Source organism: Antechinus flavipes, chromosome 4 (genome assembly GCF_016432865.1).
Source record: "Antechinus flavipes isolate AdamAnt ecotype Samford, QLD, Australia chromosome 4, AdamAnt_v2, whole genome shotgun sequence".
NCBI classification, from domain to species: Eukaryota; Metazoa; Chordata; class Mammalia; order Dasyuromorphia; family Dasyuridae; genus Antechinus; species Antechinus flavipes.
The window spans coordinates 100,495,254-100,783,611 of record NC_067401.1 but is presented as its reverse complement, the minus strand read 5'-3'; the positions used below and the strand labels follow the sequence as shown (position 1 = coordinate 100,783,611).

At 34.9% G+C, this 288,358-nt stretch overlaps 1 protein-coding gene across 1 annotated transcript; it reads left to right on the top strand.

Moving 5' to 3' along the window:
* Positions 1 to 80,819: 80,819 nt before the first annotated feature.
* On the top strand, positions 80,820 to 263,883 carry LOC127561285 (disrupted in schizophrenia 1 protein-like). The gene is made up of 9 exons (XM_051996572.1): positions 80,820 to 81,021; positions 118,611 to 119,605; positions 129,561 to 129,630; positions 180,890 to 181,037; positions 186,605 to 186,734; positions 190,168 to 190,403; positions 228,116 to 228,170; positions 231,083 to 231,185; positions 263,687 to 263,883. Exons 1-9 carry the CDS (start codon positions 80,820 to 80,822, stop codon positions 263,881 to 263,883), a joined length of 2,136 nt encoding a protein of 711 aa, XP_051852532.1.
* The last annotated feature ends 24,475 nt before the right edge of the window (positions 263,884 to 288,358 follow it).

The window sequence follows — 288,358 nt, the reverse complement described above, 5'->3', positions numbered from 1 at the left end:
GGAGGGAGAGAGGAGGGAAAGAAGGAAAGAAAGAAAGGAAGGAAAGAAAAACCACAGCTATGTTGTGTGGTCCTCAGTGGGACAGCTCCTGCTCACAGATGTCGTTGTTGTCCTTCATTCTAGAAGATGATCATTACATCAGGGAGATGATGCCATGGCATGCAAGTGAATTGATTTGAGTGAGGGAGTGCTGTACAAAGGATTTGAATTCAGGTCCTCTGATTCCAAAATAAAAAAGCTTTCAACTGTACTAGGATCTTCAAGTTCATCACTATGATGAAGACATTGCTATTATAATTATGATCATCATTGTTATCTCTTCTTTCAATGAACTCCAGGGAGTCCTGACCTCCATAGACTCCTGTGGAACCTCAGAGGTAGCAAGTTCTTGATTCTTTTCCTTAAATAGGATGGTAACTTTCATAAGAGCAGATTGCCTTCCTATTGCGGTAGAGTCAAATTAGATTTTCTCTCAGCATCCCTTGTAATTTCATGATTCTCATTAAAGAATACCATGACTACTACCATATCCTTGTTGCCAACCACTTTGAATCCTAATTAGTTACTTGAGTTGAAAGCATTTGTACATATATACAAAGAACCCACCAAAGGGAAAGAATAGAATTTCAAAGCAAGAGGTCTCCCATATTCATCTTTAGCTTCCAACTTTCCTTTACAGAGCTCACAACTCTAGATCTCTGAGAGGAGAGTTTCCAGAATTTTTTTCCTTTCATTATTTTGGTTTCTTATTCTTTCTTAGAATGTAAGCTCCTTGAACGGGAAGAAAGCCATTTAATTTTTGTTTTCCAATCAAAAAACTTTTCTTTTAATCTTCTATTACTTTTGTTTGTGGTTGTTCAGTCATTTCAATGATTTCTGACTCTTCCTGATCCAATTTAGGATTTTCTTGGGAAAGAAACTAAGTGGTTTGTTATTTCCTTCTCCAGGTCATTTTACAATGAGGAAACTGAGACAAACAGGTTAAAGTGACATATCCAGTCATACATTTAGTAAGTGTCTGAGACTGGATTTGAACTTAGTTCTTCCTGATTTCAATCCTGGCACTCTGACTATCCACTGCATCACCTAGTTGATCTTTCCAGTAGTATAGGACCTGATAATTAATCAATGCTTATTGACTGAATGAATATTGGAGAAGCACAGATAGTGTGTTAGACTTGGACTTAGGAGGATCTAGTTTGGTAGTTCCATTTGAAACCAAAGCCTGGATTTTCAGAGCGATATTTCAAGAAATCATAAATGAAAACCATATGAGATAAAATACTTAATTGTCCCAGTTTAAAACAAATGAACAACAACAACCAAAAAAAACCCAAAAACCAAAAAACCAAAACTGAAAGTCTGTAGAGAAACACTGAGTGAGATTAAAGTACAAGTATGGGATCAGGGAACTGTCTAAATGGTAGTCCAGGTGAAAAAATCCTTGCAGTGGGTTGGGATTTAGTGAGCTACAACTCAAAATAAGTCAACAATATGATGGGGCAGCTGAAAAATCCAGAATGGTAGTCTTACTGTATCCAGCTTTAGAAAAAATATTGACCTTAGTTCTGGGTGTTGCATTTTAAAAAGGACAATGACAAATGGGAACGCTCCAGAGAAGGGAGATGCATAATGAGGAGAATGGAAATTATGACATTGAAGATTCAATGAAAAGGAAATTAGTTTAGTCTAAAGAAAAAGATTAGAGTAGGAGATGGAGTACATTAATTGTCTTCAAGAATTTGAAGGGCATTTATTAAGCATTTACTGTATGCTAGGCACTGTGCACCTATATTCCCTGCATATGCAATATGCAAAGAAATATATATACATATAAGGCATATACAGTATAAATAGAAGGTAAATTCAGATGGAAAAGGTGGATAGAGCAGAGGAGAGAAGATAAGACTTTTCTGCTTGGTTCCAAAAGAAATAGGAGCAATTTGAAAATTTCACAGAGATATATTTCAGCTCAGTCAATGTAAGAAAAAAATTAAATGGCCTTCCCAGAAGGTAGGGATTCCTCATAACTGAAAGTGTTTAAGCATAACCTGAGTGATCACTTGTTGGGAATGTTGTAAGATCAGATTGTTATTCTACTACCTCTGATATCTCTTGATTCCCAAGATTCTATAATTCTCTAGTGTTCTGTTAATATAGGACCTAAAAATATTAGTCGAAGCCAAATACTACCCACTGTCTGTTTTTTGTATGATCAGCTGGTTTAGAATTGTTTACATTTTAAAATAAAGTTTTATTGCATTTAATTTTGTATTTTAAAATAAAGTTTTATTGTATTCAAAAATATAAAAAAAATTCTTAGCTTCTAGGCTGTATAAAAACAAAATAGCAGACTAGATTTGGCCCTCAAGTGGTAGTTTGCTGGGTTCTGATCCAGTCCAATTTCCTCATTTCAGAGATGAAGATATTAGGACCCAGGAAAGAGACTTGATGCATATGAGTCACAAAGCTAGTCTGTGGACTATCAGTGATCTCCAAGTCCCTTTTTTCCCCCTAACTCTGTAGCAGCATGGTATAGTGAGATGAAAGCAAGAGGGAAAATGATAATATTGTTAAACCTAGTGAGCCTAATGTGATTTAAAAAACCTAGTCCTCAAAGGATTTTTACAACCATGGCATTTTGGGACATCTTTTGTAAATATGCATTGAAGTATATTCTAGATGTGACAAAAAGATACTTACATTGGTGAACTTCTGCTAAGATGGTACCAACTTAAATTTCACACCAGTAGGAATTCCAGACATACTTAGAAGATGCACAAAAAGTAAAATTTAACCTATAATACTATTGGAGAGTTCATGTTAAAAAATTATGCTTTCCAAATTTTTTTTAAATTACCCCTTCCTCCCATTGACAAAATCCTTTCACCTGATTTATTAGAACTTCTGCCAAGCTAACCCATCTTTAATTGGGATATATAAATATATAAAATCCACACCCATACATCCAGTAAGCTCCAACATCTGTTTTTTATCTCAAGTATATCCCTTTGTCTTGTCACTACGGAAAAAAAAATCCAGGAAAAGCCTTGAAAACTAATTAGCTCCAAATTTACTTTAAGAAAGAAGGGCCAAAAAATCTTGATGATTTTTGTTTTGTTTTGTTTTCACTGCCAACTCAGCTTTTGACCATAATATTTAGTATGGAGTAATTATTTATTTACATATAGGTTCTTTGTCTTTTCAATACAGAAAACTCAATTTCAGGTCAAATACCTGGCTTCTAATTATCTTTTCAAAGAAAATGTCATATCAAGAAACAATTAAGTTCTAGATCTTCATATCCTTGTAAAAGACCAATGAATTATTATTTATTAATTTTTTAATTGCTCCAATTCAATAATTCTTTATGGGGTGCCTGATATTAAATCATTTGTATATGGCCTTTTTATGGATTGATACTTCTTATATATCAGAGCAATATTGATGATGAAGATGTTGATAACAACAGGTAGCATTTACAAAGCTCTTCAAGGTTCAAAAAGTGCTTTATAAATATTATCTCATTTTAAACTCACAACAACCTTGGGAAATAGGTGCCATTATTCTCCCAATTGTACAGATGAGGAAACTGAGGCAGACAGTGGTTCAATGGTTAAGTGGTTACTTGTCCATTTCTAGTAAGTGTCTAAGGCTTGATTTACTCTGATTTATTTTGTGAACTTTTGACTGGAAAGAGATAAAGTGTAGTTGACTGGATAGAGGGCCAACCTTAGATCCAGAAAGAGCTGGACATTTAAGGTAAGCCTTGAAGGGAATTAGTTAGTTCTAAAAGTCATAAGTAAATAAGGAAAGTATGATAGACAAAGGGATCCAGCCTGCAAAAAGGGTCTGGGGGTGGGCAGAGCACTCCACACTAATAATGTGGAGTAAGTAGAACTTTATTTCAGGTTATGCTCAATTTATAGGCAGCCAAATTGGCCCCACAGGTATAGAGGCTAAGGGAGGGATTATAGGTATATATATTGGAGATTGAAGGTAGGAAGATTAAGACCATCAGAACTTTCACTCTTTCAACAAATCCAGGCCAGCAAAATCTGCTTACATATGGTATTGGAGTCTAGCATCAGATCCAAACATCAGATCCAAACATCAGTTCTTTTCCAGAGGGCTTAATTGCGTCCAGGGCTATCTCCATTGTTCTGATCTCTATCTGGCCACTGGATCAGAGGAGAAAGTGAGGCAACTTCCCTCGCACAGCCCTCCCTCAGGGCATCATCTCCCTGTGACAAACAAACTTCCCTCCCTCCCACCCTCTCTCCCTTCCTTCCTTCTTTTTCCTCCTTCCTTCTTTTTCTTCCTCTCTTCCTTCCTTCTCCTTTCCTTTCCTCTCTCCTTTCCTTTCTCCCTTCCTCCCTTCCTCCCTTCCTCCCTTCCTCCCTTCCACCCTTCCTCCCTTCCTCCTTCCTTCCTTCCTTCCTTTTTTCCTTCTTCTGTTTCTTTTTTCCTTCCTGCTTCTGGTTCTTTCTTCCTTCCTCCCTCCCTCCCTTTGCTTTCCCACCTTTCTACAGTCCCTCCCTCCTTCCTCCCTCCCTTCTTCAGTCCCTCCTTGCCTCCTTTTACCCTCTGTCCAGATAGAGTGTTACATCCTTACCTACATATGCTCTTAAAAGCACTTTCCCCTCTCTTTTGCACCTCTAACCTCCCCCCAAGATATCTTGGGGTTACTGGCTAGATTTCTTTCTTAAGGATCAGACTTTAAACCCAAACCAATCTGATTCTAATTGGCCACTAGTAGTTCTCAGGGCAAGCCCCATTTGGCCATTGTTTGGGTCCTGATTGATTGATTGAATGGAAATATGTTACTTCTGCTTTTGCCAGAAACCCTGAAGGTCTTCCCCTCCCAGATTTATTTATATAGATTGGTGGTAGCAGGTCAAAGAGGTGATTGTTTGCCTCAATTGCTACGTACCTTAATCCCTGAATGGGTGTGGCCTTTTAAAAAGAGCCAAGGTGTCTTTCTGCATCCAGGGCCTGATCTACATCTGACCACTGGACCCGGATGACTCTGGAGGGAAAGTGAGGCTGGTGACCTTGCACAGCCCTCCCCCACTCAAATCTAACTCACTTGCATGTCCTAACATCACATCCCTAATGTCATGGTCCTCCTCTTGATTCTGCCATTGTTATTTTGCTTCTGATTGATGAACATTTTTTTTTTTCATTCAATCAGTAATACTCTTCTAAAATTAGGAAACCTCAAAAGATATAATTCCTATCCCAGGAGAGAGCCTCTTTTATATTTTCAGGGGGAAAGGATGTAGGAAAGGGGGCGATTCACAATCCAGGAGCTCATCCTAGCAGTGTGCATTTCAACTGAGTCTCTGGGCTTCTAGGGAAGAGGAAAAGGGAACATCTCTTCCTTCTCCTGCCTCTTCGTTCAAATGAACCAAATCCAAACAAGGCCTTGCCCTTTCCTCCCCCAGCTGGGGAAGACTGCCTCTCACATATAGATGCCCTTGTGTGACTGAGGAGGAGGAATTTGGTTACTGAGCACAGGCACATGCAATGTCAGGAAGCAGAGCTGTACTTGCTATCCTTAATCAACCTCTGCTGTCTCTTGGTTTGTGTGGAGGTCCTGGGATTTCACTTTTTGGATTCATACCAAGGAAGCACAGTTTTCCTGCCAAAAATCTGTGAATGAAAATAAGGAGGGGGTTACTTCACTCTTTTAGCAAAATGTATCAGAATTAGGGCTAAGACTAATGTTCCCATGCTTTTATTTGCATTGATAGCTTATCTTGCTCTATGCTTTTACATTTTCCACATCTGCTTTTTACTAAATCCTAGATTTAAAGTTGAAAGGACTGCAAGCCAGCCAGCACCCCCCTCCTCATTCACAGAGGAGAAAGCTGAGGCATAGAATGTTTGTGACTTGCTCAATACCACACAATCAAAAAACAACAGGCTAGGATTAAATCTAAATCTTGTGATTAAGTCCTTGCTTGTGTTTCATTAAACCTCATACTGACTCTGAAAAAAAATGTTTTAGATGACTGCTAATTTTAAAAGAAAATCATTAAGATTTCTTGTCCCCAGACAGAGAAATGATAGATTCAAGATATAGAATGAGACATAATATTTTTGGACACAGCCAATGAATAAATTGGTTTTGTTTTGATTATCCCATGTTACAAGGACTTTTATTCTTTTATTCTTTTTTTCCACTAGGAAGGAATCTGGAGGGTGGAGGGGGATAAAGGATATCAAGAAAAGAAAGAAGAAAAAAAGATGAAAAGAAAGGAAAGAAAAAGGAAGGTAAGGAAGGAAGGAAGGGTCATTGAGGCACTTAACAGAAATTCAGGGAAAAGTAAAAAGGAAAACTAGAACTAAGGCCATATAAGTAGAATAGCTTTAAAAGCTCTAGTTTATTTTTATATGCTTAAAAAAGAAAAGCAAGTTATCTCATGGACAATCATTTTCTTTTCTGTTATGTATGAACAAATGCCCATTCTGCTTGGTTTTTAAGTTCAGAATAAAAATTAAAATCAAAAAATGAAAAAAAAAAGTAAGCTCCTTGAAGAAGAGATTATCTCTGTTTTTCTCTTATACTTTAGCACCTACCATAGTGCCTAGGTAAATTCTTAATAAATGTTTTTTCATTCTAATAAAAGCAAATAACTAAAATTTAAAGTTTCTAGAATTATTATTTTTATAATGATGCTATCAGTAAATAACAGGCACTCTCATATAATGGTTGTTCTCTAGATATGGTTTGATGACCACTAATAACACTTGGACATCCCAGTGGTTTGTGGCTTGGTTCAATACACTACCCCACACACATATTATTTATGATATCTCTCTCTAGAGTATTACAAAAGCAACACAACACTATTTTTATTTATTAATAAGTATTTTGGTTTTTTTCATTGAGAAGGGCACTCAATCAGTGAATTATGTTGAATTTAATGGGAGTAAATGGAGTAAGTGGACCACACTCCACAGAGGACCAATATTGTTCTCATTGATGTTCACCTAAGCCATCTACCACATCTAATTATGTTTATTCCCTGGTCATCTCACCAGCAAACAGCATAATGATTACTCCATTGTTGGTCATTTCTATATTCTCACTTTTCCAAGTTTTGGAAATATAAATCAATTCTATCATAGCTTCTGGATATGTCTAAGCAGCCTCCATCGCTATAGCTTTTCTTTTTAAAAAATTATTATTATTATTATTTTTGCTGAGGCAATTGGGGTTAAGTGACTTGGCAGGGACACTTTTTGTTAAGTGTCTGAGGTCACATTTGAACTCAGGTTCTCTTGACTTCAGGGCTGGTGCTCGATCCATTGTACCAACTGGCTGCCCCATCATCCCTATAGCTTTTCAAAGCAACTTCTCTTAAGTATCTCGTCTTCCCCATTAGAATATAAGCTTCTTGAGAGAAGAAATTGTCTTGCTTTTATATTTGTTTCCCTTTTTCTTAGCACGATATTTAGTACATAGTTAACTTGATAAATATTTTTACTAACTTATTCATTCATCAAAAAAGCTTGAGAATTACTGCTCTAGTGGGAAAAAAGTTACTCGTCTAAAGTTTGGGCAATATGATTTCGAAACTAAATCAAATTAGCAAATATTCATTGAAGGCTTACTTTCTTCAAGGTCTTGCATCAAATACCAGCCTGAAAAAGATATTTTCCCAGATTTGGACTGGAGCCAGGGAGGGTTAAGGAATTGTCCTAAAGGGCAAACAATTTGTTCTCTCCTTATCAACACAAGTAGAACCATTGTTTAGTTTTTTTTTTTTTTTTTTTTTTCTCCTTTCCTTAGACCTGGATTGCATCATCGGTTGAAAGGGATATTGTCCCAATAATTCATTAAGCCTGAGTGAGGCAGCTGTATCTTATCCAGGTTATCTGTAGGGAAGACCAAATTATCCTAAGAGATTAAAAAAGGAATTAGCCTTTCATTTGTCCATTCATTCCCCAGGATGGGAAATTGTATCCTAGTCTGATTGCAAGTTAGTTCATCAGATTGTGTAATTTGGTACAACTAGAAAGCACGTGAAGAACAGGAACTTGGAGTTAGAGCAGCTAAAATAATATCAGCATATTGGATATATCAATAGTATACACTAGAGAACCCATATTTTCCCATGATGTATTTCTGAACTAGAGGGGAAAAAAATTATATCCTAACTACCAATGTTCTATTTGAGATGTTGTTAGAGTCTGCCACCTAGTGGCCAGTTTTGAGTAGGCTCACAGTCCCTTTTTTGTTTAGCCTTAAAATGTTGAGATTGTTTTCTTTGTCAATCCCTATAGTCTACTCTCCAACTAATAATGTAATTTAAAAATTTTTGTTGTGTGGGGACAAGAATAATATCAATGCAGTTTCTATTATGTACAATTGGCTATTCCTTTTAAATACACAACAAAGTTATCATATAAATATATTTCCCCCCTTTTTCTCTTCCTTCTGGCCTAGAAATGGCTACCATTAGACACAAATATGTGTATAAATGTAAATATATATAATATATATATATATAAAACATACACCATTCTATACATACTCCTGTTTATTAATTTTTTCCTAGTATTTTCCTTCATATGTTTTTTGTTGCTAATTTGGGTATTAATAAAGGTTAAATGATTTATTTGCCCAAAGTTGTTCTTAAGTTAATATTGTTGTTAACTATATACAATATTCTCGTTTCATTCTTCATTTTTTCATATAATTTTATCCATATTTTTCTAAAATCATTTAGCTCATAATTTCTTATAACACAATAGTATTCCATCACAATCATATAACACAATTTATTGAACCATTCCCCAATTGATGGTCATCTCCTCAATTTTCAGGGTTTTTTTGTCCCAACAAAGAGATTTATTATAAACATTTTAGAACATATAGGTTCTTTTTCTTTTGATCTAATCATCTTTGGAAATAGACCTATAAGTGGTGTTGATGGATCAAAAGACATAGGTAGTTTAATAATTCTTTGGACATAATTTCAGATTGTTCTCTAAAATAGTTAAATCAGCTCACAACTCTAACAATGTATTGGTGTCCCATTTTTTCCACATCCCTTCTAACATTTGTCACTCTCCCCTTCAATCATTTTAGCCTATCTGATAGGTGTAAAATATTTTTTCAAGTTTTTTTGAATTTGCATTTCTCTAATCAATAATGATTTAGAACATTTTTATAATACAATAAATTGTTTTAATTTCTTTATTTAAAAACTGCATATTTATATTCTTTAACCATTTATCAATTGGGGACTGATTTTTATTTTTAGTGATTTTACAAAGTTCTTTACATATTTGAGATATGAGACCTTTGAGAAACTATCAATCCCCCTCCCCCCAAATTTCTGCTTTCTTTTTGATCTTGTCTACATATTTAGACAAAATATTTTTAAATTTAGTATAATCAAAATATCCATTTTACACCTAACTCTCTTCTTTATCTCTTATTTGTTCAGAAATTGTTCACCTCACTAATCCTAAGTATAATAAATGATATGTTCCATATTCTTCAAGTTTTCTTGTAATCTATTTTTTAAATCTAGATTAAGTATACATTTTGAATTTATCTTGGTAAATGGTTTAAGATATTGGTCTGTGCCCAGTTTCTGCCATATTGCTTTCCAGTGTTCCCAACAACTTTTTTTTTTTTTTTTTTTTTACCAAATAATGTATTATTTATTACTCTAAAATCTTAAGTCTTTAGACTATTGAAAGTACCATTCTTTTCCTTGTAATCCAGAGTGATAGCTTCAGTCATGGTCCTTACCTTATTCCCAATAACTCTAGATATTCAGTGCATTATTAAGTCTCGTTATTTCTGCCTGCACAACATATTTTTTCTATGTCCCCTTTTCTTCGCTCATATAGCCACAACTCAAATTCTAGCCCTTATTACTTTCTGTAGGAGGAAATAAGAACTAATTCCTTCTAACTCATCTATCTGCATCATCTCTCACTTTTCAAATTCAACCTTCACTAAGTTGACATCCTTATTTTTCTAATGTTTATGTTTGACCATGTCACTATCATGCTCAAAGAACTCCACTGATTCTAAACTAACATTGACATTTAAACCTCTTCATAATTTTCTTTCTTCCTACCTTTTCAGTCTCCCCTCCATACTCTGTGATATAGCTGTATTTAACTTACATGCCTCAAACATGATACTCCATTTCTAGTCGCTCTGCCTTTGCATTAACTATACCATATGTCTTCAGTAAAAATCTCATCTTCTGTGGGAAGCTTTTCTAATAAGCTGAAAAGAATTATAAAATGTAAAATATAAATATAATACATAATATAAAAATTATAAAATTTTATACTTGACTTAAAAATCAGTTTCACAAGCACAAAATGATGTCGGTTTAACTAGGTAATAGTTTAAAAAAAAGAGAGATTGGGCAGTTTTGTGGATAGCAGGCTCAATATGAATCAACAATGTGATGTGGCAGCCAAAAAAGCTAATGGTATCTTAGTCTGAATTAGGAAAAGCCAGATTCATGACAGATTTGCTGCGCTTTGCTCTGGCCAGGTCATATCTGGATTATTGTGTGCAGTTTTGAGTTCAGTAAACTGTATCAAGTGAAGAGTGATCAGGATGGTGAAAGGCTATCTGCACGTTATCTGAGGCTTACTTAAAGGAATTTGGATGTTTAGCCAGGAAAAGAGAAGATTTGGGGACTGAAAGTCAAGAGGGACATGAAAACTGATTCCAAGTATTTGACAGTCTGCCACAGTTATTGTGAAGCTCAAATGAGATATTTGTAAAAAGCTTTGTAAATCCCAAAGTGCTATATAAATGCTACTGCCACCATCATCACCACCATCATCATCAAACATTAGACTTGTGTTTGGCTCCAAATGAATAATAATTAGATATTATAAAGAAGTAAATTTAAATTTAAAGGAAACTTTCTCACAATTAGAGCTATCTAAAAGTATAATGGATTGCTTTGGGAAATAATGGATTCCCCCTCAATGGAAACCTTCATACAGGTTGGATGATTATCCAAAAGAGGTGTTTTAGAGGAGCTCCTTAAACAGGTATTGATTGGATCAGATGGCCTTCAAGGCTCCTTCTGACTATAAGATTCTATACGATTCTGTGACATATCACAGGAACCCTTGCATAGTTTATCAGATGGCATGAAGTTCATCTGTGAAAACAAGCGTGTTGCAGCCACTTAGATGGGCGCTAATTGATGGTAGTATATACTTCCTTTTTTCCTTCCATGTGTCTCTTTCACATCCTATCTATGCTCTTAAGTATAGACCACGAAGAGAAATGAGGAAGGAGTTGGTTCACTTGGGAATGGTTTAATGTGGGTATTTCATTGTATTTCCCAAGTCAATATCTTACAGAGTCATGGTAGTTATGAAGAATGGAAGAATATTTTTTGATTTTTATATATGTAAATATGTAGCTATAGATGTATGAATACAACAGGTAACATCCATTAAAAATGTCACACTTTATTAATTTATATTCACTAGAAATGTCTTATGGAATAGAAGAAGGTTCTATTGGCCATAATGATGACACTGACTCCTGATCTCAAGGGGTCTATTTTCTTTTTCTATCCTATTGATTTACTTGCCTATGCATTTGTAAGTTTGGAAACTAGAAATAAATTTAGAACTGTTTTTGATATATAAATTTAAAAAAATAATGAGATTTGCCTCACAACAATGACAATTGGCAAAGGTGATAAAAAATGGAAAGTTAATGATAGAGATGCTATGGGAAGAAAGATGTACTAATACATTATTGGTGAAGCTGTTATTTGGTTCATTTATTCCAGAAAACAATTTGGAATTATGAAAGAAATGTTGCTAAGTTATTCATATCCTTTGATTCGTCATTCTTACCACTATAGGTTTACTTTAGAGAAATCAACATCAGAAAGTCTAACATGGAAAATAAAATATTCAGAGTATTAATCACTGTGACAGTGAAAAAATTAGAACAGGAATAACTATACAACTTGTAGACTATGAAATATTGACAGAATAAAGTTAGCATTGTAAAAAAGGGAGTAAATATGAGACATTCATAGAAATGTGAGAAAACATATATGAAGTAATGGACTAAAAAAGAAGGACGAGAGCAAGGGACAGTCAGTCAATAAACATTTATTAAGTACCTACTATGTGTCAAGCCCCTGACACATATTATGTCAAATTTGATCCTCACAACAACCCTAAGAGGCAAAAAATACTGAGGCGACAAAGGACTTAAAAGAACAATATGTACAAGTACAATAGTGTAATGATAACACTAAAATGCACTCAAACTAATGAATGTAATGAATTACTTTGGTCCTAGAGAACTGTTAATGAAGCACTTAATAGCTATGTGGTCTCTCTATGTGGAATGTGGTACAAATGCTTTGAGTTACAGTGACTTTTTCTTTGTTATAAAAAAGGATTAATTGTAATTAATTGGTAGTGGAGGTTAAGAGGAAATAACAAGAAAACAAAAGACAACAACAAAACTTTAAAATGCAAATTGTTAAAAAAATTTTTTATGTTTTTATATTCAAAATCTGGACTTTAATATACCTGAAATTTATTTTTTTTTTGGGGGTAACTTATTTCCTTCATTCTCACAAATGTTTGTAGTTTTGCCTTTAACACTCTATAATTGAAAAAAATCTAATATATTAAAAAAAATTACTATCATAATTGCTTTCCAATTGGAAAGCAATTTCCTCCCTCTAGACTACTTTTTCTTTTCCATAGCTGATAAATAATCTTCCTAAAGCACATGTCTAAATATCTCAATCTCTTAATCAAAAACTTTCAAGGGACTTGCAGGGTCATAGAGTCTCAGATCTGGAAGAGACCTCAGTAACCATCTAGTCTAATCCACATAGAAAAACATTATATGAATATGTTATTTTATAACTCATCTATTCATCTTCTGCTGGAAGATTTCCAAGGAGGGAGGATCTCTAAGGAGTAATAAAACCATAAACCTGGGTCTTTGTTTCCCTCAAATACACAAACCATCCCTAAGAAAAGTGAATGAAGGGCACTTTTGTAGGGAGCAGGGTCCTTTCTAGAGTACTTAGCCTTTCCCCTTTCTCTCTTTTAAAGATTCAGTCATTGGATTAAATAAAGGGGAAGGAAGGAGACTCCTCTAAGGAATGGTAAGTTTTTTTACAGCCTTGGCTAGGAAGATTTTTTTTTGTCCTTCCTGGAGAGTCCTTGTTGTGGGCATCAAACTCTGGACCACCTGGCTGAACTGATTCTAAGTATAATTTCTATTTTTTCCAACATGATTTCCTGGTCATTGGATTTGCTTGCCTCTCCTTTAGATATTTCACTCTATACTAGGAATTCCTTTTATTTCTTTGCTTATCTTCCAGTAGTTTAATTTCTTATCTAGCATCCAGTATAAATGCTGCCTTTCTGACAAACTGCTAAGAACAGAGGACATCTCCAATGGTTGGTACAGTATAAGAAGTATAGAGTCTGGGTCTCTACCTACTACTTGTGTTATTTTGGACAACATCTCTTAATCTCTCTGGGACTTAATTTCCTTATAAATAAAATTAAGAGGAGAGGGGAGTGGACTAGAGTAGATGACCTCTAAGGTCCCTTTACAGTCTTAGGTCCATAAGTATTTGATTCTACAATTTTCACTTGTAAGGAGGTGAAAGAGATGGGGAAGAGAAAAAAATACAGAGCCCAAGGGCAAGGTGGTTATGCTCTTCCAGGCTAACCAACCACATTCCTTTCTTTTCTTGTATGTATTCTCCTCAAAATCTTTTTTTTTTTTTTTTAAACTTTGGATTTTTCTTAGAAGTTTACTTCTCTCTGTACTTTCCAGTCTCCCTTCCCCATTTGAATGTAAGCTCCTTGAGGACGATTTTTTCTTTTAAAAAAATCTTTACATCTTCAATGTTTATTGCAACTCTGAACACCTAACAGGGACTTATTTAAAGTTAAATTTCTAGCACTTAGCATATGCTGCTTTATATTCTTATGTCTTATGTTTTACCTACTTGTCTTTTCTAGACTGGAATGTCCCCCAAGGCTTTCAGTGTGGCTCTTATCTCATATCCAAGCATTTGTACTCTGCCCCCCAGAGAGTTTCCACTGAGGTCATCTTGTTTAACCGCTCACTTTCCAAAGGAGAAAACTGAGAGAAAAACTGAGAGGCTTGGAGAAATTAAATGACTTGCTTATGGTCACACAGTTGAGAATAAGAAGCAGAATTTGAACTCAGGTCTTCTTGATTCCTAAGTTGAATAGTCTAGTTATTACAATGCCCAACTCATTTTCTCAAATGATTATTAAATGTATTATGTGCAAGTCTTTATACTAGGGAATAGGAATACAAAGACAAAATAGAGCTTCACTCAAGATGTTTACATTGTATTGACAGAGGTGGGGGAGCAAAATGTTTTAAAATATGAGATAACAGATAGGTAGTTGTTCGATTCTTTGTAACCCTATCTGGGTTTTCTTAGCAAAGTACTGGAGTGGTTTACCATTTTCTTCTCCAGCTCATTTTATAGATGAGGAAGCTGAGGCATATAGGAGTCTTCTACAAGGAGACTTTCCCAAGTCCTCTTAATGTTAGTGCCTGCCCTCTGCTCATGTCCTATTTATCCTATACACCTGTTTGTATTTGTACCCTCAGCTTTTAGCACAGCATCACAGAATGAATCTCTAAAGGAGAAAAAGGGGAAAGGCTAAGTACTCTAGAAAGGACCCTGTTCCCTACAAAAGTGCCCTTCATTCACTTTTCTTAGGGATGGTTTGTGTATTTGAGTGTCTGAGTAAGTGTCTGAGTCCAGTTCAAATCTGAGTTGATATGTAGATAGGTAAATAAAACACATATTAAGTATTGCTATTAGAAAGCAATTTCCTCCCTCTAGACTACTTTTTCTTTTTCATAGCTGATAAATAATCTTCCTAAAGCACATGTCTAAATATGTCAATCTCTTAATCAAAAACTTTCAGGGGACTTGCGGGGTCATAGAATCTCAGATCTGGAAGAGACTTCAGTAATCATCTAGTCTAATACACATAGAAAAACATTATATGGATGTGTTATTTTATAACACGTCTATTCATCTTCTGCTGGAATATTTCCAAGAAGGGAGGATCTCTAAGGAGTAATAAAACCATAAACCTGGGTCATTGTTTCCCTCAAATACACAAACCATCCCTAAGAAAAGTGAATGAAGGGCACTTTTGTAGGGAACAGGGTCCTTTCTAGAATACTTAGCCTTTCCCCTTTCTCTCCTTTAGAGATTCACTCTGTGATGCTGTGCTAAAAGCTGAGGGTACAAATACAAACAGGTGTATAGGATAAATAGGACATGAGCAGAGGGCAGGCACTAACATTAAGAGGACTTGGGAAAGTCTCCTTGTAGAAGATGGGACTTTATTTGGGACTTGAAGCAAAGCAGGGAAGTTAGGAAGCAGAGATAAGATAGGAGAACATTCCCGACATAAAAGCGAGCCAGGGAAAATGCCTAGAGCTGAGAGATGAAGTATCTTGCTTGTTTGTGAAACAGAAACAAGGCTGTTATTACTGGATTGAAGAGTATGTGGAAGAGAGTAAGACTGGAAAGGTGGGAGATGGAGCTAGATTATGCAGGGTTTTGAACACCAGAGAGAATTTTCAATTTAATCCTGCAAGCTTGAAGATCCACTGGAGTTTATTGAGTAGGGGGTGTGTGATAGAGTAAGATGTGCTCTTTAGGGAAATCGATTTGGTAACTGGATGGGAGATGGATCGGACTAGGGAGAGATTGGAGTCAGGGGTACCCACTGGTAGACTATTGCAGTTGTCTAATATGAGGTAATAAGGGCTTGAACTAGGGTGGTCACAATATGAGAGGAGAGAAGGGGATGAATTCCTTAATTTGAGAGATGCTTGCCAAGGTGAAATCCACAGGCTTTATCAACATATTGCATATAGGGGTGCTGATGAGAGACAGTGAGGAAACACAGATGACGTAGTTTGTGAACCTAGGGGACTAGGAGGAGGAGGATGTAATATGGAACTTTAGAGGAATGGAGTGGGGGCTAGGAGAAAAATAATGAGTTGGGTTTTGGATATGTGAAGTTTAAGATATCTACTGGATATCCAGTTTTAGATGTCTCAAAGGCAGTAGGAAATATGAAATTGGAGGTGAGTAGAGAGGCAGGATGGGTAGATTTGAGAATCATCAGCATTAATTAAATCCATGGAAGCTGGTGAGTTCACTAAGGGAAACAATACAAATGAGAAGATAAAATACCCAGGACAGAACCTGGTTGGACATCTATTGTTAGAGTATGTGACCTGAATGGGGATCTGATGAGGAAGCTTAAGAAGGAAAGGTCTCATAGGTAGGAGGAGATCCAGGAAAGAGTGTTGTCCTAGAAATCCAGAGAAAAGAGAGTATCAGAGAGAAGAGGTTGATTAACCATGTCAAAGTTTGCAAAGAGGTCCAGGACCATGAGGATTGAGAAAAGCCATTGGATTTAGCAGGTAAGATATGAGTGGTAATTTTGGAGATAGCTATTTCAGTGAAATGTTGAGGTCAGAAGGCAGATTATAAGGGGGTAAAAAGAGAACGGGAGGAAAAAAAGTGGAAGCACCTAGTGTAGGTTGCTTTTTTAAGGATTTTAGTCACAAGGGGAAGATATAGGATGATAATAGTCAAGAATGGAAGGACCAAGTGAGGATTTTTAAGGATGGGGAAAATATAAGCATTTTTGTAGTTAGTAAGAAAGGAGTAAGTAGATGGGGAGAGATGGAAGTAAGTGATAGAGTGGGGATAACAGATGGAGTAATCTCCTGAAGGAGATGAGATGGAATGAGATCGCGTGTGCAAATGGAGGGGTTTGTTTTTGTAAGGAATAAGGCTATTTCTGCATGTGAGATAAGGCAAAGAAAAGATGCTGAAGGCATGTAAGTAATATGAGTAGAAGAAGAGGGGAAAAGAGAGCTCATGTCAAATGACCTTATTTTTTTTCCCTGTAAAATATAAAGCCTGGATTGCTAAAGCAAAGGTGAATCCTTTTACAGAAGACTTTGGGAGAAGGAAGAGAGAGAAAAGGAGAGAGATTTAGTGGGTGGACTTCCTGGAGAGAAAGGGTTGGGGCAGGGGCGAATATCCTGAGGAGTGGAAGGATATTCACTAATGATTAGGTTGTCACCTTCTAGATACTTAATACACATTGATTAAGGGATTGATTACAGTGACAGAAAGCTTCAGTTGAAACTGCCCCTTTTGCCCTCTATATTGATATACTGTTCTAAGTTGGGGGGGGAGTGTGAGAGGGACCTATGGAGAAATAGATACAGTGGATAACATGATGTGAAACCATGATTTTCTGCCAGTGGAGTAATTTTTTTTAAATTAAAGAACAAGCCTTTTACAAATAGCAGTAAGTGAGAATTAGACTAAAGTCACTTAAGTAGATACTGTGCTTTGACTAGCATCTGTGAGCCCTGTAATATAAACTTGGTGTGCTTTTTGCTTTTCCAAGGGACAAATAAGTAGCCCTCAGAAAATGAGCCAGATGTGTGCCTGGCAAGGAATCCTAAGATGGGGCAGCTGGAGCTGTCACTGAGCCTGCACTTCCAGCAAGCACTTTAGCAAGTGCAGATGGAACCCCAGGAGTCAGCTTCAGACATGGGCTGCCAGAGGGATAGGGAGCCCTCTGATAGGAGGAAAAAGCAGAAATCTGGGAGCTGCCTCCAATTAGCAAAAGGTTTTATGGAATCACTTCACTAGTTGGCAAGATGGGCGAAAGGAAAGAAAAGAGGAAACAAGTTTGATTTTGGAAGAAAAAAAAAGAATCCTCTAAAGAGTGAACAGATGGGGTTTTCTCACTGCTCTTGTGGGAAAATTGCTAGCTGAGCATCAAGCAGCATTAATTTTCCACCATCTTGCCTTTTAATTGAGGTAAGGTTAAGGTCCTGGCAGGGAAATAACTTCTTTGTTATCTGCATGAGTGGAAGAGTCATTTGCAAAGATAAAAAACAAACAAACAAAACACAAACCCCAATCATTTCTCTTTTACATCGAAATTAATTTGTTGCTTTTTAAGGGAATGTAACAAATTTATGCTTCTAATTAAGGCATATCTAGGATGCTAGCATATCATCATCTTTTCCTGAATATGCACTAACTAATAGCAGAGGGAGGTCATCACTCAAAAGTAGGTCCGTTCCAAAGAAAATTGTGAAGTTTGTGAGATATTCCTTAAAGAAGGCAGGAGAGGCAGAGCAGGATGATGTCCGGGGAAAAGGGCTAGACTTGCAACCAGGAGACCTGAATGTGAATCCTAACCTTGCTAGACTTAACCATTTTATAATCTTCACAAATCATCTCCTGAACCTCAATTTTCTTATCTTTAAAATGAGTATATTAATTTTAAAAGTTTTATTTATTTTTTTATCCAGAACTAAAGAATCACCAACTGTAGTGAAGATTTCTATATACAAAGCACAATAGAAAGAGAGGATTTACTTGAAACTGGCAATAAATGTCAAAGTTTGCTTTTCTTTTAAGCATGTAATGAATTAAACATGTTATTTTCAAAGCTATCCAGTTTGTGTTTCCTTTTGACTTTTCTTTTCTTTGAATAAAAATGTTTCAATGACTAAGCTTTATCTTTTCTTTTTCCTTTTTTTATGGGGTGGGGAGGGAAACTTTCTTCCTGGGTTCCCTTTTCCTCCCACTTGTATCTCAAAATTAAAAACAATAGCACTAGGATCTTTTAAGAAATATGCAAAGTCAAGCAAAACAAATTCCTACATTGGCCATGTCTAAAAATGTATAACTGCTATGACATGATTTAGACCAACTCTAATGATCTTATGGTGAAGAGAGCCATCTACACCCAGAGAAAGGACTGTGGGGACTGAGTGTGGTTTACAACATAGCATTTTCATTCTTTTTGTTGTTGTGTGCTTGCATTTTATTTTCTTTCTCATTTTTCTCCTTTTTCATCTGATTTTTCTTGTGCAGCAAGATAATTGTATAAATATGTATGCATATATTGGATTTAACATATATTTCTACCATGTTTAACATATATTGGATTACTTGCCATTTGGGGAAGGGGAGGGAGAATAGGGGAGAAAATTAGAACACAAAATTTTGCAAAGGTTAATGTTGAAAAATCATCCATGCACATGTTTTGAAAATTAAAAGCTTTAATAAAAAAAATAGAGGACAAAAATAACTAACTTCTGAAAAGCCTTCTCCCATTTTAACCACAGTACCCATCCTCCACAATAATGGCAAATATCTTTGATTGGTATTCATTTCTCTGGGTGTTTTTTGCCTATTATAACGTCGATCAGGGTCATATACAACTATTTCATTGCTTGCATACTGAAAAAATATATGTATCTCCGTTTGTACCTTGAATCTATCTTATCTTTGTCAGGATGAGGGGGTAGCTTGCTTTTTCATTGATCCTCTAGAAACAATGGTTGGTCATTTAATTGATTGGATTTTTAAAGTTTTTTTGGAAAGTTTTTCCCCCATCGCCCCCAATGTTATTGTATAAATTGCCCTCCTGGTTCTATTCACTTCACTCTGCATCAGTTCAAACATATCTTCCCAGCTTTCTCTGAAACTGTTCCTTTTACTGTTTCATCATTTCTTATAGCATAATGATATCCCATTCTAGTCATATTCCATAATTTATTTTTCCAGTTGATGAAAGTCATCTTTTTTAATCACCAATAATCTCCCAGAAAGGTATCTGAGAGAGGGAGAGTTAACCTTGGAGTGGGAAAGAAAGATCTGAGTACTGCCCCTCACACATGCTGGCTAAATGACCCTTTGAAGTCACTGAGCCTTAGAGTGGTGTGTCCCAGGTGACTCAGAGAATGTGGTGATTTGCACTGGTAGAGAAAATCCCTTACAAGAGATTTCTCCACTATTGAAACCCCTTTCTTTCTTCTCCACTTTGAAAATTGTTCCTGATGGGGACATCTAGGTGATGTGGTGTATAGAGCACCAGCTCTGAAGTCAGGAGGACCAAATCTGGTCGCAGATACTTAACACTTCCTAGCTGTGTGACCCTAGGCAAGTCACTTAACCCCAATTGCCTCAGGAAAAAAAAAAAGAAAAAAGAAAAAAGAAAAAAAATTCTCCCAATGATGCTTTATGGTGGCAAATCATGAGACATTTACCATCTCCCAACATCAAAATTATAGATGATCCAAAGTTCAATGGCAGGTTGCTACAAATTATTGACATGCCTTAAAGGATATAATCAAGGATATATAGACATAAGAAGAGGAATTTTTCAATAATGAGGTACAATATGTGCTGATAGAAATGACACATTCAAAGACTTGGAGCAGGAGTTCTTAATCTGGGCTCCATAGATAGATTTCAAAGGATTTATGAATTTGAATGCAAAAAAAAATTACAGTATTATTTTCACTAAATTTCAAACTGAAATTTATTATGTCCTACACGTTTAAAAAAAAAACAAACCTTAGAAAGAGTCAACAACACTTTGAGAGGGACCCATGGCACAAAAAAATGATTAAAATCTCCTGATTTAGAAGAAGACTCCTGATGTATTGGAATATAGCCTCTGTGGAGAATTTATGAGAGGACACCAACAAGAGTAACACAATAACAAAACACAATAAGAATAGATTCTTCCTGTGAGAGAAAGAACCTATACCAATGAGTTCACAAATCCAATGATCATAAGTATAATTTTAAAAAAATCCAAACATTTTAGAGAATCTGTCTTAATATATAATAATAATAATAAAATATTAATATAATACTGAATATATACACTTATTTTGAGGAATAAATTATTTAAACTTTTTATTATTTTTATCCTATGTCTGCATTGTGAAAATTTTTAAACAAGTATTTTAGACTCTTATACATCAGATCACCATGAGAAATATAAAATACTAGATTAAATAAGCAGATAAATTTTGAGGTCTTTTTTTCCTATTTAACAACACACTTTATAGATTCATCATGCTCACCTTTTTTTTTTTTTAAGTAAAAGGTGAAAGATTTATTTGATCTGAAGAAAAACCATAGTATGCTCACCATTTCTTAGGGCATAATAATATCCTATTACATTTGCATATCACTGTTTAACCATTTCCATAATTGATGGGTATCTGAGTTTCCAAACATGTTTTCTGTAAGTCAAGTCCAGTATGCTATAGCCATGTTGCTTATAAGAAAGCATTTCTATTCTAGGACTCCTCTGAATTGTCTTTGGAACTGGATTTATTATATTGTTGGGTGGAAATTTTAGCCTACAAGTATATTAAATGACTAAGGCATAAGGATCTTCTTCTTGGGTTAGTCTTCTTCATTACATTTTGGAGTATTTCAATCAGCCCTGGACAGTACAATCAGTGCTTAGTCCAAAGAACCAGATACAAATGAGAGTCAGCAAACAGACTTTATACTTCTGGCTTTCCAATTTAAAAGTGATTCATATAAACAAAAACGAAACCCCCAAAACAACAACAATATTATCCAACACACACATGCACACATTTTGCATTGACTTTTTGCCTTACATATTGTTTCTATCCAAAAATTATAAGCTCCTTGACATCAGGGAGTGTTTTGTTTTTAAATTCGTATCCCTAGGTCCTAATAAAGCTCCTAGCATATAGTAAATATTTAATAAATACTTGATTAAATGAACTGAATAGATTTAAAACTAATGATGGGGAGGAATATGAGTGAGTCTGTCTTTGGAGGGTGTGTTTGTTGATCTTTCTAGCCCAGGAACTTTGAATATATTAGTGAAGGAAAATAAAAGGCAAAGATTGTTGTGAGTGGGTTTTGTAGGTAAATCTAGATGAGTAGAAACTAAGAGAATATCAGAGGGAATGATTGGATTAAGTGCAGCTGAGAACTTGAATAATTACAGTTATTCTGTTTGGAGAGAGGTTGGTATGAAACAAGGAAAATGAGAGCACTAGGATCTAGTTGCTGATATCAATATATAGGGAATAATAATGAAAAGGGGGGAAGTTAGGTGGCGCAGTGGATAGAGAACCAGCCCTCAAGTCAGGAGGACCTGAGTTCAAATCTGGTTTCAGATACTCAATACTTTCTGGCTGTGTGACCCTGGGCAAGTCACTTAACCCCAATTGCCTCAGCAAGAAAAAAAAAAAAGAATAATAATGAAAAGGCTGCTAACTGATCCCTAAGGAACAGTGAGTCATTATGTGACATGATAAACCGGGCTTAATAATTGCTAAGATTTATGTAATGCTTTAAAGTTAGCAATGTGTTTTCTATAAGTTCCACTTGATTCTTACAACAACAGAGTAAGGAAAGTACTACTATTATTATTCCCATTTTACAGATGAGGAGATTGAAGTGGAGAGAGAGTTAGTGACTTTACTACAGTCATTCTAGTGTCATAGATAGGACTCGAACTCATCATTCTGTATTTAGTAATGGATTAGATATTTAAAATTACTCTGCTGAAAGAGATGGAGGAGTCGAGGTTGAGTGAGGTTTTAAGCCTGGAGTCTAGGAGAATTATGATATTATTAAAAGAAATAAAGAAGTCATGAATAAGAAATGGTTTGGGGGAGAATTTGCTATCTCATTGCTATGTGGTAAAGCCATAAATATTTCAAGGACCATTCGTAAGAATGACAGAGGAAATGAATCACACCTTATACATGATTGAAGATGAAGATTGAAAATTTTGATGGACCAGAACCTGAAAATCTCTGGCTAAATTCCCAAATAACTATACAGGAAAATAAATTAAATCTTACACAATAGAAATTTATATAAATAATTCTGAACTTTGCAAATGGGAATTGGTAAGGTTGGCCTTTAAAAAGTTAGAGGGCAGCAGGCAATAACAGACTTTCAATCTGAAGACCTCAAAGGAAATTACTATTTGTCTTCATTTATATTTGGAAGTAAACATATACCTCTCTTCTCTCCAACCTCTAGATTATACTACCTAATATTCCCATTTTCAAGATCATTAATAATAATGAAGTTTTAAAATTTGGAAACAAGGTTCATTATATCTTTCAAGATCAAGAAAATTCAGGAATATAGTTATCAATAATTGTCTGAAGGAAGAAAGTCCTAAGAAGTACTTAGTAAGTACTAAGTAAGTATGGGAACCAGAAGCAAACCCAGATCTTCTGACCCAAGTCTTCTTTTCACTACAATAGATCAAACAGGGAAAAAAAAAACTATCCTGATTCAGAGTCTGGGAAGTAAAGTGATGTCATTTTTTTAATCACTATGGAACTAGGAGAAATTAAAAGTCAAAATAGATATTTTGAGACTTCATTGCTCCCAGTTTTATTGTTTTTTTAAATTGTTTTTTATTCTGTTTTATTGTTATTCACTTAATGGAATATGAGTTGCATGTTATCTATACAGTAAAGCAGGAAATATATCTATAACTATATGCTATATATAATTTTTATATGTGTATGTATGTGTTTCTGAGAGTATATGTGTGTGAATATACTAGTCTGAGTTAGTATTTTATATATGCATAGACTAGTCATCTGGTAGCTCAAAATTGATCATTCAACAGTTAACAAAAAGATTTATGTAGCCTAAGAAGAGGATATTGTACAAAGATAGGCATTGAAAACAACTTGAATTGATTCTGATGAGTAAAGTTTCCTTGCCTGAGTTGACCATTGTCTCTCACTAGCCAAGCATAGGAGAACCTTGTGGATACTTTATATTCAGACAACCAGAAAGTGAAAAGTTAGCCTAACTTGAATGAGGTTAGAGATTATGATATTGCTCTTATCCCCCAAACTATATCTCTTTTAAGGTAACCAAAAATCTCACTAACTTTTGTGATTGAAATATCAAAGTGTTGATTCATGTTTTGCTTAAAATCCACTAGAATGCTAATTAATTGTTTAATCATGTCTTTGCCATTTTATACATGTGAAATTGATCTTTTCAATCAAAGTCTAAGACTTTACATTATTCTTTCTTTTTTAATTTAAACATTATTTTATTTTCACTCAATAACATATAAAATGATTTTTAACATTTTAAAAAAAGTTTTGAATTCCAAATTCTATCCTTCTTTCCCTCCCTTTTCTCTCCCATCCCTATGATAGTAAGTAATCTGATGTAGCTTATACATGTGTAGTCATATAGAATATTTCCACATTAGTCATTTTGTGCAAGAAAACAACAAAAAAAGAAATAAAGTAAACCATGATATGCTTCACACTGTTATTCTATTAAAAACCAAGGCTGATTATTTACATGAGACCACTATGATGAGTTCTGTGTACAACATCTTTAAACTTCTGTGAAAATATAAGAACATAATGACAAGAAAGGAGTTAATAGATAATGTGGACTCTCAGTCCTTTTTGTATTACTATACAGTTTTGAGTCTCTGAATACTGGAGTGTTATGTATACAATTTTTTTTTTATATTTCTCTTTCATAAGTATAGTCAGAAAGTAACTTTTGATTAAGGGTTATGATTAAAAGTTCTATGACTTTAAGAATTAAAATAATTTTTCTTATGACAACTCTGTGAAGTAAATAGTGTTAAAGATTATTTCCTCATTTTATAGAGAAGAGAACTGAGGTTTAGTGAATTTAAGCGACTTATCTACTCAAATGCTGTTAAAGTTTCAGAAATGTTATGATTAGGACCCATGTCTCTTACACCACACTAAAAAGATACAGGGATGAATTCTCATTTAGGAATAAAATCCCTATATAATATTATAGCCAATTTCATATAAACCGTGCTATTCATAAGGGACCTTGCATTTTGCAAATTAAGTATGAAAAGGATGGATAATTGGGAGAAAGATAAAAATGTACCACATGTTAATCCTGTGATTAAACTGGGAATCTATGGCCTAATTGGCAAATGTCCATGTATGACCTCACAATACTTGCTTATAGACAATTTGTACTGAAGAAGGAAGGTTATTTATATTATATGTTTAGCTTAAAAGTGTAATAACATCCTTTGGCTTTGGCATTATCTGATGATGTTTGAAACTGATCCCGCTTCCTATTTCCAGGCATTAACAAATAACAATCTTCATGTTGTCTGTTGTTATTTCCTGAGTTTAAGACTAGATTTTTTTCTTCCAGTTCATTCAGTTTATTATTTTGAAGAAAATGTCTCCTTTAGACAATTAAATTTCCCAGAATTGTTTAAGCTTTGTTATTTCCACTAACAAGAATATTTCCTACTTAACACTAACTCTGTAAGGGCCCAATTTATGATATAACTGGAAGAGGATTTCTCAAATTCCCATTAGTGCAATATTTAAAGGATTTCCAAAGAGGCAAGATCAAAGAGTCAATAAACAATTCAATTCAATTCAATTTGATGTAGTTCAATTTAACATACATTTATTTTGTGAGACACTGGATTGGGCCCTAGGGAGAGAAAGATTTAATTTGATATTGTATTTGCCTGCACCATGCTTATAATATAAATAAAACATAAATAAAATCAAGCAGGATATAACACAGAGTGTGATAAGTGCAAAAAAAAAAAAAGAAATCCAGGAAAAGTGGCATGAGAACATTTGAGGAGGGAGATAGCATTTTATTAGAGGTAGACCAAGAAAGGCTTATGGAGGAAGCAGCAGTTGAGCAGGCCCTCAAAGAGTAAGAAGGATTCCAGGAGGTAAAAATACAGAAGTATACTCTAGGCCTGGAAGAACTCTAAGTTAATGTGTAGAAGAAAGAAAATGTGAAAGGAGATCAGGAAAAATTAATTTGATTAGAAGGTAGTATATGATGAAGAGTAATATGAAATAAGGTTGGAAAAAGTTGGTTAGAGCCATGGTGAAAGGCATGAAATATTAGGCTAAGAAGGTTATATTTGTTCTAATACAGGCAACAAAGAGAACTTGAATATGTTTGAGCAGGGAAAACACAAGGTTAGACTATTGTATTAGAAAGATTAATTGGGCAACTGTATGAAGAGTGGATTAGACTGAGGAGATGCTAAATGTAGGGAAATTTTTTTTAGGAGGCTAGTGGTCTGTGTAAGAGTTAATGAGCCTTAAAGTAAAATACTGGCAGTGAGAGTGCAAAAGAGGAAACAGATGCAAGAGATATGACTGAGATAGAATTGACCTTACTTGGCAACTGATTAAATGTAGAAGATAGAAAGGACATACTGAATTTATGGTGTTAGCAGGATATTGAGGTGAAGATATCCAAAAGGTATTTTGAAAAGGAAAATTGGAGCCCAGGAAAAAGATCAGGAATTGTTTCTTTCCCTTTTCCTCTCCCATTCTCTTTTTATCTGTAGTTTTATCTTTCTATCATTATTTCCATCTCCATCTCTAACTTCCTTCCTTAGAATGTGGGGCCCCTATACAGGCTCCCTCAGTATAAAAGTCCACCATGGAGTCTTACCCATTTAAGCAAACAAAAATATAGCCTCTAGGTTCCAACAAATGCATTTACTTCTGCTTTTTAATTGGTGGACGTTGGAGAGCCCTGGCCTTTTAGATTTTTTTCCTTCTACTCTACACAGAGACCCTGCTTCTCCTAGATGACACTGAATCCCCAGCCAGCTGTCCAAAACCAGCTGTACTTTTTCTCAGAGCCCTCTCTCCACACCATGTACTGGTCAAGGATAAGGAGTCAATAAAAATTCTTGTTCTCTGCTGCCTGTTCAGATTCTCCTCTGCGAGCACTTAGCAACCTCTCTTCCTTTGAAGTTCCCCCCATATAAATTTATCATCTTATCAAGATCTAATTGTAGTTAACTAACCCAAGATATTCTTTCTCTTTTCTCAGGAAGTATTAAGTATCAGGTTCAAGGTCTTTATCTTCACGCCAACTCCTATTTATCCTAAGGGGCTTTAACATAAATGCTGATGTCCTTTCAAACACCCCAACTTTCAAATTCCCCAATCCCTTACTCCTTCACTTTACCTCAGTCACATGTTGGAAAGGTCATAATCATTCACAAGGGTTCTACTTTAAGAATCCAAAGTTCTCCAAATCTTTTATCAGATCATTCCATCTTCCTCTATCCATGCTTTACTCCTTGTAAACCTATTTCCAGTATCTCTGATCTCTCCATCCTTCAAGATTCTCTTAAGCCATTACCCCTAACTGCTTTAATCTCACTTTTAAGATTCTCAGATTATAGCGATATCCTGCTGGTTGGTCTATCTGCTCCAAGTCTCTCTCCATTGCAGTCTGATCTTTATTCAGTGGTCAGATTCTTCTTTCTTATTAACAAGTCCCACCATGTCACTCCTCTCTCACCCCACACCCCATTTAATCAAATCAAGTAGGCTCCTTATTGTTTCTAGTATCAAACATAAAGTCCTCTGTTTGGCTTTTAAAGCCCTCCTACACCTTATTATCTGTTTGTTACACCTATTGTTACATTATCTTTGCTCTTAGTGATCCTTAAAATTATACCACACTCTATCTTCAACTTTAAGAATTTTACCTTCTTTCCTCTATTCCTGAAACTTTTCCCCTCCTCATTATTTGTATTTTTCTAGATTCTTTGGCTTCTTTCCTTTTTTTTTTTTTTTTTTTTTTTGGAGTGCCCAAATCTTTGTGACCCCATTGTGTATTTTCTTGGCAAAGATACTGCACTGATATGGTTAAGTTCTTCTCCAGCTCATTTTATAGAAAAGGAAACTGAGATAAATGGGGTTAGATAAATTGCCAAAGGTAACACAGCACGTAAGTGTCTGAGGCCAGATTTGAACTTAAGAACTCCCTGACTTCAGGACCAGAACTCTAACCACTCCAATACCTAGCTGCTGGTGGACTGATGGACAGTCCTGAGATAAACTAGATCCATAAAATGGCACAAACTCTAAAGAAGGTCCCTAGAAGAAGATTTAGAGGGTTATAGAGAATAGGAAGTTATAGATAGCATGCCCCACACTAATAAGACCACAGATTTAAAATCTCCAGGATAGAATGTAGGCTTTACTTTGAAAGAAAATTGTCTTGGTGTGTATTTATTATTATTTTTTGGTAGGTGTGTTATCTCATCTATATATAGATGCATGGGAATTGGTCCTGACTAGTTAATTTTTGCTTCCTTTTAAAAAAACATTTTTTTTAAAAACTTCTGTTCACTTGATGAAATCTTAGGAGGGGGAACAAAGAGATGAAGTGTTAGTGTGCTATATAAAGTGTGGAAAGACATGAATAAGCCTTTTTTTTATTCCTTTATGTAGTGTGAATAATTTTTCCTGAAGGAATTAGGGGGCAGGTTGCTATTGCTTAGCTGATAATTATCTCTGCTCCTAGGAGCTCTTAAAAAGCACTATTGTTTGAATCTATAATGCTCAAAATACCTTGAGGTTTTGGTGGGAGAAAAGTGGATTTATGTATGTACAAACAAATGCTCTAGCAGGAAAATAAAGGTCTTGGGTGAGCAGCAGGTAATAGCCATTTCTTTCCCTACTTGCTAGAATGTCCTAATACTTGTGAAATGTGGACTTCAGGTGCTTCATTAAGCCTTTATAGTAAACATTCTTTTAATTAATACTCTCAAATAAAATAAGAAGTTATGACCCTAACCCTCACCCTGTAATATTCTACCATTCATGAACAATAGGATGCTCACCATGAATTATCTCCATACATTTCCCCCCTCCCTTGCTTTCCTTACTCCCTTCTCCTTTCCCCCCAGTTTTCATTCATTGGTAAGTTTTTCCAGAAGCTTCTATTTTGTGAAGGGGTATAGACCATTCTGAATCCCTTCATTCCTGTCCCAGCCTTTTTTTTTCTGGACTTCAAAATCATATTCCTAAACTAGATACTTTCCTTTCCTTCTCTCCTCCCCTTACCCCTTCTTTCTAATTCTCTTTTCTTTGTTGTCTTCCCTCTTTAAAATGTAAGCTCCTTGAAGGCAGGGACTATCTTTTTGTTGTAATTATATTCTCAGTGCTTTACACAGTGTCTGGCTTGTCATAAGCACTTGTTTATTTCCTTTTTGCTTCCCTCTTTCCCTCTTTCTTTCTCTCCCTCCTTCCCACCCTCCCTTCCTTCCTCCCTCCCTCCTCCCTCCCTTCCTTCCTTCCTTCCTTCCTTCCTTCCTTCCTTCCTTCCTTCCTTCCTTCCTTCCTTCCTTCCTTCTTCCTTCCTTCCTTCCTCCCTCCCTCCCTCTTTGCTGTTTCCCTCCCTCTTTATTCCCTCTCTCTTTATTCTTTCCTTCCTTCCTTCCTTCCTTCTTTCCTTCCTTCCTTCCTTCCTTCCTTCCTCCTTCCTTCCTTCTTTCCTTCCTTCCTTCCTTCCTTCCTTCCTTCCTTCCTTCCTTCTGTCCTTCCTTCCTTCCTTCCTTCCTCCCTCCATCCTTCCCTCCTTCTACCTTCTTTTTTTCCTCTTTTCTTTTTTTTAAAAATTTTATTTTATTTAATAATAACTTTATATTGACAGAATCCATGCCAGGGTAATTTTTTTACAACATTATCCCTTGCACTCGCTTCTGTTTCGATTTTTCCCCTTCCTCCCACCACCCTCTCCCCTAGATGGCAGGCAGTCCTATATATGTTAGATATGTTGCAGTATATCCTAGATACAATATATGTTTGCAGAACCAAACAGTTCTCTTGTTGCACAGGGAGAATTGGATTCAGAAGGTAAAAATAACTCGGGAAGAAAATAAAAAATGCAAATAGTTCATATTCGTTTCCCAGTGTTCTTTCTTTGGATGTAGCTGCTTCTGTCCATCATTTATCAATTGAAACTGTTAGGTCTCTTTGTCAAAGAAATCCACTTCCATCAGAATACATCCTCATACAATATCGTTGTCGAAGTGTATAATGATCTCCTGGTTCTGCTCATTTCACTTAGCATCAGTTCATGTAGGTCTCTCCAAGCCTCTCTGTATGCATCCTGCTGGTCATTCCTTACAGAACAATAATATTCCATAACATTCATATACCACAATTTATCCAGCCATTCTCCAATTAATGGGCATCCATTCAATTTCCAGTTTCTAGCCACTACAAACAGGGCTGCCACAAACATTTTGGCACATACAGGTCCCTTTCCCTTCTTTAGTATCTCTTTGGGGTATAAGCCCAGTAGTAGCATTGCTGGATCAAAGGGTATGCACAATTTGATAACTTTTTGGGCATAATTCCAGATTGCTCTCCAGAATGGTTGGATTCGTTCACAACTCCACCAACAATGCATCAGTGTCCCAGTTTTCCCGCATCCCTTCCAACATTCATTATTATTTTTTCCTGTCATCTTAGCCAATCTGACAGGTGTGTAGTGGTATCTCAGAGTTGTCTTAATTTGCATTTCTCTGATCAATAGTGATTTGGAACACTCTTTCATGTGAGTGGTAATAGTTTCAATTTCATCATCTGAAAATTGTCTGTTCATATCCTTTGACCGTTTATCAATTGGAGAATGACTTGGTTTCTTATAAATTAGGGTCAGTTCTCTATATATTTTGGAAATGAAGCCTTTATCAGAACCTTTAACTGTAAAGATGTTTTCCCAGTTTGTTGCTTCCCTTCTAATCTTGTTTGCATTAGTTCTGTTTGTACAAAGGCTTTTTAATTTTTCCCTCTTTTCAAAAGATAGATTAATGATCCCTAGATTGCATTGTCACTTTCCTTTAGGAAAAGGAAATGCCTATCTTGGGATAAGAGTCCACAGGAGATCAATAGACTTGCCTTTGGTTTGAAGGAAAAAATCCTGCATGAGTTTGATATAAACTGAGATCTTGTCCCCCAAAAGATCTCAGTTTATATCAAGTTTAATTATCTCAAAGAATGTTGGCATCTGAGGTAGTGAGAAATTTCCCATAGAAGCAGACATGCATGCATTCACTCCATTGGGGAGGTAAGTTCTATTCTTTGAATAGAACCTTGTGCCTTGCCCTGTTTGTAGTGGCTAGAAACTGGAAATTGAATGGATGCCCATCAATTGGAGAATGGCTGGGTAAATTGTAGTATATGAATGTTATGGAATATTATTGCTCTGTAAGGAATGACCAGCAGGATGAAAACAGAGAGGCTTGGAGAGACTTACATGAACTGATGCTAAGTGAGATGAGCAGAACCAGGAGATCATTATACACTTCGACAACGATACTGTATGAGGATGTATTCTGATGGAAGTGGATTTCTTTGACAAAGACTCAGTTTCAATTGATAAATGATGGACAGAAGCAGCACCCAAAGAAAGAACACTGGGAAACGAATGTGAACTATCTACATTTTTGTTTTTCTTCCCGGGTTATTTATACCTTCTGAATCCAATTCTCCCTGTGCAACAAGAGAACTGCTCGGTTCTGCAAACATATATTGTATCTAGGATATACTGCAACATATCTAACATATATAGGACTGCTTGCCATCTAGGGGAGGGGATAGAGGGAGGGAGGGGAAAAATCGGAACAGAAGCGAGTGCAAGGGATAATGTTGTAAAAAAATTACCCTGGCATGGATTCTGTCAACATAAAGTTATTATAAAATAAAATATTAAAAAAAAGAACCTTGTGCCTTACCTTAAGTTTGAGGTTTTGGGAATCAGAACATTTAGGGAGAAAAGAGGATATCCTAATACTTTCTTACAGAAAGAAAGGGACTGACCATAAACTGATTACCCTTTGACTCCCCACCTCAAACATATTCTTATACTTGCTAGCAAAAATATACCCTGAAGTTCTAATCAACACAGAATCTAGAATAGACATGTGTGTTCCTTCCAGGTCCTGGCAGTTAAGTGTAACTCTAGCAAAAACAAGCACCACCTTCAATAGCCTCACCATTCGAGGGAGACTCTGTTAGCAAGTAAAAAACCCAGCACAATGGATTCTCTGTTCTGTATCACTCTCTGATCTCACCAGAATCAGGGATCTTTCCCCTAATTTCCATTTCTTCTCTTTAGCTGTGTGTACTGCAAGTATTAGGAGGTCAAAGAACAAGAATTATATTCTAGAACCCTCTCTACTCCTTGGGTTCTTAAACAATTTCAGGCAAATTTCCTCTACTCTCTGTGTGCCTCAGGTTCCTCATGCATAAAATGAGGCAGAGGAATTAGGCGATCTCTAACATTCTACTGCCTTTATTCCTGTACAGGGTCTTTCCTGACTGTTCTGGAGGGGGCTTGGTACAAGTTGGTCACAGCCTTGGGGAAGGAGCAGTTTCAAGATTTTCATTTTGTGACCATCTGAGCATATCTCTTTGAAAGTGTCCTATTCATCCTAGGCTCTTCCCTTGGTGCAGCTAATTTTAGCAGCCTGACTCTCATCTGAGCCTCTGGTATCACTGCTCATCTTTCAAGGTATTAAGAATACATCCTAGTTTTCATTGTCCAGTAAGAACTGCATTTGAGACTTAACCTCAGGCTTTTTTAAGTAGGTCAAGCACAACAGAATTTTGTGATGACAGTAACAATGATTTCTAGTTATATAGGATTTTAAAGTTTGAAAATCCCTTTATTTAGGATCTTACCTTATTTGAGCCTCATAATAATTATGGAAAGTATATCTCACAGCTGCAGATGGCACAATACTAAGGTTATTGAAGAATTGATTTTTGAGCTATTAGGCCATCTAATCTAATTCTCTCATTTTAGAATAAGGAAATTGATGCTCACAGGGGTTAAATGACTTGTCTAAGTGCAAACAGTAAATGACAATCACGGACAAGGTTTAAATCAAGGTCCTCTAATAGCAAAAACCCACGCTCTTTTCATTATACTATGGAGAACCCATCTAAAAAACAATGACTTTATTATAACCATAAAAAAGGGACTTAGGGAAGATCAATAACTTCTGATCCCTATGTCCACTTTTTCAGTTGTAAATAATTTTTATGAGGATAATTTTAAAGAAATCGTTTTATTGATGCTTTGTTTTTACATTACAAATACTCTAATGAAGTTTTAAATCTATCTGGGGCTGACAAATTGTACATATTTAGAGTATATGAAAATGGTTACAAAGTGGATAAGATGATTTTTTTTTTTTTTGTGGAGAGGATGTGGAGAGACAGAGATGTTAGCATCTGAGGGAATCAGGATAATCTCCATGTCAAAAATAATGTTTGGGTTTAACCTTGAAGTAAACTAGAGGTTCTTTTTTTATTATAGATTTTTATTTACAAGTTATATGCATGTGCAATTTTACAGCATTGACAATTGCCAAACCTTTTGTTCCAATTTTTCCCCTACTTTCTCCCACCCCCTCCCCCAGATGGCAGGTTGACCATACATGGTAAATATGTTAAAGTATAAATTAAATACAATATAAGTATACATGTCCAAACAGTTATTTTGCTGTACAAAAAGAATCAGACTTTGAAATAGTGTACAGTTAGCCTGTGAAGGAACTCAAAAATGCAGGTGAGCAAAAATAGAGGGATTGGGAATTCTATGTAGTGGTTCGTAGTCATTTCCCAGAGTTCTTTCGCTGGGTGTAACTGGTTCAATTCATTACTGCTCTATTGGAACAGATTTGGTTCATCTCATTGCTGAAAAGGGCCACGTCCATCAGAATTGATCATCATATAGTATTGTTGTTGAAATATATAATGATCTCCTGGTTCTGCTCATTTCACTCAGCATCAGTTCATGTAAGTCTCTCCAAGCCTTTCTGAAATCATCCTGCTGTTAATTTCTTACAAAGCAATAATATTCCATAATATTCATGTACCACAATTTATTCAGCCATTCTCCAATTGATGGGCATCTACTCAGTTTCCAGTTTCTGGCCACTATAAAGAGGTCTGCCACAAACATTCTTTCACATATAGGTCTTTTTCCTTTCTTTAAAATTTCTTTGGGATATAAGCCCAGGAGTAATACTGCTGGGTCAAAGGGCATGCACAGTTTGATAACTTCTTGAGCATAGCTCCAAATTGCTCTCCAGAATGGCTGGATGTGTTCACAATTCCACCAACAATGTATCAGCATCCCAGTTTTCCCATATCCCTTCCAACATTGCACATTATCTTTCCCTGTCATTCTAGCCAGTCTAACAGGTGTGTAGTGGTATCTCAGAGTTGTCTTAATTTGCATTTCTCTGATTAATAATGACTTGGAGCATCTTTTCCTATGGCTAGAAATAGTTTTAATTTCTTTGTCTGAGAATTGTCTGTTCATATCCTTTGACCATTTATCAATTGGAGAATGGCTTGATTTCTTATAAATTAGAGTCAATTCTCTATATATTTTGGAAATGAGGCCTTTATCAGAACCTTTGACTGTACAAATGTTTTCCCAGTTTATTGCTTCCCTTCTAATCTTGTCTGCATTATAAACTAGAGGTTCTAATGTCAAAAAGGAGGTAGTAATATATCCCAAGTATGGACGATGGTCATTGCTAGATAAGAGCTATATGTAAGAAACAGTTAAAAAGGTCAACTTGACTTGACTCTAATATGTGTGAATGGGTATTAGTGTATAATAAAGCTGGAAAGATAGATGATAGCCAGTGAAGAGTTTAATATGCCAAATAGAAGATTTGCATTTGATTTTAGTGGAAATAAGGAATCATTGGGCAGCTAGATGGTATAGTAAATAGAGTGCTTGACCTGGAATCAGGAAGATGAGTCTTCCTGAGTTCATATCTGTCTTCAGGCACATTATCCTGGGCAAGTAATTTCACTGTGTTTGCCTTAGTTTTCTCATCTATAAAATGAACTGGAGAAGGAAATAGCAAATCACTATGGTATTTTTGCCAAGAAAACACCAAATGGATCCATGAAGAGTCAGACAGGGCTGACAGTGACTGAACAACTATTATAACAAAGAAAGCCACTGAAGTTTCTAAAATAAAGAAATCAAATGATCAGATAATTGTATTTAGAAAAAATATTTTGGCAAATGTTCAGAGAATGGAGTAGAAGGTGGAAAGACTTCAAGTAGGGAGACCAATTAGGAGACCATTATTATAGTCCAGATCATAAGGACCTGAAATAGATCGGTGGCTGTGAGAGTCGTGAGAATGAGTCAAATATGAAAGATGCTAAGGATGTAGAAATGGTGAGATTTGGTAACTGAGTGGATATTTGAGGTATGAGAGGGGAAGGAGATAGTTATTATACAAGATTGGGTTATTGAGATAGTGGTGGTGCTCTTAGCAGAAACAGTGAAGTTTGGAAGAGGGCAACATTTGAGACTATGTTCTGTATATGTTCAATTTTTGATCATTATAAGGCATATACCAATATAGTCACTTGATAAATCAGGACTGGGGTTGAGGACACATAGATTAGATTCTATGTCAAAGAATTCATTTTGTACTCATGTAGCTTCAGAAGATTTCTCTTTTCTTCAAAAAGTAATTAAACAAACACCATTTTCTATATGATGTATGCTTCTCTTGATTCTCCCAAACCATTAGGATTTTACTTCCCTAAACTACCTTGTATTTATTCTCTCTCTCTCTCTCTATATATATATTGTTTCCTCTGACAGAATGTGTTTCTCTTTCTTCAGTTCCTATCACAATAGTGCATAGCACCTAGTAGATGTTTAATACATACTGTTTGGTTGAGCAAACCAATTGTAGAGCCTATTAAAAAAGATCTAAAGGATTAAAAAAGTTCAGCTTTACTCTCTCCCCTTTATGCTCCTTAAATTTTATAATATTTTATTTTTAATCCCCAATTATGTATATAAGCAATTTTAACATTTATCTTTTAAAATTTTGAATTCCAATTCTCTCTCCTTTCCTCCCTTCCCTATTCTCCCTGAGACAGTAAGCAATTTGATATAGGTTATGCATAGACAATCATGCAAAACATATTTCCATATCAATAATGTGAAAGAAATACAGACAAAGAAAAAAAAACATGAAAAAAATTAAGTGAAAAATAGTATAGTTTAGTCTGCATTCAGATTCTAGCTGTTCTTTCTCTAGAGGTGGATAGAATTTTTCATAAAGAGTCCTTTGGGATTGTATTGGATCATTGTATTGATGAAAATAGTTAACTCATTCACAATCATTATACAATATTACTTTTGCTGTGTGTAATGTTCTCCTGGTTCTGTTCATTTCACTTTGCATCAGTTCATGGAAGTCTTGCTAGGTTTTTCTGAAAGCATCCTGTTCATTTCTTATAGCACAACAGTATTCCATTACAATCATATATCATAACACATACAAATATATATCATAACAATTCCATTATAATCATATATCATAACATATACAAACATATACACACACACAAACACACACACATACGTATATATCATAATATAGCCATTCTCCAGTTCATGGGCTTCCCCTCAATTTCTACTTTTTTGCCACCACAAAAAGAACTACTATAAATAATCTCACTTTTGACATAGGAAAAAACAAATAAATGAAGAATGCCTATTGTCTAGGCAGTGATATGGAGCAGGGTGGATAACCTATAGAGTTTGTCTTATCAATATATGAATCTCAGACAGACTCAGGAAACAGATAATGAAATCAGGCCAGAAATGAACAGAAGAAGGAGAGCAGGATGGATTATCTTCAGGAAACTGGAAAGTTCTTTTAATGACCCAAGGCTTCTCCTTGAAACAAAGACCTGCCTTTTGAAATACTAACATCCTTCTAGTATTGTTGTATAATGCAAGTGACAGAGCAATGCAGTGTCCAAAGAAATTGAGGGTGATACACAGGCAAGATACATTGTGAGTGTGAGTAAGTTAGAACAGACTACAAACAAGGAATTATTATTAATAAATATATAAAATATCATTAGAGATGTTTAACCAAAAAATTGAACTTCTACATGGCAGGTACACTTGGAAATTCATTAATAAATGTTTATTGATTAATTGATTATATTCCATTATGTTGTCAAGAGATAGTTAGGAAGACCCTAGCTGGGTCTTCTGGGCAGACCTACTGTCTGGGTAGATTCTCTTAAGAGGCAATTAGATAGAGTATTGAACCTGGAGTTAGGAAAACTGAGTCCAAATATGGTCTCAGATATTTATTAGCTTTGTGACTATTGGTTTTTTCTCTTTTTTTCAAATAGTATTTTTTTCCCAAATACATGTAAAGGTAATTTTCAAGATTAATTTTTATGAGATTTTGTGTTTTTGCCCCATTCAAATTTTCTCCCTTCTTCTTGAGAAAGAGAAAAAACCCAAGCAAGCAAGCAAACAAGCAACAATAATAAAAAGTGAAAATAGTTCTATTGGGATTGTTGAATCACTTCATTGGTTTTTTAAAAATAATAATAATAACTTTTCATTTTTCAACATACATATAAAGATAGTTTTCAACATTCACCCCTTGCAAAACCTTGTGTTCCAAATTATTTTCCTTCCCTCCCCATTTCCCCCCTCCCCTAGACAACAAGTAATCCAATGTAGGTTAAACATGTACAATTCTTCTAAACATATTTCCACATTTATCATGCTGCACAAGAAAAATCAGATCAAAAATGAGAAAGGAAAAAATAAGCAAACAAGCAAGCAAGCAACAACAAAAGTGAAAAGAGAATGTTGTGATCTACATTCAGTCTCCATAATTCTCTCTCTGGATGCGGATGTTTCTCTCCATCACAAGTGTTTAGGAACTGGCCTGAATTAGCTTATTGAAAGCTAAGTCCATCACAGTTGATCATCACATAATCTTCTTCTTGTTATATACAATGTTCTTTTGGTTCTACTCACTTAACTTAGCATCAGTTCATGTAAGTCTCTCCAGGTCTTTCTGAAATCATCCTGCTCATTGTTTCTTATAGAACAATAATATTCCATAATATTCATATGCCATAATTTATTCAGCCATTCTTCAATTGATGGGCTTCCATTCAGTTTTCAGTGTCTTGTCACTACTAAAAGGGCTGCCACAAACATTTTTGCACATGTGGATCCTTTTCCCTTTTATATCATCTTTTTGAGATACAGACTCAGTAGAGATTTTGCTGGATCAAAGGGCATGCACATTTTGATAGGCCTTTGAGTATAGTTCCAAATTGCCCTCTCTAGAATGGTTGGATCAGTTCACAACTCCACCAACAATGTATTAGTGTCTCAGTTTTCTCACATCCCCTTCAGTATTTATCATTACCTTTTCCTTTCATCTCAGCCTATCTGAGAAGTTTGACATTACTTTTTTTTTTTAATTGAGTTCTAAATTCTCTCCTTCCCTCTAGTCTCTTCCTCACTCCCTAAAAAGGCAAATAATACATTGATTATACATGTGAAATTATGCAAAACACATTCCCATGTTATTTATGTTGCAAAAGAAAACATACTAAGAAAAATAAAATGAAAAAAAAAAAGCTTCAATCTGCACCCAGAATTTATCAGTTCTTTCTCTGGAAGTGGATAGCATTCTTCATCATGAGTCTTTTCATTGTTTTTGTGACTTCTCAGACAAAAAATCTTGCCTATATAGGACTATGACTCCCCTATGTATTGCACTCCATCATTATAAAGTATGTTTTTTGGGGGTAGAGAGAGAGAGCTACTTTTGTATGGAAATCACCAGTATCTAGCATCTAAGGATGAGGATGAGACCTCTAGTGAGAAAGGTGAGGAAAAGTTCTACCAATGCAAGTCAACACCTTTTCCTCCCACTTGCTGTCTTAGTTGCCTAAAATACTGAAAGATTGTGATTTGCCCAGGTCTCCCAGTCCCCAACCCTGAATTAGTTTTCCTGTCTTCTGGTCCAGGAATTCAGCACTGTTCAGTCCTGTCAGTTCTTTGTTGACCCCATTTGGAGTTTTTTTAAATTTTATTTTATTTATTTTATTTATTTAGTAAAGATACTGGAGTGGTGTGCCATTTCCTTCTCCAGTTGAATTTACAGATGAGTAAATGAGGCAAATAGGGTTATTTGATTTGCCCTGGGTCACACAGTTAACAAGTGTTGGAGGCTGGACTTGAATTCAGGAAGGTGAATCGACTTTAGACCTAGCGGTCTATCACTTTGATACCTTCCACTATTCGACAATACCTTTCTACGCCATCATTGGTGCATTGAGGGTGCTTAATCTAAATTTTTTTCCCCCACCCCATTCAATTATTCTTTTCCCCGAAATTTCTTCCCTTTCTATTTCATCTTACACACCAATGTTTTTAACCTTCTCCAAATTTGGAAACAGAAGGATTTCCTTTTATTCTCCATGCCATAGACTCTTCATAATCCTTCATCCTTGAATTCTACATCTTAGTTCTGTTATCCAACTTCTTCTCTTCCTAGCTTCAAAGCGCAGAGACTGAGTGAAAGCAGAAACCAAACTTTCAGAAGCCCAGAAGGAAGGACTGTGCCCCACCCCCACTACCCAGTTGGGGAAGACTCCAGAGGGGCACGGAAATCGTGGACCTGGGAGAAGGAGAAGGAAAAAGTCTCCTCACTATCTATCCCGCATCCCTTTCTTTTCACCACTTCCTCCTAGCTCTGGTTTCATGCTTCCCAGGCTGAAGGGCCAGGCCTGGGTCTCCCTACCGGAGTAAACTATGTAGATAGAGCGCCGGAGCAACAGAAAGAGAGAAGAGGAGGAGGAGCCCGGCGCGGCAGGACCCCCGCCCCCCTCTCTTCTCAGTCCAGGAGCTCGGGCGGGGGTGGAGAGGAAACAGCGCGGGTAGCAGAGCTGGAAGGGAGGATCGATGCTGGGCAAGGGGCAGCGGGGTGCCCCGGACTCCTGGGGTGAGCTCCCCGAGCAACTGAGGGGCAGCAGCAGAAGCAACAGCGGGGGTCATAGCCCTGGTAAGAGATTCCATAGTCACTCACGACAGAGCTTCGAACAGGGTCCCTGGAGCTTCTCCCGCCCCCCTCCTCTCCTCCTACGGCGGAGGCGAGGGGTGTCGGGATAGAGACTTTCACCACCCCTCTTCTGGGAGGGATTCGAGCGGAGCAAGGAACTGAAACTGGCTAATAGGTTTGGGGGCTAAGGTGGGTGTGGAGAAATCGTTGATGTCCAGGAAATAGCAAAGATTAACAAACGCAACTCAAATTACCCCATTACAGTGGGGAGAAACTGAGGCATAGAGCGGGTGGGAGTTGTGCCTAAAGACAAGTAGGGTCAAAACCGAGAGTGCCTCATCTGTCTGTCCCCTGGACCAAAGCTCCTTTCTCTGACTGGTACGTGTTTATTTATTTATTTGGATTAGGAACAAGAGAAGGAGGGAACTCTCAGCCTGCGCTCTGGTAGGCTATTTTGTAAATCAGCGTGGTTTGGGATCCGGACTGGACGGAGTCCCTGCCCACTACGCTCGAAGTCATCGAGTGGGTGTGTGTGGCTTTTCTTTTTAACCCAGGAACCGCTTCTGGGTTTGTTTTGGTTTAGTTCAATTGCAGGAAACTGACGGGACAAGAGCCCTTCTCTGTGCAGTGAACCGCCCCCCCTTTTCCCCCTCCCCAACTTCCCAAAGTCAGCAGCAGCTGTGAGAACAGGGCACTCTGGACTGAAGTACTAGGAAGGAGGTAGGGGATTCTCAAGTTCTGTCCCATCAGCAAGAACAGTTCTTAATCATGGATTTCTGGGGACCATCTTTACTGACTGATCATAAAGTCAAGCTAAGGAAATGAGAGAATGGGAGAGGGAAGGCTAGGATAGAGGGTGATGAGAAGATGGAGAGAATGTAGTCCTGACACCGACCCCAGTCCAGAGCAATGTAAACGATTAACCTTGGGGCCACATCGGATATAATAGTACTACTTATTGCTGGCAGGATTCTCGGCAAGAATCCCCCACAGGTGGTAAGAATGATACTCTTGACAGTTGACAATTGTTAACACAATTGGTGATAAAAGGCATTAAAGTAGCCCATTAGTTCTGAAGAATTCTATTAACTCACTTCAGGTCTTCTGAAAGTGTCTGCAAAAGGAATACAAAACGGAACTAAAATGGTTCTGGTTATATTACATTACAACAAACCCTTCATTTTCGACGCTGAATGTTTTTCTCTGGCTGTTCCACATACCTGGAATGCTCCCACTGCTCACCTCCGGCTTCTCTAGTTTCTTTTACATTTCCTCTTTTGCAAGAAGCCCTTTCCAGTGATTTCCTTAATCTCAGTGATCAACTATTCCCGCTTTATCATACACAACGCGTGTGCCTCTCTCTATCCGTCTAGCTATCTTTTTTTTTTTTTTTTTTTTTTTTTTTTGCACACTGCTGTATGCATATTGTCTTTGTCATTAGAGTGTGAGCTCCTTGAGAGCAGGGACTGATTTTTGCTTTCCTTTTTATCCTCAGAGTTTAACTTAGTGCCTGGCACATTAATAGGAACGTAATGAATGCTAGTTGATTGACATATGATAAACGATGCAAGGTTAATTCAATTTATTGAAAAACCTAGATCATAAAATATTGGAAATAACAATCTTTTTAAAATTTGCTAAACATTTCACCTATATTTTCTCATTTGACTCTTCACAAAAATCCTATGAAGATAGTGCCAGCCATTTTATTTTCATAAATCTCGATCTTGAGATTCAGAAAAATGACTTGATAGTATTTGCATTCAGAACAGTTTACTTGTCCAATTATGCCTCTAAACTAAGAGATATCTAAATCTTAGTCACAGAAGATAATTAGGAACCTGATCTTAATGATTACTATAGATTAAATAAGTTAATGGCAAAAGTTGTGCAATGTATTACAGGCTGTAAAAATCTATGGCTTAGTGAATAATTAGAAACTGATAGGACAGTAAGATACTACAATTATGACTGTGCTTATGACAGAGAGGAAATGACAGTTCCTGGTTTGGTTTGGAGAAGCAATTCTCAAAAGACAAATTTAGAAAAGAAAGAAACAAGTTAACTGTAATCTTTTAGGTTGTTTTCCTCCATTATGCTTGAGATAATTTAGTAGACGTTTGTTTTGTTTGACAAATAGATGAAATTTGATCCATTCCAGAATTTTATTTTATGACTTTTGGGTCAAAAGCTTACAAGGGAGAAGCTACATACAATATGATCTTTAAAATATTACAAACATCAAACAGAATAAAGTTTGAATTTCTGAGTGCAAAAATAGCTATTATTTCAGAGTTGCTTTCATGAAAGGATGCATCAGACCATTATTTTTGTTGTGATTATAAGCTGACAATTTGCATTCTGGGTTCCTAAGCAAAACTTTGGTGAGGACCTGCTCTGATGCCAGAAGTGGCCTCAGCTGACCAATAGTCAGTGTGACACAGTGAAACCATACTAGATTTAGAGTCAGAGGAATTAAATCACTTACTACTTGTGTGATTTGAACAAGTCTCCTAAATTTTGAATCTCAGTGAGTTCATCATTTGTAACATGATAATATTAGACTTGATCTTTAAGGTCTCTTTTATCTCTAAATCTATGCTTCATGCTCTATTCCTTCTTCTCTTACCCTCTTCATCACATACAATCCTCTCTTCCCCTAAATGCAGATGGCAAAAAATATTTGAGTGGAAGTAATAAATACTGCCTTGACAGGACTCACAGAATGAATCTAGTTCAACTTATCTAATTCATCAAAGGTGATAGCAATAATATTCTTCATGTTGGTATTATTACCATTTATATATTAATAATCAACTAGTTAATCTTAATATCTTCATGAAGACAAATGATTGATTATGGAGCCTCTCCTTAAAATGTGTGAAAAGAAATACAATATTCAGACATTTACTAGCTGTGATCCTGGCCAGGTCATTTAATCATCTTTGAGCACTGGCCCTGAAGTCAAGAGGACCTGAGTTGAAATCCGGCCTCAGATACTTAATACTTCCCAGCTGTGTGACCCTGGGCAAGTCACTTAACCCCAATTGCCTCAGCAAAAAAAAAAAAAAAAAAAAAAAAAAAGGGAAGAAATCCTAAATGGGGTCACAAAGAGTAGAACGCCACTCAAATGACTGAACAACAACAAAATATAAAACTTTCACATGATATCAAAAAGATTATACTGTCACAAATACGTTGTATACTATGCCATATATATTCTATGTATACAATTATTCTTCACTAAAGCAAACCCTCATTAATTTGGGTAATAAAGAATGGCAAATAGGTTTAGTGAAAATTTGAATTGAGATCTTTTTGAATAACAGATTTAGTATGATTTTGGAGTTGTATTATTTCCCTTTTCTTTACTTCAATTTCTTTATTAGTTGACTTAATACAAACTAAGTGCATTGAGCTATAACTAGGATTGAGACTTGAGTTTTGCCTCAGGATATTGATTTGAAAGTTTTTTTTTTCCCTTTCTTTTCTTTGTCTGGTGTATTTATGTAAAAGGCTTGGCATTCTCCTGATTGTACTCCATGTACAACCAGGATCTCTCATCTAGCCTCATATTTAGGACTTCCTTGCTGTGGTGTACCTCTCTTGGGAAATGCCTCCTTTCAGTAGACCTGGGGAAATGGTTGCTTCATCTCTTAGAGAATATATTTGCAGTCAGACTTCCCTTTTTATGCCTGTAGTTTCAAACTCAAATAGAAACAGATCCTTGTGGGCTGCACGTTGATTTAGAAAACCGCAATTTGACACTATTTATGTGCACATTTCTTATTACTTTGTTAAATATTTCTCAATTATACATATATATTTTTTTGATTTGAGTCACACGAGTTTTGCAGGCTGCCTGCTGTCCCTTGAGTTTGATACTTCTCATCTAGCCCACTTCCATTCAAGCTCTTCTACTAGGTAAAAGAATTCCTAGCTAGACTATACTTTTACTTCAGCCTTACAGGATTTTTCTGGGAAAAGCATCTTGTAAGCCTCAAAGCACTATAGATATAGGAGATATTGTTATTATTAGCCATACTAGGTCAGAATCTCTTGGTAACGGTTTTCTTTTCTTCCTTTCTTTTCCTCCCTCCCTCCCTCTCTCCCTCCCTTCCTCCTTTCTTTCCTTCCTTCCTTCCTTGTTTCCTTCCTTCCTTCCTTCTTCCTTCCCTTCTCCTTCCTTCCTTTTTCTTTTCCCTTCCCTTCCCTTCCCTTCCCTTCCTTTCTCCCTTTTTTTCCTTTCCCATTCCTCTTTCCTTCCTTTTCCTTTCCCTTCCATTCTCTTCTCTTTCCTTCCCTTCCCTTCCATTTCCCTTTTCTTTTTCCTTTTCCTTTTCCATTCTCTTTCATTTCCTTTTCCTTTCCTTTTCCTTTCCCTTCCCTTCCCTTCCCCCTTTGCATTTCCCTTATCTTCCCTTCAATTTCCCTTTCCTTCCCGTTCCTTTTCCCTTCCCTTCCCTTCCCTTTCCCTTTCCCTTTCCCTTTCCTTTTCCTTTCCTTTCCTTCCTTCTTCCCTTCCCTTCCTTTTTCTTTTCCCTTCCCTTCCCTTCCCTTCCCTTCCCATTTCCTTCCCCATTCCCTTTCCCTTCCCTTCCCATCCCCCTTTCTTTCCCTTCCTTTCTTTTCCATTCCCCATTCCCTTCCCTTCTTCATTCCCTTTCCTTTCCTTTTGTTTCCCTTCCCATTTCCCTTTCCTTCCCTTTCCCTTCCTTTCTCTTCCTCCTTCCCTTTCTTTTCTCCTTCCCTTCCTTTTCCACTTCCCTTCCCTTCCTTTTTCTTTCTTTCTCCTCTTTCCTCTCTGTTTCTCTCCCCTGTTCCCCCTCATTCCCTTTTTCCCTCTTCTTCCCCTCTTTTTCTTACTCTAGGTTAAAGTATTTTAAAAACAATTATCTGTATATAGTTTACCCAAATTTCAGCAAGGCATTTCATCATTTGTTAAAATATATAAATAGTTAATATAGTGCCTGTAGTAATCACATAGTAATCACATTTAATAAACACTTTCCCCTTCATTCATCCTTATGGATAGGATAGCAGGATGTTGGTTACAGCAGTGGTGTCAAGTTTAAATTGATTTAAAAAATCATATTTTAAAATTACATAAGTTCTATTGTGTTATTTTTTTTTAAATTCCCAACTATATTGTAATCTGGTTCTTTCTTACTTTATTTGATCCAGAGTTTTGCTGTAATTGCTTTAGTTTGATACCCTTAGAACAGAGGCTGGTACAATTAAGGATTTGTAGCTAACATTACCTTAGTCTGATACATTAATAGAAACCAGGTGTCCACAAAAATAGTAGTGATAGAGCTACAGTACCAGATCTGTTCAGGTCAATCCAAATCTTGGTTTTTATAGTCAGTTTAGGTCGCCATATTTTAGAAAGGGTATTGAAATATTGGAAAATATTCAGAGGTATGGGTGGAATAACAATCAATCAATCATCACTTATTAAATGCCTACTATAGTAGATACAGTATTGTTTCAGGTGGGTATAGTTTTTTTTTTTTTCTGCGTTTTTACTATGGTGCCACATAAATTAGAAGAGTTCATCAAACTTGGATTCTTGACATCTTGTGTACTTGCTTTTTTTTACTTAGTCTACTAGGAAACTTTATTAATAATTCAAACACTGGAAAAATTAAGTCTCAAGGGTCATTTTTCTATCTTTTAAGAAAAAACTAACCTAACTTATATGGGATAGGGTTTTAAGAAAAACCAGCCCAGACTATGTGACAGAGACTTTAGTAGACATTGTTCCTGTCATAGGATGTTTTCGCCAATGAGAAGGATATAGTCTCCTTAACAATTAGAAATGTCTGAAAGTAGGGAAGACTCCCTTTAAGGGAGTAGTGAATTTCCTATCAATTGCAGACCCTCAAATGGAGACCTGATGATCACTTGTGAAGAATGTTTTAGGAGCATTTTTGTTCGAGGATGAGTTGAACTAGATGAATTTTGAGATCTCTTCTAATTTTGAGATTAGTAATTAGTTATTATAAGGGTAAGTGAAAATTAAGTGGTAACAGCACAGTTTTAGGGAGTGGGCTTCTATAATTCCTTAGTTCTTGCCAAGAACAGGTTAATGGAATGGAATCTAAACAGATTGTGCCAATGTTAAGCCAACGTTATTGAAGCACTTCAGTCATGAAAAATTAACCAGTGAAGAAATAATGGAATGGTAATTCTGAGAAAGTTATATTGAAGTAACATAGAAATATAGAAAATAGTTACATTGAAATAAGCTTTGATAGTTTTGAATATTTTAATATTTAAATCAATATTTAGATAAATACATAAATATTTTTAATACATGATAAACAATAATTTAAGCTATTTAAAGTTATGTTGTAATAGATAATAAATATTTATTTTTAGATACCTATAGAAACTACTGCTCTTTTAGCTATATAAAAAATTGTTGTTGTGGATTTTTCATGTGGTCTCTTTTGCAGGCTACCTATATATATGAATGTAGTTCAGGAGGCTCCTATTTTCTTTTTTTCAATAAGCTCTCTATTGTATTCAATAATTATCTCCACATAGGTTCACTTCAGTTTCATATTGCTCAATACCTATATGAATTTGGGCAAGTCAACCATTTCACTTTTTTTATTTTTATTTTTTTAATCTGTTAAATGAAAAGGTCAGACTAGTTAATCTCTGAGGTTCCTTACAACTCTAATTTTATAATCTCTGATTTCCTATGAAATCAATAACACTGAATTGGTGTCTGCCACATTTGTGAAATGATGGCTTATTTGGTAAAATAATAGAATCATAGAGTTGCAAGAGATCTTAGAGATCACCTAGCCCAATCTTTGACCAGATTTCCTCTGCTTATTCTCACCTGTAAAAACTGCTAGATAAGTTCTGTCTGATTTCTTGTATGTGTCCTTACAATTTATTCATGGCTATGTCATAGCTATGTTTCTCCCCATGGTCTACATGGGTTTACAGGAATTAAAGAATTGTGGGATTAACTTGAATCTCCTTGGTTTAGAAAACTTATTAGGTCATCTTTTATCTTGAGCAAAGTTGATAGTTTCTTATTCATCCTATATTTCTGCTACCATCTTAAAAGGGTCAAGTACCCTTATTCCTGATGTTCTGATTGCTCAGATAACCCCAATGGATGCCTGAAACTACCTTGTCCCTTCTCTCTATATACCTCTATCAAAACTTATATGTCCTGTGTCTGATTCAGTTAGATTTTTCTCATGTCGAAATGATGGTGGGTGCTATTTAGTTACCTGTATTAACTACTTAACCTATCACTACATTTTGCTGGCTACTAGGCTGATCTAAATTAACTGTGAAGACCAGGAACTAGACAATCCCATGCTCAATTGAGCAATTATGTGTTCTACTCAACATAAGAGATCCTTTGAGGGAAAATACCAAGTTGTCTATGATTCCCAGAGATTTGACAACCTAGATTCCCCAGCTTCTTTTATTTTTGCAGAAATAGTGCTGGTATCTATCACTAGTCTAGATTTATGGGCTATATGGCTCAAAGTAGGAAACATTTCCCTTGCCTCTTTATGCTGCATTTCAGTGGGCCCCAATAATATGAACATGGTATATGAGGAAGCTGGAGATGTTTAAGTGATAAAATTCTGGGACTGGACATCATATGATATCAGAGGGTTACTGTGTGGCCCTGAGTAAGTCACAATTTCTGTTTGCCTTTGTCCATTGGAGAAGGAAAGGGCAAACTCAAATCACCCTAGTATCTTTATCAAGAAAACCCCATGAACAATATGGGTTCATGAGGTTATAAAGTGTGGATATGACTGAACAACAACAACAAATGATGAAAGTGACTGCATAAACATTATTGACTCTAATTTTTACTTATCTACAAAAATGTATTGACACAAAATATGTCTCTATCTTTGTATACACACACACACATATCTATATGTATAACTATTATGCCAAACTTAGGGTGCTAAAATAAGTCTGTATTCCAAAACCAAGAATTCCAGAAATAAACATTAGCTTCTTAGACGAAAACTTTTCTATCAACAAACTTCCCTATTGAAGGAACTAGGATATTTATCTCATCTGCTTTTTCAATTTTGGCCATAAGATATCCAAGCAGTGGGATCTGGGATGTTTATTTACCTGCCCATTATTTCTATTCTTATTCCTCATCACTTAATAGGTTCTCTGATTTGATTTTCCAACTAGATCTCACTTATAAAATGAATGGAATTGATCTGCATGATTTTTTTTAGGTCCATTTCAGCTTGAAATTTATATACACATGACTTTGTGAATGATTTGGGATTTCACTAATGTGAGTACTCCTTCAGTGATACAGATCGTAGCTTCTCCGTGCCTTTCCATCCTCCAAGAATTTTGCTTATATATTGAACCCTCCATAGAGGATCAGTTGAGCACCCTGTAAGCTGTCTTCTTATTCTTTTTGTATCGCCTTTTGTGTCACTTTGGTTTTCTATTTGTTTGTCCTTTATTGCTACAAGATACTTTCCTCACAATGCTTGTTTCCCACTCCCTCCAGCTTTTGTGTTATACATGCCTTCTGTGGTGACTTTTTCCATCTTCTTGAACTGTTGCTAATGTGAGTCCAAATTTTTATTTGCATGTTATACTTTGGACACTTCTCTTTCATTTGCTTTGTTTTCCTATATGTGTGATTATACCAACCTTCACATTAATGTATAATTTACTTAGGAGACTGTATAGTGTTCTAGAAGTTAGGGGAGCATTTAGAGAATCTTATCTTTAAAAGAAAATCCTTTCATTTGGACATTATGGAGGATATGTTCTATATTACTAGTGTTACATTTGGCAAACACATATCTCCCTTTTTAATACCTCATCTGATATCAAAATGACTCACTGGTTGAACTAAGGAATTTATAAAGATATCTATCACAGATTCTTAGGCAATTTTTGGTATTTGCATGGGTCAAAACTTGTCTTCAGAGAAACTACAAGGATGTATTTTGCTGTGCTGTGTCAAATATATTATTAAAATCAGTAAAATAAGATCTTATGTTACCTATAATTCTTACAGCCATAAAGAAAGTGAGATCTTATATTCTCTATGATACTTGCAGCCATGTGACTATAAGATGTGATCTTTTTATGTTTTCAAGGAAGCCCTCAGTTTCATACATACTCTATTCTCAGGGGAGATGTGAAATGGAATGAAGAGAATTGAGACAAATTAGGAACAGAAAGGCAAAGGAGACATTTGTAAAAAGAATACATTCTGTTTCTAGTGGACTAATATGATTTTTGGATTGTTAATTCATGTTGTGTTCTTTCTCTGCTCCAGTTTCCTACCTGGAATGTACTATGAGACATGTTTTCTTTAAACTCTCCTGACATGTTTGAATTCTCCAGAGTAATATAAATTTGAGAGGAAGTGCTACATTTTATCAGGTCATAGATAAGAGCATTGGCTCTAGAATAAAATCAGGCTTCTTTTTGCCTTTGATGCTTACTACTTGTATAAATACTGGCAAATTACTTCAGTCTCAGTTTCTTCATCTGTAAAGCCAGGATATTAGAATAAATGGTCTTCTGTTCCAGCTTTAAATCTATGACTCTAGGATTTTAAATATAAGAACTATGTGATATTAGAATCATAGAATGATATAACTAAAAAGGCCCTTAAATATTGTCTAATTGAATCTTTTCATCTCACAGATGAGAACAGGTTACAAAGTTAGTGTGAAGCTAGAACCAGAGCCCAGGTCACTTGATTATTAGTGCGTTCTATAGTGACTAATTTAGCTTAATGCACATCATTAATTGAATTTAGTCAGTTTTTAATTTTTAAGCTGTAAGTTTTAGGCTGTTGGGAACATGAGAGATTGAACAATTGTCCTATTAGACCAGAGGTTTTTTACCTTAAGTTGTACTTATCAGATTCAACGTAGTTTTTATTTTATTTTAGCAATTATAGTAGCATTGAATCTATAGGTACCATATGAACAATAGTTTTTAAAAAATGGATACTTTAAAATATTATTCTCATTTCCTGATTTTTCCCATTGAATCTTCCCTTTTAATCAAGGAAAACAAGATTGATAAAAATGATAGATACATTTTTTTCCTCTGTCAGCATTTCTACTCTTAGTCTTTCTTTACAAAGATTAATGAAATATGATTGTTTTGTAATCTATTCTATAAGTATTGATTTTTTTTTTACTATTAATCTGAATTTAGGGGGAAGCTAGGTGATATAGAGTAGTTGATAGAGTAGTTGACCCTGAAGTCATTAGGAGCTAAGTTCAAATCCAGCCTCAGATACTTAACACTTACTAGCTGTGTAATCTTAGGCAAGTCATTTTGCCCCAGTTGCTTTACCAAAAAAGAATCTGAGTTCAATGGCCTTTTAGAATTTTTTCATTTATATTATTCTAGATATCATATATATTTTTCTCTTGATTCTGCTTACTTTGCTCTGTACAAATTTTCTTATTTTTTGAATTTGTTATGTCATTTCTTATTGCACAATGATATTTTATCATATTCATATGTCACATTTAAAAATATATTCTTCAGTATTCTAGACATTCACTTTGTTATTGTTTTTTTTGTGACTACATAAAGCACCACCATAAAATTTTGGATATATACCAGGACTTTTTATTCTATATTCTTTATTTCTTTTTATATTTGATCTTGTGGAGATATGTGTCCTGATAGTGGAATCACTAGGTCAAAGGATATGAAACAGTTGAATGACTTTTCTGAAATAATTCCAAATTGTTTTCCACAGTGGATGAATTAATTTCCAGCTCCAATGACCTCTCTTCCCCTAACCTCTCATCTCTTGTGATTGTTGTTCAGCTTCAGTTGTGTTTGAATCTTTATGACCCCATCTGAGGTTTTTTTATTTGGAGAGAAACTAGAGTGGTTTGCCATTTCCTTCTTCAGCTCATTTTACAAATGAAGAAACTGAGGCAAACAGGGTTAAGACTTAATCAGGGTCACATAGCTGGTAGGTATCTGAAACAAGATTTAAATTCAGCAAGATGAGTCTTTCTTACTACAGCCCAATACTCGATCCACTGCACCACCTAGATGCCAGTAGACTATTTCTACTTTTTATCAACTTTGTCAATTTGATGCATATGAAGTAAGATCTCAGAATTATTATAATGTACATTTTCTTCCCTCCTCACTTAGTATTATTTTATTTTTTCCATGTAAAGATAATTTTCAAAATTCACTTTTGTAAGCTTTTGAGTTCCATTTTTTCTCCCTTCCTTTCCTTCTCCTTCCCCAAGACATCACTTGATAGTTTAATGTATGTATAATGATTTAAAAATATTTCCATAATAATCATGTTGTGAAAGAAAAATCAAAATAAATGAAAGAAATTTTCACAAAAAAGGTGAAAATTGTATGCATCAATCTGCATTCAGTCTCCATTATTCTTTTTCTGAATGCAGATGGCATTTTCCATCCCAAGTTTGTTGGAATTGTCTTGGATCATTATATTTCTGCTAAGTCTATCATAGTAACTCATCACATTATTTTGCTGTTACCATGTACAGTGTTCTTGGTTCTGCTTATTTCATTCAGCATCAGTTCATGTAGGTTAAGGTTTTCTGAAATCAGCCTGATCATCATTTTTTTATAGTAATGAAATGTATAGGAATATAATTCATTCAGTTACCTCAACTTGTTCAGCTATTCCCCAGATGATAAGCTGCTACATTTTTGCATATTTAGGTCCTTTTGCCTCTTTTATGATCTCTTTGGGATACAGATCCAGTAGAGATATTGCTGGATCAAAGGCTATGCACAGCCTTATAGCCCTTTGGACATAGTTCCAAATTGCTCTCCAAAATGGCTGGATCAGTTTACAACTCTATGAACATGCAATTTCTTATTATAAACAATTTGGAACAATCTTTCACATCACATTATTGATATCAATTATATTATTGATAATTTACTTTTCTTCTGAAACCATTCCTATCTTTTGACCATTTACCTGTTGGGGAATAGGCTTTGAAAGTATTTTAAAAAATATATTGTAACTATTAGATATTCATTGCAGTCTTTTTAGGAATTTTTTTCCCCTCTGATGGATTATTCTACACTAGTTTCAAACTATTGTATAAAGTTCCCTTGACCTGTTAATAGAGCTGTCACATTTTCCCTGAGCAGGTGGCTGGTCTTTAGGTGTGTCTGGATTTCTTTCTCAGTTAGTTGATGGAATCTAGTAGGTACTTTCAATTCCCTATGGCTACATGTATTTCAGATTGATTTTAATCATGAAAATGATCATGTTCACCCATTCATAGAATTATAACAGAAATAGAAAAATGCACATTTGACAGGTGGCACTGCATGAAAACTAATTGCTTTCACAGGTTGGAAGGTGGAATATCCAAAGTTGTCTAGGAAATTAATGAGCACATTGTGTCTTGAATAGTGTGTGTGTGTGTGTGTGTGTGTGTGTGTGTGTGTTTAAATCTAAAGTCTTATGACATGCATCAACAACTTGGCTTTTTCCCCTTTTGTTATTTGTCACTTATTGATATGTGAGTTGATGGATGATTTGATATAATTATTGTGCTTTATTTTTAACACAGAGGAATGTATGTGATTTACATATATTATAAACATTTCCCTTATAACTCAAATCTTAAGCTGTCAGTTGAAAAAGGAGGGAATTTTTTTTATAGTGGTCAAATTGGAGAAAAATAATAAGTAGATTAAAAAGAAGCTACTTGGTTCTGATAAATTAGAAACCTACAATAAACACTCCTTGTGAAAGTTCCATAATGACCACAAAATTCCAAATTCTATGAAGAAAAAGTATATTTACTTTTCAGCATAATTTGAAATGTTGCTGTCTCTCATTATACTTATAGGCCATCAAAGTGAAAGTGAGGTTTTGAATAATTGTTCTGTCAGACCAGGGGTTCTTAGCCTGGAGTTCCTGAGCTTATTTAAGAAAAATATTTTGATAACTATTTCAATATAATTATTTCCTTTGTTAAATGCTTTTTATGCATTTAAAAACATTTCTCTAGAAGAGATCTATTAGTTTCCCTGAATTGCCAAGAATTCATGAACTAGATAAAAGATTCAGAATCCTTGTATTAGACAGTGTAGGATGAGAATGTGTTTCGAAAAATACAAAGGTATATAACATAAAGCTTCAGATCTCTAGTAGTATTGTGTATGTATTTTGGAGGAAAATACTAATGGATTTTTTTTTACTCCTTTGAGTTGGAGTTAGTGTTTTATTTCTTTGGTATTTTAGAATCCCTGTATTAGACAGTGTAGGAAGAGAATTAGGATCAGTTACATTTTAAAAAGTAAATAATATAGACATACCAGATTTAGAGCATATGTCTAAAAAAACCAAGTTAATCAATTAATTATCCAACTTCCCTTGTCATGTTGTATTTCATAAACTTAGTATATATTCGTTCATTCAAGTAATAGTTATTAACTATCAAAAGAGTTTGAAATACTATGCCATGTGTTTTGAAGAATACAAAGGTATATAACAAAGCTTCAGCTCTTTAGTAGTATTATGTAAGTATATTGGAGGAAAATGCTTGTGGATTTCTTTTTACTCATTTGCGGTTATTGTTTTATTTCTTTTGTGTTTTATTATTTATGACAGGCAACATGGTGTAGTAGATAAAAGGTTAGTAGAAATACCTGTGTTCACGTTCTGAGTTTGCAAACCTTGAAGTGCCTGATATTTAATAGATGAAAAATACCACCTCTACACCACCACCACCATCATCACCTAACCTCTCACTACACAGAAAGCTTTATAAAACATTAAGGTAAGAGATGAGTTGAAAATCTTCATTTGTAGAGGAAGTTTTCATCAAAGAGTTCTCTACACTGATGAAATTATAGGTTCCAACTATATATATACATATATATATATATATATATATATTTAATTAATAAAGAGACTAGTTAATGAAAGTCTAATTGTATCTTGCCTGTTGGTTGATGCAATGCCTTTTGCATTAATGAGAATAACTTATTAAAGCTGGAAAACTGCATGCACCATAATTCCTCTTTCAATGACACTAGAAAGGAATTAAATATTCCTTCCATTCTTGAACCTGAGCAGATCCTGGGCCACTTTGGAATTTCCTGAGGAATTTGATGGCAGCTATCCTATCTCCTATGAGGCAGCTAAGTGGTACAGTGTATAGGATGCTGGGCTTCAAGTCAGGAAGACTATTCTTTTTTAGTTCAAATCTGGGTCAGTACTTAATAGCTGTGTGATCATAGGCAAGTCATTTAATCCTGTTTGCCTCAGTTACCTCATCTATAAAAAGATCTGGAGAAGGAAATAGCAAACTATTTTAATATCTTTGCCAAGAAAAGCCTAAATGGGGTTATGAAGAATCAAAATGTGAGCAAAAAAACCCAAACTGAACAACAACATTATTCAAATAGTATTCTTTTGGACAAGACAGAATGTTATGGATTATTTGATAATACAGTTTGTATAGGTTCATAATCATTTGAATTAAAGAGTAACAAGCCTTTGAATCTGATCTGGTAAACATTTTTGCCAGTGATGTGGATGAATATGCAGTACCCAGCACTTGTGTATGGTATGCGAAGCAGTTACATGGTACAAGGAAAAGAGTAATGAATTTGGAGAAAGGAAGACCTGAATTTAAATTCTGCATCTAACACTAGCTATATGACTCTGGGCAATGTGATATATAAAAAAAATTGAGACTTAGTTCCTGATATTAATCATTTTATTAATTATACTAGTGGATAATTAATAAAAGGGGTCAGGGGCATTCTGGAATGCTAAAGACCCCTCATGGAACCCAATCAGTGGCTTATATGTCTTTGGAAAAGTGGATGTTCCTGAGGGTAAAAATCATCTTTGATCAGTTTACAATTAATAAGAGAATGAATATTACAATGACAGACGGGCTTATTCTAATGGGAGGAGGGAGTGACTGATCACTCATTCTTAACACAGATACTTATATTTTATCTAGTCTTCCCAGTCTAGGGTAATCTAAACAAAAGGGGGGCCATCTCTTCTTAGGCATAGCTGACTAAAAGACAATGGGCCAGATTTCACCAGATTTCTTTACCTTTTGAGCAGATCTAAATTTCCCAGAGGGGTGTATCTGCCCAAGATTTCATCTCTTTAAAAGTCCTGCCCATCAAAGGCTGACTGAATAGCTTAACAGATATGAGAAAACAGAAGAGGGGAAAGTTTTAGTTCTAATTCAATAATTGATTATTAATACAAGAGAAATAATAATATCTCTCAGCAAGTGATTTAACCTCTATTTCTTTATCTGCAAAATGGGGATAATAATAATACCTCAGGGTTATTATGAGAATAAGATGAGAGAATGTTTGCAGAGTGTTCTGCAAACCTTAAAGCACTTATATGAATATTATAATTGTCATTATTGTGATTAATATTTTTATTTCATAATGGGTACTTAGCAAAGTTGAATTGAATTCTTGAGTTGCATTTAATTAGGATATAGATGGCATGCTTTTCAAATGTCTCTTGACCTGAGCCATTTGCTCATAACATGAAGGGGAAGGAAAGGGAAGAATACTTAATATGTTGATTGATAGAATTTAGATGAAGAAACTTGACAAATTCTATTCTTTATTCCAGGATGATAGTTTAAAAAATACTCAATTCTTTAGGATTACCAAAGTCCATTTTTTTTCAAGAGGTAACACTTGACAGAGCTTTGAAAAGTATTAAGTATTAACAAATGTTGGATATCATGAGTATTCTACTTTTTCTTTCAGGCAGAATATTGTTTCATATAAAGTAAAGTGGATCAAGGTGGTTGATTAACTGAGAAGGCTAATCTCCAGGAGATCTTGTTTTCAAATGCTTATTGATATTGTCACCTGTTCTACTTAATTAACTTGTTTATATATAGAAGAGCAGTTGTTTATTCTGTAGGGATTAGAGAAAAGACTACATGAGCCAAAGAGGAAGAGCTATTCTATAGGTCTGGTAGAGGGGCACTGTGATAAAATGTTAGTATTTTTATTTCTCTGAATTCCTATTAGTTTTTTTTTTTGGATATCTTAGGTATATGCTGCAATGATTTTTTTAAGGTGGGATTTTCAAGCAATAAATAATCTATGTTTTACCAATCGCTGTTCTTCATACTGGATATTTCATCTCTCCTCCCTCTACATTCTGACTGGTAAACCTTATTACTTTCAGGATCAACTATAAAATCCTCTCTTTAGCTTTTAAAGCCCTTTACAACCTGACCCCTTTCTACTTACCTTTCTAATTATCTTATATATTATTGCCCTCTCTGTTCTTCATGATCCAGTTACACTGAATTCCTTGCCATTTTTCCTCCTTGAAACTCCATATCCTGACTGGAGCATTTTCACTGGTTGTTTCTATTTGCTGAATGCTTTCTCTCCTTATTTCTTTCCATTGACTTTCTTCAAGTCTAACCTAAAACTTCTCTTCTACAAGAAGCATTTCCCAGTCTTTAAACTAAGTGCCTTCCCTCTGAGATTAAGTACAATTTATGTAGCCTTAATATACCTCAATGTATTTTGTTTGTCTGTGTTTGCATGTTGCTTCCTTTATAAAATTGTGAGCCTCTTGAGAGTAGATACTAGTTTTTGTTGTTGTTTGTTTTGTCTTTGTTTTTGTGGTAGAGAAAAATCCAACTATTTGGAAAAGATTTTTGTATTAGGTGGGAATGTGGTGCTATTTTATTTTATTTTATTTTTTTTAACTGTTTATTGTCATGATTTCCTCATGATCCTTTCCCTTACTATCCCTTCTAAAGAGGCATCCTATATAACAAATAATTAGAAAAGGAAAAAAAAAACAGTATTACTGATTAATTCATCAGGAAAATCTGAAAAAAATTGTGGCCCTCCCACCTTTGCAAAGGGATGGAATGATACTATCTTCTCATATCTTTTCTCTTAATCTATTTTTGCTCTTACTAATTTTTGCACCAGTCACTTTTGATTTTTTTGGTAATTCTTTCACTTTTGGAGTCATTTATTTTGGAATTCTTCTTACTTTATTCTGCATCAGTTCATATAGATCTTTCCATGCTTCTCTGTATTCAGCATATTTGTCACTTATTATAGCATGGCAATATTCCATTACATTCATGTACCACAATTTCTTTGCCATTTCCCCAGTCAATGTGCTTCTACTTTGTTTCTAATTCTTTGCTATCACAAAAAGTGCTGCTATAACTATTTATATACATATAACCCCCTCCTCTTTTTTTTTTTTTTTTTTTACATCAACAGCCTTCTTAGGGTATAACCTTAGTAATGGAAACTTCAAGTCAAAAGGTAGGAACAGTGTAGCATTTTATTTGCATAATTCCAAATTGCTTTCTCAAATGATTTTATTGATCCATAGTTCTACCAACATGTACCAGTGTACCTATCTTCCTACAATCACTCCAACATGGACTCTTTTTGTGAACTTTATCAATTTACAAGATGGAGGTGAAACCTCAGGTGTCTTGATTACATTTCTATTTATTGTTATTGATTTGATATATTCTTGTGATTGTAAATAGCTTGTAATTCTTTTTAAGAAATATTTGTTTTCATCCTTCATCTTCTTGTCTTTTGGGTAGTACCATTTAACTTTGGATAATATTGTCATTTTTGTAATATTGACAAGGCCTTTCTGTTGTTCATTTATTTCAGTCATGACTGACTCTTTGTAACCCCATTTGGGGTTTTCTTAACAAAAATAGAGGAGTGGTGTATCATTTCCTTCTCTAGTTCATTTTACAGATGAGGTAACTGAGGGAAACAAGGTTAAGTGCCTTGCTCAGGTAATAAGTGTCTGATGTTGGATATGTATTCAGGTCTTTTTGACTTCAGGCCTAAAATGCTACCTACTGCACCACTCCCTGTTTTGAGTACTGAATATTTTCTCAGCTATTTAAATTGTTTTTAATTTTAAAATTCTTAAAGAAGCATTTTATAATGAAATCTATTCTTGTATACTTTGGTAGAGTGATCTTAATGTATATATTTTGCAATTATTTTAATTAGATTTCCATTTATAGTATTGTAGATTTTGTTACTATTATATAGAAATACTGTTAATTTTGAAGATTTATTTTGTTGAATGAAATTTGGGAGCTATTAGTATCTCATTTAGAATGTTTGTTGATTCCTTGGAATTTTTAAAGTAAACCATCATGTAATTAGCAAATAGGGATGTTTTACTTTTATTTTCCTATCTTTATGTTTTTGATTTTGTTTCCCACCTTACTGCTTCTGTTAGAATTTCCAGATTTATATAAAAAATGAGTGAACATTCTTGGTTTATTTATTAGGTATTATTAGGTATTTATTAGAAAGATTTTAGTCTTTCCTAATTGCATATGATTGTTTCTGTTTAATTTTAGATAAATGATTTTATAATCTTATAAAAATGTTCCTCTGTGTTTATATTTGTATGTTTTTTTTTTTTTTAGCATAAATGAATGTTGTACTTTACCAAAACCTTTCTTGACATCGTTTATATTCACCAAGGAGGCAAAATTGAGGGAGAAGGCTGGATGGGGAAGCCAAGTAGTTTCCATCATCTCCTAAATCAGATATGCATAGAATGGTCTCACTATTTAGTTAATATATTGTGAATTCCTAGAATATTAGGTAAACTTAATAGTAAGCATAGGGATATATTTCAAAGCAAAATAGAAATGATTTTTGTCAAATTTTCCATGAATTTTTGGCTATTAGTCATATGAGTAAATTGTAGTTTACTCTGTATTAATGTGGATAGAAGACGGTGGAAGATAATTTTAAAAATTAAAAAAATCCCAGATATTGTTTGTAATACATATCAAATTAATCCTGAATATGATTAAATTGATATTGAAGATTGCCAATGACATCTTTCTTGTGATTTAGTAAGATTATAGAAGACATCTTTAGTCTAGCCCTCTTTTATAATCTCATTTTATCAGTAATCTAATATAGCCTACAGTTTTATGGATGAGAAAACAGACCAACAGGGGTAAAGTGATTTATCCTAGGTCATACCACAGGGTTCTTCACTCATATCTTTTAACTTTTACTTCCTCAAATGGCCTTTGTTTTATCTGATAACCAAGGAGCAGTGTGATCTTTGGCAAATCTCATATAGTTTCTCTGGACCTCCATTTCCTCATCTGTAAAAAAAAACCAGTGGTGGTATGGCTTCTAAATTTATGTTCATAATTCTTTTGTTTATTTCTGATGCTTAAGAGTTCTTAATTTTCTTGATTTTTAAAATGTTATTGATATGGTTTGCTTTGGTATATTCATTCATTCATTCAGCAAGCAAGGGCTAAGTCACTGTTGTGCTAATTACTTGAGAAATATATCTCTGAGTAAGGTACTATAATTGCCTTCAGGAAATTTATAGTTTAATAGAAGGGATAGGATAGGTGCACAAATAATCATGATACTATAGTAAAAGATATAATGCAGAGACTTTATAATAATGGTAGAAAACTGTGAGATTGCAGAAGAGAAAGAAACATTTTCAGTTGATGTCATCATGGAGGAGTTGACATTTCCATGCTACGTTGTTTAGCAATCAACTATAGGATCAGGAAATATTGAAAAGAAAAGAACACAAAGATAACATTAAAAGATACATAGTAGTTCCCATCTAGAGCATCAGTGAGTAGCTCTAATACAGGAGTCCCTTTGGTGGTCTGGTTAAGCCTAGGGGACTTCACAGAATAATGTTTTAAAAAATAAAATACAAAGAAAAATTATATTGAAATAGTTATCTTAATATTTAAAAACAAACAAACTCATAGATTCCAGTTTAATCACCCTTGCCTTATGGGATACAGGTTGAAAATATAAAGTCTTGTATGTGGATACAAGAAAATTAACTTTACAAGCATATAATGGAAGAGTTCTTGATAGAAATTGTTTAAAAATAGGTTATTTTTAAGTAAATTTTAAGCTCATAATGAGTCAACCATGTAATGAGGAAGCAAAAAAAAACAACCTAAGATGATCTTGGCCTATACATAAGAAGGTATAGAATAAGATGCTCTCTATATAGCATCTAGCCATAGGAATATGATAGAAATAGGTACTCTTCCCTATTCAGATCTCATCTAGACTATTGTATTGATTTATGAGCAAAATAACTTAAGGATAGTGATAAACTATAGTGTGTAGAGAAGATCAATCAGAGTCCCAAGGAGGATCTTGAGTCTATGACATGTGACAATGAGTTGGAGGAACTGGACATATTTAACGCAAAGAAGAGAAGATTTAGGGGAATGAGGGACATTATAGTTATTTCCAAATATTTGAATGACTGTCATGTGGAGGACTTTTTTTGTTTGATCCCAGAGATTAGAACCAGGAATAATCAATGGAAATTGTAAATGGGCTAATTTAAGGCTCAATATTAGGAATAACTTCCTAACAATCAGAGCTGCCCAAAAGTAGAATAGACTACTTTGAGTGGTAGTGAGTTCCCTTTCCATGGAGGAAGTTTTTCAAGTAGAGGCTGGTTAACCACTTGGTGGGTATGTCTTAGTGGAGATAACTTTCATGTATGAGTTAGACTCAGTGAACACAAAGGTCCCTTCTAACTCTTAAATTCTACAATTCTTTAAAACATGAAGAGTTATTATTATTGTTATAAGGACTGGTAGTCAAAGTAAGGAGACTCCTCCAAAGACTTATTACTTCAGTATCTACTTTTTAATGGAGAATATGAACAAATGAATAATTTGTGGAAGAATAATTAAGCTTAACAGGGGAAATGAGAGTTCCCATAACTTTCCTAGTCAGTAATAGAATAAGCTGAATCTTTATAGTTTTTTTTTGTCATTTCAACATTTCCCTGGATTGTAGACTTTATTTTTGTGAAATAAGTACGGTCTAAAATTCTCCATTGTGCCCAGTTTGGATTTTTTTCCTTCTCCTTATTTTCATGGCAATTTATCTCTGGCTTCTTAGAGAAATCATTGCTAGTATAATTTTGTACCCAAAGAGGGCATTCTAACCTTAAAATATCTCTAACTGGACAGAGTTATTCCTAATCCCTTTCCCTTTGGAACCGATAGCTTTTCATCTCTCTTGAGTTCTCAGGTGTTTTAACTCAGGAAACTAGCACAGTTAAAATATGTTTAATAAAACCATTATGAATGAGGATTTAACCAATAAAAATAGCCCAGATCTAAGGTAGGATTTTGCTGCTGTTTTCCCAGTGAAGTTAGGAAACTTATAGGTCCCCTTTAAAACATTTTCAAGATGTTCCCAGCAAGCCATTCTCACTGAGCAAGGAATTTGGTAAGCAGTAGGGCCTTGGCGGAAGACTTCATTATTCCTTTGGGTGTTCTCTTTTCAGCATTGTTCGCAGAAAAACGTAGGCGTCAAAGAACTTTCAGTCTAAAGATAATGCTCATGTTGTTTCATTTGGAATTAAAGAAGCCAGAGTCAATAGAGCTTTTTGTTTCAGTAGGAAAAAAAAAACACAGGAAATCCCAGATTCAAATATCCTCATTTAGTCTCATTGTCTAATCAGATTCTAACTGAATCTGTACAGTATCTCGAGCATCTGGTGGACATGATGGAAGCAAAATCTATATCTGCAGGGGAAAGAGGGATGCTTTTGCTAGGGGCTTTAAGACTTTTCCTAGCCTGCATGCTGTATAAAGGTCTTGAGCTACATAGGCTAGGGTGTTGCAATAGCATAGAAAAAGCAAGCCTAGTGAAAAAAAAAAGGGAAGTCTTAGAAAAATGGAAATTTCCAAGTCAGCATTCTACAGGAGGCAAGAGTAGGAGTGCTAGTGAGAATGGGGGACAATGAAGAGAGAGACAAAGAAAAAGGGATTCATGGCCTACATTTTCCACCAAGTTGAGAATTGTTTTATATCGGGCCAGGACAAATACAAGTGAATCAGATGCATGTTGGTTATGGTACTTGACAGCTTCTACTTGGGAGATAACAGTCAGGAGAGAATAATTAATATGATGAGAAGTATATAAAGCACAGGATATAACATGGTACCAAAGAAGAATTTTATTTTAGAAGTGGTATAGAGCAGGGCTTCTTAAACTTTTTCCACTTGTGACCCATTTTCACTCAAGAAATGTTTATGCAACCCTAGATATATAAGTATGTAAAATAGGTATACAAATCAAACATTTACTGATAATAAATCATAAAGAAATTTATTTTAAAACAATTCTTTTTTATTTACCATTTATAATAATAATAATTTTGCCATTTATAAAAAATGGAAGCAAACTTGCATACTAATATGATGGACATTTTTACATAAAGAATTAACTCTTGGTGGAATATTTAATACTTCAGGATGTAGAACATTCAGAAAGCTTTTACTGTAGCCAAATTTTTTATGAATCCTATATTCATCACAGTTTAAGAAGCTTTGCTGTAAAGGATGTCATCAACTAGTTATGTGACTAGAAATAGAGGTGAGCTGCTTATGTCACAAAAGTGAGATATAACTGATGGCAGCTCCTGTGCTCCTGTAGTATCTGTAAAATATCAAGAGATTAGATGGATACCCTATACATATTGTCCTTCTCTCTGGAGGACACATGGGAGGGATGAGAAAAAGTTTATACATAATGAAATGATATAGATAGGTTGTTGTTGGTGGGGGAGAGGAGGAGTACTTACATTAGCCAGAAATTACAAACATATTCAAAGATCAGAGCATCATTTTTATGATTTTATATAATTTTCATCGTTAACAAAGCACATTTCTTGTTATATGGGGCAAAGTTGTTAGAGTGCTATGATAGTTACCATTCATTTGATGGGGCCTAATTTGGGATTTCTTTGACCCTTTCTATGATGTAAATGAGGATAAATTTTCTTCCTAGTACCTTGTAAGTTCCTCTCTGTTATTATAAATGATAATACACACACACACACACACACACGCACACAATACATAACAAATAATACATAGCATTCATAAGCTCTTTGAAGTTTATAAAAAGGACAGCTAGTTGATCTAGTGGACAGATGGTTGCATCTGAAGTTAGGAAGACTGAACTGAATATTTACTAGCCATGTGACCTGGACAAGTCATTTATCTGTTTGCTCTGGTTTCCTTATCTTTAAAATGAGTTGGAGAATGAAATGGGGATCTACTTGAGTATCTTTGCCATGAAAACCCCAAATGGGGTCCCAGAGAATTGGACATAATTGAAAAACAACTGAAGAACAATCAGCCATTTGTAGAATACTTTACAGATGTCTTATTTTATCTTTACAATTCTGGGAGGTTGATCCTATTATTATTCCCATTTCATATTTGAAGAAACTAAGGGAGAAAGTTGTTAAACAGCTTTTCTAAAATCACACATTTAGGAAGTTGTGGAGATAGCAAGTGAACTCAGGTCTTCCTTATTTTAGGTCCAGTGTTCTTTCTGTGGCTCTAATCACACCTAGCTCTTTAAATAAATGAATGCTGCATACTACAGAATAACTATATGCATATACATATTTATAAAAAGCTATATTAATAATTAAACCTGCTTCCTCTGTTTATTCCTCCTCCACAATAGACTATGAGTTAGTATTGCTGGGTAGAATTTCTGAAAAGAATTCATCATTTGAGAATATAACCTAGAGTCATTTTCCCCAGAATTGGCCAAGCATACTTCGCTGGGAAGTACCATGTCTGTATTAATTGACTATTCTATATACCTCTTTATTCACCTCTTGTTAGTTACTTATGACTTTTTTTTTCTTTCATCTTGGAAAGCAGTTTAGAAAGTCTTCCTTCCTCAATGAAAATCACATGGGATTTCATGGTAAAGATACTAAAGTAGATCCCCATTTCATTCTCCAATTCATTTTAAGGATAAGGAAATCTGGGCAAACAGGATAAATTACTTGTCCAGGTCACATGGCTAGGCCCAAACAGACACACAGCACATGGGATTATAGATAATATCCTCCAAATTCCTTTTGTTTGTTAACCTTCAGTGAATTGGGAAACATTCCAGTCCTATACAGTCTTATATTCTTGTTCCCCTCAATTGTTGTGCTCAAAGAAACCAAGGCAGATTTAGAAGTGGAGATTTCATATAACACTTTATTCTCCATAATTTCTGTTTTAGAATGCATCCCCCCAAAGAGGGGGGAAACACCAATAATATATTCAAAGATGAGACTTTTCCAGGGAAAGCTGGAAGCTGTTTTGGAAAGAACTGCTATTTCATCACATATCACAGAATACCTTAATTTTCTTACCTCAATCTCTAGCTGACTATAAGGAAGTAACAGATTTCATTTAAACATTTATATGTCTGTCCTGGTTTAGATGCTGAATTTGTACATAATCATGTATTTGGAGGGAGTATTTGCTATCAAATTAGTAATTGAATTTGGTACAAGGAACTGACAAATTTTCATTAAAGTGTTTTTTATTTAATTTGTTCAATTAATGAAAATCCACCTTCTCTCCCACCCACCTTCCTACTGCCACACTTGAAAGAGAAAGAAAACAAAATAATTGGAACAAATATGCATAGTCAAACAAAACAAATTCTTGCATTGGTTATGTATGTCTACCAAAAAATGTCTTATGTCTATCCTGAGTTCATTGCTTCTCTCAAGAGAAAGGTAACATATTTCATTATGAATCTTCTGAATCAAGTTTGGTCATTGTGTTGGACCATTGTGTCGAGAGATTGTGTTAAACCTCTCAAAGTTGTTTGTATTTATGATATTGTTGGTATTATATAAATCGTTTGCCAAGTTCTGCTCACTTTACTTTGTATCAGTTTATATTTTTTCCCAGGTGCTTCTAAAACTATCACTTTTCTCCTTTCTTAGAGCACAACAGTACTCCATCACATTCATGTGCCATAATTTGTTTAGCCATTCTCCAATTATCTAGCACCTTCCTTAGCTTACAACTCTTTAGTACCCTAAGTCCTTCATATTTGGAAACTTCCTCAGATTCACATGGAGCTTTTGGTTTCCCAGCTATGGTCAGTGACTCTAATGAGGGAATAAGCTCAGAAGAGTTAAGTGACTTTTATTTATATGGCTTCCAAATAGTGAGACAAAGACTCTGGAGTAAGAGGATCTGGTTTCCAATATTGCTTTTAATGCTTACTTACCTGTGTTGCCATGAGCTTTTCCCCTGTGATTTTACACTGTGATTAATACTCATATTCTTTAGTGGAGGGGGAATAAACAGTCCCAACTTTTCCAGACCTCAATTAAAGAGTTTGCACAAGATGATTTCTGAGATCTCTTGCAACTTTAGATCTATAAGATACCCAGGTTTTCCAATTTCAGATCCAATTTCAGATTCTATTATTATATGTCACAGCAGAGCCGAAGGGATACTTGATTTTGGTAGAGAATATGAATCAAGGGGGTTCATGGAGAAACCCAGTAGGGATGAAATGATTGTCCTTTTAATATTCATATATTTATATTGAAAATAATGGTTATGGCTAGGAAATGTATGTCTGGGTTAGGTGACCTATCTGTTCTTAGAGCATGTGTTAACCTTGCCGATGATACAGGTCTTTTTATGACAGATGGATAGTGGAATTTGCTGAATTGGGGTTTAGGCAGTTTTTGAGAGAACTTGAATACAGATAGAAAGATTTTAATTTCTCAGGAACCAAGAGAAGTAGGTCTGAAACTGGAATTAGGGAAAGGACAATGATCAAAGAAGAAACAGAGTAAGGCAAACTTTTGAGGGCCCCAAAGGAAGGCCAGCCTGGAGATGATAATAGAAAGTGAACTAGAAAAGATCGTGAAAAACTTGTTTTGTTAACATGCACTGAGCTAAAGTATAGATTGAGGCTATACCTTTTATTTATTATTATACATGATTTATTACCCAGAAATTTACACATACAGCACAGAAATGACTTTGTGCTCTAACTGGGTGACAGTGGATGGGTTATATTGCAGAAGATGTGGTGGAAGTGGGGTACTGCAGAATGGTTACAGCAATCTTATCATGGATAAAAGGACTGAATGCTCAAAGGAACCTTAGTCAAAACCTCTCATTTTATAGAAAGAAAGGGAGGCCCAGAGAAATGAAGTGACTTTTATTTAGTCGTACAACTCATTAGTTGGCAGAAAAGCTAGAATTTGAATTTGTACTCTTTCTGCCATTTCATACTGTCTTGAGGAAGTGAACTGCAAATATTCTCTATATACCAAACATCAGTTATAGACTGGGTCACTCCTAACCCACAGGCATTTCTTTCCTTCTTTTTCCTTCTCTCAATCTATCTATAGGTTTTATTTCTTCTCATAATTTCATTGTATCTAGATTTCTAAAGTCCTTCTATCTCTAATTATTAAGGGTTCATCTTAGGTATGCAGGAGATGCTGTTCTAGTAATGTAGGATGTTTCATACAAATTTGGGAGAAAATGCTCCCTTTGGCAGCACATATGCAGATTTTGGGGGAAACTATGTATCTCACAATTCCCTTGGGCAGTAGCTTCAGAAAAGAGGCTCTTTTGAAGCTGCTATTATTGTTACAACACTTAACATCAACAAGTTTTTATTAGTTCTTAAGTTGCTCTATTTTAGAAGCCTTTTGATGTCAGCCCTAGTCCATCTATTTTATTTTGTTTTTGAAAATAAAATTTTATTGATATCTTCTGTTTCTTTTCCCTCCCTTGGTCCATTTAAACAGGTCCCCCTGCCTTTTCCCTTTCCTTTCTCTCCTGAGAAAACACTTCTCTGTGAGTGGAGGATATTGGGCTTTGTGATCTCCAATTCATATCCTAGTGAAGGTCCAAACATGGGTTGATCTTGGACAGGAATGAAAAAGAAGAGATAAACTAGTATCTAATTACTTGCACAAATCCCAATAAAATCATAATCCCAATAGCTAACATTTACTTAATGCTTACTATGTGTTAAGAACTGTTCTAAGCACTTTACAATCATTATCTCTTTTGACTTTAAAACAACTCTAGGAGGTAGGTGCTATTTGTTATCTTCATTTTAGAGATAAAGGCAAACTGAGATTAAGTAATTTATTCAGGGTCACACTGCTAGCACATCACTAGTATCTGTGGCTAAATTTGAATTCAGGTCTTCCTGACTATTGACCTGCTCCAAATCAAACCAGTTTTGCAGATGGCATCTCCTGCATACCTAAGATGAATCCTTGATGATTGGAGCTAGAGGGACATTAGAAATCTCATCTACATTGATTTATTTCAGCTCAGTCAAGTAGGGGTGTGATTATGGAGGCTGTGGAGGACGTTTGTTCTCTATGAGAACACTTCTGGATGAGGGAAAATCCCAACAGTGGTATGATTGCAAGGCTAGGTAATTTACCACCCAAAACTACAAGAATTACTTTCAGAGAGTCAAATCATTGTGGGTTTTTTTTTTTACTATTATTTCTATGCTAAGTCTAGTACCATTAAACTGCCACATTTAGACACTTGGAGTTCATGGTTGATAGGACCTGTAATTTAATTGGTATAAGAGAAAACCCTCTCTTTCAGCCTAGGTCAAGACTTACTTGGCAGTTTATAGTCTTAAAGAAATGGCAGTACTCCTGAGTGACCAGAACTAGATTAAAATGTTCATTGGGAGGGGCAACTAGGGGATAAAGTGAATAGAGTTCTGACCCTAAAGTCAGGAGGATCTTAATTCATATCCTGCGTCAGATACCTGTTTAGCTAGGCAAATCATTTAATCCTGATTGCTTTCCCCAAACCCTTCAAGTAATTTGGAAATATTGAACAAAAATAAAAAATGATACAATAGAATATCATTTGATATTCAATCATTTCAGTCATGTCTGACTCTTCATGATTCCATTTGGAGTTTTCTTGATAATGATACTGGATTGGTTTGCCATTTCCTTCTCCAGCTAATTTTATAGATGAAGAAACTGAGGCAAATAGGGCTAAATGATTTGCCTAGTATCACATAGTATCTGAGGCCACATTTGAACAGAAATTGAGCCTTATTGATTCCAGGTTTGGTGCTCTATTCACTGTGTCACAAATGAGCATATATAATGTGAATATGTGGCTTTCCAAGTCTATACAATCCACAAATGTTCATATGTATGGTTTAGTGGTCCATTTCTATATAGTTTGACACCACTGATTTAGATCATTGAGATGTAAGTGCATCTCCCAGAGTCTCATAGCTAGCTCTCTATGTATCATGCTACACTGTCTCTTAATTGTCTGTTACAGATACTAAAATAGCCTAGAGTACTTCTTTAATGAAGAATTATAGATTCAAAGTTATGGTATATGAATATAATGGAATGTTATTGTTCTATAAGAAACAATCAGCAGGCTGATTTCAGAAAGGCCTGGGGAGATTTACATGAACTGATGTTAAATGAAGTGAGTAGAACCAAGAGAACTTTGTACACAACAACAACATGATTATGTGATGATTAACTGTGATGAACTTGGCTCTCTTTAACAATGAGATGATTCAGGCCATTTTCAATAGACTTGTGATGCATCCAGAGAGAGAACTATGGGAACTGAATATAGAGCACAACATATTGTTTTCACTTTTTGTTGTTTGCTTGTTTTTTTTTCCTTTCTCATTTATCCCCCCTTTTGATTTGATTTCTCTTGTGCAGCATAGTAAATGTGGAAATATGTTTAGAAGAATTGTACGTGTTTATTAACCTATATCACTTGCTGTGTAAGGGAAGGGGTAGGTGAGGAAGGAGGAATAAAAATTTAGAACATAAAAGTTTTACAAACCTGGATGTTGAAAACTATCTTTGCATGTATTTTGAAAAATAAAAAACCTATTATTATAAAAAAGATTTTGATTCAGTTGTACCAAAAAAATGCCCAAACCTCATGAGATCTTCATAGAAAAGCCTGTAAAAGTACACAATACCTACGTGATTCATGCTATGTAACTAAATGCCAATTAATTTTTTTTTTACAAAAATACTTAAATCTGTTATGAACTTGATCACAAATAAACTTTATTAAACATGAAAGGAAATTAGTGAAACATAAAACCTAAGCTTACAAAATTATGTTGCATTTTAGTCTTTAAGGTCAAAAAACCGTAACTTTTAGGATGTCTCTCCATTGACTTACCAGATTCCTATTAGAACATTTACCACTGGCAGAGGCTAGTCAGGGGCAGAAATCAAGTCTAAATGATAGATAGAGAAGAAAGGAAGTAATGGGAGAGTAATGGGAGAGGGGAGCTGACTTAAATTTGAACCAACCTACCTGAACTAAGAGTCAGTAAGTGGCACATCAAGGCTTCATTTGATTCAATTGAAAATGAATGCCCCTCTGTTGGGGAATGGCTGAATAAGTTATGATATATGAACATGATAGCATATGTAATACTATATGTGTTTGGCAAGACATTCATTAGAGCTATACTGTTGATTTTCAGGAACTAGAATGGCACAATGTAAGGAGTACTGGCCTTAGAAGTAGAAGTTCTGTACTCGGATCCTAGGTCTGTCACTTTTTTTGATGAGTGACCTTGGGGGTTTTCCTTCTCTAGCAATCAATTTTCTTATCTGCAAAATGAAGAAGCTAGACTCTAACCACTTCTAGTATATACACAGTCAAGTGTATGACATTATACACACACACACACATATTTATAAATATATATATATATATAAATATATGTCAATAATGTCAATAATGAATATAAATATATACAGAATTTCTAATAATTAGAAATACCTAAAGAAATCTCTTCCTTAGGAAAATAGAAACTGGAAAACAATTTTTCCAGCCAGTGGTTTAAAAAAATTTTTTTTATTAAAGCTTTTATTCACAAAGCATATGCATGGGTAATTTTTTCAACATTGACCCCTGCATAACTCCCTGCCACAAATTTTCCCCTTTTTACCTCCCCCACCTGGCAGGCAGTCCAATACATGCCAAATAAGCCAAAATACATGTTAGATCCAATATGTGTATACATATTCACACAGCCATCCGATTGTGCAAGAAAAATCAGGTCGAGAAGGAAGAAAAAGAAAAACTGAGAAAAAAGAAACAAAATGCAAGCAATTAACAACAGAGAGAGTGAGAATGCTGTGCTGTGTTCCACCCTCTGTTCCCATGGTTCTCTCTCTGGGTGTAGATGGTTCTCTTTATCACTGCACAAGTGGAACTGGTCCAAATCATCTTAATGTTGAAGAGAGCCACATGTGTCAGAATTAATCATCATATAGTCTTGTTGTTGCTGTGTATAATGATCTCCTGGTTCTGCTCATTTCACTTTGCATCAGTTCCTGCAGGACTCTCCAAGCCTCTCTGAACTCATCCTGCTGGTCGTTTCTTACAGAACAATAACATTCATATACCACAACTTATTCAGCCATTCTTCAATTAATGGGCATCCATTCAGTTTCCAGTTTCTAGTTACTACAAAAAGGGCTGCCACAAAGAGTTTTGCACATGTGAGTCCCTTTTCCTTCTTTAGTATCTCTTTGGGATATAAGCCCAGAAGTAACATTGCTGGATCAAAGGGTAGGCACGGTTTGATAACTTTTTAGGCATAATTCCAGATTGCTCTCCAGAATGGTTGGATTCGTTCACAACTCCACCAACAATGCAGTTTTCCTGCATCCCCTCCAACATTCATCATTATCTTTTCCTGTCATCTTAGCTAATCTGACAGATGTGTAGTGATATCTCAGAATTGTCTTGATTTGCATTTCTCTTATCAATAGTGATTTAGAACATCTTTTCATGTGGCTACAAATAGTTTCAATTTCTTCATCTGAAAATTGTCTGTTCTTATCCTTTGACCATTTATCAACTGGAAAATGGCTTGAACTATTATAAATTTGAGCAAATTCTCTATATATTTTAGAAATGAGGTCTTTAGATCCTTTGGATGTAAAAATGTTTTCCCAGTTTATTGCTTCCCTTTTAATCTTGTCTGCATTAATTTTGTTTGTACAAAAAGCTTTTTAACTTAATAATCAAAATTATCTATTTTTATGATCAATAATGATCTCTGGTTTTTTCTTTGGTCACAAATTTCTTCCTCCTCCACAAATCTGAGAGGTAAACTATCCTCTGTTCTTCTAATTTGTTTATAGTATCATTCTTTATATCTAGATCATGAATTCATTTTGACCTTATCTTGTTATACAGTGTTAGGTGTGGCTCTATGCTTACTTTCTGCCATAATAGTTTCCAGTTTTCCCAGCAGTTTTTGTCAAATAGTGAATTCTTATTCCAAAAGGTGGGGCTTTTTGGTTTGTCTAATATTAGATTATTATAGTTATTGGCTATTTTGTCCTGTGAGCCTAAACTATTCCGCTGATCAACTAGTCTATTTCTTAGCCAGTACAAAATGGTTTTGATGATGTCTGCTTTATAATATAGTTTTAGATCTGATACAGCTAGACCACCTTCATTTACTTTTCTCTTCATTAATTCCTTTGAAATTCTTGACCTTTTTTTCTTCCAGATGAATTTTGTTGTTATTTTTTTTTTTCTAGTTCAGTAAAATAGTTTCTTGGGAGTTTGATTGGAATAGCACTAAATAAATAGATTAGTTTAGGGAGTATTGTCATCTTTGCTTGACCTATCCATGAGCACTTGACATTTTTCCAATTTGCTTAGATCTGACTTTATTTGTGTGGAAAGTGTTTTGTAGTTTTTTCCAGCTAGTGTTTTTGATAAAGGGCCTCATTTCTAAAATACATAGAGAATTGAATCAAATGTACAAAAATTCAAGTCATTTCCCAATTGATAATTATTCAAAGAACACTAGCAGATAATTTTCAGATGAAGAAATTGAAGCCATTCATAATCATATGAAAAAATGCTCTAAATCACTATTGATTAGAGAAATGCAAATTAAGACAACTTTGAGGTACTACTTTACATTTCTCATATTGGCTAAGATGGCAAGAAAAAGTAATGATAAATGTTGGAAGGGATGTGGGAAAACTGGGACACTAATGTATTGTAGGTGGAGTTGTGAACTGATCCAACCATTCTAGAGAGCATTTTTGAACTATGCCCAAAGGGCTATACAACTGTGCAAACCCTTTGATCCAGTAGTGTCACCACTGGGTCTGTATCCCAAACAAAAGAGAGAAAATGATTCACATGTGCAAAAATGTTTGTAGCAACTCTTTTTGTGGTGGCAAGTAATTAGAAATTGAATGGATGCTCACCTGTTGGGGAATGGCTGAATAAGTTATGGTATATGAATGTAATAGAATATTGTTCTATACAAATGATGAACATGCACTGATGCTGAGTGAAATGAACAGAATCAGGAAAACATTGTACATAGCAGCAGCAAGATTGTGTTATGATCAACTATGATAGACTTAGCTCTTATCAGCAATGTTATCCAAGACAATTCCAATAAATATGGGATGGAAAATGCCATCTGCATCCAGAGAGAAAACTATGAAAACAGAATGTGAATTGAAGCATAGTATTTTCATCTTTTTTGTTGTTGTTCTTTGCTTTTTCTTTCTTGTAGTTTTCCCCTTTTGGTTTGATTTTTCTTGCATGACATGATAAATATGGAAATATGTTTAGAAGTATGGTACATGTTTCACTTATATAAAATTACTTCCTGTCTTAGGGAAGAGGAAATTGGGGGAGGCAGGGAGAAAAATTTTGGAACATAAAATCTTATAGAAATGAATTTTGAAAACTATCTTTATGTGTATTTGGAAAAATAAAATAATATTGTTAAACAAAAGAGATATCTCTTCCTTATCTATACTTTCTTGGATGGCTAAATTTGGAGGCAGAATTTCTTTTTCTGAAGGTTAGGTAAGGATAGTGTTGCTTCCCTAGTGGTTTCTTAAATTTAAATAAATTCATTATTAACTGTTACTCATGTCTGTTACCTTGTATCATGTCTCTTTGGCTCATATGTCTAACTTCTTAGCAAGAAGCAGAGAAAAAAAAAACTGTGCCATATTCATCTCTTCAGGGAAAGATTTAAAGATCAGGCTAATGGGGAAGGCAGTTGGAATTCTGAGAAAGAGATGGCAAATTCCATAGCTAATCTAATTAAAGGGCTATAGAAATATGTTATAGGTATATGAATCCAATCTTATTCCTAGAACAGTAGAGTATTATATATATAGCAAAATTCGATTGTTAAAATACAACTGAAATAATGAGAGGGAAAGATGGAGGAACAGAAAGGAGAGGGAGGAGAGAAAGGCAGAAAGAGATATAAAGGGAGAGAGAGAAAGAGGAGAGAAGGACAGGAGAGTGAATGTGCATATATATACATATAATTTTCCACATAATTATATATGTGTATATAATTATAATATTCATGTCATAAATTTATTATATTTTGCATATTTATTATGTATGTATGTATACATATGCAACTCTTATTAGGTTGCTTGGTTTTTCTCAACCTTTGCCTATTAGGAACATCCATAAGCTTGTTAGTCTGAAGGATGGAAACGGAAATTTCTTCTAAGAATTCAACAAAGGCAAGGGGAAGAGTATTTCTACCTTTTGTGGTAAAAATCTTCATGTATTACAGTGAAAGATAGGAAATAAAGAGGATCTGAGAGAGAGAGGATGTTCTTAAGATTAGCTCATTAGTTCTCTGGTCCTTTATTAATTGGTTTGGTTAAGACAACTGTGGTTTTCCAAAGATGGATTAATTATTTTTAAATTTCACATATACTTTTTATAAGCTTCTTTTAAAATTAAGAATTACAGGTATTCTGGCAATATTTTTAGAATCTTATTAACAGCTTCTCTCTCTCCCTCTCCCTCTCCCTCTCCCTCTCCCTCTCCCTCTCCCTCTCCTTTTCCCTCCCTCCCTCTCTTCCTCCCTTTCTCCCTCCTTCCCTCCCTTCCTCCCTCTCTCTCCATTTCTCACACACATATACACACACACAATAGCACCTGGTGGGATTTTTACAACTATATATATCACTTTTTCACTTACCATTATCCATTTGGGCAAATTTAAAAATGGAAACACAAAATATTTTCTATATTTTCAAATTCTAAGAAATAATTTCTAAGATGATAGATATTGTTTTGCTCTCTGATATCAATGAGAAAAAGCCCAATGTGTTTTCTTTAAGGTATGAAAGAACCTGTTTGATCCTTTAATAATATTTCAATATTAGAGTGAAGAGGAAGAGCAGCTGCTTTATGGCTACCATAAAAAATGTTCTTTAGGGCAGGGAAGTCCTATAAGATAAATCAATTTTTAAATAATATTCTTTCCTCTGTAGGTAAATTATTCTGACAAATTCTGTACTAATTTCACTGTTTTTTCCCTCTTTCTTTCCAGGACCCATTAGATTTGGTAGTTTGACATACTTTGGTTTTACCTACTCTGACCTCTGATTTATTTTATGTGGCAACTACTTGGACCACATCATCTTTCCCTTTGGGTATTGTCTTTGAACTTCCATCTCCAGACCTGTTGTCAGGGTCCTTGATCTTTTGAGTGTAGTAAGATCTGGGATCATTGGAAAGACTCTAAGACATATGTGAAAAAATTTTGTACTTAAGTTTTTTGCACTCTCTTTGACCTCTTTGATATTTGGCTCTTTTTAAATTATAAGAGTTATGGCTTAAATATCTCCTCAACCTGGGTGATATTTCATGAGCCTTTCTTATATCTGTGATGAGTGGCAGAGAAGTTATTCTGCCTGTGTGATATATTGGCTTATTAATTCACATGGCTCAATTGCTATTTTATTTCACATGGACTTTTGCTTGATTTTGGTTCAGTTGTTAAGATCAAATTGCATTTTGCTTCAGTAAATCCAATTCGGAATCCTTATTGACCCTGGGCCAAGTTTTTAATTTGAAACCCTTTTCCTTGGAAAAATTAGCAATTTAAATGGCAGTGGTTTTGGAACTGTCTAGATTTCATAGAATCATAGATGCTTGGAGTAGAAAGGAAATTTCAAGGTTACTTAGTCCAGGTGGGAATCTACTTTACAGTAAGTATTCTGACAAATAATCTTTGCTCAAAGATTTGAACTCCTGTGGTTCTCACTACTTTACAAGGCTGCTTTTTCCATTGTTAGACAACTTCAATTATTAGAAAATTCCTTTTATATTGAGCTGACATCTGCTTATTTCTGGAGACAGATCAACCACAGCAAGGATTACCAATAGTGACATTGCTATATTGTTTTAAGACTTGCAAAGGGCATTCCTAATGACAGCTCTTTGATATAGGCAGGGCAAATGTGGACTCTCTTCTAGGTAATTATCTTTGAAATATATGAAAACTGCTACTATGATTTCCCCCAAATTTCTTCTAGATCACACATTGCCATTTCCTTTAATTGTTTCTCACAACACAGTTTCCAGAACCACGTGATTCTGTTCACACTTTTTTTTTTTTTTGGTTCATTCTGTTTTGTCAATGTGTCTTTTAAAACATTGATTCCCAACAATTAAAAAAAATTTGTGATGGAAAGTGCCATCTGCATCCAAAGAGAGAACTATGGAGACTGAATGTGGATCAAAGCAGAGTATTTTCACCTTTTGTTGCTGTTTGTTTTCTTTCTCATGTTTTTCCCCCTTTGATATGATTTTTTGTGCAGTATGATAGTATGGAAATATGTTTAGAAAAATTACAATGTTTAATGGATTGCTTGCTGTCATGGAAAAGGGGAAGGAAGGAGAGAGAAAAATTGGAGCACAAGGTTTTGTAAAGATTAATGCTGAAAACTACCTTTGCATGTATTTGGAAAAACAGAAAACTATTTAAAATTCTAAATAAAATAAAATGCCTTACACTATAAAAAAGTGTGATGCTCAGGAAAGAGCACTATCTCAGATGTAGTTTGACCAGTAAAGGAAAGAAAGAAGGAATTAAACATTTATTAAGGACCTACCATATACCAGCAACTCTGTTAAATGTTTTTCAAATATCATCTTATTTGATCCTCATAAAAACTGGGAAGATTTTGTGTGAAATTATTTTTCAGTCATGTCTGACTTGTTATGACTCATTTTGGGGTTTTCTTGGCAAGGATACTGAAGTATTTAGCTATTTCCTTCTCTAATTCATTTTACAGATAAGGAAACTGAGGCAAACAAGGTTAAGTGACTTGGCCAGCTAGTAACTGCATGAGGCCACATTTGAATTCCTGACTTTAGACCTGGTGTTCTATTGAGCCACCTAGCTGACATCTACAGGCTACAGTCTTTCCCTAAATTCTTGACATTCTTTAGTGTCATAAGCAGGGATGTTGTACTAATAGGGGTGGTATGATGTATTGGCAATGTGATATTTTATCAGATCGTTGAAAATATTGTTATCCTTAAATGAGCAGATTTGAGTTTGAAGCCAACATTTATGACCATGTGACTGGGGAAGTCACTTTGTGTCTCAATTTCTTTGCACTATCAAATGATTCTTTACTACCAAACTCACAGTACTGTGTACAAAGTGGCCAATCCTGTAATATTACATAGACTTGGACTATTCTTAGTGAAGTTTCAGAAATATTTATGGGACACAAAAATAGCCATGGGGAAAGGAAAAACATCCCCCATGTCCTATTGTAGTTACATCCTTGGGCTTAGATTTTTGTTACTCATCTAGGTTCATCTTTGGATGTGTTTATCTTCTTTAAATTTTGTTCTTTAAAAATCTGAGCCTTGTGTAACTACATTGATTTCCTTCAATGTTTTCTTTATTACTAGGATTTGTTGTGATGTAGTGGAGATCATGTACTACAGTGCTGTCAAACTGAAATAGAAACAGGAGTCTCTAATCTGAACATAAGGATCCCTGTGGGCTACATATTGACATAGTTTTAAAATGTAATATTATCTATGTTTTATTGAATTTTAAAAATCTGGTTTAGGCAGCCCCTGAAAGTATTGAGGATTGTTTCATACTGGACTCAGAATCAGGAAACTTGGGTTTGTTTCCTACCTCTGGTCTATGTCTTTCTGTCTCTGTCTCTCTCTCTCTGTCTGTGTGTGTCTGTCTCTTTCTCTCTGTTTTTCCTCTCCTTTTTTCTCTTTCTTTGTCTTATTAAATCATCCTTCTCATTTGATCAAGTCTTTGGGATGTTGATTTTATAAACATTTGCTTCTGAAAAAAATTGTGGATATCTAAAATGTATTACTTTAATTTTAGGTTTAGTGTGGTGTAATGAAAAGAAACCTAAATTTGGAGTTACAAGGCATGACTCTGTATTGTCTCTGCTGGTCACTAGCTGTGTGACCTTGGAAAAGTCATTTAACCCTTTCTGGCTTTCAGTTTTCTTATCAGTAAAAGGAGATGGTCAAATGAGGTGTGCCTTTCAAGGCCCTTCCATGTTTGGTCCTGGTCCTATTTTTACTTATACTTTGGATACTATTTTATATATATCTAAAGTTATGTCTTCTTTCTTGATATTTTTTCAAGAAAACTACTGGGAGGGTTCTTCCCTGTGATTCTGTTTTGTATGTTACATTTTTGCTTTCTATAGCAAATATAGTTTATTACCTATATGGATGAGAGTCTAGCAGAGGGATCAGATCTGGCCTTAGGACAAAGCTGAGCATTGAGATGTCTTCTTTGTGTAATATGATGAGTATCTGATAAAATTTTCTTCTCCCATATCTGACTTTGGTGCCATACATATGACCATCAGAGATTTTGTTGTTTTATTGTTCATTTGTTTTCAGGTGTGTCTGATGCTTTGTGAACCCATTCGGGAGTTTCTTGGTGGAGATGCTGGAATGATTTACCATTTCCTTCTCTAGCTAATGTTTATAAATGACAAAACTGAGGCAGACAGGATTAAGTGACTTGTCCATGATCACATAGCTGGTAAGTGAGTAAGGTTGGATTTGAACTCAGGAAAACTCATCTTCCCGACTCCAGTCTATCCACTGTGTTACTTATCAGTGAATTTAGGGGTCTTTTAATGAAACTGCTAAAACTAGCTTTGGATACTTTTTTACAATTTACAAAAATTGGACAATTTTTTACAATTTTTATAAATACAATTTCTAAAATGTGAAGTGGAAAATTTCCTGGACCAAACAAGGTCTTGTGTTTGAATGCTCACATTACTATTTATTCTCTGTATGATCTAGGATCATTGCTGTCTTCAATGATTTATTTTATATGTAAAATAAAAACACTGTTCTATTCCTTTCCACTTTAAAATCTATGATCTGTAATGGTCTGGCAGTATCTAGCATCTGTAACTGGAACCTCGAAAAAATGACAGTCTGTGTCAGGGGGCAATTTGTAATATGTTGATTGCTAGGGGCAATCTCAGTTGGTGAAAGGATAATAATTATTTATAGATGAGTGTATGCATAGAAAGAGCAAACTAGAATTAGTTTCTTTAAAAAGGAAAAAAAGAGAGAAACTAGAAAAGATATAGGACCATATATTCTTAGGAAGGGTTTTAACTTAGTTTTTGGAAAGCAATATTTCTAGGAAATTGCTAGTGTAAGGATGTAAGGAAGAAGAAACATATTTATTGATGAATTAATTGAATCACTATCTTTGGCAAAGAGACCAAATCAAATTTTAGGATTCAGAAATTTAGATCAGGAAAGGTCTTCAGAGGCTATTTATTCTAACCTCCTCTTATGGGAATTAAGGCCCAGAGAGATTAGGTGATTTGTTTATGTGAATAAGAGAATAGAACTGGGATTTGAATCCAGGTTCCCTGACTCTAGATTCAATACTCTTTCTACTATATCACTTTTCATTTGACCTGGGCCTATGTATCCAGGAAAAGATTGTTTGTATTATCAAAAAAAGTTACAGAAACATATTTGACTATATCCATACTGGATTTGTGAGGGTTGCATAGACCCCTTGAGTTGATAGTTGGAATTGCTCTTTCCTCAGTGGCTAATAGGAGATTGATCTCTTAAAGACACTTGCTTCTAAATCTGAAAATTCATCTAAAAGATAAGTAATTAAATATGTCAGCCAAGATGGTATTTTTTTGCAGTGTCATATTGACTTATCTGATTTTTGGTATTGTGTTTACTCTGAAGATTTGGAATATTTCTTAGACAGTGAATACTATTGGGTGGATGTATTTCAGGAAGCAATATGTGGTGCTAACAAAAGATTAAAGCCAGACTACTATGATTGCTTAGGAAAGTAGCTGAAGGTTTATATTGGGACTCTATGACAGAATCCTATATTCTAGAGCAGAGTTTCTTAAACTTTTTTTACTTGTGACACCTTTTCCCCTGAAAATTTTTTACATGACCCCAGGTATATAGGTACATAAAATAGGCATGCAAATCAAACATTTACTGATGATAAATCATAATTTGATGAATTCCACATTCAGCCATACCATCCCTTATGGGGTTGTGATTCACAGTTTAAGAAGCTTTGTTCTAGATTCTTTTGTGTGATATTAATATCTGATCTCTGTTTTCCATGTCTGGAAAAAATAGGTCTGCTGTGGACTTATTTTTCAATTTTTTTCTAATTTAATAGTGTTTTGTTTTGTTTTGTTTTCTATTACATGTAAAGATTGATTCTAACATTCACTTTTTATAAGATTTTGGGTTCCCAAATTTTTTTTTTAATTTTTTATTTAATAATTACATTATATTGACACTCGTTTCTATTCCGATTTTTTTCCCCCTCCCTCCCTCCACCCCCTCCCCTAGATGGCAAGCAGTCCTTTATATGTTGGATATGTTGCAGTATATCCTAGATACAATATATGTTTGCAGAACCGAACAGTTCTCTTGTTGCGTAGGGAGAATTGGATTCAGAAGGTATAAATAATCCGGGAAGAAAAACAAAAATGCAGATAGTTTACATTCGTTTCCCAGTGTTCTTTCTTTGGGTGTAGCTGCTTTTGTCCGTCATTTATCAATTGAAACTCAGGTCTCTTTGTCAGAGAAATCCACTTCCATCAAAATATGTCCTCATACAATATCGTTGTCGAAGTGTATAATGATCTCCTGGTTCTGCTCATTTCACTTAGCATCAGTTCATGTAAGTCTCGCCAGTCCTCTCTGTATTCATCCTGCTGGTCATTTCTTACAGAACAATAATATTCCATAACATTCATATACCACAATTTACCCAGCCTTCTCCAATTGATGGGCATCCATTCATTTTCCAGTTTCTAGCCACTACAAACAGGGCTGCTACAAACATTTTGGCACATACAGGTCCCTTTCCCTTCTTTAGTATTTCTTTGGGATATAAGCCCAATAGAAACACTGCTGGATCAAAGGGTATGCACAATTTGATAATTTTTTGGGCATAATTCCAGATTGCTCTCCAGAATGGTTGGATTCGTTCACAACTCCACCAACAATGCATTAGTGTCCCAGTTTTCCCGCATCCCCTCCAACATTCATCATTATTTTTTCCTGTCATCTTAGCCAATCTGACAGGTGTGTAGTGGTATCTCAGAGTTGTCTTAATTTGCATTTCTCTGATCAATAATGATTTGGAACACTCTTTCATATGAGTGGTAATAATTTCAATCTCATCCTCTGAAAATTGTCTGTTCATATCCTTTGACCATTTATCAATTGGAGAATGGCTTGATTTCTTATAAATTTGAGTCAGTTCTCTATATATTTTGGAAATGAGGCCTTTATCAGAACCTTTAACTGTGAAAATGTTTTCCCAGTTTGTTGCTTCCCTTCTAATCTTGTTTGCATTAGTTTTATTTGTACAAAAGCTTTTTAATTTGATGTAATCGAAATTTTCTATTCTGTGATCAGTAATGGTCTCTAGTTCATCTTTGGTCACAAATTTCTTTCTCCTCCACAAGTCTGAGAGATAAACTATTCTATGTTCCTCTAATTTATTTATAGTCTCGTTCTTTATGCCTAGGTCATAGACCCATTTTGATCTTATCTTGGTATATGGTGTTAAGTGTGGGTCCATGCAAGGCAAATATTTTCCCTTTCTACTGCTGCATTGTGGTAAGGAAGCTCCTCCTCATGTAAAAAGCCAAATCTGTCAGTAACTTTGTAAACAAGGTAATCAGCATCTTCCCAAGGTTCAATTTCTGCACCTTCACGACCTCGATCATATTTAGCAACTATTTCAGCCCGTTCTTGAGCAAGTTTAAGTGCTGCATCTTGCTCCGAATTCATGACTGGAATTATCTCTTTATATCATTTAAGTCATGTATTAAACTAAGATCTTCTGTCCAAAATTTCTCAGAGGAATACATGTCCTCGGGACGGTCCCATCTGCGGAGGAGGCAGGCGGCGAGGTCTCCAGGCCGCGGTCGCTGCGAGGGCTACTGCAGCCTCCTCCGCCCCATTGTTCCCCTTCCCAGTGGATCTCCGGCGGAGCGGCGGTGGCTGGGAGCAAGCCCGGGAACCAGGAAGTTCCCCGGCGCGACACCTCCTGCGGCCGCTATGGAAACCGGTTCCCAAATTTTTTTATCCATTCCTTTCTTCTCTTCTCTCTCCCTAAGACAGCAGGTAATGTTGTGGACCTTTCAATGACTATTGCTTAGTGACTTTCTGCTGTGACTGGAACCATTCTTTTGTAGAGCTGGTCCTACATGAAGCATCAGCTCTTGTTATTCCTGTTTTGCTTTCTTGCGTTTTGTCTTGTTCTGGGCTGGACATGACTTAGCCAGTCCTATCATAGTTTAAGTTCAAATTGGAATGAGACAAGATACTCATAGGTCATTCAACAATTACTAAAAAGAGATTTACCTAGCTGTAGAAGGAGAAGAATATTCAGCAAAGATAGATGCTGGAGACACTTTGAGTTGATTCAGATGAGCTTTACTTAAATAGTCTAATTTATTTAGATCATCCGGTAAAGGTATCATAGAGCACCTGGAGCTCCTTGTAGCTGCTATGTGATAAGATAACAGGGAAGTGATATCAACAGAATAAACCTTTGGACCCCTGAGCCAAACTACTCTCAAGGATGGTTAAAGTAACTTTATAGAAAAACTAACCCAATTTGAATGAAGGTGGTTGGGGGAAGGGATAGCATATTATTCCTACGACATGTATCTCTGTTATGTCTAGGGTGGTTTTATTAGCTACTATGAAAAATAATCTCAGAAAATCATCATTTAAAAAATATACATCACATTCAGCTTAGATAGTTGTTTATTTTCAATTAACAGACACACCTCAGGGATCATATTTGCTACAGTATATTCTCAAGGGTTGTCCAAATTCTCTTATTTAATTAATTTAAATTTATTTTACTGCCTAATATTTGAAACACATGAATTAAGTAGACTGATTGTCTTAGAAATGCTTTTTCTCTACAGGGATTTTGTTTTTTAATTTATGTTGTAATAATTTAATGTTAAAATAGTATTTGAACCCCATTCCATGATCCTCATTAAAAAACTAAGTAGTATAGCTGAAGCACAGAATAACATGGAATATTATTCACTTCCATTTTAAGTTTGGATCTGACATAAGGACCTTTGGTCTCAGATATGTCCTCTGTGACTATAAGAATTTGTATTTTTCTCATTCTGCTCAATATATTCACTAAGTATTTACTGAGTGTTTACCATATGCCCAGAATTTTGCTAGACCTCTGGAAGGTAATAGCTTTAATTAGAATCTTTTGTATCTGGGATAAATACCAAGAACCTTGATTGGAGTTCCCTCATTTTAGGAGGAGATGTGGTTAGGCATTTCTCTGTTAGAAGAGAGAGACCTATCGGACAGTGGTTCAAAGATGTCACTAGAAGGTGTGTCAAGTGGGAAGGAATCATCTTGTAACTCCCTCTTTTAACTAATTTTTGTAACTTGGTCCCTGAGAACAGGTCCATCTTTCTTTACCCTACCCTTCCTTGACAAGGCAAGCAATTTGATAGAGATTATACATATGCAATCATGCAAAACAACACTTTTAAAAGTTGTGCTCAGTTTGCACCTTTCTGTCCTTTCACATCAACAGATGTGTGTGTGTGTGTGTGTGTGTGTGTGTGTGTGTGTGTGTGTGTGTGTATGTGTATGTATTTCCCCTCCACAGGGCATTCTTGCTTGGATCTCTTGGTGTCTTGTTATGTCCAAGTGACCCCAGAGAAAGAATGTATCTTCTTCTGGTAGACTGATGATACCCTCAGTCTTTCTTTTTATTCACACTCACCTCACTCTATCTTCTAAATAATCCAGGCTCCAGGCTTTTTTGATCATTGCCTCATTCTAAAGCTTTGTGGATGGGACAGGGACAGTATAGCTAAATTTAGTGCCTCATGAGTAATGCACCAGTCATCCAGCCCTACTTTTCATTTAAGTGAGCATGAAAGAAAACTGAAAGTGGTAAGGGTCTCTTTATAATTAATGTAAATAGATCTCTAAATTAAGAATTGAAATTAATTCTTAATATTTTCTAGCAAATGGAAAGAAACCTCTCAAAGATCTATTTGGAAATCCATCTCTTAACTAGTGCTTCATTCAAACGGAGCAAAGGTTTGTCCAATATCTTTCCATAGAGAAAATGCCAAGCCCTGTGCTGACTTGTTTGCAGGGCATGCTGGCAGGCATCCGCTTCCCTCTGGCTCTCTCCTGAGATTAGTTGGATAATTGAAAATGTGCCCACAAGCAAAACCACTGAACTGATGGATTTAAAATAAAGCTGATTAGGGCTTTCCAGCTGAGAATGTGCAGAAATGATATCTCTTTTCCTTTTAGGTACTGCTGATCATGAAAAGCTAAGAACCTGGATACTTTGCAAGTGATATGTGTTTGTGTACTGTATGCAGATTCATGCAGACTGTACTGTTCCAAATATATGGGCTTAACTCATATATGGGTCACAGTCCTTAAATGAAATCTCTTTGAAGGAAAACAAATATAGGAGCATACAATGAAAATTAATAACACAATTTCAAAGTAGAAACATGTGCCTAATATATTTTTTCTAAAAAACAAATACCTTCTGTCACAAATATGATGATAAATAGTAAAATAAGGGAACCCTTTAAAATGGAAAAATTTAAGATGGCAAACACACACTAGAAGTTGTACTTTTTGGAAGGGCTAAGAAGACTTACAGATGAGTTCTCTTCTAATACTGAATGTAATTTTTTGTAAACATATAGGAGAAAGTGTGGAGAGATCAGGCTTTGGATACAAGAAGGGAATCCAAGCCTCTCCTCAAGCCCATACTGTCTCTTATGACTCTGGGCCAAGCCATTTAACATTTTTCAGTCTTAGGATCATCCTCTCTAAAACAGCATCTGTTTTATAAGATTGTTGTGAGAATCAAGTGATATATGTAAAATCCTTTGCAAACTATAAAGTAATATAAAATACTTTTTTTTCTCCTCCTTGTCCTCCTCATCCTCCTCTTCCTTTTTTTCTTCTCCTTTTTGTCATTCTTCTTCTCTTCCTTCTTCTCCTCCTTCTTTTTGTCATTCTTCTCCTTCTCTTCCTTCTCCTTTTCCTTCTCCTTCTCCTCCCTTTCCTCTTTCTTTTTCTTCTCCTCTTCCTCTTCTCCTTCCTTCTCCTCATTCAGTGAGGGAGGGAGGAAGGAAAGAATGGAGAAGAGTTGAGAGACTTTGCATTGAGATCCTTATTTCAGAGCTTACAGGACTTATAGAAGTTAGACAGATAGCAAATATCTATCTTACTTACCTTGTAAGGGTGGGAAACACATGTTTCCTCTGCTTATATCCAGGCTGGAAGGGAATACTACTGATTCTATTGCTTCTGGGGAAACCAATGAAATTTAGGCTGCTAGAATGCCAGGTGCCTTGACTGCAGATGCTCTTAAGTTTTTATACAAGACAATTTTTTTTTGAAGAGAAAATCAATGTTTTCTATAGTTAATTAATATAGTATATACATACATTTTACCCTTTGGTCCTAATTCTAGGATATTTTATTATCTAAGATTTTGAGAACATAAGAAAAAAACTATTTATATCACAGATTTAGTGCTTGGAAAAACTTTGTAGGTACCATTTAGACCAATAGTATTAAATTCAAATAAAAATGGGTAACACTAAGCCATATATAAGGATCCCTATGGGCTGTTTATTGATTTAGAAAACCACTATATTATATGGTATTTTTATTGATTTTGTTAGATCTTCCTCCTTATATTTTAATCTGGCTTGGGCCTCACTTGGGAATTGTGGGTTACATGTGTTGCATGTTTGATACTTCTAGAACAAGCTCCTCATTCAACAGATGAGGAACTGAGATTCAAAGGAGTTAATTGACTGGCTTAAGGTCAGTTGGTAGAATTGTGATCAAAACCCATTGATCTACTGGTTTTTGTTTTGTATCAAGAGAAAGTAAGAAAGGCCCTAGTAGTTTGGTGGGCCCCTGGGGGCAAATCTATGGGAGAATATCAACCCAAAGTTGCATAGAAGAAGCATAAATGAAGAGGTTAGCTTCTGCATTATTGGAGGGAATAGTGTCACTGATAACATCATAGATCCAATAATAGATCAAAGAAGCATAGATTTTAATCTGGACAGACCCTCAGATGTTATTTAATTCAATTCCACTATTCAACAAATGAACAACTGAAGTAAATGTAAATAATCTCTCCAAGGTTATACAACTAATAAGAAGCAGAACTGTAATTTATACTCCAGGGTAATTTATCCATCCACCAAATTCTTGGTTTATCTTGGAAAAAGTCATGGGCCATATAAGGTTTTTTTTCTTTGCCATATAAGTTTTTATAGATTTTCCTGAAACCAATTTTTAAAATCATTTCTTATGGCACAATAATATCCTGTCATGTTTGCACATCATAATTTGTTCAGCCATTCCTAATTGATGGATGCTTCTTTAATTTTTAGTTCTTTACCATAACAAATAGAGTTGCTGAGAGAAAATTCCTTTAATTTAATTTTTTTAAAGTAGTTGCTCAGTACCCCTTGGACAGCCACTAAAACTTAGAGATGGCCTTTCTTTATGACCCAACTATGAGGCAATAAGTTAATGTATAGGATAATTCTCTGGAAATTGAACCTACAAGTTGCATCATGAGACAATTGAATTGAATGAATTGAGACACAAATTCACATTTAGCTGCCTACTCCCAGTAACAAATGCATCATCTCTTTACAAATTTTTATAAATCTGTTTTTTCTCATAACTTTTATTCAAAATCTTTTCAGCTAGGTGTCTTGGGGCTACTGAAAATTTTCTTAAGGCATATTCACATATTATGTAACCACATAAGACTATTATCTGGTTTTATCTCGTTTAACCAATACTTGAGTAATAATCTCTCTTTCATATTTAACAGGTTCATCTAGGCTTTATTTAAGAGCTATGTACCTAAAGTTTTTTTCCTGATATCAAGCCTTACTTTGCCCTTTTGCAATTTCTACGAATTGCCAATGGTTCTGCCTTCTGGAATTAAACAGAACTAAGTTTAAACCTTTTCCCACATAACAGCCCTTCATATATTTGAAGATAGCTATTGTATTCTTCCTCTGTTTTCTCCTTTTCAGGCTAACCATCCCACGTTCTTTCCGTTGATATAGTATTCTCTGAATACTATCTGGTATATGACCATTTCCTCCTTGTCCTTTGTAATTGAAGATACTATGAAATGAACAATTGTTGTCATTTTTTATTCTCTGGGACTAGAATTGCAATTCTTGTTTACAGTGCTGATAAAATGAATAGTTATTCATTTCTCTCCTTCTGCAACACATTCAAACATTCAGAATGCCTGGAATTTAAACAGTAACTCAAATATTATTTTTAAACTGCTGTTCTACCAAGGCTTGACCTCATTGACTACAAATTTGTGTCCTCTAACTTTTGAAAAGCTGAGTGGAATGCTTTCTCTTTGGGTGCATTTAGTTGATATTTTCAATGGTGCATCTAGAAGAAGTACCTTCAATTAGAGCTGCTCTAACATCTGGGAACACACTAGTCATGTTCATTGGCTTCCCTCCAATTCTGATATAGATGAGTAATAATGATCAATCAATCAGTGAGTCAATAAACATCTATTCACCATCAACCATGTGTCAGGCACATAGATACAAAAAAGGGCAAAAGATAGTTTTTGCACCTCACAAAGTGTACAATCTAATGAGAGAAGATTAAACATAAAAAGGATCTGAAAGAGGAAGAGAGTACCTGAACATGCATATTGAAATCTAGCCATCCATGGATGTACAGTCAGGTAGAAATTAAAAAATATCCCTCTTTGATGCCATTCTGAAATGGAAAATCTGGAAAGAACTTTCTGCTAGTCCCTCTCTACTCTCCTCAGAGGGATTAGTTGCGTACCTTTACCAATTCTTCTGATAATTCTCCAATTTTTCCTTCTTAGCAATCTGGTTCTCCTCAAGTCAGTTGATTATTACATTTGTCAAGGATCTTCTATTTGTCTTCATCGCCAATTTTGCTTTTGAGTTTCTTATTCTCCAGTAGCCTTCCTGTTGACAGCGCAAGATTCATGTGAATTCAGTCAGTCAACAAACATTTACTAAGCACCCACTATGTACAAGGTATTGTACTGGACAGTTCCTGCCTTCAAAGAGCTTACAATTTAATGGAAGAGAAAAACCAACACATATACAAACAAGCTATATATGAAAGAAAGAGAAAATAATTATAAGAGGGAAGGTATTAGAATTGAGAGTGGTTGGGAAAGATTTTCTGTAGAAATGGCGTTTTAAAGTTGGGATTTAATGGAAACCAGGGAAGTCAGGAGGCAGAGATGAGTTGGGAGAGCATTCTAGTCATAGGGGACAGATAGTGGAAATACCTGGAATGAGAGCTGGAGTGTGTTGTTCATAGAACAGGAGGCCAATGTCAGTGGATCAAAGAATAGATGCAAGAGGGGAAAGAGATCAGGAGACTGGAAATGTGTGTGTGTGTGTGTATGTCCTAATTTATGAATGTTAAACAGAGGATTTTGTATCTGATCCTAGAAGTGATAGGGAGCCAATGCATGGTCAGACCTATTCACAGTTGAAGTTTTTCTCTCCACTTCTCATATTCATCCTTGTATTTCTTTTTTAAAATTTTAAACAGCATTTTATTTTTTCCAAATACATGCAAAGAGGCAACAGTCACTTTTGCAAAACCATGTGTTCCAATTTTTTCTCCCTTCCATCCCACCCCTTTCCCCAAGACAGCAAGCAATTCTTCTATACATTTTTCCATGTTGTATAAAAAAAAATTAGATCAAAAGGGGAAAAAAAAAACATGAGAAGAAAAAATCTCCAAGCAAACAAACAATAACAACAAAAGGTGAAAATACTATGCTTTAGTCCATATTTAGCTCTGTAGTTCTCTCTCTGAATATGGATGGCACTTCCCATCACAAGTCTAGTGGAATTGCCTTGAATCACCTCATTATTGCAAAGAGCCAAGTCTATCATGGTTGATCATCATATAATCTTGTTACTGTGTACAATGATCTACTTCTGCTTGCTTTACTCAGCATCAGTTCCTATAAATATTCTGAAATCAGCCTGCTTATCATTTCTTGTGGAACAATAATATTCTATTACATTTGTATATTATAATTTATACAGACATTCCCCAGTTGATGGGCACCTACTCAATTTCCAGTTTCTTGCCACAACAAACAGTTCAGCTTGGTATTTCTAAGTTTCTTCAACCATATGCCCTTCTTTGCTTAGGTACCCTTTGTCATTGGTTATGATTATTTTACTGTCCTTGCCCATATTCTTATCAACAGCAAATGCACTGAATCACCATCAGAATCAAATCTGAGGAATACTTTGGAAGAGAGAGGGAATTTCTATGAATTCAAACTTATCAGGTCGGCAGCTTTCCTTTGTTATTGTTCTCTCACTTCATAAACATGAATAAGCCTAGCAAGCAAGTCATCTGAGTTAGTGAAGCTCTGTATCTGCTGCATGGGGATAGTGGTGTAGTGTATTTAATTAGAATGGTCATAATGTCCCATCAGTCTCAATACCTTGAGAAAGAGCAGCAAGTCCTATGGAGTGAGCTGAAGTGATGGAAGTGCTGAAGTGATGGAGTTGGCTGGAGTGATGGAGTGAGCTGAAGTGATGGAGGTGCCCTGTTGGCTTTTGTCTGTGGTGTTATGTACATTCTACTTCAGTCCGTCATCTCTTATAAATTATGCTGACAGTAGAACAGACTTTCAACCTGCTGCATAAGGATGGCCATCTCTGCCCTGCTGTGTGCTGCTGTAATTCCCATGATTGCTTGTGCCTCACTAATTTCCATAACAAAATTGGAGTGGAATCCAGAAGAAAAGGATTGCATATATCATGTAGTAAGCGCAATCTGTGAGTGGACAGTGGCTTTTGCCTTTATTTTCTACTTCTTGACCTTCATCCAAGAATTTCAGAATGTCACTCTAAGGATATCTACAGAAATAATTGACTTCTGAAGTAAGAAGAATTCTCTTTCAGTCAGTGCATTTTGTGGACTTGGATACCAAGCAATTGTGCAGAAAAATCAGGTTTCAAGGTTGACCTGTTCTTAGGGCTCTGCAACAAACTTATGACATCAGCATGTTTTACATTGGGATAGGGCTCACTCACCAGGACACTGTCATGGATCTGTGACTTCCCTATTTTGGTATTCCTTACAGTCTTTTCTATCAGTTTTCATGTGCCACAGGAGAGGTCAGTATTCGGATCCCCAAAATAGGTATGGATGTTAAAGGTATAAAAGTTGATTTGTCATTGAATCTCAGTACTGATCTGGGTACTGAGAACATATTTTACATGCTCACAAAGTGATGTGAAGCCATCAAGTAGTCTTTTTCTTACTAATGTCATCTTATGCATTTGCTTGAACTCAGCAATGAAATGATTGACCATGTGGTTGTCAAAATCCTATCTACTCAATGTTCCCAGATATGGATTTGATTTCAAAGGTGCCATACTAAATGTTGAAAATGGACTTCTTGAAAATGCTACTTTGGATGTCAAAGATCCAAATGTAGATTTCTCTTGTCACCCAACCTTCTTGTACACATTATAGGTAATATCAGCAACTTTTATAGTTAATAATAGAAGCATTGATAACAATAAGATTGGTGGAATTGGTAAAATTCCAGCTGAGTTATTTAAAACTCTAAAATATAATGCTGTTAAAGAATAACCTCAATATGCCCGAAAATTTGGAAAATTCAACAGTGGTTACTGGATGAAAAAGATCAGTTTATGCCCCAGTCCTGAAAAAAGGGCAAAGATAAAGAATGTTCAAATTACCATACAGTAGAACTTTACACACCAGAAAGGCTATGCATAAGATTCTTTCTGCAAGCTAGCCTTCAGCAATGTGTTAGCTCAAGAATTATCAGAAATGCAGGCTGATTTTTGAAGAGGAGCTAGAGACCAAATTATCTTCATTTACTGGATTAAAGAATGAACAAAAGAATTACCCCCCAAAACATCCACTTTTATTTCATTGACTACACTAAAGCCTTTGACTGTGTGGATCACAATAAAATGTGGCAAATCCTCAAAGAGATGTGAATACCAAATCATCTTGTTTGTTTCCTGAAGAATCCATATGCGAATCAAGAAACAAGTTAGAACCAAATAAGGAACAACTAATTAATTTAATATTGGGAAAGGAGAACTACAAAGTATATATTGTTATCTTATTTATTTAACTCATATGCAGAATACATCATGGGAAATGTCAGGTTGCACAAATCAAAAGCTGGAATTAAGGTTGCTGGAAGAAAGACCAATAGTTGCAGTTATGCAGATGATATTTCTCTGATACAGAAAGTAAAGAAGAATTAAGAAGCCTCTTGATGAAAGTGAAAGAAGAGAATGTAAAAGTGAGCTTGACAGTTAACATTAAAAATGAACAAACTAAGATCATGGCGATTGATCCCATAATTTCTTGGAAAATAAGGGAAAAGAAATGGAAGTAGTGTCAGATTTTTTATTGTTGGGCTCAAAGATTACTGCAGCTTGTGATTGCAACCATGAAATTTAAAAGGTGCTTGCTCCTTGGAAGGAAAGCGATGGCAAATTGGGACAGCATGTTAAAAAGCAGAGACATCATCTTGTTGAAAAAGGTCTATTTAGTCAAAGCTATGGTTTTTCCAGTAGCAATATATGATTGTGAGAGTTGTACTATAAAAAAGCTGAGCACCACAGAATGAGTACTTTTGAATTATGGTCTTGGAAAAGACTTTTGAAAGTCTTTTAGATGACAAGGTGATGAAATCAGTCAATACTTAAAGAAATTACTTCAGTCTACTCATGAGAAAGACAAATATTGAAGCTGAAGTTTAAATATTTTGTCCACATCATGAGAAAACCGGACACATTGGAAAAGACCCTGATGTTGGGAAAGATTATATGCAAAAGGAGAATGGGACAGCAGAGGAGATAGAAGTAGAGACAGTTTCATGGAAACTACAAACAAGATCATGAACAGATTTTGGGAGATGGGGAAGATAGAATAGCTGGTACAACAACAACAAAATAGAAGTTCCCTGAAAATTCTGAGCACCTTGTGATGGTCCCAGCATCTTTGTTGCTGGATTAAGGAATCACTAAAGTACTTTCAAACTGTGACCATAAGATTTGTCTTTCAACATAAACTTCTGCAATATTTTAAATCTCAAACAGAATCATAGAAGAGACTTCTGGAGAGAAGCTTTTGGTCTCTTATTTGTATTTCATTTGGACTTTAGCCCTGACTTCATCCTTCCCCACTTGAAAGGCCAATGTCTTATGTCTGATTGTACAACTTCATCATCAGACCTACAGCCAGTCATGCACTTGGTACCAAAAGTATTAGTGGTGTTTATTGCAACTAGACTTTTTGCAGCATCATTGATCAATTATTTTGTGTCTTAACACAGTGAGACCCAGGGTGGTCCTGTTTCTTTGATCATTAGCCATCATTGTGAGCAATCCATCATCATATGTTGGAAGATTCACAGAGAGGAGTTAATGGTGTCAAGCACAATTCCATCTGTGGGTCTTTTTAGCATGGTTGATGAGATGTCAGGCTTATTACTGACCAGAGAAGAGTTAAATGGATTGCTGCTGTACTAAATGGACTTTGTGTCCTTTCTTTCTAGTACCTGTGAAAACTTATTCTGGATAGAATCCAAAACCATCAAAAAAAGTTTATTAGTGTTGTGATTTTTTTTTTTAGTGCCTAAACCCTCAAAACCCTTTTTCCTAGAAGGACCAAATAATTTCTTATTCTTCCATTCTCTGTGGCTTTATTTCCTCAACATTCCATATCTGTCACTTTCTTTGAAGCTGTGTTTAAGTAATGATTCTATCCCAGTGATTTGTAATTTATAAACCAAAAGAAATACTTTTTAATGCAAAGAGTTAATTTGTTTCAGAATTTACCTTTTCCTTCTCTCCTTACCTCCATCTCTTTCTCTTTAAATCTTTACTGTCCATTGCTTAGATGAGGAGGAAATACATTTTTATCATTCAGAATTGAAACTTGGATTACATTTTTCCAAAAAGAAATTATAAAGAGCTGTCAGGTATAGTTGAAAACATAGTGTTAATACTATATTTCAGGCATATTATGAGTTAGCCAAGTGTTTATGGGTTGACTTGTGAACCCAATCACCATTTCCCATGTTGTTTCTGTGGGAAAATGCAAATTCAAACAAGATTTACAAGTGACTTTTAGCACACAGCCTGTTTTAAAGTTGGGCATTGCTTGTTGTCATCATCCTATTTATTTTCCCCATATATAACTTTATTATTACCAACATTATGTAATAAAAAGAAAGATTTTGTGGATATGTAGATGATCTAAATCACAATATGGTGTTTATTATCTGTCAATGGAATCTGAAAAATGTTAAAATTATAGTGGTTTTTTGAGGTACCAAGTCTTGCACTAAGTATTATTACCCAATATATGCCAAGTCTCACTAACTACATACCCAATGTGTTGTAGAGTAGCAGCCAAGTCATCTAGGCTCAGCATGAAGCTGATGAGATTAAATAAAATTGATAGCAACCACTGTGATAATGTTACAAGAGTCCTCAGGGTCTCCTAGCTGCAAACACTAGTGAGAATAGTGAGTGGGCCAATCTCCAAGAAATTCTCTGCTGCCTATAACATATATATATATATATATACACATATATACATATAAACAGTATATACTATATACTTCCACTAATGCTCTACATTCCGTTATTTTAGTGAGTCTGTGATCTCATCAATGTGGGTGCTTCTTTCATGCATGATTATTTTTTCTTGCCTTCCTTTGGTATTTCTAGAATTGTGCGGATCACAGTTTTGACTGTCATTACATCTAATGTCTTAGAGATCATCTAGTCCAATTCTTTTATTTTATAAATGAGATACCTGAGGCTTGGAGAAGTCAAGTGAATTGCCCAGTGTCTCACAGGGAATAATAGGAAGAGATAAAAAATATAAAATGCTTTGTTTGGCATTCAAAGCTCTTCATAACTTAGCCCCTTTCTACTTTTCCATCTTATTACCCTACTCCCTGACATATATTCTCTGATTGAGTGATTCTGGTTTTCTTACTGTTTCATGAAAAAGACAATCTATTTCTTGGCTCTGGAAATTTTTTCTATTGGTGCTCTACACCTGGAATAATGTCCTTCCTCTGCTCTGACTGATGATCTCCATGGCTTCCTTTAAATATTTAAAATTCTAACTTTTACAGGAACCCTTCCCTGATCTCTCTTAATTCTAGTGTCTTCCATCTGATAATTATTTCCTATTTATCTTGGATATAACTTGCTTTTTATATATTGATTTATATATTGTCTCCTCTCATTAGATTGTAAGCTTCTTGAGGGTAGGAACTGTCTTTTATAAAAATGTTTCCTGAATAAATTAATCCAAGTCATCTCATTTCAGATTTTGCACTCTTTTACCTATATCATATCTTTTGTGCTTTTTATACAAATGTTTATTGCATCAACTGTATATTGGAAAAATTTATAGGACCATTGTTTAATGGGAAGGAACCTCAGAGGTCACTAAATCTAACTTTTTCATGAGGAAACTGATACCTAAAAAGATCAAGTGGGTGACCTGAGATCTAGTAAGTGGTTAGCTAAATGTAGAAAGCTAAGATGATATCTTTTTTTTTACATTTAACTATCAATTTCTTAATTAAATTCAGAAAATCTATATTGTGTTTACCTGTTAAAGATCCGAAGATAAAAATGAAACAGATCTTATTTTGGTAGAAGGAGATATAACATGTATACAGACAAGTTTTATGTAGTGAGAAAAAAGGTTGCCTTAGAAGTCAGAGTGTTGGGTATGAAGCCAGTTTTGCTACTGTCTGTGTGATTTTGCACAAGTCTCTAAGCTCTGTGATAAGTAGTGCTACACATGCAAGCAAGAAGAGAGAGAGCTCTTGTCTTTAAGGAATTTATAATCCAGTGAGGGAAGACAGCATAAAGAAGCTGGATAAGGAAGGGTGAGAATAGGGTGATTGAAAGGTATTAGGAAAGTCTGATTTTGAAATCCAGAGGAACTAAATTGGGAGGGGAATAAAGACAGCTCAACCTGGGCACTTCCATAACATGAAGGGTTTCAGGAAGAACTCACTAGTGGTAGGACAGAGATAGTTCTTTCAAGGTAATAATCCTTGCTGGGGTGTTGAAGGGGATGGTGTTTGACCTGCTGATGTGACTTTATCCTCCTGTCAATGGGAAGCCAAGGAGGCTTTTAGTAGTAAAGTGATATGGGATTTATCCTTTAGGGATTTATTCCTTAGGGAGTTATTTTGAAACGTATTTAAAGGATTCCAAGGAGAGGGGAGAGACTGGAAGCAGAAACCAAGTACAAAATTGTTGATTTAGTCGATCAATCAGTATTAAACTCCTATTATATGCTAGTTACTGTGGTAGATGCTGAGGATTCAAAGATAAGTGAAATAGTATCTAATTTCATGAACTAGTTTTTCCCCGGTCCCTCCCAGGCAATTGGGGTTAGGTGATCACACAAGATCACATAGCTAATAAATATTAAGTGCCCGGGGAAGGATTTGAACTCAGGTCTTTCTGACTACAGGGATGTGGTATCTACTTGCTATCTAGCTGCCCCAATTTTATGAACTAGTAAGAAGAGACAATATTTATCTATCTATCATCTCTCTATAGATGGATTTAGATCTATAGTTATGAATCTTTACAGATCTAGGAGCTAAATGTATCTATAGAGACAGATAATAGGTAAATACATTAAAAAAAATAAAAAATAATGGGAGGAAGGTACTGCTTTATAGAAAAGGTGAGTCTTGAAGGAAATTGGGAATTTTAGAAGTTAGGTTGGAAGTGAAAGCCAGTGCAAAGGCAGAGATGGGAGCAGAAAGAAAGCTAATTTGCCTGAACAATGCTGTTCCTAAAAGGGAATAATATGTAATAAGGTTTCAGAGATAGGGTGTTGACAGGTTGTGAAAGGATTTAAATGTTAAACAGGGGAATATATACTTGATACTAGAAGTAATAAGTTTTTTTTTTCTTATTAAGTGAATGATGTGGCCATATCTGTGCATTAGGAAAATCATGTTGACAACTGTGTAGAGGATGAATTGGAGAAGGGGAAGGACTGGTTAGGATGCTATTGTGATGGTTTAAATGAGAGATGATAGGAGCCTTAAACTAGGGATTGTGGTGGCTATGCGAGAGACAGATGGAAAAAATATTGAAAAGATAAAATCAAGAAGATTTGTTAACTTCTTGCATATGGAGGGTGATTGAGAGGAAGGAGAGGGGAGGGCTATTAGATGATGAAGCTCATTGATCTACCTCACAATATTGTTGTGTGGGGTTTTACCTCTTAGCATTGTTGTGGGAAAATCCCTTTGAAGAGTATAAAATACAACTCAACCTTTAGCTAATTTTTTGTTTCAAAGTGGATATGACCAGAAAGATGTGAAGATGAGAACTGACCTCTTAATTCCTGGGGCTTGGAGGTTTCATAGTGCATTCTGGAGGGAACAGGCTTGCTTTGTTTAAGCCACCATATAGCTTTTTATAAAAGGGACTGGATGCTACAGAAGGGTGGGAATAATAGCTAAATGAAAAAAAAAAACTAACTTGAAGAGTTAGGTTTAAGCCTTTAGAGTAAGCAGTGAGCGGTCCCTTCTCCATCTTCCCCATCTTAACTCCTTCCTTAAGAAGGCTTTGGAGCATGAGATTGTGAAAACCATACTGAAACAGAGTTGCTAGGCAGAAAATCCATGCGTAGGGGATTTTTGGAACTCTAGGTGGAAGTATAGGTCTGTGAATAGCCAGCATCAGCTGGAGTGCCTTTGTATTTGCTAGGGGATTGCTAGCTGGTCATCAGATTTCTCGTTCCTTTTAAAAAAGCCTCATTGTCTTTCTGCTTTCCTTTGCCTCCACACTTAGTCATACCTTTTCCCCCTCCTTCTTCCTCTCCCCAACCCTTGATCCCATTCCTGGCCCTGGGGAGTCAAGGGGAGAGAAAAGGATATGAGTCTGGGGCAGAATGCTCATTGACTTTTAGTGTAATAAATTAACAAGATTTTTTTTTTCCCAGAAAAGAAGTGAGAAAGAGCCCAGATCTCTAAAGCAAATTAACATCCTAATCATAGGGAAAAAAGCCAGTAGAGAATGTTTAGGGGGGAGGGGTTGAAATTTCTTCTCCGTGTGATTATGGCAACTTTGATTTCAGGGTTCTGTGCAGTTTTCTCTTTTATTTTAGTAGATTTAACTAGAAAACACTATCACTGTTTTGGGAAGATGGGGTGGGGTGGGGTGGGTTAGAGATGGGGAGGATGGGTATAGTGATGTATTTACCATTGTCAAGAGGAAGGTTGGTTTTCATGGACTTTGCAAAGGAAGACCCAAGATTCACAATTTTGGGAACAGTTTCAATTTTGCATAAGACATGGAGATTATCTTTAAGATGGATCTTGTTGACTGACTGACTGACTGAACAAATATTCCTTGCTACTTATTCTAGAATATTATTTATTTGCTTTCCATGTGGACCTGTACTATTAAATAAAGTAAAAGTCTTTGCCTTTCTACTCCCATCTAGTCAAATTCTACGCATTCTTCAAGATCTTACGATCATTATTCTTTGTTTGTGAAACCTTCCCTGATTAAGTAGCTTTGTTTGACTGCTGGTTGTTGAGATAAATGCTTTGAACTCTGAGCCAGCTCATATTGATTGCCCTTTTCTCAATTTCCTCCCCTACTTACAATAGCATTATTAGAATCTGTACCACAGAATTTACTTATGTACTATCTCAATTTCTTCTGTAGCGATCTAGAAGTCACTTCTTATTAAATGTATTTGTTCTCTTATCACTCAGTTAGATTATAGGCTCCTTGTGAGCCACGTTTTATACTTCATCTATATCTCTACCATGTCTGGGACAGTCTTTAACAAATAGAATGGTGGGATTGAGATTTGGAAGGGATTTTAGATGCCGACTCATTCATTCCTTTCATTTTATAGATGAGGGTTAAAAAACTTCCTTCAGGTCACACAACAAGTAAATATCAGGGCTGGATTTGAAGTCACATCCTCCAACCTTGCTACTTTTCACTTTACTTTTCTGCCTCTCCAAAGAAAGGAACAAGGAAAAGTCCTCCCAGAGCTACTACAAGACCCCATATGTAATATGAGGAGCACTGCCTGCTCCTGGCAGTGGTAGCTCCAATAAGCTCTTGGGAAATAATTGCCCATTGAAATGGCATTGTGATGGCTTGGGAAAGAGAAGGTAAAGCAAGGTATATGTGTATATTGGGGGGAAGTGTAGTAAATTATATACATTGAGACAGAAGATGTAGAACTCTATCTGTGGACCTCTACTTGCCACTCTCATTCTCCCTTCAGGGGTCCTCAAACTTTTAAAATAGGGGGCCAGTTCACTGTTCCTCAGTCTGTTGGAGGGCCGGACTGTAGTAAAAACAAAGACTTTGTTTTGTGGGCCTTTAAATAAAGAAACTTCATAGCCCTGGGTGAGGGGGATAATCGTCCTCAGCTGCCGCATCTGGCCCACGGGCTGTAGTTTGCGGACCCCTGCTCTACATAATTCCCTTTAGTGCTTGGAGAAGTGTGATTTACAATCACTCTACCTTAAAGTTGGAAGAGACCTCAGGTATCATCAAGTCCATTTCACACACGTGGGATATCTCAGCCTGATCCATGGGCTTGATCTTGCTGTGAATTATTCGGTTTCGCTCTGTTCTATAGTCTTAGACTATAGATCTAACTCCTGAGAGCCTTTAGTCAATAATGTAAACAAATAAGCCACATAGGATTTTGAAATTTCTCCATGGGATCTCTGTCTGACCCTCTTTTTCCTCTCTGCCCAGTGCCTTCCATTACTTTACCTCAAAGGGATTTTTCTAAATCTATGATTCAAAATATACTTATTCACTTCTCCTTTTTCAATAAATAGGTTTCTGAATATAGGACAAATTTTTATATTTTATTTGTTTCAAATTTCAATTTCATTCTTCATTTCCTCCTTAAAGAAGAAAATGAGGGGTTGTGGATGGATATGTATAAATCCATCCTGACTACTTGGGAACCAAATCCTCCAATCCAATCCAAGTCTGACTGACTGTGGGTCAGTAATACAATTTGCAGATATAATGAACAGTGGCACTTTTAGGATGAAACTGTTCAATGGAAAAGTTTCATTTCCCAGGACTCCAGCCATTCTGCTGAGACCATGACTTTAGGGAAATGGCATTGTCAGCTTAGGTGAAGGCTAGTCCTTCTTTTTCTGGGTATACAGATGTACAATGGGAGAGAACTCCACTAGGAATCTCTAAAGAAGTATTCTTGATCAAAAAACAGCACAATTAAGTGAACTGAGTTAGATTTGGAATAAGAGGTTGCTGTTGTTTAAGTGTTTTTCAGTCATGTCTTTCTCTTTGTGACCTCATTTGTGGCTTTCTTGGCAAAAATACTTGGCTGATTTGCTATTTCCTTCTCCAGATCATTTGAAAGATGAGGAAACTGAGGCAAACAGGGTTAAATGACTTGCCTAGGGTCATAAAGCTAGTAAGTATCTGAGGCCAGATTTGAACTCAGTAAGATAAGTCTTCCTGACTCTAGGTCCAACACTCTATTTAATGTGCTAAGTTCAAACCCCAACTTTGTTCCTTATTACTTACTTAATTTTGGGCAAATTTCCTTTTGAGTCTCAGTTTTCACATTTATAAAAGAGACTTGAGCTAAACACCTCTAAGGGCATTTCCAATTCTAAATCTCTGATCTAAAATATGATTGTATTCCATTTTATGCAATAAATATATTTATGAGAATAGATTAAATTTTCATAAAGAAAATAATTTAGGATGCTCCAGGAAAGTATGTTATTTTAAAGATCCTGATGTCCTTTTAAAATAATTATTTGAATTCATCAGTTTTATAAGTTGGAATTTTCTAAGTTTCTATAAAACAGAAAATGTGTGATCTTTTAGGTCAGCAATATTCTCACCATCTTCCTTATCTTAGGCACTACTGCTATGGTAAAAGGGAGCATGGCACAGTGGCGAGATCTCTGAATCAATAATCTGGAAGATTTGATTTTGAATCTCACCTGTGTGGTACAGCAGAAAGAAACTGTGTTTTAGAGATAGAAAACCTTAGTTCAAATCTTGGCTTAAAAAGAATTCCTCTGTGATTTTGGGCAAATTATTTAGCTTCCTTCTGGACCTCAGTTTCCTCATCTAAAAATGAGAAAGTGAGACTACATTGCCATATAAGTTCTCTTTCAGCTCTAGATATATCCTAAATTCTTTTTTTTTAATTTTAAAATTCTTTTATTTTTTTATTATAGCTTTTTATTTGCAAATTATATGCGTGGATAATTTTTCAGCATTGACAATTGCCAAACCTTTTGTTCCAGTTTTTCCCCTCCTCCCCCCCTCCAATTCCCCCAGATGGCAGGTTGACCAATGCATGTTAAATATGTTAAAGTTATATCCTAAATTTTTAAGAACTTTGAGTTTTAAGTTATTTGTTTCACTCCTGTCCGACTCTTTGTGATCCTATTTGGCATTTTCTTGGCAAAGAGGCTAGAATGGTTTACTAAGTCCTTCTCCAGCTCATTTTACAGATGAGGAAACTGAGGCAGACAGCTGGAAAATGTCTGAGGCCATATTTGAACTAGGTATTTTTGTCTCCAGTCCCAACCAGCTGCCCTCATTACCTCATTTATAAAATAAATCTTAGTTCCCTGAGTCTAGTTACCTCATTTGGAAAGTGAGGCTTAAAGCATCAGTAACAGCATGTACCTGAGAGGGTTGTTAATGAGGATGAAATGAGATGAGATGAGAAATAATGTAAAGTATTTGGCAAACTCATTGTTACTTTCCCAAATCTCTATTTGTTAGATTCTGGTGCCCATTTTTTGAAGGCAGAATACTTTGTTAACAGAAGGAATCTTTCTCAGGGCCAACATCACTTATCATCAATGATAATGCTCCACTTAATAGTTCTTGGTGTCTGGTTCTCAATACAAGAAACCTGGGTTTGAGTTCTGGTTCTAACTTGTCACTTTGGTTCTGTACCACATAGCAGTGGACATGGCTCCTAATCTTGTGAGTCTCTCTCTTTCCTTTTCTATAACATGGAGTCAGTAACATTTATTCGTCCTCCTTCATAGGATAGTGGTGAACAAAGCACTTTGTTGTTTTATTGTGGCTGTTGTTGTTTGGCTGTTCCCTCGTGTCTGACTGTTTGTGACTCATGGACCATAACATATAAGGTCTTTCTATTTTCTAGTCTCCCCTGAAGTCCATCCAAGTTCAGTTTGCTATGTCCATGATGCTATTATTCATCTCATCCTTTGCTGTCCCCTTCTCCTTTTGCCTTCAATCTTTTCCAGTGGATCCCATCTTATTATATAGACAAAGTATTTAAACTTTGGCTTTAGTATTTGACCTTTCAGTGAATAATGTGAATTAATTTCCTTAAGTATTGACTGATTTGATTTTCCTTGCTATCTAAGCTCCTAGGGTAGAGCTTAATATAGTCTGGTATGGCAGAAAAAATGGCTCACTTTGGGATTACAGATCAATCCTAGATCAGCTTCCTCCTGTAGCACTCACCATTTATATGATATTGATACAAATAACCTAATTTCTCTGGGACTCTTCTCTCTCATCAGAGGGTTGGTGACTGGAATGGTCTCTTTCCCATTCTAGCACAGTGAACTTGGGCTGTTGCATACAGGAATTATTTGCTACTGTTTACAATTTGGATTTACTCTAAGGTCTTTATCAAAAGTATTTCAGGACTCCAGAAATCCAGTATTAATTCTTATCTCTTCAATGCCATGCTTTGGGCCAGGGAAATGCTGATGGATGGGTGAGGAGGAGCTGGATTTGCTCTGGCTTGCACCTTCATCAGCTTCCTCTGTTCCCACGTATGGAAAAGCTAGACAGTAGCCGATTTAAATTTCTGTACCAGTAATTTCCTAAGTGCTTATTTTTTTTAAATAAAATCTTCAATTGTCCTCAGGAACCTCAAGGGCTGCCATGAAATAATAATTAGAAAAAGTGAAGATATTGTAATCTGCTTTGGTTTTTTAGAATAAATGTATGGGTCACAGATTATTTATTTTTATAAAAAGATTTTTTTGGGGTATAGAGCAAAATTTAAAAAAAATAAAGAAGTTATTAGAGCCAGTAGAGTTGTAGTAGAAAGAGCATTGCCACTTAAGTTAGAGGACCTCACTCAAGTCCTGATTCTGCTACTTACCACCTGTGCAACATCAGCAGCCTATTTAACTTTCGGGGCACTCAGTTTCCTCATTTATATAATGATTAGGTTAGAAAAAAAATGACCTTCCAGTTTCAACCTATTATCCCATGATTCTATGAATTAACCTCTTTCTATAGCTCTCAAGAGTTCTTGTTTTGTTTACTCAGATATAGAGAGGTGGGAACAAAGACTAGTTATATCATTGCCTCTTATGGAGAAAGACGAGGTTTTAGCATATTTGAATATATGTGAGCACACATATACAAGAAATAATGATGGCTGATACATGTATGCATAAAGACACATAATGCTTTGAGGTTTGCGAAGCTATTTACAGACATGATTTTATTAGATTTTTTAACAACCACGAGAGGGAGGTAATCAGAGGAATATTTTATTCCCACTTTATAGACGAAGAACAGAGGTTTGAGTAGGTCTGTGACATACCTGAAGTCACACAGGTAGTAAGGAGCAGAGCCAGGTCCATCCTGACTACCAGCCAGCATTGTTTCTACTGTTCCACACTAAAAGTTTGGAGCCAAAAGAATGGAAAGTTTGACTTGGAATCAGGAAAGCCCAAGTCCAAATGTGGCCTCAGGCATTCAGCTAAGTTACAACATCTGTCTACTTTAGTTTTCTTACCTGTAAAGTGGAAGTAATAATAGCCCCTGACTCCCAAGGTTGTTATAAGACTGAAATGATACTTAGCACTGTGCCACACACTTAGTTATTTTGTTTGGTTATTTTTCTGTGGTATCTGATGCTTTATGCCCTTATTTAGGATTTTTTTTTTGGGCAAAGATACTGGGGTGGTTTGCCATTTCCTTCTCATTTTTACAGAGGAGAAAACTGAGGTAAAAGGGGTTATGTGAATTGTCCAGAGTCACACAACTAGTAAGTGTATGAGGCTGGATTTGAATTCAAAGAGATGACTCTTCCTTACTCTAGGCTTCCTGCTTTATACCACCTAAGTCGTTAGCTATTATTATTATTATTATTATTATTATTATTATTATTATTCTTTGTAAAGCGTTTTGCAAACTTATAACAGTCTCAGCTAACATCATCTCTCTAGATATGAAGAATAATTTTCCTATTTGGAGGACTCTTTTGTTAATATTAACATTATGCCATTTTCAGTTCATTCAGCAGGATGATATTAAGATGACTGAGGTGATTTTACCAGGAAAGTTTCCCACATGTTGATTTGTCTGTCTCTGTGTTGAGCAAGCTGTGTCTTTTAAGAATGTCTTTACTACCTTCTGTCCCCCTACTAATTGCCCATTTCTAATCGTCCTGATTGATATCTGCCCACTGGATCCAAATGGTTCTGGAGGGGAAAGTGAGGCAAGTGACCTTGCACAGCCCTCCCTCACTTAAATCCAATTTATAATGCATGTCATGGCCCCCTCTCCTTGATGCTCCTTTGAGAATGAAGTACAAACAACAGCAGCTACAATTCTGGAGATGGCTTTGGAACCTTCTTGGGCTTCCTCTCTGTTGATGATTCTCACTAGTTTAAGACCCTATACTGGAAGAGAGGCAAGATCTTGATAAAGAATCCTTCACAGGGTTGTTGGGAGACAAGTTTGCTGAGAGTGTTTAATTGTTTGAAAAAACAGAAACATGTTGATTAAATAGAAACACACTCTTGGGTTATTTAATAAGTAGATTTATCCTGTGCCCTCCAAAGTAGCACTTTTCTGGAGATAGTTTTATAGTGAAGAGGCACTATAAAAGCAAGAAGAGTCGGAATGGTTTGTAATTACTCTGTACCATTTGAATATAAATGGATACTTGAAAAGAGTTTCTTCTCTTATGTTGGCTAAATAGACCCCACAGTAATCTTTCTTCCTTTCATTATTAATTTCATTAGCAAATCCTTTTTTCATAGATGGAATAAAGGTTAACCAGCCCCAGTCTAGTCATTCCTAGATCCAAATTAAGTGGAGTCTGAATTATTGGATGTAGTCATTTGCTTCTTAAAAACTGGGTGCTACTGGAGTGAAATCTGAATGTTATCTTAGCCTCTGGGAATATGTATGAAGGAAAAGTCGTAGAATTTCAGAAGGAAAAGTAAAATCAGAGATCATTTAGTCCAATCTAGAACCAAATAGGAATTCCTTAGCATAGCACTTTGACTAAGTGCTTAAAATTATAAGGATTGCAGGAGAAATAAAGAGGGTAAAGGAACTTCAGATCCTCTGTAATCCAAATTGTGTTTTCTGAAGACTGTATACATGCAAAGTCCTAGAGGGCAGGAAAATTTCATTTTTTGTCTTTGGGTTTCTAACACAATATAGGCAAATGATAGGTGCTTAATGAAAGCTTGTTGAGTGACTGAATGAGCAGGAATATCTTCTACAAAGTATTCAGTAAGTTATCATTCAACTTCTTTTTGAAGACTTTTAAAGGATGGGGATTGTAAAATATCCATTACTTCTTGAAGCAGTCCATTCTATTTTTTAATAATTCTCATAATTCAAGATTTTTCTTTAAGATGGAACTTAAATATGTCTCTTTGAAACTTTTCATTCTACCTTTTTAATTCTACAGTGGAAGGAAGATAATAAAATCTTATGATAGAATGTCTCTTAATGCAAAGAACATGGGATACAGAGTGTGAGGATCTGAATTCAAATCATACCTTGGATCATTACTAATTTTGTGACCATGGGACTCAGTGAGCCTCAGTCTCTTCATCTGCAAAATGAGGAACTTGGATAGATGAACTCTAATGTGCCACCCAACTCTTAAGTCTATGATACCTGAAGTATGATCTCAGACTTGATTATGTTGAGGGATATTTATAGTTATGTTCAGCCATTTCAGTCATGTGCAACACTTTGTGACTCCATTTGGGTTTTTCTTGGCAATGATACTGGACTCGTTTGCCATTTTCTTCTCCAGCTCATTTTATAGATGAGGAACTGAGGCAAACAGGGTTAAATGACTTGCCCAGAGTCACACAGTTAGGAAGTATTTGAGGTCAGACATAAACCAGGAAGACAAGTCTTCAAGTATTCTATCCACCATATCACCTAGCTGTCCCAACGTTTATTCAGTATGATAATGAAATGAAAAGTTGGCACTATCCCTCAATACCTGTATTATAACAGGGCTCTATGGTAATTGGAAAATCCCTTCAGTACTGCCCCACAAGGAAGACAATTTAGAGCAACAGTGTTGTATCAGTCTGAAGTGAAATGTTTGAAGTGGCAAAAACCTTTGACATAGGCTTAGATCCTGAATAGTATGAAAAATCTATATACAGGGGAAGGAAGCATTCATCAAAGAAGATGCAAGAGAATTAATTGTTCTTCTGTACAAAGTGATGACAGTTTGCTATCATATTAATAAACACATTTTCAAACTTGGCATGTTAAGCAAGGCATTTAAAAAGCCATGGAAATAAGACTGTGCATAAAATATGGTATTAAAAAGGTAACTGTGAACTTTACAGATGGCATTAGGATGAAAAATGCCATCCTCAGCTACAGTTGGATAGAAGAGCTTCCCAGTCTTTGCTACACAAAATGAGAGCAGGAATTTAAGTTGTTTAGTTGTTTTGAAATAACAACTATAAAGAGGGCTCCTTCTGGTTCATCTATTTTTTATTAGGGCAACCGTTAAAAAATTCATTAGAGAAACCCATCTGTAGCAAACAGCCCTCTTGAGGGGGTTTCAGATGGTGATAAGATGTTTTGAGTGGCACTTTACATGAAATGGAAAAGACAATTATTTACAAGAATTAACGGCATGAGAAAGATGAAAAAGATGAAGGGATTGGGGATTTAGGTTCCATACCCTTCTACACAGCTCTGTGTTTAATTCTCAAGCCCTTAGCAGTCAAGGAGATGGAGGAGTTCAAGTATAAAAGATGTGAGCAAACACGTCAGAGGGGCAGACATCAATCAGGCAGCAAGAATTATAAATTGATTGATAACAGGGAGCATGGCAGAGTGTAGCATACATTTATATATCCACATTAGCAAATAGAAGCAGACCTTGTCCTGAAGGAATCAAATCTAGAATAACAGAGCACTTTACAGTAGGGGCTGAATTTTCTACAGTCTGAGACTGTCTTGCTAATCTTGGTATTATCATAATGTTTTAGACACTCAAACATAATTGTTTGAATGATGAATGAATTAAGAAGTGCCTGAATAATTCATCTGGGACTTAACATCTGCCTCAACAGCAGCCATGTATCCCAGGGAAGACATGCATCAGACAGTAGTTGTGTGTCTCTGGGTAAGTCACTTAACCAGTTTCTGCTTCAATGTCCTTATCTGCAAAATGGGAATAATACTCATTTCACAGGGATTTTGTGAGATAATTTATGTAAAACTCTTTGTACACCTTAATATATAATATACGTACATATATGTGTATGTATATATATATATGTTTGTATATGTTTATATGCATATGAGAGTTGGATGCAAATGAAATGACTGAACAACAAAATAATAATATATAACAAAAATAATATATGCTGTTATTATTAATGTTACATACTTAATATTATTATTCAGCATCCCCTTCTAAAATCAGTTTTGGAATCCATGCATTTTTGATAGCCAGAATCAGCTTAAACTCCTTTCCTCATTTCAGCTCTCTAATACTTACTCATTATTTAGTCAGTTTTCCTTAGAGATAAAAAATTGAGACAGAAAATTGTGTCTGGTTATCTTGTTAAGGATTTTTGATGCATCTGTGTGATATATCTGAAAGAGCTCTAGTTTTGGAATCAGATGGCGCAAATTCAAATCCCATTTTTGTCTCTTACTACCTGTGTGATCTTGGCAGGTGGCTTAATCTCAAAAGGTGCTCAATTTCCTCATGTACAAAGTAAGTTGGTTATAATTAAATAGCTTCCAAGAATCTTTCAAGTTCTAAATCTGCCCTCCTGGGATCCTCAGCCTTCCATTCTTCAAGCTAGAGCATGACATGGAAATGGTTAGAATAGAATAGACAACATTGGTCACCTAAAGGCCTGATTAAAACATTAGCCATATAATAGCTGTATGTGACATCTTATTACTTACTAAAAGATTCAATCTTGAGAATCAAAAAGAAAGGAACTGCATCAGACTCAGTTGATTCTATAAAGAATGGCATGAGTTATAAAATATATCTTGTGGTTAAATTTAGTTCCAGATGACTTTTACATTCTTTTTAAGGCCTGCCACAAGATCTATGATTTTTAAGTGTGAGGATCAAGAATAAGAGACAGGAATATAAAAATATTGTCGAGGAAACAAAAAGATGTGCCTTTGGAAAAGCCTTCCATTCTTAGTCTTAAGCATTAGTTTTGGATCATGGTGAGGGTACAGATCATGATTTAGCTCAGATATTGCTATTCTATTATAGCAAGGTCTATGAGGGACCACTCTCCTATACTGAGGTAGGAGAGAGATTTTTGGTGATACTAGTCAGTTCTGGCAGTTCTCCTAACACTGAGCCAGGAGAGAGATTGCAAAGGACTTTACACTTATTATCTCATTTGAGCATCACAGCAATCTTGTAAGGTTGGTATTATTATTAGCCTCCTTTTACATATGAGAAAACTGAGGCTGAGAAAGATTAGGTAAGTCACAGAACTGACTCCAGCATACTTGGAAATAATAATTTTGGGAGGAAGATACTAGTCATTGAAAGGAATAGGAAAGGCTGAATCTTAAATATGACAAAATTGTTATAGAGCAAGATGCCTTGTAAATCTTAAGAAGCAGTATAAACTTGGGTTAGCATTAATAGCCAATCTGAGATTTTTAATAAAGAGACTGGAGGAGGTCTTTTCTAAATCTAAAATTTTGAATTCCTTGATTTGATAATGTTCCCTCTGAGTTGTACTCATAGCCTTATTAAAGCATTATAAGAAATAGGAAAATATTATTAAAACTTTTTTTTGCTTTTAATTATCTTTTAATTTGTAATTTAATTTGTACATTCAACCCTAATAGTCAGGAAGACCTGAGTTTAAATCTAAGTGATCTTTGGGCAAGTCATTATATTTCTTTAAGCCTCAACTCGGGAAATGTAAAATGGGTGTAATATTAGCAATATCCAAATGTTGTAAGAATCAAATGTGATTATATAATATTGTAAATGTATTTTAGATGCAAATTATTTTGCAAATTTTAAAGTGCTTTATATGTATGTGAACTATTGTTTTGTTATGGCTGTGATGTAATATTCTTCTCTAAAAAGTGAAATTCAGCATAAAGCAAACTCTGCTTCTATCTTTTGACAGGGAGCAAGGAGTAGTGACTGATATGTCAAAGGACCTTATTATTATACTGTTTCACCCATAAAGCAATCTCATGGTATGAAACTCTGCAAACAATGAGATTCAAGTCAAATCTGGTTTTATTCCCTAAAATGACTGCTAAAAATATTCATGAAGCTTTTGAATATAGCCTCAAAGACCAGAAAATAATCTCTCAAGTGCTATTTTCTTTTTTTTCTAGACTGAAAAATGCCACTGCTTTCATTAATTGGGGACTGGCTGTGTAGTTGGTTACAAACACACCTGTAAAGTTATGCTTCACTGTGGAATTTCCCGTTTCCAGTTGCCATGCTGATACAGCAAAGTGGTATCCATATCCTGGAAGCCCTTTGAGACAAAGATCACATTAGTTTATCCCCAGTGGCTTTTTGGAAACCAGAGAGGCTGAGTTTTTGTTCATCAGTGAACTTTGGGCCCCTGAGATGGCCATGATATGTAGACTTTGCCTGTGTCTTTACTCACAGTCTATTTAGCTTTTGAAGAAGGCTGAAACATTAGAGCTGTATAAAATAGCCCCACTCATCAAGAACAGCTGGTGAATACTTGTGTTCTAGTAAAGCAATCCGTCTTTTAAAGGGATGGGTAGTATCATATTTGTGAATCAGAGATAATGGGAAGCCAAGGGCAAGATCTGTGACAATTCCCTTGTTGAGCAACCAGAAAGGTAGACCTGAAAGAAAATAGGAGCTGTGAGCTCCCAACGGTCAATTAACCCTTGTTCTTCTCACTCTCAGGTGCTATTGTAGTTGTTTTTCACAATGAATTTTCTATTTTCTGTAAGATTAATGTTTGGGTTGCTGAGACTAGGGATGCCTCATGTGGGTAGAATTCACCCACATGGGATCTGATACTTACACTGGGATCCTAGCTCCCACATGGGAGAAAACAGAAACCTAGAGAATCGAGTTGCCTAAGGTGACACACATAGAAACTGGCACAGCATTTGAACACAAGTCCTTCTACTACAAATTTAGTGTTCTTTCAAATGTACCATTCTGAACCATAGTGCCAGATCGCAGTAATACTTGCATGTTCTCCAGTTTCCATTTTGAGTCTTTCTGTATGGCTGATCCTAAGCTCATCCCTGGAAACCCATTTGGGGTCTTGTCTGCTTTTCCATAGAAGCAGTTTTTGAGGGCAGATGAGGGGAAAAAGAGAGAGAGATTTTTTCAGATGGAGTCAGTCTGGAGACTGTCAGGGAGAGGCCATGGGATCCCTCATTGAGTGGAATATATTCAACCAAGGGAAGTCAACCCAAGAAATCCACCATTGACTCCTTCCCTAGAAGGATATATACTAAGAAGCAGGGACTCTCAGTATAGTGCCCAGCACTAGGAGCATTTAATAAATGCATTATTTATCCATTTATCCATCCACCTACCTTTCTATATCTCATCTGATTCTTGATTAGGAGGGATGGCACAAAGATGAACTGAGAGGCAATGAAACTTGTCCTTGAAGCCCCCACAGACCTTGTTCTCAAGAAGAATTTATCTTCTCATGCAAGGAGCAACACACGGAGGTTTTAGTTGCAAGTCACATGAGAAAGTCCCATTCTCCTTAGGGTACGATGGCAAAGAAGATTGTAATATACATTTTTAATGTCATTTCTTGTGATAATCTGTTTCTGATGTTGAGCCATTTTATAGTACAAAGGTGCTGACAGTGTCATGTTCTGGGTCTCTAGGAGCCACAACTAAACCACAGCTGCTAAGGAGGCAGGGCTCCAGCACCCTGAGAAACATTTGCCAGATTTAATCTCCACAGAGGCTAGATCCTAGAATGATGTCCTTGGAGGCTGAGCCAAAGCAGAGCCGGAGGGATCACTCCCCGAGTTTTTCAGTTTACCTGCTCACTGGTTAATAGCTGATATTGGGGATACCAAGAAAGGTGGGCTCCTGTGGTATGCAGGGTTATATGCTATTTTCACTGAGGTTTGAGGTGAAGTGGTGGTGTTGATTCCATTTTTCTGGTTTCAATTTCTCATTTAGGGCACATTTGTTGGGAGGCTGGCTTGCTGAGGGGAGGTGGTCAAGGTAATAGCAATGGTTTGCTTTGACTGGAATACACTATCTCATTCCTCTCCCTCAGGGTGCCTTGCTGCTTTAGTGAAGTTTTCTTGCCTGCCCCAAAGGTGGCAACTGATAGGGATAGCTGCCTGATCTCTATAGGGATTTCTTCATTTTTTAATTTTTTGTTTTTGCCTCTTACTTTTAAATTTATTTTTTGTTTTTACTTTTTTATTATTTTATTTATTTTTTGTTTGCTTTTTATTATTTATTTTATTTTTGAGAGATTTCAATTCTGAGTTTCTGGCACTCTGTAACAGAATTTTGGGGGACATCTATGTGAGTAAGATTAGAAGTAAACACTGAAGAGATAGGGTAGCTAGGTAGTGCAATGGAGTAGATTCATCTTCCTGAGTTCAAATCTGGCCTCAGATACTACTTAGATGTGTCACCCTGCATAAGTCACTTAACCTTGTTTGAGTTTCCTCATCTATAAAATGATCTGGAAAAAGAAATGGCAAATCACTTCAGCAATTTGACCAAAAAAACTCCTCAAATGGTGTTACAAAGAGCTGGACATGACTGAAAATGACTGAACCCCACCACTACTACCAACAGGAGACAGAGAAGAAATAGTATATTCATTTACTCCTGAGATGTATACACAGTATCTGATGAGATCAGACTATTGTATGATCTTTTAAAGTTGTAAGCAGACAGACAGCATCCTGTGTCCCAGGATTGGATAGGTAACAGAATGGATAATGATTGTCATCAGGAATAGTTACAAATAGAGTGAGGAAACATTGAGATACTGGTTTATTTAAAACTATATAGTTGGGTGTGAAATGTTGAACACTAATCTATGATCCATGGGTTTTACTTAAGTGTTTTTCTTTGTTGCAAGGACTCTCTTTAGAGGAAAAAGGGAATTGCAGATTCGGAAATGATTATATGATTAAAAAAACAACAGAAGGTATTGAAGATATTTTAAAACAAAACAAAAAGAAAACAAATTAAACACAACTGAACATTATGTAATCTATAACAGAAAGACAAGAATGCAGATTGAGTTGATTCTCCAATATAATATAAAGTGGATCTGAATTTAAGAGTGAAAGCATAATTTCAGACAAGTGTTAGGAAGCTGCTTTCTCTAGAGAAATAGGGGGCCTGAATGTTTTTATTCCTCCAGGTTTCAGGGATATGGAAGTTGAGAAATGAGTATGAATGGCTTTCTATTCCACTTATCTCCTTTGTGATTCAGGCAGTTTAATGCAACTGTTAGTCTCTATCCCAGCTCTCTTTGTCCCCTACTCTCTTATTCTCTATTGCAAATTCAGGTTTGAATTTTCACTCACTAGAAAATTTTATCCTCAGGGATTTGCTGTTTCAGATCTTACCCTGGTGATCCCGTCTGCTCAGGAGTTTGACTTTTGGAAGCTGGAATATGCTGAAGAAACTGGGCTGTAACCCAAAACTACCCTTTCCACCATCAAATCCTGGTCACATAAGTTCAGTCTTCATAGTTTGTGACATAGTCACATGCTTAGTTATTTGCAATCCAAAAGATTTTGAGGGACTTTTCATGCCCCTTCAGGTTCCAGTGTGAATAAATTATAGTTAACAGTGATTTTAAAGAAGTTTTTAGAACTCCTTCTTTGATGACCTATGGAGAATCAAAATTACTTCAGTGAATTATTTTCTATATGGAGTTATTTTTTTAACTCAATAAATCTGTATATGTGCTGACACTTTGGTAAATTTTAAAAAATGATAAGCCAAAGGGCCATATAGATTTCATTGGATTGTTTTTTACAGGATAAGCAAAACAACTCAGCAATTCCTTTCATAATTAAACCCAGAGTCCAATTTTCCTTTTCTCTTGGATTCATTATTTTAAAAGATATTGTCCCAAGGTTTTTCTTCTTCTCCCTCCCTCTTTTTTTGAGGGGAAGGTAAGATATGGTTGAAAAGATTAAAATTTCCACCTTAGTTTAGGCCTTTGTTAATTCAAGCCTGGAGTGTTAAAATAGTATTTTTAATCAGGTTTCTATGACATTGTTATAGTGTCAGGCAATCCTAGGAGAGAAAAACTTCCCAGTGTAAAGGGCAAGATGATCTTCAATCCCCCCACTTGGGTCTGTCTCCCCCATCCCTGTCAAGAATCTCTGCTGGAGACCTCCATCATGTTGAAAGAGAGGGATCTATTCTCTTGGGCTGTTGATACAATCCCCAATTTAAGAAGTAAACCTAGCAAACCTTAACAATAAGAGGATTCTATAGGTAAAAGGTTTTAAAAGAACTAGATACTCTCCAAACAATTCTTTTCTACAGAATTCTCTTGGTTCCTGGGAGACTTTATCAGAAGTTTCCTTGAACTGAGCAGACCACAATCTTGCCTCAGCATCTTACTTTCTGTCTCTGCCTTCCTTGGGATTTTCCCCCTAACTCATTTCTACAGAGTCCATTTCTACTCTGCTTTGGCTAACCTTTATACTAATTGTCCATCTGATCTGTAGGGCACTGCCTAACTGTAACTACTGTTTATCTCAGCTCTGCTCCTAACTAGCTGTGTATTCTTAGGTTAATCATTTCACTTATTAGATCTCCAGATGTAATATGAGGGTTTTAAAATAGACAGTTTCTAATTTTCTTTCTAGTTCCAATTTTGCAAGATTCTTTGCAGTCAGCCCGCTGTGCTCTGGACAAACAGGCCGATTCCCTCCTCATCTTTCCCCGAACCTCCTTTATCCCAGTCTAACACATCATCTTAAGGTTAATAATCTTAAAATGCTATTTTACAAATGTCACTCCCCTTACTTTAAAAAAAGTCCTCATTATATCCCCTTTTTATGAGGATAAAGTACAAATTATTCCATTGTTTAAGACCTTCCATAATTTGGCCTCCACTTACCTTTCCAGATTTATTTCATGATACTTTTAAGTCACATTCTCTGCTTCAAACTGCTCTCCCCATTTTCCCTAAATATGCCCTATGAATAGAGCCATGTGGATACATCATATGAATTTTTGTGCCTTTGCTCATGAAATTATCCTTGCTTTGGGAGACCTGTACATAATAAATATTTGATGAGTGTTTATTGATTAATTATAAGGTCCTTTCAACTCCTCTCAATTTATCAAAATTCTACCCTTCCTACAAGGCTCAGGTTTAATCCCATCTCTTCTATAAAATCTTCTTTGAAATATGCCGACCCCCTCAATGCTCATTTCTCTTTAGAAATCCTATAGTATTTGCTATCTTGGGAAGGTAGCATATTCCTTTATGGTATTACTTCACAGAATTAGAATTTTTGATTTGGATTGACTGGAGATGTCCTGTCATCTAGCCTTATAAATCCCTTCCTCCATACAAACAAACATTTCCTGTAGATGGTCATCTAGCTTCTGTCTGAAGATTTTCATTGACAAGGAACTCACCAAAACAGTCCATTCCATTGCTGGATAGCTCTAAATTATTGGGAATATATTTCTTCTATTGACCTCAACTCTGCTTGCCTATATTTTCTGAACATTCATGGATCCTAACTCTGACTTCTAGAGGAATTCAGAATAATTCTACTTTTTTTGAGGAATGACCCTTCAAAGTAACATTATCAATGTAAGATTGAGATGACATGGCTAGAGTGTTACCCGTTTAAAAAAAATTGGAGGCTTTAGTGGATTGTAAGTTAATAAGAATTAAGAGTGTGAGTTTTGTGGTTATTGAGTCATTTCAGTCATGTCCAACTGTTTGTGACCCCACTTGGGATTTTCTTGGCAAATATACTGGAGTAGTTTGCCATTTTTATGACAGCCAAAAAGTATTAAGTGGATTAAAAAAATTGTGCTAGACATATGCTTTCATTGATATGAGGGAATTTCTCTACCGATGTAGATTGATACTTGCTCTATATTTTTCAGTCTTAGCCGTGTTGCTTGAGGGCAGGGGAAGATTGAAGACTTGCCAAGGATTTGTAGTAGAGATGGAATTTGAACCCAAGTCTTCCTGACTGTTATATGGTAGCTCTCTATTTATTTTGTTTTTCATAGACTGAAGTAAGAGAAGAATAGTGTCCAGAAGCAGATAGTACTTTCTTCTGATCAAACCATAATATATGGGGTTCTGGTCAGATTATCCTGCACACCCTGATCAAACCAATTCTGAAATGTATTGAGATTTTGGCACAAGATTGCAAGGAATACATTAACAGGAGAAAATCCAAAAACAGCTGGGATGATGAGGGTCCTTAGAAACATGCTGTATGAGGATCTTTTAGTTGGACATATAGCAAATGATTCAAATATTTGAAGAACAGTTTTATGGAAGAGGGATTATTTTAATTTTATTTGGTCCCAGAGAAGTAGAGGCAATGGGTGAAAGTTTTAAAGAGACAAATTTTTGTAAAAAAAAAAAAAAGCTTCCTAAAAAACTGTGGAAAGTTTGGGAATAGTGGAAAGAGTGCTTAATTTGGGAATCACAAGATCTGAGTTCAAATTCTGGTTCTGCCTAGTGAGTTTAGACAAGTCATTCAGCTTCTTCTTTAGGTTTTAATTCATAATTTGTAAAAGGAAAAGGCTGGATTAGATCAACTTTAAATTTTTCTGTAGCTCTAAACGAACCTATGAATCTATAAGTCTATTGAAAAGTGGAATGGCTTGCCTCAGAGCATAGTGGATTTCCAGACATTGGTGGTCTTCCAGCAATGGCTAAAGGGTATATTGCAGACCATATTTTTGTTCAGGTATGAATTGGATTAGATTACTTCTGAAGTACTTTCCAGCCCTGAGATTCTGTTATTTGGTGTGATTCTGTGAGTTAATGGAATTCAGCTATCATGTCTCCTGACATCTTTTCTCCCTTATCTTGACTTTCTTCACCTGATCTTTGTTTGAAAATATTCCTTTATCATCTGGCAATCTTCTTCTGAATACACTCTAATTTGTCAATGTCTTTCTAAAATATGGTTCTTAGAACTGGTCATGATATTTCTTGTTTTATTCTTTCATGTAAAGTAATATATTTATTTTGCAATTTACAATGCTCTTTCCTCACAACAATCCTTAATTATTGATATTATAATATATCCAATTTTCCCTTTGAGGAAACTGAGACATAAAGAAGTTAAGTGACTTGTTCAATTTGCAGAGCTTGTAGCAGAACACCAAGGATTCAAATTCATATCTTTAGACCTTAAGGTTAATGCTCTTTCTATGCTTAAGCATAACATTCAAAAATTGTTCATTGCTGATATTTAACTTTTACTATTCTGCTTAGCTTCTAATGTCCTGCCTCCCCAAAGTCACATAACTATTAAGTGTCAGAGACTGGATTTGAATTCATGTTGTCTTATCTCAAGTTGTATACACAGTAATCAACAAGTTGCTGATTAGTTAGATAATGGAAAGAGCTTTGAACCTAGAATTAGAGGAACTGGATTGAATTCTGACTTTCTCACTTAGACAGCTAAGTGACTCAATGGAAAGAATTCTGAGATTTGAATCAGCAAGACCGGAATTCAAATCTGGCCTAAGATATTTGTTGTGTGATCTTAGGCAAGTCGCTTAGCTTCTTTCCCCTCAGTTTCTTCATCTGTTAAATGGGGAGAATAATAGCATCTATCTCTCAGGGTTGTTGTCAGAATAAAATAAAAGTTTTTGTAAAGTACAGTGTAATGCCTGGCCCATAGTAGGTACTTAATAAAAACTTGTTCCTTTCCCCAACTTTACTTTTCCTTATTACATGATTATATTATATTATAATCCTCATTAAATTATGATAATCTTTGATAATTCTTTAAATTCTTTTGGTCTCAAGTTTACTATTTCATATAATAAAACATACTTGAGCTACAACATTCTCTTTAGTTCTAAATTGTATGCTTTTATGTTGATTTGAATGGCAGGAGGTGAAGGGTGGGCATTGTCACCTGGTGACCCGGTATTAATAGCATTTCTTAGTGTCCTGGTCTTAATCGTCCGCCACTGACAAGTTACCTAAAGTTTTGTGCATGGACCAAGTCTGTACCTGTGAGCTAGAAGTAGGTAATTGAAATTTTCTTGTGAACATTTCTCTGGGGACTGATGGACCTTTGGTTTGCATTGAATGGATGTTTCCTATCACAGAGATTTGTAAAAGTCATTCTGATAATATTACAATAGAGCTCCAGATTTATAGCAGGTTCTATCCAGAAGTTGAAAAGACTCATTGGAACTGTTAGTCATCTGAGAGGCCCAGTGTATGTGTGTGGGGGGGGGAGAGAAAAAAGGGAGAGAGACACAGAAACACACACAGAGAGAAAAGAGGAGAGAAAAGAGAGAGAGACAGACAGACACAGAGACAGAGACACAGAAAGACAGAGACAGAAACAGAGAGATAGAGAGACAGAAACAGAGAAAGAGAGACAGAGACAGAGATAGAGATAGACAGAGACAGAGAGAGACAGAGACACAGAGAGCAAGAGAGAGACATACTGAGAGAGACAGAGAGAGAGAGAGAGAGAGAGAGAGAGAGAGAGAAACACAGAGACACAGAGAGTGAGACACAGAGAGCAAGACAGAGACACACAGAGAGAGACATACAGAGAGAGACAGAGAGAGAGAGAGACAGAGACAGAGACAGAGACAGAGACACAGAAAGACAGAGACAGAGACAGATAGAGAGAGAGACAGAGAGAGAGATCGAGACAGAGAGACAGAGAGAAAAACACACAGAGAGAGAGAGAGAGAGAGAGAGAGAGAAAAGAGAGAGAGACAGACAGACAGACATACACGGAGACAGACACAGAGACAGAGACACAGAAAGACAGAGACAGAAACAGAGAGATAGAGAGACAGAGACAGAGAAAGAGAGAAAAAGACAGAGACAGAGCTAGAGATAGACAGAGACATAGAGAGAGAGAGACAGAGAGAGAAAGAGACACAGAGACACACATACAGAGAAGAGAGAGAGCCAGAGAGCGAGAGAGACAGAGAGAGAGAGACAGAGAGAGACACACAGAGAGAGAGAGAGACAGAGACACAGAAAGACAGAGACAGATAGAGAGAGAGACAGAGAGACAGAGGGAGACAGAGAGAGAGAGGAAGACAGAGACAGAGCTAGAGATAGACAAAGACAGAGAGACACAGAGCGAGACAGAGAGACAGAGAGAGACACAGAGAGAGACACACACACACAGAGAGCTAGATCTAGGGACAGAGCTAGAGAGAGAGAGCTAGAGAGAGAGAGAGAGAGAGAGAGAGAGAGAAGGAGGGAGGGAAGAAGAGAGGGATGAGGGAGGTTCTTTAAGTAAGTAGTAGATTGAGTCCCATTTCATTTTTCCTCTCAGATTAATCACTACTCTGGCTCTTTCATTAGCATCTCACAAATGGCAAGTGGCAATGCTGCCAAATAGACCCCATCTGCCTGTCAGGGTCAGCATCCAGTGACCAGCCACGGAACAGGAGCACTGTGGAAACCAGTGCTTATCCTCACCCCTCCTGACATAAAAGTTAAGACCCTCCCTTCCAGTTTAATCTAGGGGCAAAGAGAAGATACTTGACCAGGGAAAACTTTTTGTGCAGAACTGATTGATGCACTTTTCTATATGACATTATGAAATATGACAAAAGAAAATATGTTTCAATATTGGTTTAAGAATGACTTTGAGCAGATAAGTTGTTTTGTCTATTATAAATACCCAAATTAACTATATAAAGGGCCTACAAAAATAGAGGCTATCTTCATCCAGAGAAAGAAGTAATAAATAGAAGTATGTTTAGAAGTTTTGCATATATACCTATTTGTGTCTAATAGTAGCCATCTCTAGGATTGGAGAAGGAAGAAAAAAGTATACATTTTAATTTTGTTTTATATTTGAAAGGATTAGCAAATTGTGTATAGCATGTTTGCAGTTTCATGTTCAATTATCTTTTAAACACTACTGTTAAGAAAATGCTTGTCCAAAAATTAAACATGAAATTAATATTTTAGTAAAAAAAAAGGCAAAAAGTATTTTTTCCAAGAAAATCTCATTGCTTTTCTTACTTGGATGAAGTGATTCCTGACTGTTACAATTTCCCTCCCTAAATTCTTAGAATGTTTCTGCACATTAAGAATTTTTTTCCAGACAAAAATATTGTTTTTTCTTTAATGACAAAAATAAATATATCACATACATTTTTTCTTAAATTTTTGATAAAACCAAACAAAATTCTAACAAAGTTGAAAATTATTGGTTTAACAGTTTTTAAACTATACTAAAAGAAAACTTAGAGCTCAAAGATCAGCCTTGAGCTAATAACATGGATTAGTATGAACACAACCAGCAACTTTGCCATCACCATCCTGACACCACCACTATCTCCATTATCACCACCACTATGTTATTTATGAATTAAAATAGGGGAAAAATCTGAAGTTTGAATAATTGAAATCCTTTCATTTTCCTTAGATAACATGTAGGGAATGGTTTGAGTTTCATAAGCGCGTTAACTTTCCAGCTTTAGATGAGTTGATTTCTATCACTTGCCATTTTCATTGCAACCTAGGAAAGGATCACAGGCAGCTGGAATTGCTGTGTGAGCTGAGGGCATAATTGACTTTTGCTCTTCTGGGCATAGGAACTTTTAAAAAAGATATTTTTGCATATTATGAAGTAGAGTTTCAGAAAATGTTTATTATGGGAGCATAAAAAAGTAAGAATGATAATATTGGGGTAGCTAGGTGACAGTGGATAGAGCACCAGTCCTAAAGTCAGGAGGACCTGAGTTCAAATCCAGCCTCAGACACTTAACACTTTCCTGGCTATGTGACCCTGGGCAAGTCACTTAATCCCAATTACTTCAGCAAAAAAAAAAAATGATCATATTGGGTCACATCCATCATTTGTGCAGCCTAGTAACTAATCTATGGTAGAGGAACTAAGGGAATGCAAGGGATTGTCCTCTGTGACATTTTCCCCCAAAGCTTAAGGAATCCCTTTCTTCCCAAGGGTATTTTAGCTAAGAGCAGTGGATTGACAGGGTCATTTTCTTTCATTTCCTCAGGTAAGCAGGACCAGCTGCTGCCTGCTGGCTCCTTTCAGAAGAAGAGGTTGACAAGAAGGCCCGGCTACATGAGGACCGACACCAGGCCCCGGATAGAAGGCCTTCCGCCTACAACCCACCCATTATTCAACCTGAAGGAGCTGGGCCACGGCAAGGGTAGAAGGGCTGAGCTCAAGACCTCCACCATGGCCAGACTGGGAGACTCTGATTTGAGGAGAAAGGGTTTTCACTCTTCAAATGGGAATCTCGTCCTTAAGGGCAATAGGATCATAGGGCACAGTAAACCAGGAAATTTCTGGCCTCCGCTAGGATCAGATACCGAATTGACAGACAGTGTAACTGATGTTATTGATCCCTCTGCTTCTGTTGGTTTGGACAATTTCTCACCCTCAAGTAGACCTGAGGCCTCCCAGGAGGTAGCCGGGGGTCTCAGAACTCAGGGCCCCACATGCCCCATGGTACAGAAGGAAGCAAACAGCTCCTGTGACCTAGTAAGCCACCAGCAGACCCCTCCTAGCCCTCAAGACGGCTTTAACTCGAGCTTTAGTTTCATACGGCTTTCCCTCCGATCTGCTGGGGAGCGAGGAGAGGCTGAAGGTTGCCTTCCCACAAAGGAGGGAGAGCAGCCCCCTTGTCAAAGTCCCCCTGAGGGACGAGCAGACAACACTGGCAGGAATGAGTCTCTCACCAAGCAGGGCGATTCTGGAGCCCACCAGGGCCCGAGGCACGTTTCTCAGCCCTGCAGCTGCAGGCCTGCCCAGGGCCTTGTGGGCACACCTCTGGCCCACAGCATCCAGCCCGAGAAGGAGGTTTTTTCTTTCACGAATACCAATGCAGCCATCTCCTGTTCCCCAGACGCCTCCTCCGTCGTCTCTTCAGTTACTTCAGGCTACCAGAGCAGCATCATGGCAAGTGATCACAGTTGGGACATCCTGATCAAGAAATATGAGCCGGTGCTTACGGACTGCCTTCTGAGTAACCGGGCTGTGCTGAAGGTTGGTGTTTCCTTGGCCGTGTCTGTGGAAGACATTGGGGTAGAGGGGGCAGAAAGAAGGACAAAGCATGGGAAAGGATTGGATGCTGTGGCTGAATAAGAGATTTCAGGAGCTCCCTTTGTGACTGATTACAAGGGAGAGGAATGACTGCTTTTCTATTTCTTAATCTTCCCTCTGTCCTCTTCCTTGCCCTTTTAAGATAAAATAGCTTTCTTCATCCTCAGATACTCAGATTTATACTTGTCATTGAACTCTTGTCTAGTTTTCCTTTCCTGCTCTGGTATAGGATATTATACGGGTCCAGCTCATCTTGGAAAATGGAAGCGGGGAGGGGAGGCAGGACTGATTGATACTGGAGCAAGATGAGCCAACTTGATAACACAGGATGACCCCAAAGTCGTAGTGTGATGTTTTAAACTTAGAAGTAGCCCAAGCTATTAAATAGTAATTGGAGGGAGTACTTATACCTATTTAATGTTAGATTTATCAGATTACTTCAGTATTATATAGGATGTCTCCTGAAACTCCAGTAATAAGTGAAGAGATTAAAGTGGTACAAAGGCTTTTGGGACATCCTGTGTAATGCTTTATTAATATGATAGAATTAAGGTTAAATTGATACAGGTATACCCTCCAATGGTCTGGATCAAAGTCTCCACACTGTAGTGTGTCATAGATTTAAAGATGGAAGGTTTTACAGATAAAGTCTGTTTCTCCCACAATGCTGTCTCAACCTAGGGCTGAAGGGCTCAGGTCCCAGTAGAAGCGGTTGATGTGCTCTGGCACAGGAGGTTGGCAGTTAGTTCTGGCAGAGTGGGCACTGAGCTTTACCAGTGTTGGAAACAACACAGATGGGACCTTCAGTAGAGTTAGCCAGGGGATCAGGGGGAGGAGATACAGGCTCCAGAGCCTGAGCAGCTCTTGGCAAAAAGTAGGTCTATGGTAGCCTTTTGCTTACCATCATGTAAAACTGATTGGTTCCTCCATATTGCTCTGAACAACATTTTGTATAGCATTGTTGAGGGGGGGTTTTCTTTTTGGGCAACAAACTATAATGGAACGTATCTAACCAGTACCTATACACAAAATGGCAGCCTTCCCTCAGAGCCCTACTGTGAGGTGAAGATTTTGTATGACCTCTTCCCTTACCAGGGGATTCCCAGGAAGGAAGAGGTCCATGACGAGAGTCAGTGATATTGAAGGAAGTATTACCGTTTTTGTTGTAGTACTGATATTCCCATTTCTGCTTCTGTTGGTCATCTTTTATATTGAGAGACTCACTATGAACTGCAAAAATTTGGTATTACCCACTACATGGACCCGATCATGTAGACCTGTGATTCATTCCTTCTTGGAACTCTCTGAGATTCAGTCATTCCTTCAGGGAGCTGTTACATTGTTTTTTTCCTCTTTTCTCCTTTTGGGATGCTTTTTATCAGGCTTCCTGAATACTAGGAGTCTATATTGACCAATATGGTCCTAAAGTCATTTAAGTAGTGGAAGGTCCTCCCAGGGATTCTCAAACTACAACCCACGGGCCAGATGCGGCAGCTGAGGACGATTATCCCCCTCACCCAGGGCTATGAAGTTTCTTTATTTAAAGGCTCACAAAACAAAGTTTTTGTTTTTTACTATAGTCTGGCCCTCCAACAGTCTGAGGGACAGTGAACTGGCCCCCTATTTAAAAAGTTTGAGGACTCCTGCTCTAGACAAAGATGTCATGATTGAGCCCTGCCAACAATTTCTGCTGCCTGATACAATAAAACATTATTTGGAAATGTTTAGTAAAATAAATAAAATTTGTAATTGTTTATTTATAGTTTTCTATGTCAATATGCAATCCTAGAAGATCATACCACTAAAGACTAGAGAATGGTAGGGACAATATCCTACCCCTCCCCTCATTCAGATTAGGCTAGTTTTTCCTTAAAAGGAGGTTGTTTTGGAGACTTGATTGGCTCAGGGGCCTGAAGGTTCAGGATGTTGACATCACTTTTGAGTACAAAACACTCACAGAGAGCTCTAGATACCTTCTCTGATAATTTGCTAATGAAAAATAATGGACAAATCAAGAAATGGAGTATAATTGAAAAATCGGCTCAAAGTATCCTCAATGACTATTCTTTTCTTCTGTGGCTAAATAAATCTCCTATTATTAACTGTTGAATGATCTTCACATGCCTTGTTTTATTCTAATCTCCAACCTACACTGTTAAGAGACTGACCTGAGTCAGGCCCTGGCTAGAACTTGGAAATACTGGCAATCTGGACTACTGATTTAAGGTGATGAAACTGTTTCCAAGTGCCAAAGAAATAGACAGGTTGGCATTGGGTTGTAGTCTGGTCTTACAACTGTTATGATAATCAGTTTGACATGGAGAATGGTAAAGTAGATAATATTCCTTCATAGTTTGGTATGACAGGAAGGAAAGACTATAATGGAACTTATCAAAAATGTCAATATTCACTTGCTGTAAATATCTTGTTGCATGTTATCTTGATCGTTACAATACACAAGTCATGAATGTGCATTAATGGACTGAAGATATGGATTCTATTATTATGTAAATATATGTCATAATCATATCTTATCAGTTCTAGGGAAGGGCTTCATACTCTTTTCTATCAATGTCTTCTGCTCTAAGTCATACAAGATAGTACTACTAGTTAGTAAACAGCAATCATAAAGAATAGTTAAGCCTTGATTGAATAAAATGAGAGATGAAATTAAAGAGCTTATAAAATCTGAAAAGGGAAAAATTGAAAAATCAAGGTCAAAGAAAATGTATACTAAATGCCAACGCTAGAAAGTTTAGTTAATAATGAAACAATACCAATATCTCAAATGATTTTGAAGAGGAGATATATTGAAATTTTTAAAGCCCTTTTTGAATTTGACATGAAACTGTCTAACAGACCAATTTTACTGAGTGATTTTATACTTTATATAAGAGCACATAGAATTATACATAAGATACAAATATGATCTTATTCTCATACATAATGTTATACATAATAAATGTAAGATCCTTTATATAATATTATATCTTAACATATATTGGTATATTACATATAAGATATATTCAAGATCTTATATAAATAAGAGTAATTTTATTTCTATATTAACATATTTCTATTTAAATTATATACATACATATGTGTGTGTATATATATGCATCTATATGTATGCATTACATACACACACACACACACACATATATATATATATATATATATATATATGGAGAGAGAGAGAGAGAGAGAGAGAGAGAGAGAGAGATTTAATGACTGATGTAGATTATGTTCAGAAATGGTAGAAAACAAGCAAGAATATAAAAATTTATCATGACCAGAATTATACTTTGAAGATCATTGTTCTTTTTAGAATGACAGAAAATGAATCTTTATCCCATCATTGTCTTAAATATTCTAGAGAACTTGATCTATGAACTGAACTACTATCACAGACCAAATTGTTGTAGAAATAGTATTGACTTATAAAAAGTTAAAAAAGAATTTTAAATAGGTCTTAACAGACTAACTACTCATAATTTCCAAGCTATAAAAATGACTATATTTTAAAATATAGAGAATTAGCGGAGAAGATCATCTTGGGTAGGAAAAGAATTGTGTACATATCATCCTTAACTATTCTGTAGACACAGTGAAGATATTTTCATTAATCCAATAAGACATGAGTTTACATTCTACTACTTTTTATCAAACTATAAAACAGTTCCTTCCCTTTTTTTAAACTAAATATTAAATATAAAAAATATTAATGTAGAGACTTGTCTCAGCACTGTTTTTATCTGAACCTCATTAGAAAAAAAGATGAGATAATCATGATAGTAGTAATTAACAATAAAGATGATAATGATGATGATGATAACAATATTTTATGCAGATGTAACTCCTTAATTTTTTCTAGGGGTCTTCACATCTATTTTTTTCCACATATTTAATGAACAGAACATTGTATTAAATCTGCTTGAAGAGTGATAGACTAAGGAGTCACAGTTCCAGTCCTTATTTCTATGTAACAGGCACTAGAGATACAAATATAAAACCAAAATATTTCTGTTCTTAAATCATAAATCTTGTCTTGGGGGAGACCACATGTGAATAAAGAAGTATATGAAAGGAGTACATTGAAGGGACAAAGTATAATTAATGCAAAAGTACCCAGATAAGGTGGCGAATATGGGATGTTTGGGGAGGACTAGTGCCTCCAGGATGGGGGCTTGCTGAGCCCTTTTCAGAATTGCTTCTTTGGTGTCCATCTCTCAATCATCTCTCTCTTGGCTCCAACAAGTTATAGCACATAGCCTGGCCACACCCTGATTAAAGTCTCAGCAGATGGATTAAACCAGATTAACTGACAGTTCTCAAACCTCATTGACGAATTAGAGATTGTCTACCCCAAGCATATAGAGAGTTCCCTGGGTGGAATGGGTGGATGAGAACAATTTGTTCTAACAGTCATGAAGGGGGTACTATGGGGCACTTAGATTTAGACATTGGAAAATTCCAAGGGCATCCATAAGCCCAAGCCATTTTTCTTGACTTTTTGTCTTCCCGCTAGACTTAGATGACTCTGGAAGAGAGAGTGAGACTAATGATTTTGTGCAATTCTGCCTCACTTAAATTCATTTTACAAGTGAGTCAAGACATCACCTGAGATGTCATTGGTCCTCTTCAAAAAATGAAGGATGAAAGAACCAAAATAGAAGATGAATTATTGTGCATAAAGAGCAGTAAAGTAGTCACTTTGCTAGGATGTAGAATATTTAATGTATAAGGCCTCAAGAAAGTAAATTGTGGGCAGATTTGCAGGACTTTCAAAGCCAAAGTGTTTATATTTGGTCCTAGAGAAAATAAGAAGCCCATTTGAATGGGGAGTATCCATTAAGTATGATCAGAATTGTATGAAAATATTACTATAACATTATTTTCATAATATTGGGGAGATGTATACTTATGATATTGGCAGTTTTGGATGGCATAAGATTTAATGTGCTTGGATGATATATCTTTCAGAGACGAGGGATAAATATCTCTTAATTGGAATGTTTCTGTAGAAATTAGCTAGTGAGATGAGGAGCCTGTCCCTTCTGGAGAATTATGTATTTCAGTTAATGAGAAAAGTAAGTGTCTTGTGTTTTGTGTATGTACATATGGATATGATCCATTGCATCAGATTTGAATCTTAGGTTGTAAAGCTGGAAGGGACCTTAGGAATCATATAGTCTAAGGGTTCTTAGTAGTTTTTGTATCATAAATTTCTTTGGCCTTTTGTTGAGACTTATGAGTCCCTTCTCAGAATAATGCTTTTAAAAGCACACAGTAAAATATACAGGATTACAAAGAAAAAAATTATATTTATATACAATTATTGAGATATTAAACAAACAAGTTCACACTCTAGATCTAGAATCCTTGATCTAGCCAACTCTAGCATTACAGATGAAGAAACTTAGACCCAGAGACTCTAAACGACTTTCCAATGGTCAATCTGGTAGGAAGTGATATAATCAACTCTTGAACTCAGTTCCTCTGACTGTACTTATGTATTAGGTCAAAGTGTCTCAAAATAATGTTTTATACATAGTAGATACTTAATAAATATTTATTGAATGGGGGAAAGGTAGGGAGGATGGTTATTGATATTCCTAAAAAGTCCTTCCTATTTTGCTTTTTGCTGTTTAGCTTAACCCCCACCATCTTTGTCCTAATACCTGATTGCTTTAGTCTCCATGGTCAGAGAGCCTGAAGCCTCATTGTCTCAAGATGGAAAATGTTGGTTGTGACTTGTGATTATATAACTTTCAAAATGTGCCACAGGTATTGACTTGATAGACATTTGGGTTGAATACACAGGTATTAAGAGTTTGATTTGGGAGCCAATTATACAAATGAATGAAATCTCAATTGATTGTTAGTTTGATTTTCTGTTCTTAAAATAACGTCAATCAAAAAACAACACTGTTTTCAAAGACTAGAGACTGATTTAAAAAAGTGCTGCCAGTTTAAGTGCTGACAAAGTGAGGTAAAAGTAAGAATTTTTCCATTGTTTCTGACAGCTCTTTTCCTCGGCCTTCACTTCCTTTTCCCTCCCTCCTCTCTTATCCCTTCTGTTCAACACCAAATAAACAAACAAAAAAAAAAACATACCTTGGCAACTACTCTTTTCAAGACTGAGATCTGGCACGAAAAAGACTGGCAACGTCAGCCAGATTTCCCCTTCTTTTCTATTCTCACATCACTTTGACAATTTAATTATTTATAAATATATATATGATTAATACAGTACATGGTCATACTTCTCCTCTGCCCCTACAATATTTTTCGCCTTTCAGATGTAAACTTTAAATGAGTAGATTATAATTTAAATGGCCAAATACTATTAAGCCAAACACAACTTAACCTCCAGGAAAGAAGCTAGACTTTTTGGAAGTTTACAGGGTAGAATGGATAGATAGAGTCAGTTAGCCTAGAGTTAGGAAGGCTCAAACTCTGCCAACATGATCTTGATTTTATGTTTTTATAGTGGGAGGAAGGAAATTCATTCAAAAGGGACAAAGAGTAAAGAGAAATAATAATAACACACAATGTAGAGTCATGGTTAAAGAGCTGGTCTTGGAGTCAGGGTATCTGAGTTCAATATATAGACAAGTCATTTAACCTCAGTGGCTCAGATAACTCTCCCAAAGATCCTAAGTTATAAAATTGTTAGTCTGTATTGATAGAATGAATTTCCATGTTGGGAGTCCATCTCCTGAGGAAATCACATGTGAGACTACCCTCTTTCCCAATTAATACCCCCCACACCCCAATTTTTTTAGGTTACTTGGAAATCCTCTTCTCTTGCTTGTTGGCTATTAGGATTTTATAATGAGTCTTTCCGTAGCAATTATTTGTGAAGGGACTTTATCTGCTTTTTATATTTCACAGTTCTATGATGAATTATTGCTTTTCCCATTTAGAACTGAGCTGAGACCCAGAAAAGTGGAATCATTTTCAGCATACAGCAAGCATGGAGCAGAACTAGATTGAGCATTTCCTGCTCCTGTCCTTTGAAGCTTGTCCTTTGCCTTTGTTTGACTCTATTGAGAACATCAGCAGAAAGACAAGGAAGAGAGACAGAGCTACTTTATTACCCTTCTTTGTCTCATTTGTAGTCTCTACCAAGCATTCTTGTCAAATAAATGCCCGAGGTGCCAGAACACTTGCCAGAGCTGGCAGAAGTGGTAAACTGCTATGTATGTCTCAATGCCCTTCTGTTAAAAAAGTTTAGAGAGGACTTTTTGAGAATCAGAACTTGTCTTAAAAAACCATTCCATCCTTCTCCAGCTAATTTGATCTTTATTCTATCCAATGATACGTACAAGTTTCTGTGGCTTATGTTCTTTGTAATAGTTTTTGCAAAAGGCAGTGACTTTTCCCCTTATGGCCTCTTCTAATTGTTAAATCCTCACCATCCTTTCTGTTGGATAGGTCTATTTGTCTTGGGAGTATAATAGTAAGTAATAACTAGTATCATATAGAGGCAGTGACTTTTTTCATAGTCTCTTCTAATTATTAAATCTTCTTCTTCTTGGATAGGTATATTTATCTTGGGAAAATAATATTAAGTAATATCCAATACCATATAGGGGTATATGGGTAATAATAGTTGCCCTTGATACAAGCACGTGAAGGTTAAAAAAGCACTTTACATTCACGATCTCATTTGAGAGACTTCACAGCAACATAGTGATGTTGTTGCCATGCTACTAGAAAAATTATTCATGTTTTGTTGGATGAAGAAAAGGAGGTTCAAAGTAGGTAATTAGCTTGTCCAGGATTACATAGGTAATAAGTGTCAGAGGCTAGATTTGTTTGACCCTAAGTCAAATTATACTACCTGCTGGGTACAGATGTCTTCCTGGGATCATTGGCAGGAATTCCATTCAGAGAGTAAATAGGTTAAAAGAACACTGAGGGGCAGCTAGGTGGTACAGTGGATAGAGCACCAACCTTGAAGTCAGGAGGACCTGAATTCAAATCTGATCTCAGACACTTAATACTTCCTAACTGTGTGACCTTGGGCAAGTTACTTAACCCCAATTGCCTCAGCAAAAAAGAAAAGAAAAGAAAAGAAAAAAAAGAAATACTGAGAAATGGCCAATGGAGGAAGAAGGATAAAGAATGGAGGAAGAACCCTTTATTTCAAATTCAACTCATCCCTATTGAACTGTGGAGTCTTAAAGAAATGTGGAAGGCATCATGTGTGCCCCCACTCCCTCTCCTCCTCTTTCCTCTCCTTCTTTTCCTCCCTTTCCCTTTTCTTCTCCTTTCTCCCTTTACATCTTCCTCTCTCTCTTCTTCTCCATCTCTCTGTCTCTCTGTTTCTCCTCTCTTTTCCTTCTTCCTCTGCTTTTCTCCCTCTCCTTTTCTTTTCTTTGGTTTTCCTTTCCCTCTCCCTCTTCTATTCTCCTCTCCTCTCCTTCTCCTTCTCCCTTTCCCCTCCTTCCCTTCCTTCTTCTCTCTCCTGTCCATTAATGATTAGGAACCTCTATTGATAGTTCTACCTTACAAAAAGAGATAAAAATTCAAATACAGACAAGTATCAGAGAATACTTTTTTAAAGATCATTTAAAAGACTTACCAATATAGTTTATTTTTACATGACAGTTATTTCTGAATATAATCCCTCCTCTTGAAATTGAACCTACCTTAAAAACAACAGCGACAATAACAATCCCTACCCCTCTCCTCCCCCCCTCCCAAAAAAAATCCTAAGTAAAAACAGACAATGCACAACAACTTAATCTGGCTTTGTATGTAACATTCTGTCATTTATGATGGCAGAATGGTAAAATGAGAACGATCCACTTGTAGTTTCCTGACAATCATAGCAATCTCCCATTTTTCTATAGAGGAAGACTATTTCATTATCTGCTTTCTGTGTAATTATATTCAGGATTTCCTTTTAGTGGTCTTACTGACAAGGTTCTTACTGCCGAAGTTAAAGGTGAATGTTCTTGCTTTGAAAAAATGATTCTGAATAGAATTAGGGAAATTGCCCAATCTTTCTACTTGAATTTCCTCAGCTGTTTCTGCATGTTTCTAGAACATGAATATATAGGGATAATAATGATGATAATACCTTGGATTTCCTTGGGACCTGAAGAATATACACAGACCATATATAATTTATTTTTATAGAACATACACATATATGAGATTATAGATGGACAATCTGAGAGACAAAGAGGTCAAGTATTAAGCCCAAACTTATCCAAACTGGTGGATTTAAGACCAAGTAGAAGCCTCCTTTCTAACTCCTTAGTGAAACCATTTTGTCATATGTTGAGAAAAAAGATAATTAGAAATAAATGTTTAGATCATTATTATTTTGTCTCTGGGTATTGAATAGAATATAATTGAACTTTTTTGGAGGTAAGATTTGCAAAAACGTTATATAGATTGTAAAGGTCTGTGCAAGGTCTTTTAGTGAGCTCCTATTCTGTCTTCAAGGCAACCTTCTCTGCCTCAGCTCAAGTACCAATAAAAGGCTCTGCTTTTGTGTTTTTGGTGTGTTTACATTCATAACTTTAATGTGATTTTTAGAACAGAGAACATTTGGTCAGGAAATTAGCATTCTTTTTCATTATGCAATTTTTCCTTTTCAGATAAGGCTTCAATGTGATGTTTTTGTTTAAAATAACTTTCAAACTCTTTCTGTGGATTTTATACTCAAGTTACACTTTCTTTTTGCATTATTTTTTTTCTGGGAAAGCTCATGCATTTTACAGTTGGCACATGAAAAATGTAGTCTGGTTATTTTTAAAAGGAGAAGAGCACAGTTTCCAAATTGTTCCAGCTTATAAAAGGGTCGGGAAGGGGGAAGAAAATGAATGTCTGGATGATATTGTAATTTCAATTTTCCTTTTTTTTCAAACTGTTCTAGATAAAATCCTTGATGTTGAAGCTTCAGAAACTTCAGGAAAAAGCAGTTGAAGAAGATAATTATGACAAAGGTAAATGCTTCCCCCAACCCTTTTCTTATTTCTTCTCTTTCTCATGACTTCCTTTTTCTTCTCTGTCCTCTATTCTCCCCAAAATGAGGAATCTTGATGGATCTTTGAGCTGATCCCAACTAGAAATACTTGAATATCCTATAATATTCTGCTGAAGACTTCAAAGCACTACATATGAGTCCTTTATTACAATTATAATTTCTCAATTGTCAACAGATCAAGGCAAAGTGTCCAACACAGAAATTATATTTACTTTTTGTATACTAATAATCCATTGGAGCTGTGGTTTCATTAATGTATTTTTCCCCCAATGATGCAGATTACACTTTATTTATACTTGTATATGTATAAAGAAATTTACACCCAACCCATCTCTTTGTCTAGTAGAACAAATATTTTAAAAAATGTGTGGTATTTCTATGAACTTAGTAGACATAAAATTGTAGAGTCACTCTAGCTCTTCAGCCCCCTTCCTCTCGCCAGTGAGTGCTTAGGTTTTCTCTGCTTGGTAAGGAGAAAAAGAGAAGGGATGAGATATGGCAATCAAGAAACAATTGCTATGGACCAAAATCAGAGGGAATGGGAGAATATGACATTCCTCCTGGCCATTAGATGACTGGAACTGATCTCAAAGTCATGGAAATTCCAGGGCAGAACATCCATGGAAGTCTTCCCCTTTTGGGTCATGTCATTGAGTCCATTTTTCTAGTTTCCTAAATGATGAATTGACCGCGGGGAGAGGCAGTTGTAGATTTCTACCAACAATAGAAGGCTAGATAAGAAAGCCCAGGGAGTATGATCTACATCTTGAACTCATCCTAAAGTACATGCTCTTGGTCTCTGGGATCCAACGAGACTGGAATCTAGGATTCTGAGTGTCATCTAATGACCAGCATCATTGAATACCTTGAGATGAACATCAGCTAGAAATGTGCTGTATTGTCGAACTTTCTTTGCCTGCTTCTAGGCCATGGCATATTAACATGCCAAAGTGTCTTTTCTCTAGACTCGTAGATTTGGAATGGCTCATGAACTGCTTGGCAGCTTCTTGGTTCTAAAAGAAGTAGATACTCAGCCATGTGGTAAATTTTTTTTAAAGTCATGCATGGTTTTATTGTTTTTATTGGATCTCTCTGGAGGGTAAAACATTTTAAGTTAAGTATATTCTATCTGTTCTTATGGAGTTCTCATTCCATTATACCAAGGACAGGTGACTTAGATGGCATGATCTGGATGAGTGATCCAGTAAAGGGAAATGAGGAAAGGTCTACTAAAGAGGAGAACAAGGAGAGAGAAATGTCCCAAAAATCTAGAGAAAAAAGAATATGAAGGAAAAGAGAATGATGAACAATGTCAAAGGCTCCAGACTACAATCTACAACCATTCATTTAATCAACAAATATTTATTTAAATGCTGGACATTGTGCTAGACACTGGGCATACAAACAAAAAAAATCCTTATTCCTAAGTTACTTAAACTAATCCTTGATGTATATGATGCCTTTAAGTTTACAACTCCTTTATGTACATTTATATCTTATCATATGAGTCTTGTTATAGTCCTGTGAGGTACAGACTACTGTTGTTCTCATCTCCATTTAGAGATAGGGAACCTGAGAATTAAAGAGCATAAATGATTGTCTGTGGCCAGAAAGTGAGTGAGAGTCCAACGTGGTCTTTGATCTTGAATTTACTAACTTTAAATACAAAAGCCAATTTCTTGTGCATGGCAGTGTTTTAAGGTGAGAAAAGTCCAAGATCATGGGAGCTATGCATACGTTCTTCTTAGTTTCAGTCTTCCTCCTAAGCTCATTCCATCTACTCTTAGCTCTTGCTCATTCACCTCACGGGATGTAGTAGTAAGGAAGATGCGAATCTAAGTCCGGCCTTGGATATTTACTATCTGTGTAATCCTGGGCAAGTTATTTAATCTTGGCTCCAGTCTGCTCATCTGTAAAATGGGAATAATAATGGCACCTACCTCACAGGGTTGTTGTGAGGATCAGATGAGATATTAATAAAGCACTTAGCCCAATAACTAGCATATAGTAAATGCTATATAAAAATGCTACTATTATTGTTATCACTATTACATATCAACCAAGACATTCTGATCTAAGAGACTCCCTTCTTATTTGCAGGCCATATAAATATCCTGGTGATAGTGCTGCTAAAATTATTATTTACTCACTTTGCTTGTCCATGGCATCTCAAAGGAGTCTACTCTGCACAAGGATATCACAGATAGTGACTGCTCAGCAGTCAAGATAGTACCATAGAATTCTGCCCTACCTTAAGTAGGGACTGAGAAGAAACTAGATCAGGATAGATGAGTAAATTGTGGAAACACAAAAGTTATTCTGGATAGATTCCTTTTGCTGAATGCTGATTTCTGATACATTTATTTGTACTAGTACTATTACCAATGCTAGTGGTAATAGCAGTACTAATGTTGGGTCTGGGCTTGTGATTTCATTTGTATGTGGAACTTCCAAATTGAAGTTTTTTCTGCCATTGCAGATCATCAACTCAGCCATGATTTTTAATCTTTGTTGTCTGGTGCACTAAACCAGTATATGTCCAAAGAAAGATTTCAGTTATGGTATTCCTGATTTTTAAACTGGCTCTATAGACATGGTTCCAAACTATATCTCTTTAATGTTATTATATTTGCATTTACTTTTGCATTCCCACTACTTGTGAATAAAATTTCTCCATAAAAACCCCAACATATAATCAAGAGTATGTTGACAGAGGGAGAAAGGAAAGAGGGAGAAGCAAGCATTCATTAAACAGCTATTATATGCTAGGCACTGTGTGTATAATCCAATGGAATAATCTAAAATTAAGTTAAATATTAATCATTAATTAAATATTAATATTTAAATATTAAAATAATAATGAAACATTTCACTAACGATAAGATAATACTAAATAAATGAAGATCAAATGAGATAAAAGTAACTGGCACATAGTAGGTGCAGCATGAATGCTAGTTATTCTCATCAACATCATCATCATCATCATTATTATTTCATTAGAAATGCTATGGGTAGATGAGAAAAGAGATGGTAGATGTTGACATCTAGGTATATGGAAATGATGGTAATGGTTTAGAGATTAGAGAAAGTCATCAGACAGCTCAGAATTAGGATTGAAGGAATTAGGAGACAGTTGAATTTAGGGATCTATATTCTAGTTCAGTACTGGTTTTGCCACCAATGATGTCACCTTAATTTTTATTGCTCTGAACCTATTTTTAAATCTTATCTGTAAAATGAAAGAGTTGAGCTTGTTTATATTTTTTTTCTATAATAATCTATGAAGAGTAAAGAGAAGACTAAGGATCAGATTTTTCACTTTGAGATAGGTTAAGTCTATTTGTGGGAAAGAGAATTAAGGTTTTTTTTGGGGGGAAGGGTTGTTTAAAAGTTTTTTTCTTTATTTTTTCCAAATTTATTTTATTTGAAGAAATAGAGTAAGAAAAAAAGAAAAAAAAAACAGAACAGCAATACGAAACACAATGAAAAAAAAAGAACATATCATATGTCCCAGTAAAACATCAGGGATGATTCAAAATATATAATTTTGAAATACAAATTTAAGAAAGTGTATCTATTAGTAGAAGAAATTATATTCACAAGTGTCTATTTTTTCTTTGCTTCATTGTAAATTATTCTTTTATTCTCTGCTAAGCACTTTTTCCTTTATTTTTTTCCTCTTTTCATCCTCTTCACCACCCCAAGCAGGCTACAGCTAAGGAAAGATATATTTGTGTATGTATATATATATATATATATATATATATATATATATATATATATATATATATATATGTATATATATATATATATGTAGATATATATACACTCTCATCTAAACATATCCCACACTCATATACACATATCTCACATACATACACATTTCTTTCCTATTCTCTCTGATCCCATTTCCAATGTGAGTAGGTTTTTAGAACTATGAGTTTTCTTTCCCCCTCTAATGCTTCTGTGTCTACTCTTCATCTGCATCTCATTTGCATAACATCACTATTTTTATCTTTACTTTGCCAATCTTTCTTTTGAGCTTACCCCATTGTTGATATAAATCTTAAGCATAAATTTAAAATAAATAAATATTTTTAAAAAATGTTAAAAAATAAACAATTTGTCCATGTTTAAACAGTTTGTCCATGTTGAGTTCCTTAAAATTGATCTATGATATTGACTTTTATATGTTAAAATTTCTGTTAAGTTCAGGTTTGGTTGATAGAAAGTTCTCTAAATCTGAAAGTTCATTGAATGTAATTTTTTCTCATTCAAATTATACATAATTTTGCTGGATATGATTTTTTGGCTGTTAGCCTAGTTCTTTTGCTTGTGTGTAGATATGATTCCAAGACTTGTGGTCTTTTATTATAGATGCTGCTAAGTCTTGTACAATTCTAATTATAGCTCCAGTATATTTGAAATTTTTTCTTGTTTCTTATAAAATTTTCTCTTTGATCTGGGGGTTTCAAAATTTGGCAATAATATTCCTATGTGTTTTCTACAAAGGATCCCTTTGAGGTGGTGATTGATGGATTTTTTCTATTTCTACTTTCCCCTCATATTCTATCACTTCTAGGATTATTTTCTGCATTATTGTGTCAAGATTCTCTTTTTGGTCATAACTTTCTGGCAGTCCAATTATTCTTATATTTTCTTTTCTTGATCTGTTCTTCAGATCTGTCACTTTTCTTATAAGATATTTCACAATCTGTTCTATTTTCTCATTCTTTATAATCTGTTTTGTTATTTCTCAGTCTCTTACAGCTTCACTAGCTTCTCCTTGTCCAATTCTAATTTTGAAAGAGTTATTTTCATTTTTGAGACTCCATACGTCCTTTTCTTATTGGTTAACTTGTTTTTTTATAATCTTATTTTTTGTATGGTTTTAATTTTTTTCTTTAGTTTTTCCTCAATGCCTCTCATTTAATTTTTGAATTCTTTTTTGAGTTCTTCTATAAATTCTCTCTGGGCAGGGAGCCATTTCATATTATTCTTTGGGGTAGAATTTTTTTTTTTTTTTTGCTGAAGTGTCCTCCTCTGAAGATGAATCCTGGTCTTCCCTGTTCCCATAATACGTTTCAATGGTGGTGTTCTGTCTTTACTGGTTCATTTTTTAAAATAAGAGATATTAGTGTAAGCACATCTAATTATGGGGTGATGGGATGTTGTCTCAAGCTTTCCTTCAGCTCTCCACTCTGACCAGGAACCCCAAACCAAGAGCTCCATCCTCCTGCAAGTACCCACAGCCAGCAGTGTCCCTGCCCCACTGTTCTGTACTGGTTGGTTCCTTCTTTCTGGGGCCTCTGCTTAGTAGCACAGATGGATCTAGTATTCCTAATCAGTCAAGATTCCTTCTGTCTTCCTGGACTCAAACCCCAATCATACTAACAGTACAGGAAGTGAAAAATCTCTGTGGTTCCTGCTGAGGTTCCAGCTACACCCAGCTGACCCACTTAATGTTTCTGTGGAGCTGGCTGGAGGTGTTTGCACTTCAGGGTTAACCCCCAGCCTGGGGTCTTTCTTCAGGTCTCCTCAAGTTTTTTTTCTGGAAGGCCCCAATTCTGCTCCAAGCTTTCTTGATTTTTCACCAGTCTATGTTTGCCTTGAGGAGCAAATTTGTTCTGTTTGTGGGGGAAATTGGAAGAGCTTGAAATTTACCAACCTAGTCTGCCATCTTCCCAGAATCCTCCCCCTCAAGAACTAAAGTTTTTCAACAAGGTGCTGCATATTTTTCCCCACAGACCAAAATATGTTTTATGTACAGTTCTTTTCTCCCCTGGCATTCAGATAACACATTTAGTTCTTTAGACTTTCAACTATAGAAGTTAGTATTTGTTAGGTGTTTTAAACCTTTAAGGCAGAAACACAATTATATATGTCTTTTTTGGCATGTGTATTTCCAATTCCTTCTTTGTGGCTACCTTGCTAACGTTCCCATATCCTAGGTAGGTACTTCATCCACTAAAAAAGTGACATTTGCCTGGCTTTTGCTGTAGAAATTGCTGTTTTTTTTTTTTTTTTTTTAAGCATTATCTGGACCATTGTTGAGGCAGCTCATTATTCATGCTGAAAACCTGACAGCAGCAAGGTTAAGTGTGTTGCTGAATGCAGTTAAAGAAAACAAAACAAAATTTAAATTGTGAACTTAACCATCCAATAAGATGATCATTTGCATATATGAAATAGGACAGAAAAGGTTTATACTTGAAGCTACAAATCTGTATTATATACAAGTCGTTTTTTTAAAAACATATGATAAATTCAATGTTATTTACAAAGCTATCTGCTTGTTTTCAACTGACCTTTCTTCTATTCTCTTTTATGCATTAAAAAATGCTTATTTTCTAAAACTTTTCCTTTTAATTTTTCATATTCTTCTATACAGCCCTTCCCCTCTCCCTCAACTATTCCCTTCCCCCAATTGAAAGAAAAAAAAAACTCTTATAATGACCATGGGTAATCAAACAAAACAAATCCTCCATTGGCCTTGTCTGAGAATATCTTTCATTCTGAATCCTTAATTCCACTGTGTCAGGAGGTAACAAATTTCATCTTTGGTCCCTCTGGAATCATGATTGGTCACTGCATTGATCAAAGTTCTGAAGTCTTAGTTTTTTTTTTCCAGTGATCTTACTATAAAAATTGTTCTCTTGGTTCTGCTCATTGATTCGGTTCATACAAGTCTTTCCAGTTTTGTTTCCTTCCACCATTAGAATGGTAATATTTCATTACATGCGTAAACATGGTTTGTTCAACTATTTCCCAATAGATGATCACCCTGTTTAGTTACCTGTAGAGCAGTTACCTGCTGCTACATTAAAAAGAATCTGTACCTATCGGTCCTTTTCTGTGTGTTTTTTAATATTAAATTTTATTTTTTATTATAGCTTTTTATATACAAAGCATATGCATGAGTAATTTTTCAACACTGACCCTTGCAAAACCTTCTATTCCAACTTTTCCCCTCCTACCTCTTCCCCCCTCCCCTAGATGGAAGGTAGTCCCATACATGTTAAATATGTTAAATACAATATATGCATACATATTTATACAATTCTCTTGTTGCACAGGAAAGATCAGATTTAGAAAGAAAGTAAAAATAACCTGAGAAGAAAAAAACAAAAATGTAAGCAAACATTAACAGAAAGAGTGAAAATGCTATGTTGTGTTCCATACTCATTTACCAGTGTTCTTTCTCTGGGTGTAGCTGGTTCTGTTTGTTACAGATCAGTTGTAACTGATTTGGATCCTCTCATTGTTGAAGATAGCCATGTCCATCAGAATTAATCATCATGTAGTCTTGTTATTTCCTTGTATACTGATCTCCTGGTTCTGCTCATTTCACTTAGCATCAATTCATGTAAGTCTCTCCAAGCTTCTCTGTATTCATCCTGCTGGTCATTTCTTATAGAACAATAATATTTCATAATATTCATATATCACAATTTATTCTGCCATTCTCCAGTTGATGGGCATTCATTCAATTTCCAGTTTCTGGCCACTACAAACAGGGCTGCCACAAACATTTTTGCACATGTGGGTCCCTTTCCTTTTACTATCTCTTTGGGATATAAGCCCAGTAGTAACAGTGCTGGAATCAAAAGGTATGCACAGTTTAATAACTTTTTGAGCATAGTTCCAAATTACTCTCCAGAATGGCTGGATATATTCACAGCTCCACCAACAATGCATCAGTGCCCCAGTTTTCCCACATCCCCTTCAATATTTGTCATTATCTTTTCCTGTCATCTTAGCCAATTTGACAGGTGTGTAGTGATATCTCAGAGTTGTCTTAATTTGCATTTCTCTGATCAATAATGATTTGGAACACCTTTTCATATAACTGGAAATAGTTTTAATTTCTTCATCTGAAAATTGTCTGTTCATGTCCTTTGACCATTTATCAATTGGAGAATGGCTTGATTTCTTATAAATTAGAGTCAATCTCTATATATTTTGGAGATGAGGCCTTTATCAGAACCTTTAACTGTAAAAATGTTTCCCCAGTTTATCGCTTCCCTTCTAATCTTGTCAGCATTAGTTTTGTTTGTATAAAAGTTTTTTTTAACTTAGTATAATTGAAATTTTCTATTTTGTGATCAGTAATGCCCTCTAGTTCTTCTTTGGTCATAAATTCCTTCCTCTTCCACAGGTCTGAGAAGTAAATGATCCTTTGTTCTTCTAATTTGTTTATAATATCATTCTTTATGCCTAGATCATGGACCCATTTTGGTCTTATCTTGGTGTACAGTGTTAAGTATGGGTCAATGCCTAGTTTCTGCCATACTAATTTCCAATTTTCTCAGCAATTTTTGTCAAATAATGAATTCTTATCCCAAAGGCTGGGGTCTTTGGGTTTGTCAAACACTAGATTGCTATAGTTATTGACGATTTTGTCCTATGAACATAACCTATTCCACTGATCAACTAGTCTATTTCTTAGCCAATACCAAGTGGTTTTGATGACTGCTGCTTTATAATATAGTTTTAGATCTGATACAGCTAGGCCGCCATCATTTGATTTTTTTTTCATTAGTTCTCTTGAAATTCTTGACCTTTTGTTCTTCCAAATTGTTATTTTTTCTAGGTCATTAAAATAGTTTCTTGGAAGTCTAATTGGTATAGCACTAAATAAATAGATTAGTTTAGGGAGTATTGTCATCTTTATTATATTTGCTCGGCCTATTCAAGAGCACTTGATATTTTTCCAATTGTTTAGACTTTTCTGTGTTTTTTGATTTCTTTAGGGTTATGAGTAGTGTCATTGGGTCAAAGGATACACTCAGTTTAGTGATTTTGAGGACATACTTCCAACTTGTTTCATAAAATGATTGGACCAATTTAAAACTTCAACAACAATGTATGCCTGTCATCTTACAGTCCCTCCAACAATTGTCAATTTCCTTTTAAGACTATTTTGGCCAATCTAATGGCAGTAAGGTAGAACCTCAGAATTGTTTTCAAAGCCATTTCTTTAGTGACTAGTGATTTGGGGACATTTTTTCCTTGTTTGTTATTAGCTTCATATCCTTGGGCCATTTATTAAATGGGACTATAATGACAAAAAATCTCTAACTCCATTTCCCCCAAGTCCTTTTTTTTTTTTGGAGAAACTTGAACATACTTTCTTTCTAGGGATAAGAAACAAACTGTAATTTTTTTCTGCTTTCCATGGGATTCCAGAACAGAATGGCAAGACCTAGCTAACTAGTATTTGTTCCTTTGATACTCTAAAAGAACAAGACTTTTTTTTTATTTTGTTGCTTTTCTTATGAATTAGATATGCTTCTGGACTTTAGGAGAGAGGTCTAATCTGAGGGAAGTGATAAGGCTATATTCCTCAGGAATTCAGCTCTTTTGGAGCAGATGGCTTAACAGAATAGGGCAATAATTTATACTACCAGGGTCAGCTTACCTGTAGGAAGGAAAGAAGCAAGAAAAAAAGAAGAAAGGAAGCAAGCATTTATTATTTGCTATGTGGCAGTAACTACTATCAATGATGGGGATATAATACAAGCAAAAAGAAATAGAGTTCTTGCTCTCAAGAAGTTTACATTCTAATGAGGGAAGACAATCCACAAAAAAGTTGAAAAATTGGAAGCAGGATAAGGCAATGAATGCAGACTTAGACCACTTCACAAAATGAAGATTCCCCAAAGAACTGGCCATTGGGAAAAGGAGGCAGGCCTTACAGTACTGAATAATCACCCACCTTGGGTTTCTAAACTGCTTTTCTGGAAGGGGCATGTGGATTTTTACCATTGTCCTTTCTTGTTCCTTTCAAAGATCTGCATGAAGTATAGAAGGATCAAGGTCCTGAGAAACAAGGGAAAAAAAGCTAGTGATGGGGAACGGACCTGTCCAAGGTTAAGTAGAAAGCCAGGGTAGAGCCAAAAACAGGATCAGGTCCTCAAGTCTGGTTCTTTTCTAGCATGAACTTTATCTCTTGCATAAACATTTGTCTGCTTTTATTTAAAAGTATGGTTCAGAAGACTATGAGTCACATCTGGATTAAAGAAGTTCTTCAGTTATTTCAGTAAATGTCTGGATAATTTGATCTTATCTATTTTATCTGTTCTTACCTCCATGTAAATCAGTTGGTTGTTTTGTTTATATTATTTTTAAAAAACTTAGTATGACTAAATTGAGTTCACCAAATCAATTGATTGAACTGATAGAGTTAATTGTATGATTCATCTATCCTCTGGTTCCTCATAATCTTTTTACTAGTTTTCCTTCTCCTTAACCTCAAGTTATTCTTGCTTCATTTCATAACTTAATCCAGAATGTGTCTTCTTACTCCTTTGTTTTCATTTATTTGTTCTTGATTGTTGGTCAAGCTCTATGATTTAATTGGTTTGGGAAGCTCTAGATTGAAACTCTCTCCAGTGACTCAGACCAACTACTTCTCTGAAATCCTTAGAGAATCCAGAGGAGTTAAGAAACTTCCTTCCTCTAAATCACACAGTATATGTCAATCAGGACTTGAATTCATGTCTCCTTACTTTAAGACTAGCCCTTAGAGTGGAGAGCCACTAGACCACAATGTTTTTCTACCTCTTAGTAAAAATATTGTAATGGAAACCAAACCACAAGTTTCGTCTATAATACAAACATTATATCCTTGTCTTTGGGAGGATTTGCAGTGATATAATTTCAGTGCAATGAAAACCAAATGCCATCTGCCAAAAGATATTAAAAACAAGAATGATGATGACTGTGCAATATTTTTATTTCAGATTTGTGTTTGGATTCGCCTTGGATGACTTACTAATTATGTCCATTTGCATTGTAGTTGATTTCCTGAGCATTGGTTGCATCTCCTCATTATTTTGCTGAAATCAGAAATGAAGAAAATTGAATGAATTTTCTCTAGGATACACTGAATATGAACCAGCTGTTTGGAAGGGCCAGAAACTGAGCTCTCAGGAGGAGAGACTTAGACTTTTCATATGTCAATATGTTCATGTCTTTCTTTGCCACAAAAAAATGACAATCAACATGTTATCTAACCTGGAAAGGTCAGAAACTGAATATTCTTTAGGAGCTCCCCCAATTTTGACTAAGTGTACCTATACCAATCTACTGCTGCTACATTTGTTGGTAGTGAGGGTTGGCAACTGGCAGAAAATAATCATCTGATCATTTGAAAGTCACTCTCTGTTTGGTGTCAAAAATTTTGCTTGTGTTAAGCCTGTCCTCCAAATTAAAAAAAAAAGTTGGAAAGCCAGCAAGCAACCTATTTTTAAGTCATGCAAATTGTAATTCAGCATTCAAAAGATTTACTCTTCATCATCTCTGCCTATTTTCCGCCTCTGAAGGCTTAATTTCACGACCTAGATTCTCTTATCCTGTGTAGCTTTGTGGAATGCTATGTTGAGTGACATTGGGTGACATTGAGGAAATTGAATTGAACCCTGTTTAGGAAGCTTGTTGATTTATAAGTATAGGGTCAACTCAGTCTCTGAGGGCAGAGGGAGAGAAAAAAAAGGAAAGGAGAAACTATGAAGGTAGTAGAGAACCAAGATGAAACTAGAGAAGAAAAAGGGATGAGACATACAATCCTACTGAAGTTTTACTATATTATACCTTTCTGTCTTCATGTTGCCAGAGAGAAAAGCTGAAATTGCCTCCTAATTATTTAATTTCTTCATTTAAAATGGTTATTTTAAGACATGGCATTCATTTCCCCCTGTCTAATGGTAATGACACGGTGCTTTGGTTTCTTTCTCTGACTGCTTGCCTGCTACCAGTTGTGGGTGATGGCCCTGTAGGGGCAGTTAATTTGTTTTTATAAACTTTTCAGTCACTTAATTAAATCTTGCCTTTTATTAACTACTTCCCTTCCTCCCCATCCCATCCTTGAAATAGGAGAGTAAAAGCAGATAAATATATTGATGGATTAATAGTTTAAAATGTGGGCTACTTTTAATAAGTAACTTGCTGGTACAACTTAAGGACCATTGGGCCCTTCCATGTGTACTGATGCAGCATTATTAGGACTTTGGGGACTTTCCATCCCCACTGTAACTTAACTTTGTTTTATATGTTGTCTCCCTCAATCAACTCCAGTTCCTTGAAAGCACTGCTGATTTCCCCCCCCCTTTTTTTTTAAGTTACATTCCTAATGTACTTGATGTATAGTAAATACTTAATTAGTTCATTTTCATTCACATATGTGACTCATAAATTTACAATGGGTGAAATCAGCTCAGTTTTGTGACTTTATTCTTACTTAACAACTCTTCAGTTGCTGAGTAATCTTTGGGATGTTACCTTGAAATAAAGATTTGCATTTGGGAATGACATAAGATGGACAGCTGTTGAAGTTAGTAACTAGGGAGAAATTAGAGTAGAAAACTGGAGTCTAGGAGGCAAAGAGTATGGAAGAAAATGAAACTGAAGTTGGGGAGATATCCTGAGAAAATTGGGATGGCAGATGAAGAGAAAATTAAGTGTGAATGTGAGAAATCAGGCTAGGAGTATGATTAAAGTAGAAGATCAGTGTTCCAGTTGTTGAAGAGGAATTTTAAAATTTTTATTTATTTATTTGTTTGTTTGTTTTGAAGAGGGACTTAATTCAGAGAGCTAGTAAAATCTAAGGTGAGGCCGTGTTGCTGTGTGGCAAAAAGGAAGTAGAGAAGATCAATGCATTTGAGAAGTGTTGGGATATCATATGATTCATTTTTCTACATGAATATTATTGTCCTGAGGATAATGGAAGGAGGCACAATGAAAAAGTTCATGAGATGCTAAAATCATAGAAAAAAATGAGGTGAATGCCCTGGAGTTATTAGATTTTAACTACAAGGATGTGGAAAAGGTGATATAAGCACAGAAGATGATTTTAAAAGAGGAAAAGTCGATGTGGGAAGGTAGGGCAGTGGTCTGTAAGCAAGAAGTGGTGTAGTGGATGAACAAAGAATAAGCTCAGCCTTTCTCAGGCTCTGTGGGTTGAAGGAAGTAGGAGAAGCAAATACTCATGGATCTTCTAATAGCCCAACAGTTAAAAGGAAAATATAGCATTCTCAGAAGAGTCATTATCCTATTAAAGGGAAGAAGAGGAAGGAAAGTTTCTTGAAAAGTTCAAGAATAGAAGGAAATTTGCAATTAATAGAAGGTGAAGTGGGATGTTCTGGGTGATAGATAAAACTGTATACAGTAGGTTGAGTTATAAACACTACTCACACTTAAGATGGTGAAATTAGATTATGAAGCCAGCAAAACCAATGCAATAGAGAATAATTTTATCTATTTTTTATTATGCAATAAATTATTTTATCAAGACTGTCCAGTCAGGTCTAGTTTGCCTAGATACATTAAGCAGCGTTTATGTGTATCAGACATGGTTTGAGTGCTGGGTATACTAAGAAATGAAAAAACAAAATAAAACAACTCAATGCCCCACTTTCAAGGAATTTACATTTAAATGTTGGAGACAACATGCAAATAAACAAGTATATGCTTGTGTAGCCAGCTGCCAAATCTAGCAGTTTCTATATTCAAATTCAACCCTTTTTCCCACTTAATTATAAAATTAATTCAGCCTCATGTCACTTCTCATCTACCTCAAGTTATTTCCTTCTCCATTCCATCTTATACACCTACCACACTATTATCAAGGCAATTTTCTTTAAGTACAGAACTGACCAGATCCCTATTCCTTCTAGAATTAAATATAAACTTTACTGGTTAGTTTTTAAAACCTTATACAGACTTGCTCCAACTTGTCTTTCCACCCTCATTGGAAATTACTCCCTATTCTGTACTCTGAGATCCAATCAAAGTGGCTTTCTCTTTGTTCCACATATATGGCATTGGATTCTTGACTTCATGTCACTGTATTGGACTGTTTCTGGAATAGATTCTCTTTTTATTTCTGCCTTTTAGAGTCTCTCTTTTTTTAAGATGAAGCTTAGAGGCCATCTTCTGTTTGGGGGAATGAAAATAGCAAGTGGTAATGGAAATTGAGTAAATTACTTGACTCCATATTCTTTTGACTGAGCTTAGTTTCTTTTCTGTTCAGTTGTGGGTTTTGTCCAGTTTCTCACTTGTGGGAAAATTTATTCAATTCAAATCAAAACTTTAGTATGTTTTTCCACCCACTCCTGTGTATCTGGGAAACTGAATTCCCTCTCTTTGCTACTGAGATACTCTAACTAAGGATCTAGGTTTTGCTGACCAGAAACCCAGTCAGATTTGAAGACTGATACAAGAAGTGTTCTCACAATTATATATCTCAAGTAACTAATGTTTTATCAAAAACTAGCCCCTTAAATGTCCATCAGTTATTGTTTTCATCTTCCTTTGATTGAATACAGATACTTTGTGAGGGTGTGGATATGATACTTCTTTTTCTGATTTCAGAGAATTGTGCCTGTTTGCTCTCCCCATTCCAATTTGGAAAGTCTCTAATCTTTCCTCTAATTAGAAATCAAATTACATAATTTTGCAACCTGATTTGTACCATAGTAATTGTTTTCTTTTGATTAATTGGTCTTATTTGGTTAACTGTTTTTTATGCATAAAAATCTGTCTTCTCTTGGATTTTGTGTCTAATGACAAAGCTGAGGAGATGTTATGCTTTTACATGCATTGCCCAATAAATTAATATGTTTGGAAATTTAAATCTTTGTTTCAAATCAAAGAGGATGACAAAAAAAGTAAAAAGGGATGATTATTGAGAATAGGTCATTATATTTGATAATTAGAAAATATCATTGGTAACTTTGGAGAGAAAGTAAAGATAAAGTTGGAAGTCAAAATGTAGAGAATTAAGGAGAGTGAGATGAAAGGAAGTATAAAGTGTAGACATTCTTTTCAGGAAATTTAGACACAAAAAAGAGGAGAAATAGAGATGATATCTAGTGAGAATGGACTGATCAAGTGAGAATTTTTTAAAATTACTTTTTATTGACAGAACCCATGCCAGGGTAATTTTTTACAACATTATCTTTTGCACTCACTTCTGTTCTGATTTTTCCCCTCCCTCCCGCCACTCCCTCCCCCAGATGGCAAGCATGTTAAATATGGTTACAGTATATCCTATGTATGCAGAACCGAACAGTACTCTTTTGCACAGGGAGAATTGGATTCAGAAGATAGAAATAATCTGTGAAGAAAAATAAAAATGCAAGCAGTTTACATTCATTTCCCAGTGTTCTTTCTTTGGGTGTAGCTGCTTTAGCTGCTTCTGTCCATCCTTGATCAATTGAAACTGAGTTAGGTCTCTTTGTCAAAAAAATCCACTTCCATCAGAATACATCCTCATATAGTATCGTTGTTGAGGTAAATAATGATCTTCTGGTTCTGCTCATTTCACTTAGCATCAGTTCATGTAAGTCTCACCATTCCTCTCTGTATTCATCCTGCTGGTCATTTCTTACAGAACAATAATATTCTATAACATTCATATACCACAATTTACTCAACCATTCTCCAATTGATGGGCATCCATTCATTTTCCAGCTTCTAGCCACTACAAACAGGACTGCCACAAACATTTTGTCACATACAGGTCCCTTTCCCTTCTTTAGTATCTCTTTGGGGTATAAGCCTAGTAGAAACACTGCTGGATCAAAGGGTATGCACAGTTTGATAACTTTTTGAGCATAATTCCAAATTGCTCTCCAGAATGGCTGGATGTGTTCATAATTCCACCAACAATGTATCAGTGTCCCTGTTTTCCCATATCCCCTCCAACATTCCACATTATCTTTCCCTGTCATTCTAGCCAATCTTACAGGTGTGTAGTGGTATCTCAGAGTTGTCTTAATTTGCATTTCTCTGATTAATAATAATTTGGAGCATATTTTCATATGGCTAGAAATAGCTTTAATTTCTTTGTCTGAGAATTGTCTATTCATATCCTTTGACCATTTATCCATTGGAGAATGGCTTGATTTCTTATAAATTAGAGTCAATTCTCTATATATTTTGGAAATGAGGCCTTTTATCAGAACCTTTGATTGTAAAAATGTTTTCCCAGTTTATTATTTCCCTTGTAATCTTGTCTGCATTAGTTTTGTTTGTACAAAAACTTTTCAGTTTGATATAATCAAAATTTTCTATTTTGTAGTCAATAGTGATCTCTAGTTCTTCTTTGGTCATAAATTCCTTCCTCTTCCACAGGTCTGAGAAGTAAACTATCCTATACTCTTCCAATTTATTTATAATCTCATTCTTTATGTCTAGGTCATGAACCCATTTTGACCTTATCTTGGTGGACTTATTTGGTTAACTGTTTTTAATGCATAAAAATCATGAACCCATTTTCACCTTATCTTGGTGTATGGTGTTAAGTGTGGATCAATGCCTAGTTTTTGCCATACTAATTTCCAATTTTCCCAGCAATTTTTGTCAAATAATGCATTCTTATCCCAAAAACTGGGGTCTTTGGGTTCATCAAACATTAGATTATTAAAGTTATTGGCTGTTTTTTTCCTTTGAACCTAACCTGTTCCATTGATCAACTAGTCTATTTCTTAGCCAATACCAGATGGTTTTAGTAACCACTGCTTTATAATATAATTTTCGATCTGGTACAGCTAGGCCACCTTCATTTGATTTTTTTCATTAATTCCCTTGAAATTCTTGACCTTTTGTTTTTCCATACGAACTTTGTTATTATTTTTTCTAGGTCATCAAAATAGTTTTTTGGGAGTCTGATTGGTATAGCGCTAAATAAATAGCTTAGTTTAGGTAGTATTGTCATCTTTATTATATTTGCTTGCCCAATCCAAGAGCATTTAATATTTTTCCAGTTGGTTAGATCAGACTTAATTTGTGTGGAAAGTGTTTTGTAGTTTTGCTCATAAAGTTTCTGATTTTCCCTTGGCAGATAGGTTTCTAAATATTTTATACAATCAGTAGTTACTTTAAATGGAATTTCTCTTTGTAACTCTAACTGTTGAGTTTTGTTAGTGATATATATAAGAATGCTGATGACTTATGTGGGTTTATTTTATATCCTGCAATTTTGCTAAAGGTGTGGATTGTTTCTAATAACTTTTTAGTAGAATCTCTGGGGTTCTCTAAGTATACCATCATATCATCAGCAAAGAATGATAATTTGGTTTCCTCATGGCCTATTCTTATTCCTTTAATCTCTTTCTCAACTCTTATTGCCAAAGCTAGCATTTCTAATACAATATTAAATAGTAACGATGATAGTGGGCAACCTTGTTTCACTCTTGATCTTATTGGGAATCCTTGCAGTTTTGTCCCCATTACATATGATGCTTATTGCTGTTTTTAAATAGATGCTACTGATTATTTTAAGGAAAAGCCCATTTATTCCTATACTCTCAAGTGTTTTTAATAGGAATGGATGTTGGATTTTATCAAATGCTTTTTCTGTATCTATTGAGATGATCATATGGTTTTTGTTAATTTGGTTATTAATATGGCCAATTGTACTGATAGTTTTCCTAATACTGAACCAGCTCTGCATTCCTGGTATAAATCCTACTTGATCGTGTGTATTATCCTGGGGATGATTTTCTGTAGTCTTTTTGCTAATATCTTATTTAAGATTTTAGCATCAATATTCATTAGAGAGATTGGTCTATAATTTTCTTTCTCTGTTTTCAACCTACCTGGTTTAGGTATCAGTACCATGTCTGTGTTATAAAAGGAATTTGGTAGGACTCCTTCATTCCCTATTTTTTCAAATAGTTTATAAAGCATTGGGGCTAATTGTTCTTTGAATGTTTGGTAGAAGTCACATGTAAATCCATCTGGTCCTGGGGATTTTTTTTTTTTAGGGAATTCATTAATAGCTTGTTCTATTTCTTTTTTCTGAAATGGGACTATTGAAGCAATTTACTTCCTCCTCTGATAATCAGGGAAGCCTATATTTTTGGAGGTAATCATCCATTTCACTTAGGTTATCAAATTTATTGGCATAAAGTTGGGCAAAGTAACCCCTTATTATTTCTAAATTTCTTCTTCATCGGTGGAAAGTTCTCCCTTTTCATTTTTAAGACTACTAATTTGATTTCCATCTCTCCTTTTTCTAATCAGATTTACCAAAGATTTATCAATTTTATTGGTTTTTTCATAAAACCAACTCTTAGTTTTATTTATTAGTTCAATAGTTTTTTACTTTCTATATTATTAATTTCTCCTTTTAATTTTAGAATTTCAAGTTTAGTCATTGATTGGGGGTTTTTAATTTGCTCTTTTTCTAGCTTTTTAAGTTGTAAGCCCAATTCATTGATCTTCTCTTTCTCTATTTTATTCAAGTAAGCCTCTAAGGATATAAAATCTCCCCTTTTTATGGCTTTGGCTGCATCCCACGAATTTTGGTATGATGTCTCACCATTGTCATTATCTTGAATGAAATTATTAATTGTATCTATAATTTGGGGTTTCACCCAATCATTCTTTAAGATGAAATTATTTAGTTTCCAATTACTTTTTGGTCTATTTACACCTAACTTTTTGTTGAATGTAGTTTTTATTGCATTGTGATCTGAAAAGAAAGCATTTACTATTTCCGCCTTCTTGCATTTAATTTTGAGGTCTTTATGTCCTAATATATGGTCAATTTTTGTGTAGGTTCCATGAACTACTGAGAAGAAAGTATACTCCTTTCTGTCACCATTCAGTTTTCTCCAGAGATCTACCATACCTAATTTTTCTAATATTCTATTTACCTCTTTAATTTCTTTCTTATTTGTTTTGTGATTTGATTTATCTAAATCTGAAAGTGCAAGATTGAGATCTCCCATTATTATAGTTTTGCTGTCTATTTCTTCCCACAACTCTCTTAACTTCTTTGGGAAGTTAGATGCTATACCACTTGGTGCATATATGTTTAATACTGATATTGCTTCATTGTCTATAGTACCCTTTAGCAAGATAGTTTCCTTCCTTATCTCTTTTAATTAGATCAATTTTTGCTTTTGCTTGATCTGAGATAAGGGTGGCTACTCCTGCTTTTTTGACTTCACCTGAAGCATAATAGATTCTGCTCCAGTCTTTTATCTTTACTCTGTATGTATCTCCCTGTTTTAAATGTGTTTCCTGTAAATCACATATTGTAGGGTTCTGACTCTTGATCCAGTCTGCTATCTGCCTCCTCTTTATGGAAGAGTTCATCTCATTCACATTTATGCTTAAAATTACTAATTCTGTACTTCCTGCCATCCTAATATCCCCAGATTATGCTTTTCTTTTTCTTGCCCTCCTTCCCCCCTTTCCCTAGTATTAAACTTATTGGTCCCACTTGCATCACACAGCTCTCCCTCTTTAGTGTCCCTCTCTCCTCCCTTTGAATCCCTTCCCCTTTCTTGTACCCTTCCCTTATTACTCTTTTTTCCTTTTCCCTTTTCCTCTCCCACTTTTTAATGAGGTGAGAGAAGATTCTCTGTAAAACAAATATGTCAATTATTTCCTCTTTGAGCCAACTCTGATGAGAGTAGGATTCATACAATGTTCCTCCCCCTCTCTAAATTCCCTCAGATATGATAGGTTTCCTTTGCCTCATCGTTACATGTAGTTTCCCTCTTTTTATCTCCCCTTTTCCCTTTTTCTAACACTATCCTCTTTCCATTTCTTCCCTTTTTTATGTTATATCAGTAAAATCAAGTTATACATGTGATTTTTATGTTTATCCACAACAGAAATACAGTTCTCAAGAGTTCCTTTTGCCTTTTTCTACTTCTCTTGATTCCTATTGTTGGAGATCAATTTTTTTGTTTAAGTCTGGTTTTTTTCCTTAGAAACAAATGGAATTCCTCTGTTTCATTAAATGTCCATCTTCTTCCATGGAAAAAAATGCTCATCTTAGCTGAGTAGTTTATTCTTATCTGCATTCCAAGTTCTTTTGCCTTTCAGAATATCAGATTCCAGGCCCTTTGATCCTTTAATGTTAAGGCAGCCAGATCTTGTGTGACCCTTATTGTGGCACCTCGGTATTTGAACTGTTTTTTTCTGGCTGCTTGTAAATTTTTTTCTTTAGTGTGAAAATTCTGAGATTTGGCCACAATATTCCTCGGAGTCTTTATTTTAGGATCTTTTTCAGAAGGTGTTCAATGATTCTTTCAATGCCTATTTTCCAGGTTTGTTGTTTTTCCAAGTAAATATTTGACATTTTTTTCCAGTCTTTCATTTTTTTTGGTTTTGCTGGACTGATTTTTGATGCACCACTCAATGAATCAGTCATTTCTATTTGTTCAGTTCGGTTTTTTTAGTGAGTTTTTTTTTTTTTCATTAGCTTTTTTTTACTTCTTTTTGTATATGTCCAATTGAGCTGTTTTGCTCTATGGAATTTTTTTCCATTTCACTAATTTTTTTTTTTTTTTTAGTGAGTTATTTTCTTTTTCCAATTCACAAATTCTGTTTCCCTGCACTTCTTGGGAGTTTTTTTTTTTTTTTTTTTTTTTTTACCATTTCCAATTCACATTTCAGGAAGTTGTTTTCTTTTTCCACTTTATCAAATTTTTCTTTTAGTGAGTTATGTGCTTTTTCTGTACTCTCTTGCATAGCTTCTCTTTCCTTTCCCCATTTTTCTTCTAGTTCTCTTTTAAGGTTTTTAATAGTCTCTTCTAGGAGAGCCTTTTGTACTGGGGACCAACAATTGTCTGGAGACTGTCTGCTATTAATTTCTTCAGGGTTGAAAAGCTGTTCTCTTTCTGTATAGAAACTATCAATCGTTCTTTTGATTTTTTTACTCATTTTGTTAAAGCCTGTAGGATCTGCCTTCAAAGCCAGGAGGTTACCAGCTTCCTCTGCAGAGCAATGAAAGGTGTATGGACGGGTAGCTGTCCTGCCAGCTGGCTACAAAAACAGCGAAGTACTGGAGTACTCTGGGAAAGAGTTCCCCACCTGGGAATAACTCAGGCCTGCATGGTGGAGCTGGGAAAGTGCCCTGCAAAGAACCCCTACTGTGTGAGATAATGACTGCCCTGGGGCTAGATGCTGAGCAGTGAGAGTTTCACTATCCCAAGCCAAACCCGGTCCTGGGGCTGTAGGTATTAGCAGTTGAGCAGTGAATGGATTTGCAGAGACCAGAAGTGTCTGCCCAGGAAGCACAGTCTGCTGGGGAAGTTCTATTGCCCTACACAGAGCACCAAACTGTTCTGATTAGAGGCTGCCCAGGCTGTGCCCCCTTGCTGTGCAGATCTGTAACTGCCCCCACAAAATCTGGGAACTGCAGGATGTGGCTGCAGAGCTGTGTTACAGTCTGCCTGAGTCACTTCTGGGTTTGAGGGGTTACAGCCAGATCTTGTTAGGTTCTGACGTTTTTTAAGAGTACCCTCTGTTTTAGGCTTTAATTTCTCTGCCAGTTTACTGCTTTGTAATCAAGGCAGAGCAGTTAGCCTATAGCAGAATGGTCTCTATAATTTCTTTAGCCACAGAAATCACCCCCGCCCCTGGTCTGCTCAGGACAGTAGTCTCTCGCTGCCTGTGCTAGTCTGTTCCTGGCCCCTCAGGACAAACCTTTCCTGATGATCTTCCAGATTGACTTCAGCTGGTAAGTTGTAGTGCTTCTAATCTTCATGAATTTAAGCAGTGAAGAGCTATTTTTGAGGCTGAATTAAATGGTTATGAGGGGAATGAGAAGAGCTTAGAAAGTCATATGTGCCTTCTCCGCCATCTTGGCTCTGCCCCCAAGTGAGAATTTTTTAATGATGACTTGATACACAGGCATATTTCTAAGGAAATAGATGCTAAGTGAAATATAATTAAAGATTAGTGAGAGAGAATAGGACCAATAAAAGGGATAATCTGCTTCACAAGATTGGATGAAATGTGATCACTTGTGCATATAAAGGAATTTCCCTCTGTTAAGGATAAGAGTCATGTTTTTTATGTCATCTCCTCAATGTGACATGGTCAGTAGAAGACATCTGAGTTATAGTGATGTGAACTAAGAGATAGGAAAGAAGCATGAACTCTAAATATACAGGTTGCTTTTTTTTTTTTTTTTTTTTTTTTTACAGTTACAGTTTCTGTACTGTAAAAACTTTACATTTTTTTTCCCCAGTAAAATAGGAGGCGATTGTTTCAGATGAGTGGGTTGATGAAGGGAATTGTAATAGGCTTGAGGAGAAGCAAAAAGATTTGCTGAAGTTACTATAATGAGTAAAATAATGAACTGATGAGTGAAGTGTAAAAAGTTCCCCTTACTCCAATGCAAGCCAAATTTCAGTGTTCTCTGACTCTTCATGGCACCATTTTGGATTTTCTTGGCAAAATACTGGATCAGTCTGCCGTTTCCTTCTCCAGCTCATTTTATAGATGGGGAAACTGGAGCAAACCAGGGTCACATAGTAAGAGTTAGAGGACATATTTGAATTCAAGAAGATGAGTCTTCCTGGCTCCAGACCCAGTGCTGAATTCACTGCACCAACTAGCTGCCCTTAAAATTCTGTAATATAATGTTAAGTTGTAGTGGACCAAGTAAGCATGGTTTTGCAATTTTCTTTAGGTCCATTCAGCAGAAAGTAGAATTTAAGATAGCAAATAATGGGACTAATTCAAGATTAAGGCTTGTCAGGGCAAGATCCTTGATAGGTTTATAAAAGGGCAAGGGCTCAAGAGAAGAAAATGTAGAATTATTTGATTTACCAAGAGGTCAAGATGGGGAAGAGAGGAGAATATAGGCAATGCAAGGGTGCTAGACCAGGAAAGGACTGAGTAATTAAGGGACTCAAGGTCATGGAATGACAAAGAATGGTTTGGAGAGGTAGTGGTGGAATGACAACAGATTTTGATTAGATATAGGAATTTCAGAGTTCATGAACATTTGTGGATGACAGTATGATCAAGAATATGAGGAGCTCTTTGTTTAACTTTATCTATAAAACCTTGAGTTTTGCTTTCATTGAAGTCCTCTCTCCATTAATGAACAGTGTACATTTTCTGGTGTTGTGTTACTTTCCAGAGACACCAGACAGGATACCCAACACAAAAATACATGACATTTATTGCAACCATAATAAAAATGTCTCTTCCTCACTCATAGGATAAACACCAATGTTATTTATACCTTATACATTGATGAACATATTTTTGTGAATGATTAGCAATGAAATAAAAATCTGAGAGACTGAATTATTTTATTGGACACAAGATTGAGTTGGGGTGGAATGGAACAACCCACTGCTTCTAAAGGAAATTGTAATAATAATTCACATTTATATATTGCTTCATAGTTGTAGTATACTTTACATGTATTTTTTTCATTTGATCCTCACAGTATTAATTCTTATGACTTTCATTTTTGTATGAGGTAAAGTAAATCGCCCCATTTCATACATTTGCAGCTGAGAATGGGTCTTTTGGTTCCTAGTTAAGTACAGTAGTATAATAGGTTGAGTGCTGGACTTGGAATCAAGAAGATTTATGTTCAAATCCTGCCTAAGGAATATATAAGCTATATTACCCCTGGGTAAGCTTTTTAATTTCTCTTATTCATATTTCATAAGATAAAATGGGGATAACAGCACCAACTCCTCATAGACTTGTTCAGATCAACTGAAACAAAGGACATAAAATGCTATGTAAATCTTAAAACTCCATATAAATGTTTGCTCTTACTATTAGTGCCATATAATGAGGCAAACCATCCCTTTAAGTTTTCTTTCTTTTTGCAAACAAGTTAAAAACATGTTATTATTTTAGGACAAACTGTGACACCGTAGATAACATTCCCAACACTTTTGTAGAGTGGGATATAGGATTATAAATAGGAAGTAATAGATCTATGTGTCCCTTGCTGGATAAACATAATTGAGAGACATCCAAAAATTTCAGAGTAGAGAGATAGAGGGATTTTTAAAAAATTTCTGAAGACATAGTTGATTTTTTTTTTTTTTGGTCACAGAAATGGATTGAGTGGAATGACCTTTAGCAGATGATGACAATGATGGGGAAGAAGGGAGCTGGTTTTCCACTTGACCTTTCTACAATATACTAGCTTTGTCTCTTAATACAAAATGAGGCTCAATTGACAGACTTGATAGAAAGCTAATTTGACAGAAGTGTATAGTTTGGAAGGAGATAGCTCTTGAAATGTGCCCCCTGTAGCTATAAAACATGGGGACTTTCCATGTAACCATCAGATCTTGAGAACCTAAGTCACAGTAGGAAACTTTATTATAATTAATTCCTCTGGGATTTTCCTCTTAAATAAAATTGGCGCTTTCATGAAATCTTCTTGCCTGGAGATATCTTCAATTTCAAAATGATCATGAGATTTTCTTAGTACTTTTCTTTTTTTGATTGCTTTCTTTATTGGGTGCTCTGTTTTCTGTGTCTTCTAGTTTCTTCTGCCATTCACTGCTGCTTCAAATTCTATCCTTTCCTTAAATTTTTGCCCACTCCTGGTATCTTTTGCCATCTGGTGATTTTCCTTAACTTTTGGGTTGGGGTTTTTTTGATTTTGTGTGTGTCCTGGACTCCTGTGGCTGTCTGGTGAAATCTATGGATGAAATTTTTAAGTGAATACAAGACATGAAGTTATGAATAGTATTTTTAGATGAATAAAAGACACGTGGTTATAGAGGAAACTAATTATTTTGAGAATAATTGAAAGTTGTTTTTTAAAAAAAATAAATTCACAGATCCCAGATTTAGAATCCCTGTCTGGGGGAATTATGGGATATATGGTAAAAGTGGAATTCACCAATTATTTACTTCTTTTTTTTGGAGACACAGGGTTATGACAATTTGCCTGCTTCTATAAACCTGTAGTAGAATAAGCTTTGGCTTTAACTTTTGAAATGCCAAATCCATGCTTAGGTGTATTGTAGCCAAATCAAAAGGAAAAGGAAGATGTGGATTCAAATTTTAGCTTTAATACTTACAGCTGAGAGTTTGTATTCCAAAGAGATCATAAAAAGGGAAAAGGACCCACATATGTAAAAATATTTGTAGCAGCCCTTTTTGTAATGGCAAGGAATTTGAGTGGATGCTCCTCAACTCAGAAATGTCTGAAAGTTACAGTATATGAATGCAATGGAATATTATTGTTCTATAAGAAATGGTGAGCAGGCTGATTTCAGAAAAGCCTAAAAAAACTTATTGGAATTGATACGAAGTGAAGTTAAGTAAAACCAAGAGAACACTGTACACAGCAACAAGATTATATGATGATCAACTGTGATAGACTTTGCTCTTTTCAACAATGGTGCTTCAAAGGCAATTCCAATAGACTTGTGATAGAGACATCTATATCCAGAGAGAAAACTATGGCAACTGATTGTGGATCTAAGCACAGTATTTTTACTTTTTTGTTATTATTGTTTGTTTGCTTATTTTTTTTTTACTTGTGTTTTTTCCCCCTTTTGCACAATGTGATGAATATGGAAATGTTTAGAAGAATTGCATGTGTTTAACTTATATTGGATTGTTTGCTGTCTCAGTTGCTTTATCTATTAAATGAGGAAAATCATAATAATAACCTACATATTTACATAACACATTGTGAAATTTTTTATTTCATTAAATATTTAGTAAAAGAAACTGTAGCAGTCATCTTTTCCAATTCTTTCATTTTACAGATGAGGAAGCAGGCCTAGAGGGATCAAAAAGCTTGTCCAAAGTCACATGGTACATAAGAGACAGATACTAAGTCAGATTCCAGTACCATGTGTATTTTTAAACTTTTTAAAACAAGTGAAGAAAAATCAAATGTGCAATTTTTGAATATGAAAATATTGTTATAGGTTTGTATTGATAATTGAAACAAGTTTTACTTGATTTCATTTTTAATTTATAATTTTGATGTATTTGGTATATTTGATACAAAATGATTATTATTTTAATTTCAAGATCAGTTGTGTCCGACTCTTTGTGATGCCATTTAGGGTTTTCTTGGCAAAGATATTGAGGTAGTTTGCCATTTTCTTCTTCAGTTCATTTCACAAATGAGAAAATTGAGGCAAATGAGATTAAGTGACTTGCATAGAGTTGTATAAATTAGTGTTTGAAGGCCAGATTTGAACTCAGTAAGATTTCTTTCCAATTCTAGACCTGGGGCTCTATCTATTGTGCTACTTAGCTGCTCCTCTGTGCTACCGAGCTGTACCTAACATAGTTCTTTTGAACTATCTACTTAACTTTAGTTACTGTGAAATTCAAATGCCATTGACTTTACATATTTAATCAATAGAGATGGAAGAGAGGAAAATAATTTAGAATGCAAAATTAAAAAAAAAGATTGTTAAATTTTTTTATATGTAATTGGAAAATATTTAATGAAATAAAATTTTTTTTTAAAAATCAAATACCATGATATCTTGTGAGCAAATCATTACCTCTAGGCCTCATTTTACACATTTGTAAAATGAAGAGAAACAGACCTCTGAGTTTCACATCAATTATACTTTGTTCTTGTGATTCTCTGCCTGTAAAAGGAGAGGGAGTTTGTAATGGGCTGAGGCTTGAGTTGATGCACTGAGGTCCCAAGCACATGAGGCTAAATAGTAATTGGACCATACTCTATTAATATATAAGCTTGGAGAAAGAATGGCCCCCGCCCACTCTTTGTGCAAGTCCTGATGTGTTGTATAGGAAATGACGATTTTGGTGGGTGGAGGCAGGGGAGTGGAAAAGGAAGGGGAAGGAGAGACTTTTGGGATTGCCATTGCCACGGTTGGCTCAGCTCACATCTCTCTCTGTTAGCTGGCTTCCTGTCGCAACTGGCCATATTGCTATCGCAATCTTTCTTGCCTATATTTGCTATCGCAATCTTTATTCACCTCTTCACTTCAATAAATATTGAAGATTTTCCCCTTAACCTGAATTCCTGACTCCGGCTGATTTTAAATATGCGGTCATTACAGGAGTTGAACTATATTACCTCAAAGGCCCCTCTCCTAAAACATCTTCTGTAAAAAGTGCTTTGAAAAGTTGAAAGTGCTGAAGAAATATAAGATATATTATTATAGTTCCCAAGCTTGAGGATTTGACCTACTTTCCTACAGCAAAACATTAAAATGAATATTTTTACATATTTCTGCAGAATATAACATTTAAAAAAAGTTTTAAAATAATCATCAATTTACTTGCAAATGACTAACTTTGTATACATTAATGCAGTGAGACTGAGTCTAAATGAAGAACATTTTCTATTGCTTTAAGATTTACTTAGTATATTCTTCACAACAACAATAGTGAAGGGGAGCAGTACAAATATTTATAATGTTGATTGTCTTATGGTATAAGTATTATCAAGTATTATTAGATGTAGTAGGTGGAGTGCTAGAACTAGAATCAAGGGGATGGATTAAAATCCTTCCTCAGTTATTTGATATGTGATTTTGGGCAAGTTATTTAACCTGCCTCAGGTTCCTTATATATAAAATAAGGATAACAATAGCATTTAACTCCCAGAGTTTTTGTGAGCATGAAGAGGTAATATTTGTAAAGTGCTTTGCAAACCATAGAATGTTATATAAATGCAAATTATTATTATTGCCAAATGGCTTTTGTAAACCTTAAAAAAAAAAAGGACCATAGGATTCTCAGCTAGAAAAAACTGCTTGTCATCTAGTCCAATTTCTTCTTTACAGAGGAGAATGAAACTTACTTGGAAGTACAATAGGATTGTGTAAGTTTCCTTCTAAAGCCAGGTGTTCTCTAGACTTTGAGTATTAGAAAGTGTGATGGGTTCTGGTTCTTTATATGAGCCTTTGGAACAAGGATTACCCAGTATTTTCTGATGTGAAATTAATCCTTCTAGTTACTCACATTGACATAAATGCTTCTGATTGGCTTTATGAGCCATGTTTCCCAGCATAAATGATCACAGTGCTTTTGACACTGTTAGTCCCAGTCAGGGTTGTTATTTTGAGTCTATTTCATTTAAAGCTTTTCATTCCCTTCCTGGCACAAATAATTGCTTTGGTAATGACAGCCACAAATAATTACTAGACATGACTCACCATCCTGGACCAAATCCTTTAATTAATTAATTAATTAATTAATTCATTTATTTATTTTTTAAAATAACTTTTTATTGACAGAACCCATGCCAGGGTAATTTTTTTTACAGCATTATCCCTTGCACTTACTTCTGTTCCGATTTTTCCCCTCCCTCCCTCCACCCCCTTTCCCAGATGGCAAGCAGTCCTTTACATGTTGAATAGGTTACTGTATATCCTAGATACAATATATGTGTGCAGAACCGAACAGCTTTTTTTGTTGCACAGGGAGAATTGGATTCAGAAGGTATAAATAACCCGGGAAGAAAAACAAAAATGCAAGCAGTTTACATTCATTTCCCAGTGTTCTTTCTTTGGGTGTAGCTGCTTCTGTCCATCCTTGATCAATTGAAACTGAATAAGCTCTCTTTATCAAAGAGATCCACTTCCATCAGAATACATCCTCATATAGTATCGTTGTTGAGGTAAATAATGATCTTCTGGTTCTGCTCATTTCACTTAGCATCAGTTCATGTAACTTTCGCCAGTCCTCTCTGTATTCATCCTACTGCTCATTCCTTACAGAACAATAATATTCCATAACATTCATATACCACAATTTAATCAACCATTCTCCAATTGATGGGCATTCATTCATTTTCCAGCTTCTAGCCACTACAAACGGCTGCCACAAACATTTTGGCACATACAGGTCCCTTTCCCTTCTTTAGTATCTCTTTGGGATATAAACCCAGTAGAAACACTGCTGGATCAAAGGGTATACACAGTTTGATAACTTTTTGAGCATAGTTCCAAATTGCTCTCCAGAATGGCTGGATGTATTCACAATTCCACCAACAATGTATCAGTGCTTGGACCAAATCCTAATCATGACACCTCCAAATTAAAAGAAATACAGGCAGAGTCAGGGGTATCTTCTTTAAGAAGCAATTGTATTTGGAAAGATTTGGTCCCTTTTGATGTTGGATAGTTCTTGTTTTTTTTTCCCCTAATTTGATGGAGAAGGATGGCAGCTGCTTGGATGCTGGTCATAGACCTGAGAAAGAACAATTGGCACTTCTTTTATCCTTAAAATTCTCCTATAGCTTTTTCAGATCCAGCCTTATGACACCATGTAAACAAATCACTCAAAATGTTTGTGAGTAATTCTTTTAATACAGAGATCTGTTTTTATAAGAAAAAGCATAACTGAGTGGCAAAGCATGCTCTAAATATGACTCAATTATTTATGCCTTTAAAAGTGAAGTTGTTCTTACAAATCAGTCCCTAATTATGGCCACTACCTATTTGTTGGAGCATATGCTAATTGTAGGAGTGCCTAGAGGCATATAACAGCTTATGGAATGTTAACCTTGGGAACTTAAACTTGGGAAGTGACAATAATGCCAAACATGGCACCTGAATTATTGAGAGATTTTCTTGATTTTGCTAAAAATTCAAAAGTCTGTATTTATTAGCAATTATTAGTAAAGGAAGAAGATGAAAGTTCTGAGAAAGTGCAGAAATGAGTCCTTGAAGGCAGAAACTCTAGTAGAGACCACAAAATAGTGCAATGGGTAAAGTGTCAGGAAAACCCAAGTTCAAACTGTACATTTCTTACTAGATATGTGACTCTAGGTAAGTTATTTATTTTTTTCCCAGACTCTATTTTCTAATCTGATTAAAGATGGAATTGGACTTGATGACCAATAAGGTTCCTTCTTTTTTAAAATCCATGATCTTATGATTATGTGGTTTTGGAAGAGCAACATGGAAGAAATTGGATGTGTGAGTGAGAAGTAGAAAATATTCACATCTCTAATGTCATGGAAAAAAAAAGGGCTATTTAAAACAACAACAAAACTATCAAAAACTAGCTCACATTATTTGGCAGATGAAAGCCATGTGGGGATTGAGCCATGTTTTAGGTTATTTCCTTGGTTTTGGAAGATCATGTATTTAGAACTCAAACAAGCAGTTTCTGACCATAGCTGCCCACCATACTACCAATTGCTTCCCTGGCCATATTAAAAAAGTAATCAGAAAAAATTTAATAAATTAAAATACAATAAAGCATGGTAGTGTTAATATATAGTCTTCTAATTAAATATATGAATCCCAGGGGTGTATGGTTTAATATAGCTCCCATTTCTATTTGAGCTTGACAGCTTTGCTTTAGAGGTCATCTAATTGTGCAAATGAGGAAATTGACTTTTTGAGAAGTTAAGAGATTTGCCTATTTAAACAGGTGGTAAGTAGCAGAGAAGCCAGGATTTCAGTTAAGATCTTCTAACTCTAAATCCAACATCTTTTGTACTTCATGATACAGATGCATATAGTTTGAATTGAGTAAAATGTGAATCAGTAAATATAGAAATAATAACATATCTATTATTGTGCCATAAATTGTAAAGGGAAGAAGATCCTAGCCTCCATGCTTGGATAATTCCACACTTGATTTTCCCTTCCCAAATCAGATTATTTCTCTTTTTTTCTCCCATCTTCCCCCATCTATTCTGGTCTGGAATACATTCTCTTCTTGACTTCAGAAGGTACAATATCCCCTTCTAAAACCTTTCCTGATTCTCCATTCCCTCCTGCTCATTTATTAATTCTTTTTCTTTCTCATCAGATTATTTTGTATTTATTTGTGTACATATTGAAATTACCCAAGAAAATATAAGTTTTTATTGTAGAATAGACTTTTATTTTTGTCTTTGAGTTTCTAGTGTTTCGCCTTATATGTATAAGTGCTTAATTAAAATTGGTTGGGTTAAATTGACTCTTCTGTACACATTTTAGAAGTCTAAAACCTGTTATTTCATTATGTTCTTAAACAAGAGAGTGCATGTAGGTATATTTGATTCTCATTATTCACCTATTCCATTTTTTGCTAAATCATCTATTCACTAAAGTTTATTTGTAACCTTCAGATCATATTTGTGACACTTTCATGATCATTCACTGACATGCCTGCGGAGTGGTGACAAATGTGAGTCAGCCCAGTGGTCATGGGCATATATCCTCACTTTGTTGGATCAAGGTGACACTTTGTCCCCTTTTTGTCAGACTCTCATATTGTGAACAAGTCTTCTTTTTTGCATTCTATTTAGTAGCATGATTTCCACATTTTTATCCTTTTGGTTGATGATTTTACAGTGTATGGTACTGAAGAGCTATGTAGTATGCCTAAGAACAAGAAGACTGTAATATGCATTGTGGAGAAAACATTTATGTTAGGTAAACTTTATTTACTTGTGAGTTATATAGTAATATTGACTGGGAATTCAATGTTAATGAATCATTCCAAAAAAAGAGGAAATTTGCTGATTTGTATTCAGATGCTTTCTTGGAAAGTGCTAAAGTAAATAATGTGACTAGGTGCTTTTAGGAACCTAAGCCAATATTTCCCCTAGGAGCAATGGTTCATTATTTGCTAATTTGGTGTTCAAGGTGACTTTATAGAACATAACCACCAAGAATAATAACAGTTGTATTTGTTTACCCATTTAACAGATGAATAGACTGAGATTGTGGTGATTAAATATTTTTTCTTAAGATTACACAGCTAATCAGTGTTGAAAACAGGATAAGAACCAAGACTTTATGACATTAAACTTAGAATTTTACTGTAAATTTCCCACATTATTAGTGAATTGGATACAGAACTAGAGATTATTCAATTTAACAAATGTTTATTAAGTGTAATTAATGGCAAGATAATTTTACTTTCTCATTTATGTTGATATATTTTAAATTGTATTTTATTTAAAAATAATGCTTATTATACTGCATAAAGTCTTACCTTTAACTCGTGCTGATGGTGTTATCAGTGGGCAGAGTGCAATGATATTGAAATGGCTTAAAAGTAATGTGGCAGCTTGATTTTGGATAGTATAAAGTAAAAGCCCATCTATCAAAGATCAGCTGCACAATATTTATTGGGTGGAGGCAGTTTCCACACCAGGAGTTTGCAGATCCGAACCTCCTTTGTCTCTCTCTCATCCATAAATATTTCAGGATTTCTTTTACGAAATGTAAACCCTCAGAATTTTTGGGGGGAGGCAGAACAGAAGAGAACAAGTAAGAAAATGCTGCTATATTTCCAACCACTGTAACAACTATATTTCCATGGGAATATGTCATTCTATTTGTGTCTATCTGTCATCTTCCCTTGACCTTGGGTACAGATAGAAATAATTTATTTGAATATACAAAGGGCATATAAGATTCTCAAGCACCTGTTTTTAAATATCACTTGAATATTGCTTTGGAAAAATGTTCCCATCAATTCTATTTTGTTTTCTAAACCTGAATGACATCTGAATTGACTATGATAGGTGTTTCTGCAACAAGTCATACAAAAACTTCATATGGCCCTCAGATTCTGTTTGCTTTTTATAAGCACTTCCCATGAAATTTGTACATTTGCAGATTCCAAGCATATTTAAGGCAGCTCCATTAAGAAGGCTTTTCTTTTATTAGTAGCCATTTTGTAGCTTTGCTTCTTTCTATAAGAATTGTTCTTGATTTGAAGGTCACAGTTTTGTTAGTATGAAAGTTCTCCAACTAAATAGAAAACAGCTTAATTCAACTTTGTTCCAAGGAACTAATGTCCTAGCCTGCATCATTTTTTTGATTGGATGTCATCCTAACTGGAATAGTGGAAATAATTTGTTTAATCTTCTTTATTTTTTTCTGGACCATGCAATTGAATCCAACAAACTTTTCTGCTGCATGGAGAGTTTAAGCTGATCATTAATTTGAACTATTATAGAACGATATCCACTGGTCCTTAGGGTGATATTAGACATTTTTATTTGTCCTTTACTCCTAAGAATGGTGCATGGTATTAATTCCAACACAGATGGGGGAGACAACATGGTACAAAGGAAAAAATACCATATTGGGAGTTAGAAAACTTGCATTCAAATCCTGCCTCCTCTGCCTCTACCTAGTGACCATGGGCAAGTCAATTTAAGTTCACTGGCCCTCAGTTTTCTCATTTGTAAAACTAATAATTTTATAGATGAGGAAACTGAGGCAAGCAGGTTTAAGTGACTTATCTAGGGTCATGCAGCTAGTAAGTATCTAAGGAAAGATTTGAACTATGCCATTCCCTCACTCAGCCAGCTTCATTAGCTGTCTATCACTTCCAGGATCAAATATAAAATCCTTGGGCTTTTAAATCTCTTTATAACCTAATCCCTTCTTACCTTTCCAGTCTTCTTACACTTTAATCTACCTCCCCCATATTCTCTGCCATAGTGACACTAGTCTCCTTGTTATTCCTCAAACTAGACACGCCATCTCTCAATTGTTGGCAATTCCACCTTTTTTCCACTTGCCTGCATTTTTTCCATTCTCTCCTCCATTCCCTAACTTCCCAGACCTCCTTTGTTTCTCAGTTAAAATTCTACCTTCTTCAAGAAGTTGTTCCCAATTCATATTAATACTAGAGACTGACCTCTGGTGATTGTTTCCAAATTGTTTCATAGGTGTTGCTTGCACATTCTTCTTCTTTAGACTATCAATTTCTTGAGAGCAAGGACTGCCTTTTCCCTTTTTTTTTATCCCCAGCATTTAGCACAGTGCATGGTATATAGAAGGCACTTAATAAATGCTTACTTTCTGACTTATTAGTTTATATGAAGGCAACACTGAATAATTGAAAATGCATTAGACCTTCCTGTTAGGAGCTTTGAGTCCAAATCCTTGGTCTGTTACCACTCAGCTGTGTAGCCTGAATCCCCTTTTTAAAATTTTTAATTTAATTAATTTACAGAATGATAAACCATACTTGTTTGACCTACCTCACAGATCTATAGTTAGGACAGTAGTTTGTTAATGTTAAAAGTGCTACGTAAAGTGGAGATATTATTATAGATAGTAGTTGTTGAATCCTCCCAATGTGTTTACGTATTTCAACACTTCTGCATGTTGAGAGGTTTCTCTCAAAATAGTCAATTTTCATAAGATGGAGAATGAACAGGGATTAACGTTGAAAGGATAAAAGATATGTGTTTGGGATTTTTTGGTTGACAGTTTACAAGCATATGTGACCAGTTAACTTTTTATAAAAATACATGCAGAGCAAATTGCTGATGAAAAAATCTATTCATAGGACTAATTGGATGTTAGGTATGGTTTGTTATTAAAAATGGAGTCCAATCAAGAATTAAGTAAAAGAAATAATAAATTGGCATTAGAATGCATTCATCTATATTACTCTCCCCTTCAGTGCTATTAACATGACCCAAAAGTTAAAATCTACCCATTAGATTATCCACTTACTTTCATATGTACATAGAAAGTTAAAAGTACCCCTATACCAAAAGCTCAATGAAAATCCATTTGGGCTTTGACTGTAATGGCTACCAACATTTTATATGGCAACATTATTGTTAAATGGATGATTTCACTTATAATAGTTGGGGTAACTATTTTTAGATCTATGTATTAATTTCTCATTCCCTTATTAAACTGTGTGGAGTACTTTACAATCAATCTGTTATTTTTGGTGGTTTGTTCTTTTTTTTTCTTATAGATTAAATATACCTAAGAAAATTTATACAGTTTATGGAATCAGGTCATATAACAGTTACATGTTCATATTGCTGGCTCAGTAATTTCAAGGATACAAGTCTCTGTGTGTGACCCCTACCTTGGTATGGTTGGTCATGATATAATTCCAAATGATAGGATGTAAAGAATTTATTCATAAGAGCTCTGTCATTATACCCATACCAAACATAATGAGTTTTGCATTTTTAGAACTGATAAAATAAAAATTATTTGATTTTGTAATAGAGAAGTACAAGAAAATGAGTTATAATCTTTTTTGCATCCTAGATTTTGGGGAACGCAGTTTAAAGGGATCAGAAAATGGATAGACTATATTGCCTGGATTTAAATTCTCTTAGGGAGTTAATAAGAAGGGGGAGCTGTCAAGAATTGTATTTTGAGATCACAAAGAGGAAAAAATTCTGATAAGAAGAGAGAAGCTGCCTAAAGAGACCAAGATAGATATAGATTTCGACCTTACTACATTTTTAAAAGTTATATGTAGAACATGGCAGAATAGGCAGTTATTGAAGGTTGAATACTAGAGTGTGGCAAGATACTGTAAAAATAGTATCATTTTGTGACAAAGCCTTAGAATGAGGTGAGTCTGATAAATTGAAGGACAATCAAAAAAGTTTGTTTATTTTAGTTTTAGTGGAGAAAGGATTATTATTATTATTCTGATTAATTTAACCACACAATCATTTTAATGTTATGAGGGAATACTCTCCAAAAGGAGATGAGGAAAGGAATATACTACCATTATGTACAGTTCATAGTCCTCACATCTCTCTTTAAAGAAACCTTTTCAAATATCAATCAATAAACATTTATTAATCACCTCCTGTGTGCCAGGCACTATGCTTTTTTTTTAGGGATACAAAAAGAGGCAATTATCTCAATATCTCATATCTGTCATCTCTGTGCTTTTGCACTGGCTGTCTCCCATTCTTGGAAAGTAATGTTCTCTTTTTGATTTTAACTCCAATGCTATCCAGTATTCCACTAGCTCCTCTTGATAACATGTTGGCTAACAATAAGAATCCCAAAAGGTTTTGGCAAACTAGAATATTACACTGAACCTACAAAGATTAAATTCAACTGGGTTAATTGTGACAGCATATACTTGGGTTGAAAAAAATCAACTTTACAAGTATAGAATAGGGGAAGCATATCTAGAAAGCAGTTCTTAAGAAGAAAGCTGTGAAGATTTTTGAGTATTACAAAATCAATATGACTTGGCAAAATATTTTCCTTTCAACAAACATCCTTGTGTGACAGCTGGGTTACAGATGAAGAAATTGACTTGCTGAATGAGTGACTTGCCTATGATCATAAGGCTCTATTCAACCCCAGATCTCTCCTAAATGGAAGTAAGCTCTTTTCTCTATCCTAGCATGCCTTATCTTGTATGAGTAGAGGAAAAGAAAAATCACTTCTTTGATCTCTTTAATTGAATACTTGAAACAATTTGTGTCTAAAATAATCAGTGTATAGTTAGTTACAACAATATATGCAAAGAATATAGAAAAAAGTTCAAAAGCATTAAAACAGACAATATGGCTTTGTTATCTTGTAACTATTGACATGTTGAATAATCAATTTGCAAAAAATGTTTAAAGTTCCATCTATAATTATTTTTCTTATTCTTGCTTGAATATTTGAATGTATTTATTAAATTTTATAAATTAAAGAAAAAACCCAAACTGGAACATGGGACAGTCTTACATTATTGATTTTGGAAGAGCTATGGAAAAGGTTACATTTTTTAAAATACACCTAAAAATTTCATGTGGAAAAATAAAAGATTTCAAGTGTTAAGGGAAATAATGAAGAAAAACAAGAATAAATAGACATTTAATATCAGATCTCACACTAATTAATGAAACATATATATAACCAAAACTATTTGCTAGTATTTTAAAAATAAAAAAGTAAAACAGTAAAATGGGCTAGAGAAGCAAGACCGAGAAATTATCTAATATTGTAATGAAGTATTAAGTAAATCCAAGAATATAAACCACAGACTGTGGACAAAGTTATCTATTTAATGAGACTGGGGAAATGGAAAACAATATAGCAGAATATATTTGTAGACCAGTTCTCACTCATAAACTACAATAAAATCCAAAAATATAAGAAACAGGCAAAAAAGGTTATATCACAACAAAACTAGAAAAGAATGGATGAAATTGGCTTTCTTTAGATCTATAGTTAAAAGGTGAATTTGTAACCAAAAATGGAATAAAAAAGCTTATAAAAGCTCTTTTATAAAAGACAAAATAGCAACTTTGATTTCACAAAATTAAAAAGCTTTTTTTTTTGAGAATAAAACAAATACAATTAGAATAAGAAGACAAACTACTGAGTGGGTGAAAAAATCTTTCTATCAAATATAGGAATACTTTCTGAAGGTAGTATGGGAAATTCTTATCAATTCAATATATGTCTAAAAATGACAACATTAAATAACTTGCTCAAGATCTCATTCCTAGTAAGTTAGTATTTGAACTAAATTCTTCCTTATTCTAAATGTGGCACTATGCCTTTTATGCTCAGAAACCTTTGTGTATCAAACAGCTATGGTAAAGCTTATATATTCGAGATATATAAGAAGTTAATATGAGGCTGAGACAATCTCCAATAAGTAAATTGTCAAAATATACAGTTTTCAAAAGAAGAAATATAAACTATCAGCAATTATATAGTGACATTGTATGTTTTATATATATATGACATTATGTCAACAAATATAAGTTTGAAATAAATAATAAGAATAAAAATAGAGTGGAACCAAGATGGCAGAGAGGAGACATTTTTTTTTTTTTAATAATCTGAGTTCTTCCTGAACTCAACTGCTCAGATCAACACCAAGTCAAGTCTCTGAATGAAATATTCCACAAATATTTGGAGCTTAATAAATTTCCAGCAGAACATATGTCAGAAAAACTTCAGAAAAGGTCAGTTTCAATGGCAGGGAGTAAGGAAGGAGAAAACACCCGACTACAGGTCGCAGAGACCTAGTTTTGGGTCCATGTCCTGGGGAATCTACTGAAAGGAATGTGCAGCATTGTTGTCTACTCTGTCCTGGTTGCAAGCCAGTAAATCAGCAGATTATCTGTGAGATATCCAACACAAAACAAAAAGCAAATAGTGAGCCTCTGAACCCAGAATAATGTGTGACTTGGCCATGCCTACATAGCACTGGAAGTCAGCAGCACCAACTCAGTGCAGCCACTGTCACCTGTAGAGGAAGCTTGGATAATATTCCCTTTGCCCTAAAACCAGACCTCAACCTTTAAAAAAAAAAGAATCAAAAAGCAAAAACAACTCTGATCATAGATAGTTTTTATGGAGAAAAGAAGAATAGACCTCAGACCCTGAGGACACTAAAAGCAAATCATTTCCAGATGAAGCCTCAAAGGGTTATATGAATTAGTTCCATCTCACAAGACTCTCGGAAGAATTCAAAAAGGATCTTAAAAAGAGAGAAGAAAAATGGGGAAAGGAAATGAGAATATTGCAGGAGAATTTAAAAAAGGAAACAGATATTATTTGAAGAAAACTCCTTGCAAAATAGATTTAGTGAAATGGAAAAAGCACATCACTTCTTACAAAATAGATTTTATAAAATGGAAAAAGAAAACAACTCCTTGAAAAACAGAATTTGTGAAATGGAAAAAATCCATTGAACAAAATTCATTTTAAAATTTAATTGGCCATATGAAAAAGGAGCTTAAAAAGGTAATGGAAGAAAATAATTCACTAAAAATTAGAATTGAACAAATAGAAATGAATGACTCAGTGAGACATCAAGAATCAGACAAACGAAAAAAGTGAAAAAATAGAAGAAAATATAAAATACCTCATTGGAAAAACTGGAAAAAAGATCTAGGAGAGGCAATTTAAGGATTATTGGACTTCCTGAAAATCTTGATGAAAAAAAGAGCCTAGATATCATTTTTCAGAAAATCATCAAGGAAAACTGCTCTGATGTTCTAGAATCATAAGATAAAATAGCCATTGAAAGAATTCACTGATCACCTCCTGAAAGAGACCCCAAAATGAAACCTCAAAGGAATATTGTAGCTAAATTTTAGAATTATTGGATCAAGGGGAAAATATTGCAAGCAGCTAGAAAGAAATAATTCAGATATCAAGGAGGTTCAATCAGGATTACCCAGAACCTGACAGCTTCTGTCTTAAGGCATCAAATGGCCTAGAATCTGATATTCCAAAAGGCAAAGGAACTTGGATTGCAGCCAATAATCAACTATTCAGCAAAATTGAGCATTATTTTTCAAGGAAGAAGATGGATTCAATGATACAGGTGAATTTCATTTATTTCTTATAAAAAGACAAGAGCTGAACAGAAAATTTGATCTCCAAATGCAGAACTCAAGAAAAGCATAAAAAGGTAGAAAGAAAGAACTCTGAGAACTATATCTCTGATATGGGTACACTTAAAGGGTGTAGATATGATTTGATTTTAATGAGATAATATAAAAAAGAAACTAGAGGTGGAAAGAGGATTATACTGGAAGAAGAGGAAAATAGAAGTAAAATGAGGTAAATCTCATGAAGAGGCAAAGAAGACCTATTATAATTAAGGAGAAAAAGGCAGGGGGATGAACATTCTGTGAATCTTATTCTCATCAGATTTGACTCAGAGAATATCAGCTAAAGCTAGCTATAGTTAGCTTTAAAGAGAAAATTGTCTCATCCTATTGATTGAGTTTGAGAAGTGGGAGGGGAAAGGGTGAAAGGAAAGGGGGAGGCTAATAGAAGGGAAAATGGAAGTAGTAGGGGAAAGGTATAAAAAGGGGACCCTCCTTTTAAAGGGAAAGGGCTGTTTGAGGAAGGTGGTGGTCAGAAGCAAAATACTGGGGAGGAGGAAAAGGAAGAAAGGAAAAAAGGAAAATAAGATGGCAGGAACTACAGAATTAGTCATTTTAACTGTGAATGTGAAAGGGACGAACTCTCCCATAAAACAGAAGTGGATAGCAAACTGGATTAAAAGCCAGAAGCCTACAATATGTTTACAAGAAATACATTTAAAGCAGAGTGATACATACAGACTAAAGATTAAAAGGCTGGAGCAGAATCTATTTTGGTTCAGGTGAAGTAAAAAACAAAGGAAGGATAGTGATCCTAATCTCAGAGGAAGCAAAAACAAAGTAGATCTAATTAAAAGAGATAATGAAGGAAACTATATCTTGCTACAGGGTAACATAGATAATGAAGTAATATTACTACTAAACATATATGCACCAAGTGGCATAGCATCCAAAATCTTAGAGGAGAAGTTAAGAGAGCTGCAAAAAGATATAGACAGCAAAACTATATTAGTGGGAGATCTCAACCTTGCTCTCTCAGAACTAGATAAATCAAACCACAAAATAAATAAGAAAGAAGTTACTGAGGTAAATAGAATTTTAGAAAAGTTAGGTATGGTAGACCTTTGGATAAAATTGAATGGAGACAGAAAGGAATATGGTTTTTTTCTTGGTGGTTCATGAATTCTACAAAAAGGCAGAAATATTAAATGTACCTTTTTCAGATCATGAAGCAATAAAAATCACATGCAATAAAGGGCCAGGAAAAAATAGACCAAAAATTAATTGGAAACTAAATTATATGATCCTAAAGAATGAGTGGGTGAAACAACAAATCATAGACACAATCAATAATTTCATGCAAGAGAATGACAATAATGAGAAAACATACCAAAATTTATGGGATATAGACAAAGCAGTTCTTAGGGGAAATGTTATGTGTCTATGTACTTATTTGCATAAAATAGAGAAAGAGAAGATCCAATGAATTGGGCATGTAACTAAAAAATATAGAAAAAGAACAAATTGAAAACCCCCAAGTTAATACCAAATTTGAAATTCTGAAATAAAAGGGGAGATTAATAAAATTGAATATAAAAACACAAATTATTAAACTAATAAACAAAACTAAGATCTGGGGGCAGCTAGGTGGCACAGTAGATATAGCACCAGCCCTGAAATCAGGAGGACCTGAGTTAAATCTGGCCTCAGACATTTAACACTTTCTAGCTGTATGATCCTGAGTAAGCCACTTAACCTCAATTGCCTCAGCAAAAAAAAAAAAAAAAAAAAAAAAAGAAAACAAACAAACAAAAAAACTAAGAGCTGGTTTATGAAAAAAACCAACAAAATAGATAAATCTTTAGTTGATTTGGTCAGAAAAAGGTAAGAAAAAATCAAATTGATAGTATCAAAAATGAAAAGGATAAACTTTCCACCAATGAAGAGGAAATTGGAGTGATAATTAGGAACTATTTTGCCCCACTGTATGCCAATAATATGATAATCTAAGTAAAATGGATAAATATTTACAAAGATATAGATTGCCCAGATTAACAGAGGAGGAAATAAGTTATTTAAATAATCCCATTTTAGAAAAAGAAATAGAACTATTAATCAACTCCCTAAGAAAAAGTCTCCAGGGACAGATGGATTTACATGTGAATTCCAGCAAACACTTACAGAACAATTAATTCCAATGTTATTCAAACTATTTGGGAAAATAAGGAAAGAAGAAATCCTACCAAATTCTTTTTACGACACAGACATGGTGCTAATAGCCAAGCATTTTTATATATTACCAACAAAGTCTAGCAGCAATAGATACAAAGAGAAATTCCATTTAAAATAATTGTAGATAATATAAAATATTTTGGAGTCTACCTGCCAAGGCAAAGTCAGGAACTATATGAACACAATAACAAAATACTTTCCACACAAATAAAGTCAGATCTAATCTTTTGGGAAAATATTGAGTGCTCACAGGTAGGCTAAACAAATATATTAAAAAAGACAATCCTAACTAAATTTATCTACTTATTCAGTGTCATACCAATCAAACTCCCAAGAAATTATTTCACAGAGCTAGAATAAAAATAACTGAATTCATCTGGAAGAACAAAAAGTCAAGAATTTAAAAGGAATTAGTGAAAAAATATAAATGAAGGTGGCCTCGCTGTGCCAGACCTAAAACTATATTATAAAGCAGCAGTCATCAAAACCATTTGGTACTGGCGAAGAAATAAAGTAGTCAATCAGTTGAATAGGTTAGGTTCCTAGGACAAAATAGTTGATGATTATAGTAATCTAGTGTTTGACAAACCCAAAGATCCCATCCTGGGGACAAAAACTCACTATTTGCCAAAAACTACTAGGAAAATTGAAAATTAGTATGGCAGAAACTAGGCATTGACCTACACCTAATGCCCAATACCAAGATAAGATCAAAATGAGTTCATGATTTAGACATAGTGATATTATAAGCAAATTAAAAGAACAAAGTATAGTTTATCTCTCAGATATGGAGAGAAGGAAGGAATTTATGGCCAAAGAACAACTTGATTACATTATTGAATATAAAATAGATAATTTTGATTATATTAAGTTAAAAAGTTGTTGTACAAACAAAACCAACGCAGACAAGATTAGAAGGGAAGCAATAAAGTGGGAAAAAAATTTATATCCAAGTTTTGATAAAGCCTTCATTTCTAAAATTGAGAATTGACTCAAATTTATAAGAATTCAAGCCATTCTCCAATGGATAAATAGTCAAAGACTATGAATAGGGAATTTTCTAGTTATATGAAAAAATGCTCTAAATCACTATTGATCAGAGAATTGCAAATTAAGTCAACTCTAAAGCACCATTACACATCTGTCAGATTGGCTAAGATAACAGGAAAAGATAAGGATGAATGTTGGAGGGGATGTGGGAAAACTGGGACACTAATACATTGTTGGTAGAGTTGTGAACTGATTCAGCCATTCTGGTGCAATTTGGAACTATGCCCAAAGGGCTGTCAAATTGTGCATACCCTTTGATCCAGCAATGTTTCTACTGGGCTTGTATCCTAAAAAGATCACAAAGGAGAGAAAGGGACCCATATGTGCAAAAATGTTTGTGACAGCACTTTTTGTAGTGGCAAGAAAATGGAAACTGAGTGCATGCCCATCAGTTGGAAAATAGTTGAATAAGTTATAGTATATGAATGTTATGGAATATTATTGTTCTGTAAGAAATAACCAGCAGGATGAATACAGAGAGACCTGGAGAGAGTTACATGAACTGATATGAAATGAGCAGAGCCAGGAGATCATTATACACATCAATAGCAAGATTATATGATGATAAATTATGATGGATATGACTTTTATGAACACTGAGATGATTCAGGCCAGGTCTAATGATCTTGTGATAAAGAAAGCCATCTACATCCAGAGAGAGAACACTGGGAAGTGAATATGGACCACAACATAATATTTTCACTCTTTTTGTTGTTGTTTGTTTGCATTTTGTTTTCTTATTTTTTTTCTTTTTGATATGATCTTTCTTGTGTAGCATGGTATTTGTGGAAATATGTATAGAAGAATTGCATATGTATGACATATATTGGATCACTTGCCATCTAAGGAAGGAAATGGGGGAAAGGGAGGGAAAAATTAGAACACAAGGTTTTATAAGGGTGAATATTGAAAATTATCTATGTATATATTTTGAAAATAAAAAGTTTTAATTAAAAAAATAAAAAAGAATAAAAATAAAGCAACTGAAGGACTTTGCCTCACACCCTTAAAACTGATGATAAAAATGGAGATAATTAATGTTTGAGGAGCTGTGGAAACTTATTATTGTTAGATAATTATTATTATTAGAGTTACTCAGTGATTCAACCTAATGTTCTAGTGAAGCATTTAATAAACCAAGAACACAAACCTCAAACCCAATTCTTTTTCATTCTGAACCCAGAACTTTGATCCCCCCATTCCTAGCAACCTGGGCATAGAAATTTGGAATTATGCTATAAAATCATAAAGCTTTCTGATTGTTTATATCTTTTGATCTAGCTTCCTTGACTGGGAATATATCATACAGAGATCAAAAACAAACAAAAAAAATCCCACACATGCTACAGTATTCACAGTTGTATCTACTGTGGCCAAAAAAACCCCCCAAAAAACCAAAACCTTATAAATAAAATAAGTGCCCATTAATTGGGTAATGGTTGAGCAAATTGTGGCATGTGAATATATTGACATTATTATATCTTAAGAAATGACAGAAATGGAATGAGAGAGTCACATAAACTTATGCAGAGTGAAATAGAATAAGAACAGTATGCATGGTGACTACATTTAACCTAAATGAAAAATGTCAGCAAAAGGTTTCTGAGCTCAGATTAATTATAGTTCTTAAATGTAGTGAAATAAAAATTTCCATCTTTTCAGTATAGAGATGGAGGGGCTGTTGTTTTTCATTTGTTTCAGTCATGTCCAACTCTTCATTACCCCATTTGGGATTTTCTTGGCCAGATATAGTGGAGTGGTTTGCCATTTCCTTTTCCAGCTTATTTTACAAATAAGGAGATTGAGACAAACACAGTAAATGATTTGCCCAGGGTCTCACAGATAGTGTTTGAGATCCCATTCAAACTCAAGAAGATGTCTTCCTGACTCCAGGCCCAGCATTCTATCTACTGTGCCATATAACTGCCCCATGTTTTGTTCTGTATGCAATCAAATTTGATATAGAATTTGTTGGGGAAGTTATAATTGCATATTGCTATGATATTAAAAACAAAAGGCAATGGTGTCCAAATTCCAAAATAATAGAATTAATTCATCTCCCATATATAGATATTCCTTCCAGTTATGCATCTTGCAAACTTCCACACCATTTCCACACCACATTTTCTGTGAAGCTTTTCCATGTGCCCCCATAAGTTTGTTAGAGAGTTCATCCATTGTGCTGAGAGCCTTTCTTACTTGTTCTTTACATATTTTGTTTTGATTATATATTTCTTTAATGATGTCCTTTACTATAAGTTCTAGCCTATGCAACTTACTTTTTACTTCCCTATTGTCCTCTGGATTGATATTCAATTTTAATTCTTTGGAAAATAAAAAGTTCCATATCTCACAGCCATATAGAATTATCAGTAAAATATTCATATAAAAAAGATTGAACTCATTCATTTTTAAGGAGATTAGGGCCATAAAAGGAGCTCTACAATTTCCCATCAATAATCCAGTTCATTGTGTTGTCCAAATCATTTGTAGTGTCTGTTCAAATGTCTTAAACTGATGGATAAATTCAATAGGATATCCATCTAAGTATATGGTACAGTTTGGATAATAGGTATTCTTAATCTGCTTGTTTTCTCCAGCTTGAAAATATTAAGTCAAATCTTTTTGAGTAATTATATCTTTGAGTCTGAAGACTCTACAGTGTGTTGGGATGTGTTGTAATCATATACAAATAAGAAGTCTATTGAGAATGTTTGCCATCCATACATAATCCCTCTTCAATTTGGCCCCAGAAACTCCCCCCATAGCAGTTGTGATATATTTTTAGTGAATTATTTCCATGTTTTCTGCTTTATATCTCATCTCGTGTACATATGTTAATGTACTGAGTGTGGTGGGAAAAGGTTGTTTCTGCTATAATTTTGATGTAAAAATTAGATTAATGTCCTTAAGGAATTTTGTTTTAATGAATCAAGTTATACACACTAGCAGAGTGAGTTCTTTTATTCTCTATATAGTTTAGTTAATTATATAATGATAAATATCTGGTCTACTGTAGAATATGACTTGAAGAAGCAATATCTGTTACAGTTTAATACCATGATCCAGGATGCCCTCAATGAACATACACATTATTTTTTAAAAACATTTTATAAATGGGAAAGTAAGAGTATTGATGCTGCTCAGTAAATTATTTTGGTACTCAATAAGTCTTAGATTTTTTTCCATGCCGTTTGTACCTTTGTATCCTTTAGATTTCTGGTGCGTATATCCTGATATGCTCTCATAATTATTACTTCCTCTATGTCCAGGAGTCCCTCTTTGAACAGATCTTGTCTATGTATACTTGTCTAATTTAGCTTCTTTCCCCATCTTTGCTCTCTTTCATGTCATTTTTACTTTTTTTATAAGCACACCCTAGAATATGATGTTTCCTTGATAGTGAACAAAATTTATTTTAAAAAATACAACCTTTCAGATCTTGTCAATCTTTTTTTTCTATTTTTTGTCTTCCTTCTGCCACCATTTTGAGATACCCTCAGGATGATTTTGCTTAATTAAACCTTTCTCTAAGCTGTCTTTAAACTGATTTTACTTTTTATTGTTTATTGTTGTTTTATGAAGTGACACTACTTATATTACATCTTCCTTCTTTATAAAATTTTATAAACAAATTTAAATTCAGAACTAGTTATTGTGCTTGGTTTCCATATCTCTTCACTTAGAAACTAAAGTAGAAGAGGAATCAAACACTTCTGGGTACCAAACCTGCAAATAGGAGTACAGATTGAAGGAATAGTCTCAGAAGGAATGTCACTGTGAAGTGAGAGTGTGACCTATAAATGTGGAACACTGCATATAATATTAGACTTTCCTCAGGGTTTTGATTAATTTTGATGAATTGTTTTTTCCCTTTTTGTTCTTGTTCTTGTTCTCCTCCTTGTCCTTCTCCTCTTTGTCCTCCTTCTTTTTTAGTTTTCCCTTAGAAAGGGATAACCCTCCAGGAGAGAGTTGGAAGGGGGTTATATTCAGGAATATACATGATGAGAAAACAATATATCAATAAAAATTGACTTTAAATACACTCAAAAAATAAAATAAGAATTTTCTAATCAAGGTTTTTCTATGCTCTTTTGGTCTCATTTTGTCAAATGATCCATATTAGTTGAATTTATTTATGCGATTATCATAATTGGTTCTATCATTTCTTCTCACATCACATTTTTGGCCATCAATAATGTGCTTTAAAAGGTCAAATTAGAATGGCTTTAATTGCATGGCATATCTTTTTCTCATTTATATTCTGACTTAGTAATATTGTTTTCTAACTGCACAGATAGTTTAACCAGAAATTGAGCATCTAGGTATTTTCCATTTGTTAAAATCAATTTTGTTGATTTTTTTTAGTGATGTATGATATATTTTGATTCTCTTCTCAAAGAAGGTGAAATGTATAAGCATGAGTCTTTTGCAGAACCTATGAAATTTCATTCTCTTTCCTTATTTTTCATTATCTTCACCCATTTCTACATTTACATTGAAATTATTGAGAATTATAGTATACATTGATTTAATATGGAGAATTTCAAGCAAAATTTGTAAATTTCTCTACCTCGTTGTCTTTTTCAACCAATCTTGATATATAAATTGTAATTCTTCTCATGGTGGTATATTTGCAAATACTTATCATGAGCACTGAAATATGAAATGATTAAATATTCCATTAAATGACATTACTTCTTGCCTTTGGATGCATGACGAGAACAATTTTGTCAATGCTTCAATTCACCCATTAAGGAGAATCTATGGTCTATTCTTCTAGTCTAAAAATTTGTTCCTAACACATCAGATGATGATGAGACATTTGAATGAAACTTTATGGAGTTATAGACTTAGAAAGCACATATGGCCATAGATACCCCAGAACTCCTGATTAATGAAATCCTTTTCTTGTGGACTTGTGGAACATTCATGAAATAACTCTTAAGTTCTCTGCTGCCCCCTGACTATTGCCTTTGAATAGTTCTGAAGTTGGCATTCCTTAGTATGTCTAATTTAACTTTTGAATATCTCTTAGTTCCCAATGCAGATGCTATTGTCCGCTACTGCTGCTCTTCTGAACACTGTTAACAATGCTTATTGGAATTCTAGATCTTTCAGCTTTTCAAAATTTACAATTATCACTTGCTCAGTGGTGATGGGAGAAAAGGAAAAGAAAGAACTCTTTTCTCCAAGGACAATTTCCTTTCAGGACTTTTAACCTCTGAATTGGGTGACTACTTGACTAAACTGTAATTAAAATGTGTGAATTCAAACTGGTTTGCTGTATTGTACATAGGTTCAAAAATATGTCCATTTTTTTCAATAAATCACAAAATATTTCCTTCATAGTATCATCTGATTTCATCCAATGCCCCCCAAAGCCTTTATGATTTTTTTTCTCATTGATTAAGAACTAGTTAAACCTAGTTTACTTTTGATTGACATCATTTCAATTGAGATTTCTGGAGCTTCTTTGACAACATTAATTGGAAGTGGAGGGAAGAAACCTTAATTTTTTATTTTCAAAGAAATGGAAGTGCCTTCTTATATCTCTTCTATAGGACCAATCTTAGTCATTGTGATCCCATAGCATTCAGTTTTAAAGTATTATTCTTTCTTATAAAAATATTTTTTAGATTAATAAGCATTTCTTATTTTCTTTCTACCTTCTAACCCCCCCCCCCAAATAAGGAGAAAAAAAGAAAAAGAAAACTTTTATATGCATATGTCAAGCAAAATAAATTCCTACATGCTTATTGATTGTGGAACAATGAGCAAATTATGGTATATGAGTATAATAGAATATTCTTGTGCTAGAAGAAATCATCAATGTAATGGTTTCAGAAAAACCTGGGGAAAGATGTATGAACTAGTGCAGAGTGAAGTTAGCAGGACCAGGACCACAACTGATAAAATAAAAACATTATAAAAATGGGCAACTTTGAAAGTTTAAGATCTCTGATCAATGAAACAACCAACCATGATTCCAAAAGACTATTGATGAAGAATGCTATTTTACTTCAGGAAAAGAGATGATTGATTTCATATGCAGAATATTCCATCCTTTTATGTAGTTGTAATAATTGGGTATATTATTTTTCTATTTCTTCTTATTTCACTTTGTATCAATTAACATACAGCTTCCTATAATTCTCTGAATTTATCATATTTATCATTTCTTCTTATTGTTAGTCAGACTTAAAATACATATTCTTCCTTTCCTCCCCCCTTTCTTCCCTTTCTCTCTCCTCCTCTCCTTCCTTCCTTCTTCCCCGCGTCCTTCCTTCTTATTTTAAGATGCTCATGTATACATAGTAGGGGAAAAGGGTTAAGAAAGGGGGATAAAATTATGGCAGGTATAAAATGATTCCTCAAGGTTGTTTTAATCTGCATTTGTCTAATCAATAATGATTTTGAGCATTTCATGTGATTATAAATGGTTTTGATTTCTTTTATTATAAAGCTATGTTTTCTTATCTTTAGCTCACATATCAACTGGGGAATGACTCATTCTTATATATTTGACAAAGTTCTTTAAATATTTTAAATGAGACCTTTATCTGATAAATTACCTATAAAAATTTCCCCCATTATCTGCTTTCCTTCTAATTTTGACTATATTCATTTTATTTGTACAAAAACTTTAATGTAATCAAAATTCATCTATTTTATACCTTATTCTGCTTGCTATCTCTTGTTATTCATAAATTGCTCACCTCTCCACAAATCTGATAAGTAATTTCTTAGTTCCATTCTAATTTTCTTGTAAAATTTCTCTTTATATCTAGTCATGTAGTGATTTTGAACTTGTTTTGGTAAATGGTATGAGATATTGATCCATGCCCAGTTTCTGCCATATTGTTTTGTATATTTCCTAACCATTTTTACCAAATAATCAATTCTTATTTTCTTTACATTTTCAAATACAATATTATCATGTTTATTTGCTGCTATAAATTCTATGTCTACTCGACTGTTTTTTAGCTAGTATAAGATAGTTTTAATAATTACTGCCTTATGATACACGTCACTAGTAATTTAGATATAGTGGTACCAGATTTTTACATAATTACAAATTGCTTTTGAGAATGGTTGTATTAATTTACAATTCTACCAACAGTTCTTTGATGTGCACAATCCTTCCACAATTGACTTCATATCTTTTGTTATCTTTGCTAATTTGTTGAATAAGAGATAGATTTGTTTAGATTTATGTTTTTTAAATTAGTGATTTGGTACATTCTTTCTTATGGTTACTCATAGTTTGCAAGTCTCCTTTTCACTACTGTTTGTTCATATCTTGTAAATTAATTTGGGAAGTATTTCCATTTTTATTATATTAAAGTAGCTAGCTATGAATATTGATGACTTCTCTAATTGTTGAGATTTGCTTTTATTTCTCTGAAAACTTTCTTACATTAAGTTCTCTGTCTCTTGATAGGTTATATGCCAAATACTTAATGCCTTTAATTGTTTTAAAAGACATCTTTTCATCTCCTTTTTTGTTGTGTATAGTTTTTTTTTTTTTTTTTTTGGTTAACAAGATAATTTTTATGGAGATATTTTGTATCCTATTATATTATTTAGGTCATTGCCTTGATTAATTTTGGGGGTAATTAGCTAAAATGTTCTGAATGAAATACTGTCAGCATATGAAATTAAGTTTATCTCTTTCTTGCCAATGATTACTTTAAAATTTTCTTTTTTAGGGGGTCATATTGTTATAGCTGGCATTGTAGTAGTCTGCCAAATATTAATAGCAATAGCAGATATATTGTTATTTCATTCCTGAGCTTATTGGTAAAACTTCTAATATTTCTCCATTAAAAATAATGCTAATTATTAGTTTTAGATAAATGTTTTTGATTACCTTAAGGAAAGTCTTTTTTATTTTTATACTTTTTAAAGTTTTTTTTTTAAATATAAATGAGTGCTGTTTTATTGAAGATAATTTTCTATATTGCTATAATCATGTGGTTTTGTTTTGTTATTGATAAGGCTTATCATGTGAATTGTTTTCCAGTCCTTTTCTACTTTTCCAGTCTTCTTATAGTTTATTCTGTTTTATGTTCTCTCTTTTTGTGTCATGAGATTGAATTCATGCTTTAACTTAACATGATAGCTCTTATTATTTCCCTGCATTTATGTAATTTATCCCTGTGCCTGGAATGAATTCCTTTCTCAGTTTTACTTTTCAGAATTTTTACCTTCAAGAATTATCTCAGATACTAGTTCTTCCATGAAACCTTAAATCCAAGATGAAAATATTTTCTCCCTCCTTAGATTTTCTTAGAGGGTTTTTCTGCTTTTCTCCTTTGATCATATCATCTCTGATCATATCATGATCATTTGATCATGCACATATCTGATGTGCATTATGTTTACCTGTTTGGGAGCCATCTTATTTTATAGCTGCTCAACCCCCATCCCAGAAAAATGTAAACATCTTGAAGGTAGGGCTTATCTTTGTCTCATTCTCATTTAGTACAATGCCTTGAGAATGAGCGTCATTTAATAAATGTTTGTTGAATTGAATAGAGTTTAGATGGTAATAGTTTTTTTGAGAATTACCAAATTTAGTGGTATACAAATAAAAATAGTTAAGTATGTATATAAATACATATTCATACATACGTATACATATACACATATATCCATAGACACACTATATGTGTATAAATGAGTAGAGACTTTGTAAGAGCTAGTTGAAGGAGAAAAATAAAAACCTCAGTTCTAGATTACATGTGGATCATGATATTAGAATAAAAATTATTTAGATGTAAGTTTCCATTTAATTCAACTAACATTTGTTAAATTCCTACCATGTGCAAGGTAAAGAAGAAGTATCCTAGATAGAAGGCCTGCCTTGTAATTAGGAAAACCTGGGTTTAAATTCTGTTCTGATATAGACTCCTTGTATAACCTTGAGAAAGTTATTAACACTTTCAGTGTTGTAGGTCACTCTCTAAGATTATAAGTTGTAGAGAGAGGAGTTGCAGGTTTGCATCAATGGAAAGAATTTTTATATTGGGCGTTTCTTATGCTGATGTCATAGGTTTAGAAGCAAAAAAAATGAGAAGCACTGAGAAGAAATATTAATTCTGAATTTCTTGGTTTCCTTTTCCCCCTTTCTCTCTTGTATATCTAGCTGAAGAATTAAAACAAAAAATAGAAGGCTTGGAAAAAGAAAAGGGCACCCTAAAGTTTCAGCTTCCTTCAAGACATCCATCTATTAGTTCATTTTTGGACCATTTTGGAGCCCAAGTCCAATCTGCTCTGCATTGGGCTACACATGCGTAAGTACTCATTTCATTTAGCACCGCTCTATAGATTTTCTTTTTGCAAAGATAACATTTTCCATATTATTTATTTCCTTCCCCAATACTTGCTTTCCTGCAGTCTCCTCTTTCCTCAATTCTATCTTTTAGAATCCTTATTTTGGGCAGATTGGAAGATTAGTTGGTTCAGAAGAAGCTCTAAGATCCAGCTGAGGGACCAATTTTTTAATGAAGCTATGATCTGAATTTTCAACTGAAAGTATTCATGGGTAGATAGTGCTTATGTGTCTAATAAGTGTGATCAACTGATAGGAAAATGAAATGCTTTTCCACTCAATTATGATTTTTTTTTCTGTGAGAAATAGAACTTTATTAAACAGCTAAGTGTGATGTTTTACTATTGGCATAAACATCATTTAAATAGATAATATTTAACATAGAGCAACCAAGACAGAAATATAAATAGATACAGTTGGGCAACTCACTGGTTAACTACTGTCAATGTCTCAGTCAGTTAGTAAGCATTTATTAAGTGCATATTTTGCTAAGTACTGAAGAAACAAAAAGGAAAAAATAGTACCTGCTCTCATGGAAAACTCACAGACTAATGGAGAAGACAACATTCAAACCATTTTATACAGATTGGATCAATACTGGATAAATTGGGGCAGTTTCAGAGATGCAGCTGGGACTTGAAGAAAGCCAGGAGACAGAAATGAAGAAAGAGTTCTAGTGATGAGGTATTAGTCAGGAAAAATTAGTCCTGTGATGTACAGGAAGAAAACCCATGGCAATGTATGACAGTATGGGGAGGGGAATAAGATATAAAAAGACTGGAAAGGTAGGAAGGGCTTTAAAATTAAGTAAACGATTTTGTATTTGATCCTGAAGTAGAGGGCACTATAGATATTGCTGTAGTCCAGATGGAGGGCAGTGAAAAAAGGCTGCTTGTTATGAGAATCTAAATATCTTCAAGCTTATATCTAAGAGTAAAAATTATGTCCAATTTATGAGTGTTTATCCCATTGTACTTAAGGACTTCAATAATTTCAATAGGGACCAAATCTTCTTTAACATTTTTTTACTGTTATTGGCTTTAATTCAAATTTAATTCAAATATATGGGTGATATAATGGAAACATTTTTCTCTCTCTACCCCCAAGAATAAGAAGACCTAGATTCTTCTAGTTCTAACTTTGCCACTAGCTATATGTTCTTAAGCATATCATGGTACCTGTTGTATACTTAGCTTCTTCAAGGGACTAAAATCTCCAAGATCCCTTCTAAATCTGTCATTTTATGATTTTAAGAAACTTCTAGTTATTGTTTATAATTTGGGATACTGACTACCATTTTATAAGTGTATGTTTATACAATATCTTGTGTATGAAGCTGGATATTGTATATATACCCTTACTATAAAGTAAAGGAGTTATGTGAAAACTCTTTGCTTTTAATCTCCTATTCTTTACAATGTTATATTTGTACACAAAGGTTTTACCCGATAAAAAGTCCTTCTATCTTTTATTTGCTACTCTGTTGATCTTTCATGGTATAATAAAGGGAGAGCTAAACTTTTAGACTTGCTGTAAATTATATGTGACCTTTTATATTAAGAATTAGTGATTAATTTCTACTCCTATTTTTACCATTCTAATAATTCTATTTTTATTGAAAACATAATTGATTAGAATAATATCTATGTTCATTTTGATTCAAATGTCCAATCAATGGACAAGCATTTATTAGATGTTTACTATATTGCAGGATCTACAACTACAAAGACAAAAGCAAAAAAGACCCTGCCCTCAAGTAATTTACATTCTAATACAGGCAACAATATATTTATGTAGGTAGAAATGCTTGTTTTATTTCTTAAGTTCAGAATAAAATAAATAAAATTAAATAAAATCAGATATGAATGGAAGATAACGAAAAGATCTCAGATCTGGGATTCTGTAGACTTAATTTTTGCCTTAATTTTGCTTCCAACTATTTTCGTAATTTTGGGCAAGTCACTTATGAGTAATTTTCATGTTAACTTATTCATTCATTTTCAAAATATGTTTTAAATGCCTACTATGTGCAATATGCTATGAGGGATTTGGGTAATAAAAAAATGTGTGACATTGTCATGAAGGATTTCATAAAATAATTGCTTACATGAACCTTGTTTTTCTCATCTTCAAGTTAAGGTATTAGAATCATGAAATTTCATAGGAGGCAGTGTTTTATTTGGTGAAAAGAACGTTGGTTTTGGTGTTCATATTATCCCACTTCTGATACTTAATTTTTACATAAACTTAATCATGTTATTTGTCACTTAATCTCTCTGGGCCTTAGTTTCCTCATCTAAAATGAAAGGCTTGGACTAAGTGACCTTGGAAGTTTCTTCTAGCTTTGGATCAATAATTTCAAATCCCCTTTCAACTCTAAAATTCATCGATCCTAGCTGTGACACAGAATATCTTCTGATATCCTTAGTATAATGATTGACATCCAATGTACCTGCAAAGAACTCCCAGTGGTATGCACAAATTTCTTGGAAACCAGTGCATGCATTTTTTTAAATGAATGCTTTGTGTAATAAAATATGCTTGAAAGTGGATAGCCAGTCTTTACAGACGAATCAGGATTTCCTCTCTTTATGGATACTTCGGGAGGTGGCTCTCTTAGCAAAGAAAAGAGCCCTTGAAAGCACTGGGAAAGTTTGAATGTTGTTTGGCTGGTGAGGAGGCAATGATATGTAATCATCATAAGGCACATACACATTAATAGTCTGGCACTCCAATAGTTGATACACAGATGGCTGTCTATTTCCTTTTTTTTTTTTTTTTTAATGTGACGGGTATATTCACACATAATGATCATGTGGTAAGTGTAATTGATGGAATACAGATTCTATTGCTGTGTCAATGAAGAATCAAAGTTTTTTTTTTTTTTTTTTTTTTTTTAGCAAAAGAGCTCAGCTGGATTCTGCCTAATTTTCACTGGAGTGTGTAAGACCATAAATACACATAGAGCTTCAACTGGTTCACACATTCTTTGCCTGAGTGCCATTCCAAGATACTTATATTTTCATATTTGGTGATTTGTTCTTTTTTATATACTGATTAAGTTTATAGCAGAGTTGTACTAATTTGCATTGATGAGGGAGACTTGTTGAGAATTATTACACATAAAGAGAGCAAACACAGTCAGAAAGTAGTAGTGATTGACTGGATGAAGCAAGATGGATCCAGGCAGAGACACATGGTCAAAGCCAGACTTTGCTTCATTACTAGCTCACACTGTGGTCTGGAGTAGATCACAGCAAGTCTCCGTGACTTTATTTCTAATCTTAGAATACTGGCATTTCACAGGGAGCTGTCATTTGGATTGTGTAACAAATATAACAAATTATAATATGGCCAGTTTCCAATTTCTATCCATGGTATACCTATCTTGTAGATCATCTGTGATTAATTTTAAATTTCAGACAAGCACCCTTTCTTCAATCCTATCCAGATGGTGTGTTTAGGAAATTCAGATAAATCTTAATACTAAATTAATCAAAGCAATACAAGAAGTAAGTTTGGTGCAAAAATTCTTGCACAACCATCATCTGTGTCACTGTAACTCTCCATTTCCATAGATAATTAAGGCAGGATGAAAGTCTTAATTTTCTTTTAACTTTAACCTCCTACTCCTCCCTCTTTCCCCCCATTCTTGGAATACTATATAATGTGTGTACTTATAAATGCTATGGCAATGTAGTGCATGATACAGCTAGGTAGATCAGTACAGCTGGGCCTGGAATTAGGAATACCTAAATTCAAATCTAACCTCAGACATTTATTAGCTGTATGATCCCAGGCAAGTCATGTAATCTCTTTTTTGCCTTAATACACCGGAGAAGGAAATTACTCTAATATATTTGTTGGGAAAACCCTATAGAAAGTGTGGCCCAGAGAATCACAAAGAATTGGATGTGACTGAATTAACTGAATCAACAACAATGCAGTACAGTGTATGTTGGTATATGATCAGTATTCCATTTTTGCAAAAATTGTAAAAAATGAAAGTTCTGGGGACTAAATATATCAATGTGTACCTATTGACCCATATATACACTGGGCTCTGTGAGGGAAATAAAAGAAATCTGCAGACTTGTTAGGGAGAATGTTATTATTGTTGCCATTTCTTATCATTAGTTTTTGCAGTCAAATATATGAAAAAATTAGATGACAGGGCCTATATAAAATATTTAAACTCTATTTATATAACAAATGGTCAGAGGCATTCAAAAATGAATGAAATGATCTGGGAATAGAATGAGGCTCCATCATTCTATAAAAGTCCATTGGTCTAAGGATCCAACATGAATATGATGATAATTATTATTTTTCCTATAAAGACCAGGTAAGTTATAATACAGTATATAGTTGGTTCACTTATATTATAGATGACTTGTCAGGATTTAAAGAAATGAAATGCATGGAAGAAGAGAGAGGAGATTTTATTGAGTTTTTACTGAGGAGTTAGAAGAGGTAATTGGATTTAGAATCAGAATTGTGTATTTTACTTACTAAGAAATAGAGTAACATGTTTTATGGTAGTTTGCAGCAAAAAGGAAGTCTCATTCTTCTATTAGATAAATTTCAAAATTAGTGAAGTAGGAGAAACTGAGTCATTTACTAAAGGTGGAAAGCTTAACTTGATATTTTTAGGATGTAGAGTTTACACTCAGACTGACATGTCACAGAGATGTAGTAAGTCTAAAGATTTAATTGCAGGCTGAGCTATTTACTAATTGATAAAATTAATTTCAAGAATATCCTTGGCTTCCCTATCCTTACCTAAAACATGTCCCAGTGTTTTAGCTAAGTAGAGCTTATCTTCAAATAAAAACTGAAGGATTGTGGTAGAGATTTAAAAAAATGTGCTTATAAATCTCTTAATATATTAAAAACTCCTTAATAGAGCTTTTCTGCTAATCTCTGATCTAACATCTATGAATTTGTCACACTTAAAAAATGCAAAAAAAATGCAAATCAATCAACCAATCAACTGATCCACATTTATTGTTTGCTGTGTGTTAAGACTGAGGATAAAAAGAAAGACACAACATAGTCTGTTCCCTCTAGAAGCACACCTTTTAATGGTTGAGATAACATGTAAATAACCAGGTACATACACAATTAATATCCAAGGTAGTTAGGAGACCATCTTGAGGGGAGGGAAGATATTAGCATTTGTTTTATCAATGCAGGTTATGCTTCTTATTTTTTTAGAGGCCCTTTGGCCCTATAGAAAGAGCCCTGGTTAGGATCCAGAGCACCTTGGTTCAAATCCTACCTCTTTCCTTTAAGTCTTGTGTTTAACCTTTGTGATCCCAAATTTCCTCTTCTGTTAAATGAGTTTAGAATGGATGACCATCATGATTCCTTCTCATTCTTCACCTACTATCTTATGTTTTCTGTGGTTTAAAATTTTAAGACTTCATGGCCATTTTATAAACCAATAAAAGGATTTTGCTAATGTTAAAATTTACTTACAAAGCCTCTACCATATAAAGTTTTTTTTTTTCTTTTTTACACCCTAAGGGACAGCAGTGAAGAAACCCAAACCCAGCTCAAAATGGAGACCAACCTCTCAGGATCTGCAGCTCAGGAAAGACTCCAGGTTTCCATCACCAGGAGAGACTGGCTTCTTCAAGAGAAGCAGCAGTTGCAGGTAAAGGGATGATAAAGTTGTAAAAAAAAATGCAGTATTGGTAAAGTGATTTTGCAGCCATTTGAGGCAAATGGGATAAATTGGAAATCTTTTCTTTACTTCAATGTAGCAATTAGAGCTTTGGATGGAATCCAATAAGATTCTCTAAGCAGCGATTGGTAGGGGACTGTCACAGGGGCTGTATGAATCTCATTACAAATGAGGGGCTGAAAACAGTGGCTTTTGTGCATATTTTTTGACATACCTCACTATCTTTTAAATGTGTACTTTGTGTTTTCCAGGCTCATTTGTCATTTTTGATCATTCTAACCTTTGAAGAGATTTTTTTTTGGAAGTTAAAAAGAATTTTGCAAAACACAAGCCCATATGCAAATCTTTTGTTATTGCATCAAACTGTGGGCAATGGTAGACCAGGGAGATATAAACCAGTGTTGGGAGAGGGAATGGAAATCATGGATAAGAACCAGTCATTGGAATGGCTCAATACAAGGAAGGGATGGCAGCTAGAGGTCAGTATGAGTCCAAAGTTAGCAATCATACAGACTTGCAGAATCTTAACTATTAGACCAGACCTTTAAGATGATGTGGTCTAACTGTTGACCCACCTTTAGTACATCCAGTCAGTAATTAACTAGTCAATCTTTTCTTAAAGACTTCTGGCTTTGGGAGCCAGAGATCTCTCAAATTTGAAGTCATAATAGAGCAATGGGTTAAAAACAGATAAAGCATTTAAAAATTGTAAAAGTAGACATGAACTATCACAGATAGTTTGTATCTATTTTTGTATTCAACCTTAAATATTACTGTAGCCATAGAGTTATGAGTTCAAAAGAACAGAGGTTAGGAATAAATATTTATTAAGCACCTACTGGGTGTCAAACACTATGTAACATGCTTTGAAACATTATCTCAGTTGATTTTCATCATAACCCTGGGAGGAAATGGAGGTAAGCAAAAGTTATATGAGTTTCCCAGGCTTCATAGCTAGTAAATTCTTGAGTTTGGATTTAAAGTCAGGTCTTCTTGATTCCAGACTCAAGCTGCCTGCTGGTAGGGAGATCACTCATGGACCAGTATGTACATCTAGAGAACTCTAGCTTTGGGGAATAGTGTGAAGTGTTTGACCATACTGATAGAAAGTATTTGGCCTTGGACTGAGATGAGGAAGTATTCCTAAAGTGAATATAAATCCTCCAGACTGGTTCCATGGTTCCCTTGGCAAGAACTGAATGGAGAGTGAGCTACTTAGATACTTAGTCCCTTCTACTCATTTTTTCTTGCTTTGATTTTATAAATTACCATTTTCAAGCTAGGAAGAATGGCTAATAGGAATCTTATGAATTTTTGAGTGATTTTTAAAACTTGAAGTTGCTTTTGAGCTTTGATTTCTGTGATTTTCTTTTTGTTTGGGTCTATTTTCTTTCTTTTTTTTAAGATCAGTTCTAAAGAATTCCTGGTATGGGGGTAGCTACATGGTGCAGTAGACAGAGCACCAGCCCTGAAGCCAGTAGAAATCCTGGTGTAGGATTGATGGATTATGTGTAAATTATAGTTGTCAGTTCTATATCAGGAATTAAGTAACATGCTTAGTATGTGTTCAGAATGCGCAGAATTTGAACCCAGATTTTCTTGCTTTTAAGACTGGATTTTGGTTCACCAAACTATACAGCTTTTCACTTGTCATTATTTACCTTCAATAGGTGAAGGCAGCTAGGTGGTACAGTGGCTAGAGGGCTGGTCCTGGAGTCAAAGAAGACTCATCTTCCTGAGTTCATATCTAGCCTCAGACACTAACTCTGTGATTTTGGCCAAGTCACTTAATCCTCTTTGCCTCAGTTTTCTCATCTGTTAAATGAGCTAGGGAAGAAAAAGTAAATCATTCTGGTGTCTTTGCCAAGACAACTCCAAATGGGGTCACAATAAATTGGTCATAACTGAAATGAATGAACAAGAAAAAGTAAATAATGAGAAAGTTAATATATTAACAGAATATTAAAGATGGAATTTAATTTTAATGGGCCTGTTGTCAGAAAACAATGGATTTACCATGGTAAAGAAAGGAAGTAGATGAATTCAGGGGTTTCTTTCAGTTTAAAATTATATCAGTATCTTTAGTTCATCACCATGATTCTACTGGTCTCTGGAAGAGTAGAAGGAAGGGAAAAAACAGGCATTTATTAAATGCTTATGGTGTTCTGGGTGTTTTACTAATTTATCTCAGTTGATCCTCATGATAACCCTGGCAGATGGGTGCTATTACAAGGATCATTTTACAGTTTGAACTCATGGGAGTGGTGGAGATCATCAAGACAGAGAGTTTACACATAGAAGAGGTTGCAGGATACAGCTTTGCACCCCCAAGCATCTGTTCCAGTACCATTCACATAATAATAATATTTTAATTTAATGTATATTATTATTATATATCATATTACACATATAAATTTATATGAATTATATATAAATTTAATAATTACAATATAATATTTTAGTATAATAATAATAAATTCTTTTTGGATTAGAAATGAAATACTACTGTAACACTTGGGAATTAGCCCTAGCCTCTCCTACCAATCCAAGTTAAATGTTGACTGACTGATTGACTGATCTCAAGAGGTGATCCTCTGCATTCTTTATGCTGAAAGTGAATTCCAAGCCATAGAAATTCAATTTTTGAGGCTGTGACACAGGCTAGATAGAACTCACTATCAATGTCACTTTATGTGATAAGAGAAATACTCTACTTGTACTTAATAGATCTGGCAAATTAATGGCCAAATCCAGCCACATCTCAGAGCCAGGAATAGTCTTACATTTTTAAATTTTAAATGTATTTTAAATACATTTTAAATTTTAAAATAAAATTCCATTGTATTTAAAAATGTTAAAACCATTCTTAGCTCACAAGTCCTACTGAAATAAGTTACAGGAAGATTTATCTCCTCTGTTTGTCAATAGCCTTGTAAAGACATGCTTCTATGGTCTTTATTCACACACACACATAATTCCTACATTTGGATTCAGATGGACAGAAGGGATGGGTTTGGAGGGACTGCTGAGTGGTATTATGTACTTCATAAGTGACTACATTGGATAATGCTCCTTGTCCTGGCATCTCATAATTGTATCCACTATGATGGAAGTAATTTATATATTTATGGCATTTTTCCAAGTCAAATTTTTGGATGCCCCCAGCAGTTATTTCATGCTTGGGGAGGACTCTTTCTCCTTATGCCAACTAATCAGAAATGTAAAGCCAGCATGATTTTTCCAGTTCAGCAAACCTCGGAAAATCTGCCTGTCTCAGAAGGAGAAGCATCAGTCACTGCTCTGGTGCATACAGTTAACTCTCATTTAAATGACTCATTATCAGCCGAGCAGTTTGCTGTTAGCAGGGTTAATCTGTAAAATCTGTTCTGCCTGTCCCCTACAGAAGGAAATCGAAGGCCTCCAAGCAAGAATGTCTGTGCTAGAAGCAAAAGATCAACAATTAAGACGGGATATAGAAGAGCAAGAGAGGTTCATCCAATTTCAGGACTGTGAGCTGACTTCCCTGCTGGTCTCTGTGCCCCTGGGAGAACTGCAGGAGGTCAGGAAGGCCTTGGATGACACACTAGCCTTATCCTATCAGATCCCATTTAATCTGGAACTCCCTGGAACTATGAAGAGGTATTTTTTTCTTCTTTAATTATTTTCTAGTTCTTTCTTGTGCTAAGTGATAGCACCCTCCAGTTACTGAATTGTTTCATCAGCTCATTAGTACCTAAACTCTTTCAAGTCAGGGCAAGTAGCTCAGATGGCTAGGGCTAAGACTAAGATTTGCTCAATTTCATAGCTATTCATTCATTTAACAAGTATTTATTAAGCACTTACTACCCAAAAATCATTATTTGTTATTGGAGAAAATTCAAAGAAAGCTAATTAAGATATGATTTTTCCCCTACTCTTGGAGCTTTCAATATAGTAGGCAAGATGATATATAGATATAAATATACAGTAATATATAAATATACAATAACTGTTATATAAGAATAATAATGGCTAACATTTATCTAATGCTTTAAAGTTTCCAAGTTACTTTATATATGTGGAACTCCGTAGATCTTTACAGCAATCTTGTGGGGTAGATGCTATTCCTGTTATTCCCATTTTACAGACAAGGAAACTGAATCTAAGAGATGTTAAATGCCTTGATTAGGGTCACATATTTAGTTAGTTTTTGAGGGAGCATTTGAACTCAGGTCTTCCTGATTCCAGATCTACTGCTCTATATACTATCATGATGCCTTGATATAAGAATATAGCAACTATAAAAGAAAATAGAATGTTAAACCAATTAAAAATGTGATCGTGTAAAGTAGATTTTTTTGGATAGTGTCAAGTAGGTGGAGAAGTGGATAAAGTGCCAGACTAGGAGTCAAGAATGCTCATCTTTAAATTCAAATTTAGCTTCAGATATTTACTAATACCTGTGAGTCTGGGCAAGTCAGTTGTTTGCTTCGGTTTCCTCATCCATAAAATGAGAAGGAAATGGCAAACAATTCCAGTATCTTTGCCAAGAAAACCCCAAATGGGATCTTGAAGAATTTGATATGATTAAACAGCAACAAGAAGAAGAACATGACAGAAGCATGAACTGTACAAAGGAGCTATATGAAGATGGAAGAAGGATCTCAACCAATCATTTTGCAAATGGACATGACTGGTCCCAAGAAGGATTAGATAAGATGTACTGTGATGTCTGTTAACAATACTGAAAGAACAATGGAATCATTGAAAAAATGTCCCTTCTATACTTAGAGCTGTGAAAAATACAAAAGATGAATGCCCTCACAGAAGTTATAATTCCCATAAGTGATATACATATGAAATGGAGAACAGTTATGGAAAAAAGTCTCAAAGGGAATACCATAGAGAACATATGGTATAGAAGTTCATAATACCCTACTGATGTTATGTTAGCAGCAGCATTTTTGTATATAAAAACAAAGTACATTATTATGCTGGAGAGAAGCCTTGAATTAAAGCCTCCATCTGCTATAATAAAATTAATTAATCTACTTAGACATTATATAATAGAAACGATTGAACTCTGGGCTTACTAATATACTTAAAATTTACTTGTGAATACAAAACCCCCAAATCGCTAGCTTTTGGGAGCCTTAGCTTTTTAAAAAAATACTATTTCCTGTTGGAGAAACTTTCCTTTTGCCTCCATGCTATCCCTGCTCATCTTCAAACCCTTTCTGGGATCTTTTATGCCTGGAGCAACTTTGCTAATAGATACCTTCCTCCCTGTGACATCAAAGTCTCAGGGAAATTAAATAGGATTGGTTTCTTTGGAAAACTCATCAAATATGACTATTAGAGACTTTTGCTGCTCCCTAGAAAATGTGTCACCTGTATCTTTGGACTGAGCAGCACTGTTGTGTGGGATGGAGCCCAAGATTACTTGTACCAAACTCAGAAAAGTGAAGAAAGTTTGGCACGATGTGGGTAGCAGGTGAGAAAGGCTGTCTCTTGCTGGGACATTGATCTATGTCCTACTCCTGCTGTGGGATAAACTCATTTTTACTGAAGATGCAGCCAATTCTTCTGATTGGGTCTTAGATGTATCCTGTCCCTTTGGAGAGCTAGTTGTATCCTTGTCTCTCCCAGGACTGTAATCCAGATTTATTCTGCTCCTTTCCCTTGTCACCTTCCACATGATCTTGTATGCCTCAGGTTAAGTAATAATAAATACTCCAAATAAAGGCTTAGAGTTATAACTTTCACTGGCTACTTTGCCTTTTCTGTGGTATCTTCAGTTACAAAAATTAGTTAGAATGGGTTGTACAGCTAATTTATCAATAATCATTTGCCAAAGACCTGTGGCCAGTGAGCTTTAAGCTGGGAGAATGGTACAGAAAGCAGAATGATATTCTGCGTTAATTTTATTAGGAAGAAATCTTGACTCTTAGGTCATATTGGTGATTTTAGAGTATTGTGTTTTTTCCCTAAATGCTTATTTATTTGTTTGTTTGTTTTGGTGAGGCAGTTGGGATTAGGTGACTTGCCCAGTTTAACAGCTAGTAAGTATTAAATTTCTGAGGTCGGTTTTGATCTCAGCTCCTCCTGATTTCAGAGCTAGTGTCATTTAGTTGCTCCTTAATGCTTGTTTACAAGATTAATTTAAATTACCCATACCTCAGCAGAATCAGACTGGTTGCCCTTGTCGATTAGCTACTGTTTATCAGGTTAAGAAGAATTAAGAAATTTTGAGCTTTATTGTCTTGAAGATGATGAGGAGAACTCTGAACTCAGAGTGAGGGGACATTCTGACTCTGTTATTAGTCATTCCTGTGGCCTTAAGTAGCAAACTCTTGGACCTCTGTTTCTTCATTTATAAAGTGAGGAAGTGGATTAGATCATCTCTAATTCTCTTTCAGCTAGTAAAAATTCTATGAGATTTATGTGATTGAATTTATGAAAATTTCCCATCTTGAAATGTTTAATGGAAGTAGAAATTACCTATAGAAAAATCTTGTTTTTGGGGAAATCCATCACCTGCATCCTATCAAGTGAAGTTTGCTTTGAAGAAGAACTCTTGATAACATAATCATTGAGCAGTAAATTGTGCTGTGTGGACATTATTTTGGAGAGTTATACTTTAGTCTCAAATATAAGACTTCAAATCTCTTTTCTGATTGATATTCTAGGCACAGATTAATAAATGTACCATTTATTTTCCATTATATTCTGGAATCTCATGGATTAAGATTTTAGGTGGGGATATTTTAGAGGATTATAATTTACTTTACTAGACTTGAATCTCAACCCAGTTTCCTGAAAATATTTATATGTTAAATTAAACTTGAATTTTATTATTAGAGTAGTCAGGAGCCATATGTTGAAATTGTAAAATATTTAATTGGGGCAGAATTGTAAAGAAATAGAGAAAAGAAAACATATCTCAACACACAGCGTAAACTTCATCTCTCATTCCCAATAAAGCAGCCTAAAAATAATTTTTCTGATAATCATGATTCCTGGAAAATGGGCAAGTAGAGGCTTAAGTGAAAGAATCCTTTCTTAAAATAAGTAGGAATTATGATACTCTGGTTTATCTCTTCACTTCATGGTATTTTTTCCATGTTTGGGGGAAATGATAAGATTCAGGGATTCTCAAATGATCCATCTTAGTTTCAAATGCTTTGTGTTTTTCTCTAATTGAAATACACATCCTGAATTTTCCTCTTTTTCTAGTCTTCCATTTGTTGTCTCCATGATGTAGTCACCAAGTACTATAAGCATGTTATCTGATAGGTGAATAGGATTCTGGGAGAATATTTCAATGAATGTTTGTTTTTTAGGCCCAGACATTTTGGGAAAGATGATCTCTTTCCATCAGATATACTTCTGTTGAAAATTTACTTCTCTGTGCTGTGGTGACCATAATAGTAGACAAAAAAGTGAGGATTTTTTCAGTCACAGATATTAGCTAAATATGTAACCTAGGGGGTTAGGGCACGGTGAGAGGGTGAACAGAAATGAGAACAAATAAGAGGTTAAGTAATGAAATTATTTTCTCATATTATGGAGAAGATATTTCTTAGTTTTTCTGTGACAGTTAATAATATTTACTGAATGTTCATCATGTATAAAGAAAGTTATTCATGTTTAAGAGCCAGTAGTATGATTGTGAGCTATTTTGTGTAAATGGGAAACATACTGGTGACAGCTCAGGATCAATACAGACAAGTCATAGGAGTGAGAGAATACATTTCTCTTTCTCCCTAAAGTTACCTCTACGAACTGGAAAGAGTTGAGATCTCTCAAGTAGCTATATTGTTGTAAACTTGGTTCCCTGTCTGGGAATATCCATTCTGACTTGGCAAAGTGAGTACAGGAAAGGCAATGAACCAACCAGCTCAAGAAAGAGATTCTGGGAAGAGTTTGGAGTTATTGCCACAGGATCATTATTATTATTTTCCTCTCTTCTGAATAATGCTGAGTTGGCGGTTCTGTCTTCTAGTCTTTATGTATCTGGGAATATTGACCATGGTCTATTGACCATTAATGTTTTCTTGTTTTTGACCTGTTCAAGATTTGGAATGTCTGGATAACATACGAAATGGAAAAAACACAAAATATGTTCTCATGAAGATGATTTTCAAGATTCATATGATTATAAAACATCTGCAGAAACAATTAACATTATCATTACTTTTTTTAAACCAATAAAAATAGTTGTACCTTGTTGTTCAGAGATATTTTGTGCTGTCTATGGAGAAGCAGACTCTGATTGATTCTTCCTATAGCAGTGTGGAAGTTCAAAAGGAATAATATATTTCTTGCCCTGGATAAATTGTGTCTTGAGCTTGACAATAAATTTCCTAATTGCATTTGGCATTTCTGAGCCTATTACTGGTGGCAGGGTGTCTGATTGCATGAAGGGCATCATTGGTGACCTTGGTATACTGAGAATCAATCCTCTGGATGTGTGAGGTATAAGTTGGGAAACTTCACTCCTCCCCTTCTCCATTTGCTTTCCATTTAGGTATTAGAAATGAAATCAGAAGTTTTGCAATTCTAGTGATTTGTTTGGACATGCAGCTTGGAGATAAAGGAATGAGAATTGAGTGTTGCCTGCTTATGACAAAGAGAACTGCTGTTTGACCTTGGTTGCTGAGAGGGATTTTTTTTAATATGCAAAGGACAAAGTGTTTTGTTATATAGAATCCAGTATGCATAAGCATGGTGGGTTGATAGAACAAGAGAAATAAGAAAATCCTGAGTCTGCCTACAAAATATCTCCACTTGAATTTCCATCACCTTAAATGTGTCCCAAACCAGTTGTCACCTTCCCTACCATGATGGGGTAGCTTTGGGGGAGAAAGATCATAAGATTTTTAGATCTTAGACCTGGAAAGTCATATTGTTCAACTTCTCCATTTTACATGTGAAGGAAGTAAATCATCTTGCCCAAAATCAGAAAAGTATAAATATCAGAGATAGCATTTGAATTTAGGTTATCTGATTTTAGGAGCTTGGCTCCTTCTACTTCTACGACCAATTTATATAGTACAAAGTATTAAGAGAGATGGAAAAATTTAAATTTAATGGCTGCTTTGTAGCTGTGAGCCTGGTTCCCATCCCTGGTTATGTTAATCCTACTCATTTCCTTGTCAAAGCAAGTTGGTGTCTGTTCTTGTCTCACCCTATTCTCCCTTTATAGGTAGAAAAAAGGGATATAACATTCGGTTTCAGAATCTCTTCCCTGAATATGGATACTATTTATTCATTTATGATATAGTTTGAAGTACAAAGAGGATTGTTGGGGTGTCCAACATTGCCCTCCAGTGCAGTTTTCTTGTCTTTCACTGTTAGTGGCTTGTTGAGTGTATGTTTCTTGAAAGCCATATAAAAAGATATTTGTGACGATGTCTAAATGTTTGTGCCTTAGAAATAATAAAGTGATCACAATAACTTCCATCATGATGATGCTCATATGGAAGTCTGAGCATTTTCCCTTATAATCCATTTAGATTGTACCGGTAGTCTTCATTTCTTAGCTCCTAGAATTTTTCATGCTAAGCATAAAATATATTCTGAAGCTCATGGAAGCATTTTTTTCTGGTTATGTACTTAAAGGAAACATGTTATATTTCCTTATGAACCATCCATACAAACTATGAATCAAACATTTCCCCTGGATGCAGACACTCTGCCTGGGCAGACATTCTATGCTTTGGGGAATAATAGTACAGAGAATTGAACCTCATTCTGGGCAGCTGGACTGTGGAGGGCAGTAGGCTGCAAAGCGGGTAGCCATTGTTGTAGGTCTATTAGGTTAACTGCTGTGTGTACACTAGGAAGGTACGGAGACTGTTTCTCACTTCCCCTGTTCATTGTCTCCACATACCACACACTTCCCTGCAGAATGAATAATCCAAAGGGCGATGTCAGGTCTTCCTTCAAATGAGATTTGAAGTAATGAAATTCAGCAGCTCACAATTGACTGAAAAAATCAATAGCCTTTCTCTTTTCCTGAGATACATATCTTATTAAAGGCAGAAGAGACGGGGAAACAATAAAGAGGGCTTTCGAGAGATGAGGCAAATCCCTAAGCACTGTAGAGAAGCCCAAGGAATATTTCTGTGTGCAGGCTGTGTGCTAGGCTTAATGTCTCATTAATAGAGCAGGGTTGTGGCCTGAGGTAAACGAAATGCTACTAAGCTGGATGAAATTCAGAGGCTTCAAAAGGACTGCCTCTTTAACATATTAGAAAGTCTTGCATTTTGTAATTTTGTAATTCTCATTAGCTAATATTTATCTTTTTTCTCTATTAAATGGATTCTTTAAAATTATTTTATAAGAGAAAAGAGCAGATAATATATTTAAAATAATCTGATAAAAGAGGTGAGTTTAGATGCTCATGTGACTTCTAGCTTTCCTGTATGTAATAAGCTTTACCTTTTTTAAACAGACCTGCTGGTTTTGTCGGATAAATATTTACACACAATTAACACAGTGTGTGGTAGGTAATAGTAAGGAAAGGGGAAGATTGATAGGTTTTCTTTGGAAAGCTTTGTTGTCTATGTACTATCTAATGTGTTGGATGACAGATTGAGGATCTGTTCTTTCTTCAGCATGCATTATATATTTTTTCTTGTCTTTTCTTTTTGTTTTATTAGATTTTTTTTTTTAACCAGCCAGGTGGGAGATATGTTTAATCCTCTTCCATTTGCCACCTGATATGTTGCTTTTAGTTATTGGTTATTTTTCTTGATAACAACTATAGTTCTGTCATTGTTTTTGTTTTTGTTTCCTTAATGAAATGGAGGCTGTACAATGGCTTTTAAGTATTTCAGTTTTGCCTGGAGAGATTTATTCTACAAATTGTTTTCATCTAAATGTTTCATTTCACAAGTTGTCTGTTTAATTTTACCATTTCCTATTCTTATGAAACCCCCTTTTTATGCAGTCAGTGAAGGAATTTGATATAATCTTATGGTTAAATCCAAGGCAATTGGCTATAAGTTCTCTTTTGACCTTTTTTTTCCTCATGTAGATTTAGTCTATTATAGTAAACAGTAGCCTGGAAGGCAAAAAAAAAAAAAAAAAGAATCACATCTTTATATAGAGACAAAACTATATATATAAGTATACAAAATAAGCAAAATTTAAATAGAATGGGAAACTCTCAAAGGTAAAGATGCCAGTTAATCAGCAAGTAATGAGCAAGGAAGAGAATGGAGATGAAATATCTTTACCAGGTCCCATAGTACAACTAACTGGTACATCTATCCAAGTAACAAATACTTTGTTTAAAGATCATGCTCTAAGTCAGTCAGTTATATTCAGTAGGCTTTATCTTTATTGCCACCAGTGTAATACCATTATCATCCTCCTTTTGTGCAAAGCAAAAATTCCTGGGCTTTCCTATCAGGTAAGGATTCTTTCTTCCTAATCTTTCAGTCTGGGAAAATCCATCATTTTCAGTATTTTGTACACCTATTATCTTCATTCCATTTCTGTCTTCCTCATCACAAATCAAATTTATAATATTTTGCTACTGAAAAGAACATTCCACTCTCTTGTTTTCTAGTTTTACTCACAAATCCCTCTTCCTAACTAGATCAAAACTTTCTTGTTTGCCACCACTCTTCTTTATGTGTTTTATCTCCCTATTAGAATATGAGCTCTTTAAAGGCATTGTATTTGGAGATTTAGCATGTAGAAAGAAAAAGAGAAAAAAATCACATTTCAAATGAACTAGACTATTTCCTTATCCCTATTATTTTTTCTTTTTTCCCCTTTTACGTTATCCCCATGTATAAAATACAAATTGATGGGGAGATGTGAGATGACTGCCTATATTGTGTAAGAGGTCATACCTCTCACCTAGTTGTATGGACTCCTACATACTATCTTGACGTGTTTGATCAGTTCATTCTACTAGCACACTGGCAGGTGTTGGGTTCCAGGGATAAATTACTATAATGTGAATATAACTCAGTTCTCTCGGGATTTAAAAGGTTACCTCATTGATAGGGAATATACTCCCCTTACTCAGTATTTTAACTCTTCAGTTCCAACTGATGTAGTTCTATTTATACAAATCACTTATGATAATGATACTTTTAGACTTTAAATATAGCCATTTACTTAGCAATATGGCAAAAAAATCATTCAGGAACATTTGAACTATACAAAACCTTTGTTAACTACTGGCTTATTTGTCCTGTTTTCCATCTATGTGATTCCTCTCCTCTTCCATACTCAAACATGATATTTAGCACTTTCTTACCATTTATATACCATTTAGCATGGCATATAAGCGCTTTCAATTTGAAAGGACATTTAGGATATGTTACCTATTAACTTGAATAACAATTTCCTTTAAGTTAGAAACCTGCAAAATTTATTAAACTATCCATATTTGAACTTCCAATTATTTATTCACCAGGATGCTGCACTGTTTACTTAGAACTGAGCTACAGAAAGTATATCAGGTTCACTTTCTGGGAAAGGCAAACCAGCCTAGTCACCTTTCTATGTAGCATAGCAGTTGCAGTTCCTGTCTTTCTTCTACCTGATTTTCTCTCTCAAACCAAAAGAGAAAGTGACAACGAAATTTCTGAGTGGCTTCAACTTTACAGAGAACTAGGTGGTGCTGAAGGACAGTGGCTAGAATGGCTTCATTAAACTAATCAGAAACTAATAGTTAATGCCATGTTAACAGTTGACAGCAAGAATGCTGATGGAATTCTAACATCAACAAATTGCTTTTGGCTCCCAGTTGTTTCTTTCTTCTTCAGTTAGGTTTTTCAGTCTTTTTACTGCATCAAGACCCAGGCTCTGTCCCTTATCTCCTATATACACAATACTTGAATAGTTTAAATCTGAACTTTTGGGCTTTCAGTGACACAACTTTTACTTAAAAGGTAACAGCTCACCTTCAGAGATACCTTGAGAATATCCTTCCACTGCTTCTTTTGACTACCATGTGAATGCTTACCATATGTGAGTTCTCCATAAGATACTTCTTTGGGTATGTGTGAATTTGACATTTGAACTACACAGAGTTGCATTCTCTGTAGTAGAGTTTGAATACTTGGCAGTTCATCTGGAGAGAGGATTACCTTGTTAGGTAATCTTCTGAATCTTCCTGAGACAAGAGAACTCTAGGACATCTCTGAGTGTGTTATTATGAAAATGAGAGAGATCTAGAACATCTGTGAGTATGTTATTGTGAAAACATGAGAGAGATCTAGAATCTCTGTATGTTGTTATGAGAATATATGAGAGATTTAGAACCTTTGTGAGCATGTTATAAGAATATGAGAGAGATCTAGAACCTCTGTGAGCATGCTATTATAAGAATATGTGAGAGATCTAGAACCTCTGTGAACATGTTATTATGAGAATATGCAAGAGATCTAGAAGTCAGCATGTTATTGTGAGACTATGGGAGAGATCTAGAAACCCTATGAGTATGTAATTATGAAACTATGAGAGAGATCTAGAACCTCTGTGAGTATGTTATTATGAAAATAGAAGAGAGATCTAGAACCTCTGTGAGTATGTTACTGTGAAACTGGGGTACAATGCTGATTAACTTCTTTGGGCAGCCCAATTTTGCCATTATTTTCCACAAACCCTCAATGCTTACATGATGGTTGCAAGAAGTACAAGGAGACTCTCATGGCATTTTTGATGAACTTTGGTATGGATATAAGAAATGGAAAATGCTGGCACAGGACTATCTATGGTGTGCCAGCATGCAAGAAGACCCTATACTCTATGAACAAAGCAGAATCATAGAAATATAGATCCATGAGCTGCACAAATCCAGAGCCACTCTCACTCTAAATATTCTAAGAAGACTATTTGAGTCCAGTTTATGGTTGTGCATTTTAGACTCACATTGGTCCAATCAATCTTAGCCATATACAGCATACTATGGATCTAATATTGTGATATCATTGTTCTTCCTTGAAAATGAAGGGCTGACAATAGCTCACCAAATTGCTCTAAGAAACTAATGGACTTTTGAACATTTTAAATCTTCTGCTCCTTTATGTGTTATTCCTTATAAATATTGAATGCTTCAGTATTGCTATGGAATTAAATGAAAACTTCTTTTCTATGCATTCAAAACTTTCCACCACCTGGCTTCCACTTCTTTTTCAGGCCAATTTGATATTCTGCACTTTAATGCACTGCATGTTTCGGCCAAATTGGACCAATACTGTTCCCCAGTCTTGTCATCCCATCTTTTATTGCTTGGCCTTCACACAGATCATTCCCTGTGTCTGAATATACAGCCAATGAAAAGGCATGGAGATGGAAGAATGGAATATTGTACATAAGAGCAGCAAGCAGGCCAGTATAGCTGGATCTTAGAATGTGCTAGGAAATTTTAAGAAGACTGAAGAGGTAGAAATGGTCTATGAAAACTTTTAATTTCTTACTCTTTGTAATAGTACTGAGTGGATAGCTCTTTTGTCAAATTTAGATGTTCAGAATATGTGTCCTAGCTTTTCAATTTAACATTCTTTCTATTTCTTATGAGAAGTGAAAAGTGCATTTTTAGATAAGTAGGAGAAAAGTCCCTTAAATTAGTTTAAAATTTTTATTTCAAATATTTGGATGTTACTTAAATTGATGACAGGTTTATGAGTTAAAAAAATCTAGACTGGACAAGATTCTCTTTCTATTTTAATAGATTGTAACAATAATATTGATATTTAATACATCCTCTGATATTAATCCTCAAACTTACACTTGAACTTGCAGGTTTTGTGCTCAGAGATATGATTACTAATTCAGATTCTAAGAGCAACTATGTGGGTATACATTTCTAACACTACTGCTTACTAGTCTCCACCAATATAGATGAGCAATTAGTCAGTTGACTTAATTAGCTTTATGAAAGGTATTTGTTGAGATGGTAGAGTAAGAACATTCCCTCTGGAATAGTCTTTCATAAATATATGAATTTTATGAAAAGAGTGGGCTCAAAATTAGGGAACAATCATAGTGTGGCACTCATGTAATATCTATATCTTTATTTATATATCTATATCTATCTATCTATGACTATATGCTTACTTGTATCTTCTGGTGTTGGAAGTCCTTTTTTCTCTTTATAGAGTCCTCAGGTAGCTACTCCCCTGGGTGACTGCCTTTCCATATTCATCTGCTTTTTTTATGTCTCTCTGCTCTTATCTGGTCTTACTTGTCCAATCTCTCCAACATGGTAAAAGGAAATAGGGAAAGAGAAAATGCTTCTTTGTTCCTCTTGACTTTTAGGAGCTGGTTTTTCTTTCATTTTTGACTCTAACTTTTGAACCTGGAATCCCTATTTTTGGTCTGGTGAATTCCTGAACTGTGCTTTCTATATATAGATTCAAGAATATGTCTGGTTCTCTCAGCCAGTTACAAGATATTTCTTATCTGGAGTCAGCTGCCTTTTGCCCAAATGGCCTAAACTTTCTAATTCCCCCGTATTTATTAAGAAGCTATTCACACGTGGGAAGTTTCTTAACACCTACCATTTTGTGTTTACATCCTGAGCTTGCTGAATGATTGATTGATTCTGTGATTACATCAATTGAGCTAGAAAGTGAATTCCCTTCCTAATAATGATACATTCTGGACCACCGTGATTACATTAAAAGAGATATGAATGAGATATCTTCTGTACAGATAATATAATTTGATCATAATTAATGCTAATTACAAATCTAAGTCTGAAATTTATAGCTAATGCTGCTATTACAATTCTTTGCAGATATTGTACCATTTTTACAAGGTGATAAATTGGGTCCGTTTGCTACTACTGACAAGGTCAACCTAGAGGGACTTGCTGATATATCTGAAAATGTAATAGTGCCTCTGGAGGCTCCCTAAAGTATTTGAAGTATTGTTAAGAGTACACTGCTCCTTTCCGCATATGATTATTTATATCTTTTTATACTATTTTTATCAGGTTTTTAAAAAAGGAACTACTTTTATTTTTTATTTTGTTTATATTATGATTGCTCAGCCTGTTGGTATAAAAGTTATATGAATGTAAAATTCTCATTCATATCTCCAACTAAAAATGGGGAGAAACAAGCAAAGTAGGAAAAAACATGAGTAAATGCAACATTATATGTTATTTTTGTTATAATATTGTTGAAGCAGCCAACAGGTTTGCATGAGGATGATTAAGGCATCAGGAGAATAATTTTTTGGGGAACAGAATTCATTCATTATTGATGAATTGATGAAACAGATTCATCTTTCTGAACATGTTGCAGATATCACTATTTTAGAACAGTTTTAGAAGCCAGAATGTCCCAGTTCTTTGGAAATGTTGTTTTGAAGACACAATAGGACTACCAATGATTTGGGAGAGCAGGCCCTTTTCTAAGGTACATGGCAACCCCAAGCAATTATTTTTTTGTGTGTGTATGGGAGAATCTATCTATATAAACAAAAATTCAAGGCTCACAAGTACACAGATTTATTAATAAAAATTTGTAATACTTAGCTTACATTTACTTTTTCATAAGAAGGATTATGATTTAAAATATCAAAATGTACCTAGCCACAATGACTATCTAAATTTAGATTACTATTGTAGTCCACACCATACTTTTAATTAGATATCCCAGGAAATCACTTTATACTGTGATGGCTCATCTGATTCTTTGGAGGTCCACTTTCTGAAGTGCCTTAACATAACACAATATCTATATAGCTTCATTTTTAGAAAGTGTTTTCAGCACTGTTCAACAGTATTTCAGAAACTGATGCCTGGAAGTTAGAATACATTGTGTTCTCTTTCCTAATAATATGCATTTTAAGGAAATGTGGAAATGTTCCTTTTTTTTTTTTTTTTTTTTGCAACACTGTGTATCAAAGAATAAGACACAGTAAATAAAAACCTTATTGTAGATTAGAATTCTGTTTCACTGCATTTTGCATTAAAAGAAGCCCCTAAAAGAAGGAACTGATTAATGATATTTATTATGGAAGCAATCTATCATAAAATATTTATTAATTACTTATTATATGTCAGGCAATGTGCTAAGCACTGGGGATACAAAAAGAGGCAAAAGACAGTCCCTGCTCTGAGAACTTACAACCAAATGGGGGAGACAACAGACATCAAATATATTCAAAGCAAGTTTTATACAAGATAAATACTAAATGACTAATGTAGAGAAGGCATAGAAATTGAGAGGGTTTGACAAAGACTTCCTGTAGAAGGTGGAATTTTAGTTGGGACTTCAAGGAAGTTAGGGACATCAGCAGTGAGAATAGAGGAAGAAGAACATTCCAGGAATGAGGGACAACCAGAGAAACTTCTTAGAAGAGAAAGATTGATTTTTTTGTTTGTTTATTTGTGGACTATCTAGGAGGCCAGTGTCACTGATGGAAGAGTACATGTAGAGGACAAAGGTATAAGAAGACTGGAAAGGTTAGAGGGGATTATGTTATGAATTCATACAATAAATCTGACTTTACAATGAGTTTCCACAAAATCCTTTTCATAAAAAAGAAAAACTTCTTTGCCAAAAGTACCTCAGATTTCTCCAGTAGCAGATTTGAGGTAGATTTAAGTGTAGGGGTCATCCATCAGAATCATATTCCTGATCGGAACATCTCTTTCCTTCCCAGCTCCAAGTAAACAGAATATTTTGTCTTTTGCTCCTAGGGGCAATAGGAAGCCACTGGAGTTTATAGAGTAAGGTGAGGAATGGTTGTACTTTTATTTTAGAAAAATCACTTTGGTAATTAAATGGAAAATGGATTGGAGTGACTTGGGAAGGGACTTGAGTCAGCTTTAAATTGTTATTTAAAATTATTTGTTGTGTTAGAAATACAAATAAACCAGATATTAGTATATCAATGCTGCTTTTACATTTTATAACATCTTGTTTTTGAAACCTTAAATACAGTAACTCTTAAAATTAAAATAATAATTATTTTGTATCAAATATACCAAACACATCAGAATTATAATTTTAAGAAAATGAAATCAAGTAAAACAAATTTCAATTCTTGATACAAACTTATAACAACATGAAAATATTGTTATATTGCACATTTAATTTTTCTTTACTATTGTTTACAAAAGCTTAAACACATACTAACACAAAAACCATGAAATTAAAATAGCCTTTAATGTAATGTTGTGTAGTAGAAGACACTGTCCTACAAAATGTGATGAACTGAAGCAAATATATACTTTAATATCAACTAGCAATCTGCCCTTTCTTTGGATAGGAAAATTTTAAAGTTTAAGTTGATTATAGTTATAATTATAACATATGATTATGACATATTTCTAAACAGATTTGAAGGAATAGTAGCTTATTTTGTGGATAATTAAGAATTTAGGTTAAGTGCCCAGAATTTTAAAGTAGTAAATAGATGATAGGAAATGGGCTAAAAGAAGAAAATATAGGTCATTAACTTCTCAGAGTATAGACAATATGCTGTTAATATTTAAAGATAAAAAATATTTTATTGATAAAAAGTTTTTGTAGCACAAAATATTTTTAAATATTGTTTATTTAAAAATATCTTCTCTGTTTCATAAGAGTATATTGTAATATGATTTGGACATTTGAAGAAACTGAGACAAACAGACATTACGTGACCTGGCCAGGATCATGCTGCTAGTAATTAAGACAGTCATAATTTATAAATAAATAGAAATTTTTACTGATGAGACATACTGTCAAAATACTTAGAAGAACGCTAGATTCCTGAGAACTTAAGGGATTTGCCCTTGGTACGACAGCCAGCATGTGCTAGGGGTTGACTTGCTTTTAAGCCAAGTTATCTTTTGACATTTGTACAGAAAGACAAAAGACTTAACTCTCAGGGAGTTCATGATCTAGTGTGTGTGTGGGTGGGGACACATAGAAGAGCTGTTCTCTAAGAGAGTGCTCCTTTATGTTGGAGACTGTCTTGGCTGCAGAACTACCTCCTATCCTAGGACACCACAAATCTGTTATTACGGTAAATTTCCACAATCTTCTTTGAGGAGAAGAAAAACTTTGCCAAAAGCACTTCAGGTTTCTCCACTAATAGGCTGAGACAGGTAAGTGTAGGGATCATCCGCCAGTCTCATGTTCCTTTCCTTCCCATCCCCAAACACCATGGAATGAAACCAAATATCCAGTGGAGACATAATAATAACACCACATAGCACTTTAAGTTTTGCAAAGTTTATTGTCCATGTTAACTCATTTATTGTTGTTTTTTCTTCTCCAAGAGGACCATGATTTCAGCAAAGTGGTACCATGACATGCAAATGAATGGGATTGAAATAAAGGTAGATTGTACAAAGTCATCAGTCTCACTTTAATTTATTTATCCTTCACAACAACTCTAGGTGATAGGTGCTGTGATTATTCCCATTCTACAAGGGAAAAATTAGGAACAGAAAGATTAATTGAAGACAAAATTCAGATTTAGGTCTTTGAGACTCAAAGTCCAGCATTCTTTCTCCACTGTGCTACCTAGATATCTCAATCTCTATATCTGAAGCAGTGGAAATATCTGAAAATGCACTATTTTGTTTTCTGATGGTTACAGTGGGGTGGGGTGGGAAGGTGATGAGAAGTAAATATAACCTGTAAGGAGGCAAATTTTAGGTCATTGTAATTTCTAGTTTGTAAGCGTCTAAGATCAGAAAGCTAGTCAGGACAATGGCAGTTGAATGGAATAGTGATTTGGGGTATTGGATCTGGATACAGAAAGAAAAGTCCTTTCTTAATTACTAGCAGCATGATCCTGGCCAGGTTATTTAATGTCTGTTTGTCTCAGTTTCTTCAAATGTAAAATGGGGATAATAACAATATCTACCTCATAAAGTTGTTGTGAAAATCAAATGAATAAAATGTTTAACATACTGCCTGGCCCATGATAGATATTATACAAATACTTATTTCCTCCCTCTCTGGAAATCTGGAAATGTTTTCTATTCATCAGAACAATTGACTTAGGAAAAATAGAATCCACTTTAGAGATCTATAGGAGTTAAAATATTTCTTTTTGTGTTTTAAAAAGTTTGCATTTTGTTTTTAGAGAAGTTGAACTGGCTGAATGATTATATTTGTCAGATATGTGTATGGAATATGCTTTTGTTCACTCTATTTCCTTATGGAGAAACACAGTACATAGTAGACTCTTAATAAATGTTTATTGAATTGAATTGGACCGAATTGAATGGGAGGGGTAGCTATACTCTTTGACTTTGGGGAGGCAATGTAGTGTGGTGTCCTCCACACTGGGCTTGCAATTAGACAATGAATTAATACTCCAGCTCTGATACTTCCTATATGGTGTGATCATGGAGAATTCATTTAATTTTAGAGAGACTTTTTCTTCATTTGTAAAATAGAGATAATCATAATTTTACTACCTAATCTGTAAAACTCTCACAAGAAAAATATTTTGAAGATCTCAAAGTCCTAGGTAAATGTGATCTATTTCTCTTTCTCCAAAAGAACCTTAATTTTATCTCTTTGAACCCTTCATGGACCCAGATCCATATCCCTTCATATCTATGCATGTGTTCTTCTTGGGTTCCTATAACTAAGGGGAAAAAATGATAATGATCTACTGTTGAGAGGCCTTTTTTTTTTTTTTTTTACATTTAGGTAGTTGATGGTAAGCAAGAGATAACCAGTTTGACCCTAAATTCATAATCAGTGTCTTTCTGGCTTGGTATGAGATCCCTTAAATCTTATGTTCTATTGGTATTGCCTTTCCTGACCCCAGGATCATCTCTGTATCACAAGGAGGCACTAGAGGGCAACTTTACTGGTGGATAGATGTTTTAGAAGGAAAAAAAAAACCCGAAATAAATCCCTATGCTGTGTGATTTTCTTTCAACATTTAAGTCCAGGCTTGTCACAGAAAACCACAGAAATGATTGTGGTTCAAATGGCTAAGTGAGAGACAGAGGACCAGATTAGGCTTTGTGTCTAACTAGCTTGTGACTTAAGAAAATTTACTTACTCTCTAATCTTTGAAACATTCATCTATAAAATAAGGGGATTGGATTTGATCAGTGGATTCAAACTCAAATAGAAGTGGTCAATAAATGATACATAAGGATTCCAATAAGCTACACATTGACTTAGAAATCCACATATTAATGTTGCCTGTATACTATTGTATTTTTATTTATTTGGTTAAATATTTCCCATTTACATTTTAATGTGGTCCATTCTACTCAGGAGAATAGTGGGGTCCATGTGCCCGTTGCATATTTGATACTTCTGAGCCAGACAATCTCAGATGTTTTTTCTTCTGTAATATTCTATGGTTCTGAGTTTGGGTGATGATTCCATTCTAGTTGTTTCCCTATGGTCTATTCTCTTTAAGATATCTTCACATCTCAAATCCACACTACAATGACTCTTTGCAATGTTTTGTGATTATCAGTCAAAAAGCATAAATATATTGTATTCCAGGCACAGCACTTAGTGCTGGGGATATTAAATAATACAAAAGACAGTCCCAAGTTTTAGGAAACTCATGGTATAATAGGGATGAGACTTTATATGAATAAACTATAGACAATGTGAATAGAAATAATCAACAGGGGAAATATCCTGAAGGAGAAATTTTATCTGAGAATTGAAAAAAACCCAGCAATGTATGTTCTTTTTTTTTCACTAGATTACTCTTCTCATTCCTCTGTGAAGCGTGGGAATGACCCTGGATTCTAAAAGACTATTTCTTTTAATAATAAGTGGAGCTTATTGAATCCTTATGTATCATTTATTGACCAGTTCTATTTGAGTTTGAATCCACTGATCAAATACAATTCTCTTATTTTATTGATGAGGATTTCAAAGCTTAGTGAGTAAGTAAGACTGTGTGAAGACTATGTAGGGACCAGCCTAGTTCAGAGAGGCTTGTTCTCTTCCAGAAGTTTGGCTACTTTGTGAGAAACTATTTTGTCTGTAGCAACTCAAGAAAGCATCTATTATAACATGGAAAGGAATAGAGAAAGTGATGAAAAATTGGATCTTGGAAATATAAATCATCTACAAGTTTACTCTCCATATCCTTTATACCTCTCAAGTATTTGCTTATTTCTTTATATGTTGTCTCCCTCATTGGGTTATAAGTTTTTTGAGGAAGGTGGGTATTCCTGCTTTTCTTTTGTATTCTTAGTATTCAGCACACTACCAAGTATGAAGTAATTTCTTAATAATTTCTTTCTTGGTCGATTCATTTTTTTGTATTAGATAAAGGCATGTGATTATTTCTTTTCCATTCTTCAGGATCTGTTCCAGGGCTCTGTGAATTTTATAAAAGATAATATTCTTAAAGTAATTTTGGCCAATTTTCCTAGTAACCTGGGATATGGATAAGATCACTGAAGATTTAAATACCCACAGACTATTAAAAATATCTTTCACTATATCTCTACCAGTTTTCTTTCCCACCCTTTACACTGTTGCCCTTCTACCTAATTACCTACCAATTTCGATGCCTTCTTTTCCTTTCAACTTTCTACGCATTCAAGCCAGAAAACCTATTCTCATTTTTGATAATTTAACTATTTAATTTTCCCCTAATTACATATAAAACAATTTTTATTTTTGTTTTTTTAAATTGTGAATTCCAAATTTTTTACTTCCTTCTTCCCTTCTCTCTCCCTTAAGAAAGCAAACACTTTGTTATATGTTATAGATGTGCAGTAATGCAAAATATATTTTTGTATTAGTCATGTTGTAAAAAAAAAATACAGACCTTTCCCAAGCTCTTCCCCACCCCACCCAGAAAAATAAAGTTTAAAAAAAAGTATTCTTGGATTTGTATTCAGACTCCATTAATTCTTTCTCTGGAGGTAGATAACATTTTTCATCATAAGTCTTACAGAAATATCTTGGATCATTGTATTGCTCAGAATAGCTGGCATTCACTGTTGATCACTGCACAGTACTGCTGTTACTGTGTACAATGCTGTTTCATTGTTTGCTTATTCTTGATATTTTAAAATAATTTGGGATAGAGTTGGGGAACAGAAGGGTGTTGGTAGCATTTTATTTTCCAATTTCATTCTTAATCTTGATTCAGGGCTGGATTAACTCAAAGTACTTGAGTTATAGCTCTTCCTAACTTCTACAAATTATCAATTGTCTAGGCTCTTGAACTATGCAAAGGAAATGGCAAACCACTTCAGTATCTTTGCCAAGATAAGCCCAGATGGGGTCACAGAGTCAGACAAGACTGAAAATGACTGAATAACAATAAGGCCCTTGAGAGCAAAATGAACAGATTCTTTCTACCAATGAGACCCTTCTCAAATAGCTGATGGAAATACTGAAGTCTCCGAAATGCAATACTTATTAAAGGTAAATTTAATCAGCGGAGGGCTCTTATTCAAGTTACTTTGGATATTAGAGTATTGGACCAGAGTATATAATACTAATTTACCAGATTACATTATCCTGTCCCTCAGTAAGGAAGCATTGCAAGTAGGATGATAACATCTAGTGCTAGAAGTGTAATTTTATGCCTTAAATGGCAGGGCTAAATCTTAATCTGTCAATCTCTACTATGGATTATAATTTGCTCTTCTACTTGTCAGACCTCCCCTCCTACCCCCCCCCCCCAACTTCCTCTTTGAGTTCCATTATTATTTAAGTTCTAAATCCTTGTCTTGTGATGCTTTTAGCCACCTGGATTTCTAACAGGATTTTTCATCATCAATTTTATACATGGGTTGTCTTGCTGACAGTGCCAAGTAAGTGCTCCATCCTCACCTTTGCTTCTTAGGACCCCTAAATTCTTTCAAAGTTCTGCTCAAGGTCTACATTCTACATGGGATCTTGTAGATTTTATTACCCACTGATACTAAATGCCTTCTTCTTTAAATTATTTCACTAATAATGACTATTTCACATGTATGTATTGTCTCTGTTCCCTAGATTATAAGATCCTTAAGGGCAGGGAGTGTTTTGCTTTTGTCTTTGTATTCTTAATACTTTAGAAATGGAGATAGTAGATATATAGGTGCTGAATAAATGCTTGTTGATGGACTAAAAGTAGTATTTTTTTAACCAGTTAGAAGGTTTTAGGAATCATAGCCTCTAACATGAACCTCAAATCCATTAACCAGGCAACAACTACTAGAACTTACTTGGAAAGGAGCATGTCAAAAAATGTGAACGTAAAGTTGTCTCTAAGAAGAATAAATGCAGTGAAAAAAAATAAAATCTTTCTTCTAAAATTTCATATAAACCCAGAAATGTTTAGAAAGCTAGGGAAAAAAGACATGCTCTACAAAACAGTTTAATTATCAAAAAACTGAAATTTTCTTTTAAAAATGTAACAGTTAGAAATTACTTTTTAATGTAATCAGACTTAGGCAGTGATAGAAATGTAAACCTGGAGTTACCTCTAGATCACATACCTAGCAGAATCAACAGAGTTGAACTATTTTCTCTATTCATATCAAAATTGTAATTTCTATATTTTGAAAGTACAGAATTAGAAAGCAGAAGGTGTCATAGATTCTTGAAAAATGACAAGTAAATGGATTTGTGGAGGAAGCTATATTGCTGAGAATACAAAATGATATTGTAGAAAAAGTTGTAGACACGTAGTCTAGGAAAGTCTTGGATTGAATCTCAGCTCTGACATTTATTCCATGTTTCACTAGTTTCTTGAATTCTCTGAATCCCTCTCTCCTCAGCTGTAAATTCTCAAACTGCCCACATCACAGCACCATTGTGAAGAAAGTATATCATAAAGCTTTAAGTACTATATAAATGGTAGCTTCTGTTGTTCTATTGCTGATAAATGTTTCAAGGATATTTAAATAGATTTCAGTTATAGGAAAAAAGTGACATGTTTCCTATTGCTAAAAAGCCAATTTGGTTGTTCATTAGCAAATTTTTCTCAGAAGCTTTATAAGAAGCAGACATAATTAAAAACTAATTTCGTGGTCCTTTCGCAGAATTTTAGAATTGAAAGGGACCTTGGAAATCACCTATTCCAAGCTGTTAGTTTCATGAATGGGGAAAACAAAGTTATAGAGATCATACATTATAGCAAATGGCAGTATCAAGACTAGCTTTCCCATAGAACTGAAAAAGGAATCCTTAAATGGAGATCTAGGGAAGGACAAAGGTCACAGGTTAATTTGAGGCATCCCATAGTTTTGGCTGCTGTCCCAAATCTTTTTCCCTGGAAGATATGTCATGGGAATAGGAGGAGGGAACAAAGTTATTTTCTTGGCTTGTGAGTTTTGTTTGAAACTCATTCTGAGTAGTAGCAGAGGGGAAAAAGTTTGATTACAGTATCTGGGATGCTCATTTGGATGAGCTAAGTACTTAGTTAGTTAGAAAGAGAAGTTATAGTTTGTGATGTAGTTCATGCCAGTGATGCAAGTGGAAGGAGGGTTATTGGGCAGATATTTATGCAAGGCTTCTGACCAAGGGAAGTAGTTTGAATATATATGGCACTATAACCATGAGAAGGGCAATATATAGCACAGTGAATAGATCAATAGGCTTTAGTCAAGACTCATCTTGCTGAGTTCAAATCTGTCCTTTGATATTTACTAGCTGTATGACCATGGCCAAGTCACTTATTCCCATTTACCTCAGTTTCCTCATTAAAATAGCAGGAAAAGTAAGTCAAATGAAAAGCCCAAGACAGAAATTCTGGATAATTAATAATTTATTAATTAGGTTAGCTGATAATAAATTGATGAGCAGTAGTCGCTCTTAAGCAAAGATAAAACCATGGAGATCCCCGAATGCTTAGATACCTTTGGAAAAGGAGGTGGCTCTGATAAATAAAAACTCTAATTGGTCAATAATTAATGAGGGAGAACACATATTAATGAGGAGATTGGCCAAAAGTCTTCAGCTCTTCCTGCTGAGAAAGTGACTTGATACTGAGACTTACCTCTCTCCAACAATCTCAACAAAGGAATCCATCTTTACCCAGATCATACTGGTTGATTTTCTCCTTCATAAGCTAGGTTACTCTAAATTTTAATGTACAGTTCCAAGGACAAAGGCTTGTTTCCTAAAGACAAGAGTTTACCTAAATTAGATTCTGTTTGTAAGGTGTTTTATTTGGATGGGATCATGTCCAAGAATGCAGACCATGTACCCAGATGATTTGGGCAATCTCATCTCTCAGCAGTGTCCTTTAGAAACTAAATAACTATCTGCAAAGACAGCTCTCTGAATGAGGAAATAGAAAGGAAAATCTAAATTTGAATATAATAATTGGCTGTTAATACAACAGAAAATAAGAGTAATAATTTCTTCTCTTAGTAGGGAATGGCAAAATACTTCTATATCATTGCCAAGAAAATCCTAAATGGAGTCATGAAGAGTTAGTCATAACTGAAACAATTCAACAACAAAAATAATTAGAAAAATGGCAGAGGGCTCATAGAAAGTGAACTGTCTCTGACTGGAATTGAAAACTTATGTTTCTTTAAAAATCACTCTAAATCAGAACTTGCTATAAATAGGATTGAGTACTAGACCTTAAAGACATACCCAATCACTTCTTTCTCTGTGGCCAGTGATCATGCCTTTGCCTATGCCCATGGCTTCCAAGAAAATACAGATGGAAGGAGAAGACAGAGAGAGAGAGGTGGGGAGAGGAAGAATGAGAGAGGGAAGGATGAGGAGAGGGAAAATAAATGGGAAATAATTTTAGAGTGAATGGAAGGTACTAGCAACTGGAGAAATTAAAAAGGCAACTGTTTTTGTTCTTGTTCACTCATTTTTCAATTGTGTCAGACTCTTTGTGATCCCATTTAAGATTTTCTTGGTAAAGATATTGGAGTGCTTTGCCATTTTACTTTGCCAGATCATTTTACGGATGAGGAAGTAACTTACCCAGGCTCTGATGGCTACTAAGTGTCTACGGTCAGACTTTAAATTAGGAAGATGGGTCTTTCTTTAGCTACTTCTCTAAAAGTAGCTAGCTGCCCTAAAAGTCTACTGTATAAAGAAACATTTGATCTGAGCTTAAAAGAAGCCAGAAAAAATAAAGAGGTAAAGATAGTATAGAATTCAGCTAATTCTTAAATGCTGGGTTGTGACCCTTTATGAGGTCTCCTAATTCAATGTGAAGGTTGTGAAATGATTTATTGTCAGTAAGTGTTTGATTTGTAAAACTGTTTTACATATGGGAACATGTAAAATTTTCTTGGGCAAAAGGAAGTTGTGGAAAAACTTTAAGAAACCTGAACAGAGAATATTCCAGAGATGGGGAATAGTGAGGAACAGGGAGTAGACCAGAATGGCTGGATTAGAAACTGGAAGTAAGTGCAGTGCAAAAGGAATAGAAAGGAAGGAAGGAATAAGGTTGTGAGAAGCTTTAAATGCCAGTAAAGGGTTGGAGATAACAAAGTCACTAGAGTTTGTTGAATGGGAAGTGACGTGGCAGACCTACATTTAAGGAAAATTGCTGGCAGCAGAGTAAAGAAAGGCTTAAAGTATGGAAAGACTTGAGGCAGGGAGACCAATTAGAAAAGTATTTCTGCTTCTTCAAGGTCGTTGTTTTATTCCCCCATTATTAAATGTTCTTTTAAACCACCTTTCATGAATATGTTTTAGATTTAGTCTTATCTTGTGATTTTTTTCTAACCTTATTTTATGATTTGGAAAGCATCTGAGTTTCACTGAGAAAGTGAACTATAAAAGTGTACTTATTGATCATTTGATTGCTCTGTATGGCATATCTATCTTTTGCTGAAAACCAGGAAAATTTTTCCAATTCAGGCTTTGGGGTGAGTTCTGTTCTTTTTTTTTCATTGATGTAGTCTGCAACAGAACAAAACCAAATCCTCTTGGGTAGCAGTCTTGATTTCTCCTGCCCTCTTTATTGAAAAAAGCTTTAAAAAACTCTACCACTTATTTAATCTTGGTAGAGGTCATCTGGAGTGAGATTGCAAAAACTGTTAGAATAAAACCTGTGTTAGCTATTTCTGTCAGCTACAATTTTGGGAGAGAAGTGGGGATGGGTTTTGTCTGTGATGTTCCAGATCTGAGGAGTTATATAGTAGATTCCTCTCCTTGGCCTAATGTGACAGGGATGCTGTTCAAAATTTAAGGGGAGTTCCAGTCTTCTATATGTACCGAGCTCCTGAGTCTTCTGGCAGAAAAAGGAACAAGAGTTTATTCTCTTAACATCTAGTGGGCGGTACTAGGATTCCATTCCTTCAAAAATTGTTGGTAACAGTGAGTGGAAGCACTCTAAGAAAATATACAAAGAAAAAAATTTTAGAGAATTGATTTGATTTTTAGTTTATTTTGTGATTATGGAAAAGTCATGGACCATCTCTAGTTTCTCCTGCTTGTAAAATGGGAGAGGATCATATAATTCAAAGCTAGATAGGTCCCTAGAATTAATCTATTATTGCATACTTATTTTGTAGAAAAGAAAACTCAAGTTTAAAGAGATGAATGACTGACTAGAGCTCATAGTGAAAGAGATAGAATTTGAACTCAGGTTCCTCTTATTTTCTCATTTTCTTCTGCTTATTAGTTTATTCCTCACATGCTCCCTAAAAATACAATACAAGACAGTCCATCTTCTGATCCCATGAATTTTCACAGGCTGTATTCCTTGCCTGGAATGTTCTTCCTCCTTACCTTTCCTTCCTGACCTTTCTGGTTTCCTTCATTCTCAAAAAAAATCTCCATTTTTACCAGAAGATAGTTCAGCACTACATTAATGTTAGGGCCTTCACTTTAAGAAGTATAAAGCAGCTTAAGTCAAGAAGACTCCTCTTCTTGAATTCAATTCTGGTTTCAAATACTGAGTGATCCTGAACAAGTCATTTAACCTTGTTTGTTTCAGTTTCCTTATCTTTAAAAGGAACTGGAGAAGAAAATGGCAAACCATTCTCTTATGTTTGCCAAGAAAACCCCAAATGAAGTCACAAAGGTTTAGAAATGACTGAATTAGACTTTCCCTTTAGGATAACCTTCCATTTATATTGTATATACGTAGTTGTTTTCACATTGTCTTCCCTAGCAAAATTGGAGCTTTTTAAAGACAAGGTCTATTTTTGGCCTTTTTTTGTTTGTGTATCTTCAGCACTTCTCATAATGCATGTCACATAGTTAGCACTTAATGCTTGTTGACTGACTGATCCTTGACTGACTGATCCTTCTTTATGATATGACTGAGTAAACTGAGGCTGAGAAAGCATGTTACTTGTCTGGTTGCCTAGGTAGTGAAATTTAATAATAGCTGACATTTGTTTAGTGGTTTCAACCATGCAAAATACTTTACAAAATTTATCTATTAGAGATAGGGACTAGAGATATCTCTGTATTAGAAATGAGAAAACAGAAGCCCACAGAAATAACTTTCCTAAGTTGATATTGGGAATAAGTAGTTGAGCCTGGCATTGAAATCTGCTCTTCTGACTCCAACTCTATGATTCTTTCTACTCCATCCTATCTTTTCTTGCTTATCTATTTCATTGAAATAGATTCAAGGTAATCGATATTTGTGAACTTATTAGAACATATCTGAAGTCAATTTGTATCCAGTTAACAGGAGACAGTTATTGAGAAAGGTTCACCATGATTTTTTCAGGAACAAATTATGACATACCAGTGAAAGTAGTTTGTAAAAGTGGTAGAATATAGAGATAAGAAAGTGAAATAGTAGATAAAGTCTATTTGGAATTCATTAAAATATTTGATAGGGACAGCTAAGTGGCTTAGTGAACAGAATACCAAGTCTTGAGTTAGGAAGATTCATTTTCCTGAGTTCAAATCTGACCTCAGACGCTAACTGTGTATCTCTGAACAGTCTCAATTTGGGCATTAAAGGCAACCTTAACTCTGTTTGCCTCAGTTTCTTCAGCTGTAAAATGAGCTGGAGAAGGAAATGTCAAACCACTCTAGTATCTTTACCAAGAAAAACCCAAATGGGGTCACAAAGGATTGGATATGACTGAAAAATGACTAAACTGCAACAAGACATGCAGTCTCTTTAGGGAGCCAGGAGAATATGCTTTAAACAAGAGTTTAGAAACTATCTAAATCCTGTGGTACACCTGTGAGGATGCTTTACAGCTGGCTGCTTTCCTTCCTGTTCTTTCAGTCAAGACTAATCTCCATTGTCTGCTGTTGGGGCAACTGTCTGGGGACATGTCCACATGTTTGACCTATTGATTGGGAAGCACTAATTCAAGCCATCTTTTGGGTGCATAATTCTTAGAGGTTTTTACTCTCAATAAAAATTCAAGGGTACATTTTCAATCTTCTCCCTAAAGGGTTTGATTCTACTCAGTGGGTCAGTAAGTAAACATTTATGAAACATCTACTATTTGCTTGCACTTGCAATGCAAAGAAGCACAGATGAGAGTCTCTTGCCCTATAGGAGCTTATAACCCAGTGAGGGAAATAATACACAAACAACTATATTCAAACAAGCTATATGCAGGATAAAAAAAACAATAGAAAGTTGGCCCCAGAATCAAGAGATTGGGAAATATCCCCTAAGGAAAGTGAAATTTTAGTTGAGACTTGAAGGAACCTAGGAGGCAGAGCTGAGGAAAGAGAGCCAAGGGGAAAGCCCAGAGAGTCTATGGAGATGATAGACTATGAGATCTGGAAGGAACCTCCAAGGTGATTTGGTCCAAACCTTTCATCTTATAAATAAGGAAATCATTACTCACAGGACTCACAACTAGTGAATGGCAGAGTTGGAATTCAAGCCTGAGTCTATTCTCCTGCTTTTTCATAGCACTTGTTACATTGCTTATACTTTTTTCCCATATTCAATTTTATTAGTTTTCCACATAGTACTATAATCTATAGCTGAAAGATATCAATATCTTATATTCTCCTACTAGACTATAAACTCCTTGAGGATGTGGCCCATATATTATTTATATTTTTATGGTCCCTAGGGCTTAGTATAATGCTTTACACATAAATGCTTAATAAATGTTTGCTTAATTAAATCAATGCCCTTTGAGATTCTGGGAGCTCGTTACAATAATTTTTAAGATTTATTTCTCAGATGGATATGATGAGAGAAAGTTTTGTTAAAAGCCTTTTACTTCTTGGTTGCTTTTTAGATCTTGAGTACATGGGATTCCTAATAAAACTTTTTTTTTAAAATTGAACAAGGAACACTAACCATATTTCACATCAGAATCTTTGCTTGCTTAAATGAAGTAGTAGTTATTAATCACTTTCTGTGTGCCTAACACTGTGCTAAGTGCTAGGCATACAAATACAAATGTCATAATCCTTGCCCTCAAGAAATTTATAATCTAATAGGGAGAGACAACACATTTATTGGTATAGGCAGGGGAATTTTATTCTTCAGGGAAGTTATCATGGGAATGATGATTTGATCTATAATGCAATCAGTTGAAATCCCTTTTTCAGGAACAGTGGTCATTGACTTGATCACCCTGCCCAGAAAAAGTAGAAAATAAGGGGGTAGGTATTATTGCAGTAGGAAAGATAGAAAGATGGCAAGGATGGATGGACAGGATGTGAAATATGGGTCTGGGAAGGAATATGTTTTAAGCAAAGAATTATGTTCTTCCTTACTTGATTGTTTCATTCTAAAGCACAATTTTAAGGAAAAGTTGCATGCAGGCATGTGGGAAGATGAATAGTTAGATGAGATGTGAACCATAGTCTGGAGCTGACTAGATATAGTGGGTTAGTTTAGCTTGTGCTCAATTATTCATCCATAAAGACACATGAGCACATTTGGCACTCTGGTGAAGCCTATGGACTACTTTACAAAATAATGCTTTTAAATGCATAAAATAAAATACACAAAATTACAAAGGAAACCAATTATAATGAAACAGTTACCCAAATATTAAAAAAAACCAAGTTCATGGATTCTAGATTAAGAACAATTGCTCTTTGACTCTAATTTGAAGAGAAAGTGCTAACCTTGTATTGGTAGATGAGTTTCTTTCTCTCTATATCAGTGAACTCAATATAGGGAGTTCCTTTCACCTCCTGGACTGAACATGTCTTCTGCCTTGCTTAACAGAATCCTCACAAGTCTAGAATTCTTCAAATTGAAAACATCACCTTTCTTCTAGATCATGCTGTTTAATACATCCCATTTGTGAAGTGTGACAGTGTTAGCAGCCAAGTTAGAAAGACCCAAGAAGAAAAAAGGGCCAAGTAAAAGATGAAAACTCATATTTCCTAAAGTAACATTCAACTGCTACTTTTAGTCACCTGCCAGCTGAAGAAAAGGTTAAAGGACCTAGCTGTAATTGGTAAGATTGTTAATGTCAAGTGATTCCTAGCTTTTTTTCTTTCCCTTAACAAGTACCAAAGTGAGTCTTGTTCTAGGACAGCTGTCATTTTCCTCTTTCTGTCATGAAGGCAGGTATTGCCAACCTTCGTATGTAACAATCTTTCAATCTCTGAGTTGGTTTTCATTATATAGAGGGGGGGAACAGGGCAGGGGGATGTGGAGGAGAGAGAAATCTGTTTTAGGACAAAGAATGATGTTTTTCTCAACCTGATTATTTCATCCTAAAGCACAATTTTGGAAAAAGTATGCATGCAGGCATGAGGGAAGATGGATAGCTAAGTGCCAAAATTGACAATACAGGTCCCACAGAACCTCCTTCAGTACTAAGGCTGCATGTGCCTAGATTCATTAGAGGGCCATCAGAGACTTTGACTATATGTCTCTATCTTTAGTTTCTATAAAGCAAGTCACATGCTATTTACCTTATTTTTCTTGTATGTAAAAATCATGTTAATTACTTTTAACTGGCTTTCTGGAAATTGTGTGTGTGTGTGTGTGTGTGTGTGTGTGTTATTAGACAGCCAGAGAACCCAAAAGATGTTTAAATTGTATAGCAAGATGAATGACAAGAAAGATTTCTTTCATGTATAAAATAGTACATGCTATGAGTCATACAGAGTATCACAGCACCAGTTGGGGAGGGGTCATACATAGGGGAAACTTGTCCCTGAGCACACATATCAGGGTTGACTCCTACATTTGAGGCTGCAGAACCACATATGTTCTCTGCGGATGTCACTGGGTGAGCTGATTTATGAGCTGGAGTCTTTTGCTGCTTTATTCTCTCTGCCCTACTTCTTGCTGCTGGACAGCTCCTCTGAACTCTATTCTCTGCATCTCTTTTTTTCTGATGAACATCCAAACTACTCCGCTGTGCTGCTCTCTGCTGACCTTCAGTGACTGCATGACCTCTCCTCCTCAGAAGGAGGGATCTGTCAGCTCTTTAGCTTACTAGCACTGGGTACCAGATTTAACTCATTTGTGGCAAGAACTTCAGGCAGTAGGAGAAACCCTTAGGCATCTTTATATCTGTCATATGAACTTGTATTTCTTCTCATTTTCTCTTTTGACTCTTAATTTCGTGTGTGTGTGTGTGTGTGTGTGTGTGTGTGTGTGTGTGTGTGTATTTTCAAGTGGGAAGGGTCCCTATAATTTCTATTATATCCTTAGTCCCTGAAGATTATTTCCCCTATTCCTTTTAGCAAACTGCAAAGGTTTAAAATAACTAGTTCAAATTGTGATAGGGGTATTTCTTTCAAACTGCTCCCTCAGCTGTACTTCATGCCCTTCATGTTTCATACCAAGCACTGGAGGTGAATGGGGTGGGGAAGATTGTAAATGGTGACCTTTGCTCCCTCTCCAAATAATGTGAGTAGTTTTGTTCTGGATTTTGGCCTGAAATTAGCATTTATTAAGTATCTACTATGTACTAGGGTAGTGCTAAAACACATCCCGTCTCTATTCCCCTGCTCAAGTCAAGGGAAAAGCAGTGAAAAATAGTGGAAACTGTAGATTTCATCACCTCAAAATTAGAATAATTCAAGTAGACTTAGGTCATACTTATATATCATTAAAGATAACACAGAACACTTCTGGACTAAATTTGGCTTAAGAGAGTGAGTAGATTTGTGATTTCATTGGTACTGAGAATTCCTTTACTAATGTTGTTTCATGAGATCATGGAGCTCTCCTAGGTACCCTTATACAGTTCCAGTTCCAACATTGGTTAATACCTTCTCTTCAACTTTGAATTTTAGAGAATTGATTAGAATACTTAGAGATTGATTTGCCACAAGTAGTTTCAGAAGCAAAATTAGTACTCAAGTCTTTTTGATTTTGAGACCAGGTCTCTATCCATTTTGCTATGCTATATGTTGGTTTAGACCAGACCAATGAGTTTATGGCTCATTCAACACTTCATCTCTGTAGAAGCTTTTCTAGTCTCTAAAAATGTCCCTTGCATAAACATTATGTACAACACTGATCTTTGTCTTGGTTTGTACTAAATGAATTATTTGGAGGTCTGAAACCCAATTCTCATAGACAAAAACCAAAGCTGTATTATTGTTACTTGCATTTCTGACACCACTCGTAACATACTTTTCTTGTGTAAATCCCCAAATAAGCTACAAGAACCTGAAATTTCCTTTTTTGTTCCAAACCTGAAACTAAAACAATTGGAAAAGGAAAAAAAAACTTGTTCTGTGAGTTCCTGTGACCACCCAAGAGGCCTTTAATTAGTTTGCTAGCAAAAACATTTTCACACAGAATTTTCTTTGCTGGTCACAGTCAATACTACTTATTTTTTTTTTTAGTTCTGGATAAAATAGTTTATATTCTACAAGCATCTTCTATTGCAGTAACTTGCAGTAATTTGACTTAGCAGAGAGAAAAACTTAATCATCTGTAGATATGAAGTATAAAAGCACCATTTAGTTTTTTTGCTGCATAGAACCTATCATGTAGAGTTCTGGTTTTTCTTTCTCTTGTAAGCATGCATATGCAGAAGCTTAATAATATTTGTAATTAAATGTAAAATTTTAAAAAGCTAGACACCAAAAATACTAATCCCAATGCTATTGATTAGAATCCTTTCTCCTCACAATATTGTCATTATACAGCTGAGAGACCCTTGATTATCTATAGATGAATGTTAGTGACAGACTACTACCGTTTTGTAAGAAATGGGGAAATAAATGATTTCAAAGACATATAAGATTTAATACAGGGAGAAGGAAACAGAACCAGAAAAAACCAATTTGTACATACATATTTTATAAAAAAAAAGACTTTTATAAACTGATAAATGAAACAAGTAGAATCAGGAGAATGAATTATCTAATAGTAGCAGCACTATAAAGAAAAACATATTTTGAAAGCTATGAGAACTATAATTGATCACTCAAGATTCTGGAAGACTGAAGCTAAAACATATTATCTCAATCCAGACAGAGAAGTGATGGATTTAGAGTACAGAGTGAAATATTTTACATGCAACCAATGAAGGAATTTATTTTGTTTGTATATTTGTGATTAAGAATTTATTTTGCTCTTCTCTCTCTCTTTTTTTTTTTCCTGAGGCCATTGGGATTAAGTGATTTGCCCAGAGTCACATAGCTAAAGAGTATTAAGTGTCTAAGACTAGATTTGAACTCAGGTCCTCCTGACTTCAGGACTGGTGCTCTATCCACTGTCATCTAATTGCCCTCCACCCCTTAAAGTATAGTAGGGAACAGGAGAAAGAGAATATAGATTTCTGTAAATTTAAAAAATAAAAATAGGGAAATGGGAGGGAGATGAAGGAAAAAAGCCACTACAATTCAATGTAAAGATATTTCCACAGTAGAAAGAAGAGTTCACACACTGATTAAATCATATCTCCACCATGGTATCCTTACCTAGAGGATAGCAATAAAAAGTATTAGATAGTCAATGATAGTTTCTTAGAGGTTTAATTTAAAATTAAATTTTTTAAGGAAGTGAGCCCCTGTGACCTCTCCTGATTTGATAACATATGGCATAGTCTCTTGTACATAAACAATTCAATTCTTTATTGATATATGAGAAGTTTGGCAATAAATTAAAATTATACATTTTTTATAAATCAGACATTATAGAACTTAAATTTCCAAATGAAGGCTGTCCTCTTTAAGATGGGTCACATTATATATGTCTATTTCAACAATGTCGCCTCCTCTTGGAGGCAAAAACATAGACACATTCCTGTGACTATTCTGATTAGTAGTAAATCCTTGCCTTTTGGCAATGGTCTTAAATTTCAATAACTAACAAAAGGTACTTGGGTACAAATCTGTGAACAAAGTCTTTGATCAAGTGGGAGAATATTACTTTGTGTTAAAAATGATATGTGACTTAAAAGTAATTTAATGTGGCTTGTAAACAGGTCTTAACAGAAAGTCAAAGAGATTTCTCCAAAATTGTGTGAATAATTTTGGCATTGTTAAAATGAATGTATAATTTCCCCCCTGACAAATCTGAAAGAAAATTTATTTAAATGTATAGCTCCTGGTTAAAAGAAAATAAGTTTCAAGCTTTTATAATCCAACCTCATATGGACATATCTATTACAATACCCGATTAGAGAAGCTGATATGATAGCACACTCTACTTTTTGTCTCAGGTTTAGAAGGTGCCCAAAAATTTATTGACATAATTGAAACATTCAAATCCAGTTTAGCCACTTGGGGATTATCCAGTTTGTAGACAATCTACCTCATGCTTTATGACTACCTCCTGTTGCTTTCAATTAGTGTGAACAGAAGAAATGTGACCTAATGTAAATGTTAGGCTAAGCAAAGTAAACTTAGCAAAGGAAACCTGCTAAAAGTAGCATTGCATTAATCAAATATCCTGACAACCAACCAATTATAACCAAAATAACTTCTAATTTTGTAGATCTCTAAAGTTTGGACAGTAGTTTAGAATTTAATATAAAACAAATTTCTGACTTTTTTGTATCCATGACCATGTTGACTTGAGAATTGACCAGTTTGCAATAGAAATAGGACCAGAAAGGGCAAAAGGAACACCTGAGAGACTATTATCATCCCATTAGGTTTGAATCTAGGCAGCTTTATTTGATAATTGTTCTTATTTGTGATTACTGTCCCTATGAGATGATTGCTTTTGTATTTGTGTGGTGGAATATTTCACTATCCTACAAAAGAAAATATTTAAAATGAAGTCCATCATTTTCTGGATTTATTTTTAGTTCTTTGTGTTATGTGATCTATCCTATTCCTCAATTCTTCTAACAAATAAAAACTAATTTGGTTGTTATCTAATGTGATCATCTTCTTGAGTTCAAATCTGATCTCCCCTGTACTAACGATATGACCCTGGGCAAATAACTTAATCTTATTTGCTTCAGTTTCCTCATCTGTAAAATGAACCGGAGAAGGAAATGGCAAACCACTCTAGTATCTTTGCCAAGAAAGCACCCACGACATTATGAATTTAGACATGACTAAAATGACTCAACAACAGCAGCAGCAATAATAATTGTCAAGGTTTGATCTTCTGACCATCAGATCTCAAGGGTGAAATACTTAAAAGGGTGCTATCATTCTCTGGCAGTTTTCATTATCCAGTAGAGTCATGTTAAATGCTTGAGAATGGGTTTAAGCAGATTGATATCAGTTCTCATCAGTGGTTGCTTTGCAAGGCTTGGAATTGGACTCTGCTTCCCTCAACTCCATCCTTCTGTCTACAAATATATGTAACATGTGTCTCTACTAGGGATAAAGCGTAGGGCAAAGAATAGTTGGGTGTGATGTTGTTTTTAGTGTGCAGCTATGCTAAAGATACTATTTTGGTCAGTGAAATCTTTAGTACAATGAATACTTCCCTCACTCAAGTGCTTTTAAATAGATAGGTCCATTATTTAGCTGTTTCTGTTCTTAATGCATGAGTTATTCTTTGTGGTTTCCTGTGAAAGGCTATTTACAGTTATATGTTAAGTGCTTATTTTAGGTCACCTCAGTTAAAAATAAATTACTTGAAAAGGTGTTCTATTCAGAAGCAATTCAATTCAGCAACCATTTATTAAATGCTTACTATACTCTAGGAATTGTGCTAGGTCATGAATACTAAGACAAGGTATCACACAGTCTCCCTGCATTTGAAGAGCTTATTTGTATTTGGAAGGATATAATAGATGATTTAAAATAGGGAGCAATGGAAGCCAATGAGAGATCCAGACAAAATGCTCAAGGAAAGAGAATTCTTTCAGCATAAGACATCAGGAAAGGCCATCCTGAAGTGGCATCTGCACTGAGTCTTGACCAAAGATAAGAATTTTAAGAAGTAAAAGTGAGAGGGAGTACATTCCAGGCATGAGAGACAGCCAATAAGAATGCAGAATTCAGAAAAAGGAAGGTTCAATTTAGACAACAGCTATATAAGTAGTTTCATTGGAATATAGAATGCATGAAGGGAAATAATGTAAAATAAGCCTGGAAAAATAGGCTGGAACCAGATTGTGGAGAGGCTTAAATATTAAGCCAAGGAGATTGTATTTTATCTTATTGAGGATAGGCATTTATGTACTAGAGGTTTATTGTTTATTAATTTATCTAGCTAGCTGTTGTTGCTGCTTTTTTATTAATAGCAAGGAAACACGATTATATCTGTGCTTTAGGAAAATAATTTTGGTAGAAAACACTTAGTCTTGGCCATTATTGAATTGAAGGACAAAAAATGGAAATAAGACACAAAAATGACTAAGTAAAATGTACAATAGTATATGATTAAATATATGGGAGAAAGAATATAATTAATTAAATAAAGCACAAAAGAAATAATAAAGTAGAAATCATACACAAGACTCACATATGATAAAAAGTTTCAGTCTGTATGAGTAGATGAAGTATCAACAGTGATAACTACATAGATGTGTTAAAGCATCAAAATGTAATAAAAGCAGTGAAGATCATTAAGACATCAATTTTGGAGGGAGGAGGATAAGTGACATCAAGAATTAAAGGGTCATCAGGAGGAAGGAGGGGAATAGACTCATTTTTGCTAAGTATAGGATAGGCTACATGACCGCTGAGGTGCTTTGTAACTAACATTCTGCACTTGCTGTTGCAAAATGCTACTATAGAATCACTGCATGCAAATTTGTTTTCAAGAGACTTTTCAGGACAGATGACTATTGATTGCAAGAGAAATAAGGATAAATGATAATCCCCAGAGGTGATTTTAGTCAATAGCTTTCACCTTCTCCCTGTTCTAAATTATGCTAGTACTTGGATTTAGATTTAAATGTTGCCTTTTCCCTTTCTAAAACTTTTGATAAAAAGTCACAGAGTAAGTAGTTCAGGGAGTCCACAAACTGGTTGGACAGAGTTCACTGTGCTGAGTTTGTCTGAGCTATTGTCAGAGAACTCTTGAAGGGTGTTCAGCACACTTGTGCTATGGACCGTATTGTGATTTCACTTTTACATGCAGCTGCCTTCCCATTCAGATTGTAATCTCTTTAAAGAAAGAGTATTGTGATGATGATAGTCTGATAAGGGGAGAAAAGTCTTATATTTATATATGGTATGATGAAGAGAAGAACATATTTGGAGTCATAAAATTTGATGTTAAGTCCTGAGTTCAATCACTTGCTATCATCAAAATGACTTTGATGTGTCATAATCTGTTTGAACCTCAGTTCCACCTATAAAAAACAAATATTAGTAGTTGCATTATTTACTTTGCCAAGGTAGTTGGAAGGGAGCTCTTTGAAAGCTGAAATTGTAGTTGTCAACCTTTCAAGACCTCAATTGTGGTTTTCTTGGCAAAGATACTGGAGTGGTTTGTCATTTTCTTCTTGAGTGGATTCATTTCGGTAGGAAATCAGAGGTTAAGTGCCTTGTTGAGGGTCACACAGCTAGGAAGTTTCTGAAGCTGAATTTGTACTCAGGTCTTTTGACTACAGGCTCAGTGCTCTATCCACTGAGCCACCAGTTTCCTCTTAAAAACTATAAAGTAGCATATAATTGTATTATCACAAAACAGCTATTATAAAGCATATTATAGTTTATAATGTACTTTTACATGTATTATTTAATATTTAATGCAATCTATAATATTGGCATCTTTTACAAGACCTGGCTCAAATATTGGTACATAGTAGCCATTGGAGAAGTGCTTCCTCTAAAGAAAGGATGAAAATTATTAATTCTTGACAAAACTAATTTTGGACATTTTAGGGAAGCCAGGTGACACAACGCTACCTGTAATCAGGAAGAATTGAGTTCAGAATCGGCATCTGATACTTGCCAGTTCTGGAACTCTGAGCAAATTATTGAATTTCTTTTAATTTTTTTTATTAAATTTAATTTTCAACTAAAATTTTAATTTTCAAAAGATATACATGGATAATTTTTCAACATTAACCCTTGCAAAAGCTTGTGTTCAAATTCCCCACCCCCCTTTCCCCACCTCCTCCCCTAAGTAGCAAATAATCCAATCATATGTTAAATTCATGGCAAAAATATATGTTAAATCCAGTTTTGCATAAATATTTATATAATTATCTTGATGAACAAGAAAAATCGAATCAAAGAGGAAAAAAATGAGAAAGAAAATAAAATGCAGGGAAACAACAACAAATGTGACAATGCTTTGCCGTGAACCACACTCAGTCTCCACAGTCCTCTCTCAGGGTGTAGATGGCTCTCTTCATCATAAGACCATTAGAACTGCCCTGAATCATCTCATTAATGAGAGCCACATCCATCAGAATTGATCATCTTATAATCTTGCTGTTGCCATGTATAATGATCTCTTGGTTCTGCTCATTTCACTTAGCATCAGTTCATATAAATTTCTCCAAGCCTCTCTGAAATTATTGAACTTCTGCTTGCCTCAGTTTCTTCAATGGATAAATGAGGATAATAGTAGCACCTACTTTCCAGCATTGTTTGAGAATCAAATGAAATAATATTTATAAAACACTTCACAGCAAGTATCTGGCATGTAGCAGATGCTATGTAAGTGGTAGCTATTATTATTCATCTTATTCTGAAGTTGGAATGCAGCTCAGTTTTAATCTCTTGTCATCAAGTGCTGCTTCCTTTCTTCCTCAATAGCTCTATTGAGTTTCTAGCTCAGAAAATGAAAATTAATTTAAACATTAGTCTAATTAAACTATTAATGTAAATCTGTATGAATAAGAGAAACCATAACATTCCTTATAAAATCAAGTAGAAATCATTTTTGGAATATAGATAAATGTTACTGTTTCTACATAGCAAGAAAGATAATTGAGTATTGACTTTATTATATTATTATCATGATGATTATTATTTTAGACCTATGATTTGCTCAATGTAGGGAGCTCACAGTATTCTGCTATGCATTCAGCAATTGTTCAGTAATAAAGTTTTAGAGTCATCTGGTATCTCTGAGAGATTAAGCGATTATGTTAAGTCCTATCCTATCCTAAATCTTGGGCCAAAGATTTTCTTTTTTAATATTTTAATTATATTTCTCTGTTTGGTAGCGTTTAACTGTCAGTAATTAAGAAGACCATTCCCACTCTATTCTTCTAGCCTTCAAGAGAGGGAGCAATCACTCAACTTGGCCATTAAAGAAATTACATCAAAGGTAAGTCCTTCCAAACTATCCTTTTTTTTTTTTTTTTTTTTAACCAACCATGGTTATATGTAGCAAATGAAAATCCCAAGTGATAGTTTCTAGTAATTAGTAATCAATTTATTAATTAGACTAGTTATTAATCAATAAATTGATGATCAGAGGTTTTCTCTCAGTTACAAAAGGTGCCAGTAGAGACTCTGAAACATTTTAAATCAGGTGAATTTTCTGACAGAGAACTCCCTTGACAAGTGAACATTAAATAGGTGGACATTACATGAGGAGTTAGGCTAAACTCCTCCTGCAAAGAACACAACTTGATCATAATTCTCAGCTTACTTGAGGCATCTGGGGGAAGTCGCTTTTTTGGACCTCTCTGGCTAGTTTTCTCTTTTATAAGCTGGGTCTCCCTAAGCTCTAATGGAAAAGAACAAGGACAAGGAGACATGTACTGGGGGAAGAGTTTAGCTGACGTTGACTTTTGTTTACAGAGTAAAGAAAAAGAAAGGGTCTTTGCCCAGGTAGATGGCTTGGGTTTGGGAGGTTACCTTATTCAGTTATACCCTTCAAAAATTGACTGATCTTTTCAAGATCTTTAACAAAAATAGGAGGGAAAGAATGGATCTCAAATTAATAATTAGTTATTAATATAATAGTATAATATTAACTTTTCTCATTTAGATGTTTAACCTACTAAGATCATTTTGGAATATAGGAAGATAACAAAGGAATTTACTTACATTTGGCTTAACTCTGTATTTGGTTTAACATACACACACATACACATTGTTACATGATCCTAGCTTAACTAAAACTTATTGTGAATTTATGGGGAAAATAAAACCACTTTTTCTTAGTCTCCTTCAGACTCTGAGAAATGTAAATGTAAGGATGTAAATGAACAAATGTTCCTCAGAGTCCACTTTGGATTGAAAATGCCAGTAGGATATTAGATCTAATTTGGGCATTGGCAATAACTTGGTTTTGGGTCCTGATTTTGTGTCCTCTTGGAATGAGCATTGAATGTGACTCATTATTTTCTTTTGAGGGTCATAAGACACTCATGAAACAGATAATAACCCATCCCTTCTTTCTTTAGGCCAGAGAAGGTCTGGTAACTCAGAGGCCTAAGGCTCTTTATATTATATGGATGTCTTCTACTTTTGTGGGAAGAAATTGGGTGACTTCCTCCCTTTATTATGATATTTTGGCTCCACCTTTTTTCATTGGTTAAGTACATTTATAAAAATGGCTACTTCAGTTCAGAGAAAACCTGGCAACTGAAAACCACAATGTTCCTGGACAATTGAATCTTACATCTTCTATTCTTCAAGATCTTAGGTAATTTTAAGTTCCCCTAAAGATAGTTATTTTGGGTGAAAGATGACTGATTTCTTTTCTAGTGGACAGTTTAATCATCCCTTTCTGTACATTTATCTACCTCTTGTGTGACCTGCCCAAAGCTGAGGTAATTATAGGATGAATGAGGTAGGAGAAAGAGTTGAAAATTAGACTATCTCGAGATTGGCGAAGATTAGATTAATCCAGCAGCAACTGAAAGTATGTAGAACTGCAATTTAATAAGGAGATTTATAAATCTCATTTTATATTAACAGTGACAGCTTGAAAGATAGATTTGTTCAACAAAGGAGTGGCTGACCCAATTATGATTAACAGAGGCTGTTAACTAAAATAAGAAAGAGTGTACATAAATTAGATGAGACATAAGAATTATGGCCAGTGTTTTAGAATTAGCAGAAATGTTCTCAACTGCCCTAGTAACATTCTTAGTTGAGTGACTATAAAATGTAATTCAGCTGGGCTCTGCATGATCCCAGGAGAGAGGGCAGGAGGTGCAAATGTATCTAGGACACCTGCATTGTAATTCCAGGGAGTGGAACACTGAAAAATCTCAGGGCCGGGGAAAGTTACTGAAATCTATTGTTTTGGACACATGAGTACTCTAACACTGCCAGAACTGACTTTAGTTTGGAGAAAAGGCTACCGTAAGGTCCTTGGGCTCCCTAAAAATTAGCAAAAAAGAGCATTTGTAGGGGGAAGTGATGGGTGACATCAGTCAAGATTGTTGAGGTTTTGCCCTCCAAAAATAATCTCAATTTCTGTCCATAAGAATCAAAACAATGGAAGATATTTGTGGCTGGAGAAATCTAGGTTCTTTTATTCAATAGAACTGAATATTTGTTTTGGGCTTTTCGTTCCCAATTGGATTAATTTTAGCTCTTGAACACATCTCAGATTTCTAATGAGAGAGCATAGCTGCTAATTTCAAGGCTTCTCATTAGACCAATGTCTTTTTTGCAGTGAGAAAACACCCGGATTGGCTCATTTATTGTTATTCAATCAGTATTGTGTGCACTTGAAGGAGTGTTTGTTTGCCTACTTGGCTCCTTTCAACCTGGATACATACAGATTGAAAATGGGACTTTCTCCTTATGTTTAAAAAAAAAAGGCTAAGTGAAGAGAATGTAGAAAAAGATACCTGGGATGTAAAGTTTTAATTGTTTTAATAAAAGTCAAAGAAACAATAAAAGCAATGTGTAGAATAGTACCATAAAGTCTAATGATAAAACCTACACATTTTACTGAAATTTTTTGATCTGTTTATAAAATTCATATTTTTTGGGAAAGGGGGATGGTATGAGATAGCATCAGCTAAAATCCATCAAAATTCATTGTAGCCATTGGAATCAGGTCTGCTGCCTGATTTTATAACTTGGTTATTGGGATATGGGGTTGAGTTATGGGCTAGCCTAGTGTATGTTTTTGAGTAGCTCCCATTGGGCTCCCTTGATAATAGAATGTGGAGTTCCTTTTGTCAACTCAGAGATTCTCTAGAGTTTTCAGTGGATTGCTCTTGATTTACTAGAATGAATTATGGATCCTGGCTGTCTGCCTCCACTTAGGTTTGTACAAGTCAGAAACTCTGCAGCACTTTGAGGAGGAAAGCGAATGAAATTGAGACCCAACTACCAGCCTTGCTTGAAGCCAAAATGCTTGCTGTTTCAGGTAAAGTGACTGGGACATTAAAATTAAAGGGAAATTCAAAGGGAATATTTAAAGGGACTCATTTAAAATCATTTGTTGGACAGATTTCAAGATTATATTTTAGGCTTTTTTCAACAACTTGTTTTTATTTTCTGTTTTGAATATTTGTTTACATGCTGCTATTGACTTGAAGATCTCAGAGCACTTTTAATGGAATCTTACACTTACATAGTTGAGAGATGTAAAAATAGCACATCTTATTAAAATATAACTATGTACTGTGAGTGAGTGTGCATACACAAAGTTGATATTAGTTTTACTTATTTGCTTATTCATTTATTCACTCATTTACTCTTTGTTTTTTTCATTGTATAGAACTCAAATTTCTTAAAGATAGAGGACCTGTATTTCTTTTGCATTTTGCATTATCCTTGCTACTCTTAGCTTGCTGTTATGCACCTGGTGGTTTCTTAATTATTATGATTTGATAATATTATTCCTGTTTTACAGATGGAAAAATGAAAGCATCATAAATTTAAAAAGATATTATGGACATAAGAAGGTCATTCATGGAGGTGGGAGTAGCTCTTAGAAGTGTATACTTCCATTCTAAATATCCAGAGATGACACACCCTCCTCTCTTGATAGTTACTAGTCAATATATTTAAAAATATCCACAAACCAGGCACTTGAAAACAATAAGCTACTTTCCATTTGCATAAAGCTTTGCAATATGTTTAAGCATTATTTATTTGATCCTCACAAAAGCTCTGTGAAGTAAGTAGCTATTAGCTATCATGTGAACTTTGTCATTCATTGGGATCAATCATGGGGCCATATTGTATTCTTTCAGTTGTTTCCAACTCTGTGACCCCATCTGGAGTTTTCTTGGCATAGATACTGAATGATTTGCTGTTTCCTTTTCCAGCTTGTTTTATACATGAGAAACTGAAGCAAACAAGGTTAAGTGACTTGGCCAGGGTCACACGCTCGTGTCTGATGCCAGATCTGAACTCAGCAAGAGTCTAATTTACTTCAGGTCCGGTGTTCTATCCACTATTCCACCTAGCTACCCTATTATATTTGACAGAGGAGGAAATTGAGTCACAGATGTGTTAAGTCACTTGCCTGACATGAGCCAGCTAATTAGTAATATCTGAACTTAATATACATATATATAATATAATATTATATTATTCTGAGAAGGGATCCATGACATACAAAAAAATTAACATCTCGTGCACTAAGATTTATGGAAGTCATCCTAACCAAAACCCTTGGTACAGTTGGACTTGGGGCCAGAAAGATCTGATTTTAAATTCTGGCTTAGATGTTTACTTACTATGTGATGCTAGAAAAATCATGTCATATTTCTGGCTTTCAGTTTTTTTTTTTTTCAGGAGGAGTTCTAAGCCTAAAGGGTTCTAAGATCCCTTTTAACCCTAAATCTATGTTCTTCTCATCTTTACTAATGTCCAGCTTCATGAAAGATTACATGGGATCATGGGAAACTAGTTTAGTTCTATAATGAAGGCATTGAATATTTGCTGAGTTTTATAGGTTGGATGAACCCAAAAGCCTATTAACTCCAGAAGAACCATAAAAATTTAACAAAAAGGTATAATAATTACATGTATGGGTTTTAAATGACATTTGAAAATGGAATACAGTAATTGGCAGCTTCTGCTCTTCAGATCATTAAACAACTAATGTTGGCAGCTAAAGAGCAATTTGGTCCCTGGCGCAGTCATGCATATTATTTACAACCAGAGAAACAGTGAAATGTGAACGTGGGGCCGGCTTGTAACAGCTTTCCATGTCATTTACTTGAAATTACTGCCCCATTTACAAGGAGGGGGAACAAGATTGAACACAATTTTGATTCTGGGTTAGACTACTTGTCTTTGTTAATCAGTCAGTTTGCTCCAGGAATACAGCCCAGGTGGATGCTTCTCCATTAACGGAAGGAGGCAGTAGAGGTGTACCTTGTTTAGATGGGATTAGTATTTTTTCCAAATGTCCAGGAAATGGATATATACCATATACTTTAGGAATATTGCCTCCTTTTATCTTCACAAGAACCCTGGGAAATAGATGTTCTTATTACCCTCATTTTTATAGATGGGGAAACTGAGGCAGACATAGATTAAGTGATTTTCCCAGGCTCACACAACTGGTTTATTTGCCAGTCACATTTTGAAATGCTCTAGTAAATCATTTGCTTTCAGTCCTGTGTTGCAGCAGTGCATTTTGGAACGTGAGTCCCTGCCATTGTTTGCTGGAGGCAGTTGTTATCCTTTAGGATCACATCATTATTTCTTTTCTTTTAAGGCATTTTCATAGAACAGGATCAAAGAGTTATTCTCCCCTTTAATTAATTTATTTTCTTCTTCCTTCTTTACTGAGTCCTGCCCTATCAGAGTTATCCCTCTCTACTTCTACCCTTCCTCACTAGATCCTTCAGAGAAAGGGCTATATGATTTGGGAATGTCCCCAGTGCAAGCATGGGGAGACTTCTGTCACTGGAGCCATGTCTGGGCTAAATATCCAACTGGGCATCCCCAAGTGGAACATAGATTACACTTTCCAATAGAAACAGTGCTATAGACAATAAATTCTAGAGTCCTATCAACATGATGCTTCAGTTTAGTCATAGGTTGAATTGGCTTTTGTAGACTGGAAAATAATGATCTCTTCAACCATTGCTTCTCTGGGAAAATGATTCTGGGTTTAAGGCAACAGACTTGTAAACCCCACTAGAAAACCTTCCTTTTAAATAAACCCATTTGTAAATTAGGACCTCTTTATGCTAAGAAAGCCAGAGCCCCACTGTCTGATTACATTTGTATTTGTCTTAGGGAAGAACATAGGGCCACTTATTTTCAGGGTTTATTCCCTTGGAGTATTTATGCCTGAGAAGGGGAAGGAAAAATTGAGATGTAATATTCAAGGAGCTATAATCCTTTGACTTGGATATAGAGTACCTAAGGAAGGAGAACTCTCTTTAGTTCTCATGTGCTTTGAAGCTGTCATTCTTTCTGCAGTTATACTACAGACTAAGTGCTCTGAGGATGAATATAGTGCAAGAAGTCCCCAAGAGGACAAAAGGGTCTATTTTTATTCTTTTTCTTGATCTCAGCATGAATAAATTCAATCTTGTACTTTATGTTTTCAATGGATTGGTTTTAGATGCTTTTGTCATAATGGAGCTGTGGACAAAATCCCAGTTTTTTTTCAAGGAAAGGGAGGAAAGAAGCCTGGGTTTTAATATTGGCTCTACCTCAGTTCAGTCTTCGAGGCTTCTGTTTCCTCATCAATAAAATAAGAGGAATTGGGCTAAACCATTCACAAAGTCTTTTCTAATTCTATGATTCTATGACATAGCATTGACTAATACACACAACATTGTCTAGTAATATTAATTCAGACAAGAAATATTTCTCTAGAGTTTCTGTTAACTATGTGGGAATATTGACCTTGAAAAGTCACCAATAGTCCTTATCTAGACACATCTGAAAAATTATGAAAACTATGCAAGGGAATACCCTACCAGGACTACCAACCCACAGATATGAAAGTACTTTATTATGATTTTGGAAAACCAGGCCAGAAGGAAGGTTTGGACCTGGTATGGCAGGTTCTACAGATTGAAGATGATGGCAAATGTCTCTTAGAAATATGAAGTTCATGCTCATACTTTTTAAAGGAAAGAGAAGTAGTCTGGTACAGTGGAGAATTGATGAAATTGATGTTAGAATACTTGGGTCGAAACCATTCCTCTCTTTGTTATTAATAGTAAGACTTTGGGAAAGTCTCTTTATCTTATTAGATTGTGAGCTCCTTGAGGACAAGAACTGTCCTTTGATTTTTTTGTATCCCTAATATTTAGCATAGTGCCTAACACATGGTAGATATTTAATACATGTTTATTCAATGACTTATTGATCTTTCGGGGCCTCAAGTAATAGCTTAAAAAACTGTATTGAACATTTATCTATTCTAGTATAACCTTTAGCCAGAACATTTAAACAGAACCAAAGAATTGTGACTGTGCTTGAAAGAAAAACTTGTCTTTCTCCCCACCTTTTAAATGGTATTTTGTTTTTCAAAATACATGCAAAGATAGTTTTGTGGATTCCAGATTTTTCTCCCTCTCCTTTTCCCTTCTTTCTCCCCAAAACAGCAAGCAATGTAACATGGGTTAAATGTGTGCAATCCCTCTAAATATATTTCCATATATGTCATGCTGAGCAAAAAAAAAAAAAAAATCAGATCCTAAGGAAAAAATGAAAAAGAAAAAAAAAAGCAAAAAAACCCAACAAAAGTGACCCACTTTTAGTCTTTATAGTTCTCTCTCTGGATGCAGATGGCTCTATCTATCACCAGTCTATTGGAACTGTCTTGAATCACCTCATTGTTGAAAAGACCCAAGTCCATCAGAGTTGATCATCACCTAATCTCATTGTTAGTGTGTACAATGCTTTCTTGGTTCTCACTTCATTAGTTGATACTAATTCATGTAAGTCTTTCCAGGCTTTTCTGAAATCAGCCTGCTCATCATTTCTTATAGAACAATAACATTCCATTACATTCATATACCATAACTTATTCAGCCATTCTCCAACTGAGACACATCCACTTAATTTCCAGTTTCTTACTACTACAAAAAAGGGCTATTACAAATATAATTTTTACATATGGGTTCTTTTCTTTCTTTTACGATCACTTTGGGATACAGACCCAGTAGAGATTGCTGGATCAAAGGATATGCACAGTTTGACAGCCCTCTGGGAATAGTTCCAAATTGCCCTCCAGAATGGTTGGATTATTTCATATCTCCACCAACAATATATTAGGTCCCAGTTTCCCCATATTCCCTCCAACATCTATCATTATCTTTTCCTGTAATCTTAGCCAATATGAGAAATGTAAAGTGCTACTTTAGAGTTGTTTTAATTTGAATTTCTCTAATTAATAATGATTTAGAGTATTTTTTCATATGACTAAAAAAGGCTTTAATTTCTTTATCTAAAGACTGTCTCTTCATGTCTTTTGACTGTTTGTCAATTGGGTAATGACATTCTTATAGATGTGAGTCAATTCTCTACATGTTTTAGAAATGAGGCCTTTATCAAAAATATTGGCTGTAAAATTGTTTCTCAGCTTTCTGCTTCCCTTCTAATCTTGGCTAATTGGTTTTGTTTGTGCAAAACCTTTTAATTTAATGTAATCAAAGTTGTCCATTTTGCATTTCATAATGTTCTTTAGTTCTTCTTTGTCCATAAATTCCTCTCTTTTCCTCAGATCTGAGAGGCAGACTATCCCTTGTTCTCCGGATTTGTTTATAGTATCAGTCCTTATGTGTGAATCATGAACCCCTTTTCACCATCTTGGTGTAGGATGTTAGATATTAGTCAATGCCTAGTTTCTGCCATACTATTTTCTAGTTTTCCCAGCAATTTTTGTCAACTAGAGAATTCTCATCCTAGAAGCTGGAGTTTTTGGGTTTATCAAATACTAAATTATGATAGTCATTGTTATGATTATCCCACTGATACACAACTCTATTTTTTAGTCAGTACCAAATGGTTTTAATGACTGACACTTTATAATATCATTTTAGGTTTGGTAAATTAGATTACCTTTCTTTGCATTTTTTCCCATTAATTTCCTTGATAATCTTGAGCTACCAGTAGGTTGTTTTTCTTCCTGAGGTGATTGGGTTAAGTGACTTGCCCAAAGTTACATAGCTACGAATATAACTATAAATATACTTATATATTTATATATCTATATTTGAATGTTCAAAAAGGAAAAAGGTAGATTTTTTCTTTTTAATTTTATTTCCTCCTTTCATCTCTCTCTCACTCATTAATAAGATATGAAATATGAGATAAGGTATGTCTTTTTAAAAAATTCAAACTTCATTTTTTATTATGAATGTAATGGAAGGGAGAAAACCATGAGAAAGAAAAAATACATAAAAATGTGAAAATATTAGGTTTTGAGCCATATTCAGTCTTCATAATTAACTTTCTGGATATAGATATTATTTTTCATCCCAAGTCTATTTGAATTGTCTTGAATCACAACATTGCTAAGAGCCAAGTCCATCACAGTTGATCATCATATAATCTTGCTGATACTGTGTACAATGTTCTCTGGCTCTACTCACTTCACTTAGCATCAGTTCATATAAGTCTTCCCAGTCTTTTCTGAAATCAGCCTATCCATCATTTCTATTATTTCTTATAGAATGATAATATTCCATTACATTCATATAACATAACTTATTCAGCCATTCCCCAATTGAGGGGCATCACCTCAGTTTCCAATTTGTCACCACTATACAAAAGGACTGCTCCAACTTTTTTTTTTTTTTTTAACAAACATGGGTCTTTTTCCTTTTTTTATGATCATTTTGGAATAGAGACCCAGTACAGACACTGCTAGATCAAAGGGTATCCACAGTTTGATATCCCTTTGGGCATAGTTCTAAGTTGTTCTTCAGAATGCTTGGATCATTTCACAACTCCTCCAACAATGCATTAGTGTTCCAGTTTTCCCACCACTTCTTCAGTGTTTATCATTACCTTTTCCTGTCAACTTAGGCAATTTGAAAGGTATGAAGTGGTACCTCAGAGTTGTGTTAATTTGCATTTCTTTAATTGATGGTGATTTATTGCATTTTAAAAATGACTAGTCAGTTAATATTCTTTGATCTTTATCAATTGGGGAATGACTTATATTCTTATAAATTTCAGCTCGTTCTCTATATATTTTGGAAATCAGGCCTTCATCAGAAACATTGGCTGTAAAAATTGTTTCCCAGCTTTCTACTTTGTTTCTAATCTTGGCTACATTGATTTTATTTGTGCAAAATCTTTTAAATTTAATGTAATCAAAATTATTCATTTTGCATTTCACAGTGTTCTTTAGTTTTTCTTTGGCCATAAATTCCTCTCTTCTGCATAGATCTGAAATATCAATTATCCCTTGTTCTTCTAATTTGGTTATAGTATCAGTCCTTATATCTAATAACAAACCCATTTTGACCTTATCTTGGCATAGGATATTATATATTGGTCAGTGCCTACTTTCTGCCATACTATTTTCCAATTTTCTCAGCAATTTTTGTCAAATATTGAATTCTCATCCCAGAAGTTGGAGACTTTGGGTTTATCAAACAGTAAATTACTATAGTCATTGTGGAAAAGACTCGTCTTAAAAAACAAAACACTGAAGGATTACATGGTGATTGTTACTTTTCCTTTGATTTCATTGAGTAATTCTATTTAAGACACAGTGTATTGTGTTTTTGATTCATTAAAAATGCATAGTAGGAGATTTAAGTACTTCATGTCATTGTTTTTCATTTTCCATGATGAAAATATCATCAAGATCTTTGATCTCCTCTGTTTAGGGAACTCTCAGTGTGAGAACTCCCTATATTGACACTAATAATCATCCCTGCTTTGTGATTTGGTCATAGAACAGTAAGAAAAAATTACAGATAAGAAAATAAAGCACAAGCTCACATACATGTAGTAAGTCAGAGCTGACATTTGAATGTCATTTTCCTTTTTTTCCTGCCTTTGTCAGTCTTTTAAATGTTAAAGAGAATCTAAGTTGTTTTAAATTTCTTTTTGTTTTAATAGTAATTTGAAGCAATTGAAATTTTTTGATACTTCGAATTTATTCCCTTGAACAAATTCCTGTTTATATTTTTTGAAGATTTATCTCTTGGGGAATGGTTCTTATTCCCTATATATTTAAATTTGTTCATTATATGTCTTGGACAGCAAGCCTTTAGCAGAGAAATTTCATCAAGGAATTTTCCTTCAATCAGTTTCTCATATAATTCCAAATGCATTGATTTTGTATGTAGAAAAAAAGAAAACATACATTTTATGCAATTAAAATTTTCTATTATGTCTCCTCTAATAGTTTTCATGCTTATTTATTTTGGAGGGGGGTGTATCTCTCTTTCATTATCCACTCCAATTATTTTCCAGTCATATTTGACTCTTTTTGCCCCTATTTGGGATTTTCTTGGCAAAGATATTGAAGTGGTTTGCCATTTCGTTCTTCAGCTCATTTTTATGGATGAGGAAACTGAGGCAAACAGTGTTCAATGATTTGCTATAATGTAATTTATATCTATTTCTTGAATTTGTTTATGATATAATCCTTGAAATCCAGTCTATTTGGAGACATTTGGAGCTTATTGTGATATGATATGAAATGTTAATTTAACTTCTGCCAAACTGATTTCCAGTTTCTCAGAAGTTTGTATGATAGAAGTCCTAAACCCAGCAGTTGGAGTCATTGGGTTTATCCAATATCATAAAACTATGTTTATTTGCTTCTGGATTTTGTCTACTAAATATGTTCCATTGGTCAACTTTTCTATTTTGAATTATAGTCTGGTGTATTTGATCTTGAATTCTTATAAAATTCTGGAATGCATTAAGGAGATTCTTTATTAATATTTAGGAATGGAAATATTTATGACTATAAGCTCACATGGTTTCATTAAGCATGATCATATATACTGAATTAGTTCAGTAGAATGCTGTAGGCTTTTTTTAGGATAACAGAGCATGAGATTATAGGTTCAGATTTGTAAAGGACTTTCAGATCATTTAGTCCAACCAGGTAATGAGAAAACTGAGGCCAGAGAATTGAAATGACCACGATCATTCAGCCAATAAAGAGATGGAATTCAAACCTAGGATTTTTGTTGCCAAATCTATAACTCTTGGTACAATATCTCACTCTCTCTCACTCTCGGACATCAAAACATTGTATATGTTCTAGATAAGACAAAGAAACATGAGGTAGATAGTGGCACAATTAGGTAGATTTGGAACTGATGAATTTATTATAAACAAATATTACTGGGTCATTTTAAAGTTGGAGAGAGACATGTCTATTGATGTACCTCGGGGAGTTGTTTTTGGCCATGTTCTGCTTAACATTCTTATTAATGATTCAAAGGGAGGCATAATGGCATATTTATCAAATTTGTAGTTGATAGACAAATTTTGGAAGGATATGACTAACAGATTGAATGATAAAATTGGGATCCAAAAAGATCTGGACAGGCTGAAATGGTTGGCTTGAACTACCAAGATAAAATTTGATATGGATAAATGTAAGTTGCCTCACTTAAATTAAAAAGTACAAGATAGGGGTGACATGGATAGAATAATAAAATAAAATAATATAAAATAATAAATTCAAATAAAAGAAGTTTAGGGGATTATTGAATATCAAACCAATTGTAAATTGATATTGGAGTATAGTAGACAAAAAGAGCTAATGTGATTTTTTTTCTGTATTAATAGACATGTTAGAAGTGTATTTCTCCACTGTTCTTGAGTCTGGTCAAACTACATCTAAAAAATATTGTAACCTGTTATGTGTACCACATATTAGAATGCCCATGGACAAACTGGACAGGATCTAGGGTAGTACAAGTATGTGTTGAAGGGCACCATGTGAGTAACCACTGGACAACTAATGAGAATTAATTAGACCTCTAGATGCTGTCTTAAGGCTATGCTGTTCTGATTTACGAGAACTCACCATATACAGATATGTTGAGATATCTGATATTGTTGTACTTCATTTTAGAGGGCAAAATGAGGAACAATGGAAAAAGAAATCAGAGAAGCACAGGGAGACTATAGCTGACCTGATACAGAAGATAGTAAGAACCAGGAAAATAACAATGACTATAACAATGTAAATGGAAGGCAAATAAAAAGTTTAAGTTACCAATCTTTGCTCCTAGAAAAGATGAAAAATTGAACCTTTCTCCCTTCTTTACAATGCTAGGGGAACTATGGGTGGGACACTGTATATTCTATCATTCAGTTGATGTGGTGTAGTTAATCTTGCATAGCTGAGTTTTTTCTTCTTAAAGTATTTGTAGAAGAGATGGCTTGATATGTAGGTGAGGTATGACATTCAGAAATAAAGGTGACATAAAAATAAAAGATATTAAAGTTTAAAAAAATTTCCCTTTCCCCAAAACAAATTTCTGTTCTATTTGTGGAAAGAGAAATACACTAATATATTGTTGATATAGCTGTGTGTGTGGGATGTAGAAGACCCTTACCCAAAATGACTACTCAGAGATCACTCAGTAGAAGGCAGAAAAGTTGTTTATTGAAAAACCTCCGGAGGATGAGCCGTCCCATCGCAAGATAAGCTCGCGGTAGGAGGGCTAAAAAAGTAGTAGAGATACATAGCTTTTATATAAGAAATTACATCACAAGTAAGAGAGCATTGAGAAGGGGAGGGGGAGGCATCTAATTGGTTGTTGCTAGTTGGGGAGATTGGAATGGAAGGTTTCTGTTTCCCTGAAATCTCCTGATTTCTGGGAAACAAAGTCAGGCCTTCAGTGCCTCTAGATGCTGTCTTAATTAAGCAGACAGTGGTCCAGCTAATAGACTAAATATTGATAAATGTCAAATACCAATAAATGTCATCAGTTCAGGTTAAGTAAATATGTTTCTAGCTGGCCAAGGCTCAAGTAGATATGAGCCTGCACATATACAGGTCATAGGGGAGACACAGAAATAATAAAATACAGAAAAAGAATTCATACATTCCTGTAAGTTCTTCACCTTTTCTATTCCCCACAGCTCCCCCCTTCTAACATGTAAATGATTTTTATCATATTTCTATGAAGAACTTACACACTGTTCAAAATCAGTTAGTATATCTATATATACATTGTTTATCAAGTTCACAATCAAGATCATCCCTCTTTAATACATTTCAGTCTTTTCTCTGAAGAATTATTATTTTAATAGCATCTTCTGTATGCAATATTTTGATAGGGACCACTGAACTATTCTGGTTACTAATGTAATTATACAGGATAGACAAAGCAGCAACAGGATAATACCATTGATTGCAATAAGTTCATACCATAAAAATTGCTTCCATCAACTATCTTAGAAACAGTTATCACAGAACAGATTGGCATTTGGCAAATATAAAAATACAAAGATAAATAAAGATGACAATCTAGGGAAACTGAGGCACAACATTACACACTCTTCTTCTGAATATTTGAATTATTGAATTACCTCCCCAAGATACCTGGAAGGTCTCAGCACCATAATTTTGACCAATCCAATGTGAGGCAAATAAGTCAAAATGAAACTAGAAAATGCAAGGACTTATGGCAAGGACAAGTCTCTTCCTGACAACCCCAGAGTTATCAGCAGTACAAAAGCCCTCATCTCAGCCAGAGAATCCAGTTTGAGATGGACAGTTCACTGTGTTAGGTAGTCTGCAGTCATTTGTGCACTTAACTCAGCTTCTGCTTATAAAGGGAGTAGCAGGACTCGAGACAGTCATGCTGCCCATTCAGAGGGGCAACCCACTTTAGGGGAGAAGGGTGAGGCTTAGTGTAGCTCCACCTGTCCCCACCCAAGGGGACAGACAGGGCTGCTACTAGAATACAGATTTCTGAGCAGAGCTATCAGAGCATGCACAGTTAGAACATGAAGGCAGGCAAACCCCAAACTTTAGAGGCTTGATCTCAAAAGGGCAATGTTATTAAAAATGCTGAGGTACTAGTTAAGAAACTGGGGTTACAGGGCTGGAGATTGCCAGTCCCAAGACAAGTGTCTTTATCTTAGAGATTTCTTTAAAACAGAATAGTTCCCAAAACTGAGTCTGCCAGGGCAATTCCACAGAATAAGGGATTTCAAAGCTAAAACATAGTAAAAACAAAAAGGACTGTTTAAGGACTTCCAATTCAATCTGAACTGGTGGTATAGGGGGTGGGGCAGAAGTACGTAAGGCAAAAGTGAAAGAAAACTAAGGGTTCCCACTCTTTTAGGTATTTTGAGAAAAATCCACCAGTTTCCCTAGTTCCCTATCTCTTCCTCTCCTTTTTTTTTCCTCATGGAAAGGAATCATCCAAAAAAAAAGTAAATAGTCAAATAACCATCCACATATAAATCCCAAGAGTGAATTAAAGTTCCTACATACATAACAGTCTAGTACAGGAGGAGTTTCCTAAAATCAATCAAATCAAATCAAATCAAATCAAATACCTTAAACAATTACATATTCTGAAGTGAACATAGATATTATAAACATATTATAACTTCCTTAACAGCAATAGTTACCATTTTTAATAATTTCCATCCCAAATCTTAAACACACAGTAATATTTGCATTTTTTTCTAACTCTAGTAATAGAGTTGTAATTTTAACAATAATTCATCAACCACTTTCCCATTTCCCCCATATCAGTCCAAATTACATCAGGAGCACTGGCGATGGTCTCGATCTTAGCTGCTTCAGGCTGAGAAATGGGCGAAAGTGCTCAATCCATGCAGGGGTGTGGGTATGGTGTCAATATAAGCTTCAGATGGGCCGATCCATGTCTCAGAAGAGATTCAATAATCTGTAATTTGACCAAAATCTAGAAAAACAAAAAAAACTAAATCTAACAAAGTTAGAATAGTCTGGACCTGCAACAATATGTGGGGAGGCCAGTATAGATTGGCCAGCAGTTCCTGTGTGAAGGAATAAGCTTGCTTCACAGGACAGTCAGACAGCTATAGTTCCAATAAATAGCAATTAGGTTTCACAGACCATTGTAAATTGTCCTCTTATCATTAAAAAAAAATTTAAAAATAAAACACAAATATCCAGTAACAGACAGATGACCAGGCTAAATACTTATTTGCCTAAGTATTTAGGATATAATGATTACATATAACCAGATTGGAAACAGCAAGGTATGACATATTTGAATTACATTAACAGTTCTTATTAGCTATTGTTCTGATCATAGAAATCAGTCACAGGAGGAAAAAATGCAAGAACATAACTATAACATAATATAAGCAGTTAAAACTCAATCTTCAGCACACTGAAGAGTGGAGCTTTAAAACTTCTAAATAGCATTAATTACAAGCCCAAAGAATTTCGTCTTCAAAGTTTCAAATAAATCTCAGTTATTTACCATGACCTTATATCAATAACAGTAAGAAATTTATCCCAGAAAATTCACACAATTCTTATATACCCAAGTAGATGTTGCATCTTGAATAAATTTAATATACCAATCATTTTGCTTTTAAAATACCCAATATACAGAAAAATCCCAAACTACATATGGTTCACAACAAAAACATTTTCAAAAGGAAGAAGGCAAAAACTATTATCCTTAAAGTCCCATTTCAGATAATTGGCATGAATACAGTTAATTAAAACTTCCTATTTTCACATAAAAAGAATCTGAAAAATTCTTGAAAACATCAATTAAACTTTTTGAAATAACCCTTTCAAACTATATACCACATTTCTGATCATATTCTTTAATATTCATAACCATTATGTATCTAAAGAAACAAATATTCAATCAATTAACATCTTGTAAGAACAATTTGTCTCTTTAAATAACCGTTTGTTTTCTTCAGCCAAAGGAACCAAGCGGCTGCCGTTTTCCACTGCTGCTCGCTTGCTCTCCTCCCACAAAAACACATCCCTTCTCACAGCCATCTCTCTGTGACTACCCTTTCCAACCAGTTCCTTCTTTTTCCCACTGACGACTTCTTGAAATCATTTGTTTCTACTAATCAATCCTTCTTAAATTACCTTCATTCTCCTATCCCATCTCTCTGTCTCTCTCTCTTCCCAATGCTTACTTGCTCAAAATTTATTACATACTTTAAACACTCCTAAACCAAAAATCCTTCCGACTAGATGCTCTATTTAAACTATTAATTGCTTTTGTAAATCAATCTCTTTTCCCTTGTCTTTAAATCATCTTTTTTTTAAACTTTAAACTTCAAGATTCACAATTAATTTTGAATCAAATTTCATAAAACTTATAATATAGTTTACAAATTACTCAATACTTTTAAAAAGCAACATACCATTTAAGTAGGGAGATACAAATACAAGCCCCCCCTAAGGTAAGCTACTGGCATTTTGTTTAATAACCTATATTTCAATTTGAAGTCCAACCAAATAATAAAAAAAAAGAAAAGTTTTTCTCTTCAGTTGTAAAGGCCACAATATTCGAAAAATTCTTAAGATTTTATACTCAGAATAAATCTAACATGTGTAAGGCAACAGTAAATTATTTCCCCCAATTTTAATTTTATTTCAATTTCAAAATTATAGTACCTCTTTAAAATATAGTAAATTCCCAAAACTCTTAATCAAATATTGCAAACAATTACCCAGTTTAGTCTTCTTAAACTTTCTGTTCTCTAATTCCATGAAGGCAAATTTACTAATAATGATTTTTCTTTCTTTTCCTGCAAATTTTTTTCTTTAGAAGTATGCCTAGTTTTCCCACAGGTCCAACAGGTCATTACGCCCCTGTGTTCAACTATTTACCTCTCTTACTTTATATTTATTACTCCCTTCCAATATCTGCAGTTTCTTATTTCTGATCTTAAATTTTCCAATCTTAACACACACACTAATTTAAAGTTATTTTAAAATTAACCAGTACTTCAGTTTGTGAAATTTCCTAAAATTTACCTAGATACTTTGTTCCCATGTCTTTTCTTTAGTAACCAGGAAAGAGTTAAGCACCAATCCTTGCTTTACCTTGAGAATTTTTTTCTCTGGCTGAGTCCTGATAACAGGCTCCTTGTTTACAGGAGCGATAGCCACTGTTCTTCTATTTTTCTCAAATCTTTCCAAACTTTCAATCTATGTTTTTATTTTTCCCCCTTCTCTCCCCCTTCCTGCAAAGCCACTGCCAGAGACAGAGGAGAGAGAGAAAAATGATTTTCTTTTCTTGAGAAGCCCAAAACTAGTTCCCAAATTCTAAGACCAATACATTCTGAGCCACTCTGAAAGAATTACTACTCTGAATGAATTCCAGTTCCCACAATTCATCCTGATATTTTTCTAAGCCTGTAACACAGAGCTGAATTCTTATCTCTTATGAGCTTTCTAACTTTTAACACAGAACAAAGGCAATGCAAAGCAGACATACACACAGACATTCACAAAACTCTATTTTCACCTTTTACATACAGATTTAAGTCTGATATACCCAAATAATCCTGGGATATACATCCTCCCAGTTTTCTTCCCTTGTATATCTGGGAAGTTCATTCCAGTCTTGAATTTCCTAGCTAACGTCCTGATACAAATTTTCGGACTGCTTCTATACCACCCTGGACCTGATCCAGGTGTTGGCGGAGGCCCTATGTTATCCTCACGCCCAGGCGGAGGCCCTATGTTACCCTCACGCCCCCACAGCCACCCGAGAGCTTCCTTAGGAAAAGTCCTTTATCGTTTGGGTTAACAGCAGTCCACACCAAAAATAAATTTAAGAGGGCTAATCCCTCAGGGTCTCCCTCGACCCAGCCAATAAACCCCCAGACTTCCCAAGAGCTTTACCTCGAGAACATATGTTTCTTTTCAGGCTGCAAATGCCGGCCATCAGGACTCTACTTCTTTCAATCTTCAATTCTGCGTTCCACTGAGTATTCCTGCTTCGGGTCGTTGTCTAAGAGGGGAGGGAGGTTGCTCACCCAGAGCCAGAGACCATGGAGAAAACTACTCCGTGGGCGCCTGTCCCTGTTCGGGGTGCACATAGCCATCTCCCCCAAAGACCCCATCCCGGACGAGCCCCCATCTGTGTGGGATGTAGAAGACCCTTACCCAAAATGACTACTCAGAGATCACTCAGTAGAAGGCAGAAAAGTTGTTTATTGAAAAACCTCCGGAGGATGAGCCGTCCCATCGCAAGATAAGCTCGCGGTAGGAGGGCTAAAAAAGTAGTAGAGATACATAGCTTTTATATAAGAAATTACATCACAAGTAAGAGAGCATTGAGAAGGGGAGGGGGAGGCATCTAATTGGTTGTTGCTAGTTGGGGAGATTGGAATGGAAGGTTTCTGTTTCCCTGAAATCTCCTGATTTCTGGGAAACAAAGTCAGGCCTTCAGGCTTAATCAAGCAGACAGTGGTCCAGCTAATAGACTAAATATTGATAAATGTCAAATACCAATAAATGTCATCAGTTCAGGTTAAGTAAATATGTTTCTAGCTGGCCAAGGCTCAAGTAGATATGAGCCTGCACATATACAGGTCATAGGGGAGACACAGAAATAATAAAATACAGAAAAAGAATTCATACATTCCTGTAAGTTCTTCACCTTTTCTATTCCCCACATGTGGATTAAAAAAGCTCTTCTGAGAAGAAATTTGGAAACATGAGAGAAGTATGTCTATGCCCAGAGATTCCACTGTTAAGCATATGACTTCCAAAAAGGTCAATGATAGAAACAAAAGCCCCATCTATGCAAAAATATTTGTAATAACACGTTTTGGGGAAGCAAAAAATCTAGAAACAGAGTAGATATTCATCAATTGAGATTAATTCTTTACTATAAGAAATGACAAATATGCTTATTACAGAGAATATGAAGTTTTATATAAATTATAATCAGTAACACAAAGAAAACTATATATTGTGGTGTTCTCTTCTTTAGAATATAATAGTTATCTGTGGGAGCAGGTTTCTTGGGGAGGTTTTCTGGAGGCAGCCTTAGTTTCAGTTCAAAGTAATAATCACTCCAAATGCAGCCAGGTGTTAAAAGTTCAGATCTTTTATTGCTTCCTCCAAAATAGCCTGGTTAGTTTTCTTGGTGGCCTATCTCTCTGCTTGGTTCTAAGAGCTCCCTCTGAATGTCTCCAAATCCAAAGGTTTGTCCTTCAGCCTCCAGCCAGCACAAAGGTAGAAGATGGAATGAATCTGACTTTGGCTCCGAGAGTAGGCTTGTGGGCTTCCTCCTAGAGTGCTCCCCTCTCAGTCTTTTCAACTGAACTAACCTGAAGTTCTAAGAGCTTCTTTATATATGATCTCCCAAAGGTTGACTTCTCCTCTGAGAGAGTGGGATTATGGGATCTAAGAGTGGGATTATGGGATCTGAGAGTGGGATTATGGGTTTCTGACTTGTGAATCTCCCAAAGTGTGAATTCCAATGAGTACTTAAATACATTAGTGAGTTAAAGAATTTGCTAAGTACCATGCTAAATTAGGCAATGACTTATTACTTTGTAAGGATTCTAACAATATATAATGACTATAACAATTTAAATGCAAAGAGTGAAAGGAAAACAATTGCAATTGATGTTGTAAAATTTTAATAATCAAACAGCCCCAAAGAAGAGCCATAAGAAGATATATTTTTTCATTTTTTTGCAGAGATCAGGGTTCATAATATTGTATATAACATTAGACTTTTCAACATGTTGATTGGTTTTTACTAAAATTTTTCTTCTACCTCTTTAAAAACATTTAAAAAAAGAGATGATTTTCTTTGAAAGGTTTCACAGAGAAAAGTAGATGATATTAAAAAAAAGATATCAATAAGATCTATAAAAAATAAACAGCCTCCAGCAAAAAAACCCACAGCCAAGATTAATGAGTAAAAGACACAGAGAAGCAGATTTTGGCTTAACAAAAACAATTACTTTCTGGTAATTAGATCTATCTAAAAATATAATGCAATATTTTGAGGAGTTGTGAGTTCCCTCTCACTGAAGGAGTGGCAATTATAAGACTGCTTGGGGTGAAGTTGAATGACCTTTGAGGGCCCCTTCCAAGTCTAAGATTGTATGATTGTATGTGGTGGTGTGGGAAAGAATGTATTTCCTATGACATTATTGAGATTTGACATAACACAAGAGCAGTTTTTCTCAGAGCACATTCAGAAAAAGTGCCAGATAGTGAAACTCCATTAAAAGCAACAATCTCCCACCTTTTTCTTTGCAGCCTAATTTTCATTCCCCATTAACTATTTATAAATAATTTTATTCTTGTCATTCTTCAACCAATACCTCTTTCGCCTCTAAATAATCTGAAGCCCCAATTTTTCTTCCTTATTTCTACTCTGCATAAAATAGATTTATTCTTAAATAGAAATATGTCTTTGATCATTATTGCTGACTGCATAGTCTGTTATCACAGAAGCCTAATGTAAGAAATGCAGACACTGATATCTTGGAAATAAGTCTCTCTGAACATGAGTGCCAACAAACTCTTCCAACAACTCTCTTTTGGTGCTGGGTGCTTCATGTTTTTCTGAATGCAGATTCCATCTGGGTAATCTGGAGCAGTCAGTCTGGGAAACTGTACCCAACTATATGATGACAGACATCCCCCTCCCCCTTTTTGACCTTTTTCTATCATTGTTTTGCATATCTAAAGCTAAATGAATTCTATTGCTTTGTTGGCTAGAGATGAAGGTTAATCTTTAGTAGCCTATAAAACTAAGGAAAGACTTTTTAAGAAAAATTATAAATGGGGGGGAAATGCTATTCCAGATGTTAGGAGCAGGCCCGAGTTCAATCAGAAGCTTTTTGGGCTTTTTTCTAAAATGGCGAATAGAGTATATTTGCCTTTAAATACCAACTTTCCCTGTAGACACTGAGGGATTTCTGTTATTGAGCCCTGACTGTAATTTCCTGCACATTCTGTTCTGAGTTACTAGAAATCTGTTCTTGACACATATTTTTTGGTAACCATATAGCTCATACAGAGGAATCTTTAGACTTTTATTAAGTTCTCCAGGTGTAGGCTCTACCAGTCCCTATTTTATCTCATTTCCTTGACTTTTCCATGCTCTAACAATTTGGCCAAAGTGACCTGTGCTTCTATTCCCAATGAAATGTAATATAATATAGAGAAGGACATCCATCTTGAGTCCCTTTAGTTTTCAATGGATTGTACAAAAATCAGGATCCTTCGGTAAAGTACCATTATCCTCTCAAGACAGAAAAAAATTTCTTTTCCAGTGATTGACCAAATTAATTTTAATTCATTGTAGCTGGGTGGTATTGAGGATAGAGCAGAGTAATTGGAATCAGGAAGAACTGAGGTCAAATCTTGCCCTTGACAGTTGCTAGCTGTATGACCTTAGGCAAGCCTCTTAACAATTTTTAGTGCTAAATTAAATAGGAATAATAATAGCAGTTGCTTCTCATGGTTATTGTGAGGGTCAGGTGAGTTAAATATATGTGTAATTCTTTGCAAACTTTAAAGTACTATATAAGTGTTAGCTACCACCACCACCACCATCATCATTATTTTTAGTTGTTCAACCCTTGACAAGACATTTAATCTTTTTCAACCTAAATATCTCACCTGTAAAATGGGGATAATAATATTAGCACCTATCTCTCAGGATTATTATTGTGAAGAGAGAATGAAATATTATTTGTGAAGTAGTTATAGCATTTGTAAAGTATCTTAAAGTGCTATATAAATACTAGGTATTATTATTACTAAAAAAGTCAGAAGGAGTTGCAATTTAACATTAATTTTTATCTGAGACAGGAAGACAATTTCAGAAGATAAAACATTTCAAAGTCAAATTACATAACAAAAACTTCCAAAAGTTTGAATTCTCTTATGTAAGGAAACATTCCACACACTGTTAGACACAAAGTAAAAGTAACATTAGCCCTTCCTGTGGCCACTTATATCATTAGTCACATGATTAAGTCAACATTTTCACTAGATGAGGAATTATTTACTTGTTTTTAATTGTGCCCTAAATTTTTGTGACTTCTTTTGAGGTCTTCTTGGTAAAGATACTAGAGTACTTTGCCATTTGCTTTTCTAACCCATTTGACAGATGAGGAAACTGAGGCAAACATGGGGAAGTGACTTGCTCCAGTATCACACCCCTAGTATTTGAGGCACATTTGAAATGGAGTCTTCCTGGCTCTAGGCCCAGTATGCCATCTAACTGATCTGGTGAGGAATAAAAAATGTTTTTAAAAGATTTTTTTATGTGACCTTACTGGGAAGTTGTGGTATCCTATAGACTGGTAAATATTTTATACTGTTATGGAAATCTGATTGATCAGAAAATTCTTTGAGTGGAAAATTGTCAATAATTTGAGAAGTTAAGAAGAATGAAGATTGAGAAAGAAAAAAAGACTCAAGCATCTATTTTAATAAACAGAAGGTTATCAGTAACCTTGGAGAGAGCAATTTTGGTTGAGTGGTAAGGCCAGAAGCCAGAGAGAAACAGGACAAGTAAGTGAGAGAAGTAGAGACATTACATGAAGCTGGGGTTTTTCCTTAGGAGTTTCATCGATCTGATTTATATATAGAAGCACTTTATAACCATGAAGTGTAGCATAAATTGTTTTGATGAATTGATTTGTCCAAGGGCATGAAGTGAATTAGTAGCAGAGTATAGCTGAAAATTCAGTTCTATTTCCAGGATACTTAGGTTTAGGGTCCAGGTTAATTAGGACCATTGAGATTGGGAAAGAGGGATCCCACAATGTTGGGGTCCCAGGCAGGTGTTGTGAGATGTCAAGGGGCAAAATTTTATTGCAATAGTAATCACAAAAGCAGTCTGGAATTCTAAGGGAATTCCACAGAGAAACAGAAGCAAGGAGAGACATTTATCCAGCTTTCAATCATAGATATGCTAATTCTATGGCTCATTAAGTAGGAAGGAGTTTGGTTCTCATTGACCCAGATTATTACTGACCAGATTACCAGTCAGCAATGAATTGAGGACTGTTTTTATTCACTATTGTCTCAGGAGTTTGATCTGTGGGAGTTTCCTGAGGCCAGAAGCTATTTTACTTCCTCATTTTGTGATGATGATCAGAGTAGGGATTAGGGTACTTTCAAACAAAATGTAAAATACAAGAAGTTCTGATGAGGTGAAGTTTGAGGACCCAAGGCTAACCCTACAGTTCATGCTTGCTCTCTCTCTCTCTCTGTCTCTCTCTCTCTGTCTCTCTCTCTCTCTCTGTCTCTCTCTCTCTCCTTCTCTTGGTGGACTACTGACTTAATGATAAGGCAATCTAATTCAGAATGCAAAAGAATATCAGTTATGGTCCCAAGAGATTTTTTTCTTTAATAACAAATTCTACCATTCGCAGTTTAGGCCTAGATACATTATTTTAAAAGTTTGCCAAGACTTAAACTCATAAGAGATTTTTTTGTTTATCTTGTTTTATATATTTAAATTTATCCTGGTGCAAAGGATCAATCATGATACAGACTTATAAATTCTTAGTAAATGCATTCCTTAATAGAAGCTATAAATCCTAAACAGGCTCATTTCTCAGGGCTGTTGATGCTTACCCTGATGGTTTCAAAAAAACCTCAGAAGCTTACAAATTAAGGGGAGTTCATAGAAACCCTAGAGAGGGGGTTGAATTTACTAAATTCCCCATCCCAACTATTCTTAGTGCTTTCCTGGGCTCTGCTGTTTGACACCTCTCCCACCCTGTGAAGAGAAGAAGGAACTCACACTTCATATTCAGAGGTAAACTAAGAAGGCTTAACATGATGAAATAACTCCAATTAATTAGTTAACAATTTTTTAGAATTTTCCTAAGTAATAGCGAAATAGTTTTAGCTGTAGTTTCTATTCTCTTAAATGTTTCCCTTTTGTTTTCGGAAGAAAACAAGACAATTCTTAAAATTGAGATAAAACAGATTTTAAAATAGACTTGACTTTAGTTAATGAGCCTAGACAAACCGAATCAAAATTTGGTTTTCATTTCTCTTTTGTGAGCCAGGAAAAAGTGTCAGTTTTTACTGACAAGGCCCTCAGAAGTCTGACTCTGGATAACTAGAATTCCTGAAGTAGTGACAAACTGCTTTTCTCTTTTCCTAAAGTTGCAAAACTCTTCTTTTAATACTATCAGTGCAAATAGATCCCTTTAGTGGGCTTTCCTTTAAAATTACTTTTCCTATAATATCTCAAAAAAAATTCCAAATTATTTTACACACACATAGAAATTATTTACTTGTTGGTCACATTAAAAAAAAAAACAAACTCATAAAGTTATCAAGTATGAAACAATTATATCCAATAAAGCAGTTAAATTCACATAACTTGTTTTATGCTAAGCACTTCACAACAATATCTATTATTTCTCTTGACAAATTAACAAACTGGGCAGACATAAAATAATTTGCCATAAATTTCACAGCTAATATATATCCACAATTGAGACAGAGAATGGTGGTCTTACCAAATGCAGAGGCTGACTGGCTTTCTGGGTGCTGCCAGGGGTACCCAAATTCTTCCCAGGAAGTTCCTGGACAGAACCTGATGAAATCTGGGGTGCCAGGATATCCCTTTGATTTCAGGTGCAGGGTTCATGGAATACTGACCACGGAGCATGATCCACACTCCATCCCCATTTCCCATCCAAGCAGGTTTGGGGGGCCATTTGGGCAAGATTATGTGAGGTCCCCATGGTTTTGCTTCTCTTATTTCTGCAGGTAAGGCAGAATTTGAATTTCTCTACAGTTCTGAGATAAGAAGAGTTAGCAAACAGAGAGACTTGGTCTATCTTTATCTTGATAACAATCCCCACAATTGAGATGTTTCCAGAATTTTTTTTCACAATTTTAATCTAGCTCATAGAACAAACATCACACAGACATTCTACACAGAGAAGCAGACACACATAGAAATGACAAGAAAGAGGACTGTTCCATATTTGCCAAAAAGCTGTAAAATTTTGCAAAAAGCTGTCCAATAGCACTTCTGTCTTCTCTGGTTTCCCAGAGAAGGTGAAAGGGTGCAAAAGTTCCCTAGCAACTTTGCCGAAAATTGCAAGAATTTCCCAATCTGGGTGTCCCCAGTCCAGGAAAAACTTGCTGAGTGTGGAGTTTATGATGACCTAGACAAGCCCAATGGTTTGGGGTATCCCAGCTATAGGATTCTGGGAGAAAAAATTAGTAGGCTTACCTTGACAAGGAGGGAATCAAGCCAAGGGAGACCTGATTTTTTCTGTATGGATCACCAGATGTTGAGATTGGGAAAGAGGCATTCCAAAAGTTTGGGGGTCATAGACCAGTGTCACGAAGTGTCTGAAAAGAATTTGCAGTCTTGGATCCATCTCCTAGTCAAAGGGCAAAGTTTTATTGCAATAGTAATTGTAACGCCATTACAAAAGCAGGCTAGAATTCTAAGGGAATTCTACAGAGAAATAGAAGCATGGAGAGACATTTAATCCAGCTTTCAATCATAGATATGCTAATTCTGTGGCTCATAGCTAGAAAGGAATTTGGTTCTCCTAGACCGATTATTACTGACCAGATTATTAGTCAGCAATGAATTGAGGAACGGTTTTATTATATGTTAACATAACAGAAGAAGATATAATTACCTAAGATTTAGTTTGCTTCCTTTCTCCATCCTTCCTCCAAACATAGAGAATGATCTCTGATCTTGAAAAGATGACAAATATGGAATTGAAGTCCCATTGGTTGGAAGAAAGGTAATAGTGGACTTAATTGCCCTTAATAATTACACATCTTCAGACCTAGATATATAGATGTTTAAATTAGTTAACCTCTCTCACTTAGTTAAGCTAATATTTTAATAGCATTTTAAATTTTGCAAAGTACTTTTCATGTTATTTTATTTGATTTGTCACAATAATCCAGTAAAGTAGATTCTGTTATTCACATTTTATGAATGAGAAAACTGAGGACTTTGATAAGCTGGGGAGTAATACAGAGAAGCATACTGAGGCTGGTGAAGGGCCTTGAGAACATTAATTATTAATTACAAAGATTAATTGAAAGAACTAGGGATATTTATTATGAAGAAGAAAAGATTTCTCAAGGAAGCTGATAGTTGTCTTCCATTATTTGGAAGGATATTTATAGATTCTGTACAGGATTTATCCAATTTAATGGAGATGAAGCTTTAATCTGATATTTATAAAACATACTGAGTGGATATTAGAGCAGTGGTTGGGCTAGTCTTCTTGTTTGACCATTCCATTTCTCCTCCCTCTTTTTTGGTCATACATGTCCTTGATGATATATTTTATGCCATTTTTTGCAATTTTTTTTATTGTAATGTGTTACAACCAACACATTCCTCCAATCAACTGATAAACATTTAATCAGGCACTTAAATGTGTTGGGCACTATGTTAGTCCCTGAGAATACAAAGAAATGAAACCATTTACTCTCAAGGAAATTACTACTATCATTTTAATGTACTATTTATTGTATAATTAACTTATTTTTAACTTTAAAATAAATTGTATAACTATTAATTTTGATGTTTATATATGACACTGGCATAGGACCACCTACTATGGTGTGCCCTCATCAGAGAAGGTCCTATACTCTATGAGTAAAGCAGAATTGAATTATCTCAGAAGAAATATAAGATGTGCAAAGTTAGAAAAGCCATCCCAAATATTTGTCTGTCCTGTGGTGCAGCATTCTAAGCTTGTATTGGTCTGCTCAGCAACAGTCTGACACACTGTTACTCAATTTTAACATAGTGATGTCATTTTGGTCTTCTTTGAGAATGAAGGAAAACAACCAACCAACCAACTAACTATATAAACCTAGGACATTAACAGTTTTGTGATATCTATCTGTGTCTAGGGAGGGAGGAAAAGGGGTGTGGAGAAAGAAAAAAGAGAGTGATGGAGACAGAGACAAAGATAGAGAAGTGAAGGAGCAACTGCTCATGAGGAAAAAAAGTTTCTGCAGTTCTAATAATGGGAGAAAATATTTACATATAAAAGGATTTACAAAACAAATAGAAATGCTATCACTATTTCAATGGCCTCTTCTCAGAGACTAGAGAAACTATTACTACTTTAAAGAGTCCTTAGAACCTTAAAAAGTTATAGTTTAATTAGTATTTATGATAAGTAGGTGGAAGACTGGCAATTTAAAGTCATTCTAAAGAAGTTATTTGAGTTAATGACGGAAAAGAGACCAAGTGATGCAATGAAAAAATAGCATGAAAATTTCTCTCCTAATAGAACTGTTTAACCATTTCTTATAAAGAAACCTAAAAAAGGAAATTGCCTGAGGAATAAAATCTGAAGAGAGGGACAGAGAGAAACAGAAAGGAGAAAGAGAAAGGGAGAGGAACACACAGAGAGAGACATACACAGAGAGAGACAGAGACAGACATCCTGAGATGTTTGAGAGAAAGAATTTGTCCCTTAAGAGAAATTACCTTAAAACATATTGTCAAGAAATGAAAAGAGAATTCTTGAAAGACTTGATTGTTATATGGAGAAACTGAATGATAGGATTGCATTGCAGAAGTGAGAAATTAAAAATAGAAAAGAAGGTTAGAGATAACTACATCTTTGATCTTTCTCACAGTTTAAATATTATAATAATTTATCACTTTGTTTCATTATTTCTTAACTTATTAATAAATTTTATAGTCATTAACTTTTATGTTTCCATAAGTTGATTAGTAGTTTTGAGATATCTCTAACTAGGAGGGAGATAAAGGAGAGAGAACAAAAGGGGAGAGAAACAGAAAGAGAGAGAGACAGAAATAGAGAAGATTGAGAGGAAGCAGCAATTGTTTATGGGGAAAATTTTTTTAAATTCTTTAATATTTAATAAACAAAAATGGAGCTTAATGGCTCAGTGCTAGCTGATAAATTAATGAGAAAGCATTTCTAATTTTTTAAATTAAGAAATATCCAGTGACAATCATAGATTATTGTAGAAGTCTGATGAAAATGACCATGGTAATGATTCACTTAGTAGGTTGAAGGAAGTTCATCTCTTGTAGGCCGAGTATAGTATGAATGTCTTTAAAACACTTGCTTTTATTTATAAAATAAATTTTTTTAAAAGGAGGAGACATTAACTACTCAAGATAAAAAAGGCTTTTGGGCAGCTAGGTGGCGCAGTGAATAGAGCACTAGCTAAGTTTAAATCATCAAATCTCAGACACTAGTCACTTAACCCCAATTGCCTCAGGGAAAAAAAAAAAGGCTTCATGTAAAAGGTGATTTTTTTTTTTTTATAACAGTTGAGTCTTTCAAGAATTCTCTTCTCATTTCTTTTACATGAAATAAAAGTTGATTTTTGAGCTTAGTTTTGAATTCTTTTTTAAAAATTTTTATTATAGCTTTTTATTTACAGAACATATGCATGGGTAATTTTTGAACATTGACCCCTGGGAACACTTCTGTTCCAACTTTTCCCTTCCTTCCCTCTACCCCTCCCCTAGTTGGCAGGCAGTCTCATACATGTCAAACATGTTAAAGTATATCTTAAATACAATATATGTGTACATGTTTATATAGTTCTCTTGTTGCACAAGAAAAACACGGATTTAGAAAGGTAAAAATAACTTGGGAAGAAAAACAAAAATGCAAGCAGTCCACACTCATTTCCCAGTGTTCTTTCACTGGGTTTAGCTGGTTTGGTTCATCACTGATCAATTGGAACTGAATTGAATCCTCTCATTGCTGAAGATAGCCACTTCCATCAGAATTGTTCTCATATAGTATTGTTGTTGAAGTGTATAATGATCTCTGGTTCTGTTGAGCTTAGTTTTGAAGAACATTAGGGATTGTAAGAAGTGGCAATGAGGTGGAAAAAATTTCAAACTGATTGTCTAAGCAACATTACTGAAACAAGAGATGGAACATTTTAGGTGAGGAACAGCAAAAAGGCCAGTTGGCTAGACCACATGGTGTGTGAAGAAAAGTAATGTAAAATAAGACTGGAAATGCAGATTGGAGCCAGATTTTGAAGGACTTCAGATGTCAAGCAGTTGCCTGAATTTTATTCTAAAAGAGAGAACTATTGGAATTGATTGATCCAGAGAAGTGACATTGTTATAACCCACAGGAAAATCATTTTGGCACCTGTGTGGAAGGTGGAATGGAGAGAAAAGACATTGGAGGCAGAAAGGCCACTAGTGTGGTTGTCTTGTGATCAGAAAGAAAAGGATGAATGAGAAAGATACTAGGGAGGTAGCATTGACAAAACTTGCCAATCAATTAGATATGAGGTTTGAGAGAATATGTTAAGGAGGACTGAGAGATAGAGAACCTGGGTGAATAAAAGAATTGTGTTTTCCTGAGAAATAAAGAAGTTTAGAAGGGAGTGGATTTTGAGGAAATAATGAGTTCTGTGTTATACATCTTGAGTTTGAGATACCTATAGACAATATAATTCTAAGTGGTCAATGAAGGTAGTCTGGAAAACTGGGACTGGTTATATAGATCTGGGAGTCATCTGCATAGAGATAATATTTAAGAGAAAGAAGGAGAGGGAGAAGAAGAGGGAAAAGGAAAGGGAGAGGATGAAGGTGAGGGAGAGAGAAACAGGCCCAGGACAGATCCTTAGGGTATAACCATATTGTTACATATCTTCTGTCACTTGTAACTTCAATTCTTCTGATATCTTACTCTTCCATTATTTTTTAGTCATGTAACATCACTGGAGAATATTAAAAATATGGGTTTTGTACTGTTAACTTTTATGATCACTGAAATCCCTCAACAATTTTCCAAACATAGTACACATGTAAGTTCCAATAATGGTGATAAAAGGATTTCAGGTCTAAGTTAGATGGCTAAAAATGGTTTTGTTGGATCATTTGCTGAAACTTTCTACTTTTCATTCTCCCGTGTCCTAAGCCAGTAAGTTACTCAGTCTGTTGTCTATAGTCATCATCTTTAAAATGAGACTACCAGGTACTGATCAATTCCTGGGGTTGTAGCAAAAGATGACTGATCAAAATAATTACAAAGCATCTAGAAAATAGGGTGTGACAGAAATATGAATGTACAGAGAATGCAGGTAAGATGAACAGCAGTCTGGGTGTCAACCTGGAGAATTTTAATTATGTTATTTGCAAAATAAAATATTTTGACAGATGCTTTTAAAATGCATGCAAATCCCCAAGTACCTTTTGTATGCTAAAAAGCAAGCAGATGTGTTTGTAGCATTGCTAGTCAGGGCAGCATTTTTTTTTTTTTTTCTGGAGTCAATACTCATGTGTCATTTAGAAAAAAATGCCCATTTTAGTTACCGTGATTGAGAGCAGGAGTTCACTGATAGCATTTTCTGTAGTTGGTGAACAGATCTGTATCTACTTATCTGAATTTTTATCACAGAACTATAGGCATCTTCTAGCTGCTGTGAAGACCTACATCAGACAAGGTTTGCCTTATGGGCATAGATCTGAGGCCAAAATGCTTGTGAAATATTAATTCCATGGTGGGGGATGGAGTGCCACTTCACTACAGCTCAGGTTTTGATATAAACTTTCCTTTTGGGAATTTGGAATCATTTTGCAGAGATGAAACTTTCATATATAGTGCTATACTTTTTCCCAAGCCATCTTCCACAGGATAAAAAAAGTGGCACCAGATTGTAATTAATCATCTCTCCTTCCTCATGGTTTATTAAGGACTCTGGGCTCCAGTGCTGGTAATGAGTTCCATTTGCTGGGGAGCCCAGAGTTCTATGGCTTTGTTGCCAGCTTGCTTACTTCAAATACATTTACTCCTGAAAATGCCTTTCTTCTTTCTTCTTTTTATTTTCCTCCTTTTCCCCTTTCCTCATCTTCCCTTTTCTTGTCTTCACCTCTTTCACGTGTTTCTTCCTTCCCTCTCTTCTTTCCCTCTTTCCCTTCCTTCTCTCCCTTCCCTCTCCTTCCCTTCCTCCCTTCCCTCTCCTTCCCTTCCTCCCTTCCTCCTTTCCTCTCTCCTTCCTCCCTTCCTCCTTTCCTCTCTCCTTCCTCCCTTCCTCCTTTCCTCTCTCCTTCCTCCCTTCCTCCTTTCCTCTCTCCTTCCTCCCTTCCTCCTTTCCTCTCTCCTTCCTCCCTTCCTCCTTCCTTCCTTCTTTCTTCTTTTCTTCTTTCCTTCCCTTCCTCCCTTCCTCCTTTCCTCTCTCCCTTCCTCCCTCCCAGGTTCTAGCCTCTCTTTCAAAGTAACTCATTTTTCCTTACATTAAGTTTGTCTATCATCATCCAAATTTCACCCATTATTCTTGGTCTATCTTCATATTTCTGTCACATCCTATCTTCTAAGTGCTTTGCAATTATTTTAATCAGTCACTTTACTACCATCCTAGGAACTGATCAGTATGTAATAGTCTCATTTTAAAAATGATGAATATAGATAATGGATCAGATAATTAAATGTCTTAGGACATGTAAGAGTGGAAAGCTAGAAAGATTTAAGCAAACCATTCAACAAAATCAAAGGAAACCTGTTTCTTTGAATACTTGAATTCGCCTTGTAAATTGTGTTATATGTGTTGGTTGAATTAACTTGGAAGGACCATGTGATTTCTTATTATTGCTATTGTGATAATCATGATAGGAACACAGCAATACATCATGGAGTGATGCTTCATATCTTTTTAACTCTTCTATTTTCAAGACTAAGACAGCTTACAGTTATCCCTTCCATATGGCTGAGGGGGTAGAGGATCAGCAACCGGGAAAACTTATGTAAATGTTTTGACCACCCACTTTTGTACCAAAAAAGTTTTAATTATTATGTTATTAAAAGATAAAAAAGTTGATGTTATATAACATTGTATATATATTTTATGATTTCTAAATTTCTAAACTTTTTCTGTGTTGTCTGCAGGCCTTTATGTGTTGTCTGCAGCTATTGTAAAACTTCCTCCAAATCCCCATTAATTTCTTATGGTGACTTGTGATATGTTGAAACTAAAATGGGGAAAGTTGCTCTGTGGAAGGAATATCGATAATTTCTTCAGTTAATCATCACATGATATTATCAAAGGGCTACTTATCATTCTTGTCAATCTTTTCTAGATTTCTAGTTAATCAATGTCTTTACTAAAGTATGGGTCCCAAAAGTAAATATAATATTCCATGTGTGGTTGGACCAGGGAATGATAATGTGAGACTAAGGTGGGTGGTAGATAAGATGGGGAAGTGACTGAAACGATGCATGTACTCTCAGATTTGGTGGATATAATGGTTTGTTTTGCTTAATTTTTTTTCAAGAGAAGCCTTATTAGGTAAAGAAGATTAAGAGGGGAATGTTTTCAAATGAGTGTGATATTAAAAAAAAAGCATTAAAAAAGTTTTAAAAAAGAAACGCTGACCTGTGTTTCAGGACTATATTTTCTTTGGTCTTTCTAATTCTTTTAAACAGTGAGTATTCAGAGAGGTGGGCATGTGCAACTGTGTGTATTAACCATAGAAAATTTTAGTTAAATTTTTTTCCTAAAATTTTAAGGTATTGGGCATTGCATTTGATTTTCTGGTAACACTCCTAGACATTTGATATTTTTCTTTGTGATACAAACTTAAGTAATTAAATGAAGCAGTTATTGTTTGGGGACTTCCTAAATTACTTTTCTTCAGGTCTCATATCAGTTAATATTCCCCAGATTTTGTCCAAGTACAGTCTTGGCAAAAGAGGGAAGAAAGACTCCCTCCCCAACTTCCATCTGTTAAAGTCTCTCCATTCCTTCAATTTCATTCCATCAAGTTCTTTCATTCACCCAACTTGAGTGCCATCTGCTTAAATACATTTTCCCAAAGGAAATCAAATCCCAATGTCACCAACTTTAATTTCCTTTGATCTCCTCTTCCTCATACTTCATATACCATTTTGTCTAGACTTGTCTTTTGTACCTATCTCACTCTCTCAGATAAAAAAATGTGACTTTTTTTACTTGTTAGATTATGAGCACTTTAAAAACAGAATCCATCATCTCTGCTTCTGTCTTTCTCATTGCCTTGGATAGTGCCTTGCAAATCGTGTTATATATGATGGTTGAATTAACTTGGAAGGACCATGTGATTTCTTACTTAATGCTATTGTGATAATCATGATAGGAACACAGCAATACATCATGGATTGATGCTATTGTCAGATCACACACTTTTTATTATAGTATAATGTTTAAATAGCACAATGCAATGAATTCTGTGATATTTATCTTGGAAAACCATTTCTAGCTTTGATATTAGCAGGGAATCTGTCCACTGAATAAAACAAAAGAGAAATATCATTTGAAAAGGCAGGAAAATTATCTTTCTAAGTCTGATGTTGGGGAGAAATGAACTAATGCATACTTATGTACCTTATAAATTTGTGAAATTACTAAATATGATTTGGGAGTTGCTATATCTTAATCTGAGTACTAATGAACCATAGTATACTGAATGTGACTCAACAATAATTTATTAAGCAATTACTCTGTGCAAGCCAACCATGAATCAGGGCGACTTTTGCTAAAATTCTGCTTCTGAAACATGCTGGCTATATGACTCCAGACAAGCCACTTAAGCCCTCAATTTCCTAGACAACTCTATAGAAGTTGCAGAGCCCATTTGTATTTGTAAAGGAGTTTCCTCAACATTACACTCTGTCCTTCTTGACTTTTTATGATCTTATTTGGGGTTTTCTGGCAAAGATACTGGAGTGATTTGTCATTTCCTTCTCTAGCTCATTTTATAGATGAAGAAATTGAGATGAATAGAGTTAAGTGACTTGTTCAAAGTCATGTGGGTAATAAGTATCTGGGGCCAGATTTGAATTTGGGTTCTCCATAGTCTTGGATCAGCAGTCTATCTATTGGGCCACCTGTTGCTGCCCTGCCAATTTTCAAATTTTCACCTCCTTTGATCATTGACACCATTTCCCTCAGCCTCCTTTTTCCCTTTTTTTTTTTTTTTTTTTGAGATTAGAGGATGGAGTACAAATTCTTCCTAATGCCTTCCTCTGGAGAGGGCAGAAACTAGACTTTTTGGCCTTCCTCTACTCTTTGCTTCTCTGCCTGGTTTTAGAATTACAGAACAAAATGCCTCTCTATCCAATACTCCATAATTTCCCCCTCCTTTCTTGTCTCCTTTGGTATGTCATTTCCCCCTTTTAGATTATAAGATCCTTGAGGCCAGAGGCTGTCTTTCTTTTTATTAATTGTATGTAATAATCTTTTTATTAACTGTAATAATTGTATATAATTAATTATAATAATTACATACATTTAATTGTATTAATTGTAACTAAGTGTATTTAATTAATTGTAAAGGCTTAGCACAGTTCTTGGAACATAGTATGCACTTAACAAACTTTTATTGGACATATAAAACTGAAATCAGAGGTCTTGTCCTCCCTGTAATGTCAAAGGCTAGGGGCTGGAGGTAAGAACAAACAAATCTCCTTCCCTTAAGGAACTTAATATTCTTCTTGGGAGAGAGGGGGAGACCATATGTTTTAAAAATATGGGATAATATGAGAAGGGAGAGAACTAACAACTAGAGAAATCAAAAGGAACTTTCTATAGAAGAAAGCATCTCAAGTGAGCTTTGAAGTGAAGCTTTGGTCTTAGAAACCAGTATTTATAAGAGGTAGAGAAAAGAGAGTTTTTGGCTTGGTGGATGATGCATATCATCTACAGAGACGGAGGATAAGGTTGAATTGGAGAACATCTAGGAAGACAATTAAGGGGTATAAGAAGGGGAGTAATATGAAATAGAACTGCTCACAAAGCAAGAAGTCCTTTCCATTTATAAAACATCCTCTAGTGTTTTCTCCTTTTCTATAGTGGTGGATGGTTAAGGAGTCACTGATTTTTCAGAGTTCAGTTCCAAATGATGCTTCCCATTCTGCCACTGTTACTGTGGTACCCGTGTGCCAGTTTGCTCAGGTTTTCTGCCTAACCTCCCAATGTCACCAATCTTGCTTTCCTGTGCTCTTTCTTTCATTGTGCTGCAGGGAATAATTTCTCTACAGCCAAGGATCTCGTGGAGGAGATTAGGTCGTTAATATCTGAGAAAGAAGGGCTGGAGGGCCTGATCAACAAGCTGCTAGTGCCTGTTGCCAGGAACGTCAGGAAATTGGAGAGAATTAAAGAAGATTACAACAGACTGAGACAAGAAATAGAACAGGGGGAGACTGCCTATGGTAAGTAGTTCACCAACTGTTGGCTGACAAGAGAGCTTGCTATGATTGTGTCAGGGGTAGAACAACACTGCTTCATGGGAATACTACTGTGAAGGGTGACAGAGAGAACACTTTCTCAGTTGGGAGCTGGGGGTGGGCTAAGATTTTTGGCAGGCGTCTGACTAACAGGAGGAGGCTGGATCTGTTGTCAGTTTTTGCCTTGTTATTTATGAGTGACATTTTTTTTTCTCCTTCCCCTCTGAGTTTGCTAATGGTCTTTTGATCATTTAGCACAGTCTTTCTGTTGGCACGGATGTCTGAGCTATTTCTTTGGTTGATACTTATTTTGGTATTTTAAAACTTAACAAATTACATCTGTGTGTAAAGGTTGGTAAAGCTGTGTTGGCAGCTTGAGAATGATGAAATATTGTTGAAGTACAATGGAAAAAACCTTTACGAAAGATATGGAGTGAAAGAAACAACATCAGAATAGAATACACATTTATTATAACACTGTAAATGAAAAATTACTAAAAGAAGTCAAACTCTGAGTCACTGAAGATCTAATAATGGTTCCAAATAACAGATAATAGATCATGAAATATACTTCCCTGCTCTCAACAGAGAGGTGGGGAACTATGAGGTAAAATACTGCATACATTGTCAGAGGCATTCAATATTTTGTTTTTATTTGCTTTTTTTTGTCACAAAATTCTATTTCTGGGGCTTGGGTGAGGATGGAGATAGGATATATTCAGAAATAATAGTGAAATAAAAGCAAAAATGTATTTAAATAAAAATGAAAAAGCTTATTAAAATAGCATTTACCATACTGATTTGAGCCACAGGTAGTTTCAAAAGTGTATATCAAAACCAAAAAAAAAAAAAGTGCTATGTATGTATGGGGGAGATAGGTGGGAAAAGGTGTCCTTTTAGAAATAAGAGGAGATTGAGGTCTAAATTTCATAGTTGTTCATGGTTTTGAGAATCCTTGAATTTCAGAGTGGGAAGATGCCACCCTTCATGCTTACTTGCCTATGTTATAGACAACTAACATGATTTCTTTGGGTCTCAGTTTCTACATGTGTAAAATGAGGTAGTTGAACTAGTGGCTTCTGAGTCTATAATTTGAGGACTCTATGACTTAAAAAAATCTTCTTTTCCACTTTCAACTTGAACAGAAATCTCTATAATATCTTCACCTCATTTTAGGGTTCAATAGTGTCTGATTGTGAAACCATTTGGGGTTTTCTTGGCAATAATATTGGAAGAGGTTGCCATTTCCTTCTCCAACTCATTTTCAGATGAAGAACTGAGGCAAATAGGATTAAGTGACCTGCCCAGAGTTACACAGTTAGTGTCTGAAGCTAGATTTGAATTCAAGAAGATAAGTCTTTCTTATTACAGTCCAGTACTCTATTCACTTTACCACCTAGCTGCCCCAACTATATACCTAGCCAACTTCTACAGATTACCAGTTATGGGGACATTTATCCATTTGTCTATAATTGTATTTGTTGGAAGTTTGTCCTTATGTAAAATGTAATATTTAAAATGTTTGAGAGACATAATTTTGGAGTAATTTAATCATTATAACAATAATTCTAGCATGTTTATTAATGAAAGGATGCTCATTTGACTATCTTTCTTTTATACCAAAGAGAATCATGGTGGCAGGCTCATGACTTTGGAAGAATAGTATTCCCAAGGGTTAATAATCTGGTTGTTAACAATCTGATTTACAATGAAAGAATAAATATTACAATGAGGGATTGAACCTATGAATTTTGATCATATTATTTATTTATGTTACTCTCAGCCTTGGGCAATCTATTCAAGAATTTATCCCTATTTAAACCTGAGTAGAACACAATGGTTTCCTCACCTGAGTGGAGTGTTAGTTCAATATTATTATCAATAATGTCCTTCAAGAGATTGAATTTTTGAGTGTCCCCAAACCATTGGTTATTAATAATCATTTTCTCAGAATCCAAATTTTTTTGTGATTTGTGCTCACTCTGCTATTCTCACTCTCTTCTATGACAGCCTCTCAAATATTTGAAAACAGCTTTTCTGTTTTCCCCAAGTTTTCTCTTCCTTAAGGTAAGCAGTCTCAGCTATTTCAAACATTCTTCATGACGTGGTCTCTAGCACCTCGCCATACTGGTTCTCCTTCACTAGTATCATTTAAATTTTGGCCCATAGAACTCAATATATCCTTCCCAGACTACTGCAGTTATTTCATCTTAAAGCTTCAGATATTTTTGTTCCCTTGCTTGTTTTTCTTCTGCTTCAGACTTTACTAGTCTGCCTTATTGTATGTTCTGTCAGTTCTCATTCCCTGGTCCCCACATCTGGGAGCTACCATGTGAATGACCTTCCTGTCTTAGATATTCTTTTTGAGACATTTTTTTCCAATGCTTATCAGTTACTTTAAAGAGCCTCCCATCCCACCTCCACCCTCTGCCTCTTTGCTTCTCTATGGAGACTTCAGGATTTTCTACCCCATCAGACATATTCTGCAAAATAGCCCTTATCGATTCATTTTGTGCCTCCCTGATAGGCATTTTTTTCTTTTCTTCTTAGTTCATTCTTTCCTATCTCCTTCTCTCTTCTTACTCAGTGACAGCTGTCATACTTTTCATCCTGCTGACATGTTGGGATTGTTTTTTCTTTGATTTCCCTTTGTCATCTCTTTTGCTACCCTAGACATCTCTTTCTCCAGGGCTAATGCCTCTCACTCCAGCATTATTATTCCATGGGGTTTATAGACACACAATATAAGTCCAAGATCCCTGAAGTTCTCCTTGAATCCTGAGTTGGTATTTATAAGGTCTATCTTTGGCCAAATAAAAATTTTCTTTCTTATGGAAGATCTCCTCTATATTTTTTCCCATTTATCCATGGATCTAGGATTTTTGTGTAGGTTTAATTTTAAGGTATACTTAAATGATTTAAGGATACAGTTTGGACACTATTTCTTTATCTGGGAAATGAAGAATATAAGATATTTGAGAAAATTAATCTACATCCATTTTTCCGCTGTCCATTTTGGTCAGTTACAAGCTGAAACAATCTGAGTGATAAAATTATAAAGCGACTATGAAGTATCCTTTTTACAAAGACTAGTTTAATAAGCTATCACAGCTATTGAGGGCACAGCCTGTCTAGCATAATGAATTATATATTTATTCATTCAATAAATATTTATTAAGTGCCTATTATATACCAAATATAATGCTAGAAGCTAGGGATATAAAGAAGAAAAAAATCAAATATTTGAGAGAATGAATTAATATCTGATAAATAGATATAGCCTTATTTTTAGAGAATCAACATCTTGTAATTTGGAGGGAGGCAATAATATATACAAAATTATTTAAAAACAACTGTTTAAAAGAAGAGTCACTTGAAAGACAGATGATATGATGAAAAAAGGAATGAATCTAGTGACATAGTACCTAGATTCAAATTCTGACTTTTCTCTTTATTACCTGTGTGATCTTAGGTTACTTAATGTCTCTGTAGCTGGTTCCTGATCTTTATAATGAGGAAATTGGATTAGATAGTTTCTCTTGTCCCTTCCAAAATTCTACATGATAAAGATCCTAAGGTATTATTGCTAGGTTGATATGGAGAAAAGTGGGAAAACTTGTAGTTAGAAATTAAATTATGAAATAGCCAGTTCTACCTTAAATTTTTATGTTGCAGAAAGCGATAGACCCAAGGTAGCAAGTTCAGTTTAATAGGTCCTGCTAAAGCTTCTTTCTTTATAAAACATCACAAGTGAGATATATACATGTTTCTCTTTGAAGTTCTTCTCATGTCCAGCAAAATTAAAGGGATCTTGAGTTATAGTCTTAAGTTGACCACAAAGAGCAAAACTAGGTTTAAAATCCAATATTTTTTCATGGGACAGCTCTACAAGGCAAAGAATCAGTCTCATTTTTGTCTCTAAAGAAATAATTAATTTAATGGGAAAAACAGAAAAATTACAAAAATAATTGGGAAGTTATTTGCTTCAAATAGTGGTAAAACTTTTGAAGACTGTATATTAGATTATTTTGAATGAATACTAAAATTTGAAAACAAATAAAGAAATGCATGATTCATCCAGTAGTTTATTTTTTTAGGTAGAGGAGATCAAATTTACACTTCTAAGATTAATGATCTTTAAAGTCTGTGGGTTGGTAGAAAGTATGAGGAATAAGGGCTTTGGTTGCTTTCGGGGCAAATCATTTAAATTCTCTGAGACTTCATTTTCTTATCTGTAAAAGAAGTAGATTAAACTATATAATCTCTAAGATTGTTCAAACTCTAAATCTATGATTATATGTTGTTAATATTCTATTACTTTATTGCAGGGTTTCTTAAAATTTTTCCACTTACCACACCTTTTCACCTGAGAAATTTTTACACAACCCCACATTTATAAGTATATAAAATAGGTATACAAATCAAATATTTATTGATAACCAATTACAATTTCATGACCCCCACATTCAGTTACAAGATCCCATATGGGGTTGTGATCCAAAGTTTAAGAAGCTGGGGTTCTATAGGAGGATTTGGAATCATTTGAGTTAATCACCTAGTTACCACTTCTCCCACTTAGAATAAATGATTAGACGACATACCCTGAAATATGAACTAAGTCCAGATAATTCACTTGTATCAATCAATCACTTTAAACTAAGTTTGAAAAATCCTTGATATTTAGAAATCCTTAAAATCCATTCCATGAACTATGCTCAAAATGTTATCAAACTGTGCATACCCTTTGATCCAGCAGTGTTTCTACTGGGCTTATACCCCAAAGAGATATGAAAGAAGGGAAAGGGACCTGTATGTGCCAAAATGTTTGTGGCAGCCCTGTTTGTAGTGGCTAGAAGCAGGAAAATGAATGGATGCCCATCAATTGGAGAATGGTTGAATAAATTGTGGTATATGAACATTATGGAATATTATTGTTCTGTAAAAAATGACCAGCAGGATGAATACAGAGAAGACTGGCAAGACTTACATGAACTGATGCTGAGTGAAAGGAGCAGAACCAGGAGATCATTATATACCTCAACAATGATACTGTATGAGGATGTATTCTGATGGAAGTGGATCTCTTCAATAAAGAGACCTAATTCAGTTTCAATTGATCAAGGATGGACAGAAGCAGCTACACCCAAAGAAAGAACACTGGGAAATGAATATAAACTGCTTGCATTTTTGTTTTTCTTCCCGGGTTATTTATACCTTCTGAATCCAATTCTCCCTGTGCAACAAGAGAACTGTTCGGTTCTGCACACATATATTGTATCTAGGATATACTGTAACCTATTCAACATGTAAAGGATTGCTTGCCATCTAGGAGAGGGGGTGGAGGGAGGGAGGGGAAAAATCGGAACAAAAGTGAGTGCAAGGGATAATGCTGTAAAAAATTACACTGGCATGGGTTCTGTCAATAAAAAGTTATTTTAAAAAAATCCATTCCATGAAGTGAAATGATGCTTCAGGTAAGTATTTTTGGGTTTATTGGAGACTGGTGATGCTCTTTGAGTTTTAGATAAAAATAGCAGGCCAAGTTTGGAACCTGTAGATTTAATTATCTAGCAGTTTAGATGTGGAAACCTCCCAGTCAAGCTTCCAAGAAGGAATCAATTTTGGGGAAAAAGTATTTTCCTTGTCTTCTTCCACTCCTTGCTTAGAGAAAGACTTTATGTACTTCAAAGGTTTAGAGGATTTTGGATTTTCCATCAGTGTCCTAATCTTTGCAGCATCTCCATCATAGAAGAAAAAGTATTTGCATTGGAAGACAAGGACAAACTAATGATATTGAAGAAAGATAGCTTTAAGACTATAAGAAGCTGAGCAGAGACTTTCCTCATTCTTAAAGAATTTTAGGAGCACATCAATGAAGGCAGAAAGAGACTTTTAATAACCAGAAACTGTGACCCTAAGCTATATTTGTACTCTAAATTTGAGTTTACTTTCCCTTAGATCCTGTATATATTGGTGGGAGAATGTGTCACAGACTTTTGGGATATGGTTTTATACTAGCTATTCTTTCTATACCATCTTAGTTACTATCCTGAACTAAAAGTAATATGTCTAATTGATATAATTGATAATGGAAGGAAATAAATTAGTGGGAGCTAATGAGTTATAGAATTAGTCATTTACTCTCCTCAGCTTTCAGGGCTACTCTTATGACTTTTAAAGAACACATGTCAGCCAAGCTCTGGGAATTACACCCACCAAGTTGGGTGGGAATTGGAAAAGTAGCACCAGAGCATATGTTACAATATGAAAAACTTTGGAAGTGTTTGAGTTGTTCCTTCTTTTTCATGGGGGTCCTATAAGTCAATGAGAATAATATGTATTGTCAATATGCCCTCCCATTAATGTATATTTCCCAGTTGATTCACCAATCTAAATGCCCTTTTTGCTATATTTGCTTTTCATTCCCACTGATAAAATGCTTTGGGAGGGTGACATGGGGCATGTGCATATCCTTGAATAATAATAATAGGTTTCATTTATATATCATTGTATATTTTGCAAAATATTTTTCTTTACACTAATTATATAAATGTTGTATACTAAGTGCAAATATTATATACACTTTACAAATGTAGAAAGCTAAATTTATGGAAAGTTGAAAAATTTATTTAGGGTCATATGACCAGTATAAGTGAAAGAGTCAGAACTCTAACCCACGTTTTCTGAATTTAGCTACAAGTTTTTTCCCACATCATAATCCATTATACAGCATAACATCAGTCTATAATTAATAATTAGGTTGCTAAGAATTCATATCATTCCCCAGCCCACACACACACTACAAAATGAAGTGTGATTTCTTTTGAGTTGATTTTTATAAGCAGTGTAAATTATCATCATGAATACTTTTTAATATACTTTGGCTTACAAGTTGTTTTAACTGAATAAAAAATAAAAATCTATGATCTTCTTCAAGCACCTTATTTTTGGCACAAAATGGGAATCCTGTTGCATTTAAGAATGTGGGAGTTGTGACAGAGATGGACAAATTTAGTATAGAGATATTTTCAGTGGAACTGTTGTGCTATTGAAATCCATTAATAGCCCCCATATTTTTTTTTCAAAGAAAAAAGCATACAGTATTTTGAGGAGCTCATCATTGTCATTTCACAAAATACTTTATATGTGATGAATAAAACATAAACAAATGGAATGAGAATTTGTTACCATGGAGGATTCCAAATTGCAGATGGCTCATTACCATCACGAAAACCCTCTCTGTGACTTGCACTAGCTTTTTACTGTATCTCTTCCTCATTCTCCTAAATCCACTCCTAGAACCTATTGAGTGATAAATGGATTTGAAGTACTTTGGGCTGAATGGAACTTCAAGGAAGCAATAGGTGACCTTTTTGCTTGCAAAGCAACTTTCCAAAAGGAGGGAGCTGGTCCCATCCTGCCCTGCTCTTGCCAAGCTACATCTGGAATAGTGTTTTCACACTCAAGATATCACCTTTTTTGAAAGACAGACAAATTGGAATTTTTCCAGAAGAAGGTGACCATGAAGGTGAAAGAATTAGGGAATGAACCCATATAAGAATCGGTTAAAAGAATTAGAGTTTCTTAATCTGGAAAAGAGATTTAGAAAAAAATGATTGAGGCTTTCAAGAATTTGAAGGGCTGATATTTGAAAGAAGGATTAGAGTTTTTCTGCTTTGACCTAGATGGAAAAAATAGTGCTGAGTAAGACTTGCAGAGTCAGATTTAGGCTTAATGTTAAAACAAAACAAAACAAAAAAACAAAACTTCTTTGTAATTCAAGATGACCAAAAGAAGAAAGGATTTCAGAAGCAATGAATTCACTCTCATTGGATTTCCTTCAGATAATAGTCTAACAAAGATAATGTAAAAGAATTTCTTAGATCTGAAGTGAACTATATAGTCTTTGGGTGTTTTTCTGGATCTACAATTTGTTGGATACTGGTAAATAAAATGAATAATCTTGGAGGGAAAAAAAAGAGGAATTCCCAACTGAAACGAAATAAACCACATTCCACATTCTACCAGTTGTTGAATTTGTAATTCAAGGAAATATATTTTACAAAGGCTATGTTATATGTATTTATAAATCTGTAATAGGTGAAAGGGAAATACTGTATACAGACATGAATTATGTTCTAATGTCTGTATTTGGGCATCCTTTCTCTAAAGATTGGGGATGAGTAAGCTTACCTGACAGTTGCTTTTTCCAGGTTACAACAGAAACATAGATGATTTATTCCTCCATTTCCCAAGAATTTTGAGTATGACCTCCTATACAGAATAAATCTTCACCCTGGATCCACCCAAGAGTAGGGATAGAGTATGATTTTATTGGTATAAGTAACCCCACGAAGATAAAACTCTCTTCTTTCTATCAATGTAGGTTGGGATCTTCTCTGAAATTTATAATCTCAGAGAGTGGTTTGGAGAAATGAGAGCTAAAGTTACTTGTCTAAGATCACACAATCAGTGCATGTTAGATGAAGGGTTTGAATTCGGGTTGACATTTTATTTGCTATGCCCTCTGTTGTCAACATAAGTAATTATTAATACTCTCATTTACCACAGTGAAAACCCAAGGGGAAGATGACTCAGGCATCAAGATAGGAATCTCTAGCTTTTCTACTCCCAGATTCTATTCATTTCTTTTTCTACACTCACACTATTTATTCTCACCACATGCTCTGCTCATTAGCATACATTCCCAGGACTGACATGATAGACATTTTAGTCTTGTGGTAAATAAGCATATAAGTAACTACTATATAAGTTCCAGGCCCGGTGATAAGTGCTATGTAGTCAAAGAAAGGCAAAAGAAAGTCTTTGTTCTTGAAAAATTCATAATCTAGGAAAGATAACTATGTAAAATGAGATATATTCATGATTAAATGAAAATAATTAATAGAGGGAAGTCACTAGCATTAAAGGAAAATCTTTTTGAAAAAGGAGGTAGAACTTTGAAGGAAGACAATCTCTTCATTTGGTTGTTTCCCAAAGTCCTAGCATTGGAGACACATTATAGGGGAATCTCTCATATCCTTTGCAAAGCTCTTTCTTTTCTTCCTCCATATCCTACAGTATCTCATTCTTCTAAGAACATCGAATATAATATATCAATTGATTAATCAATTGGTGACCAAAGATTTATAAGATACCTATTATGTGTCAAGTGCTATACTAGGCTTTGAAAATATGGACAAATATGAAACAGTTTTTTAAATTTTTAAAAATTTATTTCTAATTTATGGAAATAAAACATTTCCATAACATAGTATAATAAAAAAAGATGATTGCACACGGGACTATAAATCTCTTCTATAAAACTTATTTCTTTTAAATTTATAATAAAGATATCGTGTAAATTTCTTTTTTTTTCTTCCCCTCCCTTCCCTTCTGGTGGGTGTGTACCAGTTCCTTTTCATGAGAAGCTTATAGTTGACATTACTTTTAGAAGTTTACATTTGGAGTCACTTAGTTGAGGGCTGTATTACGATATGAATTTAGTTTTGGATAAAATCTTAATGTGTGTATATTTAGGAAATATGGAATTGCCAGCTTTTAGTATGTCTTTTTTGTTGTTTCATTGGGTACATATGTGATGAACTTAAAAAAAAATTCAAAGTAGATTGTATTTGATCCCAAATTTATACCCTCAGTTTGCTTTGATACAATTCAAGAAGATTTATTAAACCCCTACTGTGTACAAGGTAGTGTGATAAATGTTGAACATACAAAGATAAAAACAAAACAGCCCTTGCATATAATGAGCCTCACAGGACTTTCTTTTCTTTCTTTCTTTCTTTCTTTTTTTTTCTTAAGAGTTATTTTTTATTTTATTTTATTTTTTATTTTAATAGCCTTTTCTTTACAGGTTATATGTATGTGTAACTTTACAGCATTGACAATTTCATAGGGCTTTATTTTCTGCTGAGTCAGAAGCAACTTGTTCTTTGGAGAATATAGGACTTAATAGCAAGGGACATGTGAAAAATCCTCTTTTGGAAATCAAACCACTCGTTGCTTGGAAGAGACATAGAGATTCAGTGAGGTGGGGGTCTTCTCTCTTCTGACCTTTCTGTCACCTCCTGATCCAAGCCCTCAGCATCTCACACATGGGCACTGAATTAGACTTATTGATGGTCAGCCTGCCATGAATGTCTCCCCTCTCCAGTCCATCCTCCACTCAGTATCCAAGGGAGCTTCCTAAAATCTAGAGCTGTCCATGTCATATCCCTCCTTTTCCCCTCATTAAATTCCAATAACTTTCCATCTTTAGACTCCAGCAATTTTTACTAGGTGCTTACATGCCTAGAAGTCTCCCCTTTTTCACTTTTGCCCACTGACTTCCATCAGTTCCAGCTAAAACCTCATATTGTAAGGAAGTCTTTCTCAATTAGCCCTAATTTTAGCATTTTCTCCCTGTATATTATGTTCTTTTCATCAGGTTCATAGTTTATTTGTACACAACTGTTTGCATTTTGTCTCCCTCATTAGACTCTGTGCTGCACTTTGAGAGCAGGAATTGTCTTTTGCCTTTCTTTGCATCCTCAGTACATAGTAGGTACTTAAAAAATGCTTGTTGATTGCTTGCATTCCAGACATAGGGAACCACCTTTAGTCACAAAGACATAGACATGGAGGATAGAATATTTTATATATATAACAATAGGCAGAACAAGTTGACTGAAATAGAAATTGTATAAAGAGGAATATGCAACAATATTAGAAACTTAAGTTAAAGACATTCAATTTGTATCCTTGTTTATCTTTATAGGTATATATTTCATATCCTCTTCAGTACTTGAAGTTTTGTCTGCATTCCTTGTTGAGACCCCCAACACTGAGTAGCATAAGAAAAGGGATTAATCACCAGTGATAACATCCTGGGGGTCAGACTGAGGCAGGAGTACTCAACCATTGATTCCTTATTGATCCATAGAAGGGAGAGGTTCTCTAGAAATTGGGAGAACAGACTGAAGCAGAAACCAAGCACTTAACAGGTCAGACTGGATATTGGTAGAAGCATTTCAAAGTGAACAGAATACAGAAAATGAAATTAGAAAGCACATTAGAAAATGTGTTAGATCTGGAGTCAGGAGATGTAACACTAGATTCATGATCATAGATATATTACATTATTTTCTCTGAACTTCAGTTTCTTTCTCTGACAATAGGAATTATAAATAATATATGCACTACCTATCTTACAGGATTGTTCTGATGAGAGTGCTTTGTGAATTTTAAGGTGTGACATAAATGTTTTATTAACTATATTTTATTAATCTCTATTATTAATGAGGAGAGTCTTGGCAGAATGGATAGAGTGGGATGGACTTTGAGCCAGAAAGACCAGGGCTCAGGGCCTGCCTTTCACATAGAGTAGTTGTGGATAAGTGACAAGTTGTAGGCCTTTCATTATCTCAGCCCATATTATAAGACTATTACAAGTTAGAGAGGAGAGGTTGGTGTCCAAAAATGGAGGGAGTATCCCTATTGTTAGGTTCCCACATCACTGAAATCACATATATCAATCAAAAAAAGCCAACAAATTATTATAGTAATAATAATTAGGCAGGAAAAAATCAGGAAGCTACTATAATATGAAGCATGCTATTCACAGTAAAGAAAAAAGTAAGCTAGAAAAGGAGTCAAATCTGGCACCATTTATTAACTGTGCAACTGTGGGCAAGTCACTTAATCTGTTTGCCTCAGTTTCTTCATCTATAAAAATGGGGCACCTACCTTGCAGGATTGTTATCAGGATCAAATGAGATAATAATTACAAAGCAATATTCCCTGTACATAGTAAGTTTTATATACATGCTACTACTACTATTATTATTAGTTTGTCATATTACAAGAGCATGGATTCAGACTCTAGAAGTTCCATAATCAAAAAAATTTTCTGATGCTTAAAAGCTATTTGATCATAGCAAATACTCTCAGCCTCATCCTTAAAAAAGGAATAATGAATAATATCTATAGAACCTTTCTCCCATGCTAGTTTAATAATCCAGCTAAATAATAACTGCAAAATATTTTGCAACCCTTAAAGTACAACATTTACTACTATTATTTTTATCATCACTTGGTGAGGAGTATTACTCTACTTTTGAAGGAGAGCTTGTATGCTGATCTTACCCATTCTTGTACCTTGTAACTGGGCAAATGGAATGGCCCCAACCAGAGGCCCCTGGTGTCTTGAATTTGGAGACTGCATTATCCTTCTTTGTATTACCCAGAGTGGTTAGCATTGTGCCTTGTGTATAATAGAAGTTTGGTAAATTGTTGTGAAACTTAATTTTTTTGTTTACATTTTCAAATTAAAAGCATAATTTGGATGCTCTTGATTAAAGAAATGTTGTTTTTTCAGTCATTCAATTATGCCTTTTCATTATCCTTTGGACCTTAACATGCAAAGCCCTTCTATCTTCCATTATCTCCTGAAGTCTGTCCCTGCTTATAGTGCCATGGAACTATCTATCCATCTAATTTTTGGTTGAGCCCCTTTCCTTTTGCCTTTAGTCTTTCCCTACATCAGAGTTTTTTTTTCCCCCCCCAGTGAATCCCATCTTCTTTTTATGTGGCCACAGTATTTTTCACTTTCAGTAGTTGACCTTCCAAGGAATAGTTTGAATTAATTTCTTTAAATATTGACTAGTTAGATCTCCTTGCTGTCCAAGGGAATCTCAAAAGTCTTTACTAGCTACATAATCTGAAAGTGTCAATTCCACAGAGCTCAGCTTTCCTTAGAATATAACTCTCCTACTCATCCATTGCTACAGAAAAAGTCATATTTTTGACTATATGGATCTTTGTCAGCAAGGTGATCTTGAGTATTTTGTCCAGATTTGACATAGTTTTCCTTTCTAGGAATAAGCACCTTTTAATTTCATGGCTGTAGTCAATGTCTACAGTGATGTTTAAGCCTAAGAATATAAAACATGATAGCTTCCATTTCTTCTCCCTTTATTTGCCAGGAAGTGATGGGACCAGTTGCCAACTTCTAAGTTTTGTTTTTGTTTTTGATGTTAACCTACTTGCTCCAAGTAGGTTTCTCATTTTGATGAAATTATGAGAATTTGATGGCATTAACTTAAAATGAAGGTGCTATAAGACATTTGCCTTAGTTGTCTGAATAAAATATGCAAATTGGGGCAGCCCAGAGGAATGAAATAGAAGAATTGGGTTTTGGAATAAGAAGGTGAAATAAAGTGTTTAGATACATTTTAAAAGCAAGAATGGAGAGTCAATGTAATTGTTTTGCTGATTTAAAAGTATCTATCACAAAGAGGAATTCTAGGGAGAGAAATAGCTCTCTATTCTTAAGACTTCAAAAGAGAATATTTGAATTTCACTCAAGTTTTAAGTGCAGGGAAATTAAATGAAAAGATTAATTTATCTTTTAGCCCCTAAATACTTATGGAAATTAACTGTATGCTTTTAATTATTGTATGGGGGGGTCACACAAAATTATTATACTTTTTGCTGTCTGGTGCATATGCTTTTCAGGAAAAAAACTAAACATTAAGATTTACATAAGTGTTTTTCCATCCTTGTGTATAAATTGGTAATCTGTATTGTACTTTATTAATATTGTTGATTTCGCACTGTAAGACAGATATAAGGAAGCAGACGTTAAGGGGAGAGATTTAATCACAGAATAATCAGAGCTGGAATTTTAAATAGGACATCATTAGCATGTTAATGAATTTTCTCACTTTGTGCCAGCTGCCCAAGTATAAAAGATACTGCAGATGTAGTGCAAAAATCTGGCTTGGTGAACCAGCAGAGCTGGATACAGTGGAAACTTCCCAATATCAAAGGATTCTAAAAGAGAATATCCAATGGCAATATTTTGCTTTGCTGTGCATGAATGAAATCTCATTTAGTAACTTCCATTTGTTTACTTTGGGGAATGTGGAAAAGGATCTGGGGAGGTGCTGAACTTGACAAGGAGGCCTCCTTTGGATTAAGTGTTTGGAGTTGGAAATTTTGCCTTTAGGTTAAAAAGCTTCCTTTTTCTAATGACCTCATTTTCAATGAAAAAAAAAAAAGATCATAAAGGGGAGGGTAAACCCCCTTCACTACACACAGGCTCTTTAAGGTAGTGAAAGTGGATAGAAATGCTGAATCTGGAATTAGGAAGACTAGAGTTCAAATGCACCCTCAAACACTTGCTGTGTGGTCCTGGGTAAATCATTTAATATTTCTTTGCCTGCTTCTTCATTTATAGAAATTACACACACACACACACACACACACACACACACACACACACACACACATATATATACACATCTATAGCTATATTTTTTTTCTATAGCTGTTGCTCTTCATGTACACAGAGAAAGAAATTATAGATATGGTTATAGAGAAAAATATATAGCTATAGATGCTTATATATATGTATAAGAATATATATATTACAGGATGCTGGATGCTCTGCCTACACAAAATGAACAATATTCTTCTCACCCTTTATGAGATTGAAATACTAGAGAAAATGACCATAAAATGATGTTATTGTACGTGACTGGAGAAGTATGACTTCCAGAAAGTTTAAAATCATAGGAGGGAGGGAGAAAAGGGAGGAGAAAGAATAGGAATTTGAGGGGAGATTGAAGAATATATAATCATTTTTTAGTTTCCTTTACAATCTGTTAGTTTAGGAACAAAAAATGTATTATGTATAAATCATACAAGTATCATGTTTTGGTATATTTGGAAACGTGAAGAACAAAAACAAAAGATTTGGAAAAAAAGTTTATTTTCTCACAAAACAAACAAACAAACAAACAAAAAAAAAAAACAACAACAAAAAACCTGTTCTTAGCATGAATGTTTGCTCTCCCATGAATTATTCACCCCCTTTTTTGGTGGAGGTTGAGAGTGGTAGTACATTAACTTTTTAGAAAAACTTTGTCTTTGAGTCATTTTCCCCTCATTTCTTCCCTCTTTGGAAGCTTTGTTCTTTATTCAGCAGGTCTTTTTAATGCTTTTCTGGCACTGAGTTTTAGTTCAGGCTAAGTGTTCCTTTATCTCTTTCCCCACTTTCTCCATTCCTGTAAAACCATCTTTTCTCTTCCATAGAAAATTTCACTTTGTAGTGTCAGTCAGCTAATATTTGTTAACTGCCTTGCATATGTCAAGAACTGTGCTAAGTGCAGAGTATACATAGAAAAGCCCAAGACAGTCCTTGTTCTCAAGAGGTTCACAATCTATTTCCATTATTTTCATTGCTTAAATTGTTCTAATGTGTTACCAGCTCTTTATGTAAGTACTTTGTCAGTATCTCCATACCTCTTACACCATTTGTAAAATGAGGAGTTGGATTATCACTGTTGTTACCTCTAGCCCTTAGGATCATAAAGATGGGAGAGCCCTTGTGGGCACTAGGTTTCTGATATTCAACATTATGTTTATTAAACCTAAATCTATACCCAGGTTTATATTATCTACAGGAGAGGCTGCCTTCCTCAAGGGTTTTCCTGCTCCAATACATTCTTCAGCCATTAAAGTGATTTTCCTAAGGTCTGAGGATGTCACCCCTATTTAATAAACTGCAGTATCTTCCATTGCCTCTCAGAACAAATTCAAAATACTCTGTTTAACATTCAAAGAATTTCAAAACCTACCTCCTGCTGCCTTTCCAGTCTTCTTTTTTTCCTTACTTGTCTTCTTACACCATATTCCCCAAACCTAATTTTTGATCCCAAGACACCGGTCTCCTCGCTCGTTCAAGACATTTTATCTCTCAACTCTGGACATTTTCTCTAGCTGTTCTCCATGTTTGAAATGCTTTCCTTCCTCTGCTTCAACTATACACCTACCTTTCCAGCTTCCTTTGAATTCTAACTTAAATTCCACCTCCCGCCTCTTCATCCAATAATATTTTATTTTTCCAAATACATATAAAGATAGTTTTCAACATTGATTTTTATAAAACTTTGTGTTCCCCCTCTCTTCTCCCTCCTCTCCAAGATAGCAAGCAATCTGATGTAGGTTAAATATGTGCATAAATTCTAACTTCTTTTAGAAGCTTTCCCTAATCTCTTTTATTTCTAGTGCTTTCCTTTTTCAATTATCTTCCATTTATCCTTACTTATGTATATATTTATATGGAGAGAGAGAGAGAGAGATTGATTGATTCTTTGTCCCTCTCTCCTTCTCTCTGTCTCTCTCTATAGGATATATATATCCATATGTAGTTTATATATTTGTTAGTTATTTGTCTTTCCTATTAAGTTGCAAGCTCTTTGAGGCAAGAACTGTCTTTTGCCTCTTTTTTGTATCTCTAGCACTTAGTATAATGCCTACCACATAGTAGGTGTTTAATAAATATTTATTGAATTAGATAGTCAGAGGGCAAAAACTACAAATGAAACAGCTCAGGTGTGCTTATAAGTAAATGAATAATAAAGTGTGGGATGAACAGGTGGAGGTGGCACTTATACCTAGGTATGGTATGGCACTCTCAGAAAAGACATCCTATGAGAAGTTGCACTTAAGTTCGGACTAGAAGTTAGGGGAGAGCTTTAAGAGTCAGAGATGAGAAGGAGTGCATTATAGGTATGGAGGACAGCCTATGAAAAAGCACCAAAATGGGAAATGAACTGATGCCTCAATGAACTGAGGGGAATAATTGAATTTGACTGAAATGTAGAGGATGAGAAGAACAATATTTGATTTGATTTGTTTATAATTCATGAGAGGCAATCTGAGATAGTAGATAGAGAGAGCTAGTATCAGAGCCAGTAAGACCTGGATTCAAATCCTGCCTCTGACACATACCGATCTTGTGATCCTGGACAAGTCACTTCACTTCCAAGTTCCCTGAGTCTCAGTTACAGAATGGTTTGCTGATTTGGTTTGGTAGATTGAATGTCATTATTGAACATTCCCTATACCAGTGAAATTATATGTCTGTTTTAAAATAAAAAAAATAGAACTTCAGAAAAGAAGCCCTAATATTAATTTGAAACTAAAAAAATATGAGAAATAGGCATTTTGAAAATCAAGTCATTCATCTTTCTCCATGTGCTATATAATTTATTGTTACCTGAAAATGAGAAATAAAGAAAAATTTCTGCCCAAATCTGAATTGATTGCATCATATGTAGTTATATACACATATGATATAACTTCTGAGCTTTGGACTCTTGAAATAAGAAACCATGGATATGTCAACACTGCAAAGCCACCATAATTGAAGTCAAAAATCTGATAGTCACTCACTACATTGAGTTATGGGCTTTTTGTTTTATGAGGTTGATAAAAATCCAGGAGAATAGGGACATGATATTATTTATCTTTCTTTTTCTACTCAGGGCCTATTACAAGTGTTTTGAATGGAGTAGATTTAATAAATATACATTGAACCAAATTCAATGATCTTTGGTATTATATTTAAACTAGAGAAACCATGATATGAAACAGGTTCTTAGCCATGAGTTTGTCCTTAACTATCTTTGTGAAATTAAAAACTTCTCTGCATCTGGTTTTCTCATCTTAAAAGGAGGAGTTTTGATGAGATGACTTCTAATGCTCTTTCTAACTCAGTAGACTGCTTCCTATATTTCCTTTTGTTCTTAATTTCTCACATTTATTGACACAACTACCCAAACTCTGTCCCCTTTCTTCATTTAGAATATCCTTTAGAGGTCTCTTGTGAAATATTCTCTGATAGTTTGAACTATTTTTTGTAAGATGTATTGCAATGAATGGTGCGTTGATATAGCAACTCCTATATCATAAAAAATGATGGATAGTACCCAAAATTCATCTTAGCATACTTGATTATCTGTAAAATAACATTCTGTTTTGTAGATTTTCCATAGAAATCTATCATCTTGTCCCTTCACACTTGCCAGCTGAACCTTAAAGTTCCTTTGCTCAATTGTTGTATTCTCTGAGCAACTGCCAATAAAGTATTCCTGAACAAATTTGTGATATATGTTTATAACTTGAAAAACTGCCAGCCTAGCTGGAAATGGAGTAGACTACATTGTCATCACCAGTAAACTGCTTTATAACATTAAAGCACCATCTACCTCTACTTTGGTATATTGTGTTGGCATTTTATTGGGGTGTGTTCTCCCCACAGTGTCAGGTAGTGCTATCCATGTACTTGAGTTTTAATGGCCAGAAATTTTGCTAGGGAAAACCTTCTCTGCTTTAAATTTAAATTTAAACAACAGAATTAATTGGATTTACATTTATAACTATTTATACTTAAAAACAAATTTTGCATAGACAATTTCACTAATAGCTTATTAATTACCCTGACCATTGTAATAGGAAGGTGTTATTTATAATTTTCTTCATGATTCTTTATTTCACCCACTTAAAAAGTATTTTGTTGGAGCTTCCACTAGGCACATAGAGATTTGTTATAGATATTACAGATGCAAGGTATTCTTACTCATTCTCCAAAAGGCAGAATGTGAAAACCTCATTGTGTATTCTTTCATTGTGAAAAGTTTGCTCCTTGATATCATATCTTTTCTTTATCAGTGACAGTGCTTTAATTGGTTAAGACATTCATCCTGAGCCTGGTTTTCTTTCCCCTTGCAATGTCCTCATAACTTCTTGGTTAAGAAACAAAAGCTTATAGCAGTCATTTTGGAAAGTGTTCATTTATAGTACATTAAGCATACTGAAAGAAGACAGTGGATTTTGTGTGTGTATATGTGCTTGTTTATTCATATGTATATGTATGTATGTGTATGTGTGTGTGTATGTGTGTATATATCTATATCTATATCCATGTCTATCTATCTCTATATATGTATATATGCCTCCAATTTTTCTGCCCAAAATAAATTGACTGAAACTTATGTTTTTAATATAATGCAAAACAGATAGCATTTTAAAAAGGATTTGTGTTATTTGTAATATTTGCATTTTTAGTTAAGGATACTATGTACCACCCTCATGATGGATTGTACATTTTCTATTAAAACATGAATCCTTGGAGGCACCTAGATGGCACAGTGGATAGAGCATCGACCCTGAAGTCAGGAGGACCTGAGTTCAAATTCATACTCAGACACTTAATACTTCCTAGCTGTGTGATCCTGGGTAAGTCACTTAATCCCAATTGCCTCAGCATTAAAAAAAAAAAAAAAAGCAAAGCATTTCTTTCCAAAAGTTGGACTAAAAGAGACCTAAGAGTCCTGAGGAAAGCAGGGATGAGTATATTTCTTGAGTCTTTGGCACTTATATTTGGTTTATTAATTTGGAAACATTAATTCACTTTAAATCACTTATAGGTATTTTAGTATGGGGCTTCCTGTCCCTCCAAACATTCCTTGACTCAGTACTTTTCTATACACTATTTCCCCAGTCTAAAAAAATACTTTTTCCACTTTTGCCTGCTGAATTCTCACACATTCTTCAAAGAACACTTCAAATGCCATTGTTGCCTTCATCTCCCAACATTAATGCCATCCTTCTGCTTTCTGGTAGTTCTTTGTTTTGTATCTCTTTGATGAGATGCAAAATAGCTAAGTGGCTCAGTGAATAGAGTGATGGACCTAAAATCAAAAAGTCTTATCTTCTTGATTTCAAATCTGGCCTCAGATACTTCCTAGTTGTGTGACCCTGAGCAAGTTACTTAACCCAGTTTGTCTCAGTTTCCTTATCTGTCAAATTAGCTGAAGAAGGAAATGAAAAATCACTTTAGTCTTTTGTCAAGAAAATCCCAAATGGGGTCATAGAGAGTTAGGCATGATTGAAAATGACTAAACAAGATGAATTTATGTTATGTTGTATATTAAATTTTTTTGTTTTTGTCTTTTGCATCTCCTATACTATAAGGTCTATGAAGGAAGGGATCAAGTGTTAGCTAACCTTCCTTTCTTTTTCCTCCTCCCTACCAATAACTCTCTCATTACTTAGCATAATGTTCTAGGCAAGGTAGGAAGTTTGCTAAATTTTTGTCAAGTTGAATTAATCTCAATAAATTCTACTATTTGTCACTGGAATTTTTGCCCTGGTTGTCATATTTTTTCAGTGCTTGTGTGAAAAGATTTCTCCTTCATTCCTCTTTATTCTCTTTTACCTAGTCTTAAATTTTAGCTTTCAGTCATAACTCATTCCTTTTAGCCTCATAGTTTCTCTGCCATGAAGCTGTCTTATGCTTAGAAATGAAAGAATGAGTGCTAAAGTAAGCAGAATTCCTGTTTGCCATTGAATATAAAATAAACAAATAACTTTTTGCAGAGTAAAAGGAGAAAGGGATGGGGTGATGGCAGTTATATTTCTGTCTGTCTGCCAGTAGTTTTTTTTTTTTTCCCCCTTCTGACTGTCTTTAGACTTCCTCTTCCTCTACCCTATTCTACCAAAGGCCTGTATCTCTTTACAAGAGAGACCCTTTCAGAACATAGAGACAATTTTTACCTCCAAGGGCTCTGATAAAGGCCTCATTTCTAAAAAATATAGAGAAATGACTCAAATTTATAAGAATACAAGCCATTCTCCAATTGATAAATGGTCAAAGAATACGAATAGACAATTTTTATACTAAGAAATTAGAGCTATTTCTAGTCATATTATTAATTAGAGATAAGCAAATAAAGACAACTCTGAGGTACAACTATATACCTCTTAAATTGGCTAAGATGACAGGAAAAGATAATGATAAATGTTGGAGGGGATGTGGGACAACTGGGATACTGAGATTTTGTAAGTGGGACTGTGAACAGATCCAGCCATTCTGGAGAGCAATTTGGAACTATGCTCAAAGGATTATCAAACCGTGCATAACCTTTGATCCAGCAGTGTTACTACTGGGCTTATATCCCCAAGAGATCTTAAAGAAGAGACAGGGACCTGTATGTACAAGAATGTTTGTGACAGTTCTCTTTGTAGTGGCCAGAAACTGGAAACTGAGTGGATGCCCATCAATTGGAGAATGGCTGAATAAATTGTGGTATATGAATATTATGGAATATTATTGTTCTATAAGAAATGATCAGCATATGATTTCAGAGAGGCACTCCAATTTAATATTTATGGAGAAAGATGGAACCATCAATGGCTACCTAAATAATTATTTTATATAATCAAATATTTGTGACAAAGAATCCTCTCATATTTTAAATGCCAACATAGAACATAATTTTATTTAATCACCATGTTGCTAATATCACTGTTGTAAAGTTCCATCTTTATATTCTCAGAAATGGAAATAGCATCTTGCAAATGCAGCAGGTGCTTAATAAATGTTTATTGAATTCAATGAGTTCTGGGACTTTTAGTCTATCAGTAGACAGATATTTTATTTACTTTGAGTAACCAGTCTATATTGCAGTTAAATTCTCATTCCCTCACTTTTCATAGCTATTGAGTGGTTACATTTATATTCATTAGTCTGGAGCCTTTGAATGATAAATTTAGTATATAAAGGGACTTTGAAAGTTGGACCATTTGATTTAACTTAACAGATATTTATTAGAATGACTTTCAGTCTTTCAAAGGTAATTAAATTTGAAGGCAACACCAAAGGCAATGAAGAAATCCTTAGTGGCTGCTGCACATTAGCAACAGAGAATTTCCATTATACCAAAGTATAAAAGGACAGAGAAATATATGACTAGAAAAAAAAGGTGGGCCAGTTATGTAGCTAATTGGTCTATTAGTCAACAAACGATCAAATATTTGCTTTATGTCAGACATTGTACTAAGTAAGCACTCTGAATACCAAAAAATGCAAAATAGTCACTGCCCTCAATGAACTTACATTTGAATGGGAAAACAATATGTAAATAACTAGGTACATACAAATCATACTTATGGTCAATGAGAAGTAATTTGTGGAGGCCTAAGTTCTTGGATTATAAAATACAATGGATGAAGTATGAAAAGACCGAAAAGGAAGGGTACAGGTTATTAAGATTTAAAATACCAGACAGGGATATGTATATACACACATACATACACACACATACATAATACATATGTGAATTTTTTTCTGCAAGTAATAAGGAGCCACTGTAGTTCTTTGAATTGGGGGTGAAGTGGGTGATAGGAAATAGTCAGATTCATGCATTAAAAAAGTCACCTCTGTAGCTTAGTAGATTTGTTGGAATAGGGAGAGATGTGAGTCAGGGAAATCAGTTAGAAAGAAGGCTATCACCAAAATTTAGGCAAGATATGATGAAGACTTTATCTGCAATTTGTTTGAGTAAAGAGAAGGAGATATATTATAAGAATAGTGTAAACCACAACATTTGGCAATAGATTGGATATGTTAAGTGAATGAGATTGAAGACTCAAGGATTACATTGAAGTGATAAATTTGGGTGACTAAGGAGATGCCCTAAAGTATTAGAATTTTGGGGAAAAATGAATGAATTATTGATTTAGATATAAAGAGTGATATTGTAAGCAAATTAGAAGAACAAAGGATTGTTTACTCTCAGGTCTGTGGAGAAGGAAGGACTTTGTGTCCAAAGCAGAACTTAGGTACATTATTGAATGCAAAATGGATAATTTTGGTTATATTATATTAAAAAGTTTTTGTACAAACAAAACCAATGCAGACAAGATTAGAAGGGAAGCATTAAATTGGGAAAACATTTTTACATTCAAAAGTTCTGATAAAGGCCTCATTTCTAAAATATATAGAGAATTGACTCAAATTTATAAGAACTTAAGTAATTATCCAGTTGATAAATGGTCAAAAAATATGAAGAGGCAATTTTTAGATGAAGAAATTAAAACCATTTCTAGTCATATGAAGAGGTGCTCTAAAAAATTATTGATCAGAGAAATGCAAATTAAGACAATTCTGAGGTACCACTAAACACTTCTCAGATTAGCTAAAATGACAGAAAAAGATGATGATGAATGTTGGAGGGGATGTGGGAAAACTTGGACACTAATATATTGTTGGTGGAGTTGTGAACTGATTCAACCATTCTAGATAGCAGTTTGGAACTATGTATTTCCAAAGGGCTATCAAACTGTGCATAGCTTTTTTAACCAGCAGTGTTTCCACTGGGCTTATATCCTAAAGATATTTTAAAGGAAGAGAAGGGACCCATATGTGCAAAAATGTTTGTGGCAGCCCTTTTTTGTAGTGGCAGGAAATTAGAAACTAAATGGATGCCCATCAATTGGAGAATGGCTGAATAAATTATGGTATATGAATGTTATGGAATATTATTGTTGTGTAAGAAACATCCAGCAGGATGATTCCAGAGGGGCCTGGAGAGAGAACTGATGCTAAATGAAATGATCAGCACCAGGAGATCATTATCCAAGGAAACAACAAAACTATAGGATAGTTAATTCTTTTTTTTTTTTTGTGGGCCTTTATTTTTTTTATTTTTTAATAACTTTTTATTGACAGAACCCATGCCAGGGTAATTTTTTAGAGCATTATCCCTTGCACTCACTTCTGTTCCAATTTTTCCCCTCCCTTCCTCCACCCCCTCCCTCAGATAGCAAGCAGTAGGACAGTTAATTCTGATGGACATGGCTCTAGTCAACAATGGTCTTGTGATGAAGAAAGCCATCTGCAGCCAGAAAGAGAACAGTGGGAATTGAGTGTGGACGAAAACATAGTATTTTCACTCTTTTTTGTGGTCGTTTGCTTGCAATTTGTTTTCTTTCTCATTTTTTCATTTAGATATGATTTTTCTTGTGTAGCATATTTATAGAAATATATAAAGAGGAATTGTGTATATTTAACATATATTGGTTCACTTGACAACTGGGGAGGGGAGAGGAAAGGAGGGAAAAAATAGAACACAGGGTTTTATAGGGGTGAATGTCAAAATTATCCATTTATATATTTTGAAAATAAAAAGCTATAATTAAAAAAAAACAACCCTGATCTTCCTAAAAAAAAGAAAAGAGAATGAGCTCTGATTCAAATATTTTGAGTTTGAGATACCTATGGGATATTTAGTTGGAGTTGAACAATTAATTATTGTGAGATTATGACACAGAAAGGAGGCAAAGGTTAGATATATAGATCTAGGAATCATCTGCAGAGAGAAGGAAATTGAATCTATAGGAATTGATGAGGTCACCAAGTAAGAGAGTAGAAATAGAAAAAAGAAATCCCAGGTAATAACCAAGATTAGCAGAGGTAAGATGGGTGAGGAACCCTCAAAAGAATACAAGGAGAAGTAATCTGGGAGGTTAGAGGAGAGTTTCCAGGAGAAGGGACTTTCAATTTGGTAATTAAGAGATCACTGATAACTTTGATGAGTGTACTTTCAGTTATAAGGTTATGCTAAAGGATTTAGAAGTGAGAGGAGAGGAAATAGAAGCATTGAGTAGAGATGGCTTTCTTAAATTTAGCTGTGAAGGGGAAGGAAAGAGAGAATGAGAGCTAGGAAAGAATTTAAGATAAAGGTAAGATTTTTTTTTAAAGAATGGGGGAAATATAAGCAAGTTTTTAGGCAATGAGAAAAGAACCAGTAATTAGGGAGAGTTTGAAAAGATGAA

Bases quoted from the DNA above. Each gene is read 5' to 3' on its own strand.
- LOC127561285 (XM_051996572.1), top strand. From the start codon at position 80,820: ATGTCCTCGGGACGGTCCCATCTGCGGAGGAGGCAGGCGGCGAGGTCT. The intron at 81,022-118,610 runs GTTCCCAAATTT...TCATTTCCTCAG, and splicing joins TGCGGCCGCTATGGAAACCG to GTAAGCAGGACCAGCTGCTG. The intron at 231,186-263,686 runs GTAAAGTGACTG...ATTGTGCTGCAG, and splicing joins CAAAATGCTTGCTGTTTCAG to GGAATAATTTCTCTACAGCC.